The sequence below is a fragment of the Bos mutus genome, chromosome 13, assembly GCF_027580195.1.
Source record: "Bos mutus isolate GX-2022 chromosome 13, NWIPB_WYAK_1.1, whole genome shotgun sequence".
Lineage (NCBI taxonomy): Eukaryota > Metazoa > Chordata > Mammalia > Artiodactyla > Bovidae > Bos > Bos mutus.
The window spans coordinates 23,396,834-23,640,626 of NC_091629.1; the positions used below are offsets into that span (position 1 = coordinate 23,396,834).

Below are 243,793 nucleotides of genomic sequence, written 5' to 3' on the forward strand. Positions count from 1 at the left end.
GATTGAACCCGGGTCTCCTGCACTGTGGGCAGATTCTTTACCATCTGAGCCATGAGGGAAATCCCACACACAACCCTACAGTTAAGTACAATGGTTCTGACTCAGAATCCCACAGCCTGCGGCATCTAGAAGCATAAGATGCTCACAATGCACCGTCTTCAGTCAGGTGCCCAGACCCTGGGACAAGACTCGGTGGCAAGTGATTGAGGGAGGCAGAGCTGTGGGGAGGACAGTGAGGAAGCGTGGAAAGCAGGAAGGAGAAGGAAAAAGAGCAAGCCAAGTGCAGTTTCAGGACAGTCAGTGGGGGCAACCTTAGACCGATCCCGCGGGACGGTCGGTGTGGAAGTTCCACTCAGAGTCCACCCACCTTTCCCATCCTGGGTTCTGCAATCAAGGCTCGGAATTCAGGGTTGTTCTGAGCATAAGACCGGAGGTGCGCGGAGATGTGGTCCACCTGCTTTCTCCAGTATCCTGAGGAGGAGAGAAGACCGAGGACACGGGTGATTCCTCCGAGGTAAAGGCAGAGAAGGACCAGCACGCCATGCGTTCTCAGAAAGCTGGCTTCACTTGGCCAAACTCTGTGATGGTTTTTACTTACTGAACCTCGACTATGTACTAGAGTAAGTTCTGTTTTTTTTTTTTTTTTGTTCCTGGTTAATTTTTTTTTTTTTTGCACATGATTAATCATAGAATGGGCTTCCCTGGTGGCTTAGGCGGTAAAAGAATTCGCCTGCAATGCAGGAGAACTAGGTTTGATCCCTGGGTCGGGAAGATACCCTGGAGAAGAGAATGGCCACCCACTCCAGTATTCTTGCTTGGAGAATCCCACGGACAGAAAAGCCTGGCGGGCTACAGTCCATGGGGTTGCAAAGAGTCAGACATGATAGGCAACTAAGAACAATCACAGAATACTATAGAATTCCAATGGAACATTTTGATTGCCATATCTGGGGTCTTTTTATTTTATTTTTTGGCTGTGCCAGGAGGCATGGGGAACCTTAGTTCCCCAACCAGGAATCGAACCTGTGGCCCCTGCATTGAGAATGTGGAGTCTTAGCCACTGGACCACCAGGGAAATCCCAAGGGAGTCTTTTTCTTTTACTCTTTTAAAATTAAGCATATTGAGAAACAACTTATTAAAAATACACCTTTAAAATACACCTATTTTAAAGGTACAGTCTGAGTCTTGGCAAGTATATATGCCCGTCAATATGCAGAATGTTTCTGAAAAGCTTCCTTTTGCCTCTTTCCAGTCGGCACAGGGTTTACAATAATTCTAATTCATTGCCACCACTTAAGACTTGAGAGATTTCACATGTGTCTGTTCTCTCGTCCCCAGGTGGGTGACACACGGCCGCACTAGGCCTGCCCTTCTGCGTCGGCTCAGCTGCCTGGGCCCAAGGCGCAGCTGCCTGCTCTGGATGGGGCAGGCCCTCCAGCTGGCCATAGCCCCCACAGGAGGGGATGTTACGGCCTAAGGATAACAGTGAATGATGTGGTAGAAAGTAAGAGGAGCCTAGAGACAGGAGTTAAACCACAGGCTGGCCACCTTACCAAAGAGAAGCACAGAAATAAACAGCTAAGCAAGACAAGCTCTCATGAAGTCTGAAAAACATCTCAAACACTGACCTCAAAAACTAGCCATGTTAAAAAAAAAAAAAAGCCTCACATTTAGCTGGATCAATCTGTAGAGCAGTTTATACCCCTAGAGCATTGTGGAAAGTAATAAAGCAATCGGCCAGCAGTATGTGGGACTTAAAGGCTGGTGGTGGTCAGGGAAAGAGACCTTGCCAAAGCCACACAACTCAAATGTCCACTATTGATGAACAAACACAATAGAGTATCACTCAGCTATAAAAAGAGGATGAAGCATTGAAACAGGCTGCATGGACAAACTTGGAAACATTATACGAAGTGAAAGACTGATGCTGAAGCTGAAGCTCTAATACTGTGGCCACCTGATGCCAAGAGCCAACTCATTAGAAAAGACCCTGATGCTGGGAAAGACTGAAGGCAGGAGGAGAAGGGGGAGACAGAGGTGAGACAGTTGAATGGCATCACTGACTCAAAGGACATGAGTCTGAGCAAGCTTGGGGAGATGGTGAAGGACAGGGAAGCCTGGTGTGCTGCAGTCCATGGGGTTGCAAAGAGTCGGACACGACTGAGTGACTGAACAACAAAGTGAAAGAAGCTGGTCACAAAAGACATCATATGGTTCCATTTATACATCCAGAACAAGCAAATCCATAAAGACAGACACAGACGAGTGGTGACTACACACTTGGGGGGGGGGTGGGTGGTGTAAAGGCTGGTGCTTACAGGAGACGGGGTTTACCTTTGAGGAGATGAAAACGTTCTGGAAAAGGAGAGGAAGAGCGGTGATGGTCGTACAACACTGCTCATGTACTAAATACTGCCGAATTGTACCCTCTAAAATGGGGAAGACGGTGACATTCATGTCAGGTGAACTTTACCACACTAAAAAGAGCTGATGGCAGACAGCAACAGGGATGCAGACTACCAACATTTGTATGTTAGTATACAAAGGCTTATGTGCTATTTCATTTACAAACTAGATAATGGGGTTAGGGTCAAATCACGCTAAAAGTTTAAGGAAGTGTTATCATTCATTCAGACCAAAATGACTTGGAAACAGAAAAATAAAGGCACTTCCTGTATATAAAAAATAAATCAAAAGGAAGAAAAGGAAATTCTCTTTCGCTGAGTGTGGGTGCCCTGCAGAGAAGTGTTTGTCTCACCTCTCCCTGGGCTGACAGCTGTGAGGAGAGGCTTGTGGTCACTCGTCTTCTCCTGCCTCTGCTTCTGGGAAGCCACCTCCAGCTCTTTTTTCGCCAGGAGGGTCCCCGATGGGTAGAACAGGCCAGTGGTCTGTGTGCCCACATCCCTCTTAGGTCCAGCGTCAGGCCTGGGCAGAGGAACGTTTAGGGGCTGCCAGACAGGTCGAGGCTACGTGAGCAAGACAGGAAACATTAAAAGAATTATAATATAAGTTAATTCATTTTCCATTTTACTCACAGAAAACAGTCCTAATCAGAAGCAAGAGTAACTCCAAAACACTACTTTGAACTAAAAAAAAAGTTTCCAGGTCTTGCCTCATCTTCCCTGCTTGTTTTTCCCAGCAATGCCCAGCCTGATCTGTGAAGCCAGCTCCACCCCCTGGCCACTGACTGTCCTACTCCCTGAGGCCTAGAAGAAATCCATCCTCTCAACTTTACAATCCAGTGGACCATCCACACTCAGCTACCGGGCACCAGCATTTTCTCTGAGATACTCTCCGTCCTCTGGGCCTGGGGGACTGAGAGGACCCTCATGTAATGTTGTATATGTTGCACACTGCACAAGAGCACTGCATCTAAAGGGGTGATATTCACCTGGTGGATGCTGTATGTTTGCACATTAGGACAATTTTTCCGGTAGATGGAAGAAAATGTCCAACAAAATTAGTAAATTACAATCAATTTCCAACAGATGGCAGTCAAGTGTCTTAAGGAAAAACCAACGTGTCTCACTTGCACAAACATGCCACCTGGGTTATTGGCAGTCGTGGTATCTGTGTTTCAATCTGGGTTAAGAAGGCATGGTGGCTCAGACAGTAAAAGAATCTGCCTGCAATGCAGGAGACATAAGAGAACTCAGGTTCAATCCCTGGGTCAGGAAGATCTCCTGGAGAAGGGCATGACCACCCACTCCAGTATTCTTGCTTGGCAAAGTCCATGGACAGAGAAGCCTGGTGGGCTACAATGGGGTTGCAAAGAGTTGGACATGACTGAAACGACTAACACTTAGGACTTAGACTTAAAAAGGCATGAACTCCCTAAAAATGGATGCAAAGTTGCTGAGTGCATGTGCATTCTCTCTACAAATGATCAGTCTTCACAAATTCTTCTGATGAAAGGAAGAATCTAAAGAGGAGAACAGACCTGAAAAATCTTTCTGTAGTTTAGACAAATCCATAAATGGCTAACATGAAGCTGGTTAGAGATTAAGTCCTTCTGAAAATAGTCTTGGGAGATTTTCCTCAAATATGCCCAGTTGTTATAAGTGGCAAAAGCAATTTTATGTACCCCAGTGTAAGTTTTCTAAAATATAAAAGAGCAGGGGGAAATTTCTTGGTGTGCTACATAAGAAATTCAAGAGAAAAAAATACATTTTATCCCATGTATTTTAAATCTCCCTAATGACAATGGCACCTTACTCCAGTACTCTTGCCTGGAAAATCCCATGGACGGAGAAACCTGGTGGGCTGCAGTCCATGAGGTCGCTAAGAGTAGGACACAACTGAGCGATTTCACTTTCACTTTTCACTTCCATGCATTGGAGAAGGAGATGGCAACCCACTCCAGTGTTCTTGCCTGGAGAATCCCAGGGACAGCAGAGCCTGGTGTGCTGCCATCTATGGGGTCGCACAGAGTCGGACATGACTGAAGTGACTTAGGAGCAGCAGCAGCAGGGCTTCCCAAGTGGTGCTAGTGTAAAGAACCCGCCTGATAATGCAGGAGGCATGAGAAATGTGGGTTCAATCCGTGGGTTGGGAAGATCCCCTGGAGGAGGGCGTGGCAACCCATTTCATTATTCTTGCCTGGACAATCCCATGGACAGAGGAGCCTGGAGGGCTACAGTCCACAGGGTCACCATGAGTTGGACATGAATGAAGCGACTGAGCATGTGTGCAATGACATCTATTGCCTTGTATATGTGGTTAGGCCTCAATTTAGTGTAGATAAATGCATATCTATGAATATCTGCCTGATATGAATATCTATGACTATGATATCTATGAATATCACATCTATTTATATAGATATGAATATCTATAAGTGCATATCTTTGAATCCCAAAGCAATCAATGTGTTGAAAACATAAACTGGTTGAACTCATTTGTACACCTAGTTAAAGTCCACAAGAAGGGTCTAAGTGTTTTGGCTCTTGTCCCCTGGGCTTGCTCACAGGGTCGGGTACACAAATTCAGAGTTAAAACCCCGTCCCGGGACCAGGTTTTACTAGCGTGGAGGCCTCACCTCAGCAAACAGGCCAAATTCTCCAGCAGCTGGAGCCAGGCTGCTCTCCACGTAGGGTCGTGCCAAGGACCTCACATAAAGGCCACAGGAGCCACAGAAGCGAGCAGATGGGTGATTGCTGGCCCCACATTTAAAGCAAACTGAGTAGCAAGTCGGAACACTAGGCTAGAGGACAGAAAATACTTTCAAATTTTCATGAATATTAGAGACACAGTCTTCCCATACAGCTTACGCCCATCCCATACAACTGCAGCCATCAAAAGAAGAAAGGCTGATACTCTCTTGACCCTGCAGTTCTACCTTCTAGAATTTATCCTGCAGATGAACAAATACATTAAGAAGGATATTCAAGACCATTCCCTGCAGGATTGTGGATTCAGAGGAAGTAACTGGAAACAGCTTAAGTGTTCAGCACCAGGGGATGGCCTGAACCTACCACAGTATACAGAGACAGAGTAATGTTATGAAGTCATGGAGAAAATGAGAAGGTTACTAACAGGATAAATGCCAGGTGCAAAGCACCGGGTCAGTGTTCATATCAAACTACAGTTAATTAGTCATGCCTCCGGTGGCTGAAAGCAGACCTCAGAAGCTGAGTGCCAGTGATGACTTCTCGGGTAGGAGCCAAGGGACTAGGATGAGGAGAGACTAGCCCTTCACACGAAACCTCCTACACTATTTACATGAGACACTCCCACAAATAATTCTGAGTGTTTTATTAAAAAGGTAAGCAGATGATTCATAGAAAAACACCTAGAGTCAATACATGAGTGAAAAGGTTTAACCTCAAAGAAATGCAAATGAATATAGCAATGAGAGACGTCTCAGTTTGAGAGAACTAATGGTCTCTGTCTCCAGATTCTTAAGTAAGCAGGTTGTTGTTGAGTTGCTAAGTCGTGCTGACTCTTTTGTGACCCTATAGACTGTAGCCTCCCAGGCTTCTCTGTCCATGGGACTTCCCAGGCAAGAATACTGGAGTGGGTTGTCATTTCCTTCTCCAGGGGATCTTCCTGACCCAGGGATCAAACCTACATCTCCTGCTGGACAGGCAGATTCTTTACCACTGAGCCACCAGGGAAGCCCAACTAAGCAGGGGCTGAGACCCAAGTCCTAAGAAGTGATTTCTGCCTGGGTATGGAGGAGGAGGCACCTGGCCTGGAGTGGCTGTGAGGTACAAAGAAGCTGTTTTAAACACCCCCACAATGGCTCCAGGCAAGCGTCCTCTGCTCACTCGTGGACAGTTGGAAGGTGGACATGGACCCACATAGGCAGGTCTACACAGTGTCCTCCCAAATCCAGAAGGGAAGAGAGCCCTGAACCACTGCAAACCCTGGAAATAAGGTATTTCTGCTCAAGTAAAACTATGATAGCCTCACCAATGAATAAATTAGAACAAAGAGCACACACAAATTCCTTTACGGAAAGTCAATGAGATGAGAACAACCCCCCAAAACAGTCAGAGAGCTGTATTTTGCAACGGCCCCAAGGAAGCAGGAATTTTCTTCTAAATTGGCTGGAAAATGCTGACTTCTTTGTGGGATTATTAGGCCAGGGCCAGTCACCTGGAAGTCATCATTTCATACACATGAAATAGATCATCCACACAGAACCTAATCACTGGACTTGAATTGTACTTCAATTCCTTCATTTTAAACACTCTAGATAGGCTGGCGGGAAAGCCAAGCAATGGTGCCCACCACTTGCTAAACTTCAAAAAAGAGCAGGCACACAGTGGAACTGAGTCTTCTTTGGATTAAAGCCTCACTTCACTGAAGTGCTGAAAAGGCACTTATTTTTGCTTAAAATAACACAGTCGTTGCCAGCGCTGGTGCTTTTCCGCTTGCTTTCCTAGGACAAGAAGTTTGGAACTTGGCAACGCAGTACAAAACCAGTACATATGCATTTTGCTTACTGATAGGCTATAATCTAAGGGAATCTGAAGTGTCTTACTGAAATAAAGCTTAAAATTTTTCTTAAAGAAATTAATTTTAAACAAAAACCAAAACAGACATGCCTGCCTGTGAGTGACACATGAATGACTCCTGGCCATTGGGGCCCCACCGGCTGCGCCAGCTTCCACACAAAGCCACTAAATGAAATTCTAAGAAACTGCCGACTTGATGGAAGCCTCCTGAAGACTGTGAAGACAGTTGTGTGTTGGTGAGTGTGCAGTGTCCTCTCCACACACAGAAATGCTGCTTTCAGTGTACCATGAGTCACTTGTGATCTCTCCCCTCTCCTCCCCAACAAACTTCCTCCCCCATCTCTGTAGACTATATTTCTCATCATCAACAATGAACATTTATCGACCACTGAGATACAGGACGGGTGCGTGCGGTCAACCCACCTCTTGTGGCGAGGACGGCAGGGTCCCCTCGCAGGAGACGCAGTATCTCAGCTGAGCCGGGTTCCCGGTGCCGCAGTCGCGGCAGATCACTCTCTCCTTGAAAACAGGGAAAGAGACCTGTGTGTTTCCACGGTGCTTCTCTAATCTCTTCAGAGAAACACGTTCATTTTTCCTCCCATTCATCTGAGTAGTGTAGTAATGCCAGGACAAAAAGGGTGTTAATAATGTGGAATAATGAGAGGCATCTACCACCGTGAAGCAGCCAGACGTCCTGATGATTTCAGCATCTAAAACTTATCTTTTGAATTAACTTACATGGAACACAAGTTTGAATACACACACACCATGGAAAAAGGAAGCCATATGCCATGTTAACTTAAAGTGGCGTCTGTAGGTTGGTTCAAGTTTTAGGTTGTATTTCAAGGCATGACACTTTGAAAGCCAGGATTGCGAAGTTTCATATCTACTTAATCATTTAAATAAAATGCTTTTTTTAAAAAATCCCCTTCTCTTATTCAGTACTTTAAGTTCAATAAATCAAAGTACTTCCCCCCACCACAAGAAAAGAAAAGAAGAAAGTGTTGCTATGAGAAAACAGCTGTGCAAAGAAATGACCAAGCAGTCTTTCCAGTTCATCAGCCTGGAGACCCTATACTAACACCAGACCCTGAAACTGGATTGGTTTAGAAATTATTACAACAGAAATAGTGCCCGACAACTGAACGTAGTTTTAAAAGAAGCAAACCCCGAAATGAAAAACAAAAAAACCTGAAAAAGAGTATTCATCTGGCCTTAGGAAGGCAAACTAACTTTTTCACATTGCTTCTGTGTGAGTTTTTTTTTTTTTTTTTTCAGTGTTTAAACTGTACTCCTGGGTAGGCCCTCGATCTCTGGCTTCAACAAGACACAGGAAGACCCAAGACAAGCAAAAGATTGTATGTTTACAAGTAATCTTGTTCTATATAAATTTGGATTTGCTCTGTAGTTTCTCACTTCGAATTGGAAAAGTGAAAAGACTGTCTTAGAAAATGAGTGGCAAGTTCAACCTTCTGAGTCAGGAAGCTGGAGATAAGTTGTAATACACACACACACACACACACACAAACAAGAAAACAGAAAAGATGGTTAACATAGTAGCCTAGGTAGTGCGGCCATGCCCCACAGCAAGGGGTGTCTTAGTTCCCCGACCAGGGATTGAACCTATGCCCCCTGCAGTGGAAGCTCAGAGTCTTAACAGCAGGACCACCAGGGAAGTCCCTGAGGTGTTACAGTTCTCACTGTACATTAAGGGCACTTAATAAGGGCACTTCCCTTATTGCTGAAATTTTTTGTTCTTTTATCCCCAAAGTTATCTATATTAAACCTATTTCATCCTGTAGTGAACTTATACTTGAGGTTAAGTAAAAAGGAGTGGGACCATAAATTCAAAAATGGAGAAAAGATATGGTTGTAGGTTCAGTGATTCTACCCCCAAAATGTTCCTGGCATGATGCCATTTGTCTACCAAGATGTTTTTGAAGTTCGACATGATACTTGACTTTTTCACCCTTGTGACAGGCTGTATGTAATCCTCCTTTTCTAGGTGATAGAGACCCATAATCGAACAAAGCAAACACAAACATCAAGTGACTTTAAGGACAAGATTACAAGTCAACATGAATGACAATGTTCAATTTAAAAATATACTGAGTAAAAACCTGTGTGAACTGCAGTGCAATTTGTCCTCCAAACCCATGTCTGGGGAAACACATTTCTGTGGATCTTTCCTGATGTTTAGATCCTGTTGGCAATTTCAACTCTTGGGCGGATGCCCTTCCAAAAATGAGAGTGGGTTTTGTTCATGGATGTTAGTTCATCAACTGTTAGCCAGTGCCATCAGCTGAAGAAAGACGTTCAACTGCTCAAACATTGATTTCTATAGATTTCACTCACACTGTCACAGATTCACGTTTCATTACCTTCAGGCGGAAGCTGGCCTGTGGCTGCAGCTGTGGTGCCAGGGGAGCCTCACAGACCACACAGATGGGTGTGTTCAGGGGCACCACGTTCTCACACTCTGTGCATAAGCCCATCTGCATGAAGAAGGAGGCCAGGTTGGTCTTCAGATGCAAAACGTGAAGGCACAAATTGATCTTAGAACGTAAGGTTTAATTTACTTTTGTAAAAAATTTCTTTTAAATAATTGCCATTTTTACTCATTTCTTATTAAGGTAAAAAGATATCTATTGTAGAAAAGAGAGGTGTAAAGAAAAGAAAAATAAAAAAATAGCTTACAGTAGAGTAAGGAAATTGACAAATCCTTTCTATAATACATTAAAAGGCAATTATAAAGTTGGATAAAACTGTTAAAAAAAAAATAACCATTTCAGATTCTGAAAGCCAACCAAAGATAGAGGATGAACTGAAAAGCAATGAACCTTGGGTGAAGACCCCACACGTCTGCTGGGTCTCGCTTGGGTTGTTCCCTGTCCTCCTCTAGCTCCATCAGAGCAGGATGGGCTGTGAACACCAGCAGCTTTGTGGCTGCTGGCGGCCAGGGCTCACACAATCTGGAGCTCGGTCAAGATGACGCGCTCAGTGGCCAGCCAACAGGGAGGACCGTGGCTGCACCAACCTGAGATCATGGTCCTGTCTTGAGCGACTGATGAACCAGCAAGTAATCAGGGACTTAACAGGGAGTTCTAGAAGGAGGGAAATTTCTGTGTATTGCTAGATTTAAGTCTATTCTGAAACAGACTGTGAGAAGTTAAGGAGTCTGCTGTATTCCCTAGAGCTCTATTTAGTAAGTGTTAGTCGCTCAGTCGTGCCCGACTCTTTGCAACCCCATGGACTGCAGCCCACCAGGCTCTATTAGAAAATAAGTTAAAAAACTCAACTTTTTAAAATAGCAAAAAAAAAAAAATTCAACACAGGAAATATAGGAATTAAAAAGGTGGTGGTGAATCCTGAGAAGAGTCTCCCTTCAAGGCCACTGCCCCAGGTGAGGTATTATATACTTCAAGGACAGGAGGGCCAGCCTCCTCAGACAGGAGAGCCAGCTTGTCCACCAGCACGAAGCTCATAGAAATTCAGGGAATCAAGGTCATGCATTTCAATCTGGGTCCAAGCCAGCACTCAGGATCCTTTCTGTCCCCCTGCAATCCCCAACTTTCATAAAGAAATGTGTTGATAAGGTGAATTCAGGTGATGCTGTAACTCACCAACAAATACAACTCAGTTCTGTGTATGCTTTCAGCAGGACGATGCAGAGTGGCTCTGGAGCTGAGAGGAACCCCTCTGCACGTCTCTAATGAGACCCTGAGTGTCTTAGGTCTGGGACCCTAGGAGTGGGATCCACCCCTTTAAGTCCCTGAAGCCCAGCTGAGAGCAGGACATGGTAAGAACTCAATAGTTCAGATTACAAAGCGGTTTATACATTAGGGCATGTTAATAAATATCATTTACAGGCAGTATAGACGTTCTGAAGCTCATCATTTTGAATATTTATAATCCCTGATAACCTTTTCTCCCTGTAACAACAAAGAAAGTTTTGAAAAATTTGTTTTCAGACCAGTAAGAAAACAACTTTGACACTGCACCAACAAATATATAAGCAGGGAAAATTCAAACCAATGAGACCTGTTCATGTTTTATTTGCTATACCACCTTCTTTAAGGAGTTCAAAATATATCATGGGAGTAGAGTAAATTAAATTAACTTCTACAGCATCTCCCTTTAAGCACCTAGCCTCTTGCTTGAAGGCGTAACTCAATTCTAAAACTCTGGACTTTGAATTCATTGAATAATGACTTTTTCCTAGTGACTATCTTTTTATTTTTGGTGAATACTACCAAATGCTTAGATTTATTTTTAACTGTAGGATAATGGCTTTACAACATTGTATTGGTTTCTGCCATACATCAACATGAATCGGTCATAGGTATACTTATGCCCCCTCCATCCTGAACCTCCTTCCCACCTCCTACCCTGTGACTATCCTTTTTAAATGGTCATTTTTCAGTAAACTTCCCAGATCCTTCTGCATCATTTTGTAAACCTGAATCCAAAAGAACCCCAAAGTATCAAGTGCATAAGAGATGAATACATTTAGGTGAAGGTTTTGATTTTTAGTAAGTCAAGTATGTTTTCTAACTAACTACAAACCTTTTTGGGTTTTTTTTTTTTTTGGCTGAGCTGTGCAGCTTGCAGGATCTTAGTTTCCTGACCAGGCATCAAATCTGGGCCATGGAGGTAAAAGCACCCGGTCCCAGCCACTGGACTTTCAGCAAATTCCCTAACTAACCACTTAGTGGTAGGATAATATCAGTTATTATCTATGGTCAGCTAAAACTTTTAAATGTAGACGTACTGATCGATCTATAGCTGATATAAACAGCTTCTTTGGACAGAATGGTGTATTTTACAGATATACAGACCTGTAATTAGTACTTGTGGCATTTGTAGAATATATTTCCATATTGTCCCCAGGTTATGAACAGAAATATCATATGAGTAGGAAACATGTATTTATCCATAAGTGAACCACTGAAATCAAAAGATGTCAGTCTTTTTCTGAGCCTGTGCTTCTCTGAGACCACACAAAAGGAATGGCACTGCAAATGTGTTTCTGATTCCTAAATAGGAGTCTGGATAGAGCAAGATTCATTTGCCAGTAGTTTTTTCAACAACTACCTGTGGTTCCCGTGTGCCAGGTGCTATGCTCCTGCTCAAATACAGACCAGATGGACCAGTGGAAGAAGCTTCAAGGATCCTGCTACTCACCTGAGCTCCTTCTGGGGGCGGCAGACGGCAACCGAAGATGGGCGGCACAGAGGAGCCACATTCCAGACAGTAGCGAGCAAAGGGGTCCGATGGGCGGGCCACCAGGCAGCGGGCACACCTACGACACAAGAGGCCCCTGAGCAGCCCTGTGCTGAGCAGCGCACAACATTGACAAGCATTTGAACATTCTTAAAAAACAAAACAGGAAGCAGAATGCTCTCAAAGGCAGTGGAACAAGTTTAAGACGGGAGGTGCTTCTCTAAGCCTTTTTATCACAAAGTCCCACACAGCTGGGACCATGGTGCCCTTCACCTGGAGGCCAGGCGCCTCTTGCTTCCAGGCACAGCAGCAGTTTTATCAGCAGCCTCGACCCCACTTCCGAGTGGGGCCCTGGCACCTCCTGGCACCTGGGTTTTGACGTGTGTGCGGGTGAGCCCTGCGAATTCCAGTAATGTCCACAGTGCACTTTTCTGACTCTTACCTGGCTCTGGAGAGTCCCTGTCAGGTAAGCCCTGCCTACACCATCACTCACCTGCGTGGAGTCCGAGGTCCTGCCCCAACACCGTCTGCCCACTTCTAGGTGGTGGCGGCGTCCTCCAGCCCTCATCTACCTACCTGGTTGTGAAAGGATTCCTGGAACTGGCTCCCTTGTCAGTCACCCTGTTGCCGCCAAGCATTTCCAGGCAGGTCAGGGCCCCGATCCTGTGACCTAGCTGAACCGCGTAACGTCTATGGTACCTGCATACTGTGCACTGGGTTGTTCGGTTGCCTGCACCAGTCTCTACCTGGGCCTCTCAACAGTCACCAGCCTTTGTAGTTGTGTTCACTTGGGGAAAGGATGGTCTTTTCAGCAATGGCACTGGGCAAACTGGGTTCTATTTGGGATGATGAGTAAGTTCTGGAAATGGGATGGTGCTGACGGTAGCCCAACACTGTGAATGTACTTAACGCCATTGAATTGTGCACTTAGAAATTGTTAAAATGGTAAATTTTACTGTATTTTTACCACAGTAGAAGTATGCTGCTGCTACTGCTGCTAAGTCGCTTCAGTTGTGTCCGACTCTGTGCGACCCCATAGACGGTGGCCCACCAGGCTCCCCCGTCCCTGGGATTCCCCAGGCAAGAACACTGGAGTGGGTTGCCATTTCCTTCTCCAATGCATGAAAGGGAAAAGTGAAAGTGAAGTCTCTCAGTCGTGTCCAACTCTTCACGACCCCATGGTCTGCAGCCTACCAGGCTCCTCTGTCCATGGGATTTTCCAGGCAAGAGTGCTGGAGTGGGGTGCCATTGCCTTCTCCACAGTAGAACTATAAAGGACTATAAAAAATTGATATTGAATGAAAGTAATAATGTATTATGAGGTTCATAATATTTGTAGGAGTAAAATAAATGATCATGATAGCACAAAGGCTGCAGTTATCCAGGTACTGGAAGTTCTTAGACTATATATGAAGTGGTCTAACATCACTTGAAGACAGACTGTGATAAGTTAAAAATACGTAGTATAAACCCTAAGGCAACCACTAAAAGAAAACTTATAGCTAATAAGCCAACAAAGGATACAAAATAAAATGAAATCATAAAACATACCCAATTAATCCAAAAGCAAGCCAAAAAAGGGGGGGGGCAACAAAGAATAGGTAAGACAAACAGAAAACAAATAGCATGACAGCTGACTGAAATTCAAACATATCAATAATCAGAATAAATATAAATACTCTCAGCACCACGTGCAGAGATTGTTCTATTTTCTAAAAGCAAGACCTAACTACATGCTGTTTAAAAGAAACCTTTAACTAGAGAAACACAAATAGGTTAAAAAGAAAAGGATGAAAAAATGATGCACCATGCAAATACTAATCAAAAGAAAGCAGTAATGCCGATATTAATATCAGAAAAATATGATTTCTAAGCAAAGACTATTACCAGGGTTAATAAAAGGTTATTTCACAGGAGGAGGGATAAACTGGGAGATTGAGACTGATGTATATGCACTACTATATTTAAAAATAGATAACTAATAAGAACCTATTGGACAGCACAGGGACCTCTACTCAGCACTCTGTAATGACCTATGTGGGAACAGAATCGGAACAGCGTGGATACATGTATGCGTATAGCTGATTCACCTTGCTGTACACCTGAAAGTGACACAATGCTGTAAATCAACCATACTCCAATAAAAATGGGTTTTTTTAAAAAAGCTTATTTTGTAAGGAAAAAGGGGTCAATCCAGCAATAGAACATAGGAATGCAAAAGGTTTATATATTGAACAACAGAGCTTCAAAGTACGTGAAGCAAAGAACTGAAAGCAATACAAGGACAAGTAGATAAACTCATAATTATAGTCATAGATTTCAGTATAATTTCCTCAATAACTGATAAAACCACAGACAAAACCAATAAAGACAGAGAAGACACTACAGCACTGTATTAGTTTCAAGTGTATAACCTAACAATCAATAATTGTGGATACTGCAAAATGATCACCACAGTGTCAGCATCGGTCACCACACAGTTACAGAATTTTTTTCCTCATGTTGAGAACTTCTTACATTTACTCTTAGCAACTTTCAGTATGCAGTACAGTGTCATTAACTATCTTCACCACTTACATCCCCAGGACTTACTCATTTTACGAGTGAAAGTTTGTATCTTTTGACCACCTTTATCCAGGTCACCCACTCTACCAACCCCAAGGGAAATGCAAATTAAAACCACTACCCCCACCCTACCAGAATGGCCAAAAATAAAAATAACAATGTTGGTGAAGATGTAGGGAAACTGGAACTCCCATCCATCATATACTACTGGTGGGAGTGTAAAATGGTACAGCCTCTTAGGAAAACATATGGACAGTTTTCCTAAAAAGTTAAACATATGCCTACCATATGAGCCAGCTACCCCACTCCTAGTTAGTGAGCTAAGGGGAATTAAAGTATACATGCACAGGATGACATGTATACAAATATTCATAGCAGCTTTATCTGCGACAGCCAAAACCTAAAAACAATCTGGATGTACATCCAATAGGAAACAGGATAAACAAACTGTGATGTATCCATATGATGGAACACATCAGAGTTAAAAAGAAACGTCCAGTGCATGCATACAACATGGGTGAGCCTCCAAGTCATCAAGCGGAGTGAAAGCAGCCTGGCCAAGGAGCAAATACTGAATTGTTCCCTATAAATATATGGGATCAAATGCAAGCTAAGCTACAATGACAACAAGCAGACCAACAGGTGCCTGGGAATGGGGCAGGTCACAGGGGAGGATTTTAAAAGGGTGCAAAGCAGGAAACTCTTGGAGGTGGTAGATTTTTTCATTTTCTTGATTGGGGTGATAGTCTTGAGATTATACGTATATATCAATTGTACTCTTTAAGTGCCATTTATGTATGTCATTTGTGCCTTTAAATTTTGTAAAAATTTAACTAAAAAAACAAAACAGTTGGGGAAAATACCATTGCTATGCCCCATCTTCAAATTATTTTTGACCATGTTGTTGTCTTAGCAGTACTCAGACAGTAGAGAGAAAGCAATACATACTTGAGAAAGTCCGTCTCCCTGTGAATCCTCATGATCTCTGTGCTTGTCAAGCTCTTCTGGCCAGTTATGTGTGCAAACCCAGGGAACTGAAATGAAGAACATATATAAAATCACGGCAAAACCTCTGGTACGGTAAATTACATAGAGTTCATCTCAGTGCTTTGTCCTACCATATGCAGCAGCCATCGTTTTTCCCACCATGCTCCAGCCACACCAGCCTCCTGGTGATCCTCACTTACCTGAACTTGAAGTTACTCGACCGAGATCTTTGCAGGGCTGGTTTCTGTTCATCTTGAAGGTTCAATTAAAATGTCACCTTTTTGAGGGGGCTTTCTCTTATCCCCCTGAATTAGGACACTGTTCTTCCTACCTGGTCATTCTCTATCCCAGGGGTTCTCAAGTTTGGGTGTTTATCAGAAGAAAGGCCAATTAGAACAGATGATGAGGCCCACCCTAAAGGCCCTGAGGCCGCAGGTCTTGGCTGGGGCAGGGTGGGGGCGGGTGGCCTGGATGTCTGCATTTCTGATGAGCTCCCAGGTGATGCTGATGCTACTGGTCTGGGGACCACACTTGGAAAACCATGGCTCTATCCTATCACCCAGGTCTATCCTTTTCATGACAAATCACTATTCTTAATTATTTTTCCCATTATTCACACGTTTATATCTGCCTGCCCCCATCCCCAATAAAATGTGAGCACCATGAGTACAGGGGCCTTTTTTGTTCAACTAGGTATCTGGTATAAAACATGGTGAAAAGGCAGGGACATTTTCTTAAAGTATGTTGCAGGAAGCATTAAAAACACAGTAGATCTTTAGTAACAAAGGAGTTTCTTTAGCAGTTACCTGGGGCTGCTGGGGGGCTGGTCTAGAGCCCAATTCATCACGGAAAGTTGGGGCTTCCCACGGACTCTCTGAGAAGCGAAGGTCTTTCAATGTTTTAGGGTCACTTCTTTCACCCATGTCTACAATTACATCAAAAGCATCATTCTGTGAATATCTGAAATCATATGTGCTTTCATGCAAATGTGTCTTCATAGTTAGAAACCTTTTAATAAGGGGACACTGTTGTCACATTTTCTAATGTAGTAACTATGCAGAGAAGCTCCCACTCAGTTGAATTCATAGCAATAAAGAAAAAAGTGGGCCCAGACTGAGAAAATGAAAATCTGCCCTGCCACATTGCCCAGCATTCTGCACCAGGGGGGAGAATGGATAAATCCAGTTGCAAGGTCAGCAGGGAATCTTATGTGTCCCAAGGACACACTGCAGCTGTCACACATCCTAACAGTTCCCACTCTGAGTGACCACTGTTTCTTACTGACCAAGAAACCCTGCTCTCTAAAATCAGATTATCAGAAAACTTTGCTGTTCGAAATCCTATCAGTAAGAATGAAACATCCAACTCTTGCCTGGAAGACCCAGGTCACTGTGACATAGAGTTGTTGTTCAGTCGCTCAGTCATGCCTGACTCTTTGTGACCCCATGGATGGCCGCACACCAGGCTCCCCTGTCCTACACTGTCTCCCAGAGTTTGCTCAGACTCGTGTCTATTGAGTTGGTGATGCCATCCAACCACAGAGAAGCAGCCTCAATGTCCAACCCAGGTGCAGAGCTTCAGAGAAAGGTCTCTGGGCACTACCTTCCACATGTGTCTTTGTTGTTTCCAAGGAAACAGAACCCTGGTCCCCTTCTCGGGTCCATACCTCATGGCGACCATTTCCCACTGATCTCTGCTTCGCCTACCTATCAGAACTCTTCTTTCATTTAAATTTCATCCAAACCCCACCTTCCCCCAGCAACTGTTGTCTGTACTTTAGTTGATGAGATTGCCACGGTTCCTGTACCACGTAGTCTCCCGTGCTGCAATGAATAGATAAATCTGACTCTGCTGGATAGCTTGACTCTCCTTCCTGTAGCCAGGATGGCATTAAAAGTCAAATGAGATCTTACTGTACTGTCCTGGTGTTTCTTAGTCAACCCCTCGGAAGACAAGAACACAAGCCCTGAACCTGTTTGGTGGTTTAGAATACTAACTTGTATCTTCGTCCTGTCACTTCATACCTGGAAACTTTCCAAGGTTAACATTCCAACCCAGTTTACTTTCAGGATTCTTATATTTCTTCCTTCCTTTTGATTCAACAAATCCATTTTTCAGTTCCTAGAAGGGAAGAGACTATGTATCAATCACTTGACTCCGCCTGTTTAGATATGAAAATTAGAAGTTCCATAGGAGAGACGGTGACACAGCCTGCACTTCTTTACTAGAAAGGGGTCAGAGTCGTTTTCACCAAGTCACCTTTGTCTCACTGTCTCTGGACACACACAGCTTTGACTCTGGGCTGTTTGCTTGGCAGCACGCCTGCTTGGGATGCCCCTTCCATGTCAAGTGGCCAAGCCTGGAGGCAGGTGACAGCACACAGGTAGGACGTCACACTCTTGGGAGACACAGTGACAATAGAGGGACCACCAGACTATGGGGGCAAAGACAGGGTGGGGTCGGACCCAGACAGATCTTCTGTCCACTGTCCTCCCACACACGGCCCTGAAACACAGACATGCTTCTCTCTAGCTTTCTTCTCCTTAGGGTCAGTCCCTCATGCTTGGCTGAAGCCTGAACACCTGCTGGTACATGTTGGCTCAACCCCTGCTGGCTGCCTCCCGGTCAGTGTAGACCCCTGGTCACAAGTGGGCCCCACACCATGCCTGCATCCACCACTCTGGTCCCACGGCCTCTTTGCTGCCCTCTGGTTAATTGTTAGGCTGAAGGGACTCCCCAAAAAAACTTCCCATCACCCCAACGAGAGTCTGAGACTTTCTGTTTAACTGCCTCACTGTGGGCTGGCCCACCCTCTGACCCTGGGATCCATCCCACTGATACCCAGAACCCAAGGACTAGAGTTTCAAATGTCCTTTCTAGATAGGTGTAGTTCATTCTCTAAAGAGGTGAGGCTTTGTATCTGGAAACAAAGCTTTCAACATAACTGAAGGTCATGCCCCCTGAGGGCTCCTACTAGCCCGATACTTCTTTTCAACAAATGCCTCCACCCTCTCCTACCTGTCCCCATGCAGGACATGGAGTATGGCAGAATTGCTCTCTGCTGCCTGGGAGCTTACAGTACATGGGGGAGACAGACAAGGAGCAGAGTAATCACGTGATCAAAGCACTTGATGAAAGAAGGCCTGGGAGCTAGGGGAGCAGAGACAGAACACAGCATGCACAATCGAGTTTGAGCTGGAACGTAAACAGGGGAGTCACAAAGCAGGAAAGGATGACTGAGGACAGAAACTGGCTCTGAGAGGCCAGGCTGAGGGTTTCTGCTTTCTTCCATAGGGTAAGAAGAGAAGACACAGGAGCCTAGATAGAGACGCCAGTGAGGAGTCTCCAACAGGCAGGGTGGGGACTGGCCAAAAGGTGGGAAACCAGCAAAGATACTGTGCAGTGGTTGAGAGTGACCCCAACGATAAGAACCTGAAAATGGATGACAGACTGACTCTGGGGGTAAATGAAGGGGAAGATGTGACCACTGAGGAAAGAGACCAGGGACGTGGTGACGATTCAAATGCATCATAGTGTCAGTACTTGCCTGCTTCGGAGGGTCCTTGAGAGCATTTTCCACAGTGTCTTCTGGAGAGACTGGATCTGGTGGAATAGGGTCCACCTGAAACACCTTTGTTACAATGGCACTCTCTCTGCAGTCTCTGAAAATTATTCCAAACAGGAAAAGTCTGTGTGTCACACAAAGGTTCAAAGACAAGGTGTCCAGCAATTAAGATGACTCTAGAATGAATTTATCATATTATTTTAAATTGGAGAGACCAAAATATTACCATTTCTATGGTCTTAACCTTACTCTTATTCAGTTATCTCTTGCTATGTAATAAGCCACTGCAAAACATTATGTCTTAGAACACAGAGGTGTGGGTTTGCCACCTCTCGTGTGGTTGCAGTCAGGTGTCAGCTTGGGCCAGAGTCAAGTGAAAGTACAACTCAGTCAGATGTCCAAAATGGTTTCTCCCCTCAGGTTCTAAGTCAGCTGGGGACTTGCCAGTCATCTCCCTCCTTCCCTTTCTATCTCCCTTTACAGGTGGTTAACTTGGGGTTCCTCATAGTAGTAGGTCTCAGGTAAATCAAAGACTTCCTACAAGGTGGCTGGCTTCTCCCAGCTTTTATGTTCCAAGAGACCAGAGCAGATACTGCAAGGCTTCTTGTGGTCTGGCCTTAGCGTCATGTCTGGAGCATTCTCTTGGTCAAAAGTAAGTTGTAGGGCCAGCCCAGATTCAGAAGGAGGGGATATTGTGGGAGGCATGGCTCACTGGGGGGCCATTTGGAGGACTATCTACCACATTCACCATAAAGATGTCATACCTTAATCCTGAAACTATTCTGAAGCAAAGAATGAGGTTACCTGTATATCATTCATTCCACATAAGTTATGGGAATTTTCCTTATCCCAACTGTGGGTAGCATAATATACACTGCCCTGGAAGATTTTAACAGTTATTCCCCAAATACTAGCCAGTTTTCAATTTATTCATAATATTTCACAATTAATCTTGTTCCTCCATGATGCAATAGAAGTCCCATGAGAAACCAACAGAGAGGTGGCCAGAAGTAAATTCTGGAGGTGATTTCCCCTCAGCACCAGCAGCTCATCTATATACTCTTTATTTTTCTAAACATTTTTACTGAGGTATAATGTACATGACATAAAATGCACTTACTCTAGGTATATAATTTGATGATACTCCATACATTTATACAACTGTGCACCTACCACCACAGTCCAGGGTTACAACAACCTGTTTCTAGTTACTCCTCACTTCCACCTCCTACACCAGGCAACCACTGATCTGCTTCCTGTCTTCATAGTTTTGCCTTTTCTGTGCTGTGCTGAGCTTAGTTGCTCAGTCATGTCTGACTCTTTGCGACCCCATGGACTGTAGCCCTCCAGGCTCCTCTATCCATGGGATTCTCCAGGCAAGAATACTGGGGTGGGTTGCCATGCTGATAAATGTAATCCTACAAATACAGTCTCACACGTCTGGCTGCCTTTACTTGTCCTGTTTTTTGTTGTTCCTGAGGTTCACCTATGTAGTTGCCACGTGTCAGCAATTCATTCATCTTTATTCTTGAGTAGCATTCCATTTTACAGATGTACAGTTTGTTTATCCATTCCCCAATGGGCAGTCATTTGGATTTTGCCAGTTTGGAGGTCACAATACTTAATACTGTTATGAGTATTCACGTATGAGTCTTTATAGTGTGAGCCCCTGAGGTTGGGTTTTCTCTTGTTTGTAATCAGGTGCCTAACTTAGGCTTTGCTGAGGCATCCACTTCAAAGATGGTGCTCTTGAGTAAACACATCACCAGCCACAGGACCAGATGAAGATCCAGCCACTGCCCCGCCATGGAAGCCCTTTTAGAGATCTTGGTTGGTTTCCATGACTGACCAATTGGGCAATTTTTTTCTCTTCCCACTGTAAATTCTTGCTCATACATTCAAAATTCACCAATGAAGACTGAGCCCATGGAACCCCCCAGCCCCCCGCCCTCAACCCTAATAGAAGCAGACCCTTGGCCTGTGATTTGTCCCTTCTTCTCTCCCCCCGCCCCCATCTCTTTGTATTTGTGACCTCACTGGGTGCCACATAATCCCCAGGACTTGTAGGTAATAAACTTCTTCTCTTTCCAAGTTCCTTGATGATTACTCTGAGGGCCTTTTGGAATCATAAGAACAACAACAAGGGCTGGTCCAGCCATATATGTGGACAGATACACTGGAGCAGAACCACTGGGTCAGATGGTCAGTGAGTTTAACTTTTTAGAAACTGCGACCTGTGGTTGTTCCATGTACATCCCCACTGGCATCATTTGAGGGTTCCAGTTTCTCCACACACTCGCTGACGCTGACACTGTTGGCCTGTTTTGATCACCTGTACCCTTGAATATGTTCTCTGTAGGTATTTGCTTGAGATATGTCCCTGGTGTATTGGGATATAGGCTTGATTGTTGTAATGCAGAATCAAAACGACTGTGGCTTAAACAGAGTCAGTTCAGTTCAGTTCAGTCGCTCAGTCGTGTCCGACTCTTTGTGACCCCATGAATCGCAGCACACCAGGCCTTCCTGTCCATCACCAACTCCTGGAGTTCATTCAAACTCATGTCCATCGAGTCGGTGATGCCATTCAGCCATCTCATCCTCTGTCGTCCCCTTCTCCTCCTGCCCCCAATCCCTCCCAGCATCAGAGTCTTTTCCAATGAGTCAACTCTTCACATGAGGTGGCCAAAGTACTGGAGTTTCAGCTTTAGCATCAGTCCTTCCAAAGAACACCCAGGACTGATCTCTTTTAGAATGGACTGGTTGGATCTCCTTGCAGTTCAAGGGACTCTCAAGAGTCTTCTCCAACACCAAAGTTCATAAGCATCAATTCTTCAGTGCTCAGCTTTCTTCACAGTCCAACTCTCACATCCATACATGACCACTGGAAAAACCATATCAATGGGCTATAACCCACTCAGAGCTATGCATGGGAGCCATGGTGCCCAGGGCCTAGGGTTGACTTTCTACCCTGTTGCCCCATCATATCTAGGACATGACACGTCCTTGTGACCCAACGTGGCTGACCACCACAGCCACATTCCAGCTGGCAGGAACCACGGCCTGCCTCCTCCTACAGGGCACAATCTAGAAACTGCCACGTCACTTCCACGTGCATTCAATGGCCACACCCCGTGCATTCACGGGGCTCTTGCTAGCTTCAAGGAGGACTGAAAACACATGTGTGTCCTGCTAAAAATCCTAGGCTCTATTTTTTAAAAAAATAAACTTTACTTATTTTATTTTTAAAATAATTTTGTTTTGTTTTCATTGTGCTGGGTCTTCGCTGCTTCCCAGGCTGCCTCTGGTTGTGGTGAGCGGGGGCTACTCTCTAGTTTCAGTGAGCGGGCTTCTCATTTCGGTGGCTTCTCTTGTTGCGTGCGGGCTTCAGTAGTTGTGATTCCCAGGCTCTAGATCACAGGCTCAATAGTTGTGGCGCATGGGGTTAGTTGCTCCACAGCATGTGGAATCTTCCTGGACCAAGGATCGAACCCGTGTCTCCTGCACTGGTAGGCGGATTCTTTACCACTGAGCCACCAGGGAAGCTTCTATGATTCTTGAAGAAGGCAACACAGATTTTGGGAGCAGTCTGCAGCCTCTGCCACATCCTTGTGACCACACTTTGGTGTATTTGTCTGGTATGTTTAACTCTCACTCTCACTAATTTGCACTGAAAGCTCACAGCTAGAACACAAGGGATTCTGCTTGATCTGCCCAGGAACTTAATACTCTTATATCTCAAGTTGGTGTCTGCCTTCAGTGTCCTTTATCTGCTTTGCTCGTTGATTTTCCTATTGGCCTTTGATGTGTTTTTATCTGTTTCATTATTTCTTTTGCAATTTCTCAGATTTCTTACATGTTGATTTTTTTACATTTCTTAAAATTCTTGAAACTTTAAGTGTCCCCAAACACTTAAAATTCTTTGGTTAAGTAAACATCCAGAAATGAATAGATACCAGTTCCAAAACAGTTGAGAAATGTTTGCTGTGCTGTGCTCAGTTGCTTAGTCATGTCTGACTCTTTGTGACCCCATGGACTGTAGCCCACCAGGCTCCTCTGTCCATGGGATTCTCTAGGCAACAATACTGAAGTGGGTCACCATGCCCTCCTCCAGGGGATCTTCCCAACCCAGAGATCGAACCCAGGTCTACTGCATTGTAGGCAGATTCTTTCCTGTCTGAGCCGCCAGGGAAGCCCTAAGAAATGTTTACCATTAAGCCATGTCAAAGTCTTAAGCCACATTTTTAGAAGGAGAAAACAATTCTCAGAAATATACAACTGGTCTGAACAGCCACTACCTATCAGTGAATGACAGTATTTAAGAAATAACATGATCAATGGGTACTTGCATGCTCACTGGCTGGAGAGACTTACGGGCGGCTAACCTTTGGGGAAGCATGTGTTTTGTTATTCTCAATAACAAAACAAATTTACAGATACAGGTATCTGGATGCAGATATAGAAAGTCTTTTAGATGAACTGCTTGTTTAACTCATTCACCTCTGCATCCATCTCACCTGGATGCTCATCATCACTGGCTCATGGCCTGTTATCCAAGATACAGTGTCCTCCTAATAAGATAACTTCCTCACATCACAAACATCTCCATCCAGGGACCATTTGAATCCTGAGGAATGGTCGGGTTTACGGCCTGGGTGGCTCTGAGCAGAAGCCTGGTTCCCAGTCACTTGAGGATCACTGCCCTTTTCTATCTCTGTGTATTTTGCAGATTTATTTACTTATTCATTTTAGCTATGCAGGGTCTTTGTTGCTGCGTGCAGGGTTTCTCTCGGAGAAGGCAATGGCACCCCACTCCAGTGCTCTTGCCTGGAAAATCCCATGGATGGAGGAGCCTGGTGGGCTGTAGTCCATGGGGTCGTGAAGAGTTGGACACGACTGAGAGACTTCCCTTTCACTTTTCACTTTCATGCATTGGAGAAGGAAATGGCAATCCACTCCAGTGTTCTTGCCTGGAGAATCCCAGGGACTGGGGAGCCTGGTGGGCTGCTGGCTATGGTGTCACACAGAGTCGGACACGACTGAAGTGACTTAGCAGCAGCAGCAGCAGCAGCAGCAGGGTTTCTCCAGTTACAGCAAGCTGGAGCTGCTCTTCATTGTGGTGCATGGGCTTCTTACTGCAGTGGCTTCTCTTATTGTGGAGCACAGGCTTAGTTACTTTGCAGCATCTCTGAAGGTTCTTCTTGGACCAGGGATCACACCTGTGTCCCCTGCATTGGCAGGAGGATTCTTAACCCCTGGATCACCAGGGAAGTCCTCTGTGTATTTTTGCAAGTGTCACAATACTAGTGTGTCATCTTACATCCTAATTTTTTTCACTGACTATATCACAAATATTTTTGTATATCATTCAAAACTTCATGACCACAGGTTTTCCTCTTAATATGTTAAAGACCTTTCATTGTTAACAGTCTTATCTAAAGGCCTTTTTCTCCTTATTAAGAAACTAATGGCCTGAAAAACCTAGACACAGAGACTTGAACAAAGCTGCATGATTTCCATAAAGAACTATTTTATCACAATTAGATACAAGCACTAACTTTCAAATTTTTTTTGTATAGGTACTTTTCCTAAGCTGAGCACATCTGAAATACTAACAGCATTTCAGAGCAGACACTTAGTGGGCACAGAACAAGATGGTGAGACGCATAAACAGTGTCCTTATTTTTCAGACTCTGCTGGAAGTTCTATTAACTCCTTTGAACTACAAAGTCATTGATCGCGACTTCATTTTACTGTCACCTTGCAGCATGATGCGCCAGAGTAATCAGCTTATTAGTTTTCAATAACTGAGATGACTTGTTTCAGTAGAAATGGGTTGGCAAGTGGGAAAAGCCACAGATCACAATTTTTAATAAAGAATAATCATGTGTCAGGGTTTTTTTCTGTTTTCATTTTATTATTAAAAAAATTTTTTTAATGCCAAGCAATCATCATTGTAGAATTTGTAGCTTAAAAGGCCATGCAGTAGTTTAGCCAGCAGGGGGAGCCTGGAGTCTAATTTAAATTCCCTGGGCCAGCCCCAGTATTAGTCTTCCAGAAATGTGGCCAAACCTGTTTTGCGGCACAAAATAATTCCTCTATCACAGACTAATCTGCAAAGCATTTGAGGATCTTTTTTCTCTAAAGATGAAGTTTACCACGTTTACCACGGTGAAGTTTACCAAATTAAGTGGTATCTCTATACTTGAAACTGAAAAAAAAGTGTTGACTAGGAAAGAAAGGACAAAGAAAAGAATGAATTAGCTAACACCTAACAAATCAAGATGATGGTAGCTTTGAAGGGCAATAAAGTCAGTACAAAATCAGATGGAGAACCATGGTGGTCATAGGCCATGTCCTGGGGAATAAAAGAACCGTCTATTAAAAGCAGCATTTTCCTCAAGACAAATCTGTTCGGAGGTCCCAAACCCTGAAAAGGCTCTTCCTTTGGAGAAGGAAATGGCACCCCACTCCAGTACTCTTGCCTGGAAAATCCCATAGGTGGAGGAGCCTGGCAGGCTACAGTCCATGGGGTAGCAAACAGTCGGACATGACTGAGCGATTTCACTTTCTTTCACTTTCCCAAAATCCCAGTGTGGATTTCAGACTAAAAACAGTATCAATACACACTGCACGTCACTGAACTATACCCTTTTACCCACATGATCATCTCTAGGTCCATCCATGTGGCTGCAAATCCAGAATCTGTTTTAAACAAGTAATTGTTTATATGTTCTATCCATAAAACTTTTCCTCATGTTAATTATGTATGTAAATATGTGTATTTTACAGTATAACTCAATAAAAGACAAACACAAAGGTTACAGACATATGCTGAAATTAAGATAACTTTTTCTTTAGTGTCTTTATAATCCAGCACCGATTCTCATTGAAATGAGTAAAGTTAAAACATAATAAATATAAATCATCCCAGTCATTATGCTCTTGACTTACTTAGTGACTGCGATAGCTTTAACTTGTATTTTTCCATCAGGCAGGGTAATAGGCTTCGTATACTTAAAGGTAGTGTTTTCACCATAACCAATTTTCTTTTGGAATTCAGGTTTGCTGCCATCCAGGGTATAATATATGTTGACATCCGGGGTGTCTGAAAAACCCAAAACAGGATATCTAGAATTAACACTAAAGTAGCAAGTCCCTGAATAATGCCTAGGGATCAGTCATTTAATGAGATTTTTAAAAATATATACTGTAGAAGTGAATAACAATAACTAACAATAGAGTTTTTTGTGCCAGGCACTGTGCTTTATGTGAATTAACTAATTTTATCAGTACAACTTTATGAGATAGGTCTATTTTATATCCACATTATAGATGAGGGAACTGAGTCCCAGAGAGGTTAAGAAATCTAGTAAATGACAGCAGAATTTTGATCTGACTTCTGGGAAGTTGGATCTGTTGATCAGGCTGATTTCTTTTTAAAACAGGAGGGATTAAAACATTTTTTTTTAATTTATTCATTTGACTGTGCTGGATCTTAGTTGCTCACAGACCATGCTCTTGAACCACTATGGCATTTTGCCTCTTCGACAGAGCGCTGATACAAACCAAGCAGGGGTTTAAAGCCACAGTGTCTACTTAGAAAGCAGAAGCTAATTTTTCATTTTTGAGCATTGCTTAAAAAATGGTTTTGTTATATTTTATTTGGACTTGGTAAATGATTCGTGCACTTCTTGGGAAAATTAATAAAGGTAATAAGGTAATAAAGGTAAAGGTAATAAATTCAGATGATCCAAGATTCAAAAGGTCAAACAAGGATATACAATGAAAACTTTCCCTCCAAGCTCCCTGCCCTCATCAGCTGCCCAAAGGCAACCAATAACATCAACTGTCCTTCCAATATATGTATGTAGTTTACATCCATACAAGCATATACGTACATATTTTTAAGTCTCCCCCTCTTTGTACATACAAACGGCATATCATGCCCTGTTTCACACCCTTTTTCTCTTCATTTAACATTGTATCTTGTATATTGTCCTATATTGCTCCATTCAAAAGCACCCCATTCTTCTTTATGGCTGCAGTGCATTCTATTCCAATGGATGAATCACTGGCCAACAGCCAATCCCTACAGATGAACATATAAACCATCTTCTTTTCCTTTTCTTTCTTACTTTTGCTATTGCAAACATTGTAATGAATAACCCTGCAAAGAGTTCTTTTTATAAGTATATCTGCAAAATATGTAGAACTAGTACTGTTCTTGAGTTAAAAGCTATGTGAGTTTGTAATTTTGGTTAATGTTGCCAAACTTCCCTCCATGGACATTGAAACAATTCACCCTGCTACCAGCAGGGAATGGAAGTGCATGTTAACCCACCATCTCAACCATATCGTGTGTGATCATTTTTTCTTTTATTTTGCTGATATTTCATTTCTATTTCCCAGGTTAAAAAAAAGTATCTCATAGCTTTAACTCATATTTCTTATATTTTGAGTAAGATTCACTCACTCATTCAACAAGTATTTACCAAATGCCTATTACATGCCAGACACTGTTTCAGATGCTGGGAATACATCAGTGACCAAAGTCCCTCCTCTCATAATTTAAAAAAAAACACACACAAACAGGAAACGACTGCATAGAATTTGTTAAGTGGTGATTAAGTACAAGGGAGTAAATGAAGCAGAGGATAAGCTCTGCTCAGCAAGCAAGTGAAGGGTGAATAGGAGCATATTCTCATACGTTTAAAACACATATTTCCTTTCCTATAAAATGTCTTTTCACATCCTTTGTCCATTTTTCCTATTGGGATATTATTACTTTTGGCACTGAATTGCAGAATCCTTCATTTATTAGACATTTCAGATATTAGAGAAATTGGATACCCTGTCATCATTTGTCAATCATTACCCAACTTCTCCTGAGGGTTATGAGCACATATATTAAGACTTGAATTTTGGTTTGAGGAATTTTTAAAATAATATTAGCTTTTAAGATAAAGGAAGACACAGTATAATATATATATTCTTATTTGGACCTCTCAGTCTAGGAAGCCCAGGTGTCACATCATCGGTACATATAGTTTGTATGCACATTAGTTATTCAAATACGTAACTGGAGTCTCAGAGTCTATTTTTTAATTGAAGTCTAATTTTTCTATTTAAAAAAATTGAAATCTATTTTTCTATAATGTTGTACTACTTTCAAGTGTATAGCAAAGTGATTCAGCTATACATATGTATATAGTTTTTTCTTTTTCGGATTCTTTTCCATTATAGGCTATTACAGGATATTGAATATAGTTCCCTGTGTTATATAATAGGTTCTTGTTGTTTATCTATTTTATATATAGTACTGTGTACCTGTTAATCCCAAACTCTGAATTTATCTCCTCCTACCCTCTTTGGTAACCATAAGTTTGTTTTCTATGTCTGTGAGTCTATTTCTGTTTTGTAAGTAAGATCATTTGTACCATTTTTTTATAGATTCAAAATATATGTGATATCATATGATATTTGTCTTTTTCTGACTTACTTCACTTAATTTGATCATCTCTTAGGTCCATCCATGTGGCTGCAAATCAAGAGTCTGTTTTAAACAAGTAATTGTTCATACATTCTATCTATAAAACTTTTCCTTCTCTTTATATTACATATGTAAATGAGTGTGTGTGTGTGTTTTCTGGCATGAAAAAGAAACACATTCACTGCTTTATTTCAGCAGAAATAGTTGTGATGTCTTTTGGCATCACCATGTGCCAGAACCTGTGTGCCTCTCACATCACATATCAATTCATTAATCCTCATAATGACTCTAAACTATAGATAATATTATCGGTCTCTTACAGTCTAGAGGCTGAGACTAAGAAAGGCTGAGGAATGTACTGAAGATCACTAGATGTTTTCAAAGCCAGGATTGTTCACTCTCCAACCTGTCTGACTGGGAAACCTGTGTTAGCAGGTCAAACTGATATCCCAGAAAAACACTGAGAATCCTGGGAAAGTCTGGGGAAGCAATGGGACATCCTAACCTGACTAGGATCCGGACACGACTGAGTGATTTCACTTTATTTTTCCACTTTCATGCACTGGAGAAGGAAATGGCAACCCACTCCAGTGTTCTTGCCTGGAGAATCCCAGGGACGGGGGAGCCTGGGGGCTGCCGTCTATGGGGTCGCACAGGATCGGACACGACTGAAGCGACTTAGCAGCAGCAACTTGGTTAAAGTAAGTCATAGTGTTGCTGCAAATCTTTCCAACACAAATGGAAGGTTGGCAAGAGCCAGCTGTTGTAACCTATATAAATGCCACTCTAGAAACCAACATTGTTTCAAATTTTGAAAGTTTTACAATCATCCCAAGATTCTGATTATAGAAAGGATGCAAAGAGGGTAAATCAACAACCAGATGAATATAGAGAACATGGCAGGGTTATTTTAAACAATTTCAGTACATTTGATTCTTACCTGATTTCATTTCCAAAAGCGTATTGTTATCAATTTCATGGTTGGCTTTTCCGGGCTGAGGCACCCGCAGGGGTATGATTTGAGGGACACACACTGAACCAGCTGTCATTTTCCCTCCTTACATTAAAAAAAAAAAGTGGATGAAAATAAATTCCAACGGACACCTATATGTGAACAGACACTGAAGAGAAGTCTCTCATTCAAATACAGTAAGACTAGTAAAAACTAAAGAGAATGTTGTTCCTCTACCATCTACAAATATCATTTTTCTTTTTTCTTTTTTGGGAGACTCATTTCACTTCTTTTGTCTTTTTTTAAATTGAAATATAGTTGATTTACAATGTCGTGTGTAATATAAATATAATTAAAAAATTTTTTTGATGTGGATCATTTTTAAAAGTCTTTATTGAATTTGTAACAACATTGCTTCTGTTTTATGTTTTTTGGCTGTAAGGCATGTGGGATCTTAGCTCCCCAACCAGGGAATGAACTGGCACCCTCCGCACTGGAAGGCAAAGTCTTAACCAATGGACCACCAGGGAAGTCCCCAAATACCATTTTTAATGGAAATAATTATTGTCTCTGCTGTATTTTTGCTGTTGAGATCTTGTGTGGGCTTTTGATTACCTGAGTATTTACCTCACTTTGGGGTGGGAGGGAAGCAGGAGTGTATGGGATGGGGGAATAAAATTTAAAGTGAGCAGATTAAATGCACATGTCAGAGCAGAGATCATCACTGATGACCAGACCTAAGCAATCCCTGGATCATTACCAGTCTGACCTGCCTCTTTTTAGTACACCACCTCTCTTGACTTCAGGCAAGACAGCACACAAGAGGAACAGAAGTAACTTTGTATGTAGGATGAAATGTTCATTTAGAGCCAGCTCCCTTGGGAAAGCTCCATGTTCAAAGTCCTGCAGTTGTCATCAATTGGTTCGTGCCTGTGAAAGCTGCAAAAGAAACTTTAGAAAATGACAGAGGGTCACGCCTCAGCCAGAAGAAAGCTGGCATGGATATAAAAAGTGAGGAATGAACACAAAAGTCTCTCACTCCATCTCCTGTATTTATAAGTAATTAAGTGTAAGTATGGAGGTCTTAGTGATCTTTTTCTTGGGGATGGGAGGGTTCAAAATTATTAATACACCCAGGATTCGGGGGGCGGGGGACCCACACCTTAAAACAGTCTCCCATTCCATCTACTGTATTTATAAGTAATTAAGTACAAGTATGGAGGTCTTAGTGATTTTTTTCTTGGGTATGGGAGTGTTCATAATTATTAATACATAAAGGATTTAGGGGGGAAATCCCACACCTTAAAAACCATTTACATCTCGGATGGTCTGTTCAAATTTCAATGATAATGGATGCATAGGTTTTACTCAGTTAAAATCTACATTGAAATTCAATTTTTATAGAGTACTTCTTGTACCCTCCCCTATTATTTACAATTTTCCAAATACTTACATAATCTTATTTACCAATTTGTGATTGGGCATTTATTATTTTCTTTTCAGTTTTGGGTTTTATTCTAAACAATGCTGCCTTGGAAATTCCCTGACGGTACAGTGGTTAGGATTTGATGTTTTCACTGCAGGGGCTCTAGTTCAATCTCTGGTGGGGGTACCAAGTTACTGCAAGCCACGCATGACATGACGCCAAAAATTTTTTTTTAAATAAATAAATAAAACTACCCCGAACGTCTCTGTGGTTTGAGGTTTGTCATAGACTATAACCCAAAGGTGGGATGGCTAAATTTAAGGGGTGAATTTAATGCCTGGTTGGATAGTTCCAGGTCGGAGGCTAAGAATTTAAATTGCAGATACATATACGGATAGCGCGACAGCCCCTGCAGAAGGGCTCTGGAGCGTGCCCATCCTCACATTTTCATTTACGTGAGAGGCAGTTAAAATTAAAAAATGGTTAAAAATTAGTTCAAAATAAAAACGTCTGGGGGTGGCGGGGGGTTTTAATTCCTGCGGCGACTAGGCGATGTCCTTGAAAGGCTGACAGTGCGTAGGCCAGTGGGCCCCGAGCGAAGGGGATCCATCCGTAGACCGATCCGCTAGGCCCGACTGCGTCAACAGCATCCCCCACCCCGCCATCCCTCCATCCAGACTGCCCCTCACCGCCCGGTTCCGGAACCCCGTCTGGTCCCCGTCTCCGTCCTTCAGGTGCAGCCAAGGACACCGCCACGACTCGGCTGAACGAAGGATGCCCTTTTCTCCCTCCCCCTCCCCCAGCCACCAGGACCCGATCGGGACCCCTTGGGTACCTCCGCAGCCCCCACCGAGGCAGCCCACCGCTCACCGCCCTTGGTCTTCTCCTTCACTGCGGCTGTACGGGTTACCAAGACGCTGCGAGCCGCGCCCCGCCCACCGGGAGCTGGGCAGGTGATTGGCAGGAACCCGCTTCCTAGCAACTAGCTCCGCCCCTGCGGTTGGCCCGGAGACAGGCGGCCGCAGAGCGCTCCTTTCTTCAGGCCTAACCGTAGGCGTCCGAGAACTTGCCTTCACAGAGGTTGGAAAGCGCTACAAGGTGGCCTCCCAACTCAAAATGAGAACCAGGCTTGTTCGTGCGACAGTCTCTGATTTTCTGGAAATAACAGAACGAAATACCAGAATGAAAATATCAGAACAGCGCGCGCGAGCGTGAAGCGGCGCAGGCGCGACTTGGCCACCTCTAGGCGACCGGCAAAGAAGGACCGCCTGCGACCTGAGGAAGAAAGCCCCTTGCGCCCCCCGAGCGCTGTCTTTACCCGCGACCGGCTTCCCTCGGCTCGCAGTCCGGCCGCCCGGAGAGGTCTCTTCCCCCAAGGTCCCGGCACCTGCGCCCTCATGGCCGAGGTGAAGGTGAAGGTGCAGCCGCCCGACGCGGATCCGGTGGAAATCGAAAACAGGTAAATCGGGGAGTGAGGCTCGTTCCCCGCCTCTGGAGGCCCCCTTTCTCCCGGACCCTTCTCCCGTCTCCGGAAGACGGCACTCTTAAGAACTTCAGAGCGAGTCGGACAGTTGACGAGATTGTGTGGCCGGCCTTTCCTTGGGTCTGTCAGGGAAGCTGTCTACTCAGGCGCACCTTTCCTTAAAGTGATCCACGCCCAGAGTGAAGACTCGGCGTTTCCCCCCGGGAAAGTGTTAGTCGCTTGGTCGTGTCAGACTCCTTGCGACTCCATGGGGTACTGGTGTAAACACGTTCTGATCCAGGATCGCCCTTGTTACCAAGGAACTCCCGTGACGGAAGGTTTAACCAGACTTAGGGTGCAGTTTTCGATTATGAAGCAACAGACACCAAACGGTTTGAGCGCGATAATTAAGTGAAGGTTTTAGGGCACCCAACGCATCTTACGCTTACCCAAAGCATCTCCCAAAGCATCTTCAATACTTTGGCCACCTAATGCGAAGACTGACTCTTTTGAAAAGACCCTGAAGCTGGGAAAGACTGAGGGCGAGAGGAGAAGGGGACAACGAGGATGAGATGGTTGGATGGCGTCACTGACTTAATGGACATGAGTTTGAGTAAACTCCGGGAGTTGGTGATGGACAGGGAGGTCTGGCGTGCTGCAGTCCATGGGGTCGCAGAGAGTCGGACACGACTGAGCGGGTGAAAACTGAACTGAAGCATCTTATAATTTTATATTCTCTACAGTGCACTGAAGTGTTTAGGTTACCACAGAATTTATAAAGACCCCAGCTTTTTTAAACTGTTATTAATAACACACATGATGATCCTGTGACAAGGTGAAACTTGAGGTTTATTTTTGTTTGTTAGGGATGATTCCAAAACCAGGTCCCAGTTGTGGTGAATTGTCCCTAAAGAAACTTTGACTTCCCTCCAGAAGTGTTTGATCTGCCTCCTGCTTACAGACTTGTGGCTACCCAAGGCACTGCCTCTTCACTTTGTCATACTTGTTGCATCTGAGAAAATTGAAGCCTCAGCTTTAATGTGTTTTTCTGTGTTTTCATTTGACTTTTGTCCTAATTTAAAGTTCATATGAATAAGAAATGCTTCTCTTAAATACAATAAAAATGCAATTGTGTACTTCAAAAGCATCTTCCTCATTTTTAATGTGCTTTCATTCAGAACCATTGTAGAAACCCAGATTATCTGTCAAATGTGAAAAAAGGCACACTTCTAAACTGTTCTGCCTATATTTTCCCCCTACTGACTCTTGAACTAGGTAAAAACATGAATATCATTAATTCTTTTGTTCCTAGGATTATAGAATTATGTCACCAGTTCCCTCATGGAATCACAGACCAAGTAATTCAGAATGAAATGCATATAGAAGCCCAACAGCGGGCAGTGGCCATCAATAGACTGTTGTCCATGGTAAGGTGAATCCAGCTAGTTCATGTAATTATTTATATGTTATAATTGTCATTACTTTCTGTTATGTAGAATGAAACCATTCTCAAAAGTGTGGTAAGTTGTGACTGATAAGACTTCAAACCAGGAAACAGCTCAGACTCCCTAAACTAAGGAAAGAAGTAATATGCATTTTTACAAGACAATTGTATTTTAACTGTTATATTTAGTAATTTGTCACTAAGGTACATACTGGCACACATGTACATATAGGCATAATCTGTTCCCACCTTCTGTTTGCTTCTTGCTGCTGCTGCTGCTAAGTTGCTTCAGTCGTGTCCGACACTATGCGACCCCATAGACAGCAGCCCACCAGGCTCCCCCGTCCCTGGAATTCTCCAGGCAAGAACACTGGGGTGGGTTGCCATTTCCCTCTCCAATGCATGAAAGTGAAAAGTGAAAGTGAAGTCGCTCAGTCATGTCCGACTCTTAGCAACTCCATGGACTGCAGCCTACCAGGCTCTTCCGTCCATGGGATTTTCCAGGCAGGAGTACTGGAGTGGGGTGCCATTGCCTTCTCCATCTTGCTGCTAGTAAAGACAAATATATAGTAAAGGCTTTGGATCAAATACATTAACTAGTATGAAGATTAAAAGACAAAAATGGAAATATTAATTATAACTACAATAAACAGCTAAGGGATAAACGTGATGATCGGGAAGAAATAGACAATTTCTGCAGACCAGATTGTAATTGTCTGATTACTAATTCAATTTTAGTAGTAAAATTGAATTATTAATCAAAGCCTCCCAGCAAAGAAAAGTCCAAGACTGGATAGCTTCACAGGGTAGTTCTATCAAACACATAAAGAAGAGCAAATACCTATCCTTATCAAACCATTGCAAAAATTTGAAAAGGAGGAAACACTCCCAAATTCATTCTACAAGGCCATCATTACTCTGATACCAAAATCAGACAAAGATAATAGTAAAAAAAGAAAATCAGAAGCCAGTGTCTCTGATGAATATACATGTAGAAATCCTCAACAAAATATTAGCAAACCACATTCAGTGATACACAAAAAGAATCATACACCATGATAATGGAAATTATTATAAGAATGCAAAAATGGTTCAGTATGCACAAATCAGTCAGTATAATCCACCACATTAAAAGTCACATGATCATCTCAACAGATGCAGAAAAGACATTTGACAAAATTCAACATCCATTCATGATAAAAACTCATCAGAGTTGGTATAGAGAGAACATACTTCAACATAATAAAGACTGTTTCTGGCAAACCCACAGAGAAAATCGTCTTCAGTGGTGATAAGATGAAAACCTTTCCTCTAATATCTGGAAGATAGGAATTCCCTTGTAGTTCAGTAGTCAGGACTTGGCACTTTCACTGCCAGGAGCCAGGTTCAGTCCCTGGTTGGAGAACTAAGAGCCCACAAGCTGTGAGGCACGGCCAAAGAGAAAGAAAAAATCAGGAGGACGACAAGGAGGCCCATCTCACCACTTGTATTTAGCATAGTATTGGAAGTCGTAGCCACTGCAGTCAGATATGAAAAAGAAAGCATACAAATGGGAAGAAGTGAAACTCTCCTTACTTGCAGATGGCTTGATACTATATAAAGAAAATGCTAAAGTTTCAATCAAAAAAGCTATTAGAACTAATAAGTGAATGCAGTAAAGTTGCAGGATCAAGATTAATATACAGAAATCTGTTGCTTTCTTATACAGTGATAATGAACTATCAAAAAGAGGAAGCTAGAAAACAGTCTCTTTTCGAAGTAACATAAAAGGAGTAAAACAGCTAGAGACAAACTGGTGAAAGACCTAACTTTGAAAATTCTAAAACACTGATGAAGGAAATTGAAAATACTACAAAGTAATAGGAAGATATCCAATGGTCATGGACTGGAGGATTTAATATTGTTAAAATGTCCATATGACCCAAAGCAATCTACAGATCTAATGCAATCCCTATAAAAATGCCCAGGACACTTTTTACTGAACTAGAACAAATAATACAAAAATGCATGTGAAACAGAAAAGAGTCCAGATAGCCACAACAATCTTGAGAAAAAGAACAAAGCTGGAGGTATCATGCTCCCTGACTTCAGACCATACTACAGTATGGTTCTGGCATAAAAAGAGACATATAGATCAGTGGAACAGAATAGAAAGCCCAGATATAAACCCATCCACTTAATGGTCAATTAATCTAAGACAAAGGAGGAAACAATGCATAATGGGGAAAAGAGTCTCTTCAACAAGTAGTGCTGGGCAAAATGGATAACCACATGTAAAAAAATGAAATTAGGACATTTTCTCATACCATATATAAAAACAAACTCCAAGATGGATTAAAGGCCTAACAGTGAGATCGGAAACTGTAAAACTAGAAGAAAACATAGGCAGAACATGCTCTGACAGAAACTGTAGCAGTATTTTTAGAGAAATGCAAATCAAAACAATAAGGTATCATCTGACACCTGTCAGAGTGGCTATCATGAAAAAGACCACAGACAACAAATGTTGGTGGCAGTGTGGAGTAAAGGGAATCCTTGTACACTGTAGGTGGTGGGATGTAAATTGGTACCACCACTATTGAAAGCAGTATGGAGGTTCCTCAAAAATACTAAAAATAGAACTACCATACAATCCAGCAGTTCTACTCCTGGGTATATATATCAATGAAAACAAAAAGACTAATTCAGAAAGGTATACACACCCAAATGTTCCTTGGTGGCACAGTGGGTAAAGCGTCTATCTGCCATGTGGGAGATCCGGGTTGGATCCCTGGGTTGGGAAGTTCCCCTGAAGAAGGAAGTGACAACCCACTCCAGTACTCTTGCCTGGGAAATTTCATGGACGGAGAAGCCTGGTAGGCTACAGTCCATGGGATAGCAAAGAGTTGCACACGTCTGAGCAACTTCAATTCTCAAATGTTCATAGAAACATTATTTACAATAACCAAATGTGGAAGCAACCTAACTGTCCCATCAACAGATGAGTGGGAAAAAACAAACAAACAAAAACAGATGAGTGGATAAAGAAGACGTGGCATATAGATAGAGATATACACACACACATATACATACAATGAAATACTACTCAACTGTAAAAAAAAGAATGAAATTTGCCATTTGCAATAGCATTGATGGACCTGGAGGAGGGTATTAGTGAAATAAGTCAGAAAGACAAATACTATATGTTATCATTTATGTGTGGAATCTGTTGGGGATTTTTTCCCCGGGACTCGGAAGCGACGAACCTGAAAGAATGACACTCGGACAGTCTCTTGTAAGGACTGACAAGTTTATTTTTGTAGTCAAGTCTTTCTATAGAAGCGGGAACAAAGAGCTTAAAGTATACAGCCAGCAGAGCGCATACAGGGTTAACACATAATCAGTAAAAACATTTTAAGGACAGTGTGTTCTAGGTGACTCATGTGCTTATCCCATAACCCATTTTTTCGAGTAACATCTTTATTTATTATTAAATCTTGGCGCCGAGCATAACCAAAGGCAGGAGATGTTTTTGTCCACAGTACACAAAGCCGGGTACTTTTGGCCCTTCGCCATTTTCCCAAGGACTTTTTCTTAATATGGCTATTTTGTACTGCGCTTGCCAACAGAATCTAAAAAATAAACGAATATGTTAATAACAAAACAGCCTCACAGATACAGAGAACAAATTAGTGGTTACCAGTTGGAAGAGGGAAGTGAGCAGGGGCATAAGAGGTGAAACAGGATGTGTTGTACAACACAGGGAATATAGCCAACGTGTTATAGTAACTTTAAGTGGAGTACAGTCTATAAAAACTTGAGATCACTATGTTGTACACCCGAAACTAATATAACATTACTTCAATTAAAAAAAAAAGCAGTGCATCAGATTGCTGAACCCTGTTCTAACCAAAAGAGAAGGAGTGTTGTGATTTCTAGTCGCTTCACCATGGTGAAGGTCTTCAGCTTCTGGAAGCATAGAGCAAGGGATGCTGGGAAGTATGGTGATAAATGTTTTTGTCCTCAGACTCCACTTTCAGCCTTTTTCTTTCTATCTGAAAATTATCCTCAGCAGTCACCTGTTGCCAGTCCTGCAGTGGGCAGTGGTGAAGCTACTCAAGAATTTTAAGTAAGGGAGTAATTGTTAATAAATCACTAGTGTTGCCGATTTTAGCTCTTAAAGTGAAAGTGAAAGTGAAGTCGCTCAGTCGTGTCCGACTCTTTGCGACCGGGTGGACTGTAGCCCACCAGGCTCCTCCGTCCGTGGGATTCTCCAGGCAGGAATACTGGAGTGGGTTGCCTTAAACTGTCCTCAAATTCGTTCCCCTGTTTTCACTCCTCCCACCCCTGTATGTGTTCAGGCTCTTGGCTTCTTCTTGAACTGTTAGGTGCATCTTAATGGCCTTCCTCGCTGCGTGTGCCTCAGAGCAACCTGCTGTGTCTTAAAGGCAGTTCTGACCAAGTTACTCTCCCACCAGAAACCCTTCTCTCAGCTCTGGAGATTCAAGTCCAGACTCCAGGGTTTACCACTCTGAGCCCCTGCCTTCCCCACTGACCTCATCTCTCTGCACCCCCTGCCTCACAAGTTAGTTTTCACAGGGAACAGCTTGTTCTCTGTTCCCTGGCACGTCACGCTGTTCTGTGTCTCGGGCCTTTGCTCATTCTGTCTTCCCTGCTTAGAAGGCCCTTCCTCCTTTCCTCACACACTGACTCCTCATCCTAAGACTCAACTCAGGCAGCACCCCTGAACCCACAGGCTGGGCCAAAGCGACTTTCCTGGGAGCCCATCCCCCCCTTCACTTGGCTCTGTCCTCACGCCACCCCGATGGTATTGAAATCAGCTGTGGAATTCTCTCTTGGAATTCATGTCTGTCCTCCCCACCCCAAAAATGTTCCCAGGACAGGTGTTCATTAAACGTTCACAAACTAAATTAAACAACTAAATGAAACTTCCAAATTGGGCTTTGTGGTTCAATTTTTTCCACTTAGGGGGCCGGGGGAGGGAGGGAAAGGACTGCTTTTCACCCATATACCAACCTGATTCCAAGTTACGGGTCTGCCCAGCCTTGACTCATGGGAACCTCTCTCAGTGATGCTTCCCTGAACTGCCAGGAGCCCAGTGGTACAGCCATCGGCATTCTCACAAGTTCAGACTCAAGGAAATGCAAGAGCATGGAATCATTGTGTCAAAATATTTTTGCATTAATAGCCTTTATCTGAACTTTTTAAAGATGTTGTATTTTATTATGTTTATATTTATTCAGTTTACTTGAATATGAATTTTTATTATTCTAAAGGTGCTTGTTTAAAGTTCTTATGCATTGATCTTATAACTAGGCTAGGATCTAACATGTAGGAAATTGTTATGTATTAATATTTGAGGAAACGGTGATATAAAGAGCTAAGTTTAAAAAATATACATATCACATGTGATATGTAGGGAAAATCTTAAGTACTCAAGGAAGGAACTCACAATTATACAAGGTAGGATATTTTAGTCTGTGTAAAATATTGAAGAGTGCATTAATGCTTGCCATTGGATTTGATATGTCTCCAAAATAGTTCACTGCTATTTTCTTTCTTTAAAAAAAAACAAAACTTTAGGGTCAATTGGATCTCTTAAGGAGCAATACAGGACTTCTGTATAGAATAAAGGATTCTCAGAATGCTGGGTAAGCACCTGATTTTTATTTTTAATATTGTAAAAGTAATATATGTTTGGGTGGGAAAGGCCAGTACAGAATTGCATCATGTAAACCTGGTCCTGCAAATCATCTTACCTCCCACAGGAGTTCCATTCCCCAGAGATAGTGACTCTAAATAATTTGGTATATATCCTTTCTTATAGGTATATATAAATATATATAGATTATTATATATTTATATACCATATATTTATATATAATCTCTTTTCTTTTTTTTTTTTTTTTTTTAACAAATTTGGATCATGCTATCCATACTGTTTTGCAACTTGTTTTTTTTCACTTACTGTATCTTGGACATCTTTTCATTCTGGTACATACAGCCCTGTCTCATTCTTTTTAAGGTAAGCCCTTTTGGTAAATAAGTCAATGTGATGACTTGTCTACTCATTCCTTTAAGTGATTGTATAGATGATTAGATTAGCCTGTACCTCTTTGCCTTTTTAATTCTGCTTTATTCCCCTGCAGTAAAATGAAAGGATCAGATAACCAAGAAAAACTAGTGTATCAGATCATAGAGGATGCAGGAAATAAAGGTAAGTTTTAGAGGAACAAGCAGAAAAAACATTGTCTCTCAGACCAGATATTAGGGACGGAGATCCTGGCTTCCCAGGGTGTAGAGTAGTCAGTTCAGTCTGCTGAACTTTGTGTTCAAAGGAGAAGAAAATATAACACACATACTCACACACGCATATGTATACATATTTATAATGTACATATGTTTGAAGGACACCCAAGAGTGATGCTGTTGTTGCCTCAAGGGAGGCAGGAACTAGATGGCCACGGGCGGAGATGGAAAGAAACTTCTGAATTCTGAACCATGTACATGTATTATCCGAAGCAAATAAATTAAAACTGAAGGGTTTTTTTATCCTCACTTTCTAAATTTTGGAAGCCTTCGTTTCTTCCTCTTATCTGTAAATTGTGGATCATAACATCTCTTTGGTTTTTGTAGGAAACCATGGGACACCTAGTGCCCCATGGCAGTGTCTGATGTAGCTCCCTCCACAGCTGTTTAGTTCCTCTCCTGTTGCCCTCAAAGAATGGGATCTAAATTGCTGTTATTACAATTTAAGACCTGTTTGAGTCATTGATATTAGCTTCAGCAATTATGATGTAACCTAAAATTGTACAATTTTTCTATGTGTTAGGAAGTTAAATTACATTTTAAAAATAAATATGAAGACAGCATTCTCTATTTAAAACAAAATCTTCCTATTTTATGCCTTTTTGTTGGGAAGAAAATACAGCAAAATATTTTTACATAAATTCCCTTTATACGTATAATACTTATTTCCTTCTTTGAAAGAAAAATCGTAGCTTTCTGCACAGGTTCTTAGTGACTGTAAGAACTGTAATCTTTCTGTTTTCCAAATATAGTGGACATACATACACATAGATGCTCTCTAAAGGTTTTTTTTTTTTAATTACTATCCATTGAGGATGGCAACTGACCCTGACCCAAACTTAAGTTTGTTTTTCACAGTATACGATCTAAAGTGAAATTTTAGAAAAAAGAGGCTGGAATGTAGGAGGGCACAGAAAGGCCAATGTATGTTAATTCAATGACATCAAGATTTTCCTTCCTTTAGAAAAATGTCCCTTATCATATGATTTTTAAAAGATACCATGCTAGCATTCCAAGAAATTTCCAGTTAGAAAATGGAACATACAACTTTTTTGCATATTTTTGTTACTTTATCTGAGATTCTTACCTGTGCGTCATTTTTCCTATAGCAATGCTCCAGGATTATATACATATTTTGCTAGATTTACAATGAGATATAAGCAATGGGAAAAGAAACACAAATCCTATAGTATTAAACTTATCTTACTTTACTTTCTTACAGGAATATGGAGCAGGGATATCCGATACAAAAGCAACTTGCCATTAACAGAAATTAACAAAATTCTAAAGAATTTGGAAAGTAAAAAGCTTATCAAAGCCGTTAAGTCTGTGGCAGTGAGTAACAGTCTCTTTTCTTCTCTTGAATGTTCACTGTACATATATTGCTCCAAGGATATTTCAGGTGTTTATCATTCTTTCGGCTATGTCATGATTTAAAACAACTGATCAAAAAACATTTTCAAAATTGTAGCTCACATTGGACCATTTGGAGATGCTGCTTTAGTCCATTAGCTATAACAGATGTACTCTGATAATGTCGGGTGTTAATAGGGGAAGCCAAGCACAAGGCGACTTGGTATGTTGTCCTGTAGTCCCAGTAATTCTGTAAATCCCACACTGGTGTGAAATATAAAGTTTTGGGGTTTTTAAGTCTTAGTTTTGGAAAACTGCTTTGTTACCTTTTAACCGTCTGCTGTGTGTGTGGTTTTTTCCCCTAGGCCTCAAAAAAGAAGGTGTATATGCTCTATAACCTGCAGCCAGACCGCTCTGTGACAGGTGGGGCCTGGTACAGTGACCAGGATTTTGAATCTGAATTTGTGGAGGTGCTTAACCAACAGTGTTTTAAATTCCTACAAACCAAGGTGAGCTATAACTGAGGAAACATCCCTCCAAGTGGTTTTTCTTTTTTTTTTTTAAGTTTTTTCATAAGGAATGTTTAATCATACATATTGTATCTTATAGGAATTGAAAATACTGAAATTAGTCCTTTTTCCTAAACAAAATAGGTCCTGTTGTTGATTATCCTCTATAGAAATTGTGTTCAGAAGGTACTGGTATTCTTCATGAAATTTATATTTCTACCCTAATAGGCAGAAACCGCACGAGAAAGCAAACAGAATCCAATGATACAAAGAAATAGTTCATTTGCTTCATCACATGAAGTGTGGAAGTATATCTGTGAATTGGGAATCAGTAAGGTCAGAGCCCAGTCTCTAATTTTCATCTTATTTTTAAAAACTTTTGCTTCATTGTAGGGATATGGTTTACACTGTATTCTAAACACATCTGGCCCAGACCCTCTTCTCAGGTGATATCTGTGTATGTTCTACAGAATCCGCAAAATGTAGAACCCACTGTCCTAAGCCAGGCAGGCAAAGGCAGTCCTGGCCGTCAGGCACTTTCTGAACTGTATGTCCTTGAGCTTGGGCTCCAGAGCAGCAGGGTGGAAGCCTGGCCATGCATTTCACTACCAGATGCAAAAGTCTGTTCTGACAAGTTCTTGACTCTCCTGGGGACATTTCAACATATGTGCCAAACATCCGTCATTAGTATCGGTTGTCATTTATTGGTAGCTTCCTACTTAGGAGATGTAAGTGGCACTGTCAGCACATTCTTTGGAAGATCTGTACATATGGACACTGTGCTTAATTGCCCCTCACCATCAGAGAAGATGCTGAAGTGGCTGCTTGGACAAGTCATTTTCATTTCTGCTCTCCAGTTCTCTTTTATTTAAAAAAAACAGCACAGGAATTTGGACTATTTGCTGTCTAAAGTACCTTTCTGCTTAAGCATTTTTATAAATCTCCATCAGATTCTTGCTAAAGAAATGTGACAAGTCTAGATCCTCCTAGGAGGGCGAAGACATCAGCAGGTATCAAGCTCAGCAGTGAGCTCAGTGCTCTATCCCTGGAATCTGAGTGGTCTACTCTCACTCAGGCCATTGTTCAACTTCTTTGTGATTTCAGTTACTGTAGCACAATCCTTCCCCACTTCATCAAGAATTGTGACCTTTTACTGTTATCAGCACCCTCCAGAAGGATGACTCCTTGTTTTGAGTCCTTTCTAACATACTGCTTTTGTAGGTGGAGCTGTCCATGGAGGACATAGAGACCATCTTGAATACACTCATTTATGATGGGAAAGTAGAGATGACGATCATTGCTGCCAAAGAGGGCACCGTTGGCAGTGTGGACGGACACATGAAACTCTACCGGGCGGTCAGTCCCATCATCCCGCCCACAGGCTTGGTCCGGGCACCCTGCGGACTCTGCCCAGTGAGTTAAAATGGCTTCTCTTTCTACTTTACTGCCTTCGACTGCAGATGCCACCTAACTTAACGTACCAGCAAGAGCTGCTGAAAGCACCATGTAACCTTGATGACAGACCTTTAGTGAGCATGTCATCACCTTACATTCTTCCCTATAATAACCACCTTAAGGAAATTGGTTTTCTGCTCTTGATCCCAAAATGCACAATTCTTTTCTTAACCTTTTATTTTTTATTGGGGTATAGCCGATTAACCATGTGATAGTTTTAGATGCACAGCAGAGTGATTCAGCCATACTTACTCATGTATCTATTCTCCTCCAAACTCCCCTTCCATCCAGGCTGCCACGTACTTTGAGCATACATTGAGAGTTCCCTGCAAAATGCAGTTTTTGCTGAGGGCTAACCATTTCACCTAAGTAGGGAGGGTAATGGGGTTTGGTGAGAACCTGCTGTGGGCCAGACATGTTTTTGAAAATGTCTGTGGTCTCATAATCCTCCTGCACCCTTAGAGCTAGTGGTATTAGTGTGAGGGGACTTAGGGCAAGGAAGATTGAGAGCATTCAGCTGAGACTTGACAACCAGGCCTCACACCCGGAGGTGACATGTTCTCCCTTGTAGCACGCCGACACTCGTCATTTGTTCATTCCCACCCGTGCTGCAGGCTCTGTCCCTGCTCTTGTGGTGTGTATATTCTCAGACTGCCTGTCTGCTTTCTATTGTCTACAGCTCATGCCCTGGTTTCAACTCCCAGAAAAAAGGCTACTCTGTTGGGAATTCTATTTAGCACTTTCACAAAAAGGAAGGTGACTAAATATGAAACACTTGATTAGTTAAGTCATTTGTGTGTACAGATCTCCGATCCTGGACCGTTGCCTGCCTTCTGCCCAGTGGACAGGTAGACTAGTCAGCTTAGTGCTGTGGCAACCATGATCAGAGCAGGACTTCTTCCAGGACCTAACCTTTCACTTTGAAAGTTTTGTTTTTAATATTGCTTTAAATAAATGCTTGAAACATTGGATATTTTGTTAGAATTTTTAGTTTTAGTTGATATTTAAGACATTACCTATAATATACTAATTTTAAAACTTGAGTTTGAATGTAACCTTTTTTCTTTTCTAAAGGTTTTTGATGACTGCCATGAAGGTGGTGAGATTTCACCATCTAACTGTATTTACATGACAGAGTGGCTCGAATTTTAATAGAGAACTATGAACGTTGCTGACGTTTTGCAAATGAAGTTACTTCAGGAGCAAATAATTTAATTCATGATGGAACATCACACTCCCTTGACAGCATTCAAGGTACAGACTTGCTGCTACAGAAAAATATTTTTTTTTAATCTATGAAGACTAAATTTATATTGATAGTGTAGTCAGCAGGGTATGAAACAGATAATAAGGTTAGTGGAGAAATCCATTCTTCAGTAAGTAAAATACTTAGAACCTCTGGAAGACCACCTGTTGGAACTTTCGAGATTTCTGATGATTTACAAGAAAAGAAGCCAGCGAGTCAGTATTCGCCAAGGACTGTGATAATGGCCAGAACTTTAAAATGCCTGTTTTAAAGGTGTTTATCAAGGTCTTCATTGGGAATTTTTTACATATGGCTCAGTGTCACCATTTCTGTTTTCTCCACGGTTTCATTGAGAAGAAATGAAAAGTGGGGAAGGAGGAATAGCAGGGGAGGACGCAGACTTGGAGCATGAGGTGGGAGACAGCAGAGCATCCCTTTCCACACACTACTGATGCCTTTTTATGTCAGAAATGTTCTTTCTGAGGATTACATTGGTGTACTTACCTCAAACCCAAACGGTGACTGTTGTCAAGGACATGTTTTCAGTGCATAAATGTTCATTGTTCTCATCCTAAAGGGAATATCTTCCCTGGCTCTTTGTTGTTAAAGTCTGTGGCTCAATTGTATTATTTGCTAGAATTTTCCCCTAGATTCTTATCTAACTAAAATTAAAACTAAAAATAATCCATTGCCTTCCATTCCTTTTGGGGGGGGGAAGGGAGTATCATTCTTTCTTCCTTATCCTATCTTCAATTTGTTTCCATATATAACAGGTCTGAACTAAGCAAGAAGTTGTTATAACTGTCCTCAGTTTCAATAGCACTTTCAGTCCCAATCCTTAGGTGAATAGAAAACAATAGGTCACTTCATGTTTTGTTGCACAGAATTCAGCTATAGGGCTTTTTAGGATCTCAGCTGTCGTACTTTCACTTTGTGGCGCCACTTAAAGGTTTCTGTGTCCAGGTCAAAAGCCAGGGGCCAAGGGAAAGGAAAGTTACTCCTGGGGCCTGGGTTCAAACCTCAGTTTGAAGAACCATCACAAAGGGTTATTTTGAGATAAATAGTAAAATAAAACTCAGCTCAGTAACCAGTTTGTAAGAACCATATAAATTCTGTGGTGAGCTCTATAGAATTAGCATTTGATGACACTGGTGTTTGAAACAGAGATCATTTCAATTATTGGGTATGTTTTAGATCCAGAAGGGTCTGGGAGCCAGAAACTACAGAGGGCTTCGGTTCCCCTGAGAGTGGACTGGTAGGATGAGTATCTGTCCTCCTGGGACCTGGCCTGTCAGAGTCAGAAGTGGAAAGAAGGAACCAGTTTGCGTTTTAAATACAGATTTTTTTTTTTTTAATACAGATTTTGTACTATATATTGAGGGCCAGAGATTGTTTAAAGTTGACAATCTGTGGCTAAACCATAAGTATTCCTTACCTACCAGACTAAAGAGTCCCTTTAAACTTTTTCCCCTTAGCCTGTTTTTCATTCTGAATATTAAGAAGGGAAGAGGTGATTTAAAAATACAGCACCTCTGATGTTGGTTACATGGATATTTATAGGAGTAAGTTCTGACGAGAACAAACTGTGGGGCTCTAGGCTCACAACACCACAAAGTCCAACTGGACGTGAAGTCCTACTCCTCACAGCTGATCTCCGTTTAGTGTACGGCATTTTGCTCACCTGAACACAGATATTCCCTGGAGTCTGTCAAGGCCTGTCTCTGCTTTATACTGATCTGTACGTACAGAGTCAAACAGAGAATCATGAAAGGCCACGATCTGATAGTTTTCATGAATAGTTCATGTGGGATTCTGTCATGTAACTTCTCTGATCTCGGTTTGGTGATGAGTAAGTTTTATAGGGCGGTAATTTTTATCGTGATCAACTAAGCAAACCAATCAAAAGTAACTCAGTGGAGTCACTTCGACTGTGTTGGTGGGTGAGGGAAGAATGTATCATGTGCTCTAGCACAGCGCTGTCCAGGGGAACCTTCTCTCAGGATGGAGATGCTCTGTATCTTTGTCCAGCAAGGCAGCCACTAGTCACCCATGATGGCAGAGCACCTGCACTGTGGCTTCCATGAGTGAAGAACTGCACATTGTCTTGCTGGCTCCCCGAGGCTACTGGCTGCCATGCTGAGTGGCACAGCTGGACTGCCATATGGCTCCAAACTCATTACTTTTATAGGAAAGAAGAATAGCGAAGTTAATTATTTTTCAATTGTATGTATTTGTTTTTTTTCTACAGAGAAAGAGTACAACAAAGTATTATGGACTGTTATTTGTATAAGTTTTTACTTTTAAGAAAGGACTGCAGAAAACAAGAAAGAACATATATAGAACAATTACTACTGCCAAATAATTCAAACAGAATCGCACTTTGATTACAGGCTTAGTCATATCAGTGCTACACAACCTCTCTTAAGAAAATTATTCAACTGATTTATCTACTTTGCTTTTCACTAACTCATCAGATTTATTTTTAGTTATAAAAGACACATTCAGCCCAGCAAACTCAGAACATTCCCAGCTGTAGAAAGTAAACAAGAGATGTCCACCACACCATACCTAGCAAGATTCCCAGCCCCCTAAGGTAGTTACTGCTGAAAGCTTAGAGACTGTCTCCTGACTTTTTAAAAGCACATTTAGAAATCAAGACTCTTCAGCTTCAAATGATAGCTTTAAATCTTCATGAGGTGTAAATGGTGGGAATTCACATTACTGAAGCAAATGTCAGGTGTGAATTTACTGGAAAGTGTTTGAGGCAATACTTAGGGATCATCATAGCCAAAAAACATTGGAAAATGAGAAAGGGTTTTTTGAGGGAGTGTGATTAGAAGAAAAATCATGGAATGATGCTAAAAGAGATCTCAAGGCCCATGGAAACTGAAAGGTGGAGCATTTTACAGAACAAAACTTGAGGCGTGGAAAGATCATTTTTTAAAATATTTAAGACTAACAGAATCCAAATTGTTCCATGACTTTGTCCTTTGACATCATATCTGTTTCTCAGGCTTTTCTCAGGCTTTACAGAGAACCATTTACAGCACCTGGCTAAGGGAATACCTAAGGCAGAGGTCACACAGGGGTGGCCTGAACTTTGTGTCTCACAGTGTTTGTAAATTTATTTACACTGTAGTTGCCAACTAACATAACCCATATGTCTGTGGACTGAACATAATTCATGTACATATGGATTATATACATATATATATATATATACACACACACAATAGTCCCTAAATTTAAAACCCACTGTATAAATTTGTTTTGATTGAAAAATCAGAAAGATTGGCAATATCTTGGCAAAAATTCCCACATGGCAACAGGGCCCAGGAGTTCTCCCTGTTCATTGCCCGGTTGGCCTCAGCGGTCTGGCCCGATCCTTGCCGATCCAGTCGGCTCCTCATGTTCACCACCTGCCCCTGCACACCCCTGCCTCCACCTCCTTATGTGTCACTCTCGACGTGTTTGAGGGTGAGGGGTCAGGTGTCAAAGGGGAAGGACTTGGTCTGGGTTAACATCTGGGGTCAGCTCCCAACTGAAGAGCGTTCAGAGCTCTTCACCAACGCTGGGCCTTCAGTCATGTTTTCTTTCCCCGAAAACAAAAGTTTTATGTCAGAGAGCAGTGCAGCTCCTTCATCGTAACATGAAACCTGTTTTAATCCGAACTGGGGGGGTCAGGAAACCTAGGTTTTGTTTCTGTCTTACTCTTACTCACTTTGGACAGGTAAGGGTGGTTAAGCTGTCCCCCGTCCCTTTCCAAGTGGGAAAAAGAATATTTTAGGTCATAGCAATTTGAGGAGATGTAGATTCTGTTGAGAACAAAAATGCTGTTTGAAAACTGAAACGTGTTTTTTTAGGTATTTTGGGCCTTAATTGGATCTGTTTTATGTGTCGGTATTCACGTGATAATAGAGATTGTCGACTATTAATAATCTGATAGTTGCCCTCCTCCCATGTTGGTATGCAGATAGCAGGAGCCATCCTGTCTACGCTGGTACTTTCAGCATGGACCCGACTGCACTAACCAGTTCATGAAACTCCGTGTTCTGGAAATGGCCGCGGTCAGTGAATTTGTACAATTTGGCTTCCAGCCTGTCGGCCACTTCTTGTTGTTCCTTCCAAGGAAGGAAAGGGTCATCGGTGGAGCCAAACTGCACAATGTGAGGGCAGTTGGCTTTGATCTTCTCCCACTGCCAGGGCCGGCTGAAGTAGCCTGTGAGAAAAACACCGAGCATCTCAGTGCCGTGGACCATTTCCACTCTAGCTGCTCTAGTGAAGACCACAGCAGGGACATGAAGAATCCGAACCCCACTGTGAGTTTGCCAATCTGTAGGGCTTGATACTGTGGCTACTGGTGAAGAGGGAAGGTGTGGTTCGGGGGCTCAGTTCTAGATTGTGGATTACAAGCTGGTCCACCGCTCTAAGTGCCTACCTTATATCTAGATGGGTGGTGAGTATTTCTCATGTGCGATTAAACGTCTTGTTAGCCTGTCAGAAGACAGTGCTGTTTTATCATGGAGCCCCTTGACTACAGGAGGGGCTCTCCCCGGGGTCTCTGCTTTCAGACTTACCGCTTGCACGCTCGTTCGCATCCCCCAGGTCAGATGTGTACGCAGCCACTAACACGATAGCATACACCCGGTGGGTCTCGGCGTACCTGGAGAGACAGGAATGACGTAGCTTATGTCTAGTGTTAAATGTAATTCCCAGAAAGGCAGTAAGCCACCCAAAATCACTTGACTCAGCCTACAGAAAGCACATGGTGCAGGCTGCTGAGCTTGGTATGAAAAAGAGCAAGCAAACTGCAGGAGAACTAGGAGCCCAGCAGGCAACTGCCTCACCTGGGCTACCTGAGCTTCTACTCAGTTCTCAAAGTAGTGCAGGCCTCGCCTGGAATAAGCATAACAAGGGTAATCATTCATCTCGATGTGTGGGTGCATCCACCTTCAGCCTGCACTGGCTTTACCTTTTGGTTAACGCGCAGTTTCCCTGGCTCGGCCCCAGAGCATCTGTTCAGAGGACTGAGAGCGAGGCCCAGGAATCAGCACTCTAAGGCATAACACCTCCCCAGCCCAGGTGACGGGAGCGGGTGGTCTGTGTCCTACTGCAGAACCTTGCCTCTCACACGATGCTCCACTCTGTGCTGTTACTCGTTTGCATTGTGTCACATCTGTTTCCCCCCCAGCAGGTCTGGGCCTTCTTGCTGTTTCTGGCCCTGTTCCCTCAAACAGTGCCCAGCAAGCAGACGCTCAGCTGACGGTGTAGGTAGTTCCCTTACTGAGCAGAGACTGGGGTCAGGAAGGGGCTCCTGCCTTTAAAGAAGGCACATGGTTATTAGCAGCGGCCTGAGAAAAATTCAGCTGGCCTTGAGTTGGTACAGATTTTGGCGTAAAGTGATTTCTTCATTTTCCAGACAACCCATTGCAGCTTGTGAACACTACGCCTACCACGATTCTGCAGGTCCACATCAGAAAGCATTCTTGTAGCTTCAACAGGTGTGGCTTACAGGTTATGGGACCTGGCAAGATTTCTCTGACAAACAATTCATGTGACATCCTGAGAGACTGAGTAGGACAAGAGGCCACACAAAACAATAATCCTTTGTCATCCAGCCTCACAAATGAGGAAACCCAACCCTAACAGGCTATTCAGCCAGCTCTGTCCTTACTCTAGGCCTTAGAAGCCTGCAGGGTGACGTTCTAATAGGGCAGCAGGGATGTGCCCGTGAACCCCGAGGACTGGGGGTGGGGCTGGTTGACAGCTTCCACCTTTCCATAGGGATTTACTGAGCACCTACCATATGCCAGACACTCCCCCAGGCTGGGGATTCGGTGTCAGAATAAAAAAGTCCCACCTAATGGAGTTTACATTTGAGTGGCAGGAGACAGACAAGAAATGAATAGGATGTCAGATGATAAAAAGTGCTATAGATAATAAGGGGCATCACAGATATAAAGGGAGTAAGATTCAGTGAGGTGAGGTGAGGTTGCTGTTTCACAGGGAGTGATTCCAGAAGGCCTCACTGGAAGGTGACGTGGAGCAGAGACTTAAGAGAGAAGAAGGCAAAATGATGAAAGAAAATAACCTACAGCCCAGATTATTGTACCCAGCAAGGATCTCATTCAAGTATGAAGGAGAAATCAAAAGCTTTTCAGACAAGCAAAAGCTGAGAGAATTCTGCACCACCAAACCAGCTCTCCAACAAATACTAAAGGATATTCTCTAGACAGGAAACACAAAAATGGTGTATAAACTCGAACCCAAAACAATAAAGTAAATGGCAACGGGATCATACTTATTAGTAATTACCTTAAACGTAAATGGGTTGAATGCCCCAACCAAAAGACAAAGACTGGCTGAATGGATACAAAAACAAGACCCCTACATATGTTGTCTACAAGAGACCCACCTCAAAACAGGGGACACATACAGACTGAAAGTGAAGGGCTGGAAAAAGATTTTCCATGCAAATTGGGACCAAAAGAAAGCAGGAGTCACAATACTGTATCAGATAAATTAGACTTTAAAACAAAGGCTGTGAAAAAGACAAAGAAGGTCACTACATAATGATCAAAGGATCAATCCAAGAAGAAGATATAACAATTATAAATATATATCCACCCAACATGGGAGCACCGCAGTATGTAAGACAAATCCTAACAAGTATGAAAGGAGAAATTAACAATAACACAATAATAGTGGGAGACTTTAATACCCCACTCACACTTATGGATAGATCAACTAAACAGAAAATTAACAAGGAAAAAAGAGAGAAGAAGGCCACACAGGTTGTCTCGGGACTAAGTCCAGGTAGGACGATGGCCAGCACGGGCCTGAGGAAGGCGTGTGCTCAGAGTGTTCAAGGACTGCGGTGAGGTCTATAAGCCAGGCAGGGGGCAGCTATGGGGAGATGGCAGAGATGACATGGGTGGTGGTGGTGTTCAAGGCCGAGATATTCTTCTGGGGGGGTCAGGAGCTGCTGGGGTTTGGAGGCACTCTTGTTTTAAAAGGATCACTGTATCCGTGTCTGAGTGGATTACATTTCTTTAATCCACTAACCAAACCAGGAAGGAATTAGGACAGATCATATTACCACTTCTGAGGGCAGCACTGTTTCCTCTGCAGTGGAAACTTAAGACATGCACCAGCTATTTCCCAGGCAAGCACGGCTGCAGCCCATGGCAGGGGCGGGGGAAGGGGTGACATTCAACAGGGACCGAACCTCATGGCTGCGATGGCCCCAGAGCTGTGGCCAATGATGATGGTCTCCTCGTCACAGTGCAGCTCCATCTCCATGAAGGGCAGCCAGATGCTCTCTCGGGCTGTGACTGCGGTTCAGGGGAAAGGAAGAGTCTGTCACTCAACAGGGGCAGTCTTAGCTCAGTCCTGCCCACCCTTCTAACACAGGATTGCTCAGTAAACTACAGGACCCCAACAGGGGATGGGGCTTTTTTCATGGAGCCAAAGTTTCCTGTGTTGCTGTTGGAAAGACTCAAATCTGTAATTTGGGTAAATAATTTTGTTTTTATTTTTTTACCATGTTCTTGTAAGGAAATACTAAAGAAAAAATACAACTCTGAAGTTTTAATGTAAACTTTTCAACTGAAAAACAGAAATCCTGTTGACAACATTGTCTCTCAAGTTGACGTCCACATATACTCTTTCTTTCCAAGAAGGAAATTCCTGAGACAAGTCACAGACATGCTCAGAACAAAAGTGGCAAAGTTACATTTTCTATTATTAGGATCTCATAGAGATGCTATAACTTTTGTCATATCTCTGCCTGAAATGAAAAACCCATGAATTCTGCCTGAAAATATTTGATTATAGAAGGGAAAATCAAGTTGCTTACAAAGTTGAAAATTAAGTTTTACCAACCCTGGGTGCTCTTCTTGCTCCTCCTAGAACTTTCTATCACATCTTTTGGTTTGTAGCCTCCTCCCCTCAAATACTTGCCATCATTCATCCTGAGGTATGTATTCCCTTCGGCTTCTCTACCAGAAAATGGCAAGATTGAAACCCAACAAGAGTGGGCTTTTTAAAGATACATTTAAAAAACTTACTTGGGTCAGGCATGTTTTTAGACAAACACTGGAAACCAGGTATCTACAATATGAGGGGGAAAGAAAAAACTATTATAAGGCACTTAGTTACAACTAGTAATGGCTAATAAGAAATGAGACACCTGATATGAGCTTTATCAATTCAATAAGTATTTGCTTCTATTATGAAATGAAGTGGATTAAATGGTATAGGATTAAATATGAACAAACAGTCCCTCCTCATGAACTGCCACCTGTCAGTAGTTCTCTATCCAGCCAGCTCTGCAGATCTCTATATGTGCATCTACAAATCTCCATTTATCACCACCAGTGTATATGTAGACAGAGGGCTCCAGACCTGGAGCCAATCCGACTATGCTCCAGGGAATAGGTAAGATGTGCACAAAGCTGGTACAGAGAGTGGGAGATCCCATCCTCCTGGACACTTTTCTAGCTCCATCGTGGCTCTCAGCCATAAGCCTGAGATTTTATTCTAGACCTGCTCTGCTGCTGCTGCTAAGTTGCTTCAGTCGTGTCCGACTCTGTGCGACCCCATAGACAGCAGGCCACCAGGCTACCCCGTCCCTGGAATTCTCCAGGCAAGAACACTGGAGTGGGTTGGCAACTCAGGAAACAGTCATTACCTAATTACAGAAGAGGGTTTAAAAAAAAATTCAATCTGCAGAAGACAACACAGATGCCATTGTTATAAAACTCACAAAGAAGCCAAATTTACCAAGGTATTGTTTAAAGCATACATATGGACGTTGAAAAGCACATTTTTTTCAGAGTGGACTGAATTTAAAAACAGACAGGCTTCCCTGGTGGCCCAGAAGGTAAAGCGTTAGCCTACAATGTGGGAGAGCTGGGTTCTATTCCTGGCTGGGGAAGATCCCCTGAAGAAGGAAATAGCAACCCACTCCAGTACGCTTGCCTGGAATATTCCATGGATGGAGGAGCCTGGTGGACTAAAGTCCATGGGATCGCAGAGTTGGACACGACTGAACAACTTCACTGGTTCACTGGCTTAGTGGGCAGGGAAATGGGATGGAGGGACATACAGGTGGCTCTGAAGGTATTGGGAAGGTTCTAGATTTCGGCTTGGTGACAGGACTCTCAGGTATTGATTACATCGTGCTTCAGGATGAACACACGTGTTACGTACATCCTTTGTATATATCAACATTATGAATTAAAAGAGAGCAGAGGAGACAGGTAAATTATCTGAACCTGCAGGAGATACGGGGAGTGGGCGTTCTCTAGTTTCTAGAGGTGAAGCTAGGACTCTAGCCTCAGAGAAGCCCTCCAGCCTGCTTCACCAGCCCGATTTCCAGCCCTCCTTGCAGAGTCTAAGACAGGGCGGCAGGGCTTTGCAAGGGGTGGGAGCGGAGCGCCCTGCGACGCCAGGCCGACCCTCCCAGCGCAGGTCGGCGCGGCTCCTACCTGCTCCAGCTCCCTCTTCACCCAGCCGTACCACCCGTGGGCGGCCACATCCTCGCCCCCATTCCCAGGGATGATCACTGCCTTGCATGGAGCCGCCATGTGTGCAGCAGACCTATGGTGCTCAGGGGCCTGATCAACCGGGGAGCCTGCCCCGTGGCATTCTGGGAATTGTAGTTCCGGGGTGGAAAGCGCGTATTCCTGTGAGCTGCTGGTCCACCTGCTCCACTGGAAGCACGGGCAAATCTTGAGGGGTTCCAGCAGATGTAAACCACTAGTGCTCTCATCCCCCCAACCCCCCTTATTTGGAACAGAATGTGGTATTCCGAGAATGTGTTATCTCTTACCTAAAATTACTAATATTTCTATAGAAAATGTGTTTTCATTTCCTAAAAGCAGAACACAACCCGTTTTATTAGTTGCGGATTCCTGATTTCAAAATGGTTCTTAGTAGAATAGTCAGTATCAGCCAATAACAGTCAATAGCAGCAGGGGAATGGGGGAAAAAGAATTAGAACTCAAAGCCTAGTTATTAAAAAAAAAAAAAAAAGCTTTGCTGAAACCCTTTGGGGAGTTCTGGGTTTTGAGGGGGGGCATGAGCCACTCATTACCTTGAATGGCCTTCAATAAACCTTTCTCTACTCCAGGCTCTGATGTTTCGATATTGTTTGGCCTAACTGTGTATCAAGCATATTAACTTGTGTTCACTAGCCTGTCCTAGGGGCATGTATATCCAAAACACTTAATGTTTCATCCTGGGTTTTGTATTGAATTCTTCTCAGGGTGTATGGTACGTCAGAGGCTCTAGTGGCTCATGACTGATCCCTGTAGAAATGGATAGCAGACAACATTCTTTGTTTTATATTCTGTTCATGTCTATGTCTTCATGGCTGTAACCAAGAAAGGTCTTGGGACATCCCTGGTGTTTCAGTGGGTAAGAGCCCACCTGCCAATGCACGGGACATAGGCTCAATCCCCGGCTCAAGAAGATTCCATGTGGCACGGAGAAATGAGCCAGTGCACCACAACTACTGTGCCTGTGCTCTAGAGTCTGCCAGCCCCAACTGCTGAAGCCCACGCACCTAGAGCCTGTGCTCTGCAACAAGAGAACCCACTGCAACTGAGAAGCCTGTGTGCAACAACTACAGAATAGCCCACATTCATTGCAACTAGAGAAAGCCCAGGCACAGCATGAAGACCCAGTGGAACCAAAATTGAAAGAAATGAATACATATTTTGAAAAAGAAAGGTCTTCACCTTTTGTTGTGAGTGAAATGGTTTACTAACTTTAGAGACAAATTCAGTTCAGTTCAGTTCAGTCGCTCAGTCGTATCCGACTCTTTGTGACCCCTGTATCGCAGCACGCCAGGCCTCCCTGTCCATCACCAACTCCCGGAGTTCACTCAGATTCACGTCCATCGAGTCAGTGATGCCATCCAGCCATCTCATCCTCTGTCGTCCCCTTCTCCTCCTGCCCCCAATCCCTCCCGCATCACAGTCTTTTTCCAATGAGTCAACTCTTCACATGAGGTGGCCAAAGTACTGGAGTTTCAGCTTTAGCATCATTCCTTCCAAAGAAATCCCAGGGCTGATCTCCTTCACAATGGACTGGTTGGATCTCCTTGCAGTCCAAGGGACTCTCAAGAGTCTTCTCCAACACCACAGTTCAAAAGCATCAATTCTTTAGCGCTCAGCTTTCTTCACAGTCCAACTCTCACATCCATACATGACCACTGGAAAAACCATAGCCTTGACTAGACGGACCTTTGTTGGCAAAGTAATGTCTCTGTTTTTCAATATGCTATCGAGGTTGGTCATAACTTTCCTTCCAAGGAGTAAGCATCTTTTAATTTCATGGCTGCAGTCACCATCTGCAGTGACTTTGGAGCCCCCAAAAATAAAGTCTGTCACTGTTTCCACTGTTTCCCCATCTATTTCCCATGAAGTGATGGGACCAGATGCCATGATCTTTGTTTTCTGAATGTTGAGCTTTAAGCCAACTTTTCCACTCTCCACTTTCACTTTCATCAAGAGGCTTTTTAGTTCCTCTTCACTTTTTGCCATAAGGGTGGTGTCATCTGCATATCTGAGGTTATTGATATTTCTCCCCGAAATCTTGATTCCAGCTTGTGCTTCCTCCAGCCCAGCATTTCTCATGATGTGCTCTGCATATAAGTTAAATAAGCAGGGTGACAATATACAGCCTTGATGTACTCCTTTTCCTATTTGGAACCAGTCTGTTGTTCCATGTCCAGTTCTAACTGTTGCTTCCTGACCTGCATACAGGTTTCTCAGGAGGCAGGTCAGGTGGTCTGGTATTCCCAACTCTTTCAGAATTTTCCACAGTTTATTGTGATCCACACAGTCAAAGGCTTTGGCATAGTCAATAAAGCAGAAATAGATGTTTTTCTGGAACTCTCTTGCTTTTTCCATGATCCAGCAGATGTTGGCAATTTGATCTCTGGTTCCTCTGCCTTTTCTAAAACCAGCTTGAACATCTGGAAGTTCACAGTTCATATACTGTTGTGGCCTGGCTTGGAGAATTTTGAGCATTACTTTACTAGTGTGTAAGATGAGTGCAATTGTGCGGTAGTTTGAGCATTCTTTGGCATTGCCTTTCTTTGGGATTGGAATGAAAACTGACCTTTTCCAGTCCTGGGGCCACTGCTGAGTTTTCCAAATTTGCTGGCATATTGAGTGCAGCACTTTCACAGCATCATCCTTCAGGATTTGAAATAACTCAACTGGAATTCCATCACCTCCACTAGCTTTGTTCGTAGTGATGCTTTCTTAAGGCCAACTTGACTTCACATTCCAGGATGTCTGGCTCTAGGTGAGTGATCACACCATCATGATTATCTTGGTCGTGAAGATCTTTTTTGTACAGTTCTTCTGTGTATTCTTGCCACCTCTTCTTAATATCTTAGAGACAAATTAGCCTACTACATTTCTTCAAGGAGCTCTGTTCTCATTGGCTTACATAGGGGAATAGAATTTGCTTCCCCCAAATATGTCTCTTGGTGTATTAATTATTTTAAGCTGGTTATTTTCTAAGAAACAGCAGACTTGGAAAAAAACTCTTAGCCAGTAGGAATTATCCTTTTGTAAGAAACATTTATATTTGTAAGAAGGATCTCCATTTGTAGGCTGTCTCCCTCCTTGTACTAGGAAGAGGATGACCACATCTCTAGAAAGTTATGAATGAAGAAGGCAGTGAGTTTAATCTGCCCAACCACATTGCCCTTATTTACTGTGTGATGTCTGATAACTCACTCCACACCCTCAATATCCTCTTTAGTCTTTAGTTGAGAGTTCCAGAAAAACATCTATTTCTGCTTTATTGACTATGTAAAGGCTTTGACTGTGTGGATCACAATCAACTGTGGAAAATTCTGAAAGAGATGGGAATACCAGACCACCTGACCTGCCTCCTGAGAAACCTGTATGCAGGTCAGGAAGCAACAGTTAGAACTGGACATGGAACAACAGACTGGTTCCAAATAGGAAAAGGAGTACATCAAGGCTGTATATTATCACCCTGCTTATTTAACTTATATGCAGAGCACATCATGAGAAATGCTGGGCTGGAGGAAGCACAAGCTGGAATCAAGATTGCCAGGAGAAATATCAATAACCTCAGATATGCAGATGACACCACCCTTATGGCAGAAAGTGAGGAAGAACTAAAGAGCCTCTTGATGAAAGTGAAAGAGGAGAGTGGAAAAGTTGGTTTAAAGCTCAACATTCAGAAAACTAAGATCACAGCATCTGGTCCCATCACTTCATGGCAAATAGATGGGGAGACAGTGCAAACAGTGGCTGACTTTATTTTTCTAGGCTCCAAAATCACTGCAGATGGTGACTGCAGCCAGGAAATTACAAGACGCTTACTCCTTGCAAGGAAAGTTATGACCAACCTAGATAGCATATTCAAAAGCAGAGACATTACTCTGTCAACAAAGGTCCGTTTAGTCAAGGCTATGGTTTTTCCAGTAGTCATGTATGGATGTGAGAGTTGGATTGTAAAGAAAGCTGAGGGCCGAAGAATTGATGCTTTTGAACTGTAGTGTTGGAGAAGACTCTTGAGAGTCCCTTGGACTGCAAGGAGATCCAACCAGTCCATCCTAAAGGAGATCAGTTCTGGGTGTTCATTGGTAGGACTGATGTTGAAGCTGAAACTCCAATACTTTGGCCACCTGATGCAAAGAGCTGACTCATTTGAAAAGACCCTGATGCTGGGAAAGATTGAGGGCAGGAGAAGGGGACGACAGAGGATGAGATGGTTGGATGGCATCAGTGACTCAATGGACATGGGTTTAGGTGGACTCTGGGAGTTGGTGATGGACAGGGAGACCTTGCGTGCTGCAGTTCATGGGGTCGCAAAGAGTCAGACATGACTGAGTGACTGAAATGAACTGAACTGAGGATGGTTTTTAAGGTGAGGGTTTCAAACATTTTGATAAGTTATTTAGTTAACCTGGTCTTTCCCCTGTGTCTATGTTATTAAAATTTTGTTTCATTTTCTCCTGCTAATGTCTCATGTTGATTTAATTTTTCAGTCAGCCAGAAGAACCTAGAAGAACAGGAAATTTTCTTCCTTCCCACATTTATCAAGATAACTACACAGTCACATAAATCAACTATTCCTAAAATTCACTATTCATAAAGTACGGACATTCCTAAAATAAATAAATTTCTAATACTTTCAATATGATAGATTGAAAAAAATCCTTCTTACAGAAATTTCTAGTACTAGGAATCCAGGTTCAAATAACTCAAGAAAATTTTTGGCAAATGATAGTCTTCCAATGTTTGGTTAAAAAAAACCCCAGCTATGTCTTTCTGTAAAAGAGAAGAATAAATCTGACTCAATACTGGATTTGTTTCTTTTTCTTTAAACTTTGTATTCTACTGCTTTTGCTTCAATTTAATCACTAAAGGGAAGTCGTCTATAAGCTTAAAGTGTCCATAATGATCCAGTTTAGGAACTCTGCCTCCCATGGCTGCATGTTAAGCTAAAATACCTTTCTTTAGTTCACAGGAAACATCCTCACCAGACCCACCTGTGAATGGGTGCAGGAAAGAATCAACACATCCCCTCCTCAACCTGGTGGGAACCAGTCTTCTTGGTCTGCTGGCTCTTAGATTAAAGTTGCTATTCTTTGCCCCAACAGGTGGTCTCCCGATTTATTAGCCTGTTGTGCGGGCAAGCAGCATGAGCTTGGACATGGTAAAATCTTTGCACTGTGAAATATAACACAAATGTGTATTACCTTAATTGTGTCTCCGTACTCAGAGAATAATTTATTTGAACGTCCTAGAGTTACACCAGTTTAATTACTTAAAAAAACCCTAACATTACTCTTCCATAATGGTTTAGAAACATGAAAATTGTAAATTTGTTCAATAAAACTGAACCATTATTCAACTTTTTTTCTTTTTCTGCAAGTAACTTTGGAGAGTTCTAATAAATTAGATTACTACATGTCTTAAAGGAGCTTTGTTCTCATTGGCTTACGTAGGGGAATAGAATTTGCCTATCTTGTGGGAGCTAAGTTCCCCAACCAGCGACTGAATCTAGGCCCTGTGCAATGAGATCATGGGAGTCCTAACCATTAGACGGTGAGGGGATTCCTGAGAAATTTTCATATTAACAGTAACTTCAGAGTACATCAACTTGAAACTTATTTCTATGATCTGTTGGTCATTTAAAACTTTGTACTAATATTAACTTGGTGTTGGAGAAGACTCTTGACAGTCTCTTGGACTGCAAGGAGATCTAACCAGTCCATCCTAAAGGAGATCAGTCCTGGGTGTTCATTGGAAGGACTATGTTGAAGCTGAAACTTCAATACTTTGGCCACCTGATGTGAAGAACTGACTCATTTGAAAAGACCCTGATGCTGGGAAAGATTGAAGGCGGGAGAAGGGGACGACAGAGGATGAGATGGTTGGATGGCATCACTGACTCAATGGACATTCGTTTGGGTAACCTCTGGGAGTTCGTGATGGACAGGAGGTCTGGTGTGCTGCAGTCCATGGGGTCGCAAAGAGTCGGACACGACTGAGCGACTGAACCGAACTGAACTGAACTAACTTGAGCTAATTAACTCTTGGACGCCTTGCTATGATCTAAGAATAGTTTTACATTTATATAATTTTGCTTATTCTTATATGCTATACAGAGGCGGTATCTCTGAATTAGATTAACAAACGCGCTCCGTTTTGCCGCTTAGAGGGGGTAAAACGGTAGTGGTGGTTTTAGAAAGTTGCATCCTAACCGTTAGGAGTTTCGTTAATCTCTTAAAATGTTTGACTACGACAGCTCCCAATTATTCACCTTCTCGTGGAAGGATGACGGATAGAGAAGAACTGTTTACTAATGCCAGGCCCCGCAGAGAGCGTCAATGCACCTGCACAAACCAGGACAGGAACACCCACAGGACGAAGAACAGTCCGACAGGACTCCTGCGCTGACGCACCCCAGGCTCCCTTAGCTCCGCCCCCTCGTGCGTGCCGAGACCTCCTTCCGTCCAACTTGGTTTCCTCTGCGAGAAGCCACGCCCTCTTCCGGTACCTGACGTCATCGTTCTCGCTTCCCGGTAACTAAGGTGATGAGGGGGACTTCCCACTGAAGGGAGCGGACGTCTTATTGGACGGCGGTGAGCTCCTGAGGCGCCCTGGTTGCGCCTAGAAAACAGTTATGTAGGCGCCTGTGTTCCGTGCGGCAGAAGGGTTTAGAGGTGAACGTGGAAAAACGTGTATTCTGAGGAATTGTGATTTTGAGGCATGAAGCGTGTCTATCTTGCCCTGTTTCAATATGGCGGCGCAGCCTGTCTGAGTGTCTTCCTTCCTCTCTCCCGCCCCCGGGCCCTGTTTGATTGGCTAGCGGACGGCGCCGTGGAGTGACGCACAAGAGTGCTGACCAATCGGCTTAGAGCTGAGGTGGACTAGGTGGTGGGAGCCGGACTCCGGCTTTTAGCAGCTGTGGTTGCGGAAGGCTGCGGACAGGTGAGCTCCCTGGGCCAGGTGAGCGGACAGCACAGGTGATGAGAGGCCGAGAGCTGGGACAAGAGTCTCTGCTGAGGGCGGGTGGGTTCCTCCTGGGGCGAGGCCTTTTCCGAGCAGGCGGAGGAACTGAGGGGATCGGTGACCCAAGGGTTTGTTGAGAGTGGCGCGGTCCCCGCCAGCTGGGGCGGCGGGCCTGCTTTTGGCACAGAATCCCTCGGACTCGGGGGAGGGGGCTCCGGAAGGATCCAACGTCCATTTTAAAGTTGAGGAACTCTAGAATTAGGTTGAATGATTTACGCTTCGTAACGGAGTCGGAGCTAAGAACCCAGGTCTTCGGACTCCTTGCTTAGCCTTAGCTGCGTCCTTAAAAGTCATGCCCTTAAGGTGGAATGAATGGTACAGATTTTTTTTTTTTTTTTAAACAGATACATATACAGGATCTTTAGAGTTTTACTTGTTCAAAGTTCATCCATTCAGCTATTAACCCATTCTGAAACTTTTCCCCTTTGAAAATACGATGTTAGTGGTCGACTCGTCTCTATAAAAATGCACTGTTGGCTCATGCACACAGTTTTGCATGCAGTTTCAGAGGATTTATTGACCTGGTGAAGTTCCTTGTTGGCTGTGAGCCCAGAGTTAAGATTCCATGCTGTTGAAAGAGTGAGGGGAAGACAGGCAGTGGCAAATGGACAGTGCAGGTTTTAATATGTAGATGCTTGGGGACATAGGATGGAAATGCAGTACCTATTAGTAATGAAATGTTTTGAGAAGGAAAATGGTCACTTAATGAAGGCTGCTGAGGTGCTTGCTGAGAGTGCTTTCATTCCCACCTAAATTACCTTTTGCTGCCCAGGAAGCTGTGGAAGTGTTTCTGTATATATAGTGCCTCAGTTTCCCACTTTTGCCAGAAATAACATATGCCTTAGGGGTTTAATTGGAACAGACATTTGGAATTTCTATGGTCTATGTTGTGTGTAGCAGAGTAATCGATTCATTCACATTTATAAGCTGTTTATTGTTCTCTTTGTCCAAATTATTAACGGTATGGCACATCTTAAAATAATTGGAGACAGTCATTATTTAGCATTGCATAAGTGAGCACTAGAGGCCACTTATATAACAGATTCCTTAATTTACCTTTTTTCCCATTGTTGAGCTTTTTGTTCCCTTGAATCCTACCTAATAGCTGAATTGTAATTAGCCTAGATTTTAGTATGTAAACAGGATGTATAGAGCACTCAGGGGAATTGGCATTATCTGAGTTTGGAAAATGTACTTAATCTGGATGGCTGTTAAAATTGGAATCTTTCAAGGCATGAGCATAAGTGACTGTGGTGAGAGGGTAGGTGCTGGTGAGGTGTGTATGTAGTGTAGTAGTCCACTGGCCTTTAATTCCGGTGATCCCAAGAAGTACTTTGGGTAAGAACTGGGGGCTGTTCACTCCATGAATAGCATTTGAGCATCAGTATCTGGGTCTTTTCTCTGTAGTTAATAATGGAAAGAGGGAAAAGGCCACAAAACCAAGATCACTTGGAATGTAAATTTTAATACAATGTTTTACTCAAATAGAATCAGGAGGAAAGGGGGTCAGGGAGGAAGATAGCTAGCTTCTGAAACAGGGCTTGAACACAGGGTTGAAATCTGCTCGGCTGAAGTGATAATGTGCTGTTTGAGGAGATTTAAATGACTCTTACTCAACTGCATGCAGCTTAGAGATGACCAAGTGATTGTAAACCTTCCGCCCCTTTTATTTTTTTTAAGTGCTAGAAACGGGGATTTGAGAAAGGAACAGGAAAGGTAGCGGTAAAGTTAACTGACCCTTGGGGGTCAGAGAGAAGTGAGACGTTGGCATTCTCCAGTGACAAGTTCTTCTAGACGTAAGTGTTTAAAGAATGTTGAGTTAGGTCATCATCTTTTTTTTTGAAGTTCATTTGGGAATTTCAAGTACAATTAAGGGTTTATCTGTAGTTTTTTTTTTTTTGGACAATGGCCACATACCTGGAGTTCATTCAGCAGAATGAAGAACGCGATGGCGTGCGTTTTAGTTGGAATGTGTGGCCTTCCAGCAGACTCGAGGCTACAAGAATGGTTGTTCCCCTGGCTTGTCTTCTTACTCCTTTAAAAGAACGACCAGACCTGCCTCCCGTACAGTATGAACCGGTGCTCTGCAGCAGGCCAACTTGCAAAGCCATTCTCAATCCACTTTGGTATGAACTCTTTTAAAAACCAGTAGAAAGGATAACTACAGTAAATTCCGACGTTTATGTGATTCTCATAAAAGTGATTCATTTGGGCAAGATGTCAGATCTGAGATGAGTAGTGAATAGTGAGATACTTAGGTAATGAGTGCTTTTGGGAATCCCTCCGGCCTGATAACTCCAAATAGAATTAGAACTTACGGGGTGAGGTGGAGGGAAAGGATTGGTTGGTGTTTTTCCCTTCTGCTTTGCAGTTTATTTTTGGTTTAACTGTTCATTTTATTGGTGTCTTTAAAGCTTTTTCCAGAAAAATCCAAGTGCTTTAGACAGTTCTGTCGCACCTACCTGGTATGGTGATCCCGTACGGCAGGAAGAAGTAACAGGCAGAAGAAATTTGAGCTCTTAAAAGATATTACTGTTAAGTGTAACTTTTTTTTGCGCCTGGAATAGTGACCTGTGATCGCTCTCGTAAATGTGGGCACTCTTTCAAAGAATTTGTAAACAAATAAAGAGTGCCATAAATACTCTTTAAAGGATAAAATTTTTATATAAGGGAACTTTTTTTAACTTCATTCTCCTTGCTTTTATTTGATGTGCCCATGTATAAGATGCTGCTGCTCTTTTAAAATAATAGCTCCTGATGTTAATTTTCTAAATGTAGAAAGCAGGGGGCAAGCAACAAGTTTTAGGAAGTGTATCAACCCAGAAGCATTCCTACCCAACTTCTTCAAGTGAACTAAGTGTGGTTCAAATCTGAGGAGTTTTTCCTGTGTGAAATGTACTTTTTAGTACTAAAATTTAGTAGTTTCACATATCCAAAAAGTAAAGATGTTAGGAAAATCATAAAGACTGTTTAGATAATGAGGCCATAGGAAGTAACGAATAAATTTTATAGCTCACAAACTTCTAAATATTATCTAGGAAGTCAGAAAAGAGAAAAAAGGGTTTAGTAGCCATTCACTGTTGCTGCTTGAAGGAGCCTTTCTGTGTCCTTAGCTAGAACTCGAGCTGCAGAGAAGGTGTTGTGTGCCTTCATCCACTGATGCACCCACATAGGAACACACATCTCTGAGATTAACTGAACTTGAAGTTTACACGTAAATGTTTTCTAGCTTAAAACACGTTATTGACCAGAGACGTATTAATGCCCGAGGTGTTCGTTTCTACAAAAATCCCCCACTCAGTACTGTGTTAAAAATGAAAATAGAACCTGGATGTAATATTTTATCTTTCTCACAGTCAGGTTGATTATCGAGCAAAACTTTGGGCCTGTAATTTCTGTTTCCAGAGAAATCAGGTATGTGAATATAATTATTTTAAAAGTATTCCCTGTGTTTCAGTTCATTGTCCTACACTGAAAAAATTGAGGTGAATTTGGGTCTCTCCTGGTAATATTGAACATTGAACATCCGTGATTTTTCTTTGAAATGGTCATTCCATTTCTTTATTTGAGTCTTTGTCGTTTGCTGTGGAGAGGACGTAGAACTCCTTTCTTTTTTTTTCTAAGTACGCTCTCTGTAAGCACTGAGTATGTTACCCAAAAAACAGAAGGTATTTATATTACATTTGACTTCAATTTATTTTAATTGGATACTGGATTTTCATTTTCTGACCCTTCTAACTTTTAGGGTCAAATATCAGTATTTATCTTGTTTTGATTTAAGCATTTTTAAGTTATTGAGCTAAGAGCTCCCAAATGATGAGAGAGAATTCTCTTTGACATGAACTGTGTCTATGAAGAAAATGTTCTAAAAGTGGATTATGATAAGTATTGCACAGTTCTATGTGCATTTACTAAAAATCACTGAATTGTGCATTTAAAATGAGTGATTTTATGGTATATAAACTATACCTTGGTAAAGCAGTTAGCAAATAATTAATTATGCTCATCATAATATATACTGTTCTAGTAGATCTTAAGATAGTCATAATCTACTTATTCTTAATTTGATCATAATTATGAGTCTCATGCTCAGTGCACACTGAGACCAGTGATAAAGGACTAGCCTGTAGTTGATAACTGAGTATAAGCTTGGGAATTAGAAGCAGGTACCATTCAGTATTTTTGTTTTTTTCATTCATTTATTTTGGCCATGCCGGGTCTTAGCTGAGGCACATGAGATCTTCATTGCAACTTTCAGAATCTTTAGTTGCAGCATGTGGGATCTAGTTCCCTGACCAGGGATCAAACCCAGGCCTCCTGCATTGGAAACATGGAGTCTTAGCCACTAGATCACCAGGGAAGTCCCACCATTCAAGATTCCATGGGCGATTCAGAAGTATATGCAAGTCTTAAAAACATTCCTACACCCTATTACACTCAGAATTGATGTCTGTTTAATTTTATTAATTGTGAGAATTCTACTGGATCAAAAAGACAGTGTCAAGAGAGTAAAAGCCAGCTCATACAGTGGGTGAAAGTATTTGCAAATCGTATGTCTAAGGGATTAATGTGTAGAATATTTAAGAACTCATAATAGTCAACAACAGGGAAGCCTAGTTCAGAAATGTCCAAAGGACTTGAAGAGATAATTTCTCCAAAGATGATAGATGGATGGCCAATAAGCACATAAAAAGGTGCTCATCGTCACTAATCATTAGGGATGTTTACCAAATGATGCAGCATTCCCACCTCTGGATATATATCCAAAAGAACTGAAAACAGGATCTTGTAGATATACACTCCTATTCATAGTAGTAGTATTCACAGTAGCTAAACATTTCACCTGACTTCAGTATCTGCTGCCAGGTGAATGGGTAAGCAAGTGTCCTGTATTCAGTGAAATAGTATCAGCCTTAAGATGCAAGGATGTTCTGACTTAACGCTACAATGTAATTGAGCTTTACTGATATTACTGAGTGAAATAAGCCAGTCCTAAAAAGACAAGCATATATGATCCCCATTAAATGAGGTACTTGGAGTAATGGAGAGGTGGGTGCTAGGGGCTGGATGGGGATGAAGCGGAGATTGTTTAACAGGTTCAGAGTTTCAGTTTTACAAGATGAGGAAAGTTCTGGGGATGGATGTTAGAGGTGGTCGCACAGTGTTATAAGTGTATTTAAGATCTCTGAACCGGACACTCAAAAAGATGGTAAAATTGGTATGTACGGCGTCATACCTCAATTTTTAACTTGGGGAAAGGAAAAGCAACATACAAGCTACGAATCTAAAATGTTTGTAGAGAAAAAAGAAGACACCTATGACATGTTAAGCACCAAAAGGCAGGTTGCAAAATTGTGCATGCAAGATGATCTCAGCTGTGCTTAAGAACAAGTGTGGAAGCTGAGATGTTGACAGAGGCTGCCTCCAAGTGGTGGGAGTGTGTGTGGGTGTGTGTGCGATCGGGGGATTGTTTCTTTTTTCTTATATTTTTCTTGTTCAGTAGCTCAGTCATGTACAGTTTTTGCAACCCCGTGGGCTGTAGCCTGCCAGGCTCTTCTATCCATGAAATTTCTTGTACTTGCCAGGGTTTCTACAATGAACGTGTATTACTTTATTGATCACAGCTAGAATAATAAACCTAAATAAAAGCTTTAGATTCCACATAGATAATTGATAAGACAGCTAAAATCTCAGCCCTTCATTTATAGGCAACAATTAGGAAATGGTTTTTAATAGTGTGTGTTTTAATCATTTAGAAGTTACAACATATCTGAAAACCATTTAAAATAAAGTTCCAGTGTGATGTAGGGCAGTGTTAATAGATTTTTGTATTTTAGTAACATGTTCTAGGTTTAATACTTTCATAATAAATACGTGGTCATTAAACTATTACTATTTTTATAAATGGAAGATAGGAGACATAGTGTAACTTTCAGCCCTCATGAAACATTGCTCTGTCTTGTTTTCTCCAGTTTCCTCCAGCTTACGCAGGCATATCTGAGGTGAACCAGCCTGCTGAATTGATGCCCCAGTTTTCTACAATTGAGTACGTGATACAGGTAATTGTCATGTGTTTAAGGAGCAGTGTTAAGTATTGAGTTTCTTCTGAAATACTCTGTCTTCTTTGTCTCTTGCCCATATGAACGATTTACAGCTGCAAGGCCCGCGGGATCCTTGACTGCTCAGTGTGTGGGCACAGACATGTCCCTGGGCCTTGGTTCTGGCTTTTCCTCAGGCTGGAGCTCTCTCCCTGTATCTGCATTGCTCCCTCCTTCCCCTCCAGCTTTTTGCTCACATGTTACTTCTTTTTTTTTTTTTTTTTTTCTTTGAAATCCAAAATGTTACTTTCTTAATAAGGCTGCCCTAGCCTCCCAGTTACTGGTGGAGCTCCACCCCTACCCTGCCCTACCTGCACAATCCTGCCCCTCTTCTCGATTCTTGAAAGTTAGCTCCTCAGGCAGATAGGGATCTCTGGCCTTTTGGTCTGCTGATGTATGGCAGGACCTAGAGCAAGGCCTGGCATTCAAAATGGGGAATAAATTGTTGGATACAAATAGTCTGCATCCAGTTGGTTTTGATAAAACCTACCTTTTAATGAGGTAAGTAGAAGTTTGTTTTGATGTTGTTATCCCTGACAGGTGTAAATAAAGAGTTGTTATTTAGTGCATACCTGTTTTGTTTTAAAAAGAGCAGGTCACGTCTGTCTGTACACTAACTGTATGCCATTTTCCCCCATATCCAGCGAGGCGCCCCATCCCCTCTGATCTTCCTGTATGTGGTGGACACGTGTCTGGAGGATGATGACCTCCAAGCACTCAAGGAGTCCCTGCAGATGTCCCTGAGCCTCCTTCCTCCGGACGCGCTGGTGGGTTTGATCACGTTTGGGAGGATGGTACAGGTTCACGAACTCAGCTGCGAGGGGATCTCCAAGAGTTACGTCTTCCGGGGTACGAAGGACCTTACTGCCAAGCAGATCCAGGTCAGTGTGCAGCTTGTCCTCAGGCAGGAGCAGGGATAGTTCTTAAAGTTTCATTAAGAAAAAGGAAAAAAATAGGAGCCATTCTCTTACCGTGTTATGAGAAATGCATCTTTTTGGTTTGTGTAGGACATGCTGGGCCTGACCAAGCCTGCGATGCCCGTGCAGCCAATGCGCCCGGCTCAGCCGCAGGAGCGCCCGTCCGTGTCCAGCAGGTGAGCCTGGCCCCTTGGGTGGGGGGTGGGGGGCGCAGCGAGAGTGCTTTGTATTTTATTTTTAAAGGGGAAGAAAAGATTAGGCCTAATCAATATTTAATGTTTAATAATAAGCATAATACATCAGTGTATGTTGAAAATTTATAATCTATATAAATATATACGTTCACATATATCCTGGGGCAGTTTTGCTCAGGATGCTTTTCCTTTTAGAGTTGGATCACCATAGAGGTTTTGAGAGCACTGCACACAGTCATTCCCCTCTTCTTAGACACGTGGCTGTTGTCCTTTTTTTCCTTTTTTTAATTTTGGCAGCACTGCAGCTTTCGGGACTTCGGTTCCCCAACCAGGAGTTGAACCCGGGCCACAACAGTGAAAGCCCATAATCCTAACCACTAGGCCACTAGGGAACTCCCCCCATTTTGTAAAGCTGGGGACACTGAAAAGGCTTCTGTTGAGTGTCCTGAGACTGGGCACTTAGTTCACGTGGCCTGCTGCACTCCTAGAACGGCCAAGGGCTGGGTTAACAGTTGGCCAACATAAGGTGATGGTTACAGCCTCTTCTCTAAGAAACCGGTGTTTCCCTGATGACTCCAAGTGTTTAAGAGAAACATTGAGAGAATCTTCAGAACGATCGATGAAGGTTGTCCCTGCTTGTGAACGTTACATGAACTGAGTTCCTGTTAGGCGTGTCTTTAGGATTGTTGCTGTTGTTGTTTTTTTGGCCACTTAAACTTTAATTAAACTGATTTGCTCCTGTTTGAAATTGATTTTCTTTCACACTACATGTGCAAAGTATTATACGTTAGGCTTTAAGAGATTGTCCTGTATAAAATTGCTTTGAGTTTTTTGTGTTTGTAGTTAGAGACAACTTTGAAGAAAAAAAACTGCAAGTTTTTTCTACTCTGATACACGTTTTGAAGAGCAGTAGCTATGTGTTACGTGGGCCGAGGACCAGAGTACTTTATTAACTCAGATTTGACGTGTCCATTCAAAATCATGCAGGTTTCTGCAGCCCATTCACAAGATTGACATGAACCTCACTGATCTCCTTGGGGAGCTACAGAGGGACCCGTGGCCCGTACCTCAGGGGAAGAGGCCTTTGCGATCCACTGGTGTTGCCTTGTCCATTGCTGTAGGCCTGTTGGAGGTAACTCAGAATTTACTGCCCTGCCCCCAAACCTTGCAAGCTTGATGGCAGAAGGTGTGTTCTTGGCCTTGTCTGAAAAATCAGCTGTGACCCCAGTCAGCTGGCTGTGTTAGTTTATCAGAACGTACTTCAGTGATTATTATTGTCCACACTGAAGGAGCCCTCAGTGTTTTGAAAATTACAGAAAGTTTTCTTGAGAAACACAAGACCATTAGGGCAGTGGGATCACAGTAAATTAATAAAAGCTCTCCAGAGCCTCAGCCTGGAAGTGAGAAGCTGCTTGTCCATAGTGTCGTCTGCTCTTTGCTGCAGTGTCCTCAGTGTCCACGACAGTTCACGACAGCTGAGGGAGCGCGTGTTTGCGGCATCTCTGTGGGAAGTATGCTTGGGGCGGGCTGTGTGTCTCTAACATGCTGCCACTCACTGTCACAGGGCACTTTTCCAAACACGGGAGCCAGGATCATGCTGTTCACTGGGGGACCCCCCACCCAGGGACCTGGCATGGTGGTTGGAGATGAATTAAAGGTTCCTATTCGTTCCTGGCATGACATTGAGAAAGACAATGCCCGCTTCATGAAAAAGGCAACCAAGGTAGGTGCTCCTGGCCACGGGCTGTAAGTGTAGTCACCCAGGGTGGGGCTTCGGCTGCTCAGGGGAGCAGCCTCTGCTCTGCCCAGGCCATGCTGTGTGGCAGGCGAGCTGCTTTTGCTGAGATGACCTGCCAGATCTCGCTGACATTAAATATCTGCCCCAGTTCTGAGACCTTGATTAGAGTGGATGTGATCAAACAGGGGACATGGGGACAATTTATGACATCCATATAAAAAAAGTGTAGCTTCCAATCTCGAAAAACTTTGAGGATACCTAATGGGTGATGTCCCTGTTCCATGAAGATGGTTTTTCTCTCTCTGCAGCACTATGAGATGCTTGCGAACCGCACTGCTGCAAACGGTCACTGCATTGATATTTACGCCTGTGCCCTTGATCAGACTGGACTCCTGGAGATGAAGTGTTGCCCAAATCTTACTGGGTATGTGGACAGCGAGCCCCTCCCTGAGTAAAGTGAGAGTGGTGGTTCTAAGGAAAGAAAAATGAGGGGTGGAACCGTGGGGAGGGCCCAGGCTGGCTCACAGGAGCATTCGTTTGGCTCTGGGCTGCGGTTTCTGGGCTGGGGAGGGTGGTGTACTTCTCGGAGGAAGAAGCTATGATCGGAGGGAGGTCAGGCTTTCCTAGGAACCTGTCGTTTCAGAGGAACTTCATTTCTTAGAGTTGTCCAGACACCCGGGCAAGATGGCAAGCATGAAGTGTGTGGCCTTTAGCACTTCCTTGTGAGAAGGGTAGGGAATAGGTCTGAATGCCGGAGAAACTAGCCGCCCCTCCCCTGGCCTAGCAGCCACACTTCCTGACAGCCTGGAGGGTGCAGTGAGGGGTGGGTTGAGAGCACAAGTCGTCACCTCGGCTGGATGGCGTTGTGGAGGCATGGTCCTCAAAGCAGGATGAGGCCCAACCAGCCGCCTCAGTGCTCCATGGGGCCTGATTAGAAATGTGCACACTTGGGCTTCACCCCAGACCTCCTGAATCAGAGGCTGAGGCTCCAGTGTGGCGGTCGGTTTTAACAAACTCTCTGGGGATTTTGGTGAGATCCACAGACGTGCAGTGCTGGTCTGAAGCTGCTGCACGTTGGCATCACCTGCGAACATTAAAAGCTACTCTTGATTTGAGTCCTGTTCCTAAAGTCGGATTTAATTAGCACAGCACATGGCCTGGGCATCAGCGTATTTAAAGTTGCTGAGCGTTTCTGATGTGCAGGGTTTGAGAATCCCTGCGTGTTCTAGGTGTGGCTGAGCACACGCAGCTGATGATTATATCATTTTTGTTTTAACTTTTTAATTGAAGTAATTAAGATTCACAAGGAATTGCAAACATAGTACAAAGCGATCTGTCCATACTTTTCATCCAGCAATTCCCAGTGGTTCAGTTCAGTTGCTCAGTCGTGTCCACTCTTTGTGACCCCATGGACTGTAGCTTGCCAGGCCTTCCTGTCCATCACCAACTCCCGGAGTTCACCCAAACTCATGTCCATTGAGTCGGTGATGCCATCCAACCATCTCATCCTCGTCTCCTTCTCCTCCCGCCTTCAGTCTTTCCCAGCATCAGGGTCTTTTCCAATGAGTTAGTTCTTTGCATCAGGTGGCCAAAGTATTGGAGTTTCAGCTTCAACATTAGTCCTTCCAATGAATACTTAGGACTGATCTCCTTGAATGAACTAATTGGATCTCCTTGTAGTCCAAGGGACTCTCAAGAGTCTTCTCCAACTCCACAGTTGAAAAGCATCAATTCTTCAGCACTCAGCTTTCCTTATAGTCCAACTCTCACATCCATACATGACTACTGGAAAAGCCATAGCCTTGACTAGACGGACCTTTGTTGGCAAAGTAATGTCTCTGCTTTTTAATATGGTATCTAGGTTGGTCATAACCTAGATACCAAGGTTATCCTTCCAAGGAGTAAGCATCTTTTAATTTCCTGGCTGCAGTCACCATCTGCAGTGATTTTGGAGCCCAGTGGTGGCACTTACATAAATACAGCACAATGTCACAACCAGGAAACTTGACTTAGTTTATACAGTTAACTCCATTATGGACTGGACTTGGCTCTCACCAGTGTTTACATGCATTCATTTTTAAAATCTCTGTGTACGTCTAATTCTGTGAGGTATTTGTCATCTCTTGTAGGTTTATATAACTGCCATAGTGATCAAGATACAAGTGCTGTTCTAGTTAATTCTGTTTCATGTTTTAAAAATAGTGTTTTTCCAGAGTACAGCTTGAACTGGCTGTTACCATTAGCAAGCAGTATATTGTCAGTAACACCTTTATAGACAGGCTTGCTTTTTACTTTCTTCTCTAAATTAATTGTTTGTCAGTACCCAAGAAGCCTCTGAATGGCTTTCAGTCATCTAAAGGTTCACTTTCTTTTTCCTTTTTTCTTCCTAGAGGCTACATGGTGATGGGAGATTCTTTCAACACTTCTCTCTTCAAGCAGACATTCCAAAGAATTTTCAGTAAAGATTTTAATGGCAATTTCCGAATGGCCTTTGGTGCTACTTTGGAAGTAAAGGTACAATATATTTCTAAATATTTAAGGGAAGAATAGTGTTCCTGCTTATTTAGTAGTTGGCTTTGGAGAAACCTCACCCCGCAGGACATGAGCATTTATAAAGATAAGAAGTTCCCAGCAAAATAATCCCACCATCTCTGGTTGCTTTGCTTCTCAAGAATGAACTGTGTATTTATCAGTGTTTGAAACACAGAGTTGTCTGCTCTCTCCGCAGGTTCTGCCCTGCCCTAGGACAGCAGGCCGTAGATTACGGGTGGTAGGCTGAGCACCCACTCAGCCACTGATTCGTGCATAACACCTGCCTGCAGATGGACCAGAGTGCTCTTAAATAGGGCGGCATCATGAGTATAGCTTTTTATTTTCCACTCAGGGACTGTAGACCTATACCCTTGATCCTGAGTCACTGAGAAAACAGTCAAAGTGACCATTAGAAAATACGATGGTAAATATTACTTTGCGAATTGGCGATAATGAGTAAATCATCTGGGTTAAACTTCAAACAACATCATCAAATGTTTGAGGTTTATTTAAATAGATGAAGAATGGACTTTGCTGAAATGAATTCAGAATTAAGTATATTTAAAGATACACAAGACAGCATGTTTGCTGATTGACAGTTGTGACTCATTACAGCAGGCTCGTGGCATTGGGGAGGAATGTGGTATCATTGGTGGAATTGCTGTCCTCTGTGTGCACAATCATTTCAACTTGGAGAAAGCAGGACATGTGGCATCATCTTTGGAACAAGACATGCTGTTTCTCAAGGAGGGTTTTATTAAAGTTCTGGTTGGTTTCACAGAAGCCATGGAGAACCATGTACCAGCTTTTGTGTACTGGAATCCCTGTAGGGTTTTCTCTGGGTGAAGTGATAACCCTGCCGTTTCTTCCTCTAAGTTTTAGTTGTGTCCTTTGTAAGAGGGTGGTTCTTAGTGGTTGTTAACTGTGTGCTCTTGTGTAATTCTGTCTCAGACCTCAAGGGAGCTGAAGGTTGCGGGAGCCATCGGACCCTGTGTGTCTCTAAATGTGAAAGGACCGTGTGTGTCAGAAAACGTAAGAAAAACTTCATCACCTTTCCCTCCTCTGTCCCAGATTTGACCGCTTAGATGGGTTGAAGCTGGATGACCTTTTGTGTGTCACCTGTTGGCTTGTGTCTGTGCAGAGGGGTGGAGGGGTAGTGTCATCTCTGTCTTTCCATCCATCCATCTAAATGGTCAGAGAGGAGAAAGCTGAGGCTCGCAGAGGTTCAGTGTCCTGCTCAGGGTCAGAGCTGACACAGAGGAGCCAGGCCCAGGTCCCCTCACCTGCTACTCCTGCTTGGGTGGTCGCGCCAGAGAACCACTAGGCATTCCATCCCATGGAGTACAGCCCTTTTGAAATAAACTCATGTGCTTATTGCCCTTGGAAGGGCTGCCTTTGTCTCACTTCTCAGAGACCATTCGAGTTGGCTGGGCGGTGGGTGACACTGTGCGTGCAGATGTTGGTGTTCCTCGAGTGCGTGGAAGCACGGTTCAGCCCTTACCAGATGGGGAGGTGGCCTTGCTGGTGGCCTGCTTCCTCTTCTCACACTTCAGCTACCAAGGGTGCACCAGCGGTCCAGTGAGGCCTGTCCAGGCTGGCTCTGGGCAGGGTGATGATGTTTATGTCCTTCCCCACCGTCATCTTCAACTTGAGGGTGGACGAGAGGGCTGAATGTGGACTCGGGGAGGGTGGTCAGGACAAGGTACTTCACGGATCCAGGACTCAGCATCTCTGTTGGGGAATAAAGGAAGTGATGGGACCTGCTGTATAGCACTATTGGGAGGATTCAGCGAGCAGCCCAGGGGAAGCACCTAGGAAGCCCTAGATTTCACCCTTCACATCAGAGTTTTGTCCTCAGCAGTGACTGTTTCACTAGTGACTACCTAGAGCAAGTTTGAAGTTGCCAGAGGCAAGATAATTTGTGAGAATTTTCCTGTAACCCTCTGGGTGAGGTGGATTGCTGCCCCAAGTGCCTCTGATGAGTCCCTCATCATCCCCAAGTACTATGGGACTTGTACTCCTGTTTCTCATTGGGGCCTTGGGAGGCTTCCTTGTTCCTAAATATTCCCCATAGACTTAGAATCTGCCTCAGAAGGTGTTGTTGATTAGTTCATGCTGATGAGCTGCTCTGGGGTCCAGCAGGGATCAGCCATGACACTTGTTGATGGGGAGGGAGGAGGCAACGGCGAGGGAAGTACAGTTTTCAGACACACTGGGAAGTCTGAGAAGAGTGTAATGAATCCTCTTTCCCCACCATTTAGGCTCATCAATCCTGGACATTTTGTCAGGATTATTGCTCTGTCCTCTCGTTGGCCACATTTGAGTTACCTATCTGATATCCTCTATTTGCCATATTCGCTATCCTATGTTGCCTTTGAAAACACATTGCAGATGTCTTGAGTCCGTGTTTCAGTGTGCAGCTTCTGAAGACAAGGCTATTCTCAAGACTAGGAAAGCAGTTTCCTGATACCATCTAACACACAGTCACGTTCTTTGCCTGCTTTCTCTCCAAGTGCTCTTGCAGCTGTTTTTCCCTCTAACCAGCATTGCATCTGGGATTATGTATCCTCAGTCTTCTAAGATCTAGAATGGACTTCCTGTCGTTTTGTTTATGCTTTCTAGCTTGTCTTGTTTGACGACATCTGTTGAAGAGACGGAGCCACGTGCCAGTGTCTTCTGTCCTTGAGTGTCACGAGGTTTCCGTGTGTCTGTTTTCTCATTTGACTTGCTTTCTGTCGTATATTTGCTGTGAAGTGGAGGCTGGGCGGATGATTAGATGCAAGTGAAACCCTTTTGGGCCCACACTTCCTGAGTGATCTGTGTGCCTGCAGCCGAGCTGTGGGGAGGCGATACTGCTCATGCCTCAAGTATAGGGGCCGTTCCCTTTTTGCCTCAGCAGGAAACCAGTTGAATGAGATGATAGCACAACACGAGTATCTTGTTTGCCAGCAGCCTTTCCTCTGATTGCATTAGGTTATACTTTGATAACCCTGTGTTTCAGTGTATTTGAATCTCAATAAAATGGTGACTCCTAGTTCCATCTTTCCATTTTCTTCTGATCAAGGCAGGGTAAATGCTTACTTAAGGAGTTTGTGTATTAGTGAGAAGTCCTTGTGGGGCTCTGGATGGTTTGTGACCACGCTTGGCAGCTGGTGCTATTCTGCCCATGTCAGTTTCATTGTTCGGGACCTGACAAAACAGCTTAACAACAGGCAAACAAGCAAGTTTGTTGGTGTGTGCATCACACATATACACAGCACGTACGTGCCTAGTGATAGGTAACTGCAAGGGGTGCTTAGAACTTGGGGAGTATGTTGCTTCTTAACAGAAGAGCAATAAATCTGTTGAAGAGGGATAACACAGAGGAATGGGACTTTGGATCCTGAAGAGTGGTAGATGGAGGAAACGTAGATAGACGGGGAAACTCATGAAAAAGGAGGGTTTTTTAAGCACAAGTCATTACACATTCTTCCATGCCACCTCTGGGCTGATGAGCATCTAGCATGTCCTTGGTGGTTACTTCAGAAGCTCCTGCCTTCTTGGCAGGAGGAGGACGGAGAGTTTTTTTACTTCTGCTTTTAAAAAATGACCTTCAGTTTAAAATAATCCTTAGGCCATCATGGCATGTTTCGGGTGACAGTATCCTGAACCCGTGGGTCTGAAACTTGAATGAGTTTCACGTATTAAAAATGGAGGTGGACAGTGTGGAGAGAAGGGTTAACAAGGCCAGAAAAGGAGGTGGGCAGGCCCGTTACTTCCTCACCCTCATTCCTGGGGGTGGCCTCACTGCCCAGCAGGAGTTAAAGGGAAGGTGAACACCCAGACCTCCGTCCATCTCGCAGTCTTCTCAGGAAAGTCTCATGAAGCACAAGGAGCTGTGACCTGATGTCACTGTGACTCTCCCCTCTCCTGCCTGAGCGTCACCTTCCTCAGATGCTGGTTCTGTTCCCTGGGGACACAGGCTCCTGGCTTGGCTCCATAGAGACTGGATTGATGTCAGCTGTCCTCAGCTGACCCTTTACACTGCGGGTGGATTCAGAGAAATGTATGAGAGGTGTCATGACGCTCAATGCACAGTCATGTTGCTCTCCAAGGATGGTTTTCCGTATTCTAGTGAGGTGTTGAATGTATGTCTCAGACCCTGGTTTGTGGTTCTAGGTGTATGATACCTGTAGCTTTTCTTCTCAATGATATGCTTAAAGCTGTGATACCCTTCACACTTCAGTGAACTTCTTATCACTGGGGAGCCGTTCAGCTGTTCAACATAAAGTAGCTTTCACACAGCTAAAATCTCAGTTCTCTTACCAAGAATTTATACGTCGGTTTTGCGTAAAGGAATTGGGTTAAGAATTAATATTTGACAGCTCAAGTTCTGTAATTATTTCTTAGTCTAGCAACAATGGGGGAAGCACACAAATCTTTCAAGCTAAGCAGGCGGTTCTTTTTTCTTCTAGTATTTGCTTCTTCCCTGTCCCTGACTTATCCTCTCAGTTGACGTCAGTGTTCTGCACTGTGTGTGTCTGTGTAGAGATACGTCTCAGTGATGTAATGAAAACTGATCAGAGTGCCCATTTGAAAAGCCTGATTTTAAAGCACTGTGATAAGTGTTAAACTTTATTCTGGCTTGTAATTTTACTTTTTTCGTGAAATTTAGATTTTCTTTATTTTTTGGCTGTGCTGTGCAGATGTGGGATCTTAGTTCCTTGACCTGGGATTTGAACTTGTGCCCCCCTGCAGTGGAAGCTCACAGTTCCTAGCCACTGGACTGCCAGGGAATGCCTGAAATTCAGGCTTTTGTTTGGAGTGAGATAGTCTAAGGGGCCTGTCCTCAGAGTCAGTACTTGTCATTAGCAGTTCATCACTGGAGTATCTTTTTTGTCTTAATTCTTTTTAATTCGTCTTCTCACCCCTAGGAGCTTGGTGTCGGTGGCACGAGCCAGTGGAAAATCTGTGGCCTGGATCCCACGACAACGCTCGGCATCTACTTTGAAGTAGTCAACCAGGTGGGCTGGATTTCTTTGTGAATAGTCATGTCTCCGTGTTGTGTTTTCTGGTTTATTACCGACCAGTGGCCTTTGGTTTCTCTCTCCAGAAGCTGATGCTACTTTGGGCTTGTGTTGGGTCCGATACCATTCTGGCATCATCTTTTTTATTCTTTCTGGGGTTTGGTCAGAGTCAGACAGGAGATTGCCCTTGTCACTTTATTGAACTGATAAGGTCATCAGAAGAGGAATGGCTTTTATCAGCCATCATAATGTTGGTGAATTTCTGAGTGTGTCAGTTTTTCTCCAGGATTTTACTGTTTTAAACTCAGACATACAGAAGAATGAGTAGAATTGTACAGTGAATACCCCAGTAGCCACCACTGAGGTTCTGTAATTGTCTAGCCTTCCCTCAATTCCTTCTATTTGGCTGGACTTTGAAGCAAGCTGCAGTTATCAGTGTCTTTCCTCGCTGAACCCCTCAGCATGTATATCATTAAGTCGTGTTCAGTGTTTATTTGAATATGGTTCTCTTGTTGCTTTTTTTTCTTTTTTGATCCCTGGGTCGGGAAGATACCCTGGAGGAGGGAATGGCAACCCACTCCAGTATTCTTTTAATTTTTATCTTTAGTTAATTTTTTAAAAAGTTTTTTCATTTATAATTGAAGGATGGTTGCTTTACAGTATTGGTTTCTACCATACATCAACATGAATCAGCCATAGATTTACCCATGGCCCTTCCCACTTGAACATCCCTCCCACCTCCCCGCGACATCCCACCCCAGTAAGTTGTCACTGAGCCCCAGCTGGTTCTCTGTTTTTGAGATAAGAATTATGAAAAGTGAAAAGCCCTGATTTTAAGTGTCACATTCAACACGCCTTGAGAACCTTGCTGTCACCATGGTGTTGGTCGTCTTAGGACGCACCTGCAGCCTCTGACTGCTTGTGTGGGGTCCTGCACTGACAGTCACAGGCCTCTTGCCCTGCAGCACAACGCCCCGATCCCGCAAGGAGGCCGAGGCGCCATCCAGTTCGTCACGCACTACCAGCACTCCAGCACCCAGCGGCGCATCCGTGTGACCACCGTTGCCCGCAAGTGAGCACCCCAGCTTCCTCTCTGCTGAGCCCCTGGTCTTTGCTGTGGAGGGAATCTAGTATCTAGTTGTTCATCTCTGCGATCCACTGATTGCATGGTCCTCACCAGCCCTTGCTGGCTCATTTGACCAGAGCAGGGTGGGGACGAGGGTGGGGGGAGGAGAGTGCAGGGGAGGAGGCAGCATTGCAGCTCACTCAGCTTAGAAGACACTCCTTTAGTAGGGATAAGTTCTTTAAAAGTGATGTTTCATTATTTTATTTATCAAATAAGTGACCCACAAGCATACCGTCCTCGTAAAAGATTCAAACAGCACATAGTTATGTAAAGAGTGGGTCTCCCTGCTTCCCCTGAGGTGAAGTACAGTTACCGTGCTGGCTTCACTGTCCACAGTCCCATTTCTGGGCAGTCATGTACCACGTGTGTGCATTATATATGTGATGGCTTTTGTGTTGGTGTGCATAAGCTTCTCTCGTTACTGTGTCAAGGACACCTTTCTTGTCAGTACATAAAGGCCTCAACGTTTATGTTTTGTTTTGAAGAAAAAAAAAAGCTGTTTTGAAGTAGTTGGTAAAGAATCTGCCTGCAGTGCAAGAGACCTGGGTTCAATCCCTGTGTTGGGAAGATCCCCTGGAGGAGGGCACGGCAACCCACTCCGGTATTCTTGCCTAGAGAATCCCATGGACAGAGGAGCCTGGCGGGCTGCAGTCCATGGGGTTGCAAAGAGTCAGACATGACTGAGTGACCAAGCACACATTAGATTCAGGTGTACAACATAGTGATCGCATGTTTTAATAGGTTGTAATCCGTTCAAAGTTATTATAAAATGTTGGCTCTAGTCCCTGTGCTATACAGTATGTCCTTGTAGCCAGTTTATTTTATACACAGTAGGTTTTACCTCTTCCTCCTTGCTCCTCCCTCCTTCCCTTTCCTGACTGGTAACCACTAGCTTGTTCTCTATTTGTGAATCTGTTTCTGTTTTGTTATATTCATTTGTTTCATTTTTTAGATTCCAGGTGTAAGTGAACATATTTAGTATTTGTCTTTCTCCGTCTGACGTGTCTCAGTAAGCATAGCACCCTCTAGGTCCATTCGTGTTGTTGGAAATGGTGGAATAGAATTCTCTTTTTTGTTGCTGAGTAGTATTCCCATGTGTGTGTGCATGTGTTTGTGCGTGTGCGTGTGTGTGTGTGTAAAAGCAGAGATTAAGAAGAGGTGCGTGTGTGAATGTGAGAGCCGGCCCTCACCCTGGGATGTCCGGTCAGTTGGGCAGACGTGCAGAGCCAGCTGAAGCACATCGAAGCGGCGTTTGACCAGGAGGCGGCAGCGGTGCTGATGGCACGGCTGGGGGTGTTCCGAGCCGAGACGGAGGAGGGGCCGGATGTGCTCCGGTGGCTGGACCGACAGCTCATCCGGCTGGTGAGTTGGGGGCAGTGGCACTGAGTTCAGTCTTGGTCTCAATTCTACTTTTGAGAAAAGAAAACTCATTGAAACCTCTTATTTTATATATTCTGTAAACAAGAGTTTTATCAGTTGCTTACCTCATACCAAGCACTGGTGGTTCTGAGAAGGGTGTAAACAAAGCATCAAATACACATTTTCTCCAGGGCTCACCTTACAGGTGGGAAGAGGCTCCACACGCAGGCTGTTTAGATGATGGTGTAGACCTAAGTGTGTTGAGGGTTGACTCGGGAGTCCCTGTGAATGCTGGGCTTCTGCATTTTCCCTCCAGACCTTGGACGGTTTGGGGGGGAGTTGGGGTGCAGCACTGCCAGCCTGTGGGCACAGTGTGCAGTCAGTGTGTGGGGACCTGCAGAGGCCATGGTCACAGGTGCCTGAGTGTGCAGCAGGAGAGCAGCCGTGCAGGTTGTTTGCGCGGTTCCCTGGTTGTGGAGTCACAGAGGGGAAGGGGCAAGTGTGGTTCTTGAGCAGAGGTGTGTCAGCAGCGTGATACCACCTGTCACCATGTAAGATCCATCAGAGGGTGAAAGGGCTGCTGTTGGGGAGGCCCATGGAGGATTTTTCTGGCTCCAGGGGGCAGAGGCCAGGATGGTGGCGGTACGGTTGGAGGGGAGAGGAAGTTTGGAATCAGGATGTATGCTGAGAGGAGGATTGATCGAACCTGGTCAAACTGTCTGTGGACTCAGAAAATCAACACAGAGTCAGATTTTAAGTGTGGGTAATTGCAAGAATGGTGGAGCGCTGGAAAAGGGGAAAGGAGAACAACTTGAAAGTGGAGGAAAGGAATCTCCTTTTTTTTTTTTTTTAATGTAGTAGTTTATTTTGAGTGTGAACTTGCAAAGCATGTCCAAGGAAAGCGTCCCCCTGTAGTCAGGAGAAGTCCTGAAGGAGCTCAGGTCAGAGGTCAGCACTGCATCTGGAGAAGGGACATGGGTGACACTGGCCTGGCCGTCAAGCTGTTTGTAGACAAGGAGGTGAGGATGGGAGGTGAGGAAGAGGGTGGAGGAGCCCGCTGCAGTCATGGGGAGGGAGGGGCCGGGCTGTCAGAAGAGGCAGAGGAGGATCAGTCGTTCGATAATGGGGTTCAGGAAATTGCTGCTCTAGTGGCTGGCTGACAGGAGAAATTGAAGAGGCTGGGGGTCCCCTGGCTCACGGCAGGAGAGGATTTATGATGGTGAGGTCTGTGCGAGAATGTGATGCAGAGAGGCTCGTTGCCAGAGATGAGCTTTCTCCAAACGGTGGGCAGTTGGATCCTTTGGTGACTAGAGGGTGTGTGAAAGAAAGGAGGGGGTGTGGGAGAAGGACATCGGAATGAAAGAGAAAATGTCGAGGTCCTTTAATGGACCGGAACCTGGTGGTCCGGAGTCGACTGATAAGAAAGTAAAGGAGAGAGAAAGAGGCTGATATTCCTTGGTTTACGCAGAAAGCCAATAAAATCCCTGACATGGGGCTTGCTCTGTTCACGGAGGCCTCAGGCGCCCTCTCAATGGGGTGAAGGCGCAGAGCGCCTTCTCGAGAGGGTCTTAGAAGCCGGGGCAGGAAAGTGAACTCAGAGAGCCTCTGTGCTCCAGGGGATAGCCTGAAAGAGAGAGAGAGAGAGAGAAAGCAAGACACGGGGACCAAAGCTCTGATGGAGCAGAGGTGTTTTATTCAATATTGTGTAGGTATTTATACTGTCTTACAAGATAGCTATTTTCAGCAGAAATAAAATCAAAATTTACAAGTTATCAAGGAAACATGAGGTCATCCATATGAAAGAGAGAGGGTTGTAAATAATCACTTTTACCATATGGTTCATAAAAAGGAAGAGGGTACTTATCACCATATAGAAAAACTAACGAAGGAAAAGCCTGGATTCCTCAGCCCCTGGGAGAGGCTTGCTTCTCCTTTTAATTCCTGAATATTTATGAATTAATAAAGAACAGAGGATTCCTGACAGATCCACAACTGCACACAGGAAGCCTCCTGTTAAATGCTTCCTGACAAGAAAACATTCATAAATTTGCCTGTGAGAGGACAGCGGAGTGGTAGAGAGATGGGATGTTAGGTTATCCCTGTCCTGGAGGTTTTCCTATGGAAGAGTTGCCTGGGATGCCTCTTCTAGCCCCTTGCAGCCGGCACTGCATGGGAGCTGTTAGAGCCCCACGTCCCAGATCTCCCACCCCTCCAAGATCTCCGGCCCCTCCAAGATCTCTCCATCTCCTCCCCACACACAGGTGTTGAGTGTTGAGTGCAGTGCTGGGCTGAGCAGGAAGGGGTGGAGGTGAGGGTGGGGCGTGGCCCTCTTCCCAGGAGTTTTCAGGTAATGCTCACTTTGTTGTTGTTTTTTTTCCTGTTTTCTCTCACCAGTGTCAGAAGTTTGGACAGTATAACAAAGAAGACCCCATGTCATTTAGGTTATCAGATTCCTTCTCTCTGTATCCTCAGGTAAGTAATACATGTTAAATAACAAAAGAAGAAAGTCATATAAATAAAGCTCACTGCTCTCAGGGTAAAGTGAAGACTCCATGTGTTTGGAGACTTCATCTGTAGGTGATGAAGGTCATTCAGGTCAAGGTCAAATGGTGCCAGAGCCCCTTGGGAGACACAGGGGACACCCAGAGAGCAGGTGCACAGACTTTGGGGAGAAGGCAGAACAGGCCCCTTGCTGTGAGGCCATGGCATGATCTCTGATTCGTGGTTTGCTGAGGGCCAGGCGCCTGTTTCACTTGGTGGCTGGGAGCCAGCCCTGTAGCCGGGCCTGGGGTGTGTGGGTCGGGCCCTTCACAGAGCAGCTTCCCCAGAACAGGAGGCAAACTCAACGTTTTCCTCCTTCCCTCAGGGATGCCTTAGTGAGGAATAAGTAGGAAGAAGCAGACTTTCATTTTTAAGGGAACTTGTTAGGACTTTGCTACACAAACAGGTATTACCTTACTGGATACTCGATTTGGTGAGTTGACCTAGATTTCAGTCTTTAGCTTGTTTAACTTGGACTCTAGGGCTTCAGGGAGGCTCAAGAGCCTAGCTCACTGGACGGGCTGGCTGGGCGGTTCTGACGTGTGTCCGTCTGGCCTCTGTGCGAACTGTCGAGGCTAGAAGAAGGCCCACAAGAAGACAAGCTTCTCTACCTTGGACCTTCCATGTGGAAACTTTGACTTCCCCAGAGAACCCCCTCTTTTTTAGAAATGTTTATTTCTAATTGTGAAAACCCCACAGCATACGATTGACCCTCTCACCCATTTTTAAGTGTGCAGTTTGGTAGTGTTGAGTATGTTCAATTGTTGAGCAGCAAATCTCAGCCACTTTCACCTCAGTAAAGAATGGTCATCTTTCAGCTCTCCCCTCCCTGTTCCCCGGCCATGGGCTGCCATCCCAGCCTCAGCTCACTGCGCCTGAAGGCCTTGGTCCTGAGGGCTGGTTCTTCTGTCTATGGGTGGTGGCAGTTCTGCTCTCTGGGGGTCTAGGAAGGTGACAGTTATGTGCTTTGTCCTTTTTTTTTGTAAATGCAGTTCATGTTCCATCTTAGAAGGTCTCCATTCCTTCAAGTCTTCAACAATAGCCCTGACGAGTCTTCGTATTATCGGCACCACTTTGCCCGGCAGGACCTCACCCAGTCCCTCATCATGATCCAGCCCATCCTGTATTCCTACTCTTTCCACGGCCCCCCAGAGGTAAGGGACCTAGGCACTAGGAATCAGCTGATATGGAGTGCTTTTAGTCTAGCAAGTTCACTCTTCGAGCAAAACTATAAGAAAGAAATCTTTTGAGTCTTTATAGTAATTTAGCAGCATTTCTGAGTATTAAAAAAACGTGCATAGGAAAAAGTCACAGGATGCATAAAATTAGAAAGCAGTCCAAATGTTCAAAGTAGGGAAGTTAAGTAATCAGAAATATTCACAAAGTTTAAGTAATAGAATAAAGTAAATCCTTATGTTAGATTAAAGATGATTTTTAAAAAGCCACCAGGAATGAAAACTATAAAAAAAATAAACCACAATGACCATATTTGTTGTTCTTTAGCAGAAATTTTCAGATTTCCCTTAATGAGTTTAAGTATACTTTTATTATTGAAATAAAAGTCATAATCAAATGAACTTTAAAACTGGTATTAAAGGATGTTCTTTTTCATGTAGGCATTGTAGTTCTCTGTCATCTACCGCAGTAGATTTGAGAGAAATATGTCTCTGATAGAATTTATTTCTAGCACAAAACAAAATTTGGAATTATTTCTGGTTCCTAGAGCAGAAGATAACATTCATCTTGCTTCCCAGTTGATGAGAGATTATTTAAATCTCTTTCTTGTACAAAATTGAGACCTAGAGTTGCCCCATCAGAGCAGAAAGTGGGAACTTGGCACGAAGAGGGGGTGAACCTCCCTGCAGTGTATATTCGGCCCTGCAGCTGCCTGGAGGGAAGCGGGGGGCTGGCCCTGGGTGGGGGGCTGGCAGGTGGCCATGTGGGCACCAAGGGAAGACCCACGCCGTTCTCTCCCTGTGTTGCAGCCCGTGCTCCTGGACAGCAGCAGCATTCTTGCTGACAGAATTCTGCTCATGGACACCTTCTTCCAAATTGTCATTTATCTTGGTGAGGTAAGACCTTGGTTATGGTATTTGTATACTAAGTAATTTCAATATTACTTGCTGTAAGTAAATCTGAAGTGGTCCTTTTACATTTTTAAAATTTTTTTATGCAATTTTTATTTATTTATTTTTTTGCAATTTTTAAAGGTTACTTTTCTCACGTTGTTAAGTACATCCTTGAGCTCTATCCTGCCCCTTCCTCCTCCCACCAGTAACCGCTAGCTTGTTCCCTAGATCTTTGTGACTGTTTCTCTTTCATTATATTCACTAATTTGTTGTATTTTTCAGATTCCACATATAAGTGAGCTGATCCAGTATTTATCTTTCTCTGTCTGACTTATTTCACTAGCATGACGCCTTTCAAGTCTATCCATGTTGTTGCAAATGACAAAATTTTGTTCTTTTTTTAGGGTAGAGTTGTGTATATATCCCATGTTTTCTTTATCCATTCATCTGTTGATGGACACTTAGGTTGCTTCCATATCTGGGCAGTTGTGAGAAGTGTGCTATGAACATTGGGGTGCACGTATCTTTTTTAATTAATGTTTTTGTTCTTTCAGATATATACCCAGAAGTGGTCATATATGATAGTTCTGTCTTTAGTTTTCTGAGAAACCTCCATACTTTTTTTTAGGTGGTCCTTTTAAATCACTATGATTTATTGCTTTCTGAGTTGTCAGGCAAAATCAGTTTACTTTTTCTCAGTGAACTCTTTATATTCACACTGTCCTTTCGGAATTGCATTAGAGTTACTAGTAAACACCGCTAAGTTTGGGACTAGAGTGTTTACCTGAGATAACATGGCCCAGTGAACCTTATGCCAGGTCTGTGGTTCCCAAGGATGGCTGTAGGTGGTGTTCATTCCTTTCTCTGAGAGGTTTGTGCCTTAAGGAAAGGAGGGATTCCTCAAAAGAAAATCCTCTATGTTCAAGGATGTTTTCTTTTTTTCTATTATATATTGATACATTCTTTACCTTCAGTTCATTTCTTTTTAACAACTGACTTGACTCTCTGGTGTCTGTACATTAGAAGTGATTTCAAATGTCCTGCAAGGAAGAAATTGTTTTCTAATATTAACAGGCGTTTTATAACCTGAGACTTTTTTCAGATGGTGGTATCCTGGTCAGATCCACTTGGCTCCCCTCTGCAACTCGTCTTTCCTGACTTAAGACCTTGTCACTAGAAACAGGTCCTGAGTGGAGTGTTAGAATGTCAGGACCATCCTAAGACTGTCATTACAGCATCTCCACAACAAGTTGTGATTTGTCTGTTTGCTGCAGACCATAGCCCAGTGGCGGAAGGCAGGCTACCAGGACATGCCCGAGTATGAAAACTTCAAGCATCTCCTGCAGGCGCCCCTGGATGATGCACAGGAGATCCTGCAGGCGCGGTTCCCGATGCCACGGTACATCCACACAGAGCACGGTGGCAGTCAGGTGAGCCAGCTCGGCCCGCTGCTCTGCTGGCCTCGTGCACGATGCCTCTGAAGGCTCTAAATCCACACAGCCTGGTCAGTATTTCACATGGTGACCGAAATCAACAGGCAGGTGGCTTCCAAATACAACTTCTTTCTAAATGAGTGGTTAGAATATGCTGGTGTGGAAAGGAGAGGATTACCAGAGTAAAATATACCTCGTCTTTCAGGAGCCCAGTGAATGGAGAGCCTTTGGGCATAAACTGAACAAATGGGTTCCCGTGTGGTAAAAAAACTTCTAATTTAACCAAAAAAAAAAAAAGTAAAGACGTTTTTTTCCTGTTAAACTAATATTAATGCCATTTTTAATCTTTAAATCTACTTTTTTTTTTTTTTTAAGGCTCGATTTCTTTTGTCCAAAGTGAATCCGTCTCAGACACACAATAACCTGTATGCTTGGGGACAGGTGAGTAACTGTCAGGAAATTGAGGAGAGGCCAGGCTACTTTTTTAAAATGTTGCTTTTAAATTCTACAAATTGGAGGATTCCCTGGCAGTACAGTGGTTAGGACTCAGCACTTTCACTGCCAGGGCCCAGGGTTCGAGCCCTGCCCTAGAACTAAGATTCTGCAAGCCACATGGTGTGACCAAAAAAAAAAAACCCGAAGTGAGAAAATAAATAAATGCTACAAATTGAATCCTTTTTGGCCCAGAGATAATTTGGGTGTTTTGCTGGGAAGAAAACTTTGAATAATATAGAAATTTTCTGTTACCAGCATTTTCAGTTTATAAGGTTTCAGTTACCTGAGAAAGTAGTCAGAAATAATAATTCATGACTTTTGATTACACACCATTCTGAGTAGCCTGATGAAGCCTCACACCTTCCTGTTCCCTCTCACCCGTGTTCTCTTTGTCTGGTGCATCCACGCTGTCCACACCACCTGCCTGTTAACACCTGTATAGGAAAACCTTAGTATATGCAGGGTTCCATTCTACCCGTGTGTGGTGTCAGGCACTGGAGTCTTGGAACCTGTCCACTGTGGATAAGGGGGCGACTAGAGTCTACTGTGTAGGCTAGGGGCAGGGAGACATGTGGATCCCCTTCTGCAGTGCACAGTGGAGTTTGATGGGTTCATGCCAAAGGACCGGATGCTGACCTGTGACCTCCGTGTGCTCCCCTCAGAGACACGCAGCATCTCCCCAAGCCCTCCGCTTCCTGCTCTGTCTCCCCTCTGCTCCTGCTCACCACTCCTCCTCCCTCCTCTTCACTTCTCAGCCCTGGCTTCTTTATCTGATTATTCCCAGCATTTATGTCTCCCTTAAATGAGTCTTATTTTTCATAGAGCATTCTTGGGGGTGGTAATTTTTAAAAATTTATATGCAGTTGTAAGAAATAACACAGAAAGATCCCCTATTCCTTAACCCAGTTCCCCCAGTGGTAACATCTTGCAGAGCTATAACAATATCATAACCAGGATATGGACATTGATGAGGTCAAGATATGCATTTCCATCTCCCCAGGGGTCTCTTGTGTTGCCTTTTATAGTGCCACTCACATCCCTCCTGCCTCCACCCTTTCCCTAACACCTGGCAGCTCATGTCCTGGTTTCCATTTCTGTAATTTTCTCATGAAAAAGGTTCCACAGGGAACTATATTCAACATGCTGTAATAAACCGTGATGGAAAAGAGTGTGAAAAAGAATATATTTACACATGTATATGTAGCTGAATCACTTTGCTGTATAGCAGAAACTTTTGCGAATCAGTGAACATATATGAAACCACACGGCACATAATCTTGGGGGACTGGCCTTTCTCCCCTCAGCGTGCTTATCTAGAGATCCAGGTTGTTGGATGTGTGGATAATTTGCTCCTTTATTGGTTGAGTAGTGTTCCATGGTGTAGACATACTGCAGTTTATCATTCACCCATGAAGAACAGCTGTGGTGTTCACAGTTTCTGGCCATTAGGAATAAAGCTGCTGTAAACATTCTTGTACAAGTTTCTTGAACATAAGTCTTCATTTCTCTGTGATAAATGCCTAGGAGTTCATTAGTTGAGTTGGCTGATAGTTCACAGTTTTTAAAGAAACTGCCATACTCTTTTTCCAGAGTGACTGTCTCCTTTTATATCCCCAGCTGCAGTGTATGAAGCCTCATTTCTCTGTCCTTGTCTGCGTATGATGTTGTCATTATTCTTATTTTGTGTCCTGACAGATGTGAGTGGTATAACATCGTGGTTTTGATTTACATTTTCCTAATAGCTAGTGATGTTGAACATCTTTTTTGGTGCTTTCTCATCTATGTGTTTTCTTCGGTGAAGGCTGTGTCTTGCCTATGTTTTAATTGGATTTGTTTTTTAGAAATGATTGAGTTTTGAGAGTTATATATTCTTGATGCTAATCTTCTGTCAGATTCATGGTTTGCGTATGTTTTCTCTCACTTCTGGTTTGTGTATACATTGTCTTCACAGGGTCTTTGTAAAGTAAAAGTTATTTCTATGAAGTGCACTTTTTTTTTAATGGATTGTGTTTTTGATGTCAAGAAATCTTTGTCTTACCCTAGATTCCAAATATCTCCTGTGACTTTTTTTACTTTAAATTTGCATTTCAGTCTGTGATCCATTTTGAGTTAATTTTTGTATGAGATGTGAGGCTTAGGTTTATTTTTTGTTTATGGGTATCCGATTGCTCCAGTACCATTACTTGAAAAGGCTACCTTTTTTCCATTGATTGCTTTTGCATATTTGTCAGAGATTATTTGGGCATATTTGTGTGAGTCCACTTTGGGGCTTCTGTTCTGTCCTGTTGACCTATGTTTCTGTCTCTCTACTAACACTATACAGTCTTGGTTATTGTAGCTGCATAGTAAGTTTTGAAATCAGGTAGACTGGTTTCTGTCACTTTTTTTTCAAAACTTGCTTAACTATTCTGATTTCTTTGCATTTCCATATGAGTTGTACAATAATCTTGTATCTATCTTTTAAAAATCTTGCTGGAAGTTTGGTAAAAATTGCACTGAACCTCTCTGTCAATTTTGGGAGAGTTGGTACCTTTATTGAGCTTTCCTATCTGTGAACTCAGTACGTCTCTCCATTTATTAAGTCTGTTTTTATTTCTTTCATCAGTTTTTCTTTTTTTCTTGAGTGACTCTGAGTGATACTGTATTTTTAATTTCGGTGTCCAGTTGTTCATTGCTAGTACAGGTCTTTAACTTACACTGGGATTACATCTGAATAAATGTATCGTAAGTTGAAAATGCATTTAATACACCTAACCTGCTAAACATCATAGCTTAGCCTGGCCTGCCTTAAATATGCTCAGAGCACTTACATCAGCCTATAGTGAGGCAAAACCGTCTAACACAAAACATATTTTATAATAACACAGAACGTATTGAGTATCTCATGTAACTTATTAAATACTGAACTGAAAGTGAAAAGCAGAGTGGTTGTCTGGGTCAGAATGGTTGTGTCTTGGTTGTTCACCCATGTGATTAGTGTGGCTGACTGGGACCTGCCCAGCATCACAGGAAACGGGCTGTGTATCACTAGCCTGGAAAGAGACCAAAACTCAAGATGTAAAATACGGTGTATGATTTCTACTGAATGAGTATTGCTTTTATGCTATCATAAAATCAAAGAATCATAAGTCAGCAAGCATAACATAAAGTCATTTTTGTAGACTTGTGTCCTGTGACCTTCCTGAGTCACTTACTACCTTTGACAGTTTTTTGGTAGATTCCTTGGGATTTTTTACAGACTTCTTCAAGTAGAAGCAGTTTATTTCTTCCATTCCAATTTGAAACCCGTTATTTCCTTTTCTTGTCCTTTTATCTGTTTGCTGGGTCATTGATTTCTGCTCTAATCTTTATTTTCTTCTGCTTGCTGTGGGTTTATATCTTTCATCTTCTAGGTTCTTGAGGATAGGAGCTTAGATTATTGATTTGAGACTTTTCACTTCTTCACTGTATGCATTTAGTACTTCTGAATCCCTTTGCAGCATGACTTTTGCTGTGTCCCACAAGTTTTGATTGTTGTATTCTTGTTTTCATTCAGTTTGATACATTTTCTAAAATTTCCTTTGAGAGTTCTTTTTTGTCTTTTGGATTATAAGTGTTTAGTTTCCAGAGATTTTCTTTTTGTCTTTAGTTATTGATTTTATTTTGATTCCATTGTGGTTAAACAATATACCTTGCATTATTTCAGTTTTTAAAAAATTTGATGGTTTGTTTTATGGTCTAGGATATGGTCTGTTTGGCCTATATGTTCCATGGTCACTTGATTGGGTATTCTGCTGTTGGATAGATTTATAGATTGTTCTGTAAATGTCAGCTAGGTCCTGTTAGTTGATGGTGATGTTGAATTCTTATATACTTCTGCTGATTATCTGTATAGTTCTATAAGTTCTTGAGAGAGGATGTTAACATTTCTTACTCTTAATGGTGAGTTTGTTGCTCTTTTGAATTCTGTCATGTGGGAGCCAGCTCTGGAGGAGTCCTGAGAATTACACAGAGGATGAAGTAAGAGAGCATGTTCTCAGAACTGTGTAGTGGCAGGGATGGCCAGATCTTAGTGGATCAGGGAGGGTTTTGTGAGGAAACTATGCTTCACTTGAAAAAATTAGTTAGCTCGGTAGGAGATGGGCATGGGTGACAGGAGTATTCTTGGCAGAGGGACAGCACTTCTAGTTTCCTGAGGGGAAAGTCCCTAATTTATGAATTTTAACCAGCTTTTAAGATACCTGCCAGTAAACCCTTCTCGTTTTATTTCAGGAAACGGGAGCGCCCATCCTCACTGATGACGTTAGCCTGCAGGTGTTCATGGACCATCTGAAGAAGCTGGCTGTCTCCAGTGCTTGTTGAGTTAAGGATATAGGCAGGAAATGGAAGAAAACACTGTCATTTTGTGTTCACAAATGTTTATAAAGGCTTAACATTCCTTTTACTTTGCCAATGAATTTTAATAAATAATCGAAGTGTTAGTAACTATTTAGATTTTAATTTATTTATATTCCTTATCTGTGCCCTTTTCTTACTCTCTGAAATTTTAAGGTCATAAACATTTTGGTATTGGTAGATGTTTATATGCTTTTTGTATCCTAACTTTTAGAGTCTGTATAAAATCAGAGCTAATGTATTTTGGCAACTTGCTTACATGAAAATCAATGATCAGAAAGGAAATAAATCTGGATGGAGAAAGCATTGGTTAAAATAGTGCTAATACATATTTGATTTCTGAAGTCTCTGTAAGTCTTGAGTATGTTTTATGTAAATTCTCCAACAAGTAATTCCTGAACTTAATCTTCATTTACTGTCCAAATATTAACAGATAAGGAAACGTAAGAAATAATGTGCAGCTGTTGAGGCTGAGTGGTCTGGAGTGGCACTGTCCCTCCCTCACCTGAGATACAGAGAACACATTGGTGGTTACCAGTGGAGGAGGGATGGGGAAGGGTGAAATGGATTAAGGGGGGGGGGTCTGTTGTACTGTGATGGAGGGAAACTAGGGATTGTGGTAGTGAAGTGACTGCAGTGCATACAGAACTTGAATTATAATGTACATGTGAAACATGTTATAAACCAACGTTACCTCAATTATAAAAATTCTAGCTATTCTACCCAGTGGAGTTCATTCTTGTTTTGAGGTTATGTCCCCTTTCACATAGGCCCCCGATGGCTAAGATGGTAAAGAATCTGCTTGGGATGCAGGAAACCTGGGTTTGATCCCTGGGTGTAGAAGATCCCCCTGGAGGAGGGCATTGCAACCCACTCTGGTATTCTTGCCTGGAGAATCCCATGGACAGAAGAGCCTGGAGGGCTACTTGAGGTCGCAAAGAGTTGGAGATGACTGAGCAACTAACACACAATTGCTACGACAGCTGTCATCCAGGAATTTCTTTTGTTGGACTCCTCTGTTAGTTTCCAGGAGTAATAAGGACCTAATCTATAGTGCAGGAAACTACTCAATACTCTGTAATGACCTATATGGGAAAGAATCTAAAAAAGAGGGGATCTATGTATATGTAAACTGATTCAGTTTGCTCTATACCTGAAACTACAGCATTGTAAATCAACTATATTCCAATAAAAATAAGTGCCAGGGGCTTTCCTTGGCAGTCCAGTAATTAAGGCTCTGCTTCCAGTGCAGGGGTCTTGGCTTCATCCCTGGTCAGGAAACTAAGATCCCACAAGCTAAGGGGTCCAAAAAAAAGGGGGGGGGACCCCAAAACAAGTGCCACCTGAAGCCTTTGTAAGGCATGTCGTTACAATTATGCAAGCTCCAATACTTTGGCCACTTGATGCAAAGAACTGACTCATTGGAAAAGACCCTGATGCTGGGAAAGGTTGAAGGCAGGAAGAGAAAGGGACGACAGAGGATGAGATGGTTGGATAGCATCACCGAATGGATGGACGAGTCTGAGCAAGGTCTGGAAGTTGGTGATGGACAGGGAAGCCTGGCATGCTGCTGTCCATGGGGTCGCAGGGAGTCGGATACGACTGAGCGACTGAACTGAACTGAGAGGTGTGCTTAAGAGAAGCTGTCATAGGGCCCCGTCACATGGAAGGCAAGGTCGTGGGTTCCAGGCAAAAGACGGAAGCCCTCGGGCCCAGCCCCACACCTGAGTTCTTTCCGGGTGGGAGGTCCGTACTACACGCCCCAGGATGCATCGGGGGCCAACGCCGGAAGCGGCTGCCCAAGGCGGCTCTTCATTGGAGGCGGCGGCGGTGACGCGCAGACCGGAAGGCCCGCCTTCACCCGAGACTCGGAGGAGTGTGGTCTACGCGGCGGTGTCATGCGGCCGGCGCAAGCCCTTCGTTGGTACCGGCGGATGTCAGTCGTTTACGGACTGGGCGCCTGGACCCTGCTGGGCTCCTTGATTTTTTTGAGTCAGAAAAAGAGCAAGCCGCCAGGTACGGCTCTCTGGCAGGACCTCCGCAGACGCGCGGCCTTTCGTGGGCCGTGTCCGGGCGGTTAGCGGAAGTGGCTTCGCGGGGCCGCTTCCCCAGGTTTATTCTACGGAGCACTGGGGCGACTGCTTATCGTTATCATGGAACCAGCAGGAAAGGACTTTTAGAGCCTTTTCCCTCGACCTTGCTGAGTTATTGAATGAGGCCGTCACTGTCCTCAGAATTTGAAGAATTTGTGAGGTTCCCGGTCAAATGTCAAAAGACACTAGAAGGTGGTTTAAAGAGGCGATGCTCCTATAGCATCAGCCTTCCTCCCATTCAGCGAGCAAAGGGTTTCAGGACTTGCACCTGCTGGAGTATTGAAATTTTCCCAATAGATTACCTACCAAAGAGGAAATCCTCCAGCTTTCAGAAATGGGGTATAAATCTAGTTTCCTCCAGAGTAGGCGTTGCCTGGGGCTTGGTGGGGAGCGACTGCTAAAAAAATCAGGGTTTTTGTGTGTGTGTGTGTGTCTGGTATTCTAAACTTTATTTGGTGCTGATTGCACAGATCTGGAAAGACTAAAAACTACTGAATTGTATAAGTGAGTTAAATGTGTATATGAAAAATATATTTCAGTAAAGCTTTTTATGTAAAAACTGTGCTGATGATTTCGTTTGGTGTTGAAAATTACCAGGGGCCTGAAAATACACATATCCACAATTGAGCGTTTTAAAACATTTATCTCTGTAGTGGTCATTTGAAAAAAAAAAAAACATTTATTTATTGACTTCGGGTGTCTTGGTTGTGGCATGTGGGATCTAGTTCCCTGATTAGGGATTGAAATAGGACCCCTTGCATTGGGAACTCCGAGTCTTAGTGTCTGGACTACCAGGGAAGTCCCCTATAGTGGTCATTTTTTTTAAAAAATTATTTTAAAAAATTCTTTTGACAATGGTGTCAGGAATCTGATGGGGTGGGGTAATTCTTACCTTAGTTTATTTAATTTTCAAGACTCTACTAATAATTCTAATGACTGCTGTATAGTTAGAAGTTTGTGATCAACTATAAAAAAAAAAAGAAAAAAAAGTTAATGATGCAGATGTTCCTTTTTTTTTTTCTTTTTTAAGGTGATAAAGTAGAACAAAAGGATGCCTCAAGAAACGAACTATCTGAGCCCCCACAAGGCTTTTATGTGGAAACGATTGTCACATATAGAGAAGATTTTGTTCCAGTTACTGCCAGGATCATCAATTATTTGAAATCATGGACTAGTGGCCCTGGACCAAAATCATGATTGACTGCTGAACTCTGAAAACAGAACTTTGGTTCAGCATATACATTTGAGAGATACCTTGATTTCCACTTTCCATTTGTGAAAAGTGAATACATTTAAGTTTGCTTTAAAATAAAATAAAAAATAGGCAATAAATATCCCCTTGAAGAAAAGTAAATTGCATATTCAGCGGGTGTCCTTCTGTATCACAGGAGTGAAAGATTGAAGTGAAATATCATATTGAACTTTGTAAACTTGGTGTTCTGAAATTAGTTGATGTAACTTTATACTTCTTTCATGTTGCTGTCAAACAGAGCTTCTGTGGTCCCTTTAAGATTAGGTTTGGGAAACCCCCACGTTTAGTTTGGGACTTGGAGCAGCCCTTTGTGTACTATGTGGGTGCTTGGTAAGTGTATTATGAACTGGGTCGTAACTCCTGGATTCAGTAGACTCCATCGGTTCTTTAGGAGCAGCACAGATACCCTCATCCTTTCAGCTGATGTGGATTAAATCCCAACAGTGGCTACTAGTATTCTAGAGATGGGGGTACAAAGTGAGGATCCGGGTCCTTGCCCTCTGGTGCTGCAGGGTTTTCTCCACTGGTCTCCGTTGGTTGCAAGTGACAAACCCACGTAAATGCACCTAAATCAGAAGGAGATGTATATGAAATACGCGTATGAACATGGAATTCCCTGGCAGTCCAATGGTTAGGACTTGGAACTTTCACTGCTGGGGGTCCAGGTTCTGTCGTTGGTTGGGCAACTAAGATCCTGTCTGCTGTGCGGTGCCAAAAATGGAAAAGAAAAGCTCCGTATAACTTGGAAAAATATCTCAGATTTTCTTTTCCTTGACATTTTTGAAGGATTATTCTAGTTACTCTGTAGTTGTTGTTCAGTCACTCAGTCGTGTTGGACTCTGTGACCCTATGGAGGATAGCATGCCACGCTTCCCTGTCCTTCACCATCTCCAGGAGCTTGCTCAAACTCTTGTCCACTGAGTCAGTAATGCCCTCCAGCTATCTCATCCTCTGTCGTCCCCTTCTGCCTTCAATCTGCATTCTGTAGAATGCTCCTTAATTTAGGTTTGATCTTGCTTCATGATTGGATTCAGATTATATGTTTTTGGCAGACAATACCACTAAAGTGATAGCATGTCTTTCCTCAGTGAAGTATCAGAAGTGTATGATGTTTGTTTTACTACCGGTGATACTATTTTTGGCAACTTAGTGTGTAGTACTTTGGCCACCTCATGTGAAGAGTTGACTCATTGGAAAAGACTCTGATGCTGGGAGGGATTGGGGGCAGGAGGAGAAGGGGACAACAGAGGATGAGATGGCTGGATGGCATCACTGACTCGATGGACGTGAGTCTGAGTGAACTCCGGGAGTTGGTGATGGACAGGGAGGCCTGGCTTGCTGTGATTCATGGGGTCGCAAAGAGTCAGACACGACTGAGCGACTGATCTGATCTGATCTGAGTGTGTAGTATTTAACATTCCAGCATAATATTTTGTAGTCTTTTCTGGCCAAATGACTCTTTCTTGTTTTCAACTTGAAACTTTCTCTTCTAGGGGAGGAAAAAGTTTTCCTTATTCTCCTCAGGTCTGAAAAAGTAAAGTGATAGACAAATCAACAGGAGAAAAGCATACAGATTTATATAAAGTTTTCAGCTACCCACTCCAGGACTCTTGCCTGGAGAATTCCATGGACAGAGGAGGCTGGCATGTTACAGTCCAGGGGGTTGCAAAGAGATGACTGAGCGACTTTCACTTCACTTACATGACATGAGAGTCTTGATAAGGAGATGAAGACCTAAAGAAGCAGGCCTGTGTTTTGTGTGTGTATGTATGTTTTTGTCATTATGTTTGCAATTGCACTCATCTCACACGCTAGTAAAGTAATGCTCAAAATTCTATTTTCCAAGCCAGGCTTCAGCAATACATGAACTGTGAACTTCCAGATGTTTAAGTTGGTTTTTGAAAAGACAGAGGAACCAGAGATCAAATTGCCAACATCCGCTGGATCATCGAAAAAGCAAGAGAGTTCCAGAAAAACATCTATTTCTGCTTTATTGACTATGCCAAAGCCTTTGACTGTGTGGATCACAATAAACTGGAAAATTCTGAAAAAGATGGGAATACCAGACCACCTGACCTGCCTCTTGGGAAATCTGTATGCAGGTCAGGAAGCAACAGTTAGAACTGGACATGGAACAACAGACTAGTTCCAAATAGGAAAAGAAGTGCGTCAAGGCTGTATACTGTCACCCTGCTTATTTAACTTATATGCAGAGTACATCTGGAGAAGGCGATGGCACCCCACTCCAGTACTCTTGCCTGGAAAACCCCATGGATGGAGGAGCCTGGTGGGCTGCAGTCCATGGGGTCACTAAGAGTCGGACACGACTGAGCGACTTCACTTTCACTTTTCAGTTTCATGCATTGGAGAAGGAAATGGCAACCCACTCCAGTGTTCTTGCCTAGAGAATCCCAGGGATGGCGGAGCCTGGTGGGCTGCCGTCTATGGGGTCGCACAGAGTCGGACACGACTGAAGTGACTTAGCAGCAGCAGCAGCAGCAGCAGCAGCAGCAGAGTACATCATGAGAAACGCTGGGCTGGAAGAAGCACAAGCTGGAATCAAGATTGCCGGGAGAAATATCAATAACCTCAGATATGCAGATGACACCACCCTTATGGCAGAAAGTGAAGAGGAACTCAAAAGCCTCTTGATGAAAGTCAAAGTGGAGAGTGAAAAAGTTGGCTTAAAGCTCAACATTCAGAAAACGAAGATCATGGCATCCGGTCCCATCACTTCATGGGAAATAGATGGGGAAACAGTGGAAACAGTGTCAGACTTTATTTTTTTGGGCTCCAAAATCACTACAGATGGTGACTGCAGCCATGAAATTAAAAGATGCTTACTCCTTGGAAGAAAAGTTATGATCAACCTAGATAGCATATTCAAAAGCAGAGACATTACTTTGCCAACAAAGGTCTGTCTAGTCAAGGCTATGGTTTTTCCAGTGGTCACGTATAGATGTGAGAGTTGGACTGTGAAGAAAGCTGAGCGTCGAAGAATTGATGCTTTTGAACTGTGGTGTTGGAGAAGACTCTTGAGAGTCCCTTGGACTGCAAGAAGATCCAACCAGTCCGTTCTGAAGGAGATCAGCCCTGGGATTTCTTTGGAAGGAATGATAGTAAAGCTGAAACTCCAGTACTTTGGCCACCTCATGTGAAGAGTTGACTCACTGGGAAAGACTCTGATGCTGGGAGGGATTGGGGGCAGGAGGAGAAGGGGACGACAGAGGATGAGATGGCTGGAAGGCATCACTGACTCGATGGACGTGAGTCTGAGTGAACTCCGGGAGTTGGTGATGGACAGGGAGGCCTGGCATGCTACGATTCATGGGGTCGCAAAGAGTCAGACACGACTGAGTGACTGAACTGAACTGAACTGAACTGAAGAATCATGGAGGAACATGACAGGTTAAGGAATATGAGGTAGGCAAGTAAACTGGGGGAAACTGCAAAGCTTATTGGTTCAGATTCTTCTTGGTGAGCTTTTGTCTTTGGAAATAAGACTGCTCCTTTCCTCCCAGTATAGAGGGGCATCTCTCACATGAGAGTTTGTGACCTGTTTCAGGAGAGAAGGGTCAGGGTGACACAGGCTGAAACCTGGGACCTTCAACCTGAGTGCTTGCACCTGGACAGAGGTCAGCTCCAGCAACAGGATACAAAGAAACCATAAGGGACTACAAATAACAGCACCCATGCACAGTCACAGTGGGGCAGAAATGAACGTGGATATGTGCTCAGTAGCCAAGTTGTGTCTGACTCTTGGGATCCCATGGACTGTAGCCTGACAGGCTTCTCTGTCCATAGAATTTCCCAGGCAAGTACACCGGAGTTTGGAGAAGGCAATGGCACCCCACTCCAGTACTCTTGCCTGGAAAACCCCATGGATGGAGGAGCCTGGTAGGCTGCAGTCCATAGGGTTGCGAGGAGTCGGACATGACTGAGTGACTTCACTTTCACTTTTCACTTTCATGTATTGGAGAAGGAAATGGCAACCCACTCCAGTGTTCTTGCCTGGAGAATCCCAGGGACGGCCGAGCCTGGTGGGCTGCTGTCTCTGGGGTACATGATTGAAGTGACTTAGCAGTAGCAGCAGCATACTGGAGTTGGGTTGCCATTTCCTTCTCCAGGGGATTTTCCCTGACCCAGGGGCGGAACCCGAGTCTCCTGCATTGGCAGCTGAATTCTTTCCACTGAGCCACCTGGGAAGCCCACAATTATGAAAACTAAGATACAAAAAGACCATAAACCAGCTGCCATTTCTGAGGTGCTCAGCACAAAAGTAGGGCAGGGAAGACCAAGTTTGGTTCAGGAATATCAGGAACCCCATTCCTCTGTACCCACCAGCACTATCAGACTGAAGAAGACACACTCAGAGGAGTTTTGTTTTTTTTTTTTTAATCTGTGACAATGATTGTTAGGGTAATATCTGTACAGTCCTTTGCAGCTTTCCAAGCACTTTTACACAGTGTATTTTATTCAAACCTTCTAATAATCCTGTAAGAGAGGCCAAATATTAGGATTAGAGAAGGAATTAGAATTACAGAATCATGTATCTCTGCAGGAAACATGACAGGTAGGTCAAATGAGTACTTAAACAGTTTGTTGTTCAATTGCTCAGTTGTGTCCGACTCTGCGATCTCACGGACTGCAGCACACCAGGCTTCCGTCCTTCACCATCTCCCAGAGCTTATTCAAACTCGTGTCCGTTGAGTCGGTGATGCCATCCAACCATCTCCTATGTTGCTCCCTTTTCCTCCTGCCTTCAATGTTTCCCAGCATCAGGGTCTTTTCTAAGGAGTTGGCTCTTCGCATCAGGTGGCCAAGTATTGGAGCTTCAGCATCCGTCCCTAATGAATGTTCAGGGTTGATTTCCTTTAGGATTGACCTAAACAGTTAGATGGCTATTTTAGGCAGCAGATCCTCTTATGTCTGGTTTCTGAGGAGCTGCAGAGGGAGGAAGACAAGGGAAAAGGAATTTGGGAGGATCTGGAGTCAGAGGGGTGGGAAACGGCAGGAGGAACACGGTTAGGATTAGGAATCGGGACAAAGCTGGGATGCAGGGATGACTGGCGGGATGTGAGCAGAAACTTAGCACCTGTGAGTCTGCCTAGGAGTGGGGGCCGGGAAAGGGGTTGAGTCTGGGCGGGGCTCAGCTCTGGGTGGGCAGGAACGGGGAGTGGGCGGGGCCCACCGCGGGGCGGGGCTACACGGAGGGCGGGGCCAACTTACGGAGGGCGGGACCAACCTGCGGTGGGCGAGGCCGGCGGGGCCGCGCTGCGGCGCGCTTCCGGGTATCCCCGGCAGAGGGCGCCGGCCGCCGCGCCGCCCGCGGAGTCCCCGAGGCCGGAAGCCGCCCGGCGCCGCCCCGCTCGCCGCAGCCGCCGCCATGAAGGCCGTGGTGCAGCGCGTCACCCGGGCCAGCGTCACAGGTCAGTCGGGCGGGGCCGGGAGGAGCCGCCCTGACCCCGCGCCCGGTTGCCCCTGCCAAGGGTTCTCCCGGGCGCCGCCCCCGGGCGATCCCAGCCCCGCGGCCCCGAGCACCCCGACCGCTCCTCCGTCCCCCGGCCCGCGGCGCTCTCCAAGGGCCGCCGGGTCTCCGCTGAGGGACGCGGTGACCGTCGTCTTCAGCGGCGCTTGCTTTTGTTCGGAGCGCGGATGGCCGCACCCCCGGGCGTCCCCCGGCCCGCCCTTCCGCGGGGTGTTGCTGGGCTGCGCGTGGGGGGGCGTCTCCGGAGCGCGCAGCTCCTCCCCAGCCGCTCCCCTCGGCGTTTGTGCCTTTCTGTCCCCCCACACCCGCCCCGGGTTTTCTCCGTGTCCCGGTCTTCCTGGAGCTGGACGCCCCGCGAGGTGCGCGCTCCTGACAGGTGTTCGCAGGGGCTGGTTCTGAGCGTGTTCGCTCCCGTAACCCGGGGAGACCCTGAAGCATCGGGAGGCGTTTCTTTCCACCAGTCTCTCGTGGACCGAGCCTCGCGGCCCTCAGTCTTTCTCCTGGTCACTTGTGGTCTCGTGTGGACATCAGGGGTCCAGATGACTAGTGGGTACAAGGGAATCGTTTCAAAACTCAGACAAGATCATAAAGATGTTAACATTATTATTTTTTTTTGGAATGACTACATTGTCTTCTAGTCTTTCCTATTCTTATTGGCAGAATTCTAGTATTGTTTCCCTTGTAGATAACCCTGCCCTCAAGCCAGTGTATACCAAACGCGTGTTTTTGTGTCCAAGAAAGTATAGCTCTAAGAACGAAACAGCAAACTCCCCTAAAGAAACCATCAAACTCGGTAAAACCATGTATTTAAATCTGAGATTCTACTTTTCAGTCCTGCAACATGATTTCTGAGGTGTTTTGGTAACTGGTTTGCGATATGGTCCTGGAGTAACGGGGGATAGTATAACTCTGGGGTTTATTGCCTTTTTTTTTTTTTTGAGAAGAATTTTGCAGTCTGCTCAATGTGATCGTCATGAGCAGCGAGCACACTTTGCAGAACGTTGAGTTTTGGTCCTAACCGACAACTCTCCATTCTGCCAATCTGATTAAAAACATGATTCTGTGAGATTAGCTGCATAGTTTGAATGATTTTAGTTTACTATTTAAATTACATGCTTTGGATTAAAAACAACGTAGAAACCATCCTGCATGTTAAGGAAAAAAAAAGAAAAAACATGCAAGAGTGCTAACTGTGGTTAGGAGTTAATAAGATGGAATTCTCTCGCAGTGCTGGAGGAGCCTTTGGTTAGCCAGGCCTTCTCCTTGAATTACAACAGAGACATTTTCTGATTGCTTTAGGATGACTGGCTCCACTGCCATGTGGCCTTTCGTGAGTGGCATTTTATTTCAAAGGTTCTAAAATGCAACTTCCGATTTTATGAGTGACAGAGGAGAATATTAGGAGTCACATTATGTAGTAGCCTCCTTTATGAACATGGTCCGGCACATTGATGCCTTAGCTTGGTTATTGTGATCATCTAATTTTAAAAGCTTTAAAATGATGGAACATTTCAGACATATTCATATGGTTACATGGATGGAACAAGACAGTAACCCCCATGTCTATCACTCAGCTTTTTCTTTAATTTTTATTGGAGTATAGTTGACTTACAATGGTTGGTTTTAGGTGCATAGCAAAGTGAATCAGTTACACATATACATACATACCTCTTTTTTAGATTCCTCACTCAGCTTTATGAGCTGAAATGTGAATAGATTCATAGAATGTTGGAAAGAGATTGGTTGGGTTTGAATGGATTAATTAGGTGGTGAATTCTTCTCAAAGAAGAGGTCTTGTATGGTGCCAACATACATGGCATCAAATAAACTATTTTAGTTTACTTATAAACTAAATAAATTTATATTTACACAAAATAAATTTATATTGACTAAATATCTCAGGTCTTTCCTAGCCCTGTGTTTTTTCCCTTTAGAAATCCATTTGTCTATAATAAAACATCCCTAGGGAGGGGCATAACTTCTCCAAAAGGAAAGTGTCATTTCAAGGCTTTGGTGCATAATTTGTTCTTTAGGACAATACCACATTATGAAAATGTTGAAACTCTTCACATAGTGATTTGAAACACTTCAAATTGTGATTCTACTTCTGAGGATTTATCTACGATGTTAATCCTAATTGTGGAAAAAGCTTTAGAGGGATGAGCCAGCAGAGCCCTGAGGTCTCTTAGGGCAGTCACACTGCTCTATATGATAGTGTCATGGTGGATATATGTCATGAGACATTTGTTCAAACCCCCACAACACCAAAAGTGACCCTTGGTGTAAACTGTGGACTTTGAATGATGACGTGTCCATGGAGGTTCATTGTTTGGAACAAATATACCATCTGATGAGGGACGTTGGTGGTGGGGGGAACTGTCTGGGGGCAGGGTATATGAGAAGCCTCTGTACCTTCTGTTCAATTTTGCTATGAACCTAAAACTATGCTATACAGAAACGTCTGTTAAAAAAAAAAGGTCTTTAGTGTCCAAAGATTTTCACCACGGTGTTATTTATTGAAGTGAGAACTTGAAAGCAAGCCATTTATCTGGCCAAATAGGATGGTTAGTCCATCCATGGATAGAATGCAGCTGTTTCACTGGATGGGCTGCAACTAAAAGATGTTTAGGAAAAGCTCATAATGTGAAAACATGCCCATGTGCTGTTAAAAGATGAGACACAAAAATTTATATATAATATTATTCGGTGGAGAACAAATATGGAGTAAAATCTGTGAGTGGAGAAATCTCAAAAGGAAATCAATCAGTAACATACTAAAGTGCTTGTCTTTGGATGTTCTGTGTTCTTTTTTTCTTTCCTGTTTTTTTAAAAAATTTCTATAATGCATATGGCATTACTTTAATGGTGAACATAGTTCAATAATCATTTTTTCAGTTTTTAAAATATACTCTGGGGAAAAATTTTAAAATACTGATATTGTAAGAAAATAATATGGATTTAATTAAAGAACAAATAGAGCCGAAGTTTTCTAAAGCCATACAAACAGGCAAACAACCCTGAGTGTTTACTGGCTATGTCAGGATAGATGATTTTGGTTTCATATTTTGAGTCAGTGGTTCATCACTCATAGTCCATTACAAAAAAAAAAGCATAGAAGAAAATATTAAAATGTTTGGTTTTTTAAAGTATAAAAATAAGAAACGTTAAGCTGTAAAAAGAGTTATTTAAGGAATAAGTCGAGGCATATACTTTCCTGGTTTCTGACTGTCAGATGGTCCCTTGTCAGATGCCTGCAGAAATGGAGGGTTTCTCATTCTTTCCTGAGCTTGCAGGATGTGGGACATGGCACAGTATGCGATGCCTTGTCAGGAACATTTATGGATATTATCATCCAGCAGAAGCAGACAGCAAAAAAATATCAGAGCTGACCCTTCTCTGGATTGGAACATTAGGTCAGTACAGAATAAAGTAACCAAACATCAATAATCTAATGAGCTTCAGTAACAAGTTGGCCCTAAAATTGAAAATTATGAAGATAAACATTTGAAATATGGCTTTAGTTTGACCCCTGTAATAATGTTTCTTGCTTAAGTAGTGTGCCACCATTGATAAAATGGTAGTGTTGTGTACTTGCTGTTTAGTCCCTAAGTCGTATCTGACTCTTGCGACCCCATAGACTGTAGTCTACCCAGCTTCTCTGTCCATGGGATTTCCCAGGCAAAAACACTGGAGTGGGTTGCCATTTCCTTCTCCTGGGGATCTTCCTAGCCCAGGGATGGAATCTGCATCTGCTGCATTGGCAGGTGGATTCTTTACCACTGAGCCACCATGGAAGCCCAGAGTGTACAGTTGACTCTGCTGCTGCTGCTGCTAAGTCGCTTCAGTCGTGTCCGACTCTGTGTGACCCCATAGATGGCAGCCCACCAAGCTCCCCCGTCCCTGGGATTCTCCAGGCAAAAACACTGGAGTGGGTTGCCATTTCCTTCTCCTCGGGATCTTCCTAGCCCAGGGATGGAATCTGCATCTCCTGCATTGGCAGGTGGATTCTTTACCATTGAGCCACCATGGAAGCCCAGAGTGTACAGTTGACTCTGCTGCTGCTGCTGCTAAGTCGCTTCAGTCGTGTCCGACTCTGTGTGACCCCATAGATGGCAGCCCACCAAGCTCCCCTGTCCCTGGGATTCTCCAGGCAAGAACACTGGAGTGGGTTGCCATTTCCTTCTCCAATGCATGAAAGTGAAAAATGAAAGTGAAGTCACTCAGTCATGTCTGATTCTTCGCGATCCCATGGACTGCAGCCTACCAGGCTCCTCCATCCATGGGGTTTTCCAGGCAAGAGTACTGGAGTGGGTTGCCATTGCCTTCTCCAACAGTTGACTCTAAATACACGCAAATATTTGAAATAGAAATCTGTGTTCAGAGAATTTTCTTTTTTATGGGTGGGGTGCATCATTCAAAAAGATTTGGAGGTCATTGGCTTATAATGCAACATTAGTAATAAACTGGGAAATAATAGAATTTTTCTGACTTGAAGCTTAACTTTTAAGATGTATTTTTTATGTATATTTCTCTTTTCTGCAGTTAGTAGAGAAATCATTTATTTTGTATGACATAAATGTTTTTGCATTCTGTATTGTGTTACCCAGTTTGCTGATTTTCAAGAAAAGCAAGTATTTCCTTTCTCAGAACTAACATAGCTAAGCTGGATTCTCTGGGAGGAAAGCTCTGTTGTTACAGATGGGCAGACTCATAGAAAATTTCAGGTGTCTCACTCATGGTAACACAAATGAACATGAGGCCTGAAAATCATGTGTCACGGTTGTTCACAACTCATTCATTCCAGATGTCAAATCAGAATGGGCAGCTATGATCATAATACTGAGTTAATGTAAGCTCTTATATGTTTCAGTACCTGTGGCCTTTGCCAAAGAAGTTACAAGTACAGCGTTTAAGCTTTCCTGTGGATACTCATACGTGCTTCATGGCACCTGCCTGGTTCTGAGTCTCTTTTCCCTTTTGTTGCCTTCCCAGTTGGAGGAGAACAGATAAGCGCCATTGGACGGGGCATCTGCGTGTTGCTGGGTATTTCCTTGGAAGATACACAGAAGGAACTGGAGCACATGTAAGAGGCATCTTATCTTACATTCCACATCACTGCTGTTCTGGTGGGATATGTGCTGGTTGTCCAGCTAGCTGGCTAGTTCTTTATATGATATATACGCACAGACATATATACGTATGTATATATAGGCACTTCCCTGGTGGTCCAGTGGCTGAGACTCCATGCTGTCCATGCAAGAGGCCCCAGGTTCAATCCCTGGTCAGGGAACTAGATCTCACATGCTGCAACTGAAGATCTTGCATATGCCAAAAAGAAGATTGAAGATCCTATGTGCTGCTACTAAGACCCAGTGCAGCCAAATAAATAAATATATAACAGAACTTAAAAAAAAGATACATATATGTATATACACACACACACACGGAACTTCCGTAGTGTTTTGCTCCTGTAAAGTGAGCCTCTGTCACTTTCATCTGTGTGCCTTTCGATGCATTGTGGCCACCTCTGTGTCACGGACGAGGAGGGCAGGGAAGAGCCGTCACCTGGCGGGTGACGTCAGTGGCGGGCTGGAGCGCAGCTCAGCCTCTGTCCCTGTGTGCTCTTGCAGCCTCGAGCCATTCTCCTAATGCAAACACTGAGCCTCTTTTCACATGAATAGTTTATGTTTCCAGTTTGAGCTGCACTGTCTGGGCCCTGTTACACATGTCAGAAATGTTCAGTTGTTCACTGGACACATGAGGATCTGCAGGTCAGTGAGGTTACGTTACCTGCTGACGGTCGCACACATGTATGTAGCACAAAGCCTGACTCCAGACTAGAACCTGGGCTGCCTGACCTGGAAGCCGGTGCTCTCTCTTCTAAGGTGGGAGCTTTGTCACTGTTATTGCCTGACTGGCCTGTCCTCACGTTTCCTCTCCCCAGCACTACCTGGCACACTTTCTTCCAAAGCTTGGATCTGTTTTCTCTCTGCCCTTTGGTACCCAGAGCAAAAGTGCAGCAGCGCCCAGTAGTCCCTTTTGTGTTAGGTTGAAAAGCAGACTTGGAACCGAATTCCTGCTAAGGTGTTAGTCTGGCAAGGACCATTCAGTACCACTTCACGAATGTCGGTGTTTCCATAGCTGTCCCTCAGATACACAGGAGGCTGGGGGTGGTGTAGGGGTTAAAAGCTGGGGCCTGGGTCTGAATCTTTCTGTGGCTCTGACAAAATGGAGAGCTAGTATGTAACTTGGTGGTTCAGAGAGAGGACTCAACAGAAGGTGGACCTCAGCCATGGAAAAGGGGCCATGGACATGTCCCCTGCAGAAGGCGCCTACAAAACTGGTGGCGAGCGAGTATTTGTAGAGGCTCTGAACGTGTCTTTGGCATCATCCACACAGGTGGGTTCAGGGGGTGGAATTGCAGCTTGCATGGAAATAGTTGTTTGTTATTTGTCTCAAGTCTGACCTTATAAATGTTAGCCAGTCCTCTTCCTTGCTGAGGTGGATGTCCTTTGTCATCCCCACATACAGGGAAAGCCCCTCTGGCTATAAGGAGCCTGTGACATGGTTGTCAAAATGTCTCTCCCCAGATCTTCCTGCATTTCTGCACTGACCATGAGTTTTCTCCAGGGTGTTTGCCGAATTGTTAAAAAGGGTCATCATTTACCCCTGTGTAAAAATTGAATTCTCTAGAAAATAGAACTGAGCTCATGTTTTGATATAGCCCCAGCTTGAAGGAGCAGATAGTGAAGAAGGGTTCGTCATCTCAGCTCAAGTTCCCACTGGAAGCTCTGTGAATTAGAGGGGCTGATAAAAGAAAGGACTGTTATTATCCCATTCGGAGAAGGCAGTGGCACCCCACTCCAGTACTCTTGCCTGGAAAATCCCATGGACTGAGGAGCCTGGAAGGCTGCAGTCCATGGGGTCGCTGAAGGTTGGACACGACTGAGCGACTTCACTTTCACTTTTCACTTAAATGCACTGGAGAAGGAAATGGCAACCCACTCCAGTGTTCTTGCCTGGAGAGTTCCAGGGATGGGGGAGCCTGGTGGGCTGCCATCTATGGGGTTGCACAGAGTCAGACACGACTGAAGCAACTTAGCAGCAGCAGCAGCAGCAACAGCAGCAGCATTATCCCATTACTGAAGGGCTCAGACGGTAAAGAGTTTGCCCACAATGCGGGAGGCCCAGGTTCGATTCTTGGGTGGGGAAGAACCCCTGGAGAAGGAAATGGCAACCCATTCAGTATTCTTGTCTGGGAAATCCCATGGACAGAGGAGCCTGGTGGGCTATAGTCCATGGGGTCCAGAAGAGTCTGACACAACTTAGTGACCAGCACTCTCACTTTTTACTGATGAGGTGCAGGGAGGAAAGGAACTTGCCCGAGGTCATCCGTCATGTAGGCGATGGAGCCAGCACAGTGTTCCCCGTCTGCAGAGCACTGGTGACATTTTAGGGGCATGGGTGTGTCTGGGTCTTGCGGGTCTCTAGGTGGCTCTCACCCGGGTTTTCCCCTAGGGTCCGGAAGATCTTAAACCTGCGTGTATTTGAGGATGAAAGTGGGAAACACTGGTCGAAGAGCGTGATGGACAAGCAGTACGAGGTGCTGTGCGTCAGCCAGTTCACCCTGCAGTGTGTCCTCAAGGGGAACAAGCCCGACTTCCACCTGGCCATGCCTGCAGAGCAGGCCGAGTCCTTCTACAAGGGCTTCCTGGAGCAGCTGCGCAAGGCCTACAGGCCGGAGCTCGTCAAAGGTAGGTGGGGTCCCCCAGGGGATAGGGGGGCAGTGTCCCCAGGACATTTTCCAGCAGAGGACCAACAGTCTGCAGATTTCCTTTCCAGAAAGTTCGCTGTTTATACTTATTACTTTTTTTTAAATTGGGGTATAATTGCTTTATAATGTCGTGTTAAGTTTCTGCTGTACAACAACAGTGAATCAGCTATGTGTATATATATGTGGGCTTCCCAGGTGGTTCAGTGGGCAGAACCTCCTGCCAGTGCAGGAGACGTAAGAGATGCGGGCTCGATCCCTGGGTGGGGAAGATCCTTTGGAGGAGGAAATGGCAACCCACTCCAGTATTCTTGACTAGAGAATCCCACGGACAGAGGAGCCTGGTGGGCTACAGTCCATGGGATTGCACAGTCGGACCTGATTGAAGCGACTTAGCACGCACACATACATATATCCCCTCCCTCTTTGACCTCCCTCCTCCCTACCCCATCCCACCCATCTAGGTTATCACAGAGCCCTGAGCTGAGCGCCCTTGTGCTATATAATAGTTTATTATTTTGTTAAAACCACATTGGAGCCGCTGCCCCTGCCGCTGCCATGTGTGTCCTCTGAAGGCTGCATGGTACCGTTCACCCTTCTCCGTGGCTTCTGTCCATGTTTGAGGCGTGTCGCGGCGCAGCAGCGCACAGGATGCAGGGTGCTTTGTTTTGGTTATTCACCCTGCCTGACGAGGAATGCAACTGCCGGCCGCAGAGGGGAGTCGCATGTCCTCTCAAATTTCTAGGAGCCATACTAAAAAAAGGAAAAAGAAACAAGCAAAACTGGTGTGCAGGACATCCCCAGGGTTCTGATTTGACCCCGCAGTCAGTGTAGAGAGTTCCTGATGAGCGTTCTTCTTTCCTGCCTTGTACTGAAGCTTTCTGCTCACTGTGCACCTTGATCCAGGCCCACCCCGTTTCCAGCACTCCGTGGCTGCGTGTGGCTCTCTGCTGGCATGTGAACAGTGTAGACTTAACCGCTGGTTGTGGGAGATGCTATCCAAGCTTCATCGACCAAGAGGGAGCCTAGAAAATGCCTGAGAAGAGTGGGCCTGGTTTGTAGGAGAACTGTGAATCCAACATTATGAATTTTCTTCTGAGGGCCATTCACCTCTAGTCTGTTTTCATGTTTCAGGGGACGAGTTGCATTTAGACTATCCTAGTGTGCCTTTTGGAGAAGGCAATGTTACCCTACTCCAGTACTCTTGCCTGGAAAATCCCATGGATGGAAGAGCCTGGTGGGCTGCAGTCTGTGGGGTCACTAAGAGTTGGACACGACTGAGCGACTTCACTTTCACTTTTCACTTTGATGCATTGGAGAAGGAAATGGCAACCCACTCCAGTGTTCTTGCCTGGAGAATCCCAGGGACAGGGGAGCCTGGTGGGCTACTGTCTATGGGGTCGCACAGAGTCAGACACGGCTGAAGCGACTTAGCAGCAGCAGCAGTGTGCCTTTTGCTTCAGCTACTGGGAAAGTGTATTTAGCCTCCTTTGGTGATGAACCTCAGGGTGAGACCGCAGGATGACCACTTCTGTGTCTGATCAACCACAACTGTGTCTGCTGCTGCTGTCAGCCTCCTGTAGACATTTAGCTGTTGTCACCAGTTAATTCTGTAGTTTTTCTTGTTCTTTAACTTTCTCTCTCTGGGTTAAATAAACCCAGGTCCCTTTTTTATTGGGCCTATTTTCAACCATAAGGGATAAATGTCATGACCTGACTCTGGAGTTCTGTAGCAGAACCCCACCTCAAGGGCTGTCAGCTCCTCAGATCGGTCATGTTCAGAGGAGTTTTGTCCCAGCTCCTCACTGGTATTTCTTTAAATTAAATTTTCCTCTTATGTGAAGTGTCCATTTGCCAAAAGGACAGATGGGTTCTATGTGATCAGGACCCTTTCACCTTAAGTCAAGTCCTGCCCTTTACTTGGGTCCTAGTAGAGAAGGAATACACGTCCCTCATCTGGGAACATCCCAGTTTAGAATTCCATGGACAAGTCTGGTTGTGGACGTCCACTGGGGTCCTCTGTCCAACATGGCTTTGCTACAAACAAGGTTCTTCCCCCAATTAGGAGTTCAGTGCTTTGAATAATGATGTTTCTTTGCTGAGCCAGGGATTAACTGCTGCCATCATTGTGTCATCTGCCTGCCGTGTAGAATCATCCCATTTCTGAGTAACCTCAGATGTGTTTGAGACTGCCCCAAGTTCCTTAGAAGGATGAGCACCAGGAATATCACAGAAGCACGGGAGAGAGCCCTTTCTGTGGGACATGAGTGATGGTTGTCAGGGAACTCGCGGGTGAAAACAAGGCCACTTTCATTGAAGCCCTTCAACACGAGTGTTCCATGTACCCTTAAGTGCTTTGTGTTCCTAAAAACAGCTCTTACTTTTTGAAAAGATGTGTATTTTGTCCAGGTCATTATGTGAAGTGCCTGAAGCAGTGTACTGTAAACACTATAATTTTATAAAGGATCAGAATTAAGCTCATGGGATATGGTACATCAGATCATTCTGATGAAAAGCCAACATGGATGATGCCAGGGGTTTTAATCAGAATTTATTTTCAGCTCCTTTGGGCTTTCAGAGGCCTTACGGTGATCTCCCGTGCCTTGCTTGCTCTTCTGTAGTGGAACAAAGTGCAGGGAGTATGTTTTACACGCTTACTGTCGTTGGGTTAATTTTGAGATTCTGGCTTTCACCTCCAACGTGGAAAGTCCTCTGTGAGCTGAAGGAACATAAAGTGCTGAATACATTTTCTTTCTTGAAAGATTTTCAGGGTCTCTTCAGTGACTTTAAGACAATGTAGTTTAATTTGAAAATTAGAAAATTTAACCCTGATGCCAAGAAATTAAAAAGAAATGTCCAGTTCTTTTGAGATGTAATTGACCTGTAACGCTGTGTTAGGTTTAGTGACTTGACGTATGTATGTACTGTGAAATGACCACAAATTGACATCCATCCCCTCCCAGGTTACATGTCTACATCCCTAAGAGCTGAGTGCCCAAAACACACCAATTTCTTCTAAGTTGCCTAATATCCTTTCCCCATGTAAAATACCCTGCCCTTCTAACCCTCCTGGCTTCATGTGGCATGGTCTCAGGTCCCCAGGGCATCAGGAAACACGATGCTTTGCCCTTCGCTCCTTCACTCTTTGTTCACAAGACGAGTGTGCTGCTCTCATTTCCTGTTACCGCTGTGCCCTGACAGTTTGGATGTGTCCTCCTCCTCCCTGCTTTTGTGCCAGTTGGAAGCTGCCGCCGCCTCTGATTCTGAGAAAGATCTTTCAGAGCCTAGCTCAGGCCTCTCTTTAAGTGCTGTGTTTGGTACCAGTGTTTCATCTTTAACTTTTAGGCATGATTGTGCTGTCATTCTGTTTTAAACTAATGCATCAATGGACTTGTTTACAATGTGATATTTTCTACTAAATCCAGTATTTTCAAGTAAAAACAAACAAAAAATGACTGTCTTCATCACTATTTTGCAGGTCAGGAATCTTGGAAGGGCTTGGGCGGGCTCTTGTCCCAGATCCTGATCAGCCTGAGGGATTTCTTGGCTCAGACGATAAAGAATCGTCCTGTGATGCAGGAGACCTGGGTTCGATCCCTGAGTTGGGAAGATCCCCTGGAGGAGGGCCTGACAACCTACTCCAGTATTCTTGCCTGGAGAATCCCATGGACAGAGGAGCTGGGCGGGCTGCAGTCCATGGGATCACAAAGAGTCGGACATGACTGGGCAACTAACACAGGGGCTGCCCTGCCTTCATGGTAGAAACCCGTGGTGGGGTCGACGCTGCCAGGTGGCGGCCACGGTGCTGGCTGGGGCTGGGGATCTGCTTCTGGGATGACCTCTGTTCATCTTGTTTCTGTGCCCTGCCTCATCTAATTCCCCTGGGCTCCCCATGATGCTTGGCTTCTCCTAGCCCAGCTGTATTGGAGTAGCTGGATTTCTACAATGGTGCCTGGCTTCCCCAACCAGAAGGGGACGCTTCAAGGAGCAGGAAGTGGAAGCGCCAGCCCCACAGACAGGCCTGGAAAGTGGCCTGTGTCATGCCCCACGTGCTGTTGGTTAGGGCAGTTACTCAGCCGCCCGAATTCTGGGGGAAGAGTGGAGACCCGCCTCCAGTGGAAGAAACGTCAGAGTCTGTGACTATCTTTCATCCTCCGCAGTTCACACCTCTGCTGTTCTCAGAGGGTTTTTCTCATCCTCTGCCTTCCCTTCAAATACTTGCTTTGGGGGAGAAACCCAGCGCACAAATCCTCAGTCCTCCCCTCTCTTGCAGAACGAGCCTGAGGCTGAGGGCGCTTTGTGGACACCCCCAACCTGAGTGGGCTTCAGGATGCTGAGTTCTCATTTGGCCCCCTACAACCCCACCCCACCCCCCACCCAGGAGCCTCCATCCTTCAGCTGAATGCTAGAAGTACCGCTTAGCGGGTGTCCTTAACCATTCTCAGAGTTGAGTTCTGAGCATGTGTTGCTTTTATAGTTAGGAAACAAAAATAAATGTGATACCAGAATGGAACAGTTGAAAAGAGGGATCTCCACTCTCAGCATCTTGTTCCCACTCTTAGCCGTTTTGTGCTCAGTCTAGGAAAGCGCTTACCTGTCAGCTTTGTTCAGCAAATCAGAAGCCTCCACGGGATTAAAAAGAGCTACCTATGTATTCCCTGCAGGTCTGATCCGTGGTGGGTGGCAGAGAGCTAGAGGAATGTGGAAGGTTGTTTAAGGAATGCAGGAGACTTCTGACTGTCCTCCACCCCTCATCCCGACCCATATTCCCTCTGGGCATGTCCCAGCCCTGACAAGTTCATCTTGCAGAAAAGTGCCCAAAGGAGGAAGACCATGTCGAGTCTTTCCTTCATGGTTAGGGTTTAATTTTTTTATGGGTTTGCTTAATTTTCTTCTCTTTTTACTATTAATACTTAAAACATTTTCATCACATGCGTAAACTTTCAGTGGAAGCCTGTGTTACGTACTTTGGCCAGTGCTACGATGCCAGAGGCGTTACTGTTCATGTAAATCTAGGAATTCTCGATGGGGGAATCACATCTTTGTTGAGATCTGAATCTGTAGACCCCGAGTCCATGAAGTTTTTTAAACTGTTCCTGCTTCCCCTGCTGAAAGATTTAAACTTCTCCTTTCATGCTGAGTCGTTTCCTGTCTTTGGATGGTGACAAGGGTGAAAGGAGTTTCTTTCCACCTATACCTGTGACTTATCTTTTTAAAATTGCCTTTAGGGACTTCCCTAGTGGTCTAGTGGCTAAGACTCTGAGCTCCCAATGTAGGGGGCCGGAGTTTGATCCCGGGTCAGGGAACTAGATCTCATGTGCCGCCCCTGAGAGTTCATATGTCACTACTCAAGATCTTGCATGATGCGAGGAAGATCAAAGAGCCTGCGTGCTGTAACTAAGACCTGGTGCAGCCAAATGAATACCTACATACACACATAGATATATATATAAAAAAAAGAGTGACCAGTTTTCCTGCATGCTGATTTGCTGGGCTCTGGGCTGGTGCCCTGCCTGTACTCACGTGCACGTTCCTTGTGGTGGCCGGTCATCCTGAAAGACACCGGGCCACAGAGAGGCAGGGTGTGGCTTCCTGGTGGAGGTCGGCAGGCTTTCAGGCATTGACATCAGGGGCGTGGACATCAGCCTTTCTCGGTACATGGAGCACTGTGGTTTGGGGCTGGTAGGGCCCTTGGACCTTGCGGGGTTGGCCCCAGTGGGGAGTGTTGCTGCTGGAAACATGTGGGACTTATATTTCAGAGCAACCTGATTATATCACCACTGGAGCCCAGATGTAGTTTTGTAGATATGTTCCTGCCTTTTGACATTATTATTATTTTTTTAATGTTTTTATTTTTCCTAACCATTTTAAGTTTTCTTGGGGGCTTTACTCTGTGAGCTGGACTGGGAAAAAAATATATTACCATTTTAAGACTTCTTGAAACATGTCTTTGGATTTATTGTCTGTACCAGTGGAAAGGTGCACAATAGTTCTGTTCTTAACTGAAGAAAAACAGGCAAAGAAAATAAATTTCTTGCTACTTAGAATGATAAACGGGGTGAAGCATATGCTGTATATCCTGGCAACAGAAATTCAAGGTCGGAAATAATTCCTTTCCTCCTGAGCCTGCCTTCAGCTTCCCTGAGGAGAGCTGCGGCTGAAAGTTGCTCCTAATTGTAGCCATAATTTTTAGCCTGCAATTAAACACATGATTTCCTCCCCAGCTGATGTCTTTTTAGCTCCTGACAAGGGTAGCACAAAAGCTCTGTGGATCTGAACGGCCACTTTAATCTAAGTGGAGGCCACAGGAAGCCACCGTCATCTGAGCACGACTGGCTGCCCAGCGGGAACTAGATCCATGTCACCTCTAAAAATGGGGAGCAGCTTGGCTTCTCTTAGTTGCCCGCGCCACTGCCCGAGCCTGTTCTGCCGGGACCCTCCATGAGGTCATGGATCATTGGAGGGGCCCCTTGCTGCTGTGGTGGCTCTGGTGTCCGGGGGTCCCAGCACTGAGCCGTTCTGGAGGGGGGAGCCCAAGGAGCTCCTGGGCTGCCCTTCTCCTTGGCCTGTCCCCCAGAGGTGGTCCGTCCTGTGAAAGGTGCTCCATGTGAAGTGAGGGCTCCTCCCCAGGGGACTGTGGGGACCACCGGAGTGAAGAACCAAGCAGGTGTCCCTCCTCCACGTCTTGAGAGCCCGTCTTGAGCTGCAGTGCACCGTGACCCCCAGGGATGGGCAGGCAGTCATGGTCCCTCAGACCGTGATGCGGAGAGCAGACCCTGACTCTGCACACAGGAGCATTCCCCTGCTCCTCGAACTTGGATCTCAACCTCGGTCCTCTCGCTGGTCTCCCTGTGTTGCAGGAGGGACGCAGAGGCCTCAGAGCTGGCTGGGGCCCTGAATCCCGTGGCCTTTGAAGTCCTGTGCCCTGCGGAGCCTCCTCCAGGGAGCCCCTCTCACTCCTTGTCCATCCTCTAGGGAGGGGCTGGGGACCTCTCGCCCTTCTCTGGCCTTCAGGGTCAGGATTCTCAAGGTCAAACAGTGCTGTGTCATCAGCAGACTGTGCCCATCTGTCCCCCCATGAGACCCCAGGTCATAAACACTGGGCTGTCTGCCCCAAAATGGAATTCCAGAGTTGTGGTGTTGGTTCAACTTGAATTTTACCAAATTCTTTGCCCTCTAAAGTGTTCATACACTTCATGTCCTCATGGCTTCACAGTCCTGTTAACCCATGATTTCCCCAGCCGCCCACTTGCCAGGGCTGCAGGGCGTGCAGGGCCCCTCTGATGTGTGTGGTCTTGTGTCTCCCTTATTCTGGGGCTGGCCGGCCCTGCTCCCAGGTTTCGATTGAACTGATCGCGGAGAGCCTTAACCTGAGGTCTCCACCTCTCGTGATGGCTGCCATTGCTCTTACAGATGGCAAGTTCGGCGCCTACATGCAAGTTCACATTCAGAACGACGGGCCTGTGACCATAGAACTGGAATCTCCAGCCCCTGGTGCTGCTGCCTCCGACCCGAAGCAGGTAAGCCCAGAATCAGGGGCTGGTCAGTCTCCTGGGAGCCAGGGACACCTTCTGGCTTTGACTTAGTTCCTGGAGCTTGTCTCAGTCTGGGGTGGAGACAACTCTTCATTGCAGGAACCTAGGGTTTTGTTTTCCTACATCCGTTCCCAAGAACACACCTATTGTCCTGCATCTCCTCTGTGCTATGGCCTGGCCACCTCCTGACTCAGGATCCGTGGCACTGCCCAGTCCCTCCTCCGAGCAGCTCCTGGGTAGGGCTGTGGCACCCGCTGGCCACTGGGTGGCAGCAGTGGAGCGGCATAGCTCCCCTTGTCCACAGCTCCGGTACCCGAGTGTGGAGTGTATGTGGAGTGGGTTTATCCCAGGTGTGGGTACATGTGCTACCAGAGGTTCTTTCTGAATCCTGTTTCCTAAAGCAATGTCTGACCTGGATTTGCTGCCAACTCTGTCAGCCTTCAGAAAAAATTTAATTCAAACAGAAAAAGGAAATCTGTGCTAGCCCTTGTGTGCTGTGGGCTTCTGGTAGGTGCTTAGTGCTTCTGAAGGCTGTGATTAACACAGCCACTTAGTGACCTTTGAGAGGCATGTGGGCAGGAGGCGTGAGAGCTCAGGAGGTAGTTCCGTCTTCCTCCCCTGCTTCTAGGACGCCATGAAAAGAAGGCTATGGGGGCTGGGGGGAGCATTATATAAACCTGAAGCTCTGTGCCCTGTTCAGAGTCACCATTTCTAAGGGGAACAGAGCCTTTCTTTCTCGTTACTGATTTTCACTGGGCAGGTATGCTCGGTATCTGCTAGCCTTAATCCAAGCTGCTGGTTCTCAGCCTCTGACATGCAGCAAAGTAATGGGAGAAATCAATATTCCCACTGCCTGGCTGCACCCAGACCAATGACACAGATTCTCTGGGGTCGGGTCAGAGGAGGTTCTGGTCTGAAGCCACGACTGGAACCACGAGTGTGAGCTGCAGAGGGAGGGACCCGCGCCCTGGCCTGTGCCTTGATGGGGTCTGTTACCTCGAACGTCTAAGGGCTGGCCAGATCACTTGCAGACAAAATACCAGACTCCTTGCTCAAAAAGCAGGAAAAAGTGCCTGTAAACTTACTACAAAGGTCCAAGTATGGATGTGAGAGTTGGATCATAAAGAAAGCTGAGCACCAAAGAACTGATGCTTTTGAACTGTGGTGTTGGAGAAGACTCTTGAGAGTCCCTTGGACTTCAAGGAGATCCAACCAGTCTATCCTAAAGGAGATCAGTCCTGAATATTCATTGGAAGTGCTGAAGCTGAAACTCCAATACTTTGGCCACCTGATATGAAGAACTGACTCCTTGGAAAAGACCCTGATTCTGGGAAAGATTGAAGGTGGAAGGAGAAGGGCATGACAGAGGGTGAGGTGGTTGGATGGCATCACCAACTCAATGGACATGAGTTTGAATAAGCTCTGGGAGTTGGTGATGGACAAGGAAGCCCGGTGTGCTACAGTCCATGGGGTCGCAAAGAGTTGGACATGACTGAGTGACTGAACTGAACTGAAAGTTACTACAGTGTAAAGCTTTTTACTTTCATCCGTAGTCTCTGGACTTACCGTGCTTTTTATTTGCTATTTAATACCATTCTAACCAAAGACAAAGTAAAAATTTATATTATTGACATGAATTTATCATTTCTCTTTATATTGTCCAAACCATTAAAAAAATATTTTGTCTTTTAGTTGATTTACAAGTATAGTTAATTTCTGGTGTATGGCATAGTGATTCAACTTTACATATATATATTGTTTTCCATTCTCTTTTCCATTATGGTTTGTCATAGGATATTGAGTATAGTTCCTGTGCCATACAGTAGGACCTTGTTGTTTATTCATTCTATATATAATAGTCTGCATCTGCTGACCCCAGACTCCTCCTCCATCCCTCCTCTACTCCCTCCCCCTTGGCAACCACAAGTCTGTTCTCTGTGTCTGTGAGACTGTCTGTTCCGTAGGTAAGTTCATTTGTGCCATATTTTAGATTCCACATATAAGGGATATTATATGGTATTTGTCTTTCTCTCTCTGACCCACTTCACTTAGTATGATAATCTCCAGGTCCATTCATGTTGCTACAGATGACATGATTTCCATTCTTTTTTATGGCTGAGTAATGGACATGGAACAACGGACTGGTTCCAAATAGGAAAAGGAGTACGTCAAGGCTGTATACTGTCACCCTGCTTGTTTAACTTATATGCAGAGTACATCATGAGAAACGCTGGGCTGGAAGAAGCACAAGCTGGAATCAAGATTGCCAGGAGAAATATCAGTAACCTCAGATATGCAGATGACACCACCCTTATGGCAGAAAGTGAAGAGGAACTCAAAAGCCTCTTGATGAAAGTGAAAGTGGAGAGTGAAAAAGTTGGCTTAAAGCTCAACATTCAGAAAACGAAGATCATGGCATCCGGTCCTATCACTTCATGGGAAATAGATGGGGAAAAGTGGAAACAATGTCAGACTTTATTTTTCTGGGCTCCAAAATCACTGCAGATGGTGACTGCAGCCATGAAATTAAAAGACACTTACTCCCTGGAAGGAAAGTTATGACCAACCTAGATAGCATATTGAAAAACAGAGATATTACTTTGCCAACAAAGGTCTGTCTAGTCAAGGCTATGGTTTTTCCAGTGGTCATGTATGGATGTGAGAGTTGGACTGTGAAGAAAGCTGAGTGCCGAAGAATTGATGCTTTTGAACTGTGGTGTTGGAGAAGACTCTTGAGAGTCCCTTGGACTGCAAGGAGATCCAACCAGACCATTCTAAAGGATATCAGCCCTGGGTGTTCTTTGGAAGGAATGATGCTAAAGCTGAAACTCCAGTACTTTGCCCACCTCATGTGAAGAGTTGACTCATTGGAAAAGACTGTGATGGTGGGAGGGATTGGGGGCAGGAGGAAAAGGGGACTACTGAGGATGAGATGGCTGGATGGCATCACCAACTCAATGGACATGAGTTTGAGTGAACTCTGGGAGTTGGTGATGGACAGGGAGGCCTGGCATGCTGCAATTCATGGGGTCTTAGAGTCGGACATGACTGAGAGACTGAACTGAACTGAACTGAATACTCCTTTATATATACACACACACACACACACACACACACACACAGTTCTTCTTTATCCACTTCTCTATCAATGGACATTTAGGTTGCTTCCTGGTCTTGGCTACTGTGAATATTCAGTGCTGCTGTGAGCATTGAGGTGAATGTATCTTTTTGAATTACAGTTTTCTCCAGATGCATGCCCCAGAGTAAGGCTGCTGGATCATGTGATAACTCTCTTTTTCGTTTTCTGAGGAACCTTCACACTATTCTCCATAGTGGCTGTACCAACTTACATTCCCAACAACAATTTAGGAGGATTCCCTATTCTCCACACCCTCTCCAGCATTTATTGTTGGAGATATTTTGAGATGGCCATTCTGATTGGTGTGAGGTGATACCTCACTGGACTTCACATTTCTCTAATAATTAGCAATGCTGAGCATCTTTTCGTGTGTCTGTTGTCTTATGGAGCATACTTGGCCTTCCTAGATGTAAAATGTAATATTACAGTGTCACAGTAATGAAAACAGATGGTCCTGGCTGAGCAAGAGAGAAACCCATCACCGAGGAGATGAGAGGCCTGAAAGGGAGCCTGATTATTGATGAGAAGTTTGGTTTGTAATAAAGATGGTGTTTCAGATCAGGTCAAGAAGTGGATTCTCATCAAAGGTGTTATGAGAACTGGCTGGTTAGTTTTAAAAATTGAACACAGTGGAGATCTGTGAACTTACGTGGAAAACTCCAAAGAATACATGCAATGTGATTCCAGTTATATAAACCTAAGACTGTCGGTTGGTATGTAACTCATTTATCTGTCTCCCACTCTCTGGATCTGCTGTCTCTAATACATTCTGGTACAGAGAAAGTTTATATGTTTTTTAAAAATTGAGGGACTTCTCTGCTGGGCCAGGGATTAAGAATCCATTTTGTGATGCAGGGGACATGGGTTTGATCCCTGATCGGGGAACCAAGATCCCACATGCCATGGAACAAGTGCATGCTAAGTTGCTTCAGTTGTGTCCAGTTGTTTGAGATCTGTGAACCGTAGTCCTCCAGGCTCCTCTCTCCATGGGTTCTCCAGGCAAGAATACTGGAGTGGGTTGCCATGCCCTCCTCCAGGGGATCTTCCTGACAGGGATTAAACCCACATCTCTTGTGTCTCCTGCCTTGGCACATTCTTCACCACCTGGGAAGATCAGTTTAACTTATAAGGGGCTTCTAATAATGTGAGAGGTAATCAGCTCAATAGCCAAATAGTCTGCTTGTTTACAGGTTGGTCAGACCTGGATTCATAAACTTTTAATGTGCCTTCTCTCTGTGCCTGGTAGCTCTGCTCTTCTTTCTAGATGTTTCTTTTGTTTTTTCTTTAAAGGAAGTGTTGAACTATATATAAAATGAGACACTAATGAGAACCTACTGTATAGCACAGGGTTCTCTACTCAATACTCTATAACGGCCTGGATGGGAAAAGAATCTAAAAAAAGAAAGAGTGGGTATATGTGTATGTATAACTGATTCACTTTGATGTACACTTGAAAGTAATACAACTTGGTAAATCAACTATCAGATTAGATCAGATCAGTCGCTCAGTCGTGTCCGACTCTTTGCGACCCCATGAATCGCAGCACGCCAGGCCTCCCTGTCCATCACCAACTCCTGGAGTTCACTGAGACTCACGTCCATCGAGTCAGTGATGCCATCCAGCCATCTCATCCTCTGTCGTCCCCATCTCCTCTTGCCCCCAATCCAAATTGGAAGAAAAAAAGTGTTGAGAATGTTGTTTTTCTGTTTTTTTTTTTTTTTAATGTGTAATCTAAAAGTAAACCTCACTTTTGAAAAATGAAATTATTCCACCTGAAGGAGGATTATAGTACATAGCAGATTATCATTGTTAATAGAAACACAGTTGAGAACTAATGGTTTCTGAGCTTTGTATCCGTGCTTGTGGACCTTCAAGTACCACAAGACGGGGGGAAGCTCGATTCTGCCCTTGACTGACTTGTTCAAGGTCATGGGACGTGGCTACTAAGTAAACGAACTGGGTTCCAGTAGAAGACAGTCTTTCAGGTCGTCCTGTCTAAGGTTTCTTCTGATGCAACTTCCTTAACTGCCGTCTTTCTGATCTATAATATGATCTGTTCAAAGAAATGAAGCCTCAACACCTCTCAGATCAGTGGGTGGAACTTGGTCCTCTAGGAGTCAGCTGATCTAGAAATGGGTTCGTGTCCTTGCCATTGACCTTCAGTTCACTTGTAATTGCACTGAGGTTTACAGGTCTGTGTGTTTTTGTTTTCCCTGAACGTTGGATGGTGTTGAGCAGAATCCCTTGGTACAGGCTTGCAAAGCCATCCTTCAGGGCTTACTCATCCTGTTGTATTTTTCCAGGTTCTGGGAATCACTGGCCTGTCTCCAGAGCCTTTGTATGTCACAGTTAGAAACATGGTCTGTGTTTGACAGGTGGGAAACAATTTTGTTGAGTAAAAGGTTAGATTCATAAGGGAGACATGGAAATCAAAGTGTCTTACAATGTTAACCTCCTATTTTGACCATTAATCGATATTAACAGTGTCTTTTTGTTAAGGTTATATTATCGATTTATTTTATTGATAGAGGTATAATTAATATATGATGTTAGTTTCAGTTATACAACATAGCAATTCCACATTTAAATACATTACTGAATGATCACCGTGATAATTCTAGTAACCATCTGTCACCATACAAAATTACAGTATTATTGACTATATTCCTTACTATGTATATTATGTTCCTGTGACTTAGTTATTTTATAACTGGGAATTTGTTTCTTGGTCTTCACTTCCTTTTCCCACCTCCCTCCCTTTCTGGCAGCTACCAGTTTGTTCTCTGTATCTACGATCTGTTTCTGTTTTGCTTTGTTTGTTTTTTAGAGTCCACATTTAAGTTAGATCATGTGGTATTTGTCTTTCTCTGCCTGACTTATTTCACTTAGCATGATAACATCTAGATCCATTCATGTTGTTGCAAATGGCAAGATTTCATTCTTTTTTTTATGGCTGATTAATATCCCATTGTGTATTTATAACCACATCATCTTTATTCATTCATACATTGATGGGCACTTGGGTTACTTCCATATCTTGCGTATTGTAAATGATGCTGCAGTGAACATAGAGGTGCATATATCTCTTTCAATTCGTGTTTTGTTTTCTTTGGGTATATATCCTGAAGTGAAATTGCTGGATCTTATGGTAGTTCTATTAATTTTTTGAGACATCTCCAGACTATTTTCCATAGTGACTGCACCAGTTTACATCCCCCAACAGTGCATGAGGGCTCCCTCATGCACTCTCCCTCTTGGCCACACTCATATGGTCAGTTCATCTCTGAAAAGGAAGCAGGAATATAAAGTGGGAAATTGTCTCTTCAATAAATGATGTTAGGAAGACTGGACAGCTGCATGTAAAAGAATGAAACTAGCCCATTTTCTTATACCAAAATATGATTTTTTCTTACACAAAAATAAACTCAAATGGGTTAAAAACTTAATCATAAACCATAAAAGTAGAAGAAAATAGGCAGAACATACATATATATATTATATATTTGTATATTTATATATATACAAATATATTTTTGGATCTGTCTCCTCAGGCAAGGGCAACAAAAGCAAAAATAAGCAAATTGGACTGTATTAAACTAGAAAGCTTTTGCATGGTGAAGGAAACTGTCAGCAAAATGAAAAGGCCACCTGCTGAATGGGAGAAGAATTTGCAAATGACATATCTGATAAGGGGTTAGTATCCAGAGTCTATACAGAAATTATGCAACTCAGTATCTACAAAACAGTTGATTAAAAAGTGGGCAGAGGACCTAAACTGACATTTCTCCAAAGAAGGTATCCAGATGGCCAATAGACATATTAAAAGATGCTCCACACCTCTAGTCATCAGGGACATGCAAATTATAACCACAATGAGACATCATTTCACGCCTGTCAGAATAGCTGTCATCAAAAAGCAGATAACTAGCTTTGGCACTTACTAGTTTAAAAGCTACATTACTAGTTTAATTATGAGTTGGGATATGAATAAATGTTTATGAACCATACTTCCATATTTTGACTTTAATTTGTAATTTAAAGTTATTTCAAAGCTTGTTTTTGTTTATTAATTTGTTTCACTATATTTTGATATTCCACTTAAATTTAATTCCAGTAACAACAGAACAGGAACTGAGTCTTAGGGTCTACAGCATAGTCTAGAAAATGTGGATCCACTGGGAATGCTTCTTTCTCAGTATTTTGTGTTTTCAAGCCAGGTCATGCACTGTCAAGTTAATCTCGATCCAGACTGCTTCCATCACCATTGAACTGACGTGAGTGCTTTAGTGAACAAATGAGTTAATCGCAGCCCATTCCAGCCACTGATACAAATGCTTGAGAAGTTGCTTTATCTGCTTGGGTTAGTGGTCTTGCCTCTTTCAGTGAGCATAGTCTTTTCTGTTTATTGCAAAGGTTAGTCACTTTTAATTATGGCAATTGTTCTGAAATTTACATTTTTAAAGTTTTATGCCATAGAAAACGTTGAGCTCACATAAATAGGATAGGGTGACAAATCCCCATGTACTTGGCATCCTACACCAGTGGCTGTCACCCATCACAGAGAATTCACACCTTACGGGTGTCCCTGTGCGTGGCCAGCTGTGGGCAGTGCTGATTGAGGTCCAGCTGGAGAGCCATGTGGGCAGAGCACACATCTAGGGGTAGAGGGTGGGGACCACAGAGAACAGGTCATTGAGTGGCTGTATTCTTTCCTTGTTTGAAGGGCATTTAGTTAAAATTGTTTTTTTCCTAATACAAATGGGCAGTGTGTTAGTATACACGCTCGTATGTAAATTTTTTCCTGCTTGTGTGAGTGTTTCTGTTGGATGATGGAGGAAACGTGTACGTATGAGAGCAGCTTTGCATACTTTCATCTTCCCCGTAAACATATCATAACCTGCTACATTTTAGAACTTCCTTGCTCTTTTTTTTCGAAGTTCTAGCTTAATTATTCTCTGAATGGAAGTATCTTTATTGGAACTGTCTTAAGAAATGCTAGGGACTTTCAGGGTGGTCCAGTGGCTATGACTCCATGCTCCCTATACAGGGGGCCTAGGTTCGATTTCTGGTCAGAGCACTAGATCCCACGTGCTGCAACTAAAGGGCCTGCATACGGTAACTAAGACCCAGCCAAATAAGTAAATAAAAGAAATGCCGTCTGCCACAGGAGACACTCATATGTCTCCGTAGCTTCACACAGTAAAAGTTACTGGCACCAAAACACAGACTAGGTTGGTAGGGGTCTACTCCATTTGCTGACTCAGGGACCCAGGCTCCCCCAGCTTATAACACTGGCCTGCTGTGCAGGAGGGGAGAAGGATGGAGACCCCTTATCAGCAGTTGCTGGTCACCTCTGCTCACGTGTCTCTTGGGACCACTCACTTCGTGGGCTTGCGCTCAGATGTTGGGTGAGCACCATAACTGTGCCCGTCCTCCAGCCCTCAAGGAGGGGGACTTTGTATATTTGACCACTCTTAAGCTCCAGCTCCATGTTTGCCCGTCCAAACACTGAAAGTCTTCACCACCAACCCCTGCACTTAAGGGAAAGGAGGTTTGAAATCAAGCCTAGACTTTCTTTCTGTCTCAGGTCCCTCCTTAACTTTGGCCCTTCAAGCTGGGTCCTGTGTAAAGAAAGGTAATTCAACAAAATATTTTTTTAATTGAAGTGTAGTTGACTTATAGTGTCGTTTTGATTTCTGCTATACAGCAGAACCTTGTTGTCCATCGATTTTGTATATAATAGTTTACATCGGCTAATCCCAAGCTCCCACTCCATCCCTCCCTCACCCCTGTCTCCCTTGGCAGCCATAAGTCTATTCTCTGTGTCTGGGAGTCTCTTTTGTAGATAAGTTCATTTGTGTCCTATTTTAGATTCCACATGTAAGTGATACATGATATTTGTCTTTCTTTGTCTGGCTTACTTCACTTGGTATGATCATCTCTAGGTCCATCCATATTGCTGCAAATGGCATTATTTCATTCTTTTTTATGGCTGAGTAGTATTCCATTGCTATTGATACTAAATTTCTAATAATGAAATGCTTGTCGTGCTTTATGTCTTTGCGCACCTGTATGCAATGACATCTCAGATTAGATAGGAATAGAGGTCTAATTGTACCCCTCCCCCTTTTTTGGTTCTTGTTGTTGTTCACTCTCTAAGGAAATGGCAACCCACTCCAGTGTTCTTGCCTGGAGAATCCCAGGGATGGGGGAGCCTGGTGGGCTGCCATTGATGGGGTCGCACAGAGTTGGACATGACTGAAGCGACTTAGCAGTAGCAGCAGCAGCAAGTCGTGTCCAACTCTTTGTGACCCCATGGACTGCAGCACACCAGGTTTCCTTGTCCTTCACTATCTCACAGAGTTTGCTCAAAGTCATGTCCATTGGGTCAGTGATGCCATCCAACCATCTCATCCTCTGTTTCCCCCTTGTCCTCCTGCCTTCAGTCTTTCCCAGCGTCAGGGTCTTTTCCAGTGAGTTGGCTCTTTGCATCAGGTGGACAGAATATTGGAGCTTCAGCTTCAGCATCAGTCCTTCCAGTGAATATTCAGGGTTGATTTTCTTTAGGATTGACTGGTTTGATCTCCTTCCAAGGGACTCTCAAAAGTCTTCCCCAGGACTGCATTTCAAGAGCATCAGTTCTTCGGTGCTCAGCCTTCTTTATGGTCCAAGTCTCACATCTGTACAGTAATGCATCCAACTACTGGAAAAACTATGGCTTTGACTAGACGGACCTTTGTCAGCAAATTGATGTCTCTGCCTTTTAGTATGCTATCTAGGTTGGTCATAGCTTTTCTTCCAAGGAGCAAGCGTCTTTTAATTTCATGGTTGCAGTCACTATTGGCAGTGATTTTGGAGCCCCAAGAAAATAAAATCTAGCTGCTGCGTCTGTTTTTTCCCATCTATTTGCTGTGAAGTGATGGGACCACATGCCATGATATTAGTTTTTTGAATGTCGAGTTTTAAGCCAACTTTTTCACTCTCCTCTTTCACCCCTGTCAAGAAGCTCTTTAGTTCCTCTTCACTTTCTGCAGTTAGAGTGGTAACGTCTGCATATCTGAGATTGTTGCTATTTCTCTGAGCAATCTTGATTCCAGCCTGTGATTCATGCCCTTTTTTGGTTCTATTTTCCCTTTAAACGGATGTAAAACAACTGTCTGGTCACTACTTTCTTGTCACATGGCTGAACTGATACAGCTGCTTCAGATAGTACGCTGTGGCTCAGGGAGGCTAAATAATAAATTAACTTTCTTTTTATGGCTCTTACTTCAAAATCATTTTTATTGCTTTCGGTATGTGCCGGGAATGGGGAATAAAGGGCTAGGGGGAGGAGTCCTGCCTCGGTAGGAATGATGTGTCTCTGGCTTTGCCCAGTGGTCTGGTCCTCCCAGTTCCCTGGCCGTTTGTCATCCTGCTTGGGTCAGAAGGGCAGTGCTAACCCCTCTGAGAAGTGGTTTTCCTTTGACAAGGTCTTAATAGGGCTGGTGTCCCAAAGACATCTTGTTTTCATGATCCAATTTGGGAGAAAAGTTTCCCAGAAAGTGTTTGACAGTAATTGACTAAGTACCTTGAACTATGCTCCTTTCAAAATGGATTGTGCGTGTAATTTAGTAAATCAAAATATTTATTTTTTTAAAAACGTTTCAGAACAGCATTGCTTCTGGGATCCGAGCTCATTTTCTGTTTGTTCTTTTCCAATTAAAAATACTTTACTGTGAGTTATTTAGGACAAGTAAGAGGAGTAAGACAGGAGACACTGGTACATCCACTTTCCAGCATAAGAAAGCATTCTCCTTACTTGGAGATTCTTGCAAACATTCCAGTGAAGAGGGGGGACTGGCCATCTTAAAGCCCCTCGTGCCAGCGTCTTCTGATTGAATATGGGTAGCTGGGCCCAGCTACCTGCTGCTTCTCCTACTGCCCCCTCGAGGGGAAATCCACCAGCCCAGGTTGAGTCTGCAGTGATGCAGTGCCGGGGGAGCAGACTCAGAAAATGACTTCCTGCGATTTCTCTGTAGATGAATTTTAGTATTTAACACAAGGTTTATAGGGGCTTCTCAGGTGGCGCTTGTGGTAAAGAACTTGCCTGCCAGTGCATGAGACTTAAGATACGCGGGTTCAGTCCCTGGGTTGGGAAGATCCCCTGGAGAAAGGCATGGCAACCCACTCTAGTATTCTTGTCTGGAGACTCCCATGGAGAGAGGAGCCTGGTGGGCTACACTCCATGGGGTAGCAAAGAGTTGGACATGAGTGAAGCGACTTGGTGTGCATGCATGTGAAGTTTACGTGGTGATCTTCCCCCTCTTTTGCCAGGGCTGTGGCGATGCTGGCGCTCAGTAAGCCAGTGAGGCAGTGCAGGGTCTAGATCTGGCCCCTTTCCCCCACCTGCTTCGCCACCGCTCCTCCACCTGTCTTTATGTCTGTCCATCCATTCACCCATCTATCCATTCACCCACCCATCCAGCTTAGCATTTGACAAGGTACAAACAGTAAGGCTCAACCTTTGCTGCCTTCCTTTGCAAAGGTTACTTTGTAGTCTGAAATCTAAAAATGAAATAAAAGTCAATTTTCATACTGTTTTCAATAACTTTGAAATATCTTTACAGAAGAATGCATGTGGTCTATAGGGTTTCTTTTTATAGTCTCTTACATGTTCCTTGCAAAAATGTATCTGTTCAGACTTTTTATTTTGGAGTGATCTTAGAACTTGAAAAGAAGTTACCACAATGATAATAAGTTTCTTTCTCTAGCCTCTCCTGTATTCAGATCTTACATGAACACAGCATAGTTATCAAAAGTAAGGAATTAACATGGGTACAATATGATGAACTAATCTGAACTCTAAAGTGAATTTCTCTAGTTTTCCCACTTTTCTGTGCTGGGGTCTTCTCTGAGATCCAGGTTTCATCAGTCATGTCTCTTTGGTTTCCTCCAATCTGGAACACTGCCTCAGTCATATTTGTATTTTATATGTTCATGTTGTATTTTTGAAAATGTATATATCTGAGTTGGTAGAAATTCTTTGAACATATTTTGTTTACAGCCTCAGGATGGCTGGGGCCAAGGAGGGGCCGACCGGCTTCTCCTTCTGGACGTTCGTGCTCAGGTCGATCCAGGCCAGACCCCAGAAAGCCCCGATTTCACTTTTGAGGCCTGTGCCTAGGATACCACCCTTCCTCTGGGTAGTGGACTGCTTCTAGTGTGGTCCTCCCTAGGGCTCTGTGCTCTAGAAACATCCGGGACCAAGGCTGTGGAGAATGTGCACAAAGGTGCTCTGTATTTACACACCGGGCTCGCTGCTGGGTGCAAATCTGTGCTGGTGGTGGGTGGGTGGCAGAGAGGAGGGAGGGCAGTGTTCATTCTAGAGTTTTCTGTAAAAGTGAGTTACCTGAAGTCAGAAAGAGAAAAATGAATATCTCTTATTAACGCCTGTATGTGGAACCTAGAAAAATGGTATGTGCGTGTTAAGTCACTTCGGTCATGTCCGACCCCATGGATGGTAGCCTGATAGGTTCCTCTGTCCGTGGGATTCTCCAGGCAAGAATACTGAAGTGGGTAGCCATTCCTTTCTCAAGGGGATCTTCCCGACTCAGGGATCAAACACACCGTGTCTCTTACGTCTCCTGCATTGTCAGGAGGATTCTTTACCACTAGCACCATCTGGGAAGCCCAGAAAAATGGTATAGATGGGCTTATCTGCAAAGCAAAACAGATGTAGAGGACAAGTATGGACACCAGGTGGGGAAAGGGGAGGGATGAATAGGGAGACTGAGATAACATATGCACACTACCGATGCTATGTATGAAGTAGATAGCTAATGACAACCTACTGTGTAGCACAGGGAACTCTGCTCTGTGGTGACGTGAATGGGAAGGAAATCCAAAAAAGAGGGGATATGTGTATATATCGGAGAAGGCAATGGCACCCCACTCCAGTACTCTTGCCTGGAAGATCCCATGGATGGAGGAGCCTGATAGGCTGCAGTCCATGGGGTCGCTGAGGGTGGGACACGACTGAACGACGTCACTTTCACTTTTCACTTTCATGCATTGGAGAAGGAAATGGCAACCCACTCCAGTATTCTTGCCTGGAGAATCCCAGGGACAGAGGAGCCTGGTGGGCTGCTGTCTATGGGGTCGCACAGAGTCGGACACGACTGAAGCGACTTAGTAGCAGCATGTATATATATAGCTGATTCACTTTGCTGGACAGCGGAAACTAATATAATATTGCAAAGCAACTATACTCTGATAAAAATCAATAAAAAAGAAAAAGGGAGTTTCCTGGATTCTGGAGGTGTGCCCAGCTTTTTGTGTATTCAAGTCAAGCATCGCAGTATGTGTGTGCATGTGTGTGCATGTGCTTATGAAATGGACACACAGCCACACACACGCAGAGAGATGGACATCAAGAGGCCAGGGCTTGCCCAGCATGCAGGCTTCTCTGAGTTATAGGACCTGCAGCATTAATCCTGAGACGGTCCCAGCAAACTTCGAAGGACGTGCCCAAGGCAGAAAGGCTTCAAAATTCTCCAGCAAAACACAGGGAGGAAGTTGACAAGACTCATGAAGTGCCAATAATCTTAATTTTTAAAAGTTTTTTAAAAATAAGAACTTCTTTATAAAGGGACATGAGCCAATGGCAGAAGACGATGACCAGAAACTTCACTCCAGGGCTCTTGGGTCACACCAGCCCCACCACTTTCTGCCTCAGGTTTGTCCTTTGAAGTTTGCTAGGACCATCCCAGGGTTAATGCTGCAGGTCCTTTCATTCTGTTACCTCTGATTTTTTTTTTAAGTAAAACTTGTGGGGTAGTTTTCACTCCAAGGAGAGAGTTCCTGGGTACCTCCTACCCACGTGTCTCATCGTTCACCCTCCTGCATTTCCATGGCTCATCTGTCAGAGCTAGAAACTGGCGTGCGTGCCTGACGGTGGCCCAGGCTCCAGACTTTGTTTGGATCTACCTGTCTCCATTCACCCCCTCGGTCCATCCCACGATCCCATTCAGGGTCCCTACTGCCTTTCCTTGTCTGGGACAGTTTCTCCATCTTTCTCATTTTTAACAAAGGGGAACGGCAGCAATTCCACGATCCTGACCTGACAGTCCTGAGATACCCTGCAGAACGTCCCCATGCCTGGGTTTGTCCCACTATGTGTCTTGTGATTAGACCGGAATTATGATCTTTGTAGGGGCTTCCCAGGTGACTCAGTGGTAAAGAATCTACCTGTAATGCAGGAGCCACAGGAGACCTGGGTCAGATCCCTGGGTCGCGAAGATCCCCCTGGAGAAGGAAATGGCAATGCACACTCCAGTATTCTAGCCTGGAAAATCCCATGGACAGAGGAGCTTGGCAGGCTATAGTCCATGGGTCACAAAGAGCTGGACATGACTGAAGTGACTTAGCATGCACGCATGGGCTTTTAAAATGAGCACACAGGGTGGAGGGCCCTTCGTGTCTCATCATGTAGGGGGACGTGTGACATCTACAGGACATGAGACGCGGTCCCCTGGCTGGTGATGTATGGCTGGGTCTCTCTGCTGCAGGGGCACTGATTTTCCCTACTCCATTCTTAGAAGCGAACCCCTAAGCACAGCCCACCTTGAAGAGGTTCAGGGAAGAGTAAACTCCATTTCCTAGAGCAGAAACATCCACATGGATTATTTGTAGGGTTGCAGGACACCCCAGATGACTTTGATTTTTAGATAAACGAGTAGTTTTGTGATGTCAGTATGTGCCTTGTGATAGATATCTGAACTTCATATTTAACTGGGTGTCCTGTACTTTGTTAAGTCTGGCAACCCTAATGATTTGGAATTCTTCTGTAAGAAAAATTGGTCTCTTCTTCCCAACATCTGATTTTAGTTCGACTCTACCATCCTCCTAGTATCCTTTTCTTCCCACTTTGTGTCATCCTTTAGCACAGTTTGATGTGTTTCAGTGAGATTACAATTTGTCTACTTAATTTTTTTTTTTTTAAAAGACTTTATTTTTAATTGAAGGACAATTGTTTTACAGTATTATGTTGGTTTCTGCCATACTGTCAGCTATTATTATTTACATTTTCAAATGAGAACATTAGGACTTAAATCACATGACTTGTTCAAATTCACATAGTTGGTGAAAGAGATTGTATTAACTTTTTTTTAAACATAGTTTTGTTTGCTTTAGAAGATGAATTAGCATGAGTGTGTATATGTGTATGTTTAATCAAAGGATTTTTCTCATTGCGTGAGTGCTCAGTTGCTTTGTCCGACTCTCTATGACCCCACCATGCTCCTCTGCCCATGGGATTTTTCCAGCAAGAATCCTAGAGTGGGTTGCTGTGCTCTCCTACAGGGGATCTTCCCAACCCAGGGATACAACCCAGGTCTCCTGCGTCTCCTGCATTGTGGGGTGGATTCTTGACTGCTGAGACACCAGGGAAGCCCATTTTTCTCATTACATGAGCCAGAAAGCATGATAGTTTCCAGCCCTTATAAATGAAACCCAGAGCTGAGGGAAAGGAACTTTGTGCTGAATTTGCAGGTGTAGATCGTGGGTGGGGCAGGGCGGCAGCAGCAGGCCTGTGGATCCCACTGGCCTTGACCGGGCGAGGTGAGTATGGCGGCCTCAACTCCCAACCTGTGGTAGGTGTGAGGGGGAACGCTCACCAAGAGGATGTGGACATGAAGAGGCCTAGGGCAGTGGGGATGCCCAAGACATCTGGGTAGTTTTACCATGAAAAGAAGACCTGGAAGACTCTGGTTTCCTGGAAAACTCTGGATCTGGTTTCTTGAAAGTCGCCTTGCCCACCAGCTGGTGTTGTGGCTCTGCGTTTTGTTCTCTGCAGCTGGTAGCCAGAAAGGCAGGGCTGGCTTCTCGTCAGCAGCAGGTGTTCCTGGACACAGCAGGAACTGTGATGCTCAAAGGTGGTCCAGGGGCTCGGGAGGGCCTCCCCAGAGCGAGGTCCCTGGGGGGCAGGCAGAGGGGAGGTGCTGGGCTCAGTGAGTGGGGTGTGGCTCTCACCCACGGCAGTTGCCTTCCTAGGTCATTGGAAAGGATGCACGTGAAAGGATATAGGTGCCCCTTTAAGGTGAACACCTCCCCAGCACGTAGTAGGAGCTTTAGCAAACATTTGTCCGAGGAATAAGGGCATCACTATTTGCCCTGCCAGGTGTTTGGCTCATCCTCAGTAATTGTGACAAAGATCCATCGTTTGTCCCTACACTGACCTGTCTTCTGCGTTCAAAATGCCAGCTGGTTGTCGTTGCTTCAAATCAGTTTTCTTGCCCAATGGGGTCTGACTCCACCAGGTTTCCACAGAAAGCTTCCAGCAGTCCTGGGGCTCTGGTGCCCTTTGACCCAAGTGCCCTCTCCTTTCCCCACGAGGTAGGGGCTGCCTGTGCCTCTGCTTCTGGAGGGGTCTCCTTGCCCCCATCTCCTTGCTGCCCCATCTCTGGCACCCGCATAGTCACTGACCCACCCTCGGCAGGCTGGGATTGCTTGCACGTCCCAAGTAAGAGGTCCGCATAGGTGTGAAACTGCCCAGGGCAACTTACTAGAATACTGCACAATGTGACAGGTACTACCTTTAGTCTGAGGCTGCCGGTTATTATTATTATTTTTAATATTTATTTATTTGGCTGCACCAGGTCTTGGTTGTGGCACTTGGGATCTTCTATCTTCGTTGTGGTGTGCAGGACATTTAGTTGCAGCATGTGGGATCTAGTTCCCTGACCAGGAATCGAGCCTGGGCCCCCTGCATTGGGAGTGCAGAGTCTTAGCCACTGGACCACCCGGGAAGTCCCAGCCAATTCTTGTTTCATAAAGAAACAAGGAGCATCGTGTTCCACATAGCTCCTTGAAGATGTTACACGTGCCTGTGCGTGGCTCTTGTAATCCTGTTGAATCGAACAACATATGTTTGTCCATGTGTTTACATTTTCTCAGATAACAGATATCTGTAGGACAAGATTTTATTATCTATTTTTGAATTATGTTTTGAAACGTAAAAAGCACATTTTGGGATCTTGCTGTAGCCAGGAGCGTTCCATGGTACCTGACTATACGCGCTGTTCTGGCAAGCTGTTCCGAGTCTCGGATTTTCTTGAGTTTCTGTTTATGAGATGCCAGCGTGTTAAATACATACATGGTAAACTGTGAGGTCAGTTCGTAACAGCTCTGAGGAAGAGCAGGCAGTTATGTTTTCGTCGAGGACTTTGGAGTGAGCCCGTCAGCCCTGAAGCATGACGGCCACACTCTGTGTTGTTCAGAGGTGGGGGACACCGGGGGCCCTGTTGTTGGGTCACCTTGACCCTCACCTGTTGCAGGGCCCGTCCTGTGTGTGGCCCAGCAGAGGGCTGGTGGCGGCCCCTGCTCCGGCTGTCCTGGTCAGTGTCGCAGAAGCCGAGCCCTCCCCTGATTGTTATGAGCTGTGGCTCTGGGTGGGTGCTCTTCTGGGTCTGGAGCTGCTGAGCAGAGCGAGCTGCAGAGTTCTCATTTTCACGTGGACCACGAGCTCTTCTGAGCCACTCACTGCTCTTTTAGGAGGAAACTTAAATAGCTTCTTTCACTTGCCCTTTCCCGGATTTTTCTGGCTCTCTTTTTGATAGTTGAATATGAGGTCACCAGAAGGTTTTCTTTTCAGCTTTACTGTGATTGAATTGACCATTTTTGCAGCTGCAGGTCTTGGATGTTTGTTTCCCTTGGTTCTGGCTGATGAGCTTCTCAGAGGTGGTGAGAGTCTCCCTAGGAGAGGGGTCTCTGCAGCGTGCAACCCGCCACGTGTCTTGGCTTGAGCCTCTCTAGCCATCAGGGAAGGGGACACCGTGGACCGCTTGATTGCAGACTTAGTGGGGGACTCCTTGGTAGGCATATGATTGCATCCCCAAGGCTATCTGACACCCAGACGGGCCACTGTGTGGTGTGGGGACCAGGCAGGGGCAAGTCTTTGGGGGTGTTTAGCGCTATATCTACCCACTCCAGTGTCCTTGCCTGGAGAATCCCAGGGACGGGGAAGCCTGGTGGGCTGCTGTCTGTGGGGTTGCACCGGGTCAGACACGACTGAAGCGATTTAGCAGCAGCGCTATATCTGCGAGAAATGGTGGGGAGGTGGTGCCCAAGACCACCTCCAAGGAGCCCGGGCCGGAAGCTCTGGACTCAGGTATTGGTGGGTAGGGTTGCTGCGCCCCACGGGGTCTGTCCATGGTGCTGCCACCCCTTGCAGGCCAGCGGCTCCCTCTGACCTTTGAGCCCAGGCCCTCACAGAGGCCAGACGGTCTTTCTCAGAAGCTCTGGTGTCTCTTTGGCTGCAGTCCTTTTCCTGGTCATGGTCAGCATCTGTCAGTGACTGGGCCCTGGGGACCTGCCCGCCTTCCTCAGCCTCCTGCTTCTCACGGGTAACCAGGGCCCGTTCCCCAGCATCTCGGTTATAGTGAAACAGCACCAGTGGCCAGCATGTGACCACACTCCCCCTCGCCCGGGTGACCCATTCTCCCTGTTTACTTAGGCCGCCATGAGTCAGGGGGCGTCCATGTGCTCCTGATGATGCTTGTGATGGGGCCCAGCGCTGCAGAGTCTGGGCTGGAAGTGATGACAGCCTCACAAGCGTGGAGACCAGAGATCCTTGTCTTTCCATGGTTAGCCTTCTTCCACAGTGTAGACAGACGTCTACACACAGACGTCTCCACAGTGTAGACAAACTGGAACCCGCAGAGCCCGGGCGGCGCTTTCCTTGGTGGGAGGAAGGGAGGCAGGATGGAGAGGCTGCCCCTTCACAGACGTCCTTGGGCTGGGGGCTCCTCTCTTCTCCAGTATTTCATTCTGAGACCTTGGTCTCTACAGTTTAAATGTTATTCTGATATTTATTTTCACAGCCTGTTTAATTGAGAACACTTGATGAAAAATGTTTAAAACATAGCAGTTGTAAAGAATCTAGGGTCATGGAGAGGTTTTAATTGATCCTTGTGATGAACGAAGAATACCCTGTCGATGGCCTCCCTTCCATCGTTTCCCAAGGCCTTTGCCCATCTCGATCAGTGTGGAACAGCATCATGTTTTTGGCTGATGGCACTCTTGAGTTATGCTCCTCTCAAAGCTTTGACTGCATCTGAGAGGCTGAAGCCTGAGGAAGCTGAACCCCTCACTCCTGAGCTGTTCATGGCGCAAAGCATTAAAAATAGCACCAGCATGGTCATCTGTTCTATTTTTTATTGACTCTGTCATCACTTTAATTGGTTGTTGTTAGAACAGATGTTTTAGTAGGAAGATTTTGGCATGACTACATTTGCTTATTTAATTTCTGATGACTTGCAGGACATTTATTTCTACATTAAAAAAAGGTGGGGGCAGTGGGAGCAGAGCAGCCCTTCCTACAGAACCTGGTCCTAGAGAGTAACAAGGTTGCCAAGAAGGCTTTGCTGAGGAGGAGGTTTGCCTGGAGGAAACATGAACTGGAAGAGCTTCACCAGTAGGCATGAACCTTTCAACTTACAGTCAGCAGGGCACTCCAGAGCTTTCCCAATGTCAAACCACCTTGCAGGATGGCTTCCAAAAATTGGAAGTCAAGTTACCACTGTTTTAACATTGGCAAAATTAGAAAGAAAATAGTCATCCTATTTAGAAAGCATATGAGCCAGTTATGCTTTTGCAACTTTTGTATCTTTGTATAAAGTCCTGACTTCAGACTTGGGTGTGAGCTTGGTTCACATGCCACAGTTAAAATAATCAGTGATCATTTGTGGTTCTTTGAATTTGGGCGTTCATAGAAAAGCTTACCAATACTAACTTTGGGGGAAAAAAAGAAGATTTGCTTCTGTGTTTGGGCCAAAATAAACTTCCTAAATTGCTATTTGATAGCAGTGTTTGTAAAATAATATTATAACTCTGTATTGTAAAGAATTTTAGGTTCAGAAAAAGCCTCTGAGTATACAAGGATTCTTTTAAAGGTTTGTTATTCTTTTAGACTATATGAGTCGTCTTCCCTGCCCTTAAAAACTTTTGGGTTGGTGGGGGAACTCCGTTGGTTAAACTTAGTATGTAAGCATCACATTGTTAGCAGAAGTGGTCATGGTGAATCCTGTAGTCTGTAATCCTTTAATCGATACGTGGGCCGACTGGGGTGTGTCATTACAATCATATAGAAAACACCTGTTGTGAGAGGACAGACAGGTGCTGCTCAGCCCATCCTCATGGTTCCTCGGTATAGATGCTTCTTGCTTCTGAGCCAAGAGGTGAGCGTCTTCTGCCACCAGCGGGTCCTGTCTGAAGCTTCTCACTATTGCGGGCACTAAGCATGATGCTTGTCAGGTGTGTGGTCGGTGCTCAGCAGCTGCTTGTCCGATGAGTGACTCGACAGACAGCGTACAAGTCACCAGATGTCGTGTGTCCGCAGGGAGTGCTGCCCGCTGTCCACGGTGCTGTCATCACCTGCGAGTGTTAACCGGCAGCCACCACACAGGTTAATCTGTCCGGGATATTCAAGTCCTAAACTGGAATTCTGAGGTTTTCTTAAACGTTAGTGTGATTTTTGTTTTTATGTGATGTTTTAAACCATTTGAGGTCAATGGATCAACTTTTTTTTTTTTTTGTATTCACCTAAGCAGTACTCTTGCCTGGAAAATCCCATGGACGGAGGAGCCTGGTAGGCTATGGTCCATGGGGTCACAAAGAGTCGGACACGACTGAGCGACTTCACTTTCACTTTTCACTTTCATGCATTGGAGAAGGAAATGGCAACCCACTCCATTGTTCTTGCCTGAAGAATCCCAGGGACGGGGGATCCTGGTTGGCTGCCGTCTCTGGGGTCGCACAGAGTTGGACACGACTGAAGCGACTTAGCAGCAGCAGCAGCAGCAAGCACCTTATGGTTAATAAAATGTCAAACCTTTTCTGGTGTGAAAAATGCTACAAATCAATGCTACATGGTAGATAATGTCTATGAGTCATATATTATTTTGTGCTTGTTACTCATTTCCACATGTTATTGGGGGAAGGAGTGGGAGGGACTTAATTCTTTGCAGGTTCCGACTCTTATGTAATAAAAAGGGAAGGATCTAGAGGTCTTAACTTCTTGTCAAGTTTCCGAGTCTAACTCTGCAGAATAACGTCTGTCCCAGTTGATGAGGAGGGTGAGAGTAAGTTCCTCTGAAATGCTGTCACTCCTCTGTCTCAGAACTTTAGCTCTTTAAAATCTGGGTCACATCTGAATCGACCCTTAGAAGCCTTACTTTTCAGGGCAGGAGAAGCAGCATTTCCAGCTTGCATCCAGGGAGGTCAGTACAGGAGGCTTTGAGGGCTGAGTGGACTAGAGTGTTTTTCAGCCAAGGGTCCTGCTAAACTGCCTGGCAACATTTATCTGATCATTTTTCTCCATTAAAAAAAAAATCTGTCCAAGATGATAATAAAACCTTACATGGAGATATTTTTCTGTTTAGACTTCATTATGAAAACATTTTGCTATATTCTATTCTGATACTAACCATTACAGAGTCCCTTTTTCAAAAATATTGGTAGTAAAGGGGAGAAGATGCCTAGTTTCTCTTTTTTAAAAAAATGAATCGCTTTCTTTATGTTCTTTTTTTTTTTATTATTTATTTGGCTGCACCAGGTCTTAACTGCAGCATGTGGAATCTATATGCCTCACCAGGAATTGAATCCAAGCCCCCTGCACTGGAGCTCGAAGTCTTAGCCACTGGACCACCAGGGAAGTCCCTTTAGTTTCTCTTCCTAAGTCACCAAATTAAATTTCTCAGGTTTGCTTTTTTCCTGTATTTGCATTGCTCAATTTCTGTTTTTCTCCATGGATTTATATCAGAGGTACTTCTTTCCTACTTTGGTGGTTTCTTTTTTCTTTTTTGCCAGTTTAGTGATTTGGTGATATACACGGAAACTATTGCACTATTCTGAGCAATAATAATTTTATTGACTTGGAAGCCTGAGTTGTCTCGACTTCCAGTGGTTGTTTGCATTGCAGTGTTTAAAATAACTGACAACCCTGAGATCCTTACCAAAAGTTTATGACAGAAAGGAAAAAAAAAAAAAGGAAAGAGTAGGGCAGGGAGTGGAAAAAATGCTGTTTAAATTACAAACTGCTTGTGCTTGTAGCATTTACATAGAGAGGGCAGTTAACCCAAGTCACTTAAAAAATGGTCATAACATTGAGAGTTAAAAATAATCTTACTTGTAGAACGACTTGGAGCAGAAATCGGAAGTCCAGATGAGCGAACAGTTCACATGAGGAGTTGTTGGGTGGCAGGCACGATTTTGAGTGTTACATTGTGGAAGCTGGTTGGTGCTGCTGGGGGCTGGGCTTGCAGTTTGGGGCCACATGTGTGATCTTGATTGATTCAGAGCCCAGGTTGATTCAGAGGTCTCTTTGTTGATAAGCTCAAATGCTGTCTCCTCGGGGGGTGGGGTTGGTGTCCCGTCCTCTACTGTCCCATTTAGAGTGTTCACCAAGCACTGTTGGAAGCTGGCTGGCCTCCCAGGTCACTGGTGGAGCCCTGGACCCCCGTGGCAGAAAAAAGTCCCCACCCCTGTTTCCAGGGACACACCTTGCAGCCATGTGGGTGATGGCCCCCCTGCCCCTGCGAAGTGAAGCCTGCCTGGATCACGGGGGTCATGCTTTAAGCCAGACAGCATCTGTGTTCATTATCTAGTGCTGTGCAGAGAACTACCCCAAACTCAGCGGCTTGACACAACAATAGACGTTTTTCATACTGTTTCTGTGAGTCAGGAATGTGGACCATGGAGCTGGATGGTTCTGCCAGGGAGGGAACTCTGGTTAGGTTGCAGCCACTGTGTCGGCAGGGCCCGTCTCCTGCATAGCCCTTGGGGTTGGCAAGCTGGTGCTGGCTGTTAGCCAGAGGCCTCAGTTTTTTTGCCACATGGACAGGGCTACTCAGATGTCTTCCCAACATGACAGCTGGCTTCCCTGGAGCCCTGGCCTTTGAAGTCACACACTGTCATCTCTGTGGTGTCCTGTGGTTACACTGGTTAGCCCTGTGCAGTGTGGCTTCACAAGGTCACAAGGTCCTAGGGAATCTTGAAGGCTGGCCTTCCCACCATCCCAGGTGTCCCTTCTGGTCGGTAAGATCCATCCTGTCTTCCCATTGTGAGCTTAAACAGGATGCTTCCTGAGTGTGGGTACCACATAGTGAATCGTGTCCTAGGAGGTTGCAGGGCGGCTGCTCAGATGTAACAGAGGACAGGTTCGTCCTTGCTGAGTGCACGGTGGGAGCATTTTATTCAAACACTCTTCTTTTGAAATCAGTGATGATACTCAATCTTATCTTTTCAAAGAAGAAAATAAAATCACCTTTTAATTCTCCCCTCCATGGGAACCTGGCATTGTAGCTCAGATGGTAAAGAATCCACCTACAATGCAGGAGACCTGGGTTCAATCCCTGGGTTGGGAAGATCCCCTGAAGATCTGGAAACGGCAACCCACTCCAGTATTCTTGACTAGAGAATTCCATGGACATAGGAGCCTGGCAGGCGACAGTCCATGGGGTTGCAAAGAGTCGGACACTACTGAGCGACTTTTACTACACTCACTTCATAGCACAAAAGTACTGTCAGTCTGTTTTCTGGGTCATACTTCCCCTCATTCCTCTGTAGGGCATGTACACCCCCTCTATATCTGCGTATAAATTTACCAAATAGGATCACACTGCACTGTTTCATAACCTAATTTTTTCCTAATGATACAGACATTTTTGCATATCTTCAAATCATCTCTTCAACCTCAGTTTTAACGAGTGCCTCCTGTTTTCACCATGAGAGGTAGCCGAGTCTGTTTAGCTAACTGCCTCTTGCTGGGCATTTAAGTTATATCCTAGCCTCTCCTCTCAAGGGCAGTGCTGGGGAGGTGCATTGTGTCCTCAGTCTTGCTCTGTACCTGGGTTGATTCTTGGTGTAAGCTCCCAGACCTGTAGCCTCTGGACACACGGTCAGGGTATGCTGCTTTTATCAAGAGGCTCCTCCTCAGGTCATTAGCAGGTGCTGTTTCTCTAGCACTGGGCTCTGCGTATCAGTGTGGATTTTTGCCAATTCAATAGATTAAAGAGTGTTGGAAAAAGACAGAAATTTTGTTTATTGGGAGTATGCCTCACTGAAAAAAAAAGTGGATTAATTCCTAATTGCTGTAAGAAATTGGGCAGGTGACCTTGATGGTCAAGTAAATATTTTCTTCTTGGGAGCTTCTGCTTTCTTTGCCTGAGTTCAAGAATTTTACAGCCTTTCACAATCCTTGTGCACTTAAATGTTTGAGGCTTCAGTGTGCTCTTCTGTGAACCTAAAGAAAACACGCGCAGCTCTTTTCCCAAGAGGGAAGAGGGCTGCCTTTTTTGTGAACGGAGCCCTGACTTCCAAACCTGTTGCTGAAGAGCCCATGTTGTCTCTGCAGTGCCAATGACTTAGGGAACATTTCAGTGATGAGTGGTTCCTGGTTTGTTTTACTGTTGGGTTTTGTTTTTCTCTGTTTTCTGTCATCCAGGATACTGGACATGGGATTAGGGGAGGGTAACTGAGACTGGCTAAGGGTCCCCATTATCTACCTGGTGCTCTGGTGTCACCTGGGAGGACCCACCCAAGGTGATGCTGCTGAGTCGGGGGGGGTGCCCTGTGCCCCAGATGTGCCTCCAGCACCGCTTAATGAAGACGTTATGCTAAGTATCAGAACCTCCCACAGACGCCTGTCTCAGAGGAACCTGAGGGGAGGGTGGAAAACTGGGGGCTGAGTCTGGTGGAGGAGCAGATCCTGAACACCCTCTTATTCTCCTCTTCCCTTGACTTTGCTAGGCTGTTATCCAAATCCATCCACAGACAAGGGCACAGCTCAGGAGTGTCTGCTCTGCCAAAGTCTTCAACACTGATTTGAGAACTAAAATTGCTTCTTTTTAAAAATTAAACCTCTGCTCTCCGTACAGGATGCACGAGTGTGAGCTTCTCCTACAGTGTCCTTGGTGAGGAGGAGGCGGGGGTGGGTTCTACAACCCTGCATCCTGATGCTCCTGTCTCATGGGTCGTAAGTGATGAGTGCAGGTTTTCCCCAGATTTTTGAAATGCTATGAGAGCCTTTTGAGTGGAAGTATGACAGAAAGGCACAGAAAAGACTTTGAAACCAAGAGGTGCTCAGAACCCAGATGTCAGTGCGATCAAGATGGGACGGCAGAGAAGGCAGTGGTGAGAGACGGCCTGTCGGTGGCGGAGGACTCTGGTGTCTGCGGCTGCAGGTGGGAGGGGTCCAAGAATGCCTGGAGCCCCACCTTGGCTGGCCTCCCCAGGTGCACCAAGCCCGTCACCTGACTGCAGGAGATAGAGCTGACTAAGAGGTTTCCAGGTGCTGGGTGGGCTGTTAACACCTCCACTCATGTCTAACTTTACTGCCCAGAAATTGTTCTTTGTTTGGAACATGAGTCTTCTAGGTGAACCCACTGCCTACTTGTGACCTCGTCTCACTAGACATGAGGTATCTTTGGAGTTCTAATGCTTGCTGTTTTCTGCACACTCTCTTCAAGGAATTTATATTTTGAGACTTGATTACAGCTGAGGCCATATTGTACCTGTGATCTGCTGTGAAAGGAGATCTGAAAAGTATGTGAGAAATAAGCTCTCAGAATTTGCAATGAATGTTATCTTTATGCTTGATGTGGAGATGCACTGTTTCCCACCGTGGGAGACAGCATTTTTTACCCATTCGGTGTCGTACTCATTTTCCGTCTTGACCTCCCTGTGTCCTGCCCCTCCATCTCGTCATCCCTCTTCTCCCCTGCTCACTCTGGGGGACCCCATAGAGAACTGATTTCATTTCTTTTTAGTGTGCTTTGCACTTGGAGTCAGTAAGCTCCTCCAGACACAGATCTTCTCCTTGCCTCCCTGTCCTTTGACTTCTTAGGACTGCTCCTTTCTCTGTGTTCAACTCTACCATCTATTAGGATGGCCTATGAGGGACGGGGGGAAAGCTGGTGAGACCCCAGGCTTTATGTCAGGGGCGTTTCTTCAATGTTAAAGAAATGTCCAGTTGGCTCTCAGAGTTAAACCCATAACGCCTCTGCTGCTGCTGCTGCTAAATCGCTTCACCCATAATGAGCACTCCCTTATGAAGTCGATCCAGGAGTGAGCCGGGGGCCCTATTCCTCCACTTTTGAGTCCGGAAAGCTTCCTTGATTTACATTTTCTTTGATTGCTTTGAAAAGGCCTGTTGGCCTGACAACAGTTGCTATGGCGATGGTACTTGGTTAATGCTGCTGGGCAGGTGCCGCTTTGTCCCCTGTGTGGAACAGGCTCCATTGCACAGTGCGTGACAGTGAGTCACCCCGCCTGTTCTCCGCTCTCCAACGATGCTCTGGAGCCACGTGACGCATGTCCCAGCTGAGGCAATGATTGTAATTGGCCTCTCCAGTCTGTAATTTTCTAGGGAGTCTGAAACTCGAAGCCCCCCCGCCCTTTTCTTTTTTTAAAAAAGAACAGATATTAAAGATGAAATTTTAAATGATTACTCTCTGATTTATATGTGACACCGACCGTCTGATGGACAGGAGGGAAGATGGATAAACCACTGCCGGGAACTGACCTAATCAACCTGGCTGTGACAATGCTCAGATTCTTTCTGGCGGGTGATAATCAGCTCCAGGATGTTTGAGGTGGGTGAGCATTAGGTATTCCACCCCATAACCCTTCTGCAACACGAGATGGGAACAGCCATCAGACCAGAGGCTCCACGGGATTGATTATAGAGAGACCTGGTAACAGGCAGACACGAGGAACTGTTACCTGCAGGGTCTGCGTGGGACCCTGGGTCTGTGTCCTACCAGAGTACACAGCCCTGCCCATGGGCGCAGGAGCCTGGGCCAGGTTCCCAGGCATGGAAGCTATGCAGCAGGTGGACTTTTACATTCTGTTTATGTTGCTAATACTGTGACCACTCCATATTTCATGAAGGCCCCTCGTGTCACTGGTGAGAACCCATGATGCGGATGAACAAATCACTGATTTGCCCCTGAAGGCCTACTTCTGACATCCATAGCATATGGCCCGTTGCCAGGGTGTGGTTAATGAAGCCCCTGGCGCCCTGCCTCTGAGCATGAGTCCTGCTTAGAACGCCAGCCGCCCCCCTGCACTGTCGATTTCTGACGGGCCATGTGACCAAGGCTGCAGGGCTTGGGGAGACAGCAGAGCCACTGGCAGCTACTTTCTGCAGCAGAGACAAGGCTCTTGCACTAGGCCACCTGGAGCAGGTGGAAGCCCATCCTTCAAGGGGTCAAGTGCAGACTGAATCCAGTTCAGAGTGGATGATGGATAAATTTAGGAGGCATCATCTTTTTTGGGGGCGGCGGGTGCTGTGCTGAGTGGCTTGTGGACTCTTAGTTCCCTGACCAGGGATAAATTCTGAGCCCTGGCAATGAAACCATTGGCCCTCCAGGGAATTCCCAGCAGCATTGTCTTAAAATATTTGTTCCCTGAATCAATGAGTTGACTGAAAGGACAATTTTCTGTACTATGAGTTTCCCAGTTGGTTCATTATCCCTAAAACCACCATAGATAGCCTTCTGTTTTATTGGGTTCATAATAGTTTTCAACCATTCTTTCTGTGAAGCTGACAAATGGCCAGAAGCAAGCAGTAAGCATTCTCTACTTTTATCTCAGTGGTTTTTTTTGGGGGGGTTTTTTTTTCGGGTTTGTCTGGCAAGTGTTTGGCGGTTAAGTGGTTCCAAGTCCTGACCCGCACACCTGACAGAGGAGCCTCCTGAGGGGGATGGGAGTGGATTATCCCTGCATCAGATACCAGCTGGACATGCTGAGCTGTCTGTCAGTTTGGGGCATTTATCAGCAGTCAGATTCATTTACAGCCCGCTTTTCTTGCAAGCCGTGGAATTATTTTAAGCATTGCAATGCAGCAGTCAGGCAAGACCCCTTCACAGATGCTTCTGTGACCCCGTGCCATCTATCTGAGCCTCATTAATTGGCTTGTATTGCATGTGTTGTTCAGGTTTACCCCACTGAGGATTTTATGAGTTCCATAAAGAGGGTATCTGCTTTAAGAGGAAGGTGTTTTACTGGAAAGTTTTTCAATTTAGAGATGAAGCATCACTACCTAGAGAGGAATAAGGACAGGCATCAGCAGGGCTTCTTGTCAGAAGCCGTGCACACAGGAAGAGAGTAGAGGATGGTATTTCGGGTGGTGAAGAAGACCCCCACCAGTCGAGAATTCTGTATTCAATGAAGTTACCTGGCAAAGGCACAGGAGAAATAGAGACTTTCTCAGACCAACAAAAAGAGACTTCATCTCCAGCAGCCCAGTCTGGCAGGGAATGTTGAAAGAAGTTCCTCAGGGCAGAAGGGAAATGATGCAGGTCAGAAACTCAGATCTCCATAAAGAAGAGTATGAGAGAAAGAATATATCAAGATGGGATACATTTTTAGATTTTTTAAAATTCTTCATCCGAAAGTTAACTGTGTGTTTCAGTCTGTCACAGTCATGCTGCCCTGGGTGAGGCTGGCTTGGGGAAGGGGGAGCTGAAGGGACGGCCAAGTCACCAGGGATGGGAGGGAGGAATTGGAATGCCCTTCTCGGGACCTGCACCCCAGGTGTTGACACTGCAGTGTGCAGGGACTTAAGTTAATTACAAAGTGCATGCTGTAAGCTCTAGGACAGTCATGGAAAATAAGTGTAGTTGATCCACTGAGAGAGTGAACATGCAATCTCGGAGAGTGTGCACCTCCTCCTATGGGGGAAGGAGACAGAGCAGCAGCAAGGGAGGGGAGGACTGCATAAGAAATCAGAAACACAGAACTGTCTGGAAGCTTTACAGACCGTCTCGGGGTTTGAAATTAGAAACAGTGTGCATTTTTAATATCCTTCTAGGAAAAGGTCCGTAGCCCATCAATGTTTAATGCCCAGATCATCATAGAGAGCTAAGCAGTTCTCTGTGGCTTCCAGTCTGGTCTGGAGGAAGAAGTTCTATTTTAGAACCATCTTTGGGACATGATCCTGCTGTGGAACGAGAGCCCTGAGGTCCTTGCCTTTTCTCTGCCCTATGAACAGGTGCATTTGATACAAGAAAAGTGCCCTGGGTTATCTACCTGCCCCCTTGTATACATGCCATTTTCAGGGGCTATATGCCATTTGGTAATTATAGATTCTTTTACTAGTTTTCTTTCTAGATTTTTTGTAGAAATAGCTGTAGGCTTTCTTTAAGGTGGTTCTCTTATAGACAGAGAAAGGGAGTAGAACTCACATTATCCCCCCTCCCTTTTAACATCATGTGAGCAGTGATGCAGCTGAGATGGTCGTCAGCTTGTGGTTGAGTTACCCTGTATCACCAGGGAGATTTATTTGGACAACAGGATGTGGGGAGTCCCAGGGGTTGGGGGACAGGGAGGCATCTTTTATCTCTTTATTGTTTAGAACTACTGTGCACGTTGACAGTAAAAGTCAGGGTGTCTTGTCCATTTTACTATTTTTTTTCAAGCATCTGGACCCACACTGTCCAGTAGAATCTTCTGTGATGTTGGAAACCTGTGGCATCCACATAGTATCCGACAGCCACTGTGACTGTGAGCGCCTCAGATGTGGTCAGCATGAGTGTGGAACGTGACGTTTAATTTCACTAAGTTTAGATTTAAAGGGATCTCAAAACAGGGGCTCTATAACAACTTAGAAGGGTGAGATGGGAGGGAGGTTCAAGAAGAAGGGGACACGTGTACCTATGGCTGATTCATGTTGATGTTTGGCAGAAACAAACAAAATTCTGTAAAGCAGTTATCCTTCAATTAAAAAAAAAATGAATTAAGGAAAAAAAAAAAAGCCCCATGTGGCTGGTGGTCACTGTCTTGAATAGCGCAGGGTGGGCGAGGCCACCTGTTGCCTGCACCCTCAGCCCCGCTGCCTGGAGACCCTCACGCCAGCCAGCTCTCAGGCTGCCCCTCACCTTTCACTGTCGGCACCATGACTAGAGGTAGAAGCCAGATGAAGTCCCGTGGCAAATGTGAGCACCTTGCTGGCAGCGTAAGGTGCAGTGCCAAGTGTATAAAAGAACGTACTCTTACTGGATGCCTACTGTATACCAAAGATGTATGCACCATATCCCAGCTGTGCCCCTTTCCTGGGTTTATTCCTCACTTGGGGTGCACGTTGGCCAGTGCCAGGGCTGAACGGAGATCCTCTCTTCCATGTGTGATTATGAAGGGACATGATGCCACAGACAGAGGGTTAGTATTTGCAAATTGGAGGTAGCAAAGTGGTTTCTGCCCTCTTAGGAACAAGTCTCTGGCCTGTGGTATGTTGATATTTATATCAGCCACTCTGCATCTTTGCTTCCTCTGGCCGTTTCTAGTGGGAATGCAATGTGTCTGGGGGCACTTGGGGCGTCTAGGACTCGTGGAGGAAAAAGGGATCACCTCCTCTGCCTGTATCACAGAGCTGACTGGTTTCGCCAGGGTGAGGACTAGCCTGACTTGTGAAAGTGTTAATCACTCAGTCGTGTCCGACCCTTTGTGACCCTTTGGATTGTAGCCTGCCAGGCTCCTCTGTCTGTGGGATTCTTCAGGCAAGAGTACTGGTAGATAGGATCACTTAGGGAGTAGGGCTGGTGCTCTCACAGCCATTGATCTGGTTGTCCCTGATGCCAGGGGCCTAAAGGACATCCTGGAAGCAGGGCCATCAGGCCGGAAGAGAACTGTCACTCAGAACTGGGGTTGTAGCAGCTGATACACCAGGCTAGGAGTTCCACTTCCTTTAATAAAACCTGCCTGGTCTTCCTGCCAAACAGTATGGAGCCGCACATGAATTAATCAGCATTCCTCCTTAAAATACCTCATACTTGGAACTCGCTTAATTTGACATTTGCTGCTTTTACATTTGAACGTTTCCTGGAAATGTGACAGGGATGTAGAGTCAGCTTTTCTGCTTTTAATTGGTACCTGAGTAACCATGACTCCAATTGTTGATAATTGGTAAATTTGGTAGCAGAATTATTCTTTGCTTTTTTTTTTTTTTTTTGCTTTTGTTTTTGACTTTCTATGCCTCTTCCTTGGGGTGGTTGAGGGGGTAGGAAGGGAGGGACTATGTGTTCCCAAGACTCACTTATATCAATGAAGAGAAAGTGATCAGTGAAGAATGTTTTCTATCGGCTTTTGTCCCCAAACCATGTCTTCATCACTAGTTGTGCTTATTTGAATCATTTTGCTTCTCCTCTTGCTCCTGAATGAGTGCCTGAAGGTACCACCTTCATACCCACTGCATACTTAGTCAGCATGGTGTCCACATGGGGACCAGGCTGGTACAGGGTGATGTGGGAGCAGAGGCGTGGGGCATGGTCAGGAAGGCATCGGGCTGTGTTATTACAGAATGGGGTAGACTCAGCTGACCAGCGGGCAGGCACCAGCCATACCTAGCCATGGAACTTTGCATTCATGAAGATTAAATAAAATAAAAACATGTTCCTTCTTTATGACTGAGAAGTATTTCATTGTACTATTAATATATACACACCACATCTTCCTTATCCATTCATCTGATGACAAGCACTTGGATTGTTTCTGTATCTTGGCAGTTAATGATGCCATGATGAACAGTGAGGGGCAGGGTCGCAGGTCTCTTGTTGAGTTAGTTTTTCGTATTCTTTGGTCAGGACTTCCATGGTGGCTCAGAACATAAAGAATCCGCCTGCAATGCGGGAGACCTGGGTTTGATCCCTGGGTTGGGAAGATCCCCTGGAGGAGGGCATGGCAACCCCCTCCAGTATTCTTGCCTGGAGAATCCCCATGGATGGAGGAGCCTGGCAGGCCGCATTCCATGGGGTCACAAAGAATCAGATACAACTGAGCAACTAAGCACATACAAATTCGTTGGGCAAATAGTCAGAAGTGGGATGATGGCTGGATGATATGTTAGTTCTAGTCTTAATCTTTTGAGATACCTGCTTAACTGTTTTCCTGGTGGTGGTGAGTATGCTGTGAGGTGTGGAGAAGTAGAAATATAGTTAAAATTTTATATACATGAAACATACAAAGTTATAAACCGATGTTACTTCAATTAAAAAAAATTAAATGAAGATGATAGTGCAAAAACATATTTTTTCCTTAGCTAGCCCTACTGGCAACATTTCAGGTACTCAGTGGCCACATGTGTCTCCTGGCTGCTGTTGTCAGTGCAGACCAAGACATCTCTGTCACAGAGCAAGTCCTAGTGGACAGGGCCGGGCAGGACATTTTGGTGATGAGCTTGATTTGTCCATCCGGCAGGTATTGCGGAATATCTCCTTGTCAGGCTGTTCTGACCACAGGGACACCACGGGGAGCAGGGAAGGCCTGGCACTCACGGAACCACCATCACAGTGGGGATGCAGCACAAGAAGCTGAGACAGAAATCCCATGTGACACACGTCAGGCCTTCTCTGCCCACTGCCACTGGGGGCCACGGGTCCGTCCCTCAGGTCAGCAGGAAGAGAGATAGTTAAGCAGCACGTGTTACAGAAGGGGAGCGCGGTCAGTGCAGAGCAGCCCATCCTGTCGTCCGTCTCTCAGGCTCTCTGAGCTGCATTTTCTTCCATTTGAGTAGAGAGGCTTTTAGTCCCCGTCCTGCGGAGCGGCAGTGAGGGTGCAGAGACAAGAGGTGCTCGTGCAGCTTGTGCAGCTCAGCACTCAGCATTCGATGGAGACTCTATTACTCTCATCTCTTCCATCATAGAAATGGTATAGATGCTTGAAGAGCAACTTCAGCTGGAGGCAGCGGGAGGGAGGCCTCTTCCAGGAACAGGAGCAGTGGGCTCCCCCGAGCCCAGCACCCACGAGGGATGCCGCAGAGCCCAGAGGACACTCCCAGCGCGCCTCTGGCCTATAGGGAGCGCTCAGCAGACCCGTTCTGCCCGTGCCTTTATGGATCTGGTGTATACCCAGGTTCTGTTGGCCTCTGTGTAAATAGCACACCTCCACTCTTGAGCCTCTCTTAGAATTCTCCAGGTGAACTGTGGTGGGTGTCAGGTCCGGCCCCCGCAGTGCGTTTCCCCCAGCTCAGGACTTCGAGTGTTTGAGCCAATTGGGTCACCTGCTGGGACAGCCCTGTCTTGGGGGGAGGGGGCAACAGCCTCTTGCCAGGTCAGACAGGATGGCCAGATGACACCTGTGGTCTCTATGTCTTTGTCGCAGATCTCCTCTGGTCTCCCCCACCCTTCTGGTCATGCTGACCCCAGGTGCCTGCCCTCGCTGGGAGGGTCCCGTGTGGGTGATTGAATTGCAGGTCACTGAGGACATTCATAAGAGTGAACAGCCCTGTCTTGGTGGGGTCTAGAAAAGAGTTACTTACTGTGCTCCCAGGTAACTGCTTTTTTCTTTGCTTTTCATTAAAAAAAAAAAAAAATAACTGAGAAACTAGAGGAAAATCTTATAACCAAAATAGAGCAAATCTTTAAAAAATAATTAAACAACATTACATTGAAACATTGAATACAGAAAACTATTTTACTCCTCTTAATGGAACGATTTTAATTTCTCATTTATAGTCTTTTTCAGATAGTCATATAACCTTTATTTTGGTGTAACCACCACATACTTCTTCTAATTAAAACTCTTCTTAAATATCTTCATTGAGGGTGATTCATTTTTATGTTTATCATTTTTGTGTTTATATACTAGTTGTTAAATCACTCTACTATAAGTTCCTAACTCTCCTTTATATTGGACATCTAGATTATCTTACATTTTTTCACAGTTGTAAGTAACACCAAAGTGAACATCTTTATTCTAATAATGCTTTTTTTACGTAAGAGAAATGGTAAGAAATGAGTATGAACACATTTATGGCTCATATGTATAAGCAAGTCAGTAAAACTTCATCAGAGCACACATGTAATTTTACTATTCTGTTAGAATTTTCTAGGATTTGCTCATATACTTGTTTTTAACAATAATTACACAGTTCAGCATGACATCCTAGGAAGAGAGTACCTGGTGACAGGTGCCATGAAAGAAGTGCCTAATTCTGTGGTGGTGTAAAAGCTGCTGCTTTCCTACAATTTTTAAAAAAATTTATTTGTTTTTGACTGTGCTGGGTCTTTGTTGTTGCACAGACTCTTCTCTAGTTTCAGAAACGGGGACCACTCTCTGGTTGCAATGCACAGCCTTCCCATTCGCAGTGGCTTCTCTTATTGGAAACAAAGGCTCTAGGGCACGTGGGCGTCAGTAGTTGCTGCGCGTGGGCTTGGTGTGTGGGGCTCCGGGGCTCTAGAGCACAAGTTCTGTAGTTGTGGCCCACGGACTTAGTTGCTGCACAGTCTGTGGGATCTTTCTGGATCAGGGATCGAACTCTTGTGTCCTGCACTGGTAGGCAGGTTCTTTACCACCGAGCCAGCAGGGAAAGCCCTCCCATGGTGTGTTATGGAACGTTCCTAACAAAGGTCAGTACATCAGTAAAGCACCAGTTAACCTATTGGCTGTTTCATTCGTTAACTCAGTGATGCACAGGGTACCAGGTTTTCTCATCAGGGACTGTGAGCCCCAGAGAGTTATTGTCCCAGGGGTGTGCAGGCAGTTGTCCCCTACCTGATGCCTCACACGCAAGACAGCACTCAGTATCTGCCTGTGGCCAGAGGGGATGATGTTACCAACAAGCTTGGCCTAATGAATCCGTGAGAAATTCCCTCATCAGGAGTGCATAGCATTTAAAAACAATGCAAATGACCTTCCCTAAATAGGTTAGTTCCTGATGATTCATCCTGTCTTTGCTAGATCCGGGCGATGTTCTTTGAGCTTTTTAGGCTTTTATAGAGATAGAGCTTTTGCTCTTAAGACTTTAGGCTTTTCCTTCATCACGTGTGGTCTGAGGAAGGTTGGAGCAAAAGAGCCGGGGGCTGCCCCTGTGAGCTGAGTGCTCTCAGGAAGGCCATCTGGTGTGGAGGGTCCTGGGGAGCTTCTAGGATGGCATCCCTTGGGACACAGGCTGGCACACAGGTCACTTAGGAGTTAGCACTTGCCTAACCTCAGCGCCGTAGACGCAGCAGTCTGGTTTTCTTTGGTAAGCATCTGCCGAGTGGGTGATGTCCTGTGCGCTTGTTTTGGTCTCAGCTCCTACATAATCATCTGTGAGTCCTGCAGATTACTTATTTGTGCGTCTACCAGATGAAACGCATCGAGTGCGTGGATGATTCCGAGAAGGAACAAAACTCACTCCACGGTTGATTTAAATGACCTTCTGGAGTCGTTCGTTTTGCATACCACTAATGCAGTGTGACGCCCGAGGTCCATTTTAAAGCCCCGTTATGTAACTTTATTGTTGTTATAGGAGGCATTTCTCTATAATCATTTTAATCTGTTGCATAATAAATGTTTTGAGAACCTCTTCTTCAACTGTCTGCCAAAGGGTTTTTAGAGTAAGTGTCTACTTGTATATTCTTCAAAAACAGAACAGAGAGGTGAAGCAGAAGTGCCCAGAGAAGAGACCCTTGCATTGGTCTTTTGAGCCAAGACAGAGGGAAGGGCTGACTATCTTTTCACAGAAGAAATGCTTGGTCTCCATTCTGGGGCCTCTGAATCTCCCCATCTGTGTAGAACGTCCCCCCTCACCCCCATAACAAGCTCCCCTTCCTTAATTTTAATTTTCTTGGCAATTCAGCCTCTCACATGGATGCCATTACCTATCTCCTGTTATAAATTCCCCTTTCCCTGCTTTCCAGATGAGGCAGATGTTGACTCTAGAGTGAATTAGAGCAGTTGGCTCATTTAGCAGCTTTGGATGAAGACCCGAGGCCAACTGGAGGAGCCAAACTAGTGTCAATACTGAGGTCGTAGAGCCGGCGGCTACCATGGGCCACGCCGCATCCTCAGGGCCCCCCAGCCGCCAGTGACCGGCAGCAGGACGGTCTTAGATGTCTCTGCATCGGGAGTGCTGAAGGGAATTGCACTGTTCCGAGGATGGGGATCAGAGGCAAAGCTGTCACTATTTCTGCTGGAGGACAGATGGGGTCTGGAATAAGTCAGGAGAGGAAATTGTCAGTAAAATGCTTTTAAGAACTGGCAAACTGATGTCCTCGTCAGCATGTGTCTTTGCCGTGTCCCTAAGGTTTTCCTCCCTGTCACTGGTGGTTCCTGTTCTCGGTACTAGTTTTTGTCCCCAAGCTTGAGGACTTGGCTCCACCCTGGAGCAGGCTCAGCCTCAGCTGCCCACCGTGATCTAGAGGCCCCTTCCTGGATCCACCCCAACCCCACCCTTTATGCTTCTTGGGTTTCTTTTTTATTTGCTCTGATGTCCATCTTCAAGTCACCTTTTTTTTTTTTTTTTTTTCCCCTAAGAAGAACGTTTGGAAAGTAATCGTTCTTAGAAATCTGAACTGTACATCTTGTCCTTACAGTTGACGGTTGGTTTGTATGAACACAGATGTGTAGGTTCAAAATCCTTCAGGATTCCCGAGGGTTTTCTCCTGCCTCTGGGGATGCTTGCAGATCGGTCCCATTTTCATCCCTCGGCTGGGTGGTAGCTTTCTTTTTTCTTCCGGGGATCCTGTGGGAACCTTTTTCTTTGGTGTCCTGAAATTCCATTAAGACGTGTCCAGTTTTCATCTTGTTTATTAGTAATCCAGGATTTCATAAATCTCAATTCTCTAGCTTGCTTTTAGCTCTGGGAAGTCTCTTCCTCCTGTTATTGTTGCTGTTGTTTACTTTCACCCCTGTTTACTTTTCTGTTCTCTCTTTCTGGAAAGCCTAGAGGTCACTTTATAGTTATTATAGATTGTTCCTCTGTCTTAAATTTTTTCAGTGTTTTCTGTGTCTTTTTCTGTTATTTTTCTCCCTGGGACAATGATTGAATTTTATCCAGCCCTTATACTGAGTTTTAAGTTCTGATAGTCATGTTTTAAGTATCCATGAACTCTCTTTGTTGTTGTTCTGATTGCTGCTTTTTGACCCCAGCTAGTGTTTTTGTTTTGTTTCTTTGTTTTTAGGGGTATTATGTCTTCTTTTCTTTTTTTCAGTTTTGTTGAGATGAAGTTGACATACAATGTTGTATAAGTTTAAGGTGTACACCATAATGATCTGACTTGCATACATCATGAAATGACCATATTAAGTTTAGGAAGCATCTGTCATCTCATATAGATGCACAATTAAATCAATAGAAAAAATTTTTTTCCTGGTGACGAGAACTCTTAGATTTAACTCTCTGAACAGCTTTCATATACAACATACAGCAGTGTTAATTGTATTCATGTTGTACATTATGTCCCGTTGCTTATTCATCCTGTAACTAGAGGTTTGTGCCATTTGGCTGCCTTCATGCAATCCCCCACAACGCCTTTCCCCTGTGGTGACCACAGATCTGATCCCTTTTTCTTTGAGTTTGCTTTTGAAGTATAATTTGACCTATAGTACAGTGTTAGTTGGGGCTTCCCTTGGCTCAGCGGTGAAGAATCTGCCTGCAGTGCTAGAGACGCAAGAGACATGGGTTTGATCCCTGAGACAGGAATATCCCCTGGAGGAGGGCATGGCAACCCACTCCAGTATTCTTCCCTGGAGAATTCCATGGACAGAGAAGCCTGGGGGGCTATAGTCCATAGGGTCACAAAGAATTGGACACAACTGAAGTGACTGAGCACGCACACACAATGTTAGTTCCTGTTAGGCAGCAGAATGACTGGATATTTCTATATGTTTCAAAATTATCACATTTAGTTACCACTGGTCACCATGCAGGGTATTATATGATTCTTGACTATATTCTCCCTCATAACTCATTTATTTTGTAGCTGGAAGTCTGTGCCTCTTAATCCTCCTGACCGATTTCTTTCCTCCCACAACCCTCTGGCAGCCACCTGTTTGTTCTCTCTAGCTATAACTGTTTTGTAATGTTTGTTCATTTATGATTTTTTAGATTCCACATAGAATTGAAATCAAACAGATCATGCCTTTCTCTGATTTATTTCACTTAGCCTAATACCTTATAGGTCCATCCATGTTGTTGCAAAATTTCATCCTTTTTTAAGGCTGAATAATGTTTAATTATGTATACATATAATATACATATATGTGCACACACACATACACACTTAAAATGTGATATATATATGTGTGTGTGTATATATATACATATATATGTGTATACATACATATATACATATATATATATATACACACACACACAGACAGACACACATTATCCATTCATCTATGAGTGGATGCCTAGGCTATTTTTGAATCTTGGCTATTGTAAATAATGCTGCAATGGATATAGGGGTGCATATATTTTTTCCTAACTAGCTTTTTTGTTTTCTTCAGATAAATACCCAGGAGTAGAATTTCTAGATCATATGGTAATTCTATTTTTAATTTTTCGAGGACTCTCCATACTGTTTTCCATAGTGACAGCACCAATTTACATTCCCACCAACAGTGTAAGAGGTTTTTCAGTTTTCCCCATCCTTGCCAACACTTGTTATATGTGTTCTTTTTGATGACAACCATTCTGACAGGTGTAAAGGGGTATCTCCTTGTGGTTTTGATTCATGGAGAGGGGTAGAGGGTTTAGTAGTATTGTCTTTTTAATGCCCTCTGAAAATATTGATTGGATTTTTAAATGTTCATTTCTGTTCACAGAATTATCTCTGCTCAGAGTCAGCTGTTCTGTTTAGTCTACCTGATCCTTCTCTCTTGAGCTGTGGGTGCTCCCCCAAGTGTCTGGCTGCTCTTGGCTGTCTGTCTGTACCTAGGGATGCTGACCCAAGTCAATTAATTAGGTGGTTGGTTGGTGGGTAGTTAGTTTACAGGTAGGTCGATTTGGTCTCCAGTTCTTCTGTTCCCTGGATCAGTGGGGGCACACAGCCTACACACATATGTGGGCAGGAACCTCAGAAAAACAGTGCAGGATCCCTCATCGACTCAGGTTTTAAAAAGGTCTGAGCAAGAGGTGGGAAAGGGTGCTTAACCGAGGGGCAAATTGGAGAGAGCAGCTTTATCCTGTAACATAAACTGAGATTTCACAGCAGTTCTAAGAACGGTATTTTTGTTGTTGTTTGTATTTGTTTTAAAAAGTTATTTTTATTTCTCAACCATTTCTCACACCAAGGACATCTTGCAGTGTCTGGAGACCATTTTGGTTTTAACAGGTGGTTGGGGAGGGAGAATGCTGCTAGCTTCTAGTGAGTAGCGGCCGGGATGCGGCTAAACACCCTGAGACCCACGGAGCATCCCGCACAACAACGGGTTAGTGCTAGTTAGTGTTAGTCACTAGTCGTGTCTGACTCTTGGTGACCCCGTGGACTGTAGGCCGCCAGGCTCTTCTGTCCATGGAATTCTCCAGGCAAGAATACTGGGCAGAGTGGGCTGCCATGCCCCCTCCAGGGGATCTTCCCAATCCAGGGGTCGAACCCACGTTTCTTGCGTCTCCTGCATTGGCAGGTGGGTTCTTTACCACTAGCATCACCTGGGAAGCTCTTTTAATTAGTGAAGAGATGGGAAGTCTGTTAAATAGGTTTTGATTCCCGCAGCCATAAATATTCCATAGCAATGCCTCAGAGTCAGTCAGTCTATACAGAAAGTCTTGTAATGGATTGAAAGCCTCTTTTTAGTGGACGCTTAGATTGCTCCACAGTTTTTACTGCTGTAAAAACCAATTCATTGAACACCCTTTTGTATGTATCTTTGTGCACCAAGCCACTTATTTTCCACAAGATAAATTTTAAGAGGTGAAATTATTGGTCGAAGTGTGCAGCCACTTGCTGTGGGTTGCCAGATTGCACTCCTGAGGTCCAAACTAACTCTCCATCAGCATCATGTAATGTTCCTTTTCTTAAACCCTCATGAAGGCTGAGTATTATCATTGTTTAATCCTTGTCAACTTGGTGGATTCTAAATTGCATCTCATTGTTTTATTTGCATCAGTTTAATTGCTAGTGAAGTTGAGCTCTTTCTCATAAGCTTATTAGGCATTGGCATTTTTTCTTATGTAAAAAATTGCCTATGAACATGAATTTCAGATTCTGATTAATTCATTTCTTGTTTACATTTCTATTTTCTTCTTCACTGATTAGTTTTGGGATTTGCATAACTCAATTTTATTGGCTACATTACTTACTACAATTTCCTTTATTCGTCTCTCAAGAGGCTGGAGTTCTATGAGTAAGTTATTTATGCATTTATTTTTTAAGGATGGGAATGGCCATGATACATTCTGAAGACTTGCAAGTTTGGGGACACCCTGGTTGACTGGGAACGTTTGGGTCATCATCCGTTGCCTTCAGGTTCTATAGGTGTCATCCCAATGGCTGGTTGGCCTCCTTCCTTCCTTACCCACATGTCTGTCTGTCATCATGCAGTCATCCTTTCGTTCATGGGACACCCAGGTCCCTAGTGCTTTACTGCTGCCTCTCTGCTGGCATGTAGTCATGTGGAAGAGAAGATGATGCTCTCTGTGTGGATTTCTCTCAATTTCCCTGACGGCTGGTCCTTCCAGGATACACTTGAGCCCGTGGCATGTCCTTCTGTAATGTCTTTACTTATTGCTTTCTCAGTATCTGCTCTGATCTCGCCTTTTCTCCCTTCCTACACGTGACTTCCAAGTTTCTGCTGTCTTTGCTTATCATCTTTTCCTCTGTGTATTAGGATTACATGAATTGATTTTCCTGAGTCATTAATTTCTTTCCGTAGTATTGGATCTGTGGTTAACTATATCCAGTGTATGAGTTTTCTTGCTTAAATTTTAAATTGCCTATTCAAGTAATTATGTGCATAATTAAAAATATTTAACATATAAAGGCTTGTAATAAAAATACCCTTTTTTGGCCTGTTTTCCCTCGTCCTTGTTCTCTTCCCCACAAGCAAGTACCTCTAACATACTTTAAGCTGTTTCCTTGGGTCCTTTCCCTCTTTATCCCTAAATAATAAACTTTTACCATTTCTTGATGTACTAAGTTCTGACATTATTTATCTCACATTACTGTAGAGGAGGAATCTGCACTGTTCACATCCCCCATCTTCCCAGTGTTGTGATATCATTTTAATTGAATCAGTAAATGGTTTTATGTTGCCATGACCCTGTGACTATGGTCACCCCAGGATCCAAGTTGTATCCTATGTTTTTTTTCTCTTGTTCAGTCTTTTGCTTTTCTGGGAGTGTGTACTTATCTTTTCTTCTTGAGATCCTGCTGAAAGCACTGTTTTGTCCTCTTGCTCCCAGACCTCTGTTTCTAAGCATTATCTCTCTCTAGGAATGGCACCCCAGTCCAGTACTCTTGCCTGGAAAATCCCATGGACGGAGGAGCCTGGTAGGCTGCAGTCCATGGGGTTGCTAGGAGTTGAACACGACTGAGCGACTTCACTTTCACTTTTCACTTTCATGCATTGGAGAAGGAAATGGCAACCTGCTCCAGTGTTCTTGCCTAGAGAATCCCAGGGACGGGGGAGCCTGGTGGGCTGCCATCTATGGGGTCGCACAGAGTCGGACACGACTGAAGTGACTTAGCATAGCATAGCATAGCATAGGCCCCTTTCTGGGAGCCCCTCTGGAGCCCTCGTGCCCACCTGCCCCCGCCCCCAATGTGGACAGGTAAACCCCTGGCGGCTGAGCACCCTGGCTTTGACCTCTCTGTAGGTCGTGTGCGCTGTTTTTCTGGGGCCCATGTCTTCCCCTTTTCTGGATTATTATGTTGCTCCAGATCTGCTCTGTTGGCATTTGTGCAACATGTGAGACCAAGTGGGGCAGAGGAAAGGTTCCCCCTCCTCTTTTTTAAGAGTCTTGCAAATTGAAGAAACATTTTGAATCATTTACAGAGCACTGTTAGTTTCAAATGCTCATGAAGAGTTTTCTGTTACCAATTATGCACTGGAATACCAACACTGAAATGGTTTTAGTGTCTCCTTAAACTTTGCTCCCCAGTGATTAACCAGACACGTGCTGACAGCGAGCTCAGTATCAACTCCAGCCCTAGATGGATGTTGAATAAACCAGGCGCCTGTTATTTCTGCCTCTGAACAGCAGTGGCCCAGAGAGGTTAGCTGTCGCCTGTCACTCTGGAGATTTTCCAGTGAAGGAAGGGCCCAGGGCACAGGCGTGAGGAGGGCTCTTGGGTCCTTTTCCTCAGTGGGGTGGGGAGGGGGTGGTCAACAACAAAACTCTTGGATGCTGAAACACATTGTTGGCCATGTATGTGGGCGACCAGTCTTCAGAGCATTCACCTGTATGAGATGTCACAGGACTGTAAACTGCATCCCTCAGCCCCTTGAATGGGGGACCCTCATCTCCCCCGTGGCCCTCCAGTATCCTAGGTGCCAACTGGTGGAGAATGCGGGGTCACACTGGCCAGTGACACAGGGAGTGCGCACATGAGACCCTGGCTCATCTCAGAGCATCTGAAGCACTTTGGTCGGGGTGCCCCCAAAGTGAGAGGCTTCGGTTCAGGTAGTTAACGTGGATAGTCTTCCCAGGGGGCACAGGGAGGGTGGAAACCAGATGGGGAGGGGCAGCCAGCGTGTGACCCCTGGGCACCCCCTGAGGGACCGAAGTCACCTCCAGAGGTGCTCGCCTTGGGACCACCTGTGCTCTGGCCGGGCCTGCGGGCGTCTTCATGATGAAGGTGCAGATGCTCTGGCAGGAGGTCAGAAGTCGTGGGCTGGTGGGCAGCTGTCCTAACCCTGCAGGGACCCCAACAGCCTCAGCTGCGAGGATGGAGAAGCCCACGCCTGGGCTGACCTCCATCCCACGATGGCCCGAAACAAACCACCCAATGTGTCGCATCGCCCGCAGGGAAGGCTGGGTGGATGGGGGGACAGGCAGCTGAGTAGGAATAAGGCAGAGACAGCAAGCACCCCACCCTCACCTACCACTGTGCATGCCTAAGAGGGTTTTTGTAAACAAGGGGGAAATTAGAAAATAAAATTAGCTTGCACAATTTCAGATGGGAACGGATGCCTCCTTGCCTGACTTCTCCGCACGCCCCCCACCCCCGGCTTTTTTTAATTCCCACAAAAACCTCAAGCAGAGTTAATAATGTATGAAAATTAGGTACCATGTGTGTACTTTGCTTTGTTATGTTTTTATTAAGCAGCCAGTTGATTTAAAAATAACACAACGCAACAGTTGACATAATGGCAGACGCCTTGGCGTGTATGGCAACATCCTCTTTGAATGTTGTCAGATTTTCCATTACACAAGGACACTTTAAAAAAAGAGGTTTCAGAATTATCGCATAATAGGAAATTATATCAAGTTACAGTTCAATAAAACAAATTGCCCGACACAAATTCCAGTTTTTAAAGATGGCTCGATCAGTTAGAACTAGTCCGAGGAAGTCGGTTTCTATAGATTGTTTAAAATCCCACCGTAGTCTGACACTTCTGTCTTCCTGGAGTTTCTCTAGGCTACTCGGGTTTGGCCTACTCTTTTTTTTTTTTTTTTTACCTTCTCTTCTGTCCTCTTCCTGTCCTCTGCCCTCCGGCCTGTTAGGCAGCAGGAGAAGCCGCAGGTCGTGGGCCCAGAGGTTTCCAGGACCTCAGCAGGTGCCCCGCCCCTGAGGGTACCGTGGGCTGGCTCGGGGGCTTCAGACTGAGGTGGGTGCCCTCTCCCAGGTTTCCAGCACCAGCCTGTGTCATTTCTTGATGGATCCCTGCCCATGGTGGAGAGGCTGCAGGCTTCTCTGGTCACTGTGCAGGGGCCCTTGGGCTTTCCTGCACCTCCATGGTGGGGCTGGATGGCTGCCTCCTGTGTGTGTGTGTGTGTGTGTGTGTGTGTGTGTGTGAGATTGCACCTGACCCCAGGAGGAACACCGTCGGTGGAGCATTGCTCTGCTCCACAGCGCATCTTCCTTACTGTCTCAGGTGTGTTAATTAGCCAGCAAAACAGTTGTCTGGTGTCAGTGCATTTGGTGGATCTGCAGGGTGGGAGAGTGGTCAGCAGGCCGGTTTCAATGAATCGGCACCGTCAGGGCATTCTGGCGGCAGGAGTTGGTGGACCCAGGAAGGATGGCGAGCTTATGGAGGGAAGGTTCTAGAGCTGTTGAGAAGGACTCATGGGCTGCTGGGTGTGGGGCATTTTGTCTCTTAGCTCCTGTCTTTACTAACGAGGGGACATGCCAGCCGTGTCCCCTCCTCAGCAGCTTCCTGAGGTTGCCCGCTCGTGCCTCCTGATGTCAGCAGGTGTGGGCCAGTGTCTGCAGAGCCATCGTTACCTCGTGGTGTTTTAAAACGTAATTGCAGAGGAGACATTTGATCTTGATGACTTGCACCATAAGACTTTCGTGGAATCTTTGCAAGGGGTGGGTTGGAACAGAACTTTTCCATCTACACCACGGTCTATAAAAATCCTAGTAACTGACTTCATGGGGCTTGAGCTTTTCTTTTGTTATTTCCTTCACTCTCTGATTAGATTCTGCTCATGTGCAGGACAGAACAGTCTAACAGGAAATAACCAGCATTGAAATATCTCAAGGGCAAGACTATACCTGGTACCACCCTCGTAAGGACGGCACAGGTTTGGCTGCCCCAGCGCTAGGGCTGACCTCAGAAGCCCCTGTCCAGGTGAGCTTTGGCTCCTAAGGAGCCAGGTCAACAGGAAGCTCGGCTGGGAGTCCGGAGGCCTGGTGCTTTCCCCGGCCTGGCCGTGGCCTTGAGCTTGCTCTCTCAATTGACTCCACCCCTCCGTGGTGCTCAAAATCAATCTGGGAATAAGATGACCTGCTCTTGACTTCTCAGAATGCTCAAGGTGACAAATTGGTTGTCACCATCTAAGGGGCCATTTGTTTCCCTGGTGTGAAGACAGACTTTTAAGGGAGGAAATTAACATTTCAGGTTACACTCGTGGGCCCTTTGAGGAGGGAGATGCTCCTTTTAGTCGGCTGTCATCTAAAAGTGAAGAAGACCTGAAATGGTTTTTGTGGGATTTGTGAGAACATACAGAAACACTTAGAAGTTGTAATTATTCACACCTTTTTGCAAAATTGTGTTAGAAGCAAGTCTGAGGCACCATTTTGCTCCAGGAGGGACCCTTCCATCAGGGGTTCCTGGGTACCTGTTATGTTCAGAAATGTAAAGAAATCACTTTTCTCGGTCCCTCCGACACGGCTGCTCGCGCCTGTCAGCTGGGTGGTTGGATGTTCCTGAGAGGGGCAGGCGTGTGGTGGCAACAGCAGACACACGTCTCTGTGTCTCCCCCTTCACACCCTCTCAGCCTGGATGGGTATCCCTAGCCGCAGAGCCATGCCCTCTGCTGAGCTTCTCCGGAAAGAGCAGAATCTCAAGGTGGCTGGAATGCTGACTGTGTGGACCGTGGTGCAAGTCTGGGACTGGCTGGTGTCTGCAGCACCCTGGAGTTGCTCCTTCATTTTGTGTTTTATGTCACTGTCCACTGGATTGTTCCACAGGCTGAAGGGACCCGCCTTTAAAGATGTTTCAGCAGCGAGTGCTGGACCGCCCACCACCATAGCCGTCTCCATCTGACCCAGCCCCCCAGTCAGCTGGCAGAGGTCTCCACCTCTGTCTTGGGTGATGGTTACCCCAGCAGCACCTTGTCCCACCTCTGATCCCAGCCAGGGGATGTTCTGAGTCCTGGCCATGCCTTGCCCTCCCTTCCTCAGCTTCTCCTGGCTCAGCCCTGACTTCCCTTGGCCTCTTGCTTCTCAGCCTTGTCCTCCACAGCCCTTGACCTTCTGGTTCAGTCGCCTCATGCCGGGGGGGCCTGCACCCTCCCCTGTGAGTGTCCTGTAGTGAAGATGAATACAGAGGCAGTGCTGCCTGGAGTGGGCACACCTTCCCCTCCCTCCAGGGACTCCCGCCCCACCCTCAGCTCTGCTTCCATTCAGGCTTCCCTGAACTTGAGGGCCTGTACCCCACCAGCCCACCACACACTGGCCACCCCGTGTTCCCTGGTGCTGATTGCCTCTGCGGCTGCCCCTTGCTCGTGGCCACCCCGTTTATCTGTGGACAGGCTGGAGCCACACTTGCCTCCCTCACCCTGGCCCACCTCTCCTACTGCCGCTGATGGGCCTGCAGGCCTCTCCTGAGGTCAGTACCAGTGACCTCGAAGTGCTCTTCCAGGTCCTCATTGCTCTGGAGGCTTCCCCATCCTGCTTCCTCTTAGCCGAGTATCCAGTTCACTCACCTTAGGTTTGGTCCTTCTGATTCTTCAGCCACAGGTAGAAACATCCAGTCACACTGAGGTCCTGCAGTGGCTTTTTGGTAAACCACTAAGGAGCAGGATCTGGGTCAGGGCTGGTTTTGTTTTCATTTGTTGAAAGGAAATGGCCCCAAGGTCCCTGTGTGTCTCCATCTGCAAGGCTGAGTGCAAAGGAGGGTAGCCGCTTGGCCTGCCATGAGCTTTGGGCAGGATGCTGGGGTCGCCAGTGCTGTAAGCTTCTCCACTTCAAAACGGGGTGGTAATAGTTCCTTTCATGCACACCCAGGGCTGAGAATAAGACCAGGCTGGAGTGGGGATTGCTAGTTATTTGTGTGGTGGACATTCGGCCCAGAAAGCCAGGGCTATGTCTGATTCTCCCCTATGTTCCTGGCACCTTGGACAGGACATGACTTGTAGCCAGTGCTCATAAATTTCTGAACTGAAGCTTATAGATTAAGGCCACATGACTCCCTGGAGAGAATGTAGAGCTTGGTGTCTAGAGGCCTGGGGTGTTGTCCCGTGTCTGCCTCTTGCATCCTGTGGACGACCCCTGAGCAAGTCTCACCCCCTGAAGGTCCATTTCTCCTTTACTTCGATGGGTGTGTGATGAGATGCTTTGCTGTCAGCTGGTCGTGCTCCAGACGTGCCCACATGTAGCTGAAACAGTGAGGAACTTAGTGATCCGTGCCCCCCTCCAAGAGGACAGCTGATTCCTCTGGCTTGGCCCTGCCCCTGCCCCTCCTCAGGGCTTCTGTGTCCCCCAGACACCCCCTCCTCATTCTGAGAACTGCCTCCGTTCTGAGAAGTCTCATGCACTTGTGTTTATTTGGGAGCAAAATGGTCCTCTGAAGCCCCTGGAGCTCCCTTAGGTCCGGTCCTCGTGACTGTGCCTCAGGTCCGTGTGAGAGCAGGCTCAGGGCCACTTCTGAGTAGAGGGAAGAGGAGGGACTGGATGGTGACTGTAGCTCAGGCCACCAGTGTGGTTTCTCCGGGGGATGCTGGTAAGGACACACCTGTTGGTGGGCTGTTCAGAGCAGTCCGGATCAGTTGGGCAGAGGTACAAAGCCAGGAGCCCACCAGGGGGCTGTATCTACCCCAGTGACTTTACCTTTGCCCAGTTGCATGCTTGAAAACAGGATGTGACTGCCCTGGTAGAGCTTAGGGAGCTTGTCCTCTGTGGTGTGGCCGCAGTCTCCACCCTGCCCTGATGTCTCATGTGTGGTCACTTCACTCATGCTCTTGCCTGGAGCCACAGATCATGATCATGTTTTCGGGCCCTATGATGGAGAACTGTGACCTTTGTGTTCAACCAGCTTATTTGTATGTTAGGCACTTAGAGCATGATCATCTTGATTAAAAAGAAAGCTCTTTGTTTTCTCAGTGGATTTAAGCATGAGTCAGGGAGGTTTGGGTCTAAATAGTCCAGTCCTCTATTCTTTGCTACAACCACCCCCGACCTACCCCCCGCCACCTTCAGAGATGCGGCGCGAGAGGAATGGGCTGACCTCGGGATGGTTACCTGGCCCCTGGGGTTGTCTTGGCCTGGAACTGCCTTTGGAAGGTTTGGGTTTCACTTTGAGACACTAGAGCCTGTATGGTTTGCAAACTGCTTTGCAATATGGACCCTCTCAGATGATTAAAAAAAAATTCCCTGATGGTCCAGTGGTTAAGAATCCACCTGCCAATGCAAGGGACACAGGTTTCATCCCTGGTCTGAGAAGATCCCACATGCCATGGGGCAGCTAAGCCAGTGCACCGCAACTACTGAGCCCATGAGCTGCGACTACTGAAGCGTGCGTGCCTGGGGCCTGTGCTCTGCAGAAGAGAAGCCACTGTACACAGCCAAGAGCCGCCCCCTCACCTCAACCAGAGAGCCCACACCAGAAACGAAGATCCAGTGCAGCCAAAAATAAAATAAAAAATCTTTAAAAATGAAAAAACACAGAAACAAAAAGCAAAAGTCCTCCATCGCGCTGGTGTAGGTGTGTCACCACAGGCCTGTCGTGGTTTATATTTTCCTTGCCGTTTGTGTCCTCGTTAACTTGAAAGCCACGGCGTGCTACAGGAGTCTGTATGCACACCCTTTTCTTCTTCTTTTTCTTTCTCATTTGTTTCCTCAAAAAAAAAAAAAAACTCCTTTCTTGCCTTGAGATGTAAATTCCACATTCTGGCTGCATTGGATTCCAACTTTTTCCGAGAAAAGGCTTAAATTTATTAGGTTAGTTCAGAATGTTCTCGCAGAGAAACTTTTACTCTGAGGCATGGAGCCATGTGTGGTCGGGGTTGTTTTAAGATAAATAATGAAAGAGTCAGCATCACATCCTTTACAGAAAGTCGGGCTGTGCCTGTTGCTTCAGTAATTGTCACACGTGATCCACAAGCTTGGTCCAGGGCGGCGGGCACAGGGCTGGGGTGGAAGGTCAAGTGGATGCTCCCGCAGTTTTACTCGGCATTGATGGCACCCCTGGGTCAGTGCAGAATTGGATGGGCGATGTGGGGACCTGAGGACCCTTAGGAAGCCTGCTTCTACTGGGAATTGTTCCCTGTCGTCCAGCCAGGATCTGGTTTCTCAACAGTGTTAAAGAGTGGGAGGCAGATAACAGAATCACAAACAAGCCTTTGTGTATAATGGACTCTCAGCATCACAGAGCCTTGGTCTGCTTGTGTCACTGGAGATGGCCACATTGTTTTATATTTACCTCTAAAGAGGGGAACCAAAACCAAGAGATCCTCTTTGGGGAATAAAAGTCATGCTTTCTCAGAGGCTAGCTTGGAACATATTCACAGTTATATAGGTATGTATAAGTATCCATCTGCCTGCAGACATGTATATGTAGAACACACATGTGTCAACGTGCATACAGACACTGATGTGAATATAAACTGCTGGCAGCAGCTTATCACAGTTCACTGCTGAATGTTGATTTCTAGATGTTTGGATTCCATAACCTAAGGACATGAAAAATAAAAAAGGAAGGGGTTGCCAACATCATGTTTTCTAAGGTCGTTAAACATTTTCTTGGTGGTGGATGGTAAGTAGACTTACTGTGATGATCATTTTGTACTATATACAAATACAGAATCACATTGTACACCCGAAACTGATAAAATGTTATATGTCAATTATGTCTCAGTAAAAATTATTTTAGTTGTAAGATACACACAACATATAATTTAACATCCTGCCCATTTAAAAGTGTACAGTTCAGTATGGTTATATACATTCATGTTGTGCATCCAAGATCATTTTACAAGAAAAAGAACTAGACAGATGGGCCCCATTTCCTGTCCTAATCATTTCATAGAGGAAAGAGTGCCAGAAGGGAAACAAGGCAGGGAGGCTGGCATCTTGTGTGTGTATGCATGTGTGCACACGCCTAGTCAGTCAGTTGTGTGTGACTTTCTGACCCTCTGGACTGTAGCCCACCAGGCTCCTACTGTCCATGGAATTTTCCAGGCAAGAATACTGGAATGGGTTCCCTTATCCTTCTCCAGGGGATCTTCCTGACCCAGGGATCAAACCCATGTCTCCATCATTGGCAGGCAGATTCTTTACCCATTGAGCCTCTGGGGAAGCCCAGCTGGCATCTTGATGAAGGATGTTCCTCCCGCGTCTGTGATAGAAAAGCACAGAGAAAATAATAATCATTTATGGAAACATAACAGTGCAGAGGGACAGAGGGCAAGGAGCTCTTTGTAGCCTTTACTCAGATGTGTAAAATGCTAACCTTCTTGTTTTGCCATTACACCTAAAACTAATATCATGTTGTCTGCCAATTATATCTTAATAATAATAAAAAAAATACTCGCTTGTTTCTTCTTTGCCTAAAACCATCCTGCTCACAGCATCTGTCCTTGAGCTGTTTGTTACCAGGCCACAGCAGGTCATAGAGCTCGGGCTGGAGGAGCTCAGCGTGGCTTCCAAGCATACAGTTCAGCGGTGGTATTTCTTCACAGTCAGACTTTGCAGACGAAGGAAGCCATGTGTTCATTTATGTCCTGGCATGAATCTTATCATTGCTGGCCTGAGTGCCAGTAGCAAGCATTTCACGTCTGGCAGTGGTCAGCAGCCCTGTTCTAGAGCTCGTCTTGTTTTTATAGAAGTTAACCCGGTGGTTACAGTCAGAGCCCGTATATATTCATTCTACTGTGATACCACGCTCTACTCTTTCTCCCCAAAGTTAACTAGTGAACTGACTTTGGTTTGTACTCTCCAAGCCCCTCTTATATCTGCTGAAATCCTGCCATTAAGGCTTCTGAAACTGACATTGGTTTGTATTGACTATAAACTGGGTTTAAAGACTTATCTATGTTGATCCATGTCCATCTGCTCTAGAGGATCACTCTGTATGACTGTGCCACATTCTAATTACCTGTCTTCCTATCGGTGGACACCTGGGTTGTTTCTAGGTTCTTGCTGATACATTAATACCACAGTGCACATGCCAGGGAGCCTTTCCTGCACACACGAGAGGGAGTTTATCCCAGGGAGCTTTCTGGGAAGAGAGTCACCAGGTCAAAGGGGAAGAGAAGGCTTTGTTCACAAAATTGAATTCCCTGCTCAACCAACCTGGCTATTTACTGCAGTTGTTCAGGCACCTGGAGTGGGAGTAGGGGGAGAGAGAATATTAAGTCAACCAGTAATAAATTTGGTTTTCTGGACCAAATTGAAAGTTTCTGATTGTTGATCTGTCTAAAGGTTTAGCTCAGAGTCTAAGAATAGTAAAGCAAGCATCTGGCAGGTTGCTTACAGTGACTTTTCTTCATGTCTCTGGGCTTGGGGCAGAGACCAGTGGGGAGCAGCCAGCCCTTCAGGTTCCCCCTTTTCCATGTGAACAGCAAAATGTTTGCAGACTTGGCCTGGGGAGCCCATGAACCTGGGTGTTGCCATCTGTCAGGCTTTGTCACAGATGGCTCTTCTCGTCCAAGAAAGTCCTCTGGCCACAGCTTGGTCCATCTCCTCAGATGAGTTTCTCAGCATGCCTTTCTGGAGTGCTGGGCATTGCTCAAGAGTTCCAGCAGATCTGTCTTCCCGCTGTCTGGTTGTGGTCTCTGAACAAGCTGGGGAGGCACCCAGAAGGGCAGAAGTGGCCTCGGGTGGCCTCAGGTGGCCTGGGGGACATGTGTGAGGGCCCCATGGCAGCATCTCCAGGTAGCCGCCATGCAGCCCGCTGCGAACACCAGGGCCTGGACCATGGATGAGTCTCAGGACAAACCGAGAGCTAAGGGGATGTCCACATGCTTTGTGTCACAGCTTCTCTTAACCTTCAGTAAATAGGAGAGTGAGCTTATCTAAAGAGCTTATCACTCTTTAGGAAACAGTGAACAGGAAGACAACCTGCCCATGAGAAAAAGCTATAGAGCCATGAAAGAAAAAAATAGCTAAACTATAAACTAGACTAAAAGCCTTTCCTGCTCAGCCTGTCAGAGCAGCCTATGAGTGGACCCTTCCCACAGACCCCGGGACAGGCTGAGCTATGGGGAGGGTCTGACGGAGATCACACGTCTGATGCATCTGGTGTCAGATGGATAGACAGTGGGTATGGTATCTGGTGTGTCAGAGCCAATGCGATACCCCACATTATCAGACAGAAATCGTTGTCCGTGGTTGCTGCCTGTGAGGTCATTGGTGTTTTGGACATACAGGCATGAGTTTACATTTGTAAAATAATTCTTTCTTTCTTTTTTTAACAACCAGCTGTCAAAGCTTGAAAAGCAGCAGCAGAGGAAAGAAAAAACCAGAGCCAAAGGGCCTTCTGAGTCAAGCAAGGAGAGAAGTGCTCCCCGCAAGGAAGACCGCAGTGCCAGCAGTGGGGCCGAGGGGGACGTGTCCTCAGAGCGGGAGCCGTAGGTGGGCTGGATGCAGGTAGGGTGGCCTCCTCGAGCTACGTGGTCTTCTTATGTGGGGGCACTGGTCAAGGATGGAGGATGGGACGGCTTGGGGCAGTTTACTTTATGGACGTTCGCTTGTGGTCGCCTTAAATCCTGCTGCCCTCCAGGATGGAAAGAAGAGCTGAGATGCACCTGCATCAGCTGACCGCTGCGGTTCTTAATGCTACTAGAGTGTTCCAGACTTGAGCTCCCACTTCCACACTTTCCTCTTGGGAGCTGTGTGTTGGGGGGACTTGCAGCTGGCACTCTGTGCAGCCTCTCACCTGTTGTCCTTCACTGCACCCTCCTGGCGCTGCCCACTCATGTTCCAGGGGGTTCCCTGTAGTTTTGGGTCCAACTCCCTGCCTAAAGGTCATGGGGTCGATGTCTCTGCTGCCTGATGGCCCTTGGCTTAGCTTAATTCCCTGTGAACACATCACTTGCCAGCATTCACTGGTGCAGGGAGAAGCATGGGAACCGTCCAGCCACATGTCAGCCGGCACACTGGCGTGGGGGTGTGGAGGGATGCGGGCGAGACTCCAGGGAATGAGGGATTGAGGGGCAGGACCTTGAGGGGCCAGTGGAAACGGGGCGAAGGGGGCAAGGGCATGGAGCTGCCCAGCTGAGAGGAGAGCAGGTGTGCGTGTTGGGATGACCTGGACAGGTGGGCACAGGCAGAGGCTGGAGAGTGGGCACATCGACTGCTATCCGGATGCTTGTCTGAGGCAGGGGCCCAGAACAGTCCAGGCCGTGGTGAGTCTGGTGGGCGGGTCTGAGCCACCTGGGTTCTGTCCTGGGGTCCCGGGGGGGCTCTGAGAGCTGTCAGATGCACAAGGGACACAGGTTCCAGTTTAGAAAGGTGAGCCAACAGCCCTAGGGAGCGGGCTGGAGGGCACAGGCCAGTGGGGAGGCAGCTGCAGAATGCACGGGATCAAGAGCTGGTGTGCAGTTCAGAGCCTTTGGCCTGTGAACTGTGGTTCAGATCAAGTCCGCCTGTGGGTTAGGGTTAGGGTTAGGGAACCCTAACCCTAACCCTGGGAACCCTAACCCTAACCCTGGAGATGCCACATAGTGAGAGAACACCTGGGACGTGGCTTCTGCCTCTGGAGTGGGGTGCCTGGGGTCTTCCTGTGGGATGTCTGTTAGGATGCTCGCTGCCAGCACGGAGACAGTGAGCTGAGCCCGCAGGTGTGGCCAGGCGCGGTGGAGCCAGCTTGCAGACAGGCAGGACGCAGATCTCGGAAGAGGTGGGGTTGCTAAGCCATGTTGTGAGGGGGCCATGTGGGATGGTCAGTCCTGTAGGTCCTGTTGACTTGGCCCAGGCTCCGTGTTTTGTCAGAGTGTCACTATGGGGAGGTGACAGCCATGTCCACTGATCTGGGCTCAACGTGTGTCACACACTCATGTGAACATGAAGCCAAAGTTGGAAGGGAGTCCCTTCATGCTCGGCCTCCTTTGTCATCATCACAAACCCCACCTTGTTCTGGATCTTGATGCTCTGACCTAAAGCCACTGATTTTTATTCATGAACTGAAGCAGTTGGTATGAGTTTTGTTGTTGTTCAGTCACCCAGTCGTGTCTAGCTCTTTGCGACCCCTATGGACTGCAGCATGCCAGGCTTCCCTGTCCTTCATTATCTCCTGGAGCTTGCTCAAACTCATGTCCATTGAGTCGGTGATGCCATTCAACCATCTCATCCTCTGTCGTCCCTTTCTCCTCCTGCCTTCACTGTTTCCCAGCATCAGGGTCTTCTCCAGTGAGTCAGTTCTTCACATCAGGTGGCCAAAGTATTGGAGCTTCAGCTTCGGCATCAGTCCTTCCAATGAATATTCAGAGTTGATTTTCTTTAGGATTGATTGGTTTGATCTCTTGCAGTCCAAGGGACTCTGAAGAGTTTTCTCCAACACCACAGTTCAAAAGCACCATTTCTTCAGCACTCAGTCTTTTTTATGGTACTCTCGTATCCGTACATGACCACTGGAAAAACCATAGCTTTGACTGTATAGACCTTTGTTGGCGAAGTAATGTCTCTGCTTTTTAATATGCTGTCTAGGTTTGTCATAGCTTTTCTTCTTTAAAAAACACATAGCAAGGAGCAAGTGTTTTTTAATTTCATGGCTGCAGTCACCATCTGCAGTGATTTTGAAGCCCAAGAAAATAAAATCTAGACACTGCTTCCACTTTTTCCCTTCTATTTGCCACGAAGTGATGGGACCGGATGCTATGATCTTTGTTTTTTTTTTTTTGCTTGTTCAATAAGTTTATTATTCTTATCTGAAAAATCTTGATAGAAAATTGTAGTTTGGTTTAACTCTCAGCAGCTCGTTCCTGAGCTCTAAGGAAGCTTGCCTTCTTCTGAGCTACCTGATCTTTCTTCTGGGCAAGTGACATTTTGGGACGGTTCCACCTCTTCTTTTTAACTTCTTTCTTAGGCTTCTTCTCATACACTGGATTCTCTCGTATTGCAGCATGAGCTTTCTTATACATCTCCTCCATCATGTCTGGAGTTACGTTGTTCTTTATGTACTGAGAGAATTGTTTCTTGTAAGCATCTTCATCTTCCTCAATCAGGTAGCGCATGTAATCTGCAACGTTTTGCCCCATGATGTGCTTTCGGTGTACCTCAGCACTGAATTCTTTGCTTTCTGAATCATAACCAGGGAACCGTTTGGTACTGTGAGGGATAGACAAGCCTCCATCGACAGCTCCCTTTAGGGCCCCAAAAACTTTATTCCCGGTAGTAGTTCTGGCAAGTCCTGCATCCAGGTAACAGGTGAAGGCACCAGGTTGACCATCGATGCTTTCCACATTGTATTCATCTCCAGTCACCTCGACTTGCCCTTCATAAATTTTGTCCATACCAAACCTATTAAGAAGCCTGCGGGCCAGCAGCAGGCCAGTACAATATGCCGCAGCATAATTTGTCAGGCCAACCTTCACACCATATTTTGGGAGTTCGTGAGCATAAGCTGCACCAACTATCATATCTCCTTCTATATGGGCATAAGCAATCTGACAAATGATATCTCTGTTCGTTACACGAACAATCATTCTGTATTTAGGTGTGTGGTACTTATTTTTATCTTGGATTACCAATCGTTTCCGAGCATAGTAGTCAGTTTTGCCCTCTTGCCTTCTTCTGAATTTCACTTGGTATCTCTTGAAGTAGGCCTTGTTCTTGACAACTTTAACAAACCCCATCCTGCGGATCAGAACCCAGACTCCGCGGCTTGCCACAGAGCTGCAGAACCAGCACGGCTCCAGGGGGGAAAGAGCTATGATCTTTGTTTTTTGAATGCTGTGTTTTAAGCCACCTTTTTCACTGTCCTCAGAAGGGAGTCTTCTGAACCTGAAATTTGGTGTATAAGTCATGTTTGGTATTCATGAACACACATTTAACCTTTTATGTGGCATATATGTGTAAAAGTTCCATTCCCACCTCTTCCAAGACCTGCTGAGGACTTGATCATCATTGATATAGTCAGTTCTGTCGTCAGAAATACCGTTACCACCTCTGACTTACAGTCCGTCCAGAAATCCTAAATCCGGGGGTGACGGGCCACATAAAGGCAGTGTGCAGGGCGGCTCTTGAAGTTAGTTTTCTGATTATGCTAATTAAGTGAGTCCAGCCGTGACTCAGAACTTCATCAGGTTCTTACCTGCATCCTACCAGTTTCTGTGTGACAGTGAGTGAGTTATGTCGTTTCTGCTTCCTTAGTTTTTCTTCTGTGAACTAAGTGAGTGGAGTTCAGTGATGGTGGAAAAGGCAGGCAGGTCACCACGCCCAGCGGACGGGGTGGATGGGGACCCCGTGTGGGTGAGACTGCTGTGCAGGGTGCCTCCAGGTCCCCTCGGCAAGACGTGGCCACCAAGACGTGGCAGAGCCGCTGAGGGGCCGTCTCGCCTGCCCTGGGAAGGTGCAAAGGAGCTGCATTGGGTCCCCTGGGCCGACCGCGGGTCTCAGTGGAGGGGAGGTGAGCCCCAGAGGCTGAGTGGTCAGCTGCGTCCAGGCAGCGAGGTGTCTCACGGCCTCAGCCCTTGACGAGCACTGACAGGCCTCGCAGGTTTCAGCTGTGACTTCCGTCAGGTGTCTGGGTGAGCCTTGAGGGATCTGTGGTGCTAGAGACCGAGGTGTGGCCAAGTTGGCCAGGGTCCCTCAGGACCACGTGTGGGGCCCAGGTGCTGGCACCGTAGGAGACAGACTCACTGAGCCTTGAGGATCCAGCCGCTGCTGCTTATGGGCTGGAGGCTCTTGAGGCAGTGTAGATGGGTCCATGAAGATGTCAAAGCCACATTTATATGAATATAACTGCAGCCGCTGGGTTTTGGACCAGGGGCCTGAAGTGAAACCTCCTTTCCTGACTGTTTAAGATGGGGGGTCCAGCTGTAGTTATTCACACCGAGATGGCGGCAGAGACTCTGTGGCTGGTGCAGGTGTAAATTGAGGAGGGGTCCTCTGAGACACCCACACCAGGCGAAGACCAGGGGACGCTTCCAGATTTGTAGACCCTACAGGGGTCTCCACAGGTCTATTAGGGGTTTGAGGCCTGTGGACCTGTGCTGCCCTTCTGCCGAAATGTGTCCTCCCAGCCGCTCCTCCCAGAGCTACCACCCAGTGTCCAGAAGTCTGTAAGAGCAGACAGGTGGTGACAGATAGAAGGTGACCTTGCCATCTACCTTGCTCTACAGGAAAACAGTCCCCCCACCTCCCCACAATGAGGGGAGCTGTGGTTTTCATTTGATATGGGTTTCATTTACTTTTCTTTAAAAACAAGTGCCCTCAGGAGCATCACAGGCCTGAAGGGGAGCAGCTCTGAATTTCTGAGGCTTGAGAGAGAAAAAAAAAGCAAGAGAAGATGGAGTGAGAGGCTGCAGGATCTTGGGCAAGTGTTTCTTTGAAAATGAGCCCAAACCCCCTTGGTTCAGAGGACATTCCCAGGGTGTCACCATCTCTCTGTTATACAGCAGACATTCCTTATCTTACCAAATGGACATGAAACTGCTAAAATCAGCTCCTCTTTTGTCCTCCATCCCATTCCTCAGGCTCCTCACTGTGCTAGGAGGATCCAAGGTTTCCTGTGAGGCCGCAGCTCAGTTACCCTCTTTCTGGCCCATGGCTAAAGGCATCAGGGCTGCTGCCTATGAAATAGAGTGTGGTTTCCACTTGGGACCACAGGCTGCAGTGTTCCCTTGTTTGAGCATCGACCAAGCTGCCACTGGGAGGGTGTGAGAGAGGCACTCCCGACCAATACCCGCATTTCTGTCCTGAGGTTTCAGCCCTCGAAACCAAACAAGGAAAGTGTTTTGGATGCTGCCATCCGTGTGCTTTTCCAACTTAACCTTTGTCTGCATAGTGAGACGAGTCCTGGCAGAGCACGTTTCTTTCTAAGGTGCTAGAGCAGTTGTGTGTGTGTGTGTGTGTGTGTGTGTGCTCTGTAGAAGGCTATCTCGTCACTTTTTGCTGCTGTTTCCCTGGTGAAGGTGGGATCTCTCATTCCTGAACTTTACTTTGCTTCCCTGTGTCAGTATTCTTGTCACTTTTTCCATCCCTGTGCTGGTGTTTCATGGTATAAGACACTCTGTGCCTGCGATAGTGTTTTTATTTTATTATTTTTTTTAACTTTAAACAACCTTTTTCCAGTGGTTTCCTAGAGTTTGCAGTCTACATTTTTCACTAATCTGAGCCCATCCTCAAACAGCGTGGCCACCTTATTTGTGCAGGTGCCTCATGGAAGCGGGTCCCAGACCTGGTGATGCTGTGTCACTCATGTCACCTTCCGTGTGTCCCACAGCCCAGTGCATTGTTACCTATTATTACCTTATAAAGACTTTTTTTTTTTTTTTTTTTTTTTTTTAGATGAACCAAGAATAAGAAAAAGAACTGATCTGGGGACTTCTCTGGTAGCCCACTGGGTAGGGCTCTGTGCTTCCACTGCAGGGGGCATGGGCTCCATCCCTGGTCAGGGGATACACTTCCTTTCATTATGTGAATTCAAGTTTCTGACCTGTGTCGTGTTCCTCTTGCCTGAGAACTTCCTTGAGCGTTTCTTGTGGATCAAACCAAGCCTTCATTTCCCTTTCACTTTTGAAGGATAGTTTTGTTGGTATAGAATTCTAGATTGGTGGTGGTTTTCTCGCTTGAACATTTTAGATATCTCATTCCACTCTTTCCTTGCTAGCGTAGTCTCTCCTGAGAAGTCCTGTGTAACTCACAGCCTTGTTCTGCTGCAGGTAACGTGTGCCTCTCCTCCCACTCTGCACACAGCTTCTTTCAAGATTTTCTCTTTGTTTTTTGCAGTTTGCTTATGATCTGCCCCAGTGCGGTTCTTGATGGGTATGCTCTGAGCTTCCTGGGTCTGTGATTTGGTGTCTGGGCTGTTCTTGGCCATCATTACTTCTCTGCTCTTTCCACCTTCTCCTCCTGGAATTTGGTTTTGTGTATGTTATCCCTTGTGCAGTTTCCCCAAGGTTCTTGGACAGTGTGTTTCTTTCCCCCCACTCCTTTCTCTCTCTCTTGGAAGTTCAGTTTGGAAGTCTGTGTTGACCTTCTGCAAGCCCACTGACTTCTCCTGGGGCTGATGAGCCCACAGGAAGCTCTCTTCCTTTTCTTTTGATCCTTTCTGGAGCTTCTGTCTCTCTGCATACATTACCTGTCTTTTCTCGAGCGTTGTCTACTCTTCCCAGTAGAGCCCTTAACATATTAATTGTAGTTACTTTTCCTTATCTGACAATTCCAGCATCTTGTTTTAAATATCTAAGCCTCATTCTGATGATTGCTTTGGTTTCCTGAACTTCTGGAATCTATAAATGCATGTCTTTCAATTCATCTGGGAAATTTTAAGGAGTGTTTCTTCCAGCGTTATTTTCTGCCCTGTTTTCTCTCCTCTTGCTGGAAGGAGGTTATTGGTCCCAAACCACAAGTGTTGTTCTGGCCTTTGTTTTACAGGATGCAGATATTACACAGGAGCAGGCATATTATGTCACTTTACTGGCAAGGGGGTTGGATTTACTTCCTTGCACCTCAGTTGCCTTATTTATTAGAAACAAATCAGCAAGACTCTGACTGTAATAACGATTCTGCTTATTGCTCAAGTGCAGAGCTAAGCTTGCTGATAACCTGGAGTGTGCTAATATAGTAGACACTACTTGCCTGTGGATATTTAAATGCAAATTAATTAAAATTAAATATGTTTAATTTCCTTAGTCACAGTAGCCACATTTCAAGTGCTTAGTGGCTACGTGCAGCTGGTGGCTGCTACGCTGCGCAGAGCTGATAGACCACAGTCTGTCACTGCACAAAGTTCTTTTGGGTGGCATTAGCTTAGAGGGGGAGAAGGCAATGGCACCCCACTCCAGTACTCTTGCCTGGAAAATCCCATGGACGGAAGAGCCTGGTGCGCCGCAGTCCATGGGATCGCTAAGAGTCGGACACGACTGAGTGACTTCACTTTCACTTTTATGCATTGGAGAAGGAGATGGCAACCCACTCCAGTGTTCTTGCCTGGAGAATCCCAGAGATGGGGAGCCTGGTGGGCTGCCGTCTATGGGGTCGCACAGAGCTGGACATGGCTGAAGCGACTTAGCAGCAGCAGCTTGGAGGGATCAAACTAAGATTTTTGAGACCGTCATCTGAGCCACTGTGGGTGTGGTTAAATATGAACAAGTATGCATTAGAAATACGTGGGGTAGAATTTAAGGCAAAAAATAAAAACTAACTGCTGTCAGAGTTTGTTCCTTCCATGATCAAATGACATTAGTTTTATTTTTTCCCCTGCTTGGCTTATTAGTTGACACCAAGCTTTCCTTTCTCAGTTAGAAATGACACCATTGTCCCTATGTTCTCAGTGCCAAGCCAGGACCCACAGAACTCATGCATAGGAAGAATGTCTGCTCTGAGAGCGTGCCACAGGCCTTACTGGGGTCCCTAACATGCTAGACAGGCTGCATGAATCCTTCATTGATAACACTGACCTCCCAGTAGCTTATGTTTTTCATGGAACAGTCTGCTTTTTCTGTGTCAATGAGCTCATGTTAGTTTCCAGCCATGACCAGAACTAAATAAAAATAAATGAAACTAGGTTCTTTTGACAGTGGTTTGGAGAGCAGGTCTGTGGTGTGTATGTTCTGACTCTGGCAGTCACATCTTCTGGTTGCTCAAAAGGCTTAAAACCAGAAACAGATCAGCTGGAAGTCAGCATCTTTGAGAGACTCAGGGTTTATACAGGCTGTTGAAGGAGCCCTTGCTCCTGACCCTGGACTCTCTCCCACCCAACCAGCGTTTGAAGGCAGTGAAGAAGAACCACCCCAGCAGCTTCTTTCATAAGGTCTTGAAATAGTGGTGCCAAGTTATTAGACACTTTTTAATGCTTTTATGTTTTCTCTAAGCAGAAAATTCTATGGCTTTCTAAGTTTACAAAGTTGGAGACATACTGTAGGTATAATGTGACCTGTGTTTACCATCAAGCAGAATATCATGAGCACTTTCTGGATCGTTTATTCTTGTGTAGTAAACCATATCACTTTCATCTGCACATTGGATGCTTGAAGCATAAATTTATTATCACAGTTCATTAAAATGTAGAATATTTAATGGTAGGAAATGTAAAAGAATAATGTATTCAAACAGGATCCCAAAGCTCATTTTAGGTTCAAAAACAAAGGTTTTAATCTATGCCAAGAAGGTGGAGTTCCCCAAAGATGGGACATGGAAACTAGTTTCAGTATTTTAGTTACTGGTATTGCAGGTGAGAAAGGTGTTGAAAGGCCCTGGCTCTTAAGTTTGGGTTAATATCTTGATTGAAATATAGGAGCAAGTGGGTTACTTTTCTGGACTGTAAAATGGAAGTATTATGGTCTCTGGGAATTAAGTTACGTATTACCTTTGTGTTTTTTCAGATATCGGTTACAATGTAGTGCAGAACTGTGGCAGGTGGGTTTCAGAGCACGAGGGTAGACCTGGAGGAAATTTTTATTCCTCTTGTGTGTCCAGATAGACCTAAAGAACTTGGACAAGCTGCAGTTCAAACAAGCCTTCCTCATGTGGGCCTGTGAACTTCAGTGTCAAGCTGGGCTCTGGAATGGAAGGCTGATAATTCCATTGAGACATCTACTCATAATATGACTCTTTCCTAAGAGTGTGACCTGTGTTGAGTACATCTGCTGGAAGCATGTTTACAGATGTGGCATCTCCATGTGTAAACTACTGTGCTTTTGCTTTTACTGAAGTTCATCCAATTAATTTAGATCTGAGGGGATAGAAACTGCTCTGTTAAGTCTGGGATTTAGTTAAACTTGGATGACAAATCAAGAAGCAACAGTTAGAACCGGACATGGAACAACAGACTGGTTCCAAATCGGGAAAGGAGTACATCAAGGCTGTATATTGTCACCCTGCTTATTTAACTTATATGCAGAATACATGATGAGAAATGCCAGGCTGGATGAAGCACAAGCTGGAATCAAGATCGCTGGGAGAAATATCAATAACCTCAGATACACAGATGACACCACCCTTATGGCAGAAAGTGAAGAACTAAAGAGCCTCTTGATGAAAGTGAAAGAGGAGAGTGGAAAAGTTGGCTTAAAACTCAACATTCAGATATCTAAGATCATGGCATCCAGTCCCATCAGTTCATGGCAAATAGATGGGAAAACAATGGAAACAGTGTCAGACTTTATTTTTCTGGGGCTCCAGAATCACTGCAGATGGTGACTGCAGCCATGAAATTAAAAGACACTTGCTCCTTGGAAGAAAAGCTATGACCAACCTAAGCAGCATATTAAAAAGCAGAGACATTACTTTGTCAACAAAGGTCCATCTAGTCAAAGCTATAGTTTTTCCAGTAGTCATGTATGGTTATGAGAGTTGGACTATAAAGAAAATTTTATATAGTCTTCAGTGCTTTATAAAGAGCACCAAAGAATTGATGCTTTTGAACTGTGGTGTTGGAGAAGACTCTTGAGAGTCCCTTGGACTGCAAGGGGATCCAACCAGTCAATCCTAAAGGAAATCAGTCCTGAATATTCATTGGAAGGATTGATGCTGAAGCTGAAACTCCAATACTTTGGCCACCTGATGCAAAGAACTGACTTATAGGAAAAGACCCTGATGCTGGGAAAGATTGAAGGCAGGAGGAGAGGGGACAACAGAGGATGAAATGGCTGGATGGCATCATCAACTCAATGGACGTGAGTTTGAGAAAGCTCCAGAAGTTGGTGATGGACAGGGAGGCCTGGCGTGCTGCAATCCATGGGGTCACAAAGAGTCAGGCACAGCTGAGCGACTGAACTGAACTAAACTGGATGACAAATGGTTGCCATGTCAATCTTGGCATGACCATCTGGCTTTTGTTGTAGGCTCAGAATTGCAAAAGGAAATTCTAAGAATTGCCAAGGAAGACACTTGGGCATTCTATAGTAAAGAACCTACCCTCCTTTGAGCAATATAAAAAATAATCCCAAGAACAAGCATTTAGTTTGTACCCTGTTCGTATGCTTTCTTTAGGCTCCCAATCCCTCTGCCTCCCTCATTGTTAAAAGTATTTGGAAATGAGCCTTGTATTTTTTTCAAGAGATTTGTCCATTTTATCCATGTCTAATTTGTGGGCATAAAGTTGCAATATATCCTTTTCATTCTTTTAATGTCTGTAAAATGTTCTGCTGTTGCCTCTTTGATTCCTGATACTCGTAACTTGTTTCTTCTCTTTTTTTCTTGATAAGTCTAGCAAGAAGTATATTAGTTTTAGTCATCTTTTTAAAAAATTTTCTCTTTTGTTTTTCTGTTTGAAATTTCATTACTTCCTGCTCTTGTTATTCCCCTTCTCCTGCTTGTTTTGGGTTTACTTTGCTTTTATTCTTTTAATTCCTTAAGATGGAAACTCCAATTATTGACTTGAAAGCTTTCTTGTTTTCTAATGTAATAAGCATTTGATACTATGAATTTTCCTCTAATCACTGCTATAGATGAATATCACAAATTTTGATTGTTGTATTTTCACTCACTTTAAAATGTTTTCTGATTTGCCATGTGACTTCTCTTGGATACAAAGACCATTCAGAAGTATGTTGTTTAATTCCCAGATACTTGGTTGGTGTCTTTTTGAGCTCTAAGGATGAAGTTCTGCTAAATTGGCATCTCTTTGGTGAGAGGTATTAGCACTGATACATGACAGCACGGCACATTTCTCCCAGTAAGGTGAAAAAAAACACTGTCATTCTCTTGTTGTTGTATGAACTTGAAAGGATATCTCTAGCTGTTTTGTTATGCTTGGTCATGTATTTTAATATGATTTGAAAGCAAATTTTGGGACCTTTCTGAGTAATATGTCTTATCTTTGTTCTTTTTAGTGCATTATCATTGGGCAGAACTGGATCCTGAAAAATTCATGAAAGATGCTAGGCACCTGTACTACTTTAAAGACTTGGACCTGAATCCTGAAAAGGAAGATGGAAATAAGAAACTGGGAACATACAAAAACACACAAAAGACCACCAAAGGAGCGTTACCATTTTTTGTTGCTGCTGTGGCTTAATAGAGGAGATGGGTGCTGCCAGGATGGGGAAGGTGCCCCATGCACAGGGCAGCAAGGAACACACTCAAGGGTCCCCTCAGGAAGGCCACGTTGGTTCCTCTGATTCTCGGCTTGCTCTTGGAACAGGCTGGCCCGACAGCACTTGTCATCAAGTCCTCCTTTCACCCTGTGGTGTGTTTCTGAGTGTCCATGATGGGTCCCAAATGCGGTCACACTGTCCATGTTTTTCCAAACACTGGCTAGGCCAGGGCTCATGTTAGGGTATAAAGAGAACATTCGTCCATGATAATACATTATGTGAGACCTTTGCATCTTATAAATTTTCTCTTTTTTTCTAAAAAGAAATAAACTCCAAAGCTCAACAAACCACTTTATTCTTAGCCAAATTCTGCTATGTTTCTTCTTAAGGATTGTGTTTATAGAAATATGACGTGTCTGACCCTTCTGCATATACATACACATCTTTCCAGATAACCCTTTTGCAGGGGGCCTTCCCTCAGGGTCCACACAGGCTCCTGCTTCTATGGTGAGAGCCTGTCTGTGGTGATTTATAGTTGGTGCCATTTTCCTTGGACAGTAAGTAGCAGGAAAGGGGAATGTGCCTGTGAAGGAAATCCTCTTCAGAAAGGCCAAGTGACTAACACCACGTGCATGCTGCTCTGTGTCTGGTTTATCCACCTCTGGGATGTAGCAGGGGGAAGCCCCACCATGCCAGACCACACAGATGACCTCCCAGGAGCCGCATGGCTGTCTGGGTGTCCAAGTCCCCATAGCAACGTGAAGGAAGAACCATGTCTGGTAAAGGGTTTCTCAGTTAAGTTTGATCTAGTGGTACAACAGTGATAATTTTTAGACGTTATATGATGTCAATAATAATAATATATTACCATACATAATATACATAGCATATCTGTAATATACTAATGCCTATATAGTTATCCTCTCTTGAAATACTTCTTGCCTAAGTATAGAAGAGACATCCTTATTTGGCATTTTGGTGATGTTGAAACTTTTCTAAAAGCTCATGGCACCTGGTATTCCCAGGCAATCTCCCATCCAAGTCCTAACCAAGCCCGACTGTGCTTAGCTTCTGAGATCAGATGAGATGAGTCGCATTTAGGATGATAAGGCCATAGATGGGTAATGCTGACACTCTGTGACTTTATAATAATTTCTCAGCCCCTGTACTCTGATCCAGTTGTCTGCTTCAAATAAGAACATAGCTGGAAAATAGGGGGAAAAAAGCTCAGATCACATCACCTCTGTACATTCAAGTACTTGGAACAGAGTTGGAAAGGGGCTTGCTGAATTGCTTTATTCTGACCCAGTGCAGATTGTTCAGTATCCAGATGGTCCATTTGAATCTGCAGTGGTGTAAACCTCTTGGTTTGAAATCCTGGTGACCCAGATGCAGTTTGTGGTCATTCCTCCAGCCCACAGGCATTGAGGTCCAGGAAGCTGTCCTGTTTCCCTTGTCTAAGTCAGCTTTTACAGAGTGAATCTCCAGTTTTGTAGACTCTGTCGTAGGGCAATGGACTTGTTGAACAGATCTGTCAGGGGTTTCCTGCCATAGCATTTGATCACCAGCAGCTCATGCTGAGTGAAGAGCTGCAGCCTGTCTGTACAGACAGAAGAGCCTGTGTGCCTGGCATATGGACAGTGATGAAACACGAGGCTCATCGCTCACAACCCAGTTCCCGGATCCCACCTCAGAGGAACTCAGACAGACCTGAGTGTGAACAGTAGCATGTGGTCAACTTGATGAAGGATCTGAAAACCATAAAGGGAGATGAGCTGAAGGGGCAAAAACCAAGACTCTGAATATCTGAAGGACGTGAAAGAGACACTGGGTCAGAAACAAAAGTGGAGCAATGGGTTTAAGTGTCATTAACACAGATGCTGCCTTGATGGATGCAACCACACCATGTGATGGGGGGTGGCGATGTTGAGAGCGCTAGAGCAGAAGTTCTGAGCCTGCTTGTGTGGGGGAAGAGTTTTGTTTATTTTCATCACAGTCCAGGACCAGAGTACGTGCTCCAGTCCCTTATGTAAGATGATGTGGGACAGTCGGTCCTCTGCGCAGTGGTCATCCTCAGAGATGGAGAGCCAACCGTGTTTTTAAACATCTCCCCTCCCTCACAGTGTGCAGGGAATATGGTAGATGTCAGAAAATGTTTGCTGCTTTTGTAGCATTGGGTGGAAGAGTGCTTTTCCATCATCTTGGAAGGTCGCTTTCAACTCCAGGCAGCAGCAGAGGTGCGTGTATATACTTAATGGCCAGCTGGAGGGTCAGGTCTGACCGCAAGGCGAGGTTAGGAAGGAAACATGACAGCTCAGGAAGAAACCCCACGACATCCTCAACTGCCTCAGAGAGGCTGTTCATCCCTGCCTTCCTCAGGCTCCTATTCTCCTGCTGAAGGTCATTTCCAACTCTTACTGTGAGACAAGTGGCTAAAATTAGATTCTGGGGGCAGCTCTGCTTACAGAGTGTAAATCCCAGTCTTCATGTCCCTCCCAACCTGTCCGACTCCTCCTCGCTGCTTATTTATCAAACTCGCTGTTTATTGTCCACTAAAGCATGGTTTGACTGAGGATGGGAGAGAATCGTACCATGTACGGCTTTCCTGAGAGGTCTTGGCAGACTGTGGGCCTGGGACTTTAAACAGAGCACTGCCTGGTGCCACCGGGTAGCAGGGGCCTTTTAATCTTGCCTTCCGTGGTTTACTTTATAGGAGACAGACTTCTTCTGGCAACACAAAACACAGACCAAATACAGACACTTCCTGAGTGGAGGTGGGCGCCGAGCACCAGAGAGAGCAGAGAAGCCACGCCAAGGTCACGCAGCAGCTCACTTCAAGTCTGTTGAGATCAGGCCATCCCTGCCCAGGGGCCTTGGTCTCTCCGTGGGCAGAGCTGCATGTGATCTCAAGGGCACAGCAGGCGCCCCATGCGTTGGAAGCTACTTTCCTGGAGTGGCCGCATCTCTTCTGTGGCTCGCACCAGCCTGCAGGCAACTAAAGCCTCACGTGTGTCCCGTGTGACCAGAGTCTGGCCAGTGGAAGGTACCCAGTGAAGAACTTAATCGTGTTCCTGTTGGGCTCAGGCCTCTTGGGCTTCTGTGTCATCCTGGCTCTTCCTCCAGCTCTGTGTTATCCTCAGATGAGTTTTTCTGTCTTTATCCAGGTCCTGGCTAAACATGCTGCACAGCGCAGCATGCAGAGTTGGCACCTGGTTAGGGATCTTCTTAACAGGTCAATAGATGCATCCGTCATGTTCTTACTCACCCTGCTTTCCTTCTCCCCGTGTCACCACTCTTGCCAAAGTCAAGCAACCCTGTTTTCAGAGTAATTTGGTGATTAATCCCTTGATTCTGTCAAACAGTATTAGTACAGCATCACTGTGTTACAGCATGACCGATTCAATGGACATGAACTTGGGCAAACTCCAGGAGATGGTGATGGACAGGGAGTCCTGGCATGGTGCCATCCATGGAGTCCCAGAGCAACTGAACAAGAACAACTGTGCCACTTGTGAACCCATGCTGACTTCTGACCAGCGCTGTGCTGTTCCACAGGCCCCCAACATAACTTCTTCATCATCATTGGTTCTAGAATGTTTTCAGATGATGCAGTGTTTATCTTCATTTATTTCACTCTTAACCCCCTCAAGTTTCATCTGTATTGTTGCTAATGACGGGATCTTCTCCTTTCTCTTGGCTGAATAATATTTCATTGTGTGTACTGACCGCATTTTCTTCATCCATTCGTCCATTGACAGGCACTTACATTGTTCCCATATCTTGGCTGTTGTGAATAAGGCTGCAGTGGATATGGGAGTGTGAGTTTATCTTCCAGATACTGGTTTTGTTTCCTTCAGATATATGACCAGGAGTGGAATTGCTGGATCATGTGGTACTTCTATTTTTTAATTTTTTGAGGCACCCCCGAGCTGTTTTCCACAGTGGCTGTACCAATTTACATTCCCATCAATGATGTACTAGGGTTCCCATTTCTTCGTACCTTCACAAACATTGGAAATCTCTTTCCTTTTTAAGAACAGCCATCCTAACAGATGTGAAATGAAATCTCGTAGTTCTGATTTCCTTGAAGATTAGTGGTGTTGGGCACTTTTTCATGTACCTGTTGACCTTCTGTATATCTTCCTTGGAAAAAATTTGTCTATTCAGTTTCTTTGCCTATTTGTAAATCAAGTTCCTTATTTATTGTTTGCTATTGAGTTGTACAGGTTCCTTACATATTTGGAATATTAATCCCTTACCAGGTCTATGGTTTGCAAATATTTCCTTTTATTACATGGCTTTCCTTTACATTCTGCAGATTATTTCCTTTGCTCTGCAGAAGCTTTCTAGTTTTTTAGTTCCTCTTGTTTGTGTTTTTGTTGCCTGTACTTTTGCTGTCATATCCAAGAAATCACTGCAAAGAACAATGCCATGGAGTTTCTTACCTATATTTTCTTCTAGGAATATTATATCGGCTATTATATTTAAGTCTTTAACCCATCTTGAGCTAATTTTTGTGAGTGGTGTAGAATAGGGTCCGATGTCTTTTTCTGCATGTGTTTATCCAGTTTTCCCCACACCGTTTGTTGAAGAGGCTGTCCTTCCCCCATTGCATATTCTTGGCTCCCATGTCAAATATTAGTGGAACATATTTTATAAGCACAGACATAAATTAGGTTTATTTCTGGGCTCTCAATTCTCTTCCATTGGTCTCTGTGTCTGTTTTTATGCCAGTATCATACCATTCTGATTACTTTATAATATAGGTTGAAATCAGGAAGAATGAAGCTTCCAGCTTTGTTCTTTCTGAAGATTGCTGTGACTGTTTGGGGTCTTTTGTGGTTCCATATCAATTTTAGGATTGTTTTCCCTATTTCTGTGAAAAATGCCAGTGGAATTTTGCATTTAATATATGGATGGTTTTGGGTAGTATGGACATTTTAAGAATATGAATTCTTTCAGTCCATGAACAAGGGCTTTTCATCCAGTTATTTGTGTCTTCCTTAATTTCTTCCATTGTGTCTTAAAGTTTTCAATGTATGGGTTTTTTACCTACTTTTTAAAAATTTATTCCTAAGTATTTACTGCTTTGATGTCATTGTATATGGGGTTGTTTTCTTAATTTTTCTTTCTGATAGTTTTAAGTGTATAGAAAGGCAACTGATTTTTGTATATAGACTTTTTATTCTAAAACTTTACTGGATTTGTTTATTAGTTCTAACAGTTTTTTTTGGTATAGTAGTTAGGATTTTCTGTATATAAGATCACATCATCTACTGAGGTGTTTTCCTCTGAAGTCTTGAAACCTTCAAAGTCATCCATAAGTGTTGGAATTAACTTCTTCCAAACTTCTGTTAATGTTGGTATTTTGACCTCTTCCCCTGAGTCATGAATTCCTCAATGGATCTTGAGTGGTGAATCCTTTCTAGAAGGTTTTCAGTTGACTTTGTCCAGATCTATCAGAGACTCACTCTATGTGGCAGCTATGGCCCATGGAATGTATTTGTTAAAAAAACTAATACTTGAAAGTAGAAATGACACCTTGCTCCGTGGGCTACAGAATGGATACGGTCGGTGTTCACAAGCATGACCACAACATGCGTCATGTCCGTCTCTATCAGAGCTCTTGGTAACCAGGTACATTGTGAATGAACAGTAATATTTTGAAAGGAATCTTTTTTTTCTGAGCAGTAGCTCTCAATAGTGAGCTTAAAACATTCAGTGAATTTCTCCTCTCTAGATATTAAAGTCCTGGGTGGCATCTTCTAACCCGAGGTTGTTTCATCTCATTGACAACCTACTGTTTAGTGCAGCCACCTTCAGTCATTATCTCGGCTAAGTCTTCTGTGTGACTGGCTGTAGCTTCTTCATCAGCACTTGCTGCTCTGCCTTGTACTTCTCTCATGGAGACGGCTTCATTCCTTAAATCTCATGAACCCATCTCTGCTAGCCTCACACATTTCTTCATTTCTTCTGCAGCTTTGTCACCTCTCGTAGTCTTCCCAGAATGGAAGAGAGGCAAGGCCTGGCTCTAGAGGAGGCTTTGCCTTGAGGCAGTATTCTGGCTGATTGGATCTTCTGACCAGACCACTTTGACTTTTTCTCCATTGGCACCAAGGCTGTTTCTTTTCATTTGTGGGCTCCCTGCTTCCTGGTAGCTCAGCTGGTTAAGAATCTGCCTGCATTGCAGGAGACCTGGGTTCGATCCCTGGGTTGGGAAGATCCCTTGGAGAAGGGAACAGCTACCCACTCCAGTATTCTGGCCTGGAGAATTCCGTGGACTGTATAGTCCGTAGAGTTGCAAAGAGTTGGACACGACTGGGTGACTTTCACTTTTCACTTCACTTTCACTGCTTCCTGGGACCTTTGGCAAATGCCCAGTTGGCCAGTAGCTTTGCCTGTGCCCTGTTCACTGCCTCCGTCTGCTGTCACTGCCAAATTGGTCCCACCTGGACGACCACTTCAACAGGTTGCCTGTTTCTCCAGCTCACCTCCTCCAGTGAGCCTGGGCTTCCTCACAGCGTAGCAGCCTCAGGGTTCCAGGAGGTTGCTGGGCCCCTTAAGGCCTAGACTCAGAAATCACACACCATCACACCCGCCATATTCTAATAGTCAAAGTAAGTCAGAAGGCCAGCCCAGATCCAGGTGGTGTGGAGACATAGACTTCAAGGATGGAGTCTTGATGGGAGGGGCAGCAATGTCCCATTGCAAAGGGACACATGTTCATTGGCGGCCATTATCACAGTGACCTGCCAAATCCCGCGATTTGCCGAGTGAGGGTCAACAAGCACATGCCTCACCAGGAGAAGACTGGGACTCTTTCTCCTGCAGCACTTATGCATGAACAATAAAAATAGACACTAGTTAACTTAAACCTAACGAACATTAGAAGGGCATTAGGAAGCTCACAGACTTGATGGAGGCATTTTTCATTGAGAGCTCAACAGTGATAGGAAGCTTCCCTGGTGGTCTAGTGGTTGAGTCAGCCTGCCAATGCAGGGGTCATGGGTTCAATCCCAGGTCAGGAAGGATCCCTCATGCCGCACAGCAAGTAAGCCCTGTGCACCACAGGCACTGAGCCAGTGCTCTAGAGCCTGTGAGCCAGAATTACTGAGCCCCCACGCTGCAGCTGCTGAAGCCCATGTGCCTAGAGCCTGAGTTCTGCAACAAGAGAAGCCCACTGCAATGAGAAGCCCATACCACAACGAAGAGTAGTCCCCTCTTGCCGCAACTAGAGAAAGCCCTGCACACAGCAACAGAGATCCAGTACAACCAAAAAGGAAAAAAAAAGTGATAGAGGGTAGCCCTGAGGATCCCTGAAGGAACCTTTGTAGGGAACGGCCTCTGGGATAACTTCTGATTTGGGGGTAGGGTGGGAGGTGAGTCTTTGTCATTTGACTCACGATTCAGATTCCTTGAGAGTGTGACACAGCATAAGGAATATGGTCAATAACAGTGCAGTAACTTTGTGAGGGCAGGTGGTTACTAAGCTTAACGTGGTGTATGGATGTGTGAAGTCAACGTAGGACATCTGAAACCAACTTTATATTGTATGTCAACTCTATCTCATTAAAAACAATTCCGATTCCTTGGGGAGCTGACTTGGGATGTCTTCCCACTGCTCACGTTGGTAAGGGTGGGCAGGGCACTTTTGCTGATGGGACCTCATGGATTGGGGGTGGTGGGGTGTCCCTGAGGAAAAGTGAGGTGCTGTGTGAACATCAGGGAGGTGCCTACTGACTTCTGATCACCTCCTAAGGAAGTGTATGTGGACCCTTTGGGCCTGACAGTGACTTATGTCAGAACATCACCAATTTATTATTTTATCTCACTGCTTCTGCTTCTCCCCCAACCCACAGTGAAAACAATCATTAAAAAGCCTTTTTCCTCTTCTTCATGCAAAATGCAACTTTAGTTTAACCTGTGTCTCACTGGATCTAACTTTGTAAATGAAAGTGTTCCCAGAGGTCCTCTCACTTGCTCTGTTTGTTCTCAGCATCCTCTCTGAGACATTTAGCCCCTGTCCTGACATCAGTCCTCACCTGCCCGCAGGTGACTCCTCTATTGGGCACTGACTTCCAGCCTTCCTTGCGAATCTTCCACCCAGATCCCCTGGACTCAATCTGCTCTCCCTCCCCAAATACCTGTAGCAGGTACCCCCATCAGATACACGCACTCACCATCACTGTCAATCCCCTAGCTCATGTCTTCCTGTGCTGTAGATTGTGGGAAGCTGAAAGGGCCTTTTCTGAGACTCCCATGCAGCTGGGGAGCCATGCTTGGCTGAATTCCTCCAAGCAGACCCATCCACGTGAGACAAGATGGCACATGGATGCTGCTTCTGGGGCGACATGGGATCTTCCACTATCCACACCTCCAAAATCAGACTGTGTATGGTGACAGCAGTAGGGTTTCTGCTGGAACATTCCTGTGGGGAGGTGGGACATGTCTCCCGGCTGCATCACTCCTGGCCATGTAAGCACCTGAGCTTCCTGCCCCCTTAGATGTTTTGTGAGACAGCTAATAGAATAAACCTTGTCTGCTTAAACTTGTTGCAGTGGATTCTCTTGTCTGCAAATAAGAACCCTGCGTGATATAAACACTCACTAGCTCCCCCAGTAGTTGTTGTGAAAGTCACTCAGTTGTGTCTGACTCTTTGCAACCCCATGAACTATACAGTCCATGGAATTCTCCAGGCCAGAATACTGGAGTGGGTAGCCTTTCCCTTCTCAACCAGGGATCTTCCCAACCCAGGGATCAAACCCAGGTCTCCTGCAATGCAGGCAGATTCTTTACCATCTAAACCACAAGGGAAGCCCAAGAATACTGGAGTGGGTAGCCTATCCCTTCTCCAGTGGACCTTCCTGACCCAGGAATCGAACCAGGGTCACCTGTATTGCAGGCGCATTCTTTACTGACTGAGCTATGAGGGAAGCCCCAGTGCTGTAGTGTAAATGTTGAACAACAGACTCTGTTCCCAACAGCAGCAAAAAAGCCTGATATTCCATACTTCCACCAGCAGTGTACGAGAATTCCAACTGCTTTGTCTTCCTCCTGATTTTGTCAGCACTTTATTGAGGTTGGTAAAAGAAGGGATATAGTTTTCAGACAATCCAATATCATAACATGACTTTGGGTGGGGACAGAATATTAACACACACACACACATTTTTATAAACCTTGACATTGCAGTTTTTAAGAAGTTGTTTCTTGGGTCTTTGGAGTCCAACTCCTTATTTTTTAAAAAATTTTTATTGGAGTGTAGTTGATTTACAATTTTGTATTCATTTCAGGTATGGAGGAAGACGTGGCAACCCACTCCAGTATTCTTGCTTAGAGAATTCCATGGACAGAGGAGCCTGGCAGGCTACAGTCCATGGGGTCGCAAAGAGTTGGTTGGACACGACTGAGCAAATTTTACTTCACTCACTTCACTTCAGGTGTATAGCACAGTGAATCAGTTAGACATATATCCACTCCTTTTTAGAGTCTTTTCCCATATAGACCACTGCAGAGTATTGAGTAGAGTTCCCTGTGCTATATGATAGGTCCTTACTAATTACCTATTTTGTATATAGTAGTTTACATATGTCAACCCCAGTCTCCCAATCTATCTCTCCCTAGCTCCTCATTTTTTGAACCTGTTTGGTCACAGGTTAAGAATTTAGGGAAATCTTCAAGGTATTGTTTGATTTGAGCTAGAAAAACCTCTCCAAATTTGGGCATAGCTCCCTGGTTGTTCCTGTCTTTGAAGAGGAAGAGCCGTCTCATCACCCATCCAGGACGTTTTTTTTCATGTCCTCAATCGTCCTATGAATATGGGAGGAGACTGTGAATGGAGGGGCTCAGGTATGGCAGGTCAGGTATGACCAATGTGTATTCAGTTGTCATTTCCATGTTGAATCAGGAAGCACATTCAGAAATGAGAGGCATATGGTCAGCAGCCAATTAACAGCCTTGGTGGAATTCTGATCAGTTCAGGAAATGGTGTTAAATTGAAACCATGGCCAGCTCTGTCTGTTAATGAGCTGTGCTGTTCCCTCCACCCCACTCCAGTGTTCTCCCTGACTCCCTGAGTCAGAGGAGTCACAGCTGCTGAGGCTAGAATCTGACCTCAGTACTGGCTTCAGTTTTTCATCTGCAGGGACTTTTCTTGTTTAACCATCCATGGCCACATTCTCAGCACATGATACCAAATGCCCAGAGAAGTCCTTGGTTTTTGATGTCAGGGTTTTTAATAAAGAGACTTGGGCCCGATGTATTGTTTGCTGGTGTGTGTGCGTGTGTGTGTGTGTGGATGGGTGTGTGTGTGGCGTGGACAGGGGAGATTGAAGGCAGGGTGGGTGGTGAAAGAGGTAGAGAGGTGGTGAATCACTCATTCCAGAGAACCAATTAAATTACCTCCAGGTAGTCCATCATGTCGACCGTTTCCTGTTGCCTTTTCTCCCCTCCTTGGTGCTGACGACCAGATCCTTTGGGATCCGGTGACCGGAGCAGGCACCTGCTGGTCTGCTCAGGTCCAAGCAGCTCATGCTGTGCTTCTTTAGCTGTCGACATAGGAATTGCATTCATTACCTTGTGCCCCACTTTTGAAGCTTCCAGAAATAGGAATTTTACTGTCAAACCTCAGTGGAGGGAGTCCGTTCTCCTAATAGTAAGGACAACACAAAAACAGCACATAATGGGGCCTAAAAAGTGTGTCCTTGTAAAATGTCAGACCCAGTCATCTGGGTTTAACTTACTTTCATCTGGTTCTGCCTAACTTGCCCAACTACAGGCATGACTGCATTCACTCCTGGATTCCGTGGCAGCTGTTTTCTCCTGTGTTTTCTCATTAGTGTCTGTGATTCTAATGTGGCAGATTCAATTCCCCTTGATTCTCCTCCCCATTCAACAGTTGACTCAGTATATCAGTTAGGTTTTGCTGTGTAACAGGCCATCTAAAAACGGTGTGGCTTAGAATAACACATGTTATCTTTAATTGATTTAATTTTTTAGAGCAGTTTTAGGTCCATAGCAAAACTGAGTAGAAAATACAGAGAGTTCCCATATTCTCCTGGCCTTACACATGCACAGCCTCCAATACCATCAATGTACCTCATCAAGGTGGGACATTTGTTAAAATCAGTGAACCTATGTTGAGACATCATTATCACCCAAAAGCTACAGTGTACATAAGGACTGACTCTTGGTGTTGTACATCCAGTGGGTTTTGACAAGTGATGACCTGTAAGAATTCCATGGACAGAGGAGCCTGGTGGGCTACAGTCCATGGAGTCACAAGAGTCAGACACGACTGAGCAACTAAACCATCATCATCATCCATTGATATGGGGCTTCTTTCGTAGCTCAGATGGTAAAGAATCTGCCTGCAGTACAGGGGACCCAGGTTCAATCCTTGGGTCAGGGAGACGCCCTGGAGAAGGGAATGGCTACCCATACTAGTATTCTTGCCTAGAGAATTCTGTAGACAGAGGAGCCTGCTGGGCTACAGTCCATGGGATCACAAAGAGTCAAACATGACTGACTGACTAATGCTACACTACTACTTTGATGACTCTCCACTGATACGGTATCATACAGAATAGTCACACTGCCCTGAAACTCCTCTGTGCTCCACCTGTTCATTCCTCCCTACCCCCAAACCCCTGACATCCACTGATCTTTTTCTCTGTGTCCATAATTTTGCCTTTTCTAGAATGTCATATAGTTGGACTCATACAGTATGTAGCTTTTTCAGATTGGCTTCTTAGCAACATGCTTTGAAGTTTCCCTGTATCTTTTCATGGCTTGATAGTTCATTTCTTTTTAGTGCTTAATAGTATTCCATTGGGAGAAGGCAGTGGCAACCCGCTCCAGTACTCTTGCCTGGCAAATCCCATGGACAGGGGAGCCTGGTAGGCTGCAGTCCATGGGGTCGCTAGGAGTTGGATACAACTGAGCCACTTCACTTTCACTTTTCACTTCCATGCATTGGAGAAGGGAATGGCAACCCACTCCAGTGTTCTTGCTTGGAGAATCCCAGGGACAGGGGAGCCTCGTGGGCTGCCGTCTATGGGGTCGCACAGAGTCGGACACGACTGAAGCGACTTAGCAGCAGCAGTATTCCATTGTGTGAATGTACCATAGTTCATTTTTAACCCACTGAGGTACATCTTGGTTGACAAGTTTTGGCAATCATGCATAACACTGCTATCAATATCCTTGCGTGGGTTTTTGTGTGGATATAGTTTTCAGTTCATTTGAGTAAATACCAAGGAGCACAACAGGTGGATCCTATGGTCAGTGTGTGTTTAGTTTTGTAAGAAACTGCCAAACTGTCTTCCAAAGTGGCTGCTCCGTTTTGCATCCCCCCAGCAGGGGATGAGAGTGCCGGTTGCTCCACGTCCTCTCCAGCAGTAGGTGTTGTCAGTGTGTGGATTTTGGCTGTTCTGATCGCTTGTATGCTGGTAACACACATTTTTCCTTTCTCAAGGTTCTGTGGATCGTTTAGGTGGCTCTTCTCACATGGGCTTCTTGGCCGGGCTGGGTGATCTAGGCATCTCACTTTTATTTCTGGGGCCTTGGTCCATGTGGCCTCTCACCCTCAGCAGTCTTCTTCAGATGGTGGTGGAATATCTCCAATAATCAGAGGGCATGGCTAATGGTGCAGCACTTTTTAAGCTCCTGCTTGTCTTAAGTTTGCTGCATCCCACTGTCTAAAGCAAGTCACTTGGACAGACCCAGACCAAAGGGATGGAGAGATGGACTTCACTTCTTGATGGAAGGAGCTGAAAAATATCGTGACCTCCCTCCGCCCCCATTTCTTCCATCTGTGGCAACCAGTGACTGGGACATCTAACTCAGCAACGGGATAACCTCTGATATTACATTCCAAATCTCTAGATCTCCAGTTTAGGAGTCACCCGGAAAAGCAATTTCTTGTTAGTGCAGGGAAATCTTAGAGGAAGGAGATTAGATAATCGCATTCTTCTTTTCTAATTACCCAGTTGGTTTTATTCCAAAGGGGCATCACCATCTCCTTGGATCCATTAGGAACTCCCAGCCTCTGGTCTTAATGCTTCATAAAAGAAGAGCAATACATTTATTCTTATCTTCACCTTCTTAACTGCTGAGGAAGATGTTGTTGAAGTTTAAGGGGTGATCATTAATCGTGTGTCTTCCTCTTCCATCTTTGGAATCAGTTGAGAAATAGATGTAAGCCATGGGGATTGGAGGTCAGAGTAGCACCTCTGTTGCTGGTAGCCCTGGACCAGAGAACATGGTTTATGCTACAGTCAGCCAAGGCTCCCTGCTTCTTCCCCCAGGACTTGGGGTGCCCATGAGCAGTGGTACTTGGGTCTGCAGAGCAGGTCCACTGGCTGGTGCCAGTGGAGAAAGGAGAAAGGAGAATCATTGCCTCTCACGTTTCAGGTCATGGCAGTCAAGACAAGGGGATCGAAGCAGGGCCGGGGAGCCTGGGGAGGAGAGGTCACCCAGGCTCTGTGTGGTTGTGATTCCAGCTTCCCCTTCAATACCAGTCAGCCATAGCTTTCCCCTGGGGAGGAGTAGGGAGGGAGAAAGTGGAAGGTTGGGTGGACACTTTCCTCCAATACTTTCTGTTCTGATTTGTGGGCACTTTTTTCTGTGTGCATATGTATTTAAAACCTCTCATTGAAGTGTAATATACCTCTGCAGAAGAGCACACATCATAAATGTGTGGTTCAATACATTTTCCCAAATTAAAAACACTCAGATCGAGATTTAGAAAATTACTAGCTCTCTAGAAGCTATATGAACTCCTTTTGGCAGGGGGAGGTGGAGGGTCTGGCTTCTTTTGTTCAAAACAATGACTGTGAATTTCACTATGTTGTGTATAGATGTAGATTGTTAATTCTCATTGCTGTTTAGTTTCCTGTAATTTATCCATTCTACTGTCGATGGGCATATGGGTGGTTACCACATTTGGCTGATTAAAGTCATTCTAATATGTGTCTTTTAAGAAAAAATGTAGATATTTGTTTGGTATATCCCTGGAAATATTGTCTGGGACCCAGCAATTCCACTTGTACAGATATATCCAAAAAAACAAAAACAACCTACCCATTTTAGATACTGAAACCTCTTTCCCAGAGTGGAACTCTTTGGCGTTCTTATTGGCAGCATTATGAGAGTTCCAGCTGCCCTTGTCCTTCCTCCTAATACTTTGGAAAAGGCCAATGTTCCTGTTCTATAGATGAGGGTGAAATACCCAGAGAGGGAGGAAATGAGTTCCCCTATAATTAAAAACAGAAAAAAAGTTGTAAATAATTAAAAAAAATTAAAAGTGTATGAGCCCTTCTTAATTTTTGAATGCATTTCAAAATAAGTTGCAGACTATGAACAGATGGGGTCTTTTCAGGGGCAACACCACCCTGCAAACAGGAGAGCAATTTATGACCTAACTTTAGAAACTGGAGATACTCTCAAAGTCTCACCCATCTGGGTGGAGGAAGGGTTTTTGTGGACAAAAAGTTCCTGCACAGAAACTGTGATAAAATACCCACTAGTGGCTGTAGCGATGGAGTGGGAGTGTTTAACCCTTCAGCCATGCCAACAACATGCTCCTTCTTTGAAAATAGGGTGCAGAGTGTTAGCAAGTGAAGAAGAGTGACCGGTCATCATGCAGTTTGACTCATCTCCTTTGTAGCAGAGACGAGAGAAGGGAGTCTTTTGGCTTCATTGATTCTGGCTCTTGTCTGACTTCTCAGGGGAAGGACCACATGCTCTAATGAGGGGTTCCAGACACTGGAGATACCTGAAGATCAGGAGAATACATGCTGACAGCTCTCTCCTTTGAGAAGTTTGCCTCCCTCCTGCACTCCTTGGGGGCACTTTATATGCATTGCCTGGCAGCGGGGTTTATTATCTTTTTGCAACCGGTAGAAAAGTGAGGCTGCTGCTGCTGCTGCTGCTGCTAAGTCACTTCAGTCGTGTCCGACTCTGTGCGACCCCATAGACGGCAGCCCACCAGGCTCCCCCATCCCTGGGATTCTCCAGGCAAGAACACTGGAGTGGGTTGCCATTTCCTTCTCCAATGCATGAAAGTGAAAAGTGAAAATGAAGTCCTCAGTCATGTCCGACCCTCAGCAACCCCATGGACTGCAGCCTTCCAGGCTCCTCTGTCCATGGGATTTTCCAGGCAAGAGTACTGGAGTGGGGTGAGAAAAGTGAGGCAGGGAGGCTCAAAAGACTCTCTGGGGGCTATCAGGGAGCCAGATGTTCAGCTGGAAATAGAAACCGAGAGCTCCAGGAAATCCAGACAGCCTGAGTGGGCCCCTTAATCTCTGGACCCTTCTGTGTCTTTTTAGACAATAAGCCTTTCCTTGAAAGAGTTTTCCCCCCCCTAAGGACAGGGCTGCCAGCTCTCCTCCAGGATGTTGTAAAAAGGTGACATTTAACAGTGGAAATTGAAACCCTAATTGACTTCTCCTGCAGCAGAAAAAGAAGTGCCCTGTGTTCTATCTCTTGGCCCCATGTTTGTAATTGTCCCCGTGGGGTTCTACCTTGAGGGGAGCTGAAGAGGCAAAATAGAACAGTTCACTGGAATTGGTGTGGTTACACGCTTGAGATTTGTTTCTCCTGTGCAGTGGAAGCTATGGAGGGGGCCATTCAAGCAGACAGAGGCTCCACGTCACTAGACCCCAAATCAAAGCTGCCCCAGAATCTCTTGCAGTGATAAATAAAGAGGTGAGTTCTCCATTTCCAGAGCTAGGTGAATAAGGGGCTGTGATTATTTGGCTTAGGTGTGTTACTTCTTTGGCTAGTAGAATTTTAACAGAAATGTGAGCAAAGTCTTGGCACAAACTTGTGCAGGAGGTCTTGCCTTCTTGTATTGTGGTCTTCATAGTGAGAAGAACCTGCCCCTGGGAGCCTGCTGATCAAGCAGAACGAGAGACACAGGGCCTGGAGCCTAGGCCAGTGGACCCCCACCAGACTGGCCAATCCCTAACCTCTCTGAAGCCATGTAAGCAAGAAATAATTGCTTATTACTGTGAGCCTCTGAGATGTGATGGTTTGTTATGCAGCACTTTATGTTATAGATGACTGATAACGAGGCTGCCAAATAGAGAATAAGTAGAGATTCTTCATGTGCTATGGACAAAATTTGCGTATGTTCAACTTGGAATTGTCACATAACCAGCACTTAGTAACTGAGAGGAACTGAGTTCAACAGGGTGATTGTATTTCATATGTTTAAAAAGAATGGTGTGAACCGTACTATGTATTCTGAGTGTCTGGCCTGCCTTCTAAATGACTGTAACTTTTATGAATCCTTTTCTAATAGCCTTTTCCCCATCTTTTCACCAGTCAGTTTGTTGACATCTACCTATAATTCAGTACTAGGCTGATTCATGGACACTCATATACTCCTATATTGCTGTATTTGTTTTGTTACATGTCTATCTATCCATCCGTCAATCCTCTTGTCTTTTAATGCATTTCAAAACAAGTTGCAAGCATGAGTACACATCACTCCATGGAGAATTTTGACAGATGAATATACCCATCACCCCTGAGTTTCTTCATGCCACTTCCCAGTTAATCTCACCCTCACACCTCAGAGTAAAGAGTCTTTTGATTTTTTTTCCATTATAGATTAGTTTTGCCAGTTTTAGAACTTCACGTTTGTTGTTGTTCAGTCACTAAGTCCTGTCCGACTCTTTGCAACCCCATGGACTGCAGCACGCCAGGCTTTTCTGTTCTTCACTACCTCCCAGAGTTGTCTCAGACTCATGTCCATTGAGCTGGTGTTTCTATCTAATCATCTCATCCTCTGCACCCCCTTCTCCTAAAGGGAATTTATATTATGCAGTCTTTTGGCATAACATTTTTGATATTCATTCCTGTTGTGTCTGTCATTAAAGGTCCTCACTGGAGGCTGAACAACATGCTGCTGAATAACCAACAAATCACAGAAGAAATCAAAAAAGAAATCAAAATATGCATAGAAATGAATGAAAATGAAAATACAACAACCCAAAACCTGTGGGGCACTGTAAAAGCAGTGCTAAGGGGAAGGTTCAAGAAACAAGAAAAAAATCCAATAAATAACCTAACTCTACACCTAAAGCAACTAGAAAAGGAAGAAATGAAGAACCCTAGGGTTAGTAGAAGGAAAGAAATCTTAAAAATTAGGGCAGAAATAAATGCAAAAGAAACAAAAGAGACCATAGCAAAAATCAACAAAGCTAAAAGCTGGTTCTTCTAAAGGATAAATAAAATTGATAAACCATTAGCCAGACTCATCAAGAAACAAAGGAAGAAAAATCAAATCAATAAAATTAGAAATGAAATTGGAGAGATCACAACTGACAACACAGAAATACAAAGGATCATAAGAGACTACTATCAGCAATTATATGCCAATAAAATGGACAACTTGGAAGAAATGGACAAATTCTTAGAAAAGTACAACTTTCCAAAACTGAACCAGGAAGAAATAGAAAATATTATCAGACCCATCACAAGTACAGAAATTGAAGCCATAATCAGAAATCTTCCAGCACACAAAAGCCCAGGTCCAGACAGTTTCACAGCTGAATTCTACCAAAAATTTAGAGAAGAGCTAACACCCATCCTACTCAAACTCTTCCAGAAAATTGCAGAGGAAAGTAAACTTCCGAACTCATTCTATGAGGCCACCATCACCCTAATACCAAAACCTGACAAAGATGCCACAAAAAAAAGAAAACTACAGGCCAATATCACTGATGAACATAGATGCAAAAATCCTTAACAAAATTCTAGCAATCAGAATCCAACAACACATTAAAAAGATCATACACCATGACCAAGTGGGCTTTATCTCAGGGATGCAAGGATTCTTCAGTATCTGCAAATCAATCAATGTAATACACTACATTAACAAATTGAAAAATAAAAGCCATATGATCATCTTAATAGATGCAGAGAAAGCCTTTGACAAAATTCAACATTCATTTATGATAAAAACTCTCCAGAAAGCAGGAATAGAAGGAACATACCTCAACATAATAAAAGCTATATATGACAGACCCACAGCAAACATCCTCAGTGGTGAAAAATTGAAAGCATTTCCCCTAAAGTCAGGAACAAGACAAGGGTGCCCACTTTCACAACTACTATTCAACATAGTTTTGGAGTTTTGGCCACAGCAATCAGAGCAGAAAAAGAAATAAAAGGAATCCAAATTGGAAAAGAAGAAGTAAAACTCTGTTTGCAGATGACATGATCCTCTACATAGAAAACCCTAAAGACTCCACCAGAAAATTACTAGAGCTAATCAATGAATATAGTAAAGTTGCAGGATATAAAATCAACACACAGAAATCCCTTGCATTCCTATACACTAATAATGAGAAAATAGAAAGAGAAATTAAGGAAACAATACCATTCACCATTGCAATGAAAAGAATAAAAAACTTAGGAATATATCTACCTAAAGAAACTAAAGACCAATATATAGAAAACTATAAAACACTGGTGAAAGAAATCAAAGAGGACACTAATAGATGGAGAAATATACCATGGATTGGAAGAATCAATATAGTGAAAATGAGTATACTACCCAAAGCAATCTATAGATTCAATACAATCCCTATCAAGCTACCAATGGTATTTTTCACAGAGCTAGGACAAATAATTTCATAATTTGTATGGAAATACAAAAAACCTCGAATAGCCAAAGCAATCTTGAGAAAGAAGAATGGAATTGGAGGAATCAACCTGCCTGACTTCAGGCTCTACTACAAAGCCACAGTCATCAAGACAGTATGGTACTGGCACAAAGACAGAAATATAGATCAATGGAACAAAATAGAAAGCCCAGAGATAAATCCACACACCTATGGACACCTTATCTTTGACAAAGGAGGCAAGAATATACAATGGAGAAAAGACAATCTCTTTTAACAAGTGGTGCTGGGGAAACTGGTCAACCACTTGTAAAAGAATGAAACTAGAACACTTTCTAACACCATACACAAAAACAAACTCAAAATGAATTAAAGATATAAATGTAAGACCAGAAACTATAAAACTCCTAGAGGAGAATATAGGCAAAACACTCTCCGACATACATCACAGCAGGATCCTCTATGACCCATCTCCCAGAATATTTGAAATAAAAGCAAAAATAAACAAATGGGACCTAATTAAAATTAGAAGCTTCTGCACAACAAAGGAAACTATAAGCAAGGTGAAAAGACAGCCTTCAGAATGGGAGAAAATAATAGCAAATGAAGTAACTGACAAAGAACTAATCTCAAAAATATACAAGCAACTCCTGCAGCTCAATTCCAGAAAAATAAACGACCCAGTCAAAAAATGGGCCAAAGAACTAAACAGACATTTCTCCAAAGAAGACATACAGATGGCTAGCAAACACATGAAAAGATGCTCAACATCACTCATTATCAGAGAAATGCAAGTCAAAACCACAATGAGGTACCATTTCACACCAGTCAGAATGGCTGCGATCCAAAAGTCTACAAGCAATAAATGCTGGAGAGGGTGTGGAGAAAAGGGAACCCTCTTACACTGTTGGTGGGAATGCAAACTAGTACAGCCACTATGGAGAACAGTGTGGAGATTCCTTAAAAAACTGGAAATAGAACTGCCATATGACCCAGCAATCCCACTGCTGGGCATACACACTGAGGAAACCAGAATTGAAAGAGACACGTGTACCCCAATGTTCATCACAGCACTGTTTATAACAGCCAGGACATGAAATCAACCTAGATGTCCATCAGCAGATGAATGGATAAGAAAGCTGTGGTATATATACACAATGGAGTATTACTCAGCCATTAAAAGGAATATATTTGAATCAGTTCTAATGAGGTGGATGAAACTGGAGCCTACTATACAGAGTGAAGTAAGCTGGAAAGAAAAACACCAATACAGTATACTAATGCATCTATATGGAATTTAGAAAGATGGTAATGATAACCCCTTATGAAAGACAGCAAAAGAGACACAGATGTATAGAACAGTCTTTTGGACTCTGTGGGAGAGGGAGAGGGTGGGATGATTTGGGGAGAATGGCATTGAAACATGTATAATATCATATATGAAATGAATCGCCAGTCCAGGTTCAGTGCAGGATACAGGATGCTTGGGGCTGGTGCACTGGGATGATCTAGAGGGATGATATGGGGAGGGAGGTGGGAGGGGGGTTCAGGATGGGGAACACATATACACCCGTGGCAGATTCATGTTGATGTATGGCAAAACCAATACAATATTGTAAAGTAATTAGCCTCCAATTAAAATAAATAAATTTATATTAAAATAAAAAACCATCTAAACAAACAAACAAAATTCAAGATCTTTACAGGCTCTCTTTACCATCAGCATTCGGGCTTCTGTGATATGTCCACAGTTACAGTGACCACAGTTAAATAACACACTGTACCAAAAACATCCTTCTGAGATAGGCACAGCTCCTGCTTGTCTGGCAGAGATCTTGTTCTTTGGTTTGCACCCCCGGCCCTCTCCAGGCTCAGGGTTGATGAATCTTTCAAAACAGCCAGAGGAACTTATCAGAATTTGTTCCACAGTGGTCTTGATGTACTGAGTTCAGTAAGACCTAGGGGCTGACCCAGCTCTGTTGACTGACTGCATCAGACTTTTCTCCAGGGGGGCCGTCAGGGTTTCCAAACCGTGTGTTAGAGGGAGTGGCTAGGGACATGGCAAGTTGTCCTTCTTACTTTGCTTTGTTCTGCTCTGGCGGGGTGACCAGAGTCCACAGCAGTGAGTGGGAAAGAAGGAAAGAAAATGAGAATAAAATGACACTTCCTCCACCGTAGCTAAATGCCAGTGCTCAGCCTGTTGGGCCATTTTATCCTTAGAGTTAGTTTGAAGTTTTTTGTTTTTCAAACTTTAAACCTTTCATTTTGTATTGGGGTACAGCCAAATAACAATGTTGTGATAGTTTCAGGTAAACAGTGAAGGGACTCAGCCATCCATGTACACGTACCTGTTCTCCCCCAAACCCCCACTCCCATCCAGGCTGGCATGTACCATTGATCAGAGTTCCCTGTGCTATACGATAGGTCCTTGTTGGTTATCCATTGTAAATATAGCAGTGTGTACATGACTTTTGTTTCTAAAAATCAAAGCACTTGATGTGGCTCCAGCTTTGCTCCTGAACAACTTAGTGGAGCTGGAACTATGTTTTCCAGAATTCCCATCCACGCAGACTTCCAGGGTGAGCACAGGGTACTGACCTCCCCTGAGCCTTGAAAGGCAGAAATGATACAACGCGGAGTCTTTCTACCGGGGGAAAAGGTGGGTGCGGCTACTCAGGCGCTATAGACCTGTAGGGAGCATCTGGGGTCCCCTGGCTCGCCTGGTTGGTCACTTCGCGGGCTTCCTCATCTGCCCACTGCTTCCCTGATCTCTGGGCTGGGCTGCCGCTCAGCTACCCTCAGGCCCTGCCCAGACGCAATCAGCAGCTGCAGGGAAACTATGTAGCCAGCTCCTTCCCCCACATGAGGAAGGTCGCATCCCTCTAACAGGTCCCTGGCCTGTGTCATTCTTACCCCTGCCTCTCGGTGGACTCCTGAGTGAACACCTACCTCAAGGATGAGTGCCATTCACTTAGTTCCTCCTTTTGTTTCTCTAGCACCTCTATTGGGTTCTACGCTCCTCTAGGCATCCCCGAAGTTAAGGGAAGGTGGCTGACTGAAGAAAAGAGAAAGGCACAACCTAAAAATTGAGAACCATAAGTTGGGAAGACAGCCTCTCAGATGGCTCTGAGGGACAGCTTTGAAGAGGAGCCAGGATATACAGGAGTTCTGTGTGTGTGCTCAGTCGTGTTCGACTCTTTGCAGCCCAACTATAGCCCTCCAGGCTCCTCTGTCCATAGGATTCTCCAGGCAAGAATACTGGAGTGCATAGCCACTCCCTTCTCCAGGGGATCTTCCTGATCCTGAGATCGAACCCAGGTCTCCTGCATTGCAGGCAGATTCTTTACCATCTGAGCCACCAGGGAAGTCCTAAAAAATTCGTTGCTCAGTCGTGTCTGACTCTTTGTGACCCTGTGGTCTAGGGCCCACCAGGCTCCTCTGTCCCTGGAATTCTTCAGGCAAGAATACCGAGTGGGTAGCCATTCTCTTCTCCAGGGGATCTTCCCAACATAAGCATAGAACCTGGGTCTCTTGCATTGCAGGCAGATTCTTTACTGGCTGAGCCACCAGGAAAGAAACAAAAACAAAACCCAGTAGTGGAACTTCAGAATGTTACTGTTCATTAAGAAAACATGATGCCTCAAGTTAATGACTTTAGCTGCTTTTCTGTGTTTGGGAAGATGGGAGAGTCTGGGTTCACTGAAATCATTGCTTTGGTCTATACCCCAGCTATCTAGGGCCACTATCCTGCTTTTTTCCATCCTGAATCTCCTCAGGGCACACACTGAGAGGTGGCTGAGGGCTTGATGCCATCCAGCCATCTCATCCTCTGTCGTCCCCTTCTCCTCCTGCCCCCAATCCCTCCTAGCATCAGAGTCTTTTCCAAGGAGTCAACTCTTAGCATGAGGTGGCCAAAGTACTGGAGTTTCAGCTTTAGCATCATTCCTTCCAAAGAACACCCAGGGCTGATCTCCTTTAGAATGGACTGGTTGGATCTCCTTGCAGTCCAAGGGACTCTCAAGAGTCTTCTCCAACACCACAGTTCAAAAGCATCAACTCTTCGGCACTCAGCTTTCTTCACAGTCCAACTCTCACATCCATACATGACCACTGGAAAAACCATAGCCTTTGACTAGACAGACCTTTGTTGGCAAAGTAATGTCTCTGCTTTTCAATACGCTATCTAGGTTGGTCATAACTTTCCTTCCAAGGAGTAAGTGTCTTTTAATTTCATGGCTGCTGTCACCATCTGCAGTGATTTTGGAGCCCCAAAAAATAAAGTCTGTCACTGTTTCCACTGTTTCCCCATCTATTTGCCATGAAGTGATGGGACCAGATGCCATGATCTTCGTTAGTTCTGAATGATGAGCTTTAAGCCAACTTTTTCACTCTCCTCTTTCACTTTCATTAAGAGGCTTTTTAGTTCCTCTTCACTTTCTACCATAAGGGTGGTGTCATCTGCATATCTGAGGTTATTGATATTTCTCCTGGCAATCTTGATTCCAGCTTGTGCTTCTTCCAGCCCAGCGTTTCTCATGATGTACTCTGCATAGAAGTTAAATAAGCAGGGTGACAATATACAGCCTTGATGTACTCCTTTTCCTATTTGGAACCAGTCTGTTGTTCCATGTCCAGTTCTAACTGTTGCTTCTGACCTGCATACAGATTTCTCAAGAGGCAGATCAGGTGGTCTGGTATTCCCATCTCTTGAAGAATTTTCCACAGTTCGTCTCACATGCTCCCATCCTGAACCCTCCTCCCCTCCCAACCTCCCCATACCATCCCCTGGGCCTTCCCAGCGCACCAGCCCCAAGCATCCAGCATCGTGCACTGAACCTGGACTGGCATCTCGTTTCATACATGACATTTCACATGTTTCAATGACATTCTCCCAAATCTTCCCACCCTCTCCCACAGAGTCCATAAGACTGTTCTATACATCAGTGTCTCTTTTGCTGTCTCGTACACAGGGTTATCGTTACCATCTTTCTAAATTCCATATACATGCGTTAGTATACTGTATTTATGTTTTTTCCTTCTGGCTTACTTCACTCTGTATAATAGTCTCAGTTTCATCCACCTCATTAGAACTGATTCAAATGTATTCTTTTTAATGGCTGAGTAATACTCCATTGTGTATATGTACCACAGCTTTCTTATCCATTCATCTGCTGATGGACATCTAGGTTGCTTCCATGTCCTGGCTATTATAAACAGTGCTGCGATGAACATTGGGGTACACGTGTCTCTTTCCCTTCTGGTTTCCTCAGTGTGTATGCCCAGCAGTGGGATTGCTGGATCATAAGGCAGTTCTATTTCCAGTTTTTAAGGAATCTCCACACTGTTCTCCATAGTGGCTGTACTAATTTGCATTCCACCAACAGTGTAAGAGGGTTCCCTTTTCTCCACACCCTCTCCAGCATTTATTATTTGTAGACTTTTGGATCGCAGCCATTCTGACTGGTGTGAAATGGTACCTCATAGTGGTTTTGATTTGCATTTCTCTGATAAAGAGTGATGTTGAACATCTTTTCAAGTGTTTGTTAGCCATCTGTATGTCTTCTTTGGAGAAATGTCTATTTAGATCTTTGGCCCATTTTTTGATTGGGTCATTTATTTTCTGGAGTTGAGCTGTAGGAGTTGCTTGTATATTTTGAGATTAGTTGTTTGTCAGTTGCTTCATTTGCTATTATTTTCTCCCATTCTGAAGGCTGTCTTTTCACCTTGCTAATAGTTTCCTTTGATGTGCAGAAGCTTTTAAGTTTAATTAGGTCCCATTTGTTTATTTTTGCTTTTATTTCCAATATTCTGGGAGGTGGGTCATAGAGGATCCTTCTGTGATTTATGTCAGAGAGTGTTTTGCCTATGTTCTCCTCTAGGAGTTTATAGTTTCTGGTCTTATGTTTAGATCTTTAATCCATTTTGAGTTTATTTTTGTATATGGTGTTAGAAAGTGTTCTAGTTTCATTCTTTTACAAGTGGTTGACCAGATTTCCCAGCACCACTTGTTAAAGAGATTGTCTTTAATCCACTGTATATTCTTGCCTCCTTTGTCAAAGATAAGGTGTCCATATGTGCGTGGATTTATCTCTGGGCTTTCTATTTTGTTCCATTGATCTATATTTCTGTCTTTGTGCCAGTACCATACTGTCTTGATAACTGTGGCTTTGTAGTAGAGCCTGAAGTCAGGTAGGTTGATTCCTCCAGTTCCATTTTTCTTTCTCAAGATCGCTTTGGCTATTGAGGTTTTTGTATTTCCATACAAATTGTGAAATTATTTGTTCTAGCTCTGTGAAGAATACTGTTGGTAGCTTGATAGGGATTGCATTGAATCTATAAATTGCTTTGGGTAGTATACTCATTTTCACTATATTGATTCTTCAATCCATGAACATGGTATATTTCTCCATCTATTAGTGTCCTCTTTGATTTCTTTCACCAGTGTTTTATAGTTTTTCTATATATAGGTCTTTAGTTTCTTTAGGTAGATATATTCCTAAGTATTTTATTCTCTTCGTTGCAATGGTGAATGGAATTGTTTCCTTAATTTCTCTTTCTGTTTTCTCATTATTAGTGTATAGGAATGCAAGGGATTTCTGTGTGTTGATTTTATATCCTGCAACTTTACTATAATCATTGATTAGTTCTAGTAATTTTCTGGTGGAGTCTTTAGGGTTTTCTATGTAGAGGATCATGTCATCTGCAAATAGTGAGAGTTTTACTTCTTCTTTTCCAATTTGGATTCCTTTTATTTCTTTTTCTGCTCTGATTGCTGTAGCCAAAACTTCCAAAACTATGTTGAATAGTAATGGTGAAAGTGGGCACCCTTGTTTTGTTCCTGACTTTAGAGGAAATGCTTTCAATTTTTCACCATTGAGGATAATGTTTGCTGTGGGTTTGTCATATATAGCTTTTATTATGTTGAGGTATGTTCCTTCTATTCCTGCTTTCTGGAGTTTTATCATAAATGGGTGTTGAATTTTGTCAAAGGCTTTCTCTGCATCTATTGAGATAATCATATGGTTTTGTTTTCAATTTGTTAATGTGGTGTATTACATTGATTGATTTGCGGATATTGAAGAATCCTTGCATCCCTGGGATAAAGCCCACTTGGTCATGGTGTATGATCTTTTTAATGTGTTGTTGGATTCTGATTGCTAGAATTTTGTTTAGGATTTTTGCATCTATGTTCATCAGTGATATTGGCCTATAGTTTTCTTTTTTTGTGGCATCTTTGTCAGGTTTTGGTATTAGGGTGATGGTGGCCTCATAGAATGAGTTTGGAAGTTTACCTTCCTCTGCAATTTTCTGGAAGAGTTTGAGCAGGATAGGTGTTAGCTCTTCTCTAAATTTTTGGTAGAATTCAGCTGTGAAGCCGTCTGGACCTGGGCTTTTGTTTGCTGGAAGATTTTTGATTACAGTTTCAATTTCCATGCTTGTGATGGGTCTGTTAAGGTTTTCTATTTCTTCCTGGTCGAGTTTTGGAAAGTTGTACTTTTCTAAGAATTTGTCCATTTCTTCCTCGTTGTCCATTTTATTGGCATATAATTGTTGATAATAGTCTCTTATGATCCTTTGTATTTCTATGTTGTCTGTTGTGATCTCTCCACTGTCATTTCTAATTTTATTGATTTGATTTTTCTCCCTTTGTTTCTTGATGAGTCTGGCTAATGGTTTGTCAATTTTATTTATCCTTTCAAAGAACCAGCTTTTGGCTTTGTTGATTTTTGCTATGGTCTCTTTTGTTTCTTTTGCATTTATTTCTGCTCTAATTTTTAAGATTTCTTTCCTTCTACTAACCTGGGGTTCTTCATTTCTTCCTTTTCTAGTTGTTTGAGGTGTAGAGTTAGGTTATTTATTTGACTTTTTCTTGTTTCTTGAGGTGTGCCTGTATTGCTATGAACTTTCCCCTTAGGACTGCTTTTACTGTGTCCCACAGGTTTTGGGTTGTTGTGTTTTCATTTCATTCGTTTCTATGCAAATTTTGATTTCTTTTTGATTTCTTCTGTGATTTGTTGGTTATTCAGCAGCGTGTTGTTCAGCCTCCATATGTTGGAATTTTTAATAGTTTTTCTCCTGTAATTGAGATCTAATCTTACTGCATTGTGGTCAGAAAAAGATGCTTGGAATGATTTCTATTTTTTTGAATTTACCAAGGCTAGCTTTATGGCCCAGGATGTGATCTATCCTGGAGAAGGTTCCATGTGCGCTTGAGAAAAAGTGAAATTCATTGTTTTGGGATGAAATGTCCTATAGATATCAATTAGGTCTAACTGGTCTATTGTATCGTTTAAAGTTTGTGTTTCCTTATTAATTTTCTGTTTAGTTGATCTATCCATAGGTGTGAGTGGGGTATTAAAGTCTCCCACTATTATTGTGTTATTGTTAATTTCTCCTTTCATACTTGTTAGCATTTGTCTTACATACTGCGGTGCTCCGTGTTGGGTGCATATATATTTATAATTGTTATATCTTCTTCTTGGATTGATCCTTTGATCATTATGTAGTGACCTTCTTTGTCTCTTTTCACAGCCTTTGTTTTAAAGTCTATTTTATCTGATATGAGTATTGCTACTCCTGCTTTCTTTTGGTCCCTATTTGCATGGAAAATCTTTTTCCAGCCCTTCACTTTCAGTCTGTATGTGTCCCCTGTTTTGAGGTGGGTCTCCTGTAGACAACATATGTAGGGTCTTGTTTTTGTATCCATTCAGCCAGTCTTTGTCTTTTGGTTGGGGCATTCAACCCATTTACGTTTAAGGTAATTACTGATAAGTATGATCCCGTTGCCATTTACTTTATTGTTTGGGGTTCAATTTATACACCATTTTTGTGTTTCCTGTCTAGAGAATATCCTTTAGTATTTGTTGTAGAGCTGGTTTGGTGGTGCAGAATTCTCTCAGCTTTTGCTTATCTGAGAAGCTTTTGATTTCTCCTTCATACTTGAATGAAATCCTTGCTGGGTACAATAATCTGGGCTGTAGGTTATTTTCTTTCATCATTTTAAGTATGTCTTGCCATTCCTCCTGGCTTGAAGAGTTTCTATTGAAAGATCAGCTGTTATCCTTATGGGAATTCCCTTGTGTGTTATTTGTTGTTTTTCCCTTGCTGCTTTTAATATTTGTTCTTTGTGTTTGATCTTTGTTAATTTGAGTAATATGTGTCTTGGGGTGTTTCTGCCTTGGGTTTATCCTGTTTGGGATTCTCTGGGTTTCTTGGACTTGGGTGATTATTTCCTTCCCAGTTTAGGAAGTTTTCCACTATTATCTCCTCAAGTATTTTCTCATGGTCTTTCTTTTTGTCTTCTTCTTCTGGAACCCTATGATTCAATGTTGTAGCGTTTAATATTGTCATATCTTACATTTTATCTAATTAACTATTTGCCTGTCTTTGGCCCTATCTTCAGCTGTGTCTTGAAATAGGAATGCCCTTACCCTGGCCAGTAATGCCTTTTGGGAGGGATGATCTCTGTTCTATATATATAAAATCTAAGTTACTGGGACTTTACAAATATATTTGTACATGAGTTTGGTATAGTACAGTAACTTTTTTTCCAGTGAGAAAGGCTTTCAGGGCTTGGCACTGTCTTCCCATGGATGTGGTGGATTAATATCATTATTGATCTTCACCCTTTTCTGTGTGTACACATGTCTTAGCTTGGGCTGCTGTCATAAAAATACCATGAACTGTGTGGCTTATAAACAACAGAAATTTATTTCTCATGGTTCTGCAGGCTGGAGTCCCAGATTAGGGTGCCAGCCTCTTGGGAGAGCTCTGTTCCAGGTTACAGACTGTGGACTTCTCACTGTATCCTCAAGTTAGGGAGGAGAGAGGGGACGCAAGTTCTCCTGTGACTCTTAGGGCATTAACCACACTCATGAGGGCTTCCCCCTTATGACCTCATCTAGTCCTAATCACATCTCACTTCCTAACCCATCACATGGTGGGGTTAGTGTTCCAGCATGTGGATTTGGAGATTATACAGACTTCTTTATCCATTCATCTGTCAGTGGATGTTCAGGTTACTTTCATGTCTTCATATGACCAGGGATCAAACCCTGGTCTCCTGCATTGCAGGGAGATTCTTTACCATCTGAGCCACCAGGGAAGCATGGCACCCCACTCCATTATTCTTGCCTGGAGAATCCCATGGACAGAGGAGCCTGGCTGGTTACAGTCCATGGGGTCGCACAGAGTTGGATACGACTGAAGAAACTTAACACATGTCTTGGCTACTGTCAACAGTGCTGCAGTGAACATTGGGTGAATATATCTTTTCAGTTAGAGGTTTCATCTTTTCTGGATATATGCCAAAGAGTGAGATTGCTGGACTATATGGTAGATCTATTTTTAGTTTTTTAGGGAAACTATACTGTTTTCCACCGTGGCTGCACCAGTTTACATTCCCACCAACAGTGTAGGAGGCTTCTTTTCCCACACCTTTGCCAGTACTTATTATTGTTTAGTCCCTAAGTCGTGTCCGACTCTTTTGTGACCCCATGGACTATAGCCCGCCAGGCTCCTCTGTCCATGGGATTTCCCAAGCAAGAATACTGAAGTGGGTTGTCACTTCCTTCTTCAGCAGATCTTCCTGACTCAGGGATTGAACTCAAGTCTCCTGCTTGGCAGGTGGATTCCTTACCACTGAGCCACCTGGGAAGCCCGATAGTAGAAATATCCTCCTCTAAAAGATAGGAACTCATGGAGGGATATGCATGGGCTGTGAAACTGTATTCTCCTCTGACGTGCTGAGGCAGGAATGGCAGCCCTGTTGGGGAGCCATCTGAACAGTTCAGAAGGGACAACCCATCCTTGAGGAAAATCAGGCATGGTGGACATGGGGCTCGGTGGTCCATTGACTGTTCCCAGCGAGCTTACTGGGGCAATCTAACTCTTCATTTTAAACTCTTAATGTATTAGTTGCATACTTGGTGGCCTCAGGGGAAAGACTTGGTTTTGGAGCCCATTGGATTTTGTTTAACTGCTCCATGTTAATAATACCAGCTCATCCATCAAGTACCAAAGAAAATGTACTGAAAACTTTTGTACTTTCTGAATTCCTCCCAGAGAGAAAAGAGCTTCCAGCAACTCCGTACCAGCTTCACTTACATTTAAGAACACCATGGTGGGGAAAGGACACAAGTACCCACCTGGCCAGAGCTCCCAATGACCCAATCTGGGACAAGCTGAGTGAGAAAATAAATAATCATCATAACAGATGATAAGAATAAAGCAATATCCATGAGTCCATATTGGGATAAATAAATGATTGCACAGGTGAAAAAAATGAGGGAAAGCTCATTCTTCCAGCAGAATTCCAGTCGTTAAATCTAAAAGGAGTGATGGGCATTTAACACTAGTGGGTCAGGGATGGGGGCAGACAGGAGTGGGCTGGAGTGTGATACGAAACAGGGTATTTGCAGAGTCTCAAAGTATCATCTTCCACAAGACATTTATTCATTACAAAGGGAGAAGCAGTAACTCTGCAGGGAGCTGCCCATCACCCGGTGACGCCACCTTAACCAAGGAATCAAGGTCAGCATCACCGTGGGGGGACATTCTGGCACCATAGACCCCCTGATAGGATGCATGGCGAAGGCACAAGATCCCTGCGGTGGCATTCCTGCCCAAGCCCTCAACCTCATCAAGAGAAAGCATCAGGCAGACCCAAAGTGGGCTCTGAAGTCTTTCTCCCTCTGTTTAAACCTGGCTGCCCTACGACTCACTGGGTGGCTTTGGAAAGTCACTTCACTTCTTGCCTCAGCTTCCTCATCTGTAAAATGAGGATTGTACCAGTACCCACCTCAGACAGTTATATGGAGAGTTGTGTGTTGATAAAATACATGTGCAGTGCCTACAGTGGTGTTGTGGCTTGGAGTGAGGGCTGTGATAGTGTCTGCAGTTATCCTGTGAGACCAGCAGCGTCTTCTGCCGACCTCAGGGATATTTGTTTCTTTCCTTTTCCCCTCTCATTCTGCTTCTGGAAGCTTCCAGTGTAGGCCCTGGTGCTGAGCCCTCCTCCACCAGCTGTTTTGTTCTAACAGTTTTTCCCACTCCCCAGTAGGTAGTTGAAGCACCAGTATCTGGACCTTAAGATCATCTGCTTTTGAAAGAATCAGAATGAGTGCTCTCTCAGTTAGGGCTGTTGAAAAGACAGAGCTCATGTCACCAGAGAACCTTCTGCGGGCAGTTTCCTTTATTCCCAGCCCGGGGTCCAGACCTTTCTGGGCTGGGCTTGTGGGACCTTGTGGTTTAGGGGAGTGGTGGTGTGGATCTGTGTCACAATGACCTGGCCGAGCCCTAACCCCATGTCACGTGTTTAGCACCCGTTCAGCCAATGAGACTGTGGCACACACACACAGCCTGAGTCCCCGCTTGGCCTTGCCTTTGATGTCACAATCTGACCTTGTGTATATTAACCTGGCCGCAGCTGCTCACACACCAGTCGGCAAGGTCAGGAGGACCAGTGCAGTGGGATGTGGAAGAGAATTGACCATCAGCTCAAGATCAAGGCAGGGGATGGGTCACAGGCAGGCCAGTTCAAGGAACTGGGTCCAGGTCGGGAACCTGCTGTGCCACACTCTCTCTCGCTGTCAGAATTCCAGACCATCCCAGTGTTTGAGGACATCAGCCAGCACGTCAAAGAAGTGGGGGACCAGCTGGTGAAGAAAGTCAATGCCATCTTCCAACTGGACATCACCAAAGATGGGAAGACTGTCCACCAGTGGACCATTGATCTGAAGAACGGCTCTGGGGACACGTATCGAGGACCTGCCAGGCTCCCAGCAGACACCATCTTCACAATCCCCGAGCCTGTCTTCATGGAGTTGATTTTGGGCAAAATGAACCCTCAGAAGGCTTTCCTTGCCGGCAAGTTCAAAGTGAGCGGCAAAGTTCTGCTTGGCCAGAAGCTGGAGAGAGTTTTCAAGGACTGGGCTAAGTGGTAAGCCTGCCGGAATATCAGGAAAATGAGCAGACCTTCTCTCCAATTACAATGTCAAGCAGCAATCATGCTTAAGCTGAAGATTAAAACAAAAAGTATTCAATATTTTTACTCAAATTCTTCCTATTCAAGTTTGATTAATGTTCCTGCTGATGTGTTAATTTGGAGCGAGGGTTCTAGAGCAGTAAAGAGAGTTGCAGTGTATCACCTAAAATCTTTGTCTTTTTCTTTCCTTAGATTTATTTATGTCATAATACGCTAGGGTGAAAGCCCCAGGTGTCTACACCTGTGGTGTCAAAACTACACAGGTGGTTTTGACAGCTGGGTTTAAATGCTTCAGCGATTGAGTTCCTGGAACTTTTGTTTTGTTTGGAGTCTTTGGGAAAGAAGTGATGACCATCACTTTGCAGTATTCCATTGGCAGCCTGGCTCTTTGAGGAGACTTTAACACAGGGTTGCAGTGTTCTAAAAGGGTGAACTCTCCTGGTGGCTCAGACGGTAAAGAATCTGCCTGCAGTGCAGGAGTCCCAAGTTTGATCCCTGGGTTGGGAAGATCCTTTGGAGAAAGGAATGGCTACCCACTCCAGTATTCTTGCCTGGAGAATCCCATGGACAGAGGAGCCTGGTGGTCTACAGTCCATGGGGCAGTAGAGAGTCCGGTACGACTCACACTTTCACTTTCTTTCCACAGCTGTGGGGATGGAATGAGGTCACAGAGGGGGTGTGCCCCTGATGTAACATAACTTCTGATGGATTTAATTCCAGTAGAGTCGAAGGGCTTAAAAAATGTTCTAGGCTGCTGGTTCTTAAATTGGAATGTACATCTGATTACCTGGAAGCCCACATGGCTGGGCTCCACTCATTGTTTCAACTCTGTAGGTCTGGATGGCGTGGGGAATGTGCATTTCTAGCCCAGCTCCCAGGTGATGCTGGTGGGACCGCCCTTACAGAACCCCTGCTGTGGTCCACGCACAGCTTTCAGTGAAGATCACAACTGATCTGCTGTAGACCTGTGAGATGTTCCAGCATGTCGAGGGTCTCCCGCAGACAGATTACACAGCCCTCTCGTGGGCCATTTCTGGCGTCAGGAACTTGTGCGCTGAGCATTTCACAAAATCAGAGGTGATGCTGGGAGATATTTCCTTCTGGGAACCCCCTCCACACATGGAACGAAGCAGCTGCAGCCTGATGAGGCCTCCCTGTGGGTGAGTGTGTGGGTCATTAGTTCCTCATGACCAGTGTGCACCTTATCTTGTAGGTTAAATACACACAGTGTGGACCCTCCAAAAGCCACCCAGGAGCTTCATGGAAATGGCCATCCTTAAACACATGCCTGCCAAACAATCCAGCTAGTCCTTCCCTAGGTATTTTCCCAAGAGAAAAGCGTACACACAAGTATAAAAATTTGTACGTGAATGTTCATGGCAGTGTATTTGGGATTGTCCCAGACTATAAATAAACTGAATGTCCATCAACAATTGACAGATCAAGGGATGTTCTACCCTGGAATACTACTCAGCAAGAAATGGGGTTGAATTTTCATTGTGGGCACAACCACATGGTGAATGTTAGAACTGTGCAGAGTGAGCAAGGCCAGAGAAAACAAGTATGTACCTGTGGTCTAGTCATGTAACATAGTAGAAATGTAAACTGTAGTGGCAGAAAGGTCAGTGGTTGCCAGGAGACGGGGATGGGTGGGGAGTGGGGAGGCAATTTGGGGTGGTGGATGCGTTGATTGCCCTGGGGGTGGTGTGCGGTTTCACAGGCATTATGTTTTTCGTAGATCAGATTGTGTACTTACATACACATAGGCAGTTTACTATGTGTCCGTAAAACTCAGTGGACTGTAGCCCTCCAGGCTCCTCCATCCATGGGATTCTCCAGGCAAGAATACTGGAGTGGGTTGCCATTTCCTTCTCCAGGAGATCTTCCTCACCCAGGGATCAAACCCGGGTCTCCCGCACTGCAGGCAGGCTCATTACCATCTGAGCCACCAGGGGAGCCCTATAAACTCAATAGCACTGTCTTAATAGCCTTCTGCCCTCCATTCAAAATGAAGTTTTTTTTTTTTTTTTTATTGAAGGATAATTGCTTCACACAAAATGAAGTTTTTATAAAGAGAATTTAAGACTCAAGCCTCCCCTGGGCACGAGTCATCCTCCGACCTCATTGTGTGTCTGTTTTTCTCACTGACCTGTGGTCCCTGCACAGGTTTCTGAAGTTCTCCGTGTTGGAAACGAGGCAGAGAAGGAGCTCATTGCTGTCAAAATCTCATCTTCTCAGAGGGAAGTGAAGAGACCCTGGGCTGAGTTGACTCTCAGCTCTGTGGTCAGGAGTTGCTGATGGTTTGGGAGTGGGGTGTGGGGCTTCCTGGCTCACCTGGGCCACTCAGCAGATGAGGAGGTAAATGGTGTGGTGTTGCTGCCAGTGCCCCTGCCTGTGGTCATGGTGGGCATCTCAGAGTCTTTGGATGATATGAGAGACCACTGATACCAGCACTTACCGTGCCTAGTCCAGGCAGTGCTGTTTGAGCTGCATTTACGAGTGTCAGGCGTTTGGGGCGGCTGCTGTTAGGGACACGACTGGCTCGAGCCTGTCCCCTGATGGTCCTACTCATACCTCTGGGGATTGGCCCTGAGATGAGTTTGCTTAAAAATGGGATAAGGGTCTGGAGGGGTGTGAGGAGGGAGGGAAGGGTTACAGAGAGGTCCTGCCTGGACTGACATCTGACCACAGGGAAGCCCACCCCATGGATTGGCTAGAGACCTCTGACCCAGCATCACTCAGGGCAGAAACATGACTCAAACCAGGTAGAGTACTTTCTCAGGAATTTGGGTCTGGGAAGCTGAGACCCTGAGCTACCAAGGGTGAGGGAACAGGATCCAAAATGTTGGGCTGCCGGAAGGGTGGCTGCCATGGTGAGCGCTAGACAGGACAGCCAAGCCTTGAGCGAGGAGGGGGCTGGTTCACTAGCGAGGGGGGAAGAGTTCAGGCCTTGGGAACACACAGCAAACCCCTGTGCCATCAAAAGTCTTGTGATGCCAGGAGGCTGGGTGGAGTGGCTGGACAGACTCAGATTTTGGAATTGGATGTGTAGTTTTGAGACAGAGTCACCAGCTCATGTCTGGGAGGTTCCCCGTTCTGGCCTCAGTGGCGGCCTCTGGAAAAAGGCCCATTGCCCTTAAGCTGTCTGGTTGTCGGGGGCTGGGACTGGGTCCCCCACAGGGCACCGGGGCTGGGGTCTTCTGTGAGTGTGAGTCCCTCCTCTTCTGCATGGTAGGGAGGACTGGATCCCCATGGCCTCCTGGAAAGGCCCCCACTTGGGTGCTCTTCTGCCTGACCTCTCACAGTTGGTGGATGCCCCAGAAGCTCACCTCTGGCTCAAGACTTCTCTCATTTGCTTGTTCTGCTCAAGGTTGGCCAGCACAGTGTTTTTAAAATTGGAATGAGAATATTTCATGTAAAAAGTGAGTTTCTGGATTCTCTTGAAGAGTTGGGTCATTTGGTCACACTGGACCCTGTTCCTGCCAGGCTGGGGGGACGGGGGCCTCACTGGGCCTTCCAGGTAGGCCGGGCCTCACCCTGTGCTCTGCCTCCTGGACCTTCGGGCTGAGTCGGTGGCCCCCTGCCGTCGTGCCTAGGTGGTCATTTTCTCCGGCAGGCTTGCTTTGCTGGGGCCCGTGGATACCGGCCTTCAGGCCCCAGCTCCGCGCGGCATCGGTCACCTCAGTGGAGTGTTCCTGTGTGGACTCACACACGCGCTCAGCTCACCACAGACTCAGCAGCTGCCAACAGCACCATTCACACTCTCATAGCATCTGCAGGTCAGAAGTGGGGGCAGGGCTGACTGGGTTCCTCGCTTCCATCTCACAGGCCTGAAGTGAGGGTGTTGGCCAGACTGGGCTCTCATCTGGGGGCCCGGGAAAGGGTCAGTTCAATTCCTCATGGTGGTAGCACCGAGGTCCCCATAGCCTCACTGGTTGTCAGCCAGGCCAGCTCTCTCAGCTCCTGGAAGCCAGCCACCTTCCTGGTCACTAGGCCGGCCCCTCTGCAAAGCCTGCGGCAGTACGAGGAGGCCTTCTCAGGCCTCAGTGTGCTCTCTGAACCCTTCTGCCTTCATCTCTGCCTCTGGGTTGAAAGGATTCAGGTGACTGCCACCCAGGTAACCCAGGAGAATCTTCTCTCTTCATGTCAGCCTATCGGTAACCTTAATGACACCTGCGGAGTCCCTGTGGCTGTGTAAGTAACGCCATGTGGACTGAACCGTTAGACCCATTCCACCAAGATTCACACGCGCCGTCTCTCTCCACCATGTGAGGACGCAGCAGGAAGGTGCCACCTGCAAACCAGCTAGAGCATTCTCAGCAGAACCTGATTGTGTGGCCCCTGACCTCAGCCGTCCAACCTCGAGAACTGGAGGAATAAGTGTCTGCTGTTAGGACACTCCGTCTACGGTGCTTTGTGGCAGCCGCCCTGGCTGAGACAGGCTGGGTGCTCGTGGGTGTAATGTATCCTCAGAGCCATGGTTCTGGGGTGTGGGGAGTAGCATCTTCCTGGAGACCAGAGTTCCACCTGCCCCCAAACCCATCATCTAAGTCCTACCCTCAATTCCTCCAGGAAGCTGCCCCCATTCAGCTGTCATCTTCCCAAGGTTCTATGGCCTCCCTTTTTTTCCACCCCTGTGTTCTGGCTGTGGGTGGGTGTTATCCTGTCTGGGTCTCACTTCCACACCGCTATCTTGATGTTCAGTTTGTGGTACCCCCTCGGTCAGAGACCTCAGCCTGGATGACAGGTTACAGGGCTCAGCTGCACAGCCCCCAGCACCAGTCTGCCCCCGAAGGTGGGAATCAGTCAGGGCCTCCCTGCTGTCACTGGATGTCATTTTCTTAGTGCCCAGTACCCATTGTACATACCAAAATTGCTTGTTGAATGAATAAATAAGCTCCTTAATATTTTTTTTTGAAAAACACACACATAAGGAAAAAAATATCCAAATAGTACAGAGGAGCATGGAGGAAATTCAGTTTTTCATCCCTCTCGTGGTCCCCTTCTCCTGTTTTTATACCCAGAGGCCCCTGCAGTTACCAGCGTCTGTGTGTTCTTCCAGATGGGCACACACCCCAGTGGGCATAGTCCACTTCTCACCTCCTCGTTTCTGCAGGAATGACCGCCAATCTCAGATGCTCTTTTCCACCTTGCATCTGTACTTATTCTGTAAGGATTCACATAGATCTCGTCTCCAAAGAATGTCCTCCTGAATGGTTAAAGGTTGTACTTGACCTACCCAACTGAAACTTTTCTCATAGTTGCCTGTATCCTTTAGGGAGGTCCTGATGATGGACTGCTTTACAAGTGAAGGAGGCGAAATGAGCCCTTCTAACTTGACACCAGTCAATCTTAAAGAAAATCAACCCTGAATCTTCACTGAAAGGACCGATGCTGAAGCTCCAATACTTTGGCCCCCTGATGTGATGAGCCGACTCATTGGAAAAGACCCTGATGCTGGGAAAGATGGAGGGCAGGAGGAGAAGGGGATGGCAGAGGATGAGATGGTTGGATGGTATCACTGCCTCAATGGACATGAGTTTGAGAAAGCTTCAGGAGATGGTGAAGGATAGGTAAGACTGGCATTTTGCAGTCCATGGTGTCGCAGAGAGTCAGACACAACTAAGCTACTGAGCAACGCGAAAGCCTGGAGGGGGATTTACTGCCCCTCGAGTGTGAGGGGTCCTGTTGTGGTCCCACCAGTTGGGGCGTTGGGATGTGAGCCCAGGAAGGATAGCAGAAGGTGCAGGGTTTGCATCTGAGCAGGTCCCCTCTGAGCTCAACCCAAGAGGATTTCAGGGAGATGCCAGGGACGCAGCTTGAGGGCGTCCCACCAAGGACAGGGGCTGCAAAGGGGCTGCTCCTGGGACAGTGGTGCTGACTCCCAGGCACAGTGGGTTGCAGACACCCAAGGAAGCCCTCAGGCGGCTACAGTCAGCTAGAGAAGATGGGGGAGGCAGTCATGCGAGACCCAGAGATTGGAGCACAGCGGGGGCTGGCTCCCAGGCACCCCACCTGGGGGCTCTGATTCTTGGGGGCAGCAGGACCCAAGGGTGAGAGCCTGGACCCTGGTGCCGGGACACCTGGGGCTGGGTCTTGCCCTGGCCATTTCCTGACCGTGGGACAGCACATCGCTGTTCTTTACTATTTTAAAATACACCTCTTACTGGAGAAATCTGCAAACCATGAGTGTGCAGCTCCACAGATTTTCTCAAATGGAACAGACCTTTGTAGCCAGTACGTGACTTGAGAAACAGGAAGTGTCAGTACCTCGGGAGCCCCCCTCAGGCCCCTTCTGTCCCTCCTCCTCGAGGGTGCCCGCTGTTCTGACTTCTGACCTCATGCTGATGCCTGCTTGTGTATTTCAGGTAAACGGCTTTTTCACCTCAGAATCTTCTTCTTCCTCCTGTGTCTGAGCTCCAGGCATGCTTGTGGGACGTCGTGGTTCACGCGCATTCCTGTTGAGCAGTGTCCGTGGTATTCGAGTTGTTTCCAGTTGAGGGCAGTTTCCACCAGGGATGCTGTGAACCTTGTACATCTTTGTGACCAGAAGTCCCTTTCCACCACTTAGCGTGTGTTAGTGTCTCGCCCACATTTGCAGTGACAGCCATGGCATCTGGCACCCAGTAGGTGCTTAGTAAGGAGTGTTTGCAAGGTGAATCATGAATCGGGAGGCCAGGCAGGTCCAGGGTGGGGACGCAGCCCGTGTTGGGGTCAGGCGTCTGGTTAGCCTGGTGTTGGATCTGCTCCATTTGCTTATAGCCCACCTGCTGGGTTTCAGAAGGAAACTGACGATGCGAAGGAGTCGAGCCCCTCAAGAGTCCCCACAGCAGATGTTGGAGACGTGCTTTTCCTTTTCTTTGGAGGAAAAATTCTTCCAGACCTGTGACTCGGATAATCCCATGAAGCATCTGTGACCCCCTAAAAATATCTGCTTCGTACCATTTTGTGGAGCACAATATTTATACAGCCCACAGTGTAATTAAAATGGATGTTTGGTTACCTCTCAAGAACAGCTGTAGGCTCCCCAAGCCCAGGATGGGGTTTGCAGGTGCCTGTGAAGCTGGGTGGGCAGGGGACCCTGGCTTTTGGTGGGGGTGGGGCATGGAGGGGCTACAGTGATGCAGCCAGGGAGGAGTCGGGGAAGATGCTGGGATGCGCAGCAGCTTGGCCTGCTGGACCGTTGGGTGGTGGGTATTTCCACATTTCCATCTGGCAACCCCTGGACCATTTCCTACTGAGGAGAGATTTTCCCTTAAAGAACTAATCAGAAGATGCTTTGCCCCTAAGTGGCTCTTTTGGCTGTTTTGTAGCCTGAGGAGGTTAAGTGCTATTAATGGTTGATGTTTTCTGGAGATGTTCATGCTTGTTTCCAGGGAACGACATATAGTAATCAAGATTTTAGCCAGTGAGGGGAGGGGCTGCGTTTTTTCTCTTTCTTTTCACCAATAAAGAGTGTGGCTGAAAATTTTTGATAAAAGACTCCCCTAGCTTTTAAGCTGAGCAAGTTTATTTTCGTCCTCAGAGGCTTCCACAACAGGATCAAAGCCTGGTAGAGGCTGTGAGCTCAAAACTCCTGTGCAGCCGAGTGAAAGCGTTAGTCGTTCAGTTATGTCTGACCCTTCGAGACCCCATGGACTCTAGCTCACCAGGCTCCTCTGTCCATGGGATCCTCCAGGCAAGAATACTGGAGTGGGTAGCCATTCCTTTCTCCAGGGTATCTTCCCAACCCAGGGACTGAACCCGGGTCTCCTGCATTGCAGGCAGATTCTTTACCATCTGAGCTAACAGGGAAGCCTGAGGACTCTCTTCAAACACGGGTGTCTCTCTGGAAGTGGGTCTGAAGCACAGGCACGTTGTAGGGTGGGATTCTGGGGGACTTTGAGGAGGAGTTTGGAGTTAGGAAGGCAGTCCAGGGACAGTCCCTCTCCCCTGACTACCCTTTCCTTTGGAATCCAGCTCTTTGCATGAGGAAGAAGGATGCCCTTTTCAAACATGTATCCATTCATCTGAGCACAGCCCCGCACACCCATTCATCAAAGGTCCTCACCACATCCAGGAGCTCCTTCTCTGTATCTTAAGTTACCAAGGGCCCGTTTTCAACCTCACTTACACCCGCAGTGTCACAAATTACCACCAACCAACCGCCCCTACGATTCTGCCTCCGAGAGAAATTTCTAAAATAAAAAACCAGTAAGAGTTCATGTGCCTTTTTTTTCTGATCTAAGCCTGGCAGAGGGTGAGTTGGGAAGTTTTTCTGAGGACCCTGAACTTTTCACAAAGATGTTTACCTGATTGATGAGATCTTTTGCTCTCACTTATGGGGGTGGGGATAGTTTACCAATCTTGCTGCACCCCTGAGAAAGAACAGCATATAACACTGGCCGCCAGAGCCCTTGATGACCTAGAGGTGGCCAGGCCCATAAGGGCCATACAGTACACCAGGTGGGGAACAACGCTGTCTCCAAGGCAGATCTGCAATGAAATTACCAGATAAATTCTAATGACGGGGATGGATGAGGCCATATGATTAATTGTTTAATAGAGGTTATAAAAATTTAAGATCAGATCAGATTAGTCACTCAGTCGTGTCCGACTCTTTGCGACCCCATGAATCGCAGCACGCCAGGCCTCCCTGTCCATCACCAACTCCCGGAGTTCACTCAGACTCACATCCATCAAGTCAGTGATGCCATCCAGCCATCTCATCCTCTGTCGTCCCCTTCTCCTCCTGCCCCCAATCCCTCCCAGCATCAGAGTCTTTTCCAATGAGTCAACTCTTTGCATGAGGTGGCCAAAGTACTGGAGTTTCAGCTTTAGCATCATTCCTTCCAAAGAAATCCCAAGGCTGATCTCCTTCAGAATGGACTGGTTGGATCTCCTTGCAGTCCAAGGGACTCTCAAGAGTCTTCTCCAACACCACAGTTCAAAAGCATCAATTCTTCAGCGCTCAGCCTTCTTCACAGTCCAACTCTCACATCCATACATGACCACAGGAAAAACCGTAGCCTTGACTAGACGGACCTTTGTTGGCAAAGTAATGTCTCTGCTTTTGAATATGCTATCTAGGTTGGTCATAACTTTCCTTCCAAGGAGTAAGCGTCTTTTAATTTCATGGCTGCAGTCACCATCTGTAGTGATTTTGGAGCCAAAACCCATCAATTATGGAAAACTAAAAGTTCCAGCAGGTTGCAGATGAAAATCCTGCAGTTTTAAGAGAACAGATTAGTGGAAGCTTTTAAAAGTGTATGAATGTACCGCAGATTGGGAGAAAATATTTGCAAATTATGTAACCGACAAGGGATTAGTCTCCAAAATTTACAAACAGCTCATGAGGCTTAATAGCATCAAAACAAATGATCCAATAAAAAAATGGGCAGTAGACCTAAACAGATATTTCTCCAAAGAAGACATACAGATATATAGCCAAGAGGCACATGAAAAGATGTTCAACATCGCTAATTATTAGAAAAATGCAAATCAAAAGTACAATGAGATATTGACTCACACCAGTCAAAATGGCTATCATCAAAAAATCCACAAATGATAAATGCTGGAGAGGATGTGCAGAGAAGGGACCCCTCCTACACTGTTGGTGGGAATGTGACCCTGCAAGCTGATCAAGCTGGAATCAAGATTGCGGGGAGAAATATGAATAACCTTAGATATGCAGATGACACCATCCTTATGGAAGAAAGTGAAGAAGAACTAAAGAACTTCTTGATGAAAGTGAAAGAGGAGAGTGGAAAAGTTGCCTTAAAGCTCAACATTCAGAAAACTAAGATCATGGCATCTGGTCCCATCACTTTATGGCAAATAGATGGGGAAGCAGTGGAAACAGTGGCTGACTTTATTTTTTGGGCTCCAAGATCACTGCAGATGGTGATTGCAGCCATGAAATTAAATGACGCTTACTCCTTGGCAGGAAAGTTACCCACCTAGACAGCATATTAAAAAGCAGAGACATTACTTTGCCAACAAAGGTCTGTCTAGTCAAAGCTATGGTTTTTCCATTAGTCATGTATGGATGTGAGAGTTGAACTATAAAGAAAGCTGAGCACCTAAGAATTGATGCTTTTGAACTGTGATGTTGGAGAAGACTCTTGAGAGTCCCTTGGACTGCAAGGAGATCCAACCAGTCCATCCTAAAGAAGATCAGTCCTGAGTGTTCATTGGAAGGGCTGATGTTGAAGCTGAAACTCCAATACTTTGGCCACCTCATGCAAAGAGCTGATTCATTTGAAAAGACCTTGATGCTGGGAAAGATTGAAGGCAGGAGGAGAAGGGGATGACAGAGGATGAGATGGTTGGATGGCATCACTGACTCAATGGATATGAGTTTGAGTAAACTCCAAGAGCTGGTAATGGACAGGGAGGCCTGGCATGCTGCAGTTCATGGGGTCACAAAGAGTCAGACACGACTGACCAACTGAACTGAACTGAACTGATGACCCTGAAATCCCTCTCCTGGGCATATATCCAGAGAAAAACATGGCCTGAAAGGATACATACAGCCCAATGTTCATTACAATGTTCATTACAGTACTATTTACAATAGCCAGGACGTAGAAGCAACCTAAATGTTCAAGGACAGATTATGCAGTTGAATATTAGTCAGCCATTAAAAAGGAAGGGAAAGGATAGTTAGAGAATTTGGGATAGACAGGTACACATTGCTATATTTAAAATGGTTAGCCAACAAGGACCTACTGTACAGCACAGGGAACTCTGCTCAATGTTATGTGGCAGCCTGGATGGGAGGGGAGTTTGGAAGAGAATGGATACGTATGTATGTATGGCTGAGTCCCTTTGCTGTCCACCTGAAACTATCACAACATTGTTAATCAACTGTATGCCAATATAAAATAAAAAGTTTTAAAAGAAGAAAAAATAAAATACTTAACTAAAAATAAACAAAAAGTATATGAATATGGATCCAGCTGGGTGAGGGGAGTGGATCTCACAGGGCAGAACTGTTGTGTTCTCCAGGAAGTAGGTGCAGACCTGGCAAGGTCTGAACCAACCCCTCTGACCATCCGAGGAGAAACGTCTAGGCCCAACGTTGCTCCATTCTTGGTTGGATGTGAACTCAGCTTGACCTGAGCTGTCAAAGCTGGAAGCTGTAAGCAGGACCCAGGGCTAGATGAAAATGGGGCCTCTTGGTTCAAAATTACTAAGAAATTAGAGACGGTGACAGCAGGGCATTCGGCCAAGTATGGGGCCTTCTGAGAATGGGCTGAGCCATGGAGTGTGTCACATGGCCGTGAAGACAGTCCTGGCTCAGCCGACCACACTGCTCACTCCTGCATGTGTCCTTTCTTGAAGGGGATCTGAGCAGTTCACCCCACGTCCGCTGCAGGTCACAGGAATAGATCACTCTGTCCCTGGCTCTAAAGTACATGCCCTCACTCAGGACGAACTTAGGAGCTGGTACTTCTGATGGAACACGGCTAGAGAAGAGGCAGATGTTGTTCCCAGAAGTGCTGTTTTCTTCAACTTGTGGAGGAAGGAACTGAGAGAAGCAGGCCAGTGCCCACTGCAGGAGAGACGAGGCCATCATTCACTCTGGCTGCCACATGGATCTCCACCCCCCGCCCCCCTTCTCAGTCAGAGAGTCCTCATGGCTGGTCCTCCTGGAGCTGTGGGCTGCCATGGATGTAAAAAGACTGTGGACTGGGGACTTCAGTGGCAGAAATTTCTCACAGTTCTGGAAGCTGGAAACCTGAGATGGGGTACAGCCTGGTCAGGTTTTGGTGAGAGGCCTCTTCCTGGCTTGTAGACAGCTGTGGTCTTACAGAGAGAGAGAGAGACAGACAGGCGGACAGAGACACAGAGAGAGACAGAGAGCAGCCTCTCTTTTGTCTCTTCTAACACGGGCTCTAATCCCACTGTGAGGGCCCCACCCTCATGACCTGATGACCTCCTGTCTCCAAATACCATCAGGTCGGGGATTAGGATTTCAACATATGAATTTTCAGGGTGTGGCTTGAAGCAGCCCACCGACCACCAGTGGGCTCGTGATTTTCCCTAAAGTTCTGCCATCCCCACTTCCTCCACCACCACCACCACTCCCACCCTCCACAGCCAGCTGCTCAGAGGTGAACCTCTGGGGGATCTGAGCCTGTTTCTCAGAAACATACTTCTAGTTGCCGCCTTTGTTTTACAGACTCGGGTGCAGGGAAGTCCGGTAGCTTCTCTAAGGCAACACAGCCTGGTGCTAGAACCCAACTTTCTTAAACCTGCAGCCAAGAAAGATGGAAATGCACAGAGCTGGGGCCCTGGTCGCTCCTCCTTATTCGTCAGGTAGGGGCAGTGAGAGACCCCAGCTGACTGCCCTCTCTTTTGCAGCAGGGGTTGCACAATGTTTCAGGCTCCCACCTTCACCCTCCCCCATCCCCCACCCCTGTGAGGTCACAGCCACCAGTTCCTTTGGAGAGGAGAAAGGGGCTTGAGTTTTCTAGGCAAATAAAATTCCATATTCCACCTTAAGCAGCCTCCAGAGTATGCACGTGCACAGGAAATGCACGTGGCTTAAACTGCTCCTATACCAAAGGGAATGCTAGCAAGTGGCAACAGTGATTAGAAACACAAGCATCAGACTGCAGGAAACTGCCCTAAAATAGCAGCCTCCTCCGAACTCCTGATGGGAGATCAGCGTGTAAGGAGCAGGGAAGTCAGTGATGCCCTGTGCCCCTTCTGCTGGCAGAGCAGTCTCTCCTTCCCTTTTTGTGCAAGCAGGGAACAGCCAGACCCAAATCTGGGGGAATTCACATCCCAGGGTCCTGCTGTGTAAGGGCTCTGGGCTGGCCTGTGGGTGTCCACCCCAGATACCAGCCTCAGCAGACCCATGGTGCACAGGGGTGAGTGCCAGGCCAAGGAGGCTTCATTTCTAAGCATCTCGTGATGGTGGAAAGAGACAGAAGACATGAATTCTATTTCTGAATCTTCCACGAACTGGGTGACTTTGGGCAAGTCATTGCATCCCCCTGGAAGTGTTCCCTCATCCATAAAAGGTTACTTATTGGCTCGTTCCTTCTCTCCCGAACCCCACCCCCCAAAAGCTATTAAGCACTTACTGTGCATCTGGCCCAAGGATAGGTTCCAGGGACTGAGACAAGTAAGTCAGGGATGTGAACTTCAGGAGCGTGTGCAGACTGCATCACTACCTCAGTTCCTCATCCTGCTCAATGTCTAATCCACCCCCTTGGCATTTGATCTCGCAGCCCCTCTCACTAAAGAGGTGAGGAAAGAGTCTATTTTCCCAGTCCGTGATAGAATTATCAAATAGAACGTGGTGGAAATGACAGGGTGCCAATTCTGAGCATGCCCTGGCACGTTTCCTTCCTGCCCTCTGTTACTGTCATGAAAGGGCACACCCCCTGATTCCAGGAGGAAGATGAGATGCAGAGAGCAGAACCGTGACAGCTACGGTTCACCCAGACCAGCTGACCCCCAGTTAACTCAGACATAGACACCAACCAAGCCAGGGTCAGCAGAGCCTCCAGCCCAGATTAGCCTGTTCCCAGCTGACTGGTTTGGTTCACAGCATTGTTGTGGCCATAGTCAGTTGCTCAGAGCTCTCAGGCAAGCAGACATTTCAACACAGTGGGATGAATATTTGGAAGACAGGGACTGATGAGGAGGTGGAGTGGGTTGGGTAAGTACAGAGAAAGGCATTTAGCTCCACCTGGGAGTCAGAAAAGGGTCAAAGATGAGATAAAAACTTCACTAAGCTCTGGAGGGTGAGTAGAATGCAGATGGAATGGACTAGATGGAGGATCAAAAACCGGTTGCTTGAATACAAGTTACAGTTAATTTCCTTTGACCTGGATAGTATTTTGGAATTTTTCAAATTAGCTGCTAACATTTAAAAATGGGAAGATTTCTTATTAAAATTCAGATTTTACCATTCCAAGAAAATGTGGAAAACCTGGTGATACTGGGTCTGCTTTCTCGCTTGGCAAAAACGTCTTGGAGGTGAGCAGTGGCTGCCTCTTTAGAAAGGATGTCCTCTCCATTCCCTGTGGTCTCTTGTCATCCCACCTCACTCACTCCGAGACTTCCTCCTCCCACAGACCTGAGTCTTCACCTCCTGGACCAGGCAGTCTTCCTGGTTCAGGGATTGGAGGCAGGAGGAAAAGGGGATGACAGAGTTGGGTGGGTGGTGGATTGAGTGGATGACAGACATTGGGTGGCATCACCCACTCGATGGACATGAGTTGAGCAAACTCTGGGAGATGGTGAAGGACAGGGAAGCCTGGCGTGCTGCAGTCCATGGGGTCACGAAGAGTCGGACATGACCGAGTGACTAAACACCTGATGGTTCAATTTTGCTTATTCCCTTGACTCTGTCCAGTCGAGGTTGTCCTATCTATCCTTCTTCTCCCCAGGGCTGTATTTTTTCCAGGATTTTGAATCAGTCTTTTTAATGTGCATTTGTTCTTTTTTGTATCATTAAAAAAATTAAAATGTTAATTTTGAGGTAATTATAGATTCACCTGCAGTTTAAGAAACAACACAGAGAAAGCTCATGTGCCCTTTGTCTGATTTCCCCCCATGAGAACACCTTGCAAAATTATGGTCCAATATTACAATCAGGATACTGATACCAGTGGAACCCACCCACCCCTCTGGTTTAGATTTCTCAGTTTTTCTTGTTCTCAATTCTGTGTATATTTGATTCTGTGCAATTTTATCACATGTATAGACTTGTGAACCCACCAGCCCACTTATGATACAGAGCATTTCCACTACCACAAAGATCTCTTGTGTTTCCCTGTTACAGAAATTCCCATTGCTCCCCTATGCCCTTCTTCCCGCCATCGCCTACAAATCCTTAACTCTTGGTAAACACTAGTCTGGTCTCCACTTTTATAATGAAATTGCACAGTATGTAACCTTTGGGATTGACTTTTTTTTCCCACTCAGTATAATTTTATGGAGATTTGTCCAAATTGGTGTGTGTATCAATAATTCATTCTTTTTTATTGTACGCATGTTCCATGGTGTAGATATACCACAGTTTGCACACCTGTGGAAGGACACCTGGGATATTTCTAAATTTTGGCTCTTATGAATAAAGCTTCTATGAACATTCACACACAGAGTTTTGTATGAACATAAATTTTCATATATCTGGGATAAATGCCTGAGAGTACACTTTCTGGATCATTGGGTTGTGGATCATTGTGTTTGGTTTTATAAGAAGCTATCAAACTGTTTCCCAGGTTGGATGTATCATTTCACATTCCTGCCAGCGATGCGTGGGTGATCCAGTTTCTCCATGTCATCGCCAGCATTTGGTGTTGTCACTTTTATTTTCACTGTTCTGATGGCTTTGCAGTGGTAGCTCGCTGTGGTTTTGATTATATTCCCTGTTGGCTAAGACGTGGGGCATCTTTTCATCATGTGCTTTCAAAACTTGGTTCCATCTGTACGTCCTCTTTGGTGAACTGTCTGCTTTTAAGGGAGGAGGTAGCTTGATTTAGCTTCTGGAATCAAACTGGTTGAAGTCTCCCTACAGTCATTGGCCCTAAAAGCCATAATCCTAGGCAGCTGGAGGCACTATCTTTTCAGGGAGTCTGCAGGGAAGCCCCACCCTAATTCCTGTCTTTAAGCAGTGAACCTGGTGTCTCCTGTCAGGATAACTTTGTCCCGTTTGGAACACCTTTATTCCAATGATCCTGGCCAGAATGTCCAAGACTGTGCCTGGCCAACTTCACCCTGAAAACATTCCCTCTGTTATCTGGGGCTCTCTGATTCTTCTCTTCATAGCCCCGAGTCTTTGTTTTTCAGGAGAACATTGATGTCAGCTCACCCTTCTGCTGATGTGTGTTGTATGAGTTCTGTGCCTGACAGCACTTTGGGTGATGGATGGCCAGATGGAGGAGGCTCTGCACAGAGGGCAGGAGTTTAGGTGGGGTCCTGTGAGTGGACACAGTAGGGACCCTGTCTGTATCCTCTAAGCCTACCCCGTGGGACCCCTACAGAACTTCTTTTTTGTTTTTTTAACTTTTTAAAATGGCTTCCCTAGTGGCTCAGATGGTAAAGAATTGCCTGCAATGCCAGACACCAGGGTTTGATCCCTGGGTTGGGAAGATCCCCTGGAGAAGGGAACAGCAACCCACTCCAGTATTCTTGCCTGGAGAATCCCATGGACAGAGGAGCCTGGCAGGCTACAGTCCATGGTTTGCAGAGTCGGACATGCCTGGGTGACTAACACTTTCACATCTATGTATTTATTTATTTTTATCATTTGGCCATACTGTGCAGCATGTGAGATCTTAGTTCCCTGACCAGGGACCGAACCAGTACCCCTGCAATGGAAGCATGGAGTCCTAATCATTGGACCACCAGGGAAGTCCCAGACATGAGTCTTTGAAAGCTGTCCCAGTGATTAAAGATCCAAAACTACTTCTCCAAAGTACGTTTTTCTCCAAGCCAGAATGTTAAGGCTGTGGGGACTCAGAGGTGATTGACCCCACATGGCTTTGGACCTCTGAGTCTGGCTGTCATTGGACTATCTGGATAGCAGGGACCAGCCAGCATGGTGGACAAGCAAGATGAGTCTTGAAGGGCTTTGCAAACAGTAGCACATCAACCTTAGCCAGTTATGACCCTCCATATTTTGACCTAATGGCTCGACTTTGGAATCTTATGTCTATGAGTGTAGCTCTACCACATGAAGTAATTTCACATTTCATTCAGTCCCTCCTGTAAGGATCTTATGAGGGGGGATGTAAAACCCACTTCACTTCAGTTCAGTCGCTCAGTCATGTCCAACTCTTTGCGACCCCATGGACTGCGGCACACCAGGCTTCCCTGTCCTTCACCATCTCCCAGAGCTTGCTCAAACTCATGTCCATTGAGTCAGTGATGCCATCCAACCATCTCATCCTCTGTCGTCCCCTTCTCCTCCTGCCTTCAGTCTTTCCCAGCATCAGGGTCTTTTCAAATGAGTCAGTTCTTTGCATCAGGTGGCCAAAGTATTGGAGTTTCAGCTTTAGCATCAGTCCTTCCAATGAATATTCAGGACTGATTTCCTTTAGGATTGACTGGTTGGATCTCCTTGCAGATCAAGGAACTCTCAAGAGTTTTCTCCAACACCACAGTTCAAAAGCATCAATTCTTCAACACTCAGCTTTCTTTATAGTCCAACTCTCATATCCATATATGACTACTGGAAAAGCCATAGCTTTGACTAGACAGACCTTTGTTGGCCAAGTAATGCCTCTGCTTTTTAATATGCTATCTAGGTTGGTCATAGCTTTTCTTCTAAGGAGCAAGCATCTTTTAATTTCATGGCTGAAGTCACCATCTGTAGTGATTTTGGAGCCCAAGAAAATAAAGTCTCTCACTAAGTGGGTTACTAAAACCCACTTAGCAACTGGAAAACCAACCATCCACAGTCTAGTGGGCATTGTGCCCAAATTGAGGTCCTATGACTACAATTTTTTCCTCAACTCCTCATGTCTCCTTGTGTTCGTGCTGTTTGAGGATGCTGTAGTGGGCATTCTTCACTTACCTTTTGGGGGACCTGTACTCTCCAGTCTCTGGGGTTGATGATAGATGTCCAGTCTGTCCTAATTATCTGAGGATTCTATACTTTGAATTTGCCTATTTGCTACAATGGGTTTGTGGTCCCAGAAGTCAGTACTCACCCACATTTGTGGTCATTCGAGGGCATGTGTGGAGCAGCCCCTCCTGGCTGAGGGCGGACGAGGCCACGCCCTGCCTGCTTGTTTCAGCTCTTAGACTGTAAACACTGCCCTCCTCACTGTGTGTTCAGTGCCACACCTCGTGCGTTTTCTTGGTAATTTCAGTGCCTTGGGCTGAAGTGCTGTCTGTCTTCCTAAGCTCAGGAGGCTGTGCTGTGCCTTGTGGAGAAAACACGTGTGTCAGGTGAGCTTCACTGGGGCGTGAGTGATCACGCTGTGGGCTGTGAGTTCAAGGCTAATGAGTCAACTGTATGCATCAGATAAGGTGTCCTGAGATAGAAACACACACAGCACCAGGTTATGTGTTGATTGGCTGTTGGCATTGTTGGGACCAGAGGCTCATGGAAACCTAAGCGTGTATTTTCCCCCAGAGCAGGGATGCAGGATTCATGATGTCAGTGTTTGTCATGATCTCACAGGATGACAGTTCAACTTCAACATTTTGCTATATTAATTATACCACCAGGGGAGTTTTATTTTTTAATTAAAAGCTTTTTATTAGTGGAGTATAATTGCTTTACAGTGTTGTGTTGGTTTCTACCGTACGATGAAGTGAATCAGCTATACATATACATATTTCCCCTCCCTCTTGACCTTCCCTCCCCATCCCCCACCATCCCACCCCCTCGGCCATCACAGGGCCCTGAACTGAGCTCCCTGTGCTATACAGCAGCTTCCCACTAGCTCTCTGTTTTACACACGATATATGTGTGCGTGCATGCTAAATCACTTCGGTTGTGTTTGACTCTTTGTCCAGGCAAGAATACTGGAGTGGGTTGCATGCCCTTCTCCAGGGGATCTTCCAGACCCAGGGGTTGACCCCATATCTCTGATGTCTCCTGCATTGGCAGCTGGGTTCTTTACCGCTAGCACCATCTGGGAAGCCTGACAGTGTACATGTCAGTGCTGATCTCCTGGTTCATCCCCCTGCCCCACCCCGCTGTGCCCACACGTCCATTCTCTGTGTCTGCATCTCTGTTCCTGCCCTGAAAATAGGTTCGGCAGTACCATTTTTCTCGGAGAAGGCAATGGCTCCCCACTCCAGTACTCTTGCCTGGAAAATCCCGTGGATGGAGGAGCCTGGTAGGCTGCAGTCCATGGGGTCGCTAAGAGTTGGACACGACTAAGCGACTTCACTTTCACTTTTCACTTTCATGCATTGGAGAAGGAAATGGCAACCCACTCCAGTGTTCTTGACTGGAGAATCCCAGGGATGGGGGACCCTGGTGGGCTGCTGTCTCAGGGGTCTCACAGAGTCGGACACGACTGAAGTGACTTAGAAGCAGCAGCAGCAGTACCATTTTTCTAGATTCCATATATATGCATTAAAACTCCTTTTGCTCAGTCTACAACCAGACCAAATATATTAGCTTCTCTGGCAGGGATACCCAGTCATGGTGGACTTAAAAGCCAGTGTCCACTGTCACTGATTAAAACACAAGGAGGGGCGACAGGACAATCCCAAGCTCATGTGACAGCTGTAAGTAGTTGCTCATTTCATCTAAATGTTTTCTTTTGTGTTCTTTTTATTCAGTACTTTACTCTTTGTCTTTATATATACTCTCTGCATGTAAACAGATAGAGTCAATGGGAAACAAGAGTTGCTTACCTGGAAGGCAGATGACAAGAATCACCCCCGGCCCCAGCAATCTGCAGCTCTCGTGCCATCTAGGGCCTGGGTGTGAGGATGAAGGCAAACAGGTGCTTGGTCAACACAAATAAAGAAGGACCTAGGGGCTGCCCTGAATCTCTCAGCACCTGTGATCTTGAGCAAAGGCAGGGGAATCATAGCGCTCTGAACGGTGCTGCTGCAGGAAACCAAGGCGAGGAGTGATTTCCAAATGCAGAGGAGCAGCTCCTTGTCACGGGGAAACCTGTGTCTCCTCCTCTCAAGGTAGTCTGCACAGACTTAGCCAAGAAGATCAAGTGTGCCCTGTCCATAGAGGATTAGCTCTGGTGTTGAAATTATTATACTCCTTTGGGTTAAACGATGAGTCTCTGCAACCCACCTCTCAGTGACCAAGACAGTCAAGAGCTGCCGAAGGCTCTTACACTACCTGGGCCTCTGTCACCAACTTCCAAGCCTGGAGGCAAATACCTGGATATGTGAAGGTGTCTGTGATCCCTTGCCTCTGGGGCGGGAAGCTCCAGCCAGTAGTACTCAGAGTTGAACTGGAAATTGCCAAAGGGGGCGTCTGAGTTATTCAGTGGTTCTCAGACCATAACAACAGCATCACCAGAGAACTTATTAGACATGCCAAGGTTCCAGCCCCACCCCAGTAGGGTTGCCAGATAACCTTCAGGATGCCCCAGTTAAATGAGTTGTTGTTCAGTTGTTCAGTCGCTCAGTCATGTCTGACTCTTTGCGACCCCATGGACTGCAGCACATCAGGCTTCTCTGTCCTTCACCACCTCCCAGAGTTTGCACAAACTCAGGTGCACCAAGTTAGTGACGCCATTCAACCATCTCATCCTCTGCTCCCCACTTCTTCTGCCTTCAGTCTTTCCTAGCATCAGGGTCTTTCCCAATGAGTTGACTCATTGGAATAATAATGAAATTAAATGAGAACTTCAGATAAACAAGAATGATTATTTTAGTCTAAGTCTGTCTCATGTGCTATTTGGGATTAAGTACTAAAGAAATGGTTACTTAGCTCAAATTTAAATCTAAAGTCATGTATTTTTGTTAACAAATCTGGTAACCATACACCCCAGACCTATAGAATCTGAAACTCCAGGCTTGGGACCCAGCAAAGTGTGTTTCAAGGAGCCTTCCAGGTGATTCTGATGCAGACTAAAGCTTAACAGTCATTGCCCTAGTGTCTGCTTTCTGTCTTATCTAGTTGATCTAGGAAAGGATTACTTCTGCTCCACTCCTATCTCAGTGGTTGGGTTTTACTAGCAAGAAATACCTGAGATCTAAGCCCAACTTGTGTCTCAATCTGGAGCTGAATGGCACATTACCTACATTCCTCTGTTTCATGTTGGACAGAGCCCTGACTTTAGAGTCTCAAGAACGGACCTTGTCTCTAGACACAGGCTAGTGCTTCAGGCGCACAGGCCTGGTTTCTGGAGACTGTGCCCTTTGCAGTTTGCTGCTGCCTGGACCTCTGACCACACAGCTGGCAAGGCTGCCTACACTGGTGCCCTGTGATGAGACTGGGGTGCACACTTTTCTTCATCATGGTCACAGCACAGTAGAAGGTGGGCTTTCTTACCTCTGGGAGTCCACCAGAGGCTTACCTTACCTGGATGAGGGAACAGGTAATATGATGATGCCAGGCCAGGTCTCTCCCCTGCTGCAGCTGCCACTTCACTATAGGAACCCACTGTTACAGAAGATCTAGGCATCTTAGGTCCTGGGCAGCATAATTAGAGTCTGAGTAATGGTTAAGAATCCACCTGCAATGTGGGAGACCTAGGTTCAATCCCTGGGTTGGGAAGATCACTAGAGAAGGGAATGGCTACCCATCAGGATTCTTGCCTGGAGAATCCCATGGACAGAGGAGCCTGTCGGGCTACAGTCCATGGGGTCATAAAGAGTCGGATATGACTGAGTGATTAACCACTTTCACTTTCATAGCGGTGATAACAGTAACGGTAACCACCATTCATTGAGCACCTACTGTATGCCAAGCATCATGCTAAGTACATTACATATAACATCATATTGCATTTTCATAGAAACATTGTGAACTCAGGACTCTTTCCTTCATTTTAAGGTAAGGAAGCTGAGATTTAGCAAGGGCGTATTATTTGCCCACAGTCTCGAAACTAGAAAAATGGAAGGATTAAGATTTGAACCCTCTTTTATGCAACTCAGAACTGTTACTCGAAACCATAATGTCCATCGATTTCCTTTTGGGAATCTGACATTAATTGAATGTCACTGTGCTAGATGCCATGTGTATTGGCCCGCACTGAACTCATGATGTGTGTAAGCCCTGTGCCAAGTGCTGTGGGACCCAGAGGTGCCTGACAGCCCCTGTGCTGGGGACATATGTGGTGGGGGGTGGAATAAAATGTTTGAAATAATAACCAGTGTCTCTCCCCAGTGTATTTACCTTCCCTTCTGAGCCAGCCCTTTGTATTCTGAGAAGGACCTGGGCAGCAGAAAATACGAAACAAGAATCTCTCTTATTGTCTCATGAGTTTTGGGGGCTTAGATACTTTGAGGGATGGGCAGGACATCCAACATGGATAAAAGAGTTAGGAAAACACTTCATAGGAGGAGAAGTGCCTTCCATTCTTCCCTTAGACATGGATTTTCAGAAGAGGAGGGAGGGAGAGGGGTGGATCACAGAGGGTGAGGGTTCTTGGCTTTGCCTCCTGGGTCATGTCCTAGGAGGGGATGGAGCCTCTGGATGGCTGTGTGGACTCTGAGAACAGAGTGGTCTTGGAGTCTGCTTCTAGGGAAAGGCCCCAAAAATCCCCAGGGTAGAAATGGCCCCATGAACATTTGGGCACACCAGGCTTTGGAGGCCCAAATGGACTTTCCTACACACAGTTTCAGAGGGTGAACTTTGATATATACCTAAAAGGGGCACCTGAAATAGCATCAAGAACTTGTAGATATAAAGGAGCAACTGATGGGGAAAGGGACGTCTCCATGGCAACGTGCACAGTTCAATGTTTACCTGAGTGTCCTGCAAGTTGGAGAGATGACACCAAAGACCAGATAGCCCCTTCCCCAGTAATGGTACTGCTTTAACCTCCAAAACTTACATATGATATCCATGGGAAAGAAGTGAACCCAAATTGACTGAGGTAATGTTTTTGCTCCCTAGGCTGAATGGGGACTAAAGGGAAATTAAAGCAAGTCATAGAAAAACAGAAACAGTTATCTGTTCAATTGTGCCAGGGAAAATTGGGAAAGCTTTGGAATTGGTGAGAAAGATCACTGGATATCCTGTCTAGGGCCACCCTTCCTGACTATCTCTGCCTTTTATTGTCTTAGAGCTATGTTGCAGCTCTATAAGTTAAGCCAAACTATAGTAATTCAAATGATTCTTGTCCACAGAAATATAAATAAATTGTGTCTGATGGAGGTGTAATTAATTATTGCTCAGTGGGCATTAGCCAGTTTTGTACCTCTTTGAAAATTCATTTCAGGATTTATAGTGTGAGTGTTTTCTTAAATTCTCTTGTGAGCCAATTATAGTGCAAAGATCTAGATATGCCAATTGAAAGGGTGAGATTTTCAGTGGATCAAAAAACAAGACCCAACTATATGTTGTCTATAAGAAGTCCACTTTAAATATAAAGGTGTATAAAGACTGAAAGTAAAAAGATGGAGAAAGATATACCATGCCAATATTGATCAAAGAAAAGTGGGAGTAGCTACATTAACTTCAGACAGAGTAGACTTCAGAGCTTCCAGTCATAAAGAACCCACCTGCCAATGCAGGAGACATAGAGACGTGGGTTTGACCCCTGGGCTGGGAAGATCCTCTGGAGGAGGACATGGCAACCCACTCCAGTATTCTTGCCTGGAGGATCCCATGGGCAGAGGAGCCTGGCAGGCTGCGGTCCATAGGATCACAAAGAGTCGGACACGGCTGAAACCACTTAGCACACAGCACACACAGACTTCAGAGCATGGAAAATCATCAGGGATAAAGAAGTTTCCATAATAAAGAAGTAGTTAGTCCTCCAAAAAGACACAGCAGTGTTTAATGTTTGGGTTGGTTAAGTCGCTCAGTCGTGTCCTACTCTTTGCAACCCCGGGGACTGTAACCTACCAGGCTTCTCTGTCCATGGGATTTTCCAGGCAAGAGTACTGGAGTGGGTTGCCATGCCCTTTCCAGGGGATCTTCCTGACCAGGCAGGGATCCAACCTGGGTCTCCCGCATTGCAGGCAGACACTTGACTGTCTGAGCCACCAGGCAAGCCACGTATAAAAAGAGAGTATCAAGCTACACGAGGCAATAACTGATAGAACTGCAAGGAGAACTAGATGAATCCACTGTTACATGGAGAGTTTAACACCCTCCATCAGAAGTGGACAGATCTGTAAGGCAGAAAAGCAGGGCAGAGTTAGAACTCAATAGTAGCATCAGTGAACTGGAGATAGTGCCCTCTGTGCACCATTTTATTCAGCACCAGCAGAACAGGTGTTCTTCTCAAGTTCTCGTGGAACATTCATCAGCACAGACCACACTCTGGGGCGTAAAACACCCCTTAACAAATTTAAAGACTAGAAGTCATACAGCGTGCAGTCTCAGACCACAGTGCCTTTAGGGTCAGATTTGCCTTTTAGAAGAATCTTTTTGGCCAGTGGAGATGGAGCATGGGAAGGACCCAGAGGCAAAGTGGCCAGGAAGAGGGGGCCAAGAAGGTCCTGGAGCCCTGGGGCGGGATGACAGGAGAGGATGCAGCCGTCTCGGCGGGGAGGGGAGCTCTGGAGATGGAGGTGTTGCAATGGCTTCACCCTTTAAAAACAACAGCAAGGGATTTCCCTGGTGGTCCAGCAGTTAAGAATCTGTCTGTCAATATAGGGGACACCGGTTTGATCCCTGGTCTGGGAAGATTCCACATGCCACAGAGCAACTCAGCCTGTGCACCATGACTCCTGCGCCCTGGCGTTGCAACTCCTGAAGCGCATGTGCTTTGAGTCCGGGCTCGCAACAAGAGAAGCCACTGGAATGAGAAGCCCATACACCACAGCTAGAGAGTAGCCCCCGCTCACAGCAACTAGAGAAAGCCTGCACAGCAACAAAGACCCAGGGCAGCCAAAAATAAGTAAGTAAAATAAAATGAACCACAGCAATGCCGTGAGGTGGTTCCTGTTTTTTCTTTTGACTGGAAACTTCTGACGCAACCTCAGATCTATAGAAAAGGTATAAGAAAGTTTTTCCCTACTATTTGAGCATGTTACAGACAGGATATCCTTCGGCCCCTTTTTTCTTTAGACCCTAAAGTTTAGGGTATATTTCTCCAAAAAAACAGCAGGAGACCTGGGTTGGGAAGATCCCCTGGAGAAGGGAAAGGCTACCCACTCCAGTATTCTGGCCTAGAGAATTCCATGGACTGTAAAGAGTCGAACACAACTGAGCAACTTTCACTTTCACTTTCTCCAAAACAAAAATATAGAATCACTACCGCATTATAAAAGTTGGGAAATCATACAGTTATAAAATACTAGAATGTATATAGGCATCATTGCATTTCTGTCCTTTGTAGTAGAAAAAAAAGTACTGGTTCAGACACTGTAATCTGTTGTCAGTCCCTTAAACCTCTTGCAGTTGGTAACAGACTTCAGAAGTCTTGTCTTTCATCACCTTGACATTTCAGAAGAGTGAAGGCCAATTATGTTGTAGGATGTTTCCCTTTTTGAGTATCTCTGATGTTTCCCCCGAGATGAAACTCGGGTTGTGCGTTCTTTGCAGGAACTTGCAGACGTGAGGGTGTGTTTTCTCAGGGTGCAACGCCAGGAAGCAGCGATGTTGATCTGTCTCTGTACGAGAAGTTGTTGACTTTGATCACTCGGGTACAGTCCTGTCTGCCAGGCTTCTTCACTATAAAGTGGCTATTTCCCTCTTGCAATTCACATGTGTCTCGTGGGGATATGCTTTGAGACCAGGCAAACACTCTCCATTCCTCAGGCTTCCCCCTGAAAGGGTTATTTTTAACCCACACTTTTCGGATGCCGACACTGATGCTTAGAGAAATGAAGTGACTTGCCCAGGTCAGGATGCTCACCAAAAACTCGAGTTGAAAGTCCTGACTCTAGATCTCACCTCTATGTCGTCTCTTCTCGTGGCTGGACAATGTCAGCTCCTAAAACCTCTTCTCGGGTACCAGAGGCTGCTGGTACCTCAGCCATGTCCGCTCAGCCCACCTCTGGGTCCACCTGGGGGCTTCTCTGAGCCAAGTCCAAGATGCTTTCTCACCCGGCTGCTAGCTGGGAGCTGAGCTGTGTTGGTAGTCTCTTCAGCTTGGTGGTCTCAGGGTGGTAGATGTTTTAAATGACAGCTGTCCCCTGCCACCCCCCGCCCCAATCCTGCCTGCTTACCCCGGGGCCAGTGTTCCATGAGGACCCAGAAGAGAGGCAGGACTCTTCCCACTTGGCCTGGAAATGACTCAGCATCTCTGCTGCCATCTGTCTGCCTGTCTGTCCAAGACTTCTGGTCAACCAGAGTCCCTGGGGTGAGGCTGGGGTGGGGGTGCACTTCTCCCCACCTCTTGGGGTACTGCTGTGGGAACCGAGCTGCAGTGCTATAAGGAGGCCCAGGGGCCTGGGGGCGGCTGGGGGAGAGGAGCCAAGGCCACTGACCGCACCTGGCTGAGCTCCCAGCTGGCAGGAGCCCTGCCTGGGAACCGTGGGAGTGAGTTGTATAACAGGGGGAGCCTCGTCCCCACCCCCACCCCTGCATGGAGCAGAGACAAGCTGTCCTGTTGCTCCCTGTCCAGACTGCAGGTTTGTGAGCAACACAGTTGGCTGGTGATTTATATATATATGGGCTTCCCTGGTGGCTTGGCTGGTAAAGAATCCGCCCGCAATGCAGGAGACCCCGGTTCGATCCCTGGGTCAGGAAGATCCACTGGAGAAGGGATAGGCTACCCACTCCAGTATTCTGGCCTGGAGAATTCCATGGACTGTATAGTCCATGGGGTTGCAAAGAGTCGGACATGACTGAATGACTTTCGCTTTCACATATATATGTGTGTGTGTGTGTGTGTGTGTATAATGTCGACCATTTTAAAATTCTTTATTGAATTTGTTACAACATGGCTTCTGTTTTATGTTTTGATTTTTTGGCCCCAAGGCATGTGGGATCATAGTTCTGCAACCATGGATCAAATCTGCAACCCCTTCAACCCCTTCTAACCACCGGATGACCAGAGAACGCCCTTGACTTGTTTTAAGTCACTGTTTTGCTGAGCAACAACAGATAACCGGAGATTTATACTGAGAGAACCTCTTTCTGGGACTGGGCTCATGTGACAAGGCTCCCAGCTGCTCCCCTGTCCTGGGGTGTGTCAGAGACAGAGCACAAGCCTCTCCTGCAGCCGCTGGGTGAGGAGGGTTCACCTGGAGACGACTCACCCACCTTTTGCCTTTCCTACCTGCTTCTCCCACGGGCTCTTTCTCCCTTGGAGCAGTGCTCAAAGGCTGGTGGAAAACACATTTGTCACAAAAACAACACTCTGCTCTCAGAGGAGATCCCACCTCCTCCAGTGTCCCCACGAGGAGCAAACAACTTAGATGGGCTCTAGGTCTTTTATAACCGGGCCTGGGTCGTGAGGCTCTTCTGCAGCTTTCATGGACGGGGGCCATGTTTTCCTGTATCCTGGCGTTCCTGGTCATGAAGCCGGCCCTCGGGTATTCATTCCTCTGCAGGGCGTGTGTTGTTGACACGTGTTGAGGGTGTGTTTCCAGGGCACAGTGAATTCTTTAGACCCCCTCCCACACCCCAGAGGTGACTTGTACCAGCCATATCTGTCTACTATGACCCCGCCTCTCAGGGCTGGTGTATCTGGTTGGGGTGTGTGAGTTCGGGGCAGGGGTGCCGAGCCCAGACTGTGCGAATGTCTGTCTCTGAGGGTGGTGGGGGAGGGGGAGGTCCGATGGCTCACAGAGAAGATGAGCCGCACACACACAGAAAGAGAAGCAGGGGCTACGAGTGAGGAGGAATCCTGCCTGGGTCTCCAGGGCTCCAGCCCAGCCTTCACCAGCCCGGCTGCCGTTGCTCAGGACTCCCTGGAGCCTGATGCCGAGCCTCCTGTGTTACTGATGCTGGTGTCCACTTCTGTCATTTTCCACCACGTTGTCACACACAGAACTGCTTTCCCAGAGTCGCTTTCCTTGGTTTGTGATGTAAAATGGGCCACAAGCCATCATCTGGGACCAACTTTGCTGAGCCCATGGCTAGGTTCAGTCAGATAGAGATGAGAAGCACAGGGTCTGGCTCTGTGCTCCATCTGCCCAGTCCCCGAAAGTCTGTAGAGAGCTGCATTGTGGGAAGATCCTCCAGCCCCTCAAAGGACAGGGTGCCATGGCAACAATGAATGCCAGGTCCTGTATGTACTGAATTTCCATGCTTTTAGTTCCAAAGGAGAAAATTTAAAAAGCCACCTAAATTTGCTTTCTCCCTTCAAAGGTTATGTTCTATTGAGGGAAAAGTAAAAACAAAGTCATAGAATTCTCTTTTGCAAGATACCTTTGTGGGCATAGTGACATTTAGAGTGGGTGGAGAGGTCCAAATAAAAACACAAAATGTGAATAAGACTCTGAACTGATTGGATGAGGACCAAGTAATGCTTTTATTTCAGATTCCATCAATGCCAAGGACAGAGGTTGATTGACAAACTAATTCATTCCTCAAGCAAGCAGTGATCGACTTCCTGCTCCGTCCTAGGAGCCCAGGACAGACAGAAGGCTGGTGGAGTCTCTTCTTCCATCAGCAGCGCCAACAGAAATGCATGTGCCCACTGGCTCTTGCTAGGAACTCAGAGAAGCAGGAGAAAGTGTGAGACACTGCTTACTCGCTCCAGGACTTCATCATCCCAATGGGCCATGAAAATGTACATAAAATAGTAATAAGCTGCAGCACAAAAACATGTTCCAAATTCACATGGGTGGTGCAGATGAGACCTATCTCTGGGACTCCCTCTGGGCTGGGGTGATCTGGGAAGGCTTCCTGGAGGAGGTGAGTTTTGCCTTGTCCCTTAAATGAGAGATTTTTGTTGGTCAGAGAGATGGATGTAGGGTATTCCAAGGAGTGGGTGTTGAAGGGGACCTAGTCTAGCCTGTCCATGTTTCAGAAGCTTGCTTGACCGGCTCCTTGCCTGGGAAGCCAGGTTGGGTATGGATTCTGATGGCTCAGGGGCTGGACCTTACTCTTCAGGGAATGGGAAGCCATGACAAGTTTCAGAATCAAGAGTGGGGCATAGGACACTGGGCTCCATAACGTTCAGCCCACTGGGAGTTGACAGCATGGCCAGAGCCATGTCAAGGCCGGGTGCCCTAGCCAGATGAGAAACCCTGGTACTTTCCTGAGGGGTAGAACCCTCTGTGAGTGATGTAACGATGAAAGCTGTGGTTGAGAATCTGAAACGACCTCTCCCCCTGGGTCTGCAGGGCACAGTTTTCTTCTGGGAGGCTGACTTTACTATTTGATGTGATGGGGTTCAGGACACACTCCCCTAAAAGACTGCACCCTGGCAGATGGGCCCTCCCAAGCTGGAGGAATTAGAGAGACGGCAGAAGCAGGCGGCGTGCTCTGACCCTTTCACCCCAGCCACCTTCCCTTCTTCCCTGAACTAGGTCAGAAAACTCCTGTGTGAGAGATGCCCACATTCTGCCAGGAGGAAGGCAGACATTTTTAGCACCAGAAAAGGGAAACTGGGAGTCAAGAAATCAGTGCAAACAAATCTCATTGAGCTCACTCTCATCTTCCCACGTACTTCTTCACCGCAGGCTGCCCCAGCCCAAACCTCTTCTAGTTGATTCTTCACTGATGTGTTGATTCTTCTGCGAGGTGTGAAAGCTGCCTGCTCTCCTGCTCTGGTCACTTATTTAGGTCTTCATTCTTTTGCGAAAGCTCCCATGTACATGTGAACATTCAAAAAATGTGTTTAAATGTGCCTGCTTTTCTCCTGTTAACTTGTCTTTGTCAGTTTAACTTTTGGACCCAGACAGGGACCCTGTGAGAGTTGAGGAAAATGTTTTCCTTCTTTACAGACTCCAGTTCATTTGCAGAAACCCCAGTGACCACAGGCATGACCCAGGAGGCCCCAGTGACCACAGCTGTGATCTGGGAGGCTGTGGAAGAGCACGTGAATGGCCTGAGCCAGGCCACTATGGGGTCCCAAAATGATGCTGGGCTGCATCCGCCCACGGGGGAGACAAGGGTAGATGTGTTATGCAGAGGACTTGGAAAACTCAGCTGTCGAAGCTTGCACATCTCGCAGTGTTGCAGGAGGGGTCAGTGCCCTGTCCATCTGCCCTCCCGGTCACTGTTCTGGGGGTCCTGGGGGCTGCCTCCTGCAAGTACTGGCAGCTGTCCACCAGAGGGCGCTCTCTGGTGTGCTTGGTTAAGGTGGGCAGGTGGAAGTTTGTGTCCCCTGGGTGATGGCGTGTGATGGATACACACCTCACGTCCTCTCCCTTGTCCCAAAGACTGGACAGCTCTGTGCCTTGTTGCACTGTGTCTCCCTGACTGCTTGATGTGATGGACCATTAGTTGCCCACAGGATGTCCTGATTCATCTCAGCTTTTTATTGGGTGCTTCCCTTCCTGGCCTGCTATCCTCCTTCCTGTAATGGGACGACCTCCCAAATAAACTACTTACACTCAGATTTTCATTTCAGGGTCAGTTTCTAGGGGATCCCAGCTGAAGCCGAATGAATCAAAACCAGACACCATAATATCCTTCAGGTCTACATTCTCCTCTCACATCAGGCACATGGGGAGCCTGCTCTTGAAGTTGAGTCCGCTCTGGGTCACTTGTCCAGGTGCAGCTGAGTTACCAGGTGCACCAGGAGTCCAGGTGGCTTGCTACGGGATGTCCCCCAGGTTTCTTGCCTGCTCCCGGCCACTACCTTCACTTTGAGCAGCAATGGGGATTGAAGAGGGTGCTGGCTGCCGTGTGACGGTTGGAGGTCAGGCCTGATCTAGGGATGGAATGTAGGTGGCAGCAAAACCTTGGTCATATCTGTTGGAATTTATCCTCTTTTCCTTACCGTGTTGGAGATAAATTTCAGGCTCACTGTGCCGGGGGTTTGGAAGTCTTTTTCTAGTCATGACTCAGTCTTCAAAAAGCTAACATCCCACTCCCTGAACCCAGCAGTCTCCATAGCCACGAGGCTTCTGAGCTGTTTCCACTGTCAAGTTTGAAAATTTAAAGCCAGCCATGGGATGATTCCAATCAAAGCAAATTAGGGAGGATTCTTCATTCTCACAAATCCACTTGTCTGCGCACGAGACCGACACTTTTTGGTGCATGTGAGTAAAAGTAATGTGTTAGCTCTCTTGTTTTTTCTTAATTTCTCTTTCTGAGCCTGACTCTTCCACAGCTCCTTAGAGAGAGGAGTCACGGGATGGAATCATTCCTGCTAACTGATCCCCAAGTAGACAACTCAGACCAAGCCAGCAGAGGGACCTAGAAAACAGCAGATGTGCCTCAAAAAAGTCAGGCAATATATAATTATGAATTTTTAAGATCAAAAGTGATTCTAAATAACTAGAAGTAATATTGTCCCCCTGTGTAGCACAGTTGATTAAGGACACTTTTCTCGGACAGTTTTTTATCCCAGTGATTTAAAAAAAATTTTTAAATTTTATATTGGAGTATAGTCAATTAGATTAACAATGTTGTGATAGTTTCAGGTGGACAGCAAAGGGACTCAGCCAAACATATACATGTATACACTCTCCCCTAAACTTCCCTCCCAGCCAGGCTGCCACATACCACTGAGCAGACTTTCCTATGCTGTACCGTAGGTCCTTGCTGGTTCTCCATTTTAAATATAGCAGTGTGTACCTGTCCATCACAAACTCCCTAACTATCCCTTCCCCCCATCTTTACTTTCTCCCACCCCCTACAACCTTAAGTTCATTCTCTAAATCTGTGAGTCCATTTCTGTTTTGTAAATAAGTTCATTTGTATCATTTCTTTTTAGATTTACCATATAAGGAATGCCACAGGCTATTTCTCCTTCTCTTGCTTACTTTACTCAATATGACAATCTCTAGGTCCAGTTGTGTTGCTGCAAATGGCATTATTTCATTCTTTTTAATGGCTGAGTAATATTCCATTGATATTTAAAACTTCTTTGTGAGGTCCTGCTGCTACTGCTGCTAAGTCACTTCAGTCATGTCCGACTCTGTGCGACCCCATAGGTGGCAGCCCACCAGGCTCCCCCATCCCTGGGATTCTCCAGGCAAGAACACTGGAGTGGGTTGCCATTTCCTTGTCCAATGAATGAAAGTGAAAAGTGAAAGTGAAGTCACTCAGTCGTGTCTGACTCTTAGCAACCCCATGGACTGCAGCCTACTAGGCTACTTCGCCCATGGGATTTTCCAGGCAAGAGTACTGGAGCGGGTTGCCATTTGAGCTCAAGAGTCAACTTCTCTGAGCTTCTAAAATAGACTTTTATAACCTCAGCCACCAGCGTGAAATCTCATCTCTTTTTACATTCTCTCTGGACCAGTGTTGATTGAGAAGGTAACTTTGAGGACAGAACTTACAGCAGTGATGCAAATATCCAGCCTGTCTCTAAATAGCTTTCATAATGGATCAGGGGGGCTTGGGCAGCCCTTTTCATTCCAGAGACTCCAGTAGAGTCAGAAAATGTATCCAGTACCAGAAGTTCTTGATAACATGCTGAGAAGTGGTGCAAGTCTCTGATGAAGGGTGAAAATGACTTTTGTGGGAGTGTTACCAAGGGTTCTTTCTTAATCAATGGAAATTGATAAGAGGCCAGACAAAAAATTCAGCAAAGATTTACTGGGCCCCTGCTACAGCAGAAGGAAGCGAGAACAAGTTAACAGTTTCCCTTGCTCGCTCCCTGAGCCAGGGCGGCAAGTTGGTTCCTTCCATAGAGTGAAGGTAGGGGTTTATCCAGGGGTTCGCCAGACGGGTGTCTTAGGTGGTTTTCCCACCCCCTTAGTGGTGTTGTGTTCAAGGGTCATGCACAATTCCTTGCTTTTTCTCCAGGCTCTTCAGAAGTGGCAACTGGGGTTTTTTGGGTCTTTTCGTATTTTGTTGTTCTTAATTTGCCTCAACTGCAATATTGTTGTTGTTGTTCAGTAGCTCAGTCGTGTTCGACTCTTTGCAACCCCGTGAACTGCAGCACTCTAGGCTTCCCTGTCCTTTACCAACTCCTGGAACTCGCTCAAACTCATGTCCATTGAGTCAGTGTTGCCATCCAACCATCTCGTCCTCTGTCATCCCCTTCTCCTCCTGCCTTCAATCTTTCCCAGCATCAGGGTCTTTTCTAATGAGTCAGCTTGTCGCATCAGATGGCCAAAGTACTGAAGCTTCAGCTTCAGCATCAGTCCTTCCAATGAATATTCAGGACTGATTTCCTTTAGGATTGACTAGTTTGATCTCCTTGCAGTCCAACTACAATATGCATGAGTTATTTTTAGTCCCCCATAGTTTCTTTGTATTTTGTTGCTCAAGGAGATGTTCGTCCTGCAAGCACAGCAGCGAAGGGTCTCAGGTCTCAGCTCCCAGCCTGTCTCAGGAGAAGAGGGGAAAGAGGTGGCTGGATAAAAGTACTAGAATGAGTATATCTGTAAGCCAGGACCCAGTTTTGCACTAGA

General features: G+C 45.2%; 8 protein-coding genes and 1 non-coding gene across 24 annotated transcripts in view; 5 read left to right on the forward strand and 4 right to left on the reverse strand.

Annotated features, from left to right (window-relative positions):
- Positions 1 to 32,127, reverse strand: part of DZANK1 (double zinc ribbon and ankyrin repeat domains 1) — a 52,088-nt gene extending 19,961 nt beyond the window's left edge. For 2 of the 7 annotated variants that reach the window (XR_011466473.1, XM_070381128.1), the window contains exons 1-13: positions 32,007 to 32,086; positions 29,734 to 29,850; positions 26,255 to 26,408; positions 19,286 to 19,400; positions 17,763 to 17,859; positions 16,545 to 16,663; positions 15,700 to 15,785; positions 12,148 to 12,265; positions 9,345 to 9,458; positions 7,387 to 7,482; positions 5,040 to 5,204; positions 2,760 to 2,967; positions 368 to 471 (exon numbers count right to left, since the gene is read on the reverse strand). Coding sequence is in view for 6 of the 7 variants with exons in the window: in XM_070381128.1 (XP_070237229.1) it covers positions 368 to 471; positions 2,760 to 2,967; positions 5,040 to 5,204; positions 7,387 to 7,482; positions 9,345 to 9,458; positions 12,148 to 12,265; positions 15,700 to 15,785; positions 16,545 to 16,663; positions 17,763 to 17,859; positions 19,286 to 19,400; positions 26,255 to 26,408; positions 29,734 to 29,842 (1,485 nt within the window). In the remaining variant the exon portion in view is untranslated. Of the gene's footprint in view, positions 1 to 367; positions 472 to 2,759; positions 2,968 to 5,039; positions 5,205 to 7,386; positions 7,483 to 9,344; positions 9,459 to 12,147; positions 12,266 to 15,699; positions 15,786 to 16,544; positions 16,664 to 17,762; positions 17,860 to 19,285; positions 19,401 to 26,254; positions 26,409 to 29,733; positions 29,851 to 30,514; positions 30,688 to 32,006 lie in introns of those variants that run through there. The other 5 variants (XM_070381125.1, XM_070381124.1, XM_070381127.1 and 2 more) reach the window with 5 other exon arrangements.
- Positions 32,128 to 32,215: 88 nt separating this feature from the next.
- On the forward strand, positions 32,216 to 45,633 carry POLR3F (RNA polymerase III subunit F). Of its 3 annotated transcripts, XM_070381130.1 has the most exons (10): positions 32,219 to 32,630; positions 33,946 to 34,060; positions 39,661 to 39,728; positions 40,082 to 40,102; positions 40,227 to 40,294; positions 41,609 to 41,721; positions 42,105 to 42,248; positions 42,477 to 42,584; positions 43,470 to 43,661; positions 44,778 to 45,633. In XM_070381130.1, the coding sequence occupies exons 1-10, from the start codon at positions 32,569 to 32,571 to the stop codon at positions 44,853 to 44,855; spliced, it is 969 nt and encodes a 322-aa protein (XP_070237231.1). In that variant the 5' UTR covers positions 32,219 to 32,568; the 3' UTR covers positions 44,856 to 45,633. The 3 variants fall into 3 exon arrangements, with proteins under 3 accessions (XP_070237232.1, XP_070237231.1, XP_005889083.2); XM_070381131.1 differs by lacking the exon at positions 42,477 to 42,584 and having other exon boundaries at positions 32,216 to 32,630; XM_005889021.3 differs by lacking the exon at positions 40,082 to 40,102 and having other exon boundaries at positions 32,221 to 32,630.
- A 1,523-nt stretch (positions 45,634 to 47,156) lies between these two features.
- On the reverse strand, positions 47,157 to 54,574 carry RBBP9 (RB binding protein 9, serine hydrolase). Its single transcript, XM_005889019.3, has 5 exons — positions 54,441 to 54,574; positions 53,019 to 53,061; positions 52,178 to 52,283; positions 49,527 to 49,612; positions 47,157 to 49,168 (listed from the first exon to the last, which is right to left on the reverse strand). The coding sequence occupies exons 1-5, from the start codon at positions 54,537 to 54,539 to the stop codon at positions 48,942 to 48,944; spliced, it is 561 nt and encodes a 186-aa protein (XP_005889081.2). The 5' UTR covers positions 54,540 to 54,574; the 3' UTR covers positions 47,157 to 48,941.
- Positions 54,575 to 61,079: 6,505 nt separating this feature from the next.
- SEC23B (SEC23 homolog B, COPII coat complex component) lies at positions 61,080 to 91,755 on the forward strand. Of its 6 annotated transcripts, none has more exons than XM_070381136.1 (21): positions 61,084 to 61,099; positions 63,210 to 63,325; positions 63,432 to 63,655; positions 64,886 to 64,943; positions 67,502 to 67,588; positions 68,272 to 68,508; positions 68,635 to 68,720; positions 69,726 to 69,870; positions 70,303 to 70,461; positions 70,785 to 70,900; positions 72,867 to 72,990; positions 73,960 to 74,040; positions 77,922 to 78,011; positions 78,980 to 79,086; positions 80,349 to 80,502; positions 82,894 to 82,971; positions 84,033 to 84,194; positions 85,026 to 85,112; positions 86,384 to 86,539; positions 86,918 to 86,983; positions 91,289 to 91,755. In XM_070381136.1, the coding sequence occupies exons 3-21, from the start codon at positions 63,435 to 63,437 to the stop codon at positions 91,376 to 91,378; spliced, it is 2,304 nt and encodes a 767-aa protein (XP_070237237.1). In that variant the 5' UTR covers positions 61,084 to 61,099; positions 63,210 to 63,325; positions 63,432 to 63,434; the 3' UTR covers positions 91,379 to 91,755. The 6 variants fall into 6 exon arrangements, with proteins under 6 accessions (XP_070237238.1, XP_070237237.1, XP_070237234.1 ...); XM_070381133.1 differs by lacking the exon at positions 61,084 to 61,099 and adding an exon at positions 61,155 to 61,448; XM_070381137.1 differs by lacking the exon at positions 63,210 to 63,325 and having other exon boundaries at positions 61,080 to 61,098; positions 63,431 to 63,655.
- A 1,167-nt stretch (positions 91,756 to 92,922) lies between these two features.
- On the forward strand, positions 92,923 to 94,838 carry SMIM26 (small integral membrane protein 26). The gene is made up of 3 exons (XM_014483262.2): positions 92,923 to 92,941; positions 93,158 to 93,427; positions 94,535 to 94,838. The coding sequence occupies exons 1-3, from the start codon at positions 92,923 to 92,925 to the stop codon at positions 94,699 to 94,701; spliced, it is 456 nt and encodes a 151-aa protein (XP_014338748.1). The 3' UTR covers positions 94,702 to 94,838.
- Positions 94,839 to 100,006: 5,168 nt separating this feature from the next.
- Positions 100,007 to 235,210, forward strand: DTD1 (D-aminoacyl-tRNA deacylase 1). 3 transcript variants are annotated; one of them, XM_070381139.1, is made up of 6 exons: positions 100,007 to 100,185; positions 105,237 to 105,327; positions 107,763 to 107,998; positions 115,429 to 115,535; positions 167,460 to 167,627; positions 235,017 to 235,210. In XM_070381139.1, the coding sequence occupies exons 1-5, from the start codon at positions 100,143 to 100,145 to the stop codon at positions 167,610 to 167,612; spliced, it is 630 nt and encodes a 209-aa protein (XP_070237240.1). In that variant the 5' UTR covers positions 100,007 to 100,142; the 3' UTR covers positions 167,613 to 167,627; positions 235,017 to 235,210. The 3 variants fall into 3 exon arrangements, with proteins under 3 accessions (XP_070237240.1, XP_070237241.1, XP_070237239.1); XM_070381140.1 differs by lacking the exon at positions 235,017 to 235,210 and adding an exon at positions 196,069 to 199,281; XM_070381138.1 differs by lacking the exon at positions 235,017 to 235,210 and adding an exon at positions 178,979 to 179,537.
- Positions 132,401 to 132,473, reverse strand: TRNAG-CCC (transfer RNA glycine (anticodon CCC)). Its single transcript has one exon. It is a non-coding gene; the product is annotated as a tRNA-Gly (tRNA).
- On the reverse strand, positions 169,862 to 170,904 carry LOC102280541 (large ribosomal subunit protein uL18). Its single transcript, XM_005889031.3, has one exon. The coding sequence runs from the start codon at positions 170,831 to 170,833 to the stop codon at positions 169,940 to 169,942; it is 894 nt and encodes a 297-aa protein (XP_005889093.2). The 5' UTR covers positions 170,834 to 170,904; the 3' UTR covers positions 169,862 to 169,939.
- On the forward strand, positions 207,897 to 211,032 carry SCP2D1 (SCP2 sterol binding domain containing 1). The gene has a single exon (XM_070382067.1). It carries the CDS (start codon positions 210,291 to 210,293, stop codon positions 210,759 to 210,761), a length of 471 nt encoding a protein of 156 aa, XP_070238168.1. The 5' UTR covers positions 207,897 to 210,290; the 3' UTR covers positions 210,762 to 211,032.
- Positions 235,211 to 243,793: the final 8,583 nt, after the last annotated feature.

Bases quoted from the DNA above. Each gene is read 5' to 3' on its own strand.
- SMIM26 (XM_014483262.2), top strand. The intron at 93,428-94,534 runs GTACGGCTCTCT...TTCTTTTTTAAG, and splicing joins GAAAAAGAGCAAGCCGCCAG to GTGATAAAGTAGAACAAAAG.
- RBBP9 (XM_005889019.3), bottom strand. From the start codon at position 54,539: ATGGCGGCTCCATGCAAGGCAGTGATCATCCCTGGGAATGGGGGCGAG. The intron at 49,613-52,177 runs GTTCGGTCCCTG...CTGTCTCTCCAG, and splicing joins GGGGCCATCGCAGCCATGAG to GTACGCCGAGACCCACCGGG. The intron at 49,169-49,526 runs GTAAGTCTGAAA...TTTTTCTCACAG, and splicing joins TGCGAACGAGCGTGCAAGCG to GCTACTTCAGCCGGCCCTGG.
- SCP2D1 (XM_070382067.1), top strand. From the start codon at position 210,291: ATGTGGAAGAGAATTGACCATCAGCTCAAGATCAAGGCAGGGGATGGG.
- POLR3F (XM_070381130.1), top strand. From the start codon at position 32,569: ATGGCCGAGGTGAAGGTGAAGGTGCAGCCGCCCGACGCGGATCCGGTG. The intron at 40,295-41,608 runs GTAAGTTTTAGA...ACTTTCTTACAG, and splicing joins AGAGGATGCAGGAAATAAAG to GAATATGGAGCAGGGATATC. The intron at 42,585-43,469 runs GTCAGAGCCCAG...CTGCTTTTGTAG, and splicing joins GTGAATTGGGAATCAGTAAG to GTGGAGCTGTCCATGGAGGA.
- DTD1 (XM_070381139.1), top strand. From the start codon at position 100,143: ATGAAGGCCGTGGTGCAGCGCGTCACCCGGGCCAGCGTCACAG. The intron at 105,328-107,762 runs GTAAGAGGCATC...GTTTTCCCCTAG, and splicing joins CAGAAGGAACTGGAGCACAT to GGTCCGGAAGATCTTAAACC. The intron at 107,999-115,428 runs GTAGGTGGGGTC...TTGCTCTTACAG, and splicing joins CAGGCCGGAGCTCGTCAAAG to ATGGCAAGTTCGGCGCCTAC.
- LOC102280541 (XM_005889031.3), bottom strand. From the start codon at position 170,833: ATGGGGTTTGTTAAAGTTGTCAAGAACAAGGCCTACTTCAAGAGATAC.
- SEC23B (XM_070381137.1), top strand. From the start codon at position 63,435: ATGGCCACATACCTGGAGTTCATTCAGCAGAATGAAGAACGCGATGGC. The intron at 68,721-69,725 runs GTGAGCCTGGCC...AAAATCATGCAG, and splicing joins CGCCCGTCCGTGTCCAGCAG to GTTTCTGCAGCCCATTCACA. The intron at 72,991-73,959 runs GTACAATATATT...ATTCTGTCTCAG, and splicing joins GTGCTACTTTGGAAGTAAAG to ACCTCAAGGGAGCTGAAGGT.